Source organism: Bufo gargarizans, chromosome 7, assembly GCF_014858855.1.
Source record: "Bufo gargarizans isolate SCDJY-AF-19 chromosome 7, ASM1485885v1, whole genome shotgun sequence".
Taxonomy (NCBI): domain Eukaryota; kingdom Metazoa; phylum Chordata; class Amphibia; order Anura; family Bufonidae; genus Bufo; species Bufo gargarizans.
The window spans coordinates 137674845-137963202 of NC_058086.1; the positions used below are offsets into that span (position 1 = coordinate 137674845).

At 43.6% G+C, this 288358-nt stretch overlaps 3 protein-coding genes across 5 annotated transcripts; all 3 read left to right on the forward strand.

Annotated features, from left to right (window-relative positions):
- The first annotated feature begins 208 nt into the window (after nucleotides 1–208).
- On the forward strand, nucleotides 209–38038 carry RNPC3 (RNA binding region (RNP1, RRM) containing 3). Of its 3 annotated transcripts, XR_006390880.1 has the most exons (16): nucleotides 209–395; nucleotides 1263–1310; nucleotides 3816–3931; nucleotides 5224–5307; nucleotides 6097–6208; nucleotides 12392–12460; nucleotides 12918–13075; nucleotides 14031–14156; nucleotides 14698–14807; nucleotides 22861–23043; nucleotides 24059–24153; nucleotides 24237–24295; nucleotides 24698–24830; nucleotides 28965–29032; nucleotides 29903–31224; nucleotides 37923–38038. XR_006390880.1 is itself a non-coding variant. In XM_044301501.1 (15 exons), the coding sequence occupies exons 1-14, from the start codon at nucleotides 258–260 to the stop codon at nucleotides 29022–29024; spliced, it is 1491 nt and encodes a 496-aa protein (XP_044157436.1). In that variant the 5' UTR covers nucleotides 209–257; the 3' UTR covers nucleotides 29025–29032; nucleotides 37923–38038. The 3 variants fall into 3 exon arrangements, 2 of the variants coding, with proteins under 2 accessions (XP_044157436.1, XP_044157437.1); XM_044301501.1 differs by lacking the exon at nucleotides 29903–31224; XM_044301502.1 differs by lacking the exon at nucleotides 37923–38038 and having other exon boundaries at nucleotides 29903–32182.
- A 42652-nt stretch (nucleotides 38039–80690) lies between these two features.
- On the forward strand, nucleotides 80691–208520 carry LOC122943777 (pancreatic alpha-amylase-like). Its single transcript, XM_044301804.1, has 10 exons — nucleotides 80691–80874; nucleotides 116186–116332; nucleotides 141770–141967; nucleotides 145983–146213; nucleotides 160755–160888; nucleotides 160967–161089; nucleotides 161174–161273; nucleotides 183472–183593; nucleotides 185497–185622; nucleotides 208297–208520. Exons 1-10 carry the CDS (start codon nucleotides 80704–80706, stop codon nucleotides 208484–208486), a joined length of 1542 nt encoding a protein of 513 aa, XP_044157739.1. The 5' UTR covers nucleotides 80691–80703; the 3' UTR covers nucleotides 208487–208520.
- Nucleotides 208521–235428: 26908 nt separating this feature from the next.
- LOC122943511 (pancreatic alpha-amylase-like) lies at nucleotides 235429–242397 on the forward strand. The gene is made up of 10 exons (XM_044301304.1): nucleotides 235429–235596; nucleotides 238948–239094; nucleotides 239234–239431; nucleotides 239522–239752; nucleotides 240105–240238; nucleotides 240430–240552; nucleotides 240653–240752; nucleotides 240840–240961; nucleotides 241224–241349; nucleotides 242176–242397. Exons 1-10 carry the CDS (start codon nucleotides 235429–235431, stop codon nucleotides 242363–242365), a joined length of 1539 nt encoding a protein of 512 aa, XP_044157239.1. The 3' UTR covers nucleotides 242366–242397.
- Nucleotides 242398–288358: the final 45961 nt, after the last annotated feature.

Below are 288358 nucleotides of genomic sequence, written 5' to 3' on the forward strand. Positions count from 1 at the left end.
TTGTTTTCATCTAACTTTGGCTGAATATAGAATACGTGTGTGCACACCGAGCTATGAACCTGGTCGGCGTACAGCACTTTGTATAGTAAATTGCTTTTCCTTGCATCCTGCATTCCGGCCAGTAGGTGGCGGTGCTGTGCTTACGTTCAGCGTTACGTCATCACGGCGCTGGCTGGCAGCGAGAATGGCGGTTTTATGCACCAAGTCTCGCGAGAGTCTCCTATCCTTGGCGGAAGTCAGGCTAGAGTAATGGAAGAATGGATTCTATGGGTAGGAAGACCCTGCTGGTGCGGCACCTGCCTGCTGAACTGAGCCCGGAGGAGCGGAGAGAGCTGCTGGAGAAGAGCGGGGCGGAGAGCGTCCGGTTGTGTTACGGGAGAACCCGCGGGAGTTTGGTGAGAGACACCAGCCTGAGGAGTGCGGTGGCTGAATGGGCCCTGAGTGCTTCAGGGGAGGAGGGGGTTAGAGCCTAGGCCAGTGATGGCTCACCTCCGGCACGCCAGCGGTGGTGAAACTACGACTCCCAGCATGCTCCATTCATTTCTATGGCGTTCAGAGACTCTTGGGAGTCGTAGTTTTACCACAGCTGAGGTGCTAGAGGTGAGCCATCTCAGCCCTAGGACACTAGTTCTAAGAGAAACAAAATGAGAGTATTGCAGGTTTGATGCCGTCTCAAGAGAAAGACCGAGTGGTCGAAACGTCGCAATTTACGGTGAATAAACCAGCATGGATTGGAGAGCAGCGAGTGCTGCAGGTTTAGATATTTATTCTGGATGATGCTCCAGACTGGTATCCAACACTGCGGGCACCACCACCATAGAGACCAGTATGCTGTAGATTCCTAAGTGCTGCTACTTTTTTTTTTCTTTTTTGAGTTTTAATGGCTAAGAAAAATAGAAGTAATGATGTTACAAAGAGAGCTTTCGAGACATCACCAGTCCCTTCATCAGTCGTACTGCAAGAATACAGGAAGAAACAGCAGTGTGGCCGTTTCTTCCTATATTCTTGTAGTACGACTGATGAAGGGACTGGTGATGTCTCGAAAGCTCTCTTTGTAACATCATTACTTCTATTTTTCTTAGCCATTAAAAGGTATCAAACCTGCAATACTCTTATTTTGTTTCTCTTAATGAGAGCACTAAACTAGCTTTCTATTGGCAAACACGGTACCAGACTTTTCTTTTAGCCCTGGGAAATGAAGGGGATAATGTTGGCTGGCTGGCTATGATGGGAGTAGTAATCTGTTTATGTTTTTATTACAGAAACATGGGGCATTTGCAACCTATCCAAATGAATATGCCGCTGCAAAGGTAAGTGCTGATTGGTCAGAGGGGGGTTACGTGACCTTCTCTATGGCCCATGGCTTGTCACAGAGGGGGCAGTATGGGAGCACGTAGGGTACAGCCAGCCATGGAGGGGGTCTCCCAAAACCTGCAGTAGCCAAGTATGCACCAAATGGTGCAGACCTTAACAGGGAAATGTGGGTTTGACGCTGATTTCATCCTCTGCAGAAAATCCCATAAAATTGACATACTGCAGATTTTAAAGGGATTATCTGGATTTTGGTGAAAATTGTCCCATGTGCTGACCTGTAGTCTGCTCAGTATTTACTCCTGCGTCACCCACTGGTATCACCGTCTCCACCGCAGTCATGTGGCTCTACAATAATAAAAAAGAGGTTTATATCACCTGTCACTCACTTCAAAATGTGTCCAAGGGGACGTCTCATGGTGAAGGGTGCCCGGCTGCAGCCATCTCGTTTAGGTGCCCAGTGCCGCCTTCTGAAGTGAAATCGCCGCCCTCCCTTTCATTAGATCCGCCTACCTCAGTTCATCGCCGCCTCTCTAACGTCCGCTCGCTTCAGCCAGATCCCGCGCGTGCGCACTAGATATAGGGATCTGGCTGAAGCGAGCGGACGTTAGAGAGGCGGCGATGAACTGAGGTAGGCGGATCTAATGAAAGGGAGGGCGGCAATTTCACTTCAGATGGCTGCAGCCGGGCACCCTTCACCATGAGACGTCCCCTTGGACACATTTTGAAGTGAGTGACAGGTGATATAAACCTCTTTTTTATTATTGTAGAGCCACAGGCGCATTTGATAAAGTCACTTTAGGATTCAGTGTATTACCAGGGACATTGCCATATGTTTAGGTTATAGGCCTCATTTCTGATGACAGAATCCCTTTAAACCGGTAACGCATATCCAGTTATGTGCGGGTTTGGTGTGGACACGCTCTACAGTGTGGAGAAGATTTATTTTATAATCTCACCCCTTGCTGCTACTGTATATGAGGTGGAATCTCCACATGTCCCAGTGCAATAAAAAATGAAGCAAATTAACAATCGTCTTGATTAAAAACATTAGGGATGAGCGAATCGACTTCGGATGAAACATCCAAAATCTATTTGCATAAAACTTTGTTCTAATACTGTACGGAGCAGGAGCCCTCTACAGTATCAGAATCTATTAGCTCCGATGAGCCAAAGTTCCAAGGTACCACTTGGAACCGAACCCGAGTTCGGGAAATGTTTTTTTACGGTACAATTTAATTTACAACGTTATTGCGCGAAGTCAGAAGCAATAACTTCGGCTCATCAGAGCCAATACATTCTAATACTGTACGGAGCTCCTGCTCCTTACAGTATTAGAACAAAGTTTTATGCGAATCGACCGGATGTTTCATCCATAGTCTATTCGCTCAACCCTAAAAAACATCATAGACCTACCACCACCCCCCGCCCAAATTGATCTGCTCTGTAAGCTCCTCCTGATCTTTGTATTATGAGAATAGCCTATAATCGCCCCTATCCTGGCTGGCCACTTGCAGAATTGGCTGTGTGCCGGGGTTGTTTGTGATGAGCAAACCCATGAAGGCAGCAAAGTATAAGAGGGGGTTCTGCTCCTAGCAACATTTACAAAAGATTGCCTGATCCAGAGTTTTAGCGTAAAAACTGTTTAACTCTTTTGATTTGTCGATACATCCATCCTGCTTCTCTCAATCCAATGATGCATCCCTTCTCAAAGTCTGTCAGCTGGGCAAAATGTCTTTTGTCATACAGACATGTCCAGCAGTCGACGATCTCTCATCAGGAGGTTAGCTACCCAAAAGTCGCCTCTGAGAGCCTTTTTAAAGGACAGCAAGAGAAGCCCTGTTACTCTCGCTTTTGTTGTCCAATCAGACCTGTAATCGCTTAGGTAGCTACCCGAGACATCAGTTTTGCAGCAATTCCTCATTTCTACCTGGGTGCCTTATTTTATGTACTTTTTGTCGGTGAGTAATCTTGGGGTCACACTTGGTTCCTGTTTACTGTCTTTCTCTTGTTTCATATTAAGCTACTTTCACACTCGCGTTTGGTGCGGACCTGCACCGATAATACAACCGAACGGATCCGTTTGTATTATATTTAACATAGCCAAAACAGATCTGTCTTGAACACCATTGAAAGTCAATGGAGGACGGATCTGTTTTCTATTGTGCCATATTGTGTCAGTGAAAACGGATCCATCCCCATTGACTTACAATGTGTGTCAGGACGGATCCGTTTGCCTAATCATCAGGCGGACACCAAAACGCTGCAAGCAGTGTTTTGATGTCCGCCTCCAGAGCGGAATAGAAACTGATGCATTCTGAGCGGATCCTTATCCATTCAGAATACATTAGGGTAAAACTGATCCATTTTGGACCGCTTGTGAAAGCCCTGAAACGGATCTCGCAAACGGAAACCAAAACACCAGTGTGAAAGTAGCCTTGGATGCTTTAGGTGAAGATTACCTGTACTAGGGGGTTTAATATTTGTATTTTTCTCATTTTCAGGCTCTTTCAGTGCTTCACCAGCTCCAAGTGCTCGGCCATACTCTGGTCGTTGAATATGCAAAGGAGGATGATGTCCACCTACCTGACCAACCTGCCTGTTCTGAGAAGAAGAAAAGGTTTGTGACCCTTCTGCAAAAAATAACAGGGGTATCCAGGCTGTTGACTAATCATCCTTGAGCCCCTAGCATTGAGTGGTGTTACATGCATTCATTTTGCTCATATTTTAATTATTGACGTGAACAGTCTCAGACTACAGCATATGGTGGCCTATGGGAGAAAGCACATCAGGGCTGAACATAGCAATTCATGTGTAGTCTTCATTTCCCTGACATCTTCCAGTCATCTGCAACTTCACACTCTAGAAATATTGCTTCTGAGGTGTATGGCCAGCCTTAAAAGGGTATTTCCAGCTCAGACAATGGGGGCACATTGCTAGGATATGCCCCCATTGTCTGTTAGGTGTGGGTCCCAGAGTTGGGACCCACACCTATCTCGTAAACACAGCCAAAAACAAAGCCAGCAAAGTGGTGGCCGGCAGTGCCGGGTCCGACCACCACCAAGTATTCCTATTGGCCTGCCGAAAATAGCCGAACGGCGCACTAGTCTATTTTCGGAATTCTCCATAGAAATGAATGGGAGCGCAGCACGCTTTTGTGGCCACTGCTTCCATTTACCTCCATGGGGCCAACAAAAACAGCTGAGCCAGTGCGGTGGCTCCCATAAAAATGAATAGAGGGCAGCCGAGCATGCGAGGTGCTCCCTACTTCACTTTTCCTGCTGCGTTTGCAAGAGAGGTCCGTGCCTATCAGACAATGGGGGCATATCCTAGAAATATGTCCTCATTGTTTGAGATCCCTTTAAAGAGGCCCTGTCACCCAGATCAAGTGTACCCTACCTGCCTGGTGGGGGAGACTTGGTCTAGGTGACAGAGCCTCTTTAAGGAAGAATTCCACTTATGACACATGGCAGAGCAATGATTTAGCTGACAAGCCACTGCAGCATATTAGTTCTTTGACCCTTTCTTTTATGTAGATTTCATTCCTTTTCCTTGCAGAAGTGAAATGTGTTGAAAAACTGCAAGTAACGCATGCTGTTTTTTGTCTGGATCTTTTGTGGAAATTAGGGGGTAACTCTTAGATAGGTGGGGGTTTGGCTGCTTGGAAAGGGGGATTTTACCCCAAACTGAATGGAGCGACTGGCTGAGCATGAACCATGCACTCTATTCATTCTGTATGGGACTGTCGGAAATAGCTGAACTCTACGCTGTGCTGTCTCAGCAGACCCATAGACAATGTACTTGCCGCACGGCGGATGCCCAAGCAGCTGCTCCATTCATTAGTTTTCATGCTGGATGAATATTTAATAGTACATTTAATATTATTTTTTATGTTTATTTTGCACACCTCAGCTCTGGAGAAAAGGCTGATGAAAAGAAAGACTCCAAACCTCCCGACCAGGTCTCCATTGAGAGAGGAATCGCACCAACTCACGGGTTTGTGATATAAATGTGTGTGTGTTGCGAGCTGTGCTTGCAGTGGTCTGGAGACAGCCGGCCACTGTTCTGGATCCACCTTCATCTGATAATTCTCTGCGTCTCGTACATACAGTTGTCAAGAAGGTTTTAGGAATGCTTCTGTGTAATCTGGATTTCTGTAAAATGACTTCCCTTTTGTGGTCAAATCTAAAGATATTTTTTTTTTTATATTGCCATATGCCAGGTGTAATTATATAAAAGAAACTAAGCTGATGCATTTTAGTGTTTCCCGGGATTAAAATATGACCTCTCCTCAGGATAGGTCATCTGCATCAGATGGGGGTCCGACGTCTGGCACCCCCATAGATCAGCCTTTCCCCAGAATTCAATGATGACATTGGAACATTTTCAAGTTTTTTTTGTTTTTGTTTTGTTCTGAATGCCATTACTTTGACTTTCCTGGTTCTGCAATCTACTAGATCTATGTAGTAGTTTGTGTATTTGAAGGTTATGGAGAGGGGTCCTGCAGTACAATGAATAACTGATACAATATGCGATACTGCAGGCCAGATAAGAACCTCTGTAGGATCGGTAGCCGGGCATGGATGCTTAATTCTGAATCCTTGTGATACTGGTATGTGTATGCGCATACACTCAGCCTCCCTGACTGCTTAACTTCTAAATACATCTAAAGCCGCATGAGATGCAGATGTTATTTTTTTTGTAACCATACGTGTGGTTTAATGCATGTGTGTAGTTTTCCTTTGTTCTCACTAACTGACTTGCAATCTGATATTTCTTTTTCAGACTTGTCTTTCCAATACGATCCAGCCTCAAGTACTTATACCCTCCTCCAACAAGCACTGTATTGGCTAACATTGCAAACGCCTTGGCTAGTGTACCCAAATTCTATGTGCAGGTAGACCTCTTATTTCCTCTGCTATTTTTTTTAAATACTGCGAATGGCGTAACGGAAAAAAGGGTCAAAATGGCCAATTTGCTTTTCTTACCCAAAACAATGTAATAAAATGTGATCAAAAAGTCACACACACTCCAAAATGGTATCAATAAAAACTACAGGTTGTCCTGCAAAAAATAAGCCCCCACATAGCTCAGTAGATATAGTACTATAAAAAGGTTATGGGGGTCAGAATATTTTTTCTTCTTCAAAGTTTAAACTTATTTTTACACTATTTAGAAAAAAAAAATAACTATATGTATGGGCTACCGTTGTAATCGTACTGACCCAGAGGATAAACCCATCAAATGGTGGAAGAATTGCAATTCCAAGTGCACCGCATTTGGATTTTTTTTTTACCACTTCCCACTCTATTGTATGCCATAATAAATGGTGGCATTAGAAAGTACAACTTGTCCCGCAAAAATTAAGCCTTTAAAAAAAGCTATGTGAACGGAAATATAAAAAGTTTATGTCTTAAGGAAGATGGGGAAGAAAAATGAAAACGCAAAAATGAAAAACCTCCGGTATCCTAAGGGTTAGGCCTAGTTCACACTATCGTTTTTTTTGCGAGTGTACGGGCCGTTTTTTTGTGTTCCGTATACGGAACCATTCATTTCAATGGTTCCGCAAAAAAAACGGAATGTACTCCGTATGCATTCCATTTCCGTATTTCCGTTCCGTTGAAAGATAGAACATGTCCTATTATTGCCTGCAAATCACGTTCCGTGGCTCCATTCAAGTCAATGGGTCCGCAAAAAAAACGGAACACATACGGAAATGCATTCATATGTCTTCCGTATCCGTTCCGTTTTTGCTAAACCATCTATTGAAAATGTTATGCCCAGCCCAATTTTTTCTATGTAATTACTGTATACGCCATACGGAACAGAAACGGAAACAAAAAACGGATCCGTGAAAAACGGACCGCAAAACACTGAAAAAGCCATACGGTCGTGTGAACTAGGCCTTAATGTGGGCACGTCATGCTGGGCATTTTAAAATTCACAAAGACCTGGTAGCATAGTGTAGATGAGTCCAATGAGGCTCTGTCCCCGCCCTCAACTGCTACGGGGCGATGACTGGCAGGTATCTTTCCTATTAAAAAAGCAATCTGTCAGTGATCATCTGTAGGTGGAGGACAGTGAGCCCCATCAGACTCATCTCTCTCGCAGCACTAACACATTTTGTGGGTTTCGGCTTGTTAGTAATCTAAAAGTACTGATTGCCAGCACAGAAGTGAAAGACTGCGGAAATCAGCTAATCTGTCACTACAATATGCTGCCCTCTATGAGGACAGCATAGTACAGATGACTGGTTCCCTTTTAACCCCTTAAAGGAGTTGTCTCACTTTGACTAATGTAATTTATCATGTAGAGAAAGTTAATACAAGGCACTTACCGATTTATTGTTATTATCTATATTGACGCCTTTGCTGTCTGGATTCATTTGTCCCTCACATTATTTGCAGCTTATTTCCAGGGGTCAGCGGTGGCTGTGCTTGCACACTATAGGAGAAAGAGCTGGCTCATGTGCACTCTGGTGGGCCTAGCCACCAGAGAGGCAGGCGCATTTTCCTATAGCGTGCAAGCACGGTGCACTGCTGGATTGCAGGATGATCATAACCCCTGGATGCGAGCAGTGTATAATGCGATGAAAAAATGAATGAAACCAGCAAAGGAGACAATATGGACAATCACAATACATTATTAAGTGCCTTGTATTAACTTTCTCTACATGATAAATGCCATTTGCTGAAGTGAGACAACCCCTTTAAAGACCGGGCCTATTTGCATTTTTCATTTTCTTCCCACATTCCAAATAGCCATAACGTTTTTATTTTTCTGTTCACGTAGCTGTATGAAGGCTTATTTTTTTGCCGGACAAGATACATTTTTAATGCCAGCATTTCATTTACAAGACGTATTGGAAAACTGGAAAAAACAGGGAAAAAAAATCTTTGTGGGATATGGAAAAAAACCACAATTACGCCAAGGTGTGACATCCTTATTCAGCAGCGCAATACAATTACAGCAGAATCAAATTTACGTTATATAGTTTTTATTTTGTTTTATTACTTAAAAAAATTCTTTGCATCACCATTTTTGGGCTTTTTTGCAGATCGAACGGTAGTTTTTATTGGTACCATTTTTGTGGTATGTAAGACTTTTTGATCACTTCAATTTTTGGGGGGGGGTTAAAAAATGGCGAACAGTGTTTTTTCTTTTTTTTTTCTGTAACAGCGTTCATCACACAGGAAATGTTTTTTAATAGTTCAGACATTTTCAGACACCTATTATTTTTTTTTATTTGTAAAATTGGGAAAGGGGATTGATTTAAACTTTGAATATTTGTGTTTTTTTTATTTTTTTATTTTTAAACTTTTCACCATTTTATTTAAAGGGGTTGTCCGGGATTGGGGAGAGTGGTGTAATAGTACCAGAGTGACATACATATTGCACACATCCATGTCCTACCTTTTCCACACATTTCTGAAGCCCCATTTTGATATAGCAAATTCTTAGCCGGAAGTGCCTATTTTCTTATACTCAGTGACGTACCGGGTCTCTTTCAGACGAGCAAACCCTCTTCTTCCGCTTTGCAGGGAGCCTGGTGACGTCATCGTCAGCCTAAGTAATTATGCAGAGCACACGGAGGGGCGGTAACTAGGCTGGCAGACATCACGCTAAGCCACGCCCCACCAGTCCGGTGACATCACCAGGTTTGGAGCTTTCTAATGAATGAAGGCGGCAGATCACTATGCTACTTAGCATAGAAAACTCCTCCCATGTAAAATACAGGCTAATGGTGCAGAAGACTGGAGAATCAGTGGGGCGGATACATAGAGGAGTGGATAATGTGCGGCAGGAGGCGGAATATGCATGAGGGGGGCGGGTGTAGGAACGAGTTGATAGACAGTTAAATCCAGGAGATGCCGGGCTGTGCTGGGACCTGCAGTGCAGCAGGAAGTCATCGCACACACAAACATTGATGTCAACAATCTGTTGGGGACCATAGGAGCCATGCAGAAGTGTAAAAAATACCTAAAAACATCGGGGGAACCTTGACTCTGCTAGTAATAGTGAGTAAAGTATTTAAAAAATAAAATTTTGATCCCGGACAACCCCTTTAACCATCCCAGGACCGCCGAACGCCCTGTTATTCCTCCTGGACGCGCCGGCGCGTCCTCTTGCGAGACGCATGATTTCCTGTGAACGCGCGCACACAGGAACCGGAGGTAAACGAGCTGATCTACAGCCTGCCAGCGGCGATCATTCGCTGGCAGGCTGTAGATGCGATTTATTTTTTTTACCCCAAAAAGGTATATTAGACGCTGTTTTGATAACAGCGTCTAATATACCTGGTCCTCTGGTGGTCCCTTTTGCTTGGATCCTTGGATCGACCACTAGAGGACACAGGCATCTCTGTATGTAGCACCAAACACCATTACACTATACCCCCCCCCCCCCCCCCCCGGGTCACTTATTAACCCCTGATCACCCCATATAGACTCCCTGATCACCCCCCCCCGTCATTGATCACCCCCCTGTAAGGCTCTATTCAGACGTCCGTATGTGTTTTGCGGATCCGCAAAACACGGCCACCGGCAATGTGCTTTCCGCATTTTGCGGATCCGCACATTGCCAGAACTATATAGAAAATGCCTTTCTTGTCCGCAATTGCGGACAAGAATAGGACATATTCTATAGGCTCTACAAAAAACGCAGTGTTCGCCCGATCAGGCCTGATCTTGTGCGCACACTTGCGTTCAGTCCGCCCCACTGCAGTGACAGAATATATATTTTTTTCTGATTACTGCAAAAACACCGTAAAATCGCTGCGGCACTATAAAAAGATCACTTTTGAGGGGCATGGCGAGTTCATAGAAGATTTATATATTTTTTGGCACAAGTTAGGCTACTTTCACACTTGCGTTCGTCGGTCCGCTCGTGAGCTCCGTTTGAAGGAGCTCACGAGCGGACCCGAACGCCTCCGTCCAGCCCTGATGCAGTCTGAATGGAGCGGATCCGCTCAGACTGCATCAGTCTGGCGGCGTTCAGCCTCCGCTCCGCTCGCCTCCGCACGGACAGGCGGACAGCTGCGAGCGGATCCGTTCAGACTTACAATGTAAGTCAATGGGAACGGATCCGCTTGAAGATGACACCATATGGCTCAATCTTCAAGCGGATCCGTCCCCTATTGACTTTACATTGAAAGTCTGAACGGATCCGCTCAGGCTACTTTCAGACTTAGAAATTTTTCTAAGTTATTAATGCAGACGGATCCGTACTGAACGGAGCCTCCGTCTGCATTAATATGATTGGATCCGTTCAGAACGGATCCGATCAAGCGAAAGTAGCCTTAGCAGAAATGGATTTTATATTTTTTATTTTTTTTTCTTACAAAGTCTCATATTCCACTAACTTGTGACAAAAAATAAAATCTCACATGAACTCACCATACCCCTCACAGAATCCAAATGCGTAACATTTTTTAGACATTTATATTCCAGACTTCTTCTCACACTTTAGGGCCACTAAAATGCCAGGGCAGTATAAATACCCCACAAATGACCCCATTTCGGAAAGTAGACACCCCAAGGTATTTCATGATGGGCATAGTGAGTTCATGGAACTTTTTATTTTTTGTCACAAGTTAGTGGAATATGAGACTTTGTAAGAAAAAAAAAAAATCATAATTTTCCGCAAACTTGTGACAAAAAATAAAAAAATTCTATGAACTCACTATGCCCATCAGCGAATACTTTAGGGTGTCTACTTTCTGAAATGTGGGGTGTTTGTACTGTCTGGGCATTGTAGAACCTCAGGAAACATGACAGGTGCTCAGAAAGTCAGAGCTGCTTCAAAATGCGAAATTTAACATTTTTGTACTATAGTTTGAAAACGCTATAACTTTTACCCAAACCAATAAATATACACTTATTGCATTTTTTTTTTTAATCAAAGACATGTAGAACAATAAATTTTGAGAAAAATTTATATAGAAATGTCGTTTAAAAAAATAAAATTACAACTGAAAGTGAAAAATTTCATTTTTTTGCAAAAAATTCGGTCAATTTCGATTAATAGCAAAAAAGTTAAAATGTCAGCAGCAATGAAATACCACCAAATGAAAGCTCTATTAGTGAGAAGAAAAGGAGGTAAAATTCATTTGGGTGGTAAGTTGTATGGCCGAGCAATTAACGGTGAAAGTAGTGTAGTGCAGAATTGTAAAAAGTGTTCTGGTCATTAAGGGGGCTGAAGTGGTTAATACCTATTAACCCCCTTAGTCCCATGATCTTTTAAGGTGAAAAGGATTTTGGTGTGCTCCCTTCTGAGCTGTGCCTCAAGACAGCCCTGGGAAGCCTCAGCAGGCCCGAAGCTGTCATGATAACCGAGGGGGGCGCTCCGATCGGAAGACCGAGGGAGCCGCATCTCTCTGCCTTACCTCACAGATGCAAGGGCAGCTGAGGAGTTAAAGGGCTTCTGTCACCCCACTAAAGACATTATTATTTTTTTGGGCTACTTAAATTCCTTATACTGTGATACATCAATATATAATGCTCTTACTCATTTTCCTTCAGCAGTTTCTTAAAAAAACTGACTTTTATAATATGTAAATTACCTCTCTACCAGCAAGTGGGGCGGCTACTTGCTGGTAGCAGCCGCATCCTCCTTTCATAAAGACGCCCCCTCATGTTGATTGACAGGGCCAGCGAACGAGCTAGTCTTCTGGCTGGCCCTGTCTGCGTTCAAATTCTGGCGCCTGCGCCCTACTTGCTGGTAGAGAGGTCATTTACATATTATAAAAGTCTGTTTTTTTAAGAAACTGCTGAAGGAAAACGAGTAAGAACATTATATATTGATATATCGCAGTATAAGGAATTTAAGTAGCCCCAAAAAAATTACTTTAGTGGGATGACAGAAGCCCTTTAAACAACGAGGTTTGGTATGATCGCCATTTCCCATCATTGCAGCCGGTTGCCTGCTGTATTAAACAGCTGGCACCTGCCGTGTATGGAGCGGGCTCACCGCAGCAGCCCACTCCATACAACTCGGGGCACATCATGCCTTATATGTACAGCGTTATGATTTGGTTGTGTAAGATATAAGACTCAATAACGCAGACTTTATTTTACTCCAGGTTTTGCACTTAATGAATAAAATGAATTTGCCATCCCCTTTTGGACCGCTTACTGCACAGCCTCCCTTGGTGAGTATAGGATTTGCTATAGTAGTAAGCTTGGCTATATTTACTAGCAGAAAAAAGTACCTAGGGCTATGTTGCAAACCATGCAGGGGAGCAGCTGTGGCCAGAAAACTGTGAATGAGCCCTAGTGCTATATGCCATTGCGTCTAAGGGTGAGAAACCCCTACAGTTAAGGTAGCTTTTTGTTTGTCTGGCCATTGTCTGTGTTCCCTGACCACACCGTAAAATATATGCTGAGCGTATATGCAAGCTTATTGGCACAGTAATAGATGTAGTAGCATCTGCTGCGAGTGTTGGCCATTTTTAAAATGAACATGGTCCACCCTTGTTTCCACCTACATCAAACATTTGGGAACAATCTTGCTGCCCCCATCCAAATTGTTATATTAATGGTGGGATCTGCCAACACTTGCCTACTCAAGCATTGTTTAGTTCATTCACCATGAATTTTTTGATGCAGCATGCAGACTATTTGGCTATGCCATCTCCATACCCTCCAGTACCACCGGACCTCCCTGAGAACCCACCATTGCCAGAGTTGGATGATGATTATGATATGGATGTTTCCAGCAGAGAAGAGTCAGAATATGAAAGTGGTGAGGAAGAGGAAAAAGAGAGGTGGGTTCATAAACATAATAGATTAAAGCAGTTGGACAGGTACACTTGCGCACTATTAGGCACCATTCACACAACTGTATCCGTATGTCTGTAACACAATCCCGCAAAAAAAAATATTACATGTCCTATTCTTGCCCATTTTGCTACAGTCCACATTTTACCAACTACAAAAGGCATATGGTCACGTAAATGCCACATGACGTAATAGTAGGTCATGGCTACATATGACTTGCCACATTGACATACTATTACGTCATGGTGATCGGGCTGGCACCAGAGCGGTGCCAGCCCGATCACTGCAGTGGCTAGGCCCCTGCTGTATCCGTCGGCGTCGCTGTAAAAGCCGATGCCGGCGGATTAACCCCTTCTATGCCATGGTCAGCACTGACCGTGGCATAGTAGGTGCATGCGGCAGGTGAGGGAGCCCATCTAGTCCCCAGGCTGCTCAATGCCTTGCACGGCATCGGGACCTGCCTTCTACGGGGCTGAGGAGATCCAGCCCCAGGCTGGGTCTCCTAGGCAACCTGTTAGTGTATTACTCTGTGCTTTAAAGCCTGTATGGACACCTCAATATGTTGCGGAATATGAGCAGTCTCTCAGTTTATAGATTTTTTTCTTATATATATTATTTTTTTCTGTGGAAAAATTGATTTGCTGTGCGGTTTTCAAATTAAATAGCATGTCCATTATGTTTGTGGTTTTTAGCTTCAGATTTCACCCATATACCTTAACATTAGAGAATTACAGCTACAGTACCTTCAGAAATTGTTAAAGGATGTTGATGTAAACCGCAAAATTAATTTTACTCTCTACACCCATCTCTTGTTCTCCTGGGCTTTGTTCCAAACCTCTTACCAGGCTACAATCACTTGTGAAACCTAGTGAGTTTCTTGGCCGTGGCCCTAGTGGTAGAACATATTTTATTTGTTCTGTTAATTTTTCTAAATGTATTTAGGACGGCTCGTCTTCTTAAAGAGCTAGCGGGTATGCTGCCCAAGAGACCAAGGATTAAAAAACAGTCTCGTCCACGGAAAAAGATGAAGATAAAAGATCTAATAACTGTTCCTGCTGTACAACACAGGTTAGTTATTAATAGCTGAAGTTGTATGGGATGTTCTTCGTAATGATGCATCATGAGCCAAACTCTGGAACGTCTGTTGTATTTACTGGTATATCGGTTAATAGCTTTAGACGACAGCTTAGCATCAAGTATTAATCGCCTCCTACCAGATCCTACTTGTAAGTATGTCCCAAATCTTAAGGTTGAGAGAAAACAATTTAGAAGTTAACCTTAAAGGGGGTTGTCCGTTATTATTATTTATAGATAGATATGTTTATTTCTGCCTCCCCAGCAGGACCTGTGATAGTTATACTGCTCCATGCTTTGTGGCTTCCGGGCGGTCTTCACCATATTTTAGGTCCCCACATATAAACTTGCTGCACAGTTGGGGTCATGTGCACCACTGCAGCCAATGAATGACCTCATTGGTAATGTGTCCCCCACTAATGGGTGGTAGGGTGGGGGAGACATTTAAAAAAAATCCTAGGTAACCCCTTTTAAGTAGAATTTAATATTGTGTTCAGGTTACTTAGTAAAGTTTCAATGTCCATTTTGATTACAGCCAGCCACATGCGCCTTTATTGCCTTCTGAGGTCTTTGAGCAGCCAAGTGTAATTAGGCCGAAGAAAATGGAACTTCACATTCCTGCTGACATAACCACAGCTACAGATGGTAAGCAAAATGGAAGGTGTCCGAAAAAGCGACAAACGTTGCTGCTAATTAAATATTTTGTATACCCACATCTGTCTCTGATCTCTCGTTATCTCATGAAAGCATCCTATGTCTGTATACCCTAGTAGGGCATATGGACATCATGGATGGGAGAGGTCCTCCTCTTGGGATCTACCTCTATACACCTCTAGTCTCATTCCGGTAGACTGAGCCTATCTTCATGTGAATGGCCGCCATCTAATATAAAATTTCTCCTGCAGCCGCCGCAAAGAAGCTGTTTGCTGCGATTGTATTGAGTTTGACCAGGAACATCAGCTGATTGCCCAGGGTGCTTAGTTTTTGAAGGGTTGTCTCTCATGAGAACTCCTTTTAAGGGCAATATTTTATAACGGTAATGCAGTAATACATTATAAATCGTTTAGCTAATATACCAAACAGCAGAAAACCACAAGTTTCTGACTCTAAGGGCTCATTCAGAAGACAATATCTGTTTTGCGGTAACTGCAGATCAGCAAAACACGGATGAGGACACATTTTGCAGAACAGAACGGCCAGTCCTATGATAGAATTGCCAAATGCAATTGTGGATAAGAATAGGACATGTTCTGTCTTTTTCCGGGCCACGGAACGGAAGTACGGATGCGGACAGCACGCGGTGTGCTTTCCGTATCTTTTACAGCCCCATTGAAATGAATGGGTCCGCATCCGTTCTGCAAAACTCTTACTTTTAGTATATAAATCCCCAATATTAGACTCTCATCCTAATAAAAAATACCATTGCAGTTGACAAATAAGTAAAGACGTCCTGGACAGTTAATGCGCAAAAATTTTTATTTTAAATTCTTAGAGAGTAAACCTATATAAATACACAATTGATATGCTCTAGAGGACAAGTGCCACAAAACAATCTAAATGATACCCACAAATGCCATTAAAACAACTGCACCACACTGTCCAGCACCCAAATGTATGTTTCGTACCAGCTTCAATATAATCTGCTGTCTTTTATAGGGGATGGCCTACGAACATGTCACCTCTGTACAGAATATATGATAAATGTATGATTGCTGAGACCCCCACCGATCACAAGTATGGGACTGCTGAGTACAGCACTTGGCTATGTCCATTAGTCCCATAAAAGTGAACAGAACAGTGCTCACCGCCACTCCAGTCACACAATAGCCTCAGGAACCTCCATGCTTATGACTGGACCCCTAGTGATCCTACATTGATCATCTATCCTGTAGATATGTGATAAGTGTTACTCGTGGGCCAACTTCTTTAAAGAGGCCCTTTCATCGGTTCAAACATTGTGAACTAAGTATTATGACATATACAGCGGCTCCCAGGGATCTCACTGCACTTACTCTTATCCCTGGGCGCCACTCTGTTCTCCCGTTATGTCCTCCGGTATGTTCGGGGACTTGGTTATAGTAGGTGGAGTCTGCCCTTGTTCTGCTGGGTGTCTCCTTCTCCTAGGCTGTAGCGCTGGCCAATCGCAGAGCTCACAGCCTAGGAGTTTTTTTTCTCCCAGGCTGTGAGCTCTGCGATGCGATTGGCCAGCGCTACAGCCTAGGAGAAGGAGACGCCCAGCAGAACAAGGGCAGACTCCACCTACTATAATCAAGTCCCCTAAGACTCTGCCTACTATAACCAAGTCCCCGAACATACCGGAGGACTTAACGGGAGAACGGAGCGACGCCCAGGGATAATAGTAAGTGCAGTGAGATCCCTGGGCGCCACTGTATATGTCATGATACTTAGTTCACAATGTTTGGACCGATGAAAGGTCCTCTTTAAATAGGACCTCTCAGCAGTTTTATACTTTGCTGCTGATGGCACTAATTAGAGGCCTGGAGCAACCAGTACAAGCAGCCATTTGCTGTGAATATGATTTTTTATTTATTTTTTTCCTACAAGATTCTCCACCTGCACTAGTGCTTTGTGTATCTAGTTGTTTCACAACCCCTCCCCTCTGCTCTTAGTGACCCCTGTTGTGGTCTTCTGGTCAAATGCTACAGCTGTCAGTCAGAGTACATGGGAGGGGCTGTGAAGCAGCTCAATGCAAAGAGCACTAATCAATGAAGCGGCTTCTAAAGTGCACTTTCAGGAACTGAATCTGGCAGAATATAAGATCGTATTTACACTACTCCTGATAATAAAAACTCAGCAAAAGGTATGTTTTTACAGCTGCCGATTGTCTACACCTAGTGCTGGCAGTAGTTTAGCATTGTCAAACTGCTGACGACAGATTTCCTGTAAAGTTATTTAGGGAATTATATATATATTTCTCGTGCATGGCATTGGGGGACACAGCACCATGGGTATATGTCCAACTACCACTAGGAGGCACTAGACACAAAGTGTTGGCTCCTCCCAGGTGGGCTATACCCTCTCCACAGGCACGAGGCTATTCAGTTTTAGTCTAGTGTCCGTAGGAGGCAGACCTGTCCTGCTTTTTTGCAGGTTCTGCTGTTTATTTTTATTCTTTTTCTTTTTTTCTCTCTTCCGCAGGTCGGTTTTTTCCACCGTTATACCTGCTGCAGGCTGGGGCTCCATCGTGTTCCACTTTAGTTGCCCCCCCCCCTGCGGGCGCGTACTTCGGTACCATCGCCGGTCACCCAGTCCCCACGGACTGCATCCGCAGTGGCTTGCCGGCATTCCCACGGTTCCCGTGTTGAGTCTGCCGAAGGGGTGACCGTGCTGCGCCCGAAGACAACGGATGGCGAGTATACTCCCCTGTCCCTGTGTCCCTGCCCCAGGGTTAGGTTCCCTTCTGTGGCCAGGGGGATGGGATCCACCTTAGCTGGGGGTCCTGGGGAGCCTCTTCTTTCCTCCTAGCCAACCCCCCCCCCCCCCCCCCTCCTGGGGGGGTTTATATTCATGGTTTTTCCTCCCTTCTTTTTCCCCCTCGGTTGGTCTTTTCTCTCCTCCCTGGCCACACAGTCTCTCCCTGGCTTCCCCGCTACTTTAGTCCCCGGCTTCTGCCGGGACTAGGCCTCATCTTCTATGGCCTGTCCCCGGCTCCCAGGTGCTCCGTTTGCCCTGATCTGCCTATCCCCAGGTGTCGCTTCTCCCCCCCTACCCTACTCACCTATTTTTATGGTCCGGTGGGCCCTCTGTCGGCCGCGGTTTCCCCCGCCCCCCTTGCTCCATTCCCGGCCGCATCATAAATCGAGGCCCCGGCTTTTGGGCCTGCTAGGCCGCAATCTTCCCGGCCCCTCCCCCTTGCTTCCCGGGCTTTTCTGAGCCCCGCTCGGCCCTCGGGAGGAGCTATCTCCTCTCCCTTTCCTGGGCTAACGTGTTTTTTCTGTTGGAGGGGGTGGTTAACCCGTCGATTGCTTCATGTCCCCTGCAGCCCTACTGACCACCTCTTTTTAGGGAACAAGCTGCTGCTGCTGCACCTCTTTGGGGGACCACTGCGTCCGGGTCAGGATAGACAGCCTCTGCTGGCTGCTTTTTGAGCATCTCTTCCCCCAACAGCTCCTCGGTCGCCACGTGTTTTCACGTGCGTCCGCTGTCTACAATGGCTGCCATGTGGTCAGCCTGTCCCTGCTGGTGTGCAGTACCTCTTCCCAGATCCCATTGTTTTCCCTGAACAATCTTTTTGTGTAGGTTCCCCATGAATGGGTCCCTCCGTGTCAATGCCATGGGAACCTTGGCCGACTCTCCCTAGCAGTGTCGCTGGCACGCTACCAACCCAAATTGCGGCCACCTCTGCCCTCCAGGGTCCTCCCTGCAGATGGGGCATACTCAGTTAGGGGTACCTGCACCCGGGTTCGGCGAGGGGTAGCTCACAGTACACCCTCGGGTGGTCTCAACGGGGTCCCACCCCTCCTCGGCATCCTCGGATCCCCCCCAGGACAGGCCTGAGGCTGGTGACGAATCCTTCCTGTCACCCCATCCGTTGCCTCTGGGGACACCTCTGCACCGATTCCCTCGGAACAGAGCATCAGGCGGTCTTCCTCCATATAGAAGCACTCTGGGAGGTCAAGACTACGTGCACAGAGGAACCTCTCCTACCTAAACAGGGTTGGTATCACCTCTAGTGGATTTTCGGATGGTGCTCCCCTGACCGCACAGGTATTCAACCGCACAGGTAAGGCAGCCGTCCCCGTGTTTAGCATACTGAGTCACCTACCCGGTGTCTGATACGTACGCCTTCTCCTTAACAGGGGGGTTCCTGCACCACTGCCATAGGCTGTCCCTGACAAGCCTTCCTGGTTCCCCTATACCAGGGGTTATCCCCTACACATTTGAGAGTGCTTCCGTGGGGTCCCCATCCTGGTGTTGGTGTTCGCCACTCTACCTCATTACTGGGAGTTCCTGTTCTGGGCAAGCGGTTAGCTCGGCTATCGCCTCCTGTAGGTTGGTGAGTTCAGAGCAATTGTACAGCCGCCTTGCCCCTTTGCTTAGGTAGTGTACCTACAGAAGCCATTACTCCTGGCTGGCTCTATGGTGTTCCATACAGCACTATTTCTCCCTTCCGGGTGAGATATACAGGCCGCTTCAATTGCCGTTGCAATTGCACCTGTCTGTTCCCAGCCACTTTGCTCCTGTCATAGGTGGAGTACCTACACCATCTCCTGATGCTGTAGCCGATTCCCCTGGCTGGCGCTATGGTGTTCCATGCGACACTATTTCTCCCTTCCTGGGAGAGATACAGGCTGCCTTTGATTGCCGCTGCAATTGCGCCTGTCTGTTCCCAGCCAATTTGCTCCCTTCACAGGTAGAGTACCTACGCCATCTCCGGTGCTGTAGCCGATACCCCTGGCGGGCTCTGTTGTGTTCCATGCGGCAACATTTCTCCCTACGGGCGGAATGTAGAGGCCACTTTCAATTGCCTTAGAATTGCCCCTGTCCGGTTCAGTTACCTGTCTGTTCCCTGCCGCCTTGATCCCTTAACAGGTGGAGTACCTGAGCCATCTCCGGATGCGGTAGCCGTTCCTCCTGTCCGGCTTTATGGTGTTCCATGTGGCATTTTCTTTCCTTACAGGACGAGATATTGAGGCCTCCTCCAATTGCCGTGGCCATTGCACCTACCTCATCATAGTGTGCACCAAACGGCCATCTTACTCCCTTCATGGGTAGAGTCCCTGAACCGTCTCCGATGCTGCAGCCGTTCAACCTGTCTGGCTTCTAGGGTGTACTATGCGGCCCTGTTTCTGTTGCCATTGCACCTACCTGATTGTGGTGTGCACCTGTCTTGTTCTTTGTGGTACCGTGCGGCCCTACTGGGTTCCATTCTTAACGCGGTTGCTGTTGCACCTCTCTGGGTCTAGGGTGCACCATGCGGCCACATTGCTTCGATCTTAAATGTAGTTCCTCTAACACAGCCATATTTCTACTTTACAGGTTGTGTACCTGTACCCTCCGAATGCTGTCTCATTCCCAGATGCTGTGGCTATGTTTCCACTCTCCTTAGTTGGCAACATGCAGCCACTTTACCCATATTTTAGGCGTGTGTTTGTAGTACCCCAAGTGCTGGGCCCTGTGGTGCGGTCTGTAGCTCAGACAGTTTCTGTATTACTGGGTGTTTTCTGCCCACGAGTTCTAATCTGTGCTGCGGTTGTTGGTTCCATCCATTTGGTTCTTCCATACATCTGCCACTCCTTTACTGTCGCGCTCATTGGTCTCCTTGTACCTCTCAAGGCACTGTCTGCACCAGGCCCCCTTCGTTCAGCATGTGCATGGTTACCATGTCTGGCAGGTGTGGGCCAGCCCAACCCCCACCTTATCGGTCTACTGCTACTTCTGGTAGCTCCAGTATATGACCGATCTGTCTGATCCGGCGGGTGGTCCTCATTCAACCACGCTCCCTACTCCGTGGCCAGGTGGTTGTTGGCCTTTGTGCTGTAGTTGCTCTTGCCTTCTCTTTACGGTATGCTGTGCTCCGCGTTACCCCATGTTATAGGGGAGTTCTCGCGTTGTTTCCTAATTGCTGAGCGGCCCATTCCTGGTGAAGTACAAGGATCTCCACTGGATCTTCTACCTTGTTTGGACACGTAGCTGGTGGCATCGGCCGCGGTTGCGGTTTTCTGTCATCGTTGGATGTCCGCCACACGGAATCCTTCTGGGTCCACGGTTTTTATCATTGCTGGACGTCCTCCCTGACGGGTCAAGGACAGGACCTCTGAGCGCCACACACACCTGTCTGAATTTTCAGCTGATTGCTCTGGTATCGGACAGGGCCCCGTAGTTCCTTCTGGGTCCAGGTGTTTTCGGTATTCCCTTGTATTTTCTGCTTAGTTGTGCTACATGGCGAAGGGGCAGTCCTCTTGGACCTTGCCGTCGTCTGCACCTGTCTGGTACTTTCTCCCCCCTGGAAGTTTTCTGTATGCCGGTCGCAGCTGGTTTCTACATTTCTATGTAGGCTACCCCGGTTTTTTCATGGCGACTTCTGCATTCCTTATGCATATGGATGTCTGTCGTTTTGTGGTACATCCCGAGCTGCTGTACTTGCCCTCTCTGGGACAATGTTTAAGGTTTGCTGGTCAATATTCTTGGTACGGCTAGTTGTCCATGGCCAATGCCCCTTCCCCTATGGTGGTTTCTTTTCGCCTTTCCTGGATATTCTGGCTTGCGTTGTCTTCTGGTGGTTCAGCTCCTGGTTCCTTGTGAGCCCATACTGGGTACTCCTTTCGGGAGTCCCTGTTCATTTGAGGTCCTCTTTGGATTTGTCTCTTTTTTTTCCATCCTCCCACGTCAAGTACCTGGTATTGAGTGGTTTAGTGCTGCGGTTTGCAGTTCCACCGTATGGTCTCCTTCGGGAGGGACCTCCTCCTGTTGTAGGACCTTTCCTCTTTAGGTTTTTTGGAGTGCTCTCCTTCTACTCCCATGTCTCTCAGTCCAGTGTGTCCTGCCGAGGTTGCCTGGCCTGTATTTGGCTTCTTTTTTCCATGATACTTCACATGCCCAGAGTTTCCTCTGGTCTTACGCTTTACGGTGATATCTTGTTTTCGGAGGCTTGTGCCTCGTCTCCTGTTTTTGGGGACGCAGGAGCTATCGTTCTTTTCCTGGTTTTTTACCTACAACCCCCTCCTTCTCCAGGGTTGGCGGTTTCCTCTAGCAGCCTTGGGTTTTCACCTACACCTTTTCACCTACATGGGGCGCTTAGCTTCTTTCCTGGCCTTGCGGTGAGGGGAGTCCCCTCCCTTCACATGTGAGCCTTGCTATGGCTTCCCCCACTCGTTTGGTTTTCAGTGCTTCCCTGTTTCGTTTCTCCCCTGGCCTTTCAGGGGATGGCCACAGGTTTTTTGGGTCTGAGACAATGTAGAGCGTTGGGTAGTTTCACCACACGGTGCTGTCCTAATTTTTTCTCCAGCCCTTGGCTGCGCTCTGTTTCCTTTTGCCACCTTCTTGCATTTGGGATTTTCTTCCAGTCATTTGTCCTGGGGTGCTGGCAGTCTTCCCTGCTTCTTCTGAGGTTTCTTCCTTGTTATGGAACCTCTTGCCCATCTCGTGTTTTTTCCCGTTGGGTCACATGGTTCTCCTGCACCTGTATGCCCAACCGGTGGCGCGTCTCTTCTTTTCCCTCCCTCAGGGACTGCTTTGGGACGTCCCATGGTGCTGTGTCCCCCAATGCCATGCACGAGAAAATTGGATTTTTTGTACTCACCGTAAAATCCTTTTCTCGTAGTAGGCATTGGGGGACACAGATCCCACCCTATGTTTTTTCTTCCGCTTCTCCGGGCTGGTCTCTTGATCTTTCCCGGTACGGGAGTTGTTGGTTCCTTGCTTTTCTTCTCTCTCCTACTGCTTTTGGTACAAACTGAATAGCCTCGTGCCTGTGGAGAGGGTATAGCCCACCTGGGAGGAGCCAACACTTTTTGTGTCTAGTGCCTCCTAGTGGTAGTTGGACATATACCCATGGTGCTGTGTCCCCCAATGCCTACTACGAGAAAAGGATTTTACGGTGAGTACAAAAAATCCAATTTTTTTTTTTGTAGGTTATTCCAATATTCATCCTGATACTGACAGAATAGATCTGGCAAGAGGTGTAATTTTGTGTTAGTAATTTTGCTAGCTCAGTAATTTATTTTGTTTACTTCAGCCATTAATTCATGTTTGGAAACCAAAATGGCTCCTGAGGGAAATGGAGAGATTATTGGATTTGGGAAGATCTATCCAGTTAATGAGCCCAATGATGAGGAGGAGAATGAGGAAGATGATGATGATTTGCCAAAGGAATTTATTTCCAGGAGGGAGCTGGAGAAGGGCAGACTTTCTAAAGAAGGTAAATATGCATTGCTGATGATTATCTGTACTAATAAAAGCCCTGCGTGCGTGCGTGTGTCGATTGTCGAAGTGCACATGCGCGGTGCGCCGGCCAATCAACACACGGTGCACCGTACTGCCCACACCAGCGCACCACCCAATCGCCGGTATCCACCCGGGCACTTGACAGGCAGCATGAGCACCCAGAGCCGCAACCAGAAGCGAAAGTGACTCTGGATGTTTTTAGTTTAGCAAGGAGTAGAGGGAGCGGGCGTGAGATGGAGGACAGGGAGGAGCAGGAAGCGGCGGCTGTCATCACCGGGGACAGGCGCACAGTGGCGGTCCTTTCTAGCGCCCGTTATTGTAACTGGTTAAATGTCTAGTTAATAATAAGAATTATTGCGAGTGTGTGACATTGCCTACTGTATGGCACCCATTGATGTAAGTGAGAACCAGTCACTACCAAATGCAGTGCACTCTGCAGACAGCATGTTATAGAGCGGGGGGAGCTGAGCAGATTAGTATATAGCTTTGTTGGGAAAATGTAAGAAAGAAAAGAGACAGGAGGCCGCGCCTCATGTGTGGTGCTGTATGGTATTGAGGTAGGATATAGAAGATTAGTTACCCTCTGCTGTTGTGAGGAGTCACAACAGCTATTTTAGCTTTGCTGGTATTATCTGCCTGTGCTGCTGCCTGGGTTCCTATCCGTGCTGGGGATGCGGACATCGGGATGAAGCGGTCAGTAAGTAACAATAGAAGAAAAATTGAAAAGCGGATTAATGATTTATTTGTGGTCAACACGTTTCAAGGGCGAACAGCCCTCAGGACTATTACATAATATTTGTTGTGAAAATGTTCAGTAAAACTGAAAAATAAATTAAAATATCTCCTTAGCTTCTTCTGCTCTAGAACAGTCACAATGAATCCTAGAGACCTTTTTTTTATTTTTATTTTTTTGTCATCTGTAGGCCCTAATTGCCAACTTGGAAGTGCATAATATCACTTAGTTCTAAAATAACAGTTTTTCTTTTTAGAAACGCGAAAGCACTCTGTGTTTAAGAACTATGAGCCTGGAGAGCCAAATTGTAGACTCTACGTGAAAAACTTATCCAAACAAGTTACAGAAAAGGTATGACGATAAATTTCATCTGTGTATTGATTTGTCAGTTTGCCCTTTATCCTCTTTTATGTTTTTGCTTTTTAATTCTACAGGATCTGAAGTTTATATTTGGGAAATTTATAGACTTTTCATCTGACACTGAAAAAAACATGTAAGTTGCTTGAGTTGGTTCTTTTGTGTGTTCATATACATGCTATGTTTCAGAATATCACTGAATTATCTCCATGAAGTAGAGTATATGTGTGGCCACCTCTCTATTCACTTTTCCATCTGAACCCTTCGGCCAGCAAGCATGCACAACCATTTTAGGAAATCCCATAGAAGTGAAGGGAGGGAGACATGTATTCACGCTACCTCATCGTTGACAGTGGCCACATCTCCAGTTAGGACAGGGATCAAGGGATTCTCGTTCTTGAGATATGTGTGAGTCTCAGAGATGGGACCCACTGTGGATGTACCATAAATGTCTTGATGTAGGAAAAAACCTTTTACTTTGCCTCTTAGTGGTGATAAGTTGAAGACTCACTTCTCTTCTGTTATCCTGATGTTTCAGGTTTGACATTCGTCTGATGACAGAAGGCCGGATGAAGGGACAAGCTTTTATAGGCTTTCCTAATGAAGATGTTGCAGCAAAGGCTTTGAAACACACACACGGATACGTACTTTGTGACAAGCCAATGGTCATTGTATCCTTTTATGAAAGTTGTCTTTTTTATGTTTTTAGTTTTCTTTTTGCTGCTGTCTCATTGTTATAAGGGGAAATTTCAAAAAATTGATGGCTACAAAAAGATCACTGCATAGTTACAGTTGTGGTCAACATTATTGGCTGCATTTTTCTTCAGAAATAAGTGGATATGTACTAAAGTTCATTTTCCTTTTAAATTTGTGCTTTGGGCCGGTATCCCACTGTAGGACCTATTTTGTTTCACTCAAACTTAGGGTTAGGCAAGAAATTTATCACAATAACGATATATATGGTGATAAATAGCCACTTAGAAGAAAAAAACATTTGGGGCTGCAAGAATACATTATACTGTATGGTGCGGTTGGGGCCAAGGTGACCTTGTACTGCATGGGGCTGCTGGGGCAAGGTGACCTTGTACTGCATGGGGCTGCTGGGGCAAGGTGACCTTGTACTGCATGGGGCTGCTGGGGCAAGGTGACCTTGTACTGCATGGGGCTGCTGGGGCAAGGTGACCTTGTACTGCATGGGGCTGCTGGGGCAAGGTGACCTTGTACTGCATGGGGCTGCTGGGGCAAGGTGACCTTATACTGCATGGGGCTGCTGGGGCAAGGTGACATTATACTGCATGGGGCGGCTGGAGCAAGGTGACCTTATACTGTATTAGGTGGTGAGCCACAAGGAGACATTATACTGCATGGGGCGGTGGGCCACAAGGTGTTTCCCAATACCAGGGTATATCGCAGACATCGGTATACCACCCGAGCCCTAACTAGGAGCTCATTTTGGTCTAATGAGCTCTGATAATTCTCTGTTTTCATTATTCCTGTAACACATTTAAGGCCTTTAGTCCTAGAGGCAGCAAAGCAGCCCCACAACATAGTTCAGTCTCTCTTATTTATGCCTTTCTTTAGGCAGTGTGGTCCTCCTTGGCCTTCACTCATGGAGCCCTGTGTGCAGCATATGATGCAGGTTGAAACCGTGAAAGTAAACCTGTCACCTCAAAAATGCATCTACACCCGCCAGCAGTACCTCGTAGTAGCCCGCAGTCTGATAATAATAATGTGCTTCATCCTGTTGTCTGATGCTGCATAAGCTCAAAAAATGCTGTTTTATTCTCCATCAGCGCTATAGGGCTAGTCAGCTTGAAGTCAAAGGGACAGCCCCCTAACCATCCCCTCTTGCCGAAGAGTGACAACCTGCAGTTCGGCCTTGATTGCCAAAGCCTTGCGCATGCGCGGTGCGTTCTGTACTCGTGCGCGATCCCATCTCCTGCTGCCGCTGTTAGCTGGGTTACAGCTGTATGAAGGGAAGGCGTCCGCGTGCCATCTCTCTTCCTGCTCGCCGTAGTCATAGCAGCAGCGAACCTCCCTTCATACAGCTCATCAGCGGAGTGTCTGACCCTGAGGATAGGTCATAAATGTTAAAAGGCCAGAGAACCCCTTTAAAGTCAGATGAGCTCTGACGAGGGTTACCGGTGAGTTACAGGTTAGTCTGATTTTGTTTTGTTTCAAACTGAACAAAGGATGCCATTAACCCTTTCGCTACCAGCCCCGTACAAGCATGACGCCCGTTTGCGCATGCATCGGGCGTCAGGGCCGGCAAGTCTCTGCTGTTTCATATTGCAGAGACCTGCAGCTAATTACCGCAAACGGCAATAATGCCAATCGCAGTAATTAAATGCTTTAGATGCCGTGATCAAGTGAGATTACGGCACCTAAATGCGCAAAAACCTGGAAGCTCGCGCTTCCCAGCTTAATACTGAAGCCCCTTGGTACTGCAGCCAATCGGGACTTGGGTACATGCCCTGTAATGCTCGGAGTCTCTGAAGAGACAAAGATCACTAATGTTGCAATTCTTATTTTGGCCACCAGATGGCAGGCCAACATAAGAAATGAGCAAAATGCTAAGAAATTTTTAATTTAAAATCCTTGATAGGTATTAAAAAAAATATATATTATTTATGAAAATGATAAAAAAAAAAAGTTTAATATATAAAAGTTTAAATTACCCCCCTTTCCGCATAATAAAAAATAAATAAAAATACCTAAATAACAATAAATATAAACACTCTGGGTATCGCCGCAGCCGAAAACGCCCATACTATTAAAACAAAATGTAAAAAATCCTATACAGCTAATGGTGTAACGGAAAAAAGGATTTGCCGTTTTTTTCATTGCTTCTCTTACCCCAAAAAAATGAAATAAAATGTGATCAAAAAGTCACGCACACTCCAAAATGGTATCAATAAATGGATTGTCCCGCAAAAAATTAGCCCCTAAACAGTATAAAAAAGTTATGGGGATCAGAATATGGTGATGTAAAAAAAAAAAATTCTCAAAGGTTTAATTAATTTTTTTTTACACTATTTAGACATACAACAAAACCGCATACTTATAGATTTTTTTAATTGTACTGACCCAGAGAATGAAGGGCATCAAGACCCATTTTTTTTTTTTTCAGATTCCACCCCATTTGGATTTTTTTTTCCTGCTTCCCACTACATTTTATGCCATAATTAATGGTGGCGTTAGAAAGTAAAACTTGTCCCGCAAAAAATAAGCCCTCATACAACTATGTGACTGGAAATATAAAAAAAGTTATGGCTGACGGAAAATTGGGAATAGAAATGAAAACGCAAAAATGTGTAAGCACTTTTACTAAACACTTTCTTTTAGGAGATCCTTCACATGGTGTGCTTAATAGTCATGGGTGCCAATAATGTTGACCACACCTGTACATATAGTGGAACAGTATTGTTAAAAACCCCAAAAACCATATGTCCATCCAAGAAATCTGTCTTTGTTGAAGCCCTCCTCTGTTCCTGCTGTGAACACCTCCTGAGTTAGATTATTCTCCAGTTTCACGGTACATATGGTAAAGAAGCCTTGTTCCCTCTGGAGACTGAACTTTCTCTTCTCCAGATGGACTCTGAGCCCCTTGTCTTTTAAGATGATTTTACATAAAACCCATGTGATCTGTATTCCTATACAGGTGGGTTAAAATTCTTTGTTAAAGGTCCTAAATGTTCCAAATTAAAGGGGTTGGTCAGTTTCCTGCAAAAAATGCACCAAAATGATACGCAACTGACAATACTAGCTTATTTCCCAGGCCGATGTTAAAAGCTGAGAACTTTGCCAATATCTTCCAGTCAGGAACATATCGGAGCCCCTCATGCACCACGTCACGGTGTGTCAGCACGCATGAGGTCCTACCTCTCAACTGCCAGTGGTGTGTGAACAGGGTCTGAACAGTGCAATTAGCTCACAGCCAGACTCTCACATGCCTCCATAGTGGTATCACCAATGCATTGTGAGGTAGAACCAACAGTATAAAGTGGCACATTCCATACGCTTCATTGTGGTGGTAACATTCTTTTGCATCTGTTAGCTTCTGTGTCACATGGTCTGTTGTGGGTGCGGCTCACAGCTTTATCCTACCTCACAGTGCATTGGTGATACCACTATGGAGGCATGTGAGAGTCTGGCTGTGAGTTGGTTTCCAGCACTGTTAAGACCCTGTTCTTACACCATGGATAGTTTAGTGGTATGACCCCATGCGTGCTGAGACACCGTGACGTGGTGCATATGGGGCTCCGATATGTTCCTGACTGGAAGATATTGGCAAAGTTCTCAGCTTGTAACATTGGCTTGAGGAATTAGCTAGTGTTGTCAGTTGCGTATTATTTTTCAGTGATTTTGTGTATTTTTTCATCTGCACAATGTATCATTTTGTGTAAGATGTTCTTGTGGTACATGCGGTCTGTACCGGCATCCTCTATTGTACGCATTTTTTACTGGGGATTGCCGTTGTCCGCAGACCGCATGCGGAGGAATTGCTCCCCCGGTTATAGACACGCCACAGTGTCTGGGTTTGGAGCATTTTGACCCGTTTTTAGGTCACTTTTTTCAGTGGGTTGGTCAGTTTCCTATATAGATGCCCTATCCTCACAAATTCAAACAGCTGATCGGCATGGGTGTCCTAGGACAAGTCACCAATATAGGAATCTGGCCAACCCCTTTAATGGATCGACCATTACCATTTTCTGAAATATTTGAATTACCTTTCACTGATTTGTTAGTGTAACGAGTTCACAACTACTACTTCTGCCTCATTATTTACCTTAAGTCAGTACCAGCAATTTGCACGCTCTGCTCGTCCTAAGCCTGTCCCCGACAAGACACAGACTAAGCGATAGCCGTCAAGGTAAGTTATGCAACTAGAACCTTGACAGCCCGCACCTGCATCACAGAAAAACCTCAAGGACACTTAAAATAGGAAAGCCTTTTTTCAGTTAGGAACTTTTTTCTATGAAGGAATACAAATAGTGCAAACATGAGAGATTATGAGCTGTATCATCTCCTTGCAACAGAAAAGTGGCAGAAAAAAGTTACAAACTGCACTTTGGCCACTTTTTAAACTGTGCTTATGACAAATTTTGTCGCAAGTGGCATCCAATTTTCAGGTGCAAATGAGGATAGAAATCTATAGTAGCTCTAATCTGCCGTAGATTTGTTCTGGCGCACGGACAGAGGATGCTAACTTATGACAAGTCCTGCGTCTCATCATAAGTTAGCCTCATCCACTAGCAGCACACAAGATTTTGAAGACTGTAGTAAAACGCCAGTCTTTGATAAATCCGCCCCTCCCCCATGTGTTTCATTTTCATGAAACTTCACTTTTTGAAAGGAAATAAGCACAAATGAGTTAGGAGGAGCATTTCTCTTTTTAATTCTTCTTGATTGAAATACTATCCATCACATTGTTCCGAATCTTTTTGGCTGGGGCACTTCATGTCGGTAATGTATCCCAGAATTACAACAAGAAGCTTCCAAATAAAAGGTGTACATAGGGAATTTAGTAGTATTAGGCTGTGCACCTAAAACGGCTACTGCAGAACTGCTCCCCCATAATAAGGGATGCAGTTGTCCTTGAATATTTAGTCTGCAGCTGTAAAGGAGAAGTAGTTTTCTTCTAGGGCAACCATGATCCATTACAACTTTGCAGTGTGTATTTTGTCTTCTCTGAAGAGCACAAACCATGCACTGAAAACAGTTGCTGTTCTTCTTCTTAAAGATGGCCGTGTAACTTCTGTTTGACATGAAAAAAGTGTATCCTTTCCTGTTGTATCCTTTACGATTGATTTCTTTAAACCCCACACAAGCAACAGTGCTGTAAGATCGAGTGCTCTAATTAATGCATTTTTGTCATTGTTCTGTTCTATGTATTACTTAGTAGATGGCAAGCAATCTAAAACCACATTTTAGTCATGTTCTGATTCATTTCTTTGTAATATAAAGTTCCAGCAAAGAAAAAAAAAAGTCAAATGATAGTGTTCTGGCTGTCCTTAGCCACCACTAGAGGGAGCTTATGAGCTTACTGTAGTTAATTATGCAGTGCACTAAATAATGCAGTCATATGCACTAAGCACTTAATCTCCCTCTGGTGGCCAGAATGTTCTCTTTTACCATTGTCTTTGTAGGGGATTTGGAGCTCTGTGTCAGAATAGGGAACTCTGACTAATTGACTCAGAATGCTTAACCTTTAAACCGTGTAGCCTTAAAGGGGATATCCAAGATTGAAAAACTGAGTCTGCATTTATTTTTGTGTAAACAGCACCACTCCTATTGATTCACATGAATAGGGATGACTCGCAGTCCCAGGTGTGGGCAAGTGTACTGTTTAGGTAAATAAAAGCAGATCCTTACTCGTTCTAATCATGGACAACAAATTGGAAATGCCTAGTTGGACTGCACTGGTTACTACACTCTGCTCCTGTTCAAGTGAATGGGAGCAGTGCTGCAGTAACTAGCTGCGCCCACTGCACAATGGACGGCGCTGTGGAGTTTCAGGGCCCAAGCTACCCCCAAACAGCGTACTGGCTTGGTGTCTGACCCCTGTCCTTCCTGATATTCTTTGTGAAATGGGTTAGATGACGGTTTTTTTTTTTTTTCTTTAATTTGTGTTCTGCCCAGCTCCCTGGTAATTTTTTTCAGTGTCTCAATAAAAATTATTGTAGAGAAAGAATGCAACATTAGCCACTTAAAGGGGTGGTCTCGCTCCAGCAAATGGCATTTATCACGAAGATAAAGTTAATACAAGGCACTTACTAATGTATTGTGATTCTCCATATTGCCTCCTTTACTTGATTGATTTTTTATTTTTTTTATTGCATATTACACTGTCCAGGGATTACAACCACCCTGCAATCCAGCAGTGGTGGTCATGCTTGCAGACTAGAAGAAAGCGCCAGCCTCTCTGGTGGCCAGGACCGTGGAAGCACGCATAGGCGTGCATGCGCAGCAGCACCCATCCTGGCCACCTCATATCTGCACTGATACGTTGGCCGTAACCTCTGGAAATAAGCAGTGTATAATGAAATGGAAAAATGAATTACGGTAAGCCAGCAAAGGAGGCAATATGGACAATCATAATACATTAGTATTAGTAAGTGTCTTGTATTAATTTTGTTGTATTTATTGTATTTTTGTATTAATTCATGAAAAATGCCATTTGCTGAAGTGAGACAACTGCTTTAAAAGGGTTTTCCAGGAATAAAAAATGTAACTGAAGGTCTCGAGCCTTTGTTGCCTACTGAAAGAATTATACTGACCTGCTTTTTTCTGCTCTGGTCCTGTGTTCTGGCTCCCATTTGTCCATATTCTGGTCCCTGGCTTGTTTTCTTCTGGCTACAGTCTGTACACAATCATCTGTGCCGATTCAGCGGTGACATGTTGCTAGGGGACGTCATTGCTAAAGCCCTTTAAGAACCAAGTTTTTAATTTTTTTTTATCTTGCATTCCAAAAGCTATGACTTTATTTTTCTGCTGTACTTTTTTTAAGTAACATAAGAAAAACTGGAGTTCTGCCATATTTTTTTTCTGTTTACTGTATGGTAAAAAAAAAAAAAAAACATGTTAACGGGGTTGACTGAATCCAGAAATATCCCCTTTAACTCAGAGGGGCTGCCTGGGTGAAAAACAGTGCTCACAGGGCAAGGGCTGTTTCAGCAGCATAGTCGCAGCATAGGAATGCTAGACAGAGGCTTCCACCTACCAGTGAGCCCGATTACATCACTGGCACTAATGGGCTTGATGTATTTCTATGGAGAGCTATTTTTTTTTATTTATTATAACAAATACAAAAAAGCTTTATACAAGGATTGTTCAAAAAGTGCATATTCTAAGCCAGTGCAGTGAATTCATAAAGTCTTTCAGACCCTTTGCAGTTTGACCCAATCAAGCTCCACTCAATACCCCATAATGAGAAAGTAAAGACAGAATTTTAGAGGTTTTTGCAAATGTAGTAAAAAAGAGAAACTAAAATTTCTCATGGACATGAATATTTAGTTTCTTTGCTATGAAACATAGAAACATAGAAACATAGAATGTGTCGGCAGATAAGAACCATTTGGCCCATCTAGTCTGCCCAATATATCTGAATCCTATGAATAGCCCCGGCCCTATCTTATATGAAGGATGGCCTTATGCCTATCCCATGCATGCTTAAACTCCTTCACTGTATTTGCAGCTACCACTTCTGCAGGAAGGCTATTCCATGCATCCACTACCCTCTCAGTAAAGTAATACTTCCTTATATTACTTTTAAACCTTTGCCCCTCTAATTTAAAACTGTGTCCTCTTGTGGTAGTTTTTCTTCTTTTAAATATGCTCTCCTCCTTTACCGAGTTGATTCCCTTTATGTATTTAAAAGTTTCTATCATATCCCCTCGGTCTCTTCTTTCTTCCAAGCTATACATATTAAGGTCTTTTAACCTTTCCTGGTAAGTTTTATCCTGCAATCCATGTACTAGTTTAGTAGCTCTTCTCTGAACTCTCTCTAGAGTATCTATATCCTTCTGGAGATATGGCCTCCAGTACTGCGCACAATACTCCAAGTGAGGTCTCACTAGTGATCTGTACAGCGGCATAAGCACTTCACTCTTTCTACTGCTTATACCTCTCCCTATACATCCAAGCATTCTGCTTGCATTTCGTGCTGCTTTATTACATTGTCTTCCCACCTTTAAGTCTTCTGAAATAATTACTCCTAAATCCCTTTCCTCAGATACTGAGGTCAGGACTGTGTCGAATATTCTATATTCTGCCCTTGGGTTTTTACGCCCCAGGTGCATTTTGGCAAATGCTTTCGCTTTGGTTCGTCTTGCGCCGGTCCAAGAATTTCACCTCTAGCGGCGCAATACGGATGCCCCCGGCCGTCCCTCTTAATCATGGCCCCAGTTCCGAAAACCAACAAAATAGAACCGGAGTCCTATTCCATTATTCCTAGCTGAAGTATTCAGGCGACCCGGCCTGCTTTGAACACTCTAATTTTTTCAAAGTAAACGCTTCGGGCCCCCGGGACACTCAGTCAAGAGCATCGGGGAGGCGCCGAGAGGCAGGGGCTGGGACAGGCGGTAGCTCGCCTCGCGGCGGACCGCCAGCTCGATCCCAAGATGGCACTTGACATTTTGCCTTGGGCACTTACAATTTCTCCTGATCATATTTGAGATGTTGCTACACCTTCGTTGGAGGCCCCCCTGTTGTAAATTCAGTTGATTGGATATGATTTGGAAAGACACCCCCATCTATATAAGTTCTCACAGCTGACCATGCATATCAGAGCAAAAACCAAGCCATGAGGGAGAAAGAACTGCCTGTAGGGTTCAGAGACAAGATTGTGTGGGGCGCACACAAACATAGTAACATAGTTTATAAGGCTGAAAAAAGACATCTGTCCATCCAGTTCGGCCTGTTATCCTGCAAGTTGATCCAGAGGAAGAGGGGGGAAAAAAAAAAAAACCTGTGAGGTAGAATCCAATTTCCCCCTACTTAAGGGGAAAAAAATTTCTTCCTGACTCCAATCGGAATAACTCCCTGGATCAACTAGTAGCTATAGCCTGTAATATTATTACACTCCAGAAATACATCTAGGCCCCTCTTGAACTCTTTTAGTGGACTCCCCATCACCACCTCCTAGGCAAAGCGTTTCATAGTCTTACTGCTCTTACCGTAAATAATCCTCTTCTGTTTGTGTATAAACCTTCTTTTCTCCAGACGCAGAGGATGTCCCCTCGTCACAATCACAGTCCTGGGGATAAATAGATGATAGGAGAGATCTCTGTACTGACCCCTGATATATTTACACATAGTTATTAGATCTTCCCTCAGTCGTATTTTTTCTAAAGTGAATAACCCTAATGTTGATAATGTTTCAGGGTACTGTAGTTGCCCCATTCCAGTTATTACTATAGTTGCCCTCCTCTGAACCCTCTCCAGCTTTGCTATGTCTGCCTTGTTCACAAGAGCCATGAACTGTACACAGTACTCCATGTGTGGTCTGACTAGTGAATTGTAAAGTAGTAGGACTATGTTCTCATCACGTGCATCTATGCCCCTTTTGATGCAACCCATTATCTTATTTTCCTTGGCAGCAGCTGCCTGACACTGGTTTCTACCGCTTAGTTTGCTGTTTATTAAAAATCCTGTCAGTGTTACTCAGTGTTTTACCATTTAGTATGTACGGATGACTTGCATTATTCCTTCCCATGTGCATAACCTTAGATTTGTCAGTGTTAAACCTCATCTGCCACTTCTCTGCCCAAGCCTCCAATCTATCCAGATCCCTCTGTAGCAGTATACTGTCCTCTTCCATGTTAATTACTTTGCACAGTTTATTGTCATCTGCAAAAATTCATATTTTACTGTGCAAGCCTTCTACAAGATCATTAATAAATACAGTATATTGAAAAGAATAGGGCCCAATCCTGACCCCCTGAGGTACTCCACTAGTGACAGTGACCCAATCTGAGTGTGTACCCACCCTTTGTTTGCTATCACTAAGACATTTACTTACCCACATTCAGACATTTTCTCCCAGTCCAAGCATTCTCATTTTATATACTAACCTTTTATGCGGTACAGTGTCAAATGCTTTGGAGAAGTCCAGATATACGACATCCATTGATTCGCCCTTGTCAAGTCTAGAACTTAGCTCCTCTTAGAAACTGATTAAATTAGTTTGACATGACCGATCGCTTGCTTTCATTGAGGTACTCCAAAATAGCATCTCTTAGAAAACCTTCAAACAGTTTACTCACGACAGATGTTAAACTTACCGGCCTATAGTTTCCGGGCTCTGTTTTTGGACCTTTTTGAATATTGGCACCATATTTGCTATGTGTCAATGCTGTGGAACACTCCCTGTCATTATAGAGTCCTTAAATATCAGAAATAAGGGTCTGGCTATGACATTACTTAATTATTTTTGGATAAGTGAGTGTATGCCATCTGGTCCTGGCGATTTGGTCTATTTTAATCTTTTTAAGACGCTGCTGTACTTTTTCCTGGGTCAGACAGGGCACTTTTAATGGGGAATTTACCTTTTACATTCTGCATTTTATCTGGCAGTTTATTTAATAGTTTTGCTTTCTCCTCATCACTCTCTGCAACTCCCCCCCTCATTACTTTGTAAATGGCCAACACCTTCAGATTCATACTTTTTACAATTTTATACAATTGAAGAACATTTTAGGGTTAGTTTTGCTCTCTTTGGCAATTAATCTCTCGGTCTCTAGTTTGGCTTCATAAATTTCTTTTTTTTTTTTTTTTACACACATTCTATTTTTTCCTTATAGTTTTTCAGTGCTTCCTCACTACCCTCCTGTTTTAGTGATTTTAAATGCTTTATTTTTGTCATTTATTGCTTTCTTTACAGTTCTATTTATCCATATAGTTTTTTTTTTTCTTGTTCCTTAACCTTTTATTCCCATAAGGTATGTACATCTCACAATATGCTTTTAAAAATATCCCATTTTGTGGCTGTATTTTTATTTTTGAGGACTTTGTCCTCGTTAGTTAGGCCTATGGCCTCACTTAGTTGGATGCATTTAGCTTTTTTGAAGTTTCGTATTTTTGTTCCTCCCTGAAGAAACACCCTTTTGAGTGACAATTGGAAGGTTATTACTTTATGTTCACTATTTCCCGGTTGTCCCCCCCCCAACCTGCACATCTGTTCTGTCAGGTCTATTGGTTAATACTAAGTCCAGTATGGCCGTCCCTCTAGTCGGGTCCTGAACCGCTTGGGAAAGGTAATTGTCTTTGGTTATTGCCAAGAACCTGTTTCCTTTGTAAGTTCTACAGGTTTCAGTTTCCCAGTCTATATCTGGGTAGTTGAAGTCCCCCATAATAATGACCCCGTCTCTCGTTTAGTAGCAGATTTTCTGTGGACTCTAGTATATTGGGTGGTTATTATAAACTCCTATTAGTATTATTGTTTTTGGCTCCATGTATTTCTACCCACAGTGACTCCACATGTTCATGAAGAAGATATAAGTGAGGGACACTTATATCTTCTCAGACTGTGGGTTTTAGACAGGACTTTACATAAAGGCAGACCCCTCCCCCTTTCCGTTTTTTCCGGTCCTTTTAAAAACAGACTGTAACCCTGTACATTAACTGCCCAGTCATAGCTATCATCCGGCCATGTCTCAGTAATTCTCACTATGTCATAGTCTTGCTTACACATCACTAATTCCAGTTCACCTGATTTATTAGTCAGGCTTCTGGCATTTAAGAGGTTTATGTATATTTTTTACCCTACATCTTTCCTCCTGAACTGTTCTAGTCCCTCCTTCCATTCCTCCCCCAGTCCCACTACCTTGCCCCCGTTCTCTATCTGCACTATCTTCCCTTCCTATAATGCAATTACCCTCCCCCAGTCTTTAGTACAAGGGTAAAAAATGTCTTCCTCAATGAAAGTTCCTAAGGGCACAGTGGCCTCCATATTTCTTAAATGAAAGAAGTTTGGCTGTCCACCAACAGTCTTCATCCAATCTGACAGAGCTTGAGAGGATCTGCAGAAAATAGCATAAAATCCCCAAACCTTGGGGCATCGTACCCAAGAAGACTGAAGGCAGTAATTGTTCAACGAAGTCCTGAATAAAGGGTGTGCATGCTTAATGACAATGCAATATTTGAGTTTCTCCTTTTCTGTAAATTAGCAAAGATATTGAACATTGTTTTCACTGTCAATATGGGGTATCGGGCGCAGAATGAAGGCAGAAAAGCTTAATTTTTTTTTTTTAGCACAAGGCCGCACCATACCAAAATGTGAAAGGGATTGAAGTCTTTCCCAATACACTGCAGACATTTGGGGGAATATATATTGTATATCTTTCTATACTAGTGTCCCACATTTCACTTAGTCATATATTTTAATAAAGGTAATTTTACGGTTCATTTTTTTTTTTTGTCCCACATAGTATTCAAAAACATTGTTATACTTGACCGGCAACCTATAAGGTATGATAAGCAAATACCAGGGGCAGGCCCCCAGTGCCTCTGTTAGGCCCCTATCTGCCTTGGTAACCCATTGGCCATTGCATTGTGGGGTGCTAAATGGGTGACACTTAAACACCTTAAACAACATCCTCAAGATCACTGTGACAAAAATATACGTCGTCATAGTTAAAGGGTTTATTTAAATGGGATTCTGCTTATTCACTCCAGTTATTATATATGACTAATATAATATTCACTCCAGATATAAAGTACAAAATCTGGATTAATGTTTTTATCCATCTGGCAGCATTTGGATCCTAACACTGGGATCTTTCTCTAGGAAAGATCCTAGTGTTGGGATTGAAGCGTTCCAGTATGGGTGAATAGCTTATTTCTTGATTTTTGTATACGAGTGCTGTTGTATGCTGAGGTCTATGATTGAGACAGGGTGATTTAAGCTTGGCTATGCTGGTACTTTAGGCAATTTACTGCTGGGGAACTACTGAGGGTTGTAAAATACTTGTAGTAATTATAAAATTGTGTTTTTAAGCATGTGCTTTGTAACTTAAGGATGACAATTGACAATATGGGCCACAGTTTTCTAGACCGATGTATATCCCAGTGCTGGGACCACCACCTAATATCAATGGCAAATCCTAGGAGCTATACTATGGATGTTACAACAATCGTTTGGCAGAGTGTACGAAGCATATGTGTATTAATATTGTACTGTAGACTTTGTCTAACGGCTTCTTCATATTATGTGTATCGAGTTTACAGGCCTCTTCACAGTTAACATCTCTTTCATATTACAGGTGGAATAATCTTGGTGCAGTTTCAGGACTTTGGACCCAGGGTACAACAGTGAGAAATAGTCAGTATTGTACATTTTATTCTAATTTTGTTTACCGTGTAAATAAATTTTATTTTACAAAACGAGTTGTAATTTTCTTTTTTAATAGCACACATGGTCGGCACACAACATATCTGGTTTTGTGTCAGTAATGATGAATTGTATACTGTCACACCCAATCATTAAGTCTGTCCATTACATTATTGCATATTATGCCTAGTTTATCATGAGCTCTTGGCTAAATATACTCATTTACAGGTCTTATTTTAAGAGAATCTGTTAAATTCTCAGGCTCAGGAGACAATGATTGTACTTCTATTAGCTCATGAAGGACAGTCCGCTGAAGTCAGTGTCTGTCACTACTTTATGCTGCATGTATTCACAATCTACGTAAGGTAAGTGTGTCAGGGAGGCTAGCTCTGATCTGGCACACCTCACAAAATTTGCCAAGTTGGTGGATGAGGGGGATGTTTGCGGTATCAATGCTGCAGCAAGATACTTCCTCTGCCATCCAGGGGAATGTCAGGTCTAGTAAGTAGGGGGCTAGGAACGCAGGGCTGGTAGTGTGGGATTCAGTTAAGGATACAGACATCGTAATCTGTCAAAAACACTGGCATCATCAAACAGTATATGGTCTTGGCGCACAACACTGAGTTCGCATATCAGTTATTTGATCAGTTACTTCAAACAGTTATTGTGAGCCAAAACCAGGTGTGGGTCAAAAACACAGAATAGGTGCAAATCTTTACATTATGTCTGACCTCTGAAGGCTTCACTATTGGTTTTGGCTCACAATAACCATGGCAATAACTGATGTGTGATACATTGCTGGGGAAGACTGTGGAGGTTGAATCGAGGGAGGGGTTAGAAAACTTATATATCTATATCTCTCTTAATCACATGTATGCTAATACAAGAAAAGGGGGTAACAACAGACATGGCCGAATGAGTGCTATGACTGGGCAGTTAACATACAGGGTTAGTCTGTTTTGCTGGGTGACATGAACCCCCCTTTGCAGTGAATGAACCCCTGCTTTGCATAGCTGACAGGGGCCTAAATCTCTCAAAATCCTCTGTTCTATTGCTGGGTGACATGAACCCTTTTTTGCCATGAATGAACCCCTGCTCTGCATTGCTGACAGGGGCCTAAATCTCTCAAAATCCTCTGTTCTATTGCTGGGTGACATGAACCCCCTTTTGCCATGAATGAACCCCTGCTCTGCATTGCTGACAGGGGCCTAAATCTCTCAAAATCCTCTGTTCTATTGCTGGGTTACATGAACCCCCTTTTGCCGTGAATGAACCCCTGCTGTGCCTGGGTGACAGGGGCCCAATCCTCTGTTCTATTGCTGGGTGACATGAACCCCCTTTTGCCGTGAATGAACCCCTGCTGTGCATTGCTGACAGGGGCCTAAATTTAGTAAAAACATCTGTTACTGATCGGAAGATGCGTGACTACAAGCGCACGCTGATGATCGCATTCCCACCTGACAGCGGGGGCACAGTGGAAGCACGAGGAGGAAGAGGTCGCCAACGCAGCTGGGCCACCGCCAGCACCTGAGAAGGCAGGGTTAGCATAGCCAAAATGTGGAAAAGCTTTGTCAGCCTTGGAGGTGCTGACCTGCCCTGCAGCCAGTGTATAGTGTGAACGTGTGTTTAGCACGGCAGAGAGCATTATCACAGGCCGCAGCCAATGTGGACAAGTTTATGTTTATTAAAATGAACCAGGCATGGTTCCCACAGGACTTGTCCGTACCTTGTGCAGAATAGACATTTATACCAGCCTCAACCATCCATTCTTGTACTCAAGTGCACTTATTCTTAGTTTTATTTTGTTATATTTCCCAATATTTTGGGGGATAGCCCAATTTAAAAATAAAAAAATAACACAAATCAGTGTTGGCTATCTATTCCTCCTTCACCGCCTACACCGCCATGTCCACCGCCTCCTCAACCTCCTACTCCTAGATCCAGATTATTTTTTAATTTTTCAATATTTTATGTTATTTTAAGTCATTTCCCTATCCACAGTTGCCATGCTCTTAAGCACATTTTGATGCCTTTTAAAGCCCTCTAGCCCTTTCCAGGACTATTTTAGTGCCCAAAAGTTCGGGTCCCCATTGACTTCAATGGGGTTCGGGGTCAAGTTCAGGTCCCGAACCCGAACTTTTTTTTCAAGTTCGGCCGAACCTGCCGTACCCGAACATCCAGGTGTCCGCTCAACTATAATCATGAGTAGTCACTGTGGGTGGAAATACATAGTTAATATAATATTTTTTTTTTGTTTTTTATAAGCCTCCTAACATTATTGTCATCAAGAAAATCAACTAAGGGAAATGACCAAGAAAACATCATTATGGGGGGGACTTTAGCTACCCAGATATCATTTGGGAAAGTGAAACCTGTGGCTGTGATAAGGGAAACGGGGAACTCATGTCAATAACTAAAGATAATTACTTTTCTGCAGAACCAACTAGGGTGCCCTTTTGGACTTAAAGGGAACCTGTCACTAGGATTTTGTGCATAGAGCTGGGGACATGGGCTGCTAGATGGCCGCTAGCACATCTGCAATACCCAGTCCCCATAGCTCTGTGTGCTTTTATTGTGTACGGTGTCCGGCGATGAGTCCAATTTTCTGAGCGCAGCACCGCCCTGCGTCCTCCGAATCTCCTCGCTGGCTGACGTCACAGAGCTGGAGCGCCGAAATCTCGCGATGCGCGAGCTAGCGCATGCATAGTTTGTTCCCTGTGCTGATGCCAGCACAGGGAATGAACATGATGCAGACACTGCGCATGCGCTAGCTCGCGCATCGTGAGATTTCGGCGCTCCAGCTCTGTGACGTCAGCCAGCAAGGAGGAGATTTGGAGGACACGGGGAGGTGCTGCGCTCAGAAAATTGGACACAGGACTCATATCAGGTTCATTTGCATATGGATAAAAACGTTTTTTTTTAACACGATAAAAGCACAGAGAGCTATGGGGACTGGGTATTGCAGATGTGCTAGCGGCCATCTAGCAGCCCATGTCCCCAGCTCTATGCACAAAATCCTGGTGACAGGTTCCCTTTAATATTAACCAACAGACTTGACATAATGACAAAGGTGCAGGTTAGGGAAGCACCTGGGAAATAGTGACCATAATGCATGCATCAACAAAGACATTTATTAGAATTCTGGAAATGGCTGAATCCATAGACATGTAATTACAGTATATGCAAATGATAAAAAAATGGAAACTAAATATTATAAACATCTTGGTTTATTCAGTATTAGGGCCACTCGCAGAATTGCATGAGCTTAAACGCCCTGGCATGCTGTTAATGAGGTTATTAATGGTTGCCTGAGGAATCTGCTGTTAATGGCTTCCTTTTGAAATTGTTGACCAATAACATCCGAGAAGTGCTCCATGAGAGACAAGCCTGTAAACGTTGCAGGCCATGATAGTATGTTTAGGCCACCCACTCATTGGGTCTGAGACAGAAGCCGGACTCATCACTAAAGAGGATAGACCTCCATTCCGGCCTCCATTGCCATCTTGCTGTGCACTGCAATAGCCTTTGAGAGCTGTGGCATGAAGTCAATTAAACACCTGTAGCTAGATGTCTGACTCGTAGCTCAGTGTCATGCAAAGGCCTTATGTGCTTTGTGTAGACACTGTTGCCGCCCTAGGCTTTGGATGTGACATCCAGTTTCATTTGCAGTACAGAATAGATAGGCTTTCTTCTTATCAGAAAGTCTGTCAGTGCAGAGGTTCACTTCTGTACACTTCTTGGTGTCTTTCCAGTTCTTCACTGTTCTCACAACCGCAAGGACATGCAGCGTTGAACAGTACTGACATCTCTGCCTAGGCACATAGCCATCTGCCAGAGTGATAATCCAAGGTCTCTCAGTTCAAGGCTTCTGTCCCTCTGTTTGTGGCAATGTTGAGGCGATAACTGGCACGTTGATGAAATGGAGGCATTGTGGAATAATCCTACATGCCTTGATCAGAATCAATCTGAATTGTATGCTCTTCCTACATGCCACTGATTGAAGCTAGGGGCTATTGCACTATTCTTGCCATCACACAGGGGAACGTGCATCATGTAGCACGCCATGTCATAGCTATACCTCTCCTTCCATGGACTTAGCGGGTCAGCATGCCCATGGTATGGTCCTGTTATGGCCCCGTTTCCTCCACTGTGCGTGCCGGACACGTACCTCCTGGCTTAGGAATCCATGCCAGAAGCGGTATTGAGCTGCACCACAGAGGGACTGGGTGGTGCAAGGCAGGCTGAAACATTGATCCGGCCGGCTAGGTAAAGTCTGAGGCAACAAAGAGTGGTGAGCAGGAGGGAATCGGGACGCACAGGTGGCTCAGTGGACGGTGTGGGAGGAACACAGTGTCCCAGCTGTTGTCTAAGGTTCATGTGGATGCCTAGTGCGGCACCTGAGGGGTTAATTGCTGTGGATGCAGCGCCCTGTCAGAGGTCGGGTGCCAGCAGTGTGTTTCTGTCAACCTCAATATGCATTACTCTGATGCTGCAGTTTATAGAAATACTCCATACGTGGTGGTAAACTGCTCTATGGGCACATGGCAGTGGTCAGAAGGAAAGGAGCGCCATATGGATTTTGTATTTGAAGAGACCCTGACATACCGCTACAGTGGAAATCCTCAAAAAGTGCCCCATTTTGGAAACTACACCCTTCAAAGAATGTATTAAGGGGGGTACTGAACACTTTGACCCGCTAAGCAGTTTGCAGAATTTGAAAACACTTGGCTGTGAAAATGAAAAGTTTCATTTCCTCCAATAAAATGTTGTTGCTTTGGCCCCAAATTTTTCATTTTCACAGGGGTAACAGGAGAAAAAGCACCCCATAACTTGTTACCCATTTTCTCCTGAATATGGCAACATCCCATATATGCTGGTAAACTGCTATGGGGGCACATGGCAGGATTCCGAACGGAAGAAGTGCAGCGCAGATTTTGATGGATTGCTTTACGGGCGCCATTGGTTTTTATATTTTTAGTGATTTTCTTATAGTTTTCATTGGTACCATTTTAAGGTACATAAAACTTTTTGATTGCTTGGTATAGCACTTTTTGTGAGGCAGGGTGAAAAAAAAAATGTCTGTTTTGACATATATATATTTTTTTACAGTGTTCACCTGTATCATGTGATATTTTTATAGAGCAGGTTGTTATGGACGCGGCAATACTCAATATGTCTATTTTTATTTTTGTCACGTTTATAGAATAAAATCTTGTTTTTGTGTTGCCATTTTCTGAGAGCCATATATTTATTTTTTGGGTGATTGTCTCAGATAGGGTCTCATTTTTTGTAGGATGAGATGATGGTTTGATTGGTACCATTCTGGGGTACATGCACTTTTTTGATTGCTTGGTATCACGCTTTTTGTGAGTGAAGGTGAACAATTTTTATTTTTTTTTTTACTGTCTTCAACTGTGGTATTTTTATACTTTTTCCAACTTGAATGTGACCTATAAACTGTACAACTCAATTGAAAAACAAACTGAAATCTTTGAGGTAGAGGGAAGAAAAAATATAAAAATAAAAGAATATGGTTGCAAAAGTGTGCACACCCTTAAACTAATACTTTGTTGAAGCACCTTTTGATTTTATTACAGCACTCAGTCTTTTTGGGTATGAGTCTATCAGCATGGCGCATTTTGACTTGGCAAGATTTGCCCACTCTTCTTTGCAAAAACACTCCAAACCTGTCAGATTGCGAGGGCATCTTCTGTGCACAGCCCTTATCAGATCACCCTACAGATTTTCAATCGGGCTCTGGCTGGGCCATTCCAAAACTTTAATATTCTTCTGGTGAAGCCATTTCTTTGTTGATTTGGATGTATTCTTTGGGTCATTGTTATGCTGAAAGATTGAGTTCTTCTTAATGTTCAGCTTTCTAGCAGAAGCCTGAAGGTTTTGTGCCAATATTGACTGATATTTGGAACTGTTCATAATTCCCTCTAGCTTAACTAAGGCCCCAGTTCCAGCTGAAGAAAAACAGCCCTAAAGCATGATGCTGCCACCACTATGCTTCACTGTGGGTATGGTGTTCTTTTGGTTTTTGCACCAAACATATCTTTTAGAATTATGGCCAAAAAGTTTAACATTGGTTTCATCAGACCATAACACCTTTTCCCACATGCTTTTGGGAGACTTCAGATGTGTTTTTGAAAAATGTAGCCTGGCTTGGATGTTTTTCTTCGTAAGAAAAGTGTAATGCTGCAGAACCCCAAGCAACCAGGCAAAGATCTGAACAAACGTTGATTTATTGAAAACACAGCAGTAAAGTCCAAGCCAGAAATCATACAGAAATAACATAGTCTGAATAATAACCTCTGTGGGGAAAAAGTCAGAGAAAAGCCAGACCAGGCTAAAGTTCATACAGAATAGTCTGTGAAACCAAATACCTAAGGATGAGACGGTGAAGTATCCAAGGTCTGATCCGAGGCCACACACCGTGCAACTGTAGAGCAAAGACAAGGTTTCCAGAGGCATTCACTAAATGGAGGCACAGAGTTCATGCATGGAATAAACTTAGTGAATCTGAACCAGCATACTCCCAGGTTGTAGAGACAACAGTGAGCACTGATCAGCCAGGAAGATCACCTTTTAAACACCTGCTGACCAATCACAGAGTGCTGCTTGTCAGAACTTCATAGGTCATGCGATGATCCTACTCATTAGCACCTGTGCAGCAAATCCCTAATCAACTTTGAATTTGTGCACAGATGCTTTACCTGCCAGTGGCCGACGTAGCTCATAAGATGCACGCACACTCGGCCGTGCATTCCTTTGCGAATAACCCCTCGGGCATGCACGCGGACGCCCAACAGACTCTGCACGGGCACGGGATTGTGCCAGCATGGACGCCCAAACGGAACCCGCAGGAGACACCGGAGGCAGGACCAGCCGCGACGTATTGCCATCAGCCCGGCAATTCTGGCTCAGAGATCCCTGCGGCCCTCCCCTCCGGTGCCAATGCGGACGCCCCACCATATCTGCCCGCAAGGGAACCAAACCACAGAGTCCCTTACATTACCCCCCCTCGAGGAGGCGGCTCAGAAGACTCCAAGCGGGGCTTACCCGGATTCTCACGGTGGAAAGTAGCTACCAATTCCTCCGCATGAACCTGGTGGGCAGGTACCCAACATCTCTCTTCTGGACCAAATCCCTTCCAGTCCACTAAATACTGGAGAGATCTCTGGACAAAGTGGGAATCCAAAATCTTATTGACCTCAAATTCCGGCTCCCCTTGAACCTCCACCGGAGATGGAGTTCGAATGAAGGGAGCTGACTCGGCCGCCGATTTGAGCAGTGAAATATGAAAGGAGTTCACTCATCGAATCGATGGAGAGCAACCTTGTAAGTCACCCGGTTAATTTTTTGTATAACCGGGTAGGGACCAATGAATCTAGGCCCCAGTTTGGCAGACTGTTGACACAATGGGATGTTTCGGGTGGAGACCCCCACTGGATCTCCTACCTTAAACTCTTGCTCCGTAGTGCGATGGCGGTCAGCGAATTCTTTCTGTTGTGCCACCGCCTTACGAAGATTCCGCTGCGTCAACAACCAAATGGGCTGTCTATCCTGGAACCATTGATTCACCACTGGACAGTCAGTGGAGGCCCCTGCCAGAGAGGAGAGTCTTGGATCCCTGCCCCCCAATCACCTGAACGGAGACATCTTGGTAGAGGCATGTTCGGAGTTGTTATAAGCCACCTCTGCAAAGGGGAGGTGAGCTGCCCATTCCTCCTGGCAATCTGACATGAAACACCGGAGATACTGTTCCAGCGTCTGGTTCGTTCTTTCTGTCTGCCCGTTAGTCTCTGGGTGAAAACCAGATGAAAATGACAGCCTAATCTCTAGACGGGAGCAGATGGAACACCAGAAACGGGAAATAAACTGAACTCCCCTATCTGAAACAATATCCTCCGGTCCCCCATGTAATCGGAAGTCATGTTTCACAAACAGATCTGCCAGCTCTCCAGCCGACGGCAATCCAGGAAGTGGAATGAAAAGAGCCATTTTACTAAAACGATCCACCACTTCCCAAATTACCGTACAGCCGGAAGACCTAGGCAGATCCGTTATGAAATCCATAGGCACAGACACTACATGTTTGGACCTAGGCTTTGACATCGGAAAGCATCTTGGGCCACCAGACATGACATTTACAAAGGGATATGGTTTTCTTTATCCCCGGGTGCCCGGCCGACTTAGAATCATGCAATTGTTGCAAAACCCTGATTCTCAAATTTAAAGGCACAAACAGCCGACCTTTCGGTTTTTTAGGAGGGCTCTCCGCCTGTAAAGGTAAGAGCAGTGAAGACAGATCCTCCATTATCCTTGAGGTGTCCAAGGCGGCTACGAAACACCTCGCAGGGATAATGGGTTCTGGCTCAGTGTCATGTCCAGAAGGGACTACAGGGAAACAACGGGAAAGAGCACCCGCTTTGACATTCTTGGTTCCTGGTTTATAGGTTAAGCGGAAATTTAAGCGGGTAAAAATAATAACCTCTGTGGGAAAACATCAGAGAAAAGCCAGACCAGGCTAAAGTTCATACAGAATAGTCCGTGAAACCAAATACCTAAGGATGGGACGGTGAAGTATCCAAGGTCCGATCCGAGGCCACACACAGTGCAACTGTAGAGCAGAGACGAGGTTTCCAGAGGCATTCACTAAATGGAGGCACACAGAGTTCATGCATGGAACAAACTTAGTGAATCTGAACCAGCATACTCCCAGGTTGTAGAAACAACAGTGAGCACTGATCAGCCAGGGAGATCACCTTTTAAACACCTGCTGGCCAATCACAGAGTGCTGCTTGTCAGAACCACATAGGTAATGAAATGATCCTATTCATTAGCACCTGTGCAGCAAATCCCTAATCAACTTTGAATTTGTGCACAGATGCTTTACCTACCAGTGGCCGACGTAGCGCATAAGATGCACGCACACTCGGCCACGCATTCCTTTGCGAATAACCCCTCGGGCGTGCACGCGGATGCCCAACAGACTCGGCATGGGCACGGGATTGTGCCAGCATGGACGCTGGAACGGAATCCACAGGAGACACCGGAGGCAGGACCAGCCGCGACGTATTGCCATCAGCCCGGCAATTCTGCCTCAGAGTTCCCCGCGGCCCTCCCCTCTGGCGCCCATGCGGACTCCCCACCGTATCTGCCCGCAAGGGAACCAAAACCACAGAGTCCCTTACATTACCCCCCCTCGAGGTTTTCGTCTTGCCACTCTACCCCATAGCCCAGACATATGAAAAAAACTGGAGATCGTTGTCACATGTACCACACAGCCAGTATTTGCCATATATTCCTGCAGCTCCTTTAATGTTGCTGTAGGCCTCTTGGTAGCTTCCCAGACCAGTTTTCTTCTCGTCTTTTCATCAATTTTGGAGGGACGTCCAGTTCTGGTTAATGTCACTGTTGTGCCATATTTTCTTCACTGTGTTCCATGGTATATTTAATGCATTGGAAATTATTTTATACCCTTCTCCTAACTGATACCTTTTAACAATGAGATCCCTCTGAGGCTTTGGAAGCTCTCTGTGGACCATGGATTTTGCTGTGGGATGCGACCTATTAGAGCAGCTGAACTTTATTTGGGGTTAATCAGAGGCACTTTAAATGATGACAGGTGTATGCTGACTCCTATTTAACATGATTTTGAATGTGATTGCTTAATTCTGAACACAGCTACATCCCCAGTTGTAAGGGTGTGCACACTTATGCAACCACGTTATTTTAGGTTTTTTTTTGTTTTCTTCCCTCCACCTAAAAGATTTCAGTTTGTTTTTAAATTGAGTGGTATAGTTTAGAGGTCACATTAAAGGTGGAAAAAGTTTTATATCCACTGTACCTAAACTTAGCAGTACTCAACAGGAGGAGTTGGATCAAGGTATTAATGGCGATGTGGAAACATCCTTAGGTAAAGCAGCAGGCCCAGATGGACTACCTGTAGAACTGTATAAAAGAGACGGAATTCTGGGTGAAAAGATTGGAGGTTTTTAGGTATTCTAGTGATGCTGGATTTTTACCTACGTCAATGGGGGAAGCTACAATTATATTAATCCCTAAGGAGGGTAAGGAAAAGGAAGAATCAGGTTCATATCTCCCCATCTTGTTAATAAATAATGATTGTAAGATTTTAGCTTAAATATTGGCAAAGAGATTGAAGAGGGTAATTTCTAAGTTAGTACATAAAGACCAAAGTGGATTTATTCCAGGAAGATCAACTTTGTTGAGTCTATTCAGAACCTTTGCTAATATGCAATGGACAGTAGATGATGAGGGGTTCTGCTCCATTCTGTCATTGGATGCATCAAAAGCCTTTAACAATGTGGAGTGGGGATATGTGTGGGAGATTCTTGGATGTAACAGAGTAGGTCTGGTCTTTATAAGATGTTTAAGGATCATTTATAGTAATCAGAGAGTGAGAATTTGTTAATGGCCAATTGTCTGTTTTGATACTGAAAGGGGTATGAGACAGGGAGGTCCTCTCTCCCCCTTACCGTTTGCCCTGGTGATGGAACCTTTGGCTATTAGGATTAGGGATGATGCCTATTTCGTGGGGTTTGGAGTGAGGGGGAGAGAGAGGACAACATTGCCTTATATGCAGAAGATATCCATTTTTTCTTAGTGATACTAGTAAAGACTTAATTTATATTATGGATGTAATGAAGGAATTTGGAAAGTACTCAGGTATAGTAATTAACTGGAGTAATTCTATCCTGTTCTCTTTGAGTGATAAGATGGTGGTAAGTGATAAATCAAGGATACTGAGCCCTCATAACAGTTTTAAGTATTTGGGGTTTGAAATATCAAGTGATGTCACCAGATTTGTTGAGTTAAATTTGACCCCCTTGCTTAGGAAAATTTGAGATTAGATTAAGGGCTGGAATAAACTTCCCCTAAATAAAGCGGATCAAATAAGTTTAATAAAGATGATTCTGTTACCCCAACTGTTATGTTATTCGGAATTGTCCCATCCGCCTGGGAAACTCCGTCTTTAAAAAATTGGAGAGTCTGTTTAAAGTATATATTTTTTTGGGAGTATTGGATTGTGGTGATTAATATCTCCTTGGTGGCCCTATTTCAACTTTTCACTGTGTATTCAATTGCCCCTTAATTCCACATTTTTGTTCCCTGTACTGCCTACTTTTACCTGTGCTTAAAATAGGGTTGCTAGGCATGGTCCGTTTATGTGTTGAAGGACGGAGGACGCAGAAGCACGCAGCATTCAAGGTCAGATTACAGACAGCCAGGGACTGTAAGCAAATGATTAAAGCCAGGTCCTCCCCAGCAGCTGATAACAGTGCCTGGGCTGTGTGCACTTCTCCCTGTCCCTGCGCTTGGCAGACGCTCCCTCACTCAGCAGAGCTGGAGAAGAAGAGTTGAATCGGGCGCAGACCAGGGAAGGGAGATCTGCCGTCTGCTCAGTGTATAAATGAAAGCAACATGTGGTAAGAGGACCCCTTTGTGCTGCAGGAGATTAACCCTTTAGGGGGAGGGCTGTGGTTACTGACACTTTTGGGGGGCTATTGTTACTGGCTAGTGAGGGCAGGCGGGATTAGCCTCAGGGTGAGGGCAGTGGCGGCCATCTTACCTGAATAGTGAAATTGCAGTTTTATGCAGACTGGTTGCTAAGGGCTGAATCTTATTAAATATGGGGTAAGTCAGTCTAATAGTAACTGATTCTGGAATATCATGTTATTAGTAACTACATATATGAAAATTGAAATTAGGGTCTAAGTGTTACAGTTATCCTTTAATGAGTTAATATAGGCAGGTAAGAGAGTTCGGAAGAAATTGTTATGGTTAACTAGGGCTTATGTTCAAGGGGGTTTGGAGGTACCGGATATGAAATTATATTTTGCGTCCAGTATTACTTTAATTATGAGTTGGGAACAGGTGGATTTTTTGCAGTATTTGGTGAGGGATAGTGTGGTTCCTCTACCTAATGTTTTTGTACTACTTGAATTAGAGTAATTTTAAAGTATGAGCACTTATAGGTTCCCAGTCATGACATTACTAGTGGAGGTCTGGGGAAAAATTAAGAAAGATTTAGGATTGGAAGGGATAACTCGGATGACTCCCTTATGGTATAATAATTCAGTGGGAGAATCTTCATTTATGGGTATTAGAGATGAGTGAATCGAAGCTGACGAAGTGGAATTTGATCCAAATTTCAGGTAAAATGCATTTCGCACTGAAGCCGAATTTCCTTGCGCTTTGTTGGTAACAAATCAAATTTTTTCCTAAAATGGCTGCTGCATGTGTGAGGACATGGAGAAATGAAATCTGGGAAGGCGGTATCTTCTATAATGCCATGCATGCATCTAATCAGCAGCCAGCCAGCCCTGTGATGTCACAGCCCTATAAATAGCGTCAGCCATTTTAGGATTCTGCAATTTAGCAGTGTACTTAGTGCAGGGAGAGACGTCAACAGCCTAGGGACAGTGTTAGAAAAAACTTCATTGTGCTAAAAAAACGATTTACAAGTGCAGGGCAAGATAATTCAAGGTGTAGGAAAGGATAGGGAGTAATCATTCCACAGCACTTATGTTGAACAGGTTTCAGTAGGGGAGGTTACAGTCTGGGTAATAGGAACAATCTTATTACACCTTGCTGCACTGACTGGGGATCCAAATTGCCATTATACAGCTCTGTAATTCTAGCAAACCATTTTTATTAGGGTGCAAGTGCTGTTTGAATAAAGCTTTAACAGGGTTTATTACTAGGAAATATTTCTACATCTTATTTGCCTTTGTGCGGTGCAGTTATTTGTTCTAAAGCACTTTTTGGCTTGTGTTAGTAGGAAACAAAGGGCTTAGCCGTTGTGTGGTGAAGTGGTAGAATTACAGCCCTTTTTGTTGTGTATTAGTGGTAAAAGTAAAATATATTTGCTGTTCAGTGGTGCAGTTATATGTTCTAAAGCCCTTTTTGTTGTGTAATAGTGGCAAAATAAAAAATATATTTGTCGTTCAGTGGTGCAGTTACATGTTCTAAAACCCTTTTTGGCTTGTATTGGTGGTAAAAAAAAGTGGCAGAGGCCTAAATGTTTCTGGCGCAGACAGAGGTCACAGCAGAGTTAGGCTACATGCACACGACCGTATGTGTTTTGCGGTCCGCAAGAAAAACGGATCCGCGAATCCGTTCTTTTTGCGTATCCGTTTTTTTTGCGGATCCATTGTAATAATGTCTATCCTTGTCCGCAAACTAGAAAAAAATAGGACATGCACAATTTTTTTTGCGGAGCAACGGAACGGACATACTGATGCGGACAGCACACGGTGCGCTGTCGGTGTTTTTTGCGGACCCATTGAAATTAATGTGTCCGCATCCTTACCGCAAAAAAAACGGATCGGACACGGAAACAAAATACAGTCGTGTGCATGAGGCCTAAGGGGGCGTGGCAGCAGGGGTCGCAGCGAGAGGCCTGAGTTCTCAGTGTCATCTAGCGGTCACGCTTTTACCAACCCAGCGGTTCTTAATCTTGAATGGTTGATTCGGTCATCCACTTCATCCCAAGTGACATCAGCACCCCCAGCCAAGAGTCGGTGGGTTCGTCAGACACAACCCTTAGTTGGCATGTCCCGGGAGCAGGCCCTGTGCCCTCACCTGTCCTCAACCTGCTTCTGTCTTTTTCTGTTCCCTGAGCCAGAGAAGTATTATATGCTGTGGGGTCAGCTCCACTATACAGCGAGGATGAGCTACTAGAGGACAGTCAGCCACTACTGGCATCCAAGAGGCGGGCAGTAGTGATGAGGAGAGTGGAGTGGGTGTTGCTAGCAATGAGGCTTCTGACGCAGAGACCATTGAGGAGGACATCAGTGACGTGCAGACAGTACTCGATGATGATGATGTAGCTGATGGTACTTGGGAGCCGGGTGGCGAAGGGGCTTCATCATTGGGAGAGGAGGGTGGCAGCTTGCCCGTGAGGCAGCGGCAGAGCCAGCAAGTCGCTAGCATGGCCAGGAGTCAGCAGGGTGGCAGCAGTAGGAGGTCGGTAGCCAAACGTGCCCAGGGTAGACCAACTGCTTCGCAGGAGCCTACCTGTCCGGAAAGTCGTGGTGCATGGGTTCACAGAAGCAGCGGCGGTAGCAGTCAGTCAGTGTGTAGTGTTGGGGGTAAAATCACCTACTCGGCGGTGTGGCAGTTTTTTGTTAAGCCGCCAGAGGAGGTGAACATGGTGATATGTAGAATCTGTGGACAGAAGGTGAAGCGTGGCCAGGATACCAAGGTTGGCACCTTGGCCCTGGGTCAAAAAAATGCAGCGTCACCATAAAGTGGCCAGGGAGAACTGTGGCTCCGTTGTGGTGGTCCAGCCTGCCGCAGCAACCGTTGTTTCACCCAATGGCACTTACCCTGTTTCAGGCAATCAAGACTCCACCACCTCAGCCGAAGGGAGCTCTCTGTCCTTCCCATCATCTGCTGGTCCTGATGCTCCTGCTCCTTCTCCTCCTACTCCTCGTCAGTCATTCAGTCAGCAATCGATCACCAAAGCGATTGCCAAGAGACAACAGTATTCATGCACTCATCCAACGGCGCAGAAGCTGAACGTGCTCCTATCCTAGTTGCTGGTGCTGCAGCCCATCCCTTTTCAAGTGGTGGACTATGCACCTGTCAGAGAACTGATTGATTGTGCCGAGCTGAGGTGGAGAGTCCCAAGCCGTCATTTCTTTGCCAAAAAGGCAGTACCAGCCCTGCACACACATGTAGAACAGAAGGTGGGCCAGTTCTTGAGCCTGTCGGTGTCTGCCAACGTGTGGATCTGTAACTATGGTCAGGGACAATACATGTCCTTTACGGCCCACTGGGTGAATGTGGTTCCTGCACAGCCACACCAGCAACTTGGCCAGGTGACTCCGCTTCTGCCTCCATGTTCTCACGCCGTTGGTCCTGCGACAATGTCTGCCTCTGCCTCCTCATTCTCCATCGTTTCCTCAGTCTCCACTGCAGGGACAATTCACAGTGCCCCTCCAGGATACCACATGTGCAGGGCACGGCGGTGTCATGCTGTACTGCAGCTCGTTTACCTGGGCGAACGGAGTCACACGTGAGGAACTGCTTAGTGTCCTTCATCAAGAAATTGAATCCTGGCTTTCTCTGCGACAACTCAAAATCGGAACCATGGTGACGACAAAGGGCAGAACATGATGTCAGCGCTGCGTCAAGGAGGGCTGAGCCATGCGCCCTGCATGGCAGAAATGTTCAATCTGGTTGTCAAGCAGTTCCTGAAGTCTTCCACCCATCTGCAAGACATCCTAAAAATGGAAACTTTGCATGCACTTCAGCCACTCGTACACCGCAAAGCACACCCTCCTTGAGCTGCAGCGGCAGAATGGCATCCCTCAACATAGGCTGATATGCGACGTTTCCACCCATTGAAAGTCCACCCTCCATATGTTGGACTGACTGTACCAACAAAGAAAGGCCATAAACGATTTATTGATGATCCAAGCGGACAGGAGTACTCCCCTGTGTAACTTTGATGTCAGCCAGTGGCAGCTCATGCATGACACCTGCTGATTGCTCAGGCCCTTTTAGGAGGCCACATTATTTGTCAGTCGCCAGGACTACAGGATTAACAATGTCATTCCACTGCTTCATGTCCTGGAACAGATGCTGGTAAATCTGGCTGGTCAAAAGGACTAGAGATTTGGGGCCTAGGTCTCATGGCCACATGAGCCCTGTGGGGTATGAACTGGAGGAGGAGGAGGACATTGGAGCACAAACAATGTGTAGCGAAATGAGTGGTTTTTACACACAGGTGACTAAAATTAGGAGAAGGAGCAGCCACAGGAGCTACAGGGAGATGAGGAAGACGAGGCAAATGACCCAGACACACCATGGCAGTATGCAGTGGATATGGAGGCAGGGAGTTCCCCTGAGTCAATTGCACAAATGGCCCGATGCATGCTCGCTTGTGTAGTGACAGACGAATTGCCACCAATCGGCAGAGGGACAACTTCCGGCTCTCCACCTTTTTGGACCCTCGCTACCGGTCCAAAATGGGGCCTTTTGTACACCCGCTGAGAGAGAGGACAAACTAAACTACTATAGAAGTAAGGAAGGAAAAATTATACACACAACGGATCCTGTCTTTGTAGCAACTTTAAGGCCTGTATGGTCCCATCAGAATTGGCTTGTGATTTGGTAGCCAAAAGCAGGATTGGGTACAAAACACAGAAGACATGCAAATATTCCATTCACGTGTCATCTCTGTTTTGGATCCACTCCAGTTTTTATTTAGCATTAGAAATACTGATGGATTACTGACCAAATGCTGACCGAGTGAAGGCGTATGCTCCACAGACAGGATCTGTTTTTTGGGGGTTATTGTTCTGATTAATCAGAGGAAGGGCAATATAATCAGTGACGTCAACACAAACTTACTGCTGACACACCCTCTCCATTTTGTCGGGGTAGCTTTACTTGTATAAGCGTTTAATAGATCAGATTCTGTAGACATCTATGTGGAATCAGCTAATGACGGTGTAAAAGGAGTGCGCTTCTTCTTGGCGCTAACATGGACCTGTAAGGCTGAGTTGACTTGAATTATTTGGTCAGTTTTGGCCCCGTGACTGCCCAAATAAGTGAAGTGTGCAGTGATTCTAAGAGTGACGCCTGTCATCTGCATGTCATACTGACTCACAGTATTATTTCACTACTAAAGCAGACTCCCTATGTGTGTTGTTACTGCAAGGCACAGTGTGCTACACCACTATAAATGCTCTCTGCAGCCAGGAAATAGCATTTTTTTGTACGCAAATATATTCGGATAGAACCAATTTTTTTTTTTTTAATTGGCAAACCAGCGAATCAAATTTTTGAAAAATACGCTCATCTCTAATGGGTATAGCTAAATATTGGATTAATAAAGATTTTTGGTTTGTTGCAGAATTTATGAAGGATGGGATTAAAACCCATGGAGGATTTATTTTGGAATGTAGAGAGAGGTAGGGGATTTTTTTTTACACATATTCAATTTTCAGCAATTTTCAAAGGGATCAAAAATAAGAGATCTTTGACACTGATTACATATAAAATGATGAACTTTATTTTTAGTTGAAAGGGTAAGCATAGGTTGGTTTTGTCTTTATATAATAAATTAAAGGAGGCAATAAACACTGAGGTAGGGTGTAAAAGTAAGGATGGGAAAAGGACTGGTTTCCATAAAGTTTGAACCAACATTCCAAATACTTGTCCAAGATGTGATAATAGTAATGCGAATTTGATGCATATGTGGTGGCGTTACCCTAAGATATAGCTGTTTTGGATGGATCTTATTCAAATGATAGAAGATGTTTATAGATGTAAATTAGATCCATCTATAGCTATGTGTGTCCTAGGGGAAATCTCTCAAGCTCTAAGTAAGGATAGTAAGTTAATGGTTTATAAATATTTTGTCTTTACCCAGTTACTTATTGCTATGAAATAGATATGAACTGCTGTGCGCACTGTGAGAGAGTGGTTAAATGTAGTGAATATGAATAGATCTTTAGAAAAAGCAATATATATTAAGCAAAATAATACATAGTCACAGAAGGGTATGGAGAAATTGGGGGCTATTTATTTCTTGATCGGTTCAAAGTGTCTTGACCTTAATCATTCAGGGAATTTTGAAAATGGGAACTATATATTTTTGAGTTAAAATCATAAATATATCTCTATTCTGTCCGGGACATTTTTAAAATATGATCTCCCCCTTTTAAAAATGTCCCGGACAGAATCGAGATATATTTATGATTTTAACTCGATAAAACCCAGAGGCCTAAACTCAGAATTTGAATTATGGGGTTTTATATAAGGAGATGGGCCTCTCCATGATGTGAAGTCGTGTGTCAAGCTGTTTACCAGCACCACGACCTCCCCTCGGGGAAAGGCTCCCTCTCTACTGCCACTTTACCCAATACAATGTCTTCACAGCAACACAGAAAAACCTAAAGAACCAATAGAAATACATATAGCATACTAATAGAGAAAAACCAGAGTCTATGCAAAAATCGCAATGTAAACGCAACAAAAACACACTTGCATTTTTTGAAGTTTTATCCTTCCCACACTATATAACAGTTAATTATATAAAAAAATCTTTTTATTCTTATTTAAATACTTATTCAAATTGTTGTTCTTACTCAATAAAGAAATATTTTATTCTTATTTAATATTATTTTACACAAAGAACAATACTTTTACCCAAATATAATTATATCTAAAGAATAATAACATTGTTTTACTTAAAGAACAATTGCTTGAGTACACCATAAAACATAGGTTTGATATTATAATGTATACCTGTATATGTATACAGGTCCTTCTCAAAAAATTAGCATATTGTGATAAAGTTCATTATTTTCTGTAATGTACTGATAAACATTAGACTTTCATATATTTTAGATTCATTACACACCAACTGAAGTAGTTCAAGCCTTTTATTGTTTTAATATTGATGATTTTGGCATACAGCTCATGAAAACCCCAAATTCCTGTCTCAAAAAATTAGCATATCATGAAAAGGTTCTCTAAACGAGCTATTAACCTAATCATCTGAATCAACTAATTAACTCTAAAAGATTCCTGAGGCTTTTAAAAACTCCCAGCCTGGTTCATTACTCAAAACCGCAATCATGGGTAAGACTGCCGACCTGACTGCTGTCCAGAAGGCCATCATTGACACCCTCAAGCAAGAGGGTAAGACACAGAAAGACATTTCTGAACAAATAGGCTGTTCCCAGAGTGCTGTATCAAGGCACCTCAGTGGGAAGTCTGTGGGAAGGAAAAAGTGTGGCAGAAAACGCTGCACAACGAGAAGAGGTGACCGGACCCTGAGGAAGATTGTGGAGAAGGACCGATTCCAGACCTTGGGGGACCTGCAGAAGCAGTGGACTGAGTCTGGAGTAGAAACATCCAGAGCCACCGTGTACAGGCGTGTGCAGGAAATGGGCTACAGGTGCCGCATTCCCCAGGTCAAGCCACTTTTGAACCAGAAACAGCGGCAGAAGCGCCCGACCTTGGCCTACAGAGAAGCAGCACTGGACTGTTGCATGTCATTCGGAAATCAAGGTGCCAGAGTCTGGAGGAAGACTGGGGAGAGGGAAATGCCAAAATGCCTGAAGTCCAGTGTCAAGTACCCACAGTCAGTGATGGTCTGGGGTGCCATGTCAGCTGCTGGTGTTGGTCCACTGTGTTTTATCAAGGGCAGGGTCAATGCAGCTAGCTATCAGGAGATTTTGGAGCACTTCATGCTTCCATCTGCTGAAAAGCTTTATGGAGATGAAGATTTCATTTTTCAGCACGACCTGGCACCTGCTCACAGTGCCAAGACCACTGGTAAATGGTTTACTGACCATGGTATTACTGTGCTCAATTGGCCTGCCAACTCTCCTAACCTGAACCCCATAGAGAATCTGTGGGATATTGGGAAGAGAAAGTTGAGAGACGCAAGACCCAACACTCTGGATGAGCTTAAGGCCGCTATCGAAGCATCCTGGGCCTCCATAACACCTCAGCAGTGCCACAGGCTGATTGCCTCCATGCCACGCCGCATTGAAGCAGTCATTTCTGCAAAAGGATTCCCGACCAAGTATTGAGTGCATAACTGAACATAATTATTTGAAGGTTGACTTTTTTTGTATTAAAAACACTTTTCTTTTATTGGTCGGATGAAATATGCTAATTTTTTGAGATAGGAAATTTGTGTTTTCATGAGCTGTATGCCAAAATCACCAATATTAAAACAATAAAAGGCTTGAACTACTTCAGTTGGTGTGTAATGAATCTAAAATATATGAAAGTCTAATGTTTATCAGTACATTACAGAAAATAATGAACTTTATCACAATATGCTAATTTTTTGAGAAGGACCTGTATAATCTACATAAATGCATAAGATACTGGTGGAACATACAATATTAGGACTATACATACATATGTAGCTAGGAGAAACGTATGGAATAGACTCATTGCATACCTAAGAAGATAAAAAAATAAAAAAAACGCCATTTTGAGAAAAAACGCAACAAAAACGCAGAAGCGTTTTCTGTTCTTTTATCCCTTTTTTTTCCTTGAAACATTTATTGAATATAAAGTGGATCGCTATCCAAACTATATACTGTATACTTTGGAATATACCACTTATATATGAAAAATGACATGTAAGAATTCCTACCAGAGTTTCCAACACCCTGAAAATCCGGGTCTTCGATGTAACCATCGACTGTATATAAAGTGAAAGTAGTTTGGTTTCCATTCAAGCCACTGATGAAGAGGTGAGGTCACCTCGAAACGCGTCTGGCGGGCTGAAGGAACCAAACTCTCACAGAGATATATATCCTGCAGGAACAAGAAGTGCGCACTCAAAAAAATCTGAATTATAAAAGACAAACAGCATAACTTCGTCTTTTCTTCAGCATCTATCTCGTAGAGAAAACACGTGACCACAAACTACCACGTGGGACGCCGACATTTGAGCGCCACAATAGCACAGTACGAAAGAAAGAAAAAAAGCTCCTGGTTTGGGTGAGTAGCTTCAAGAGGTAGTCACCTGAAATGGTTTTCACTTCACAGGTGTGCCCTGTCAGGTTTAATAAGTGGGATTTCTTGCCACAGTTGCGTTGTGGAGAAGTCAGGTGGATACACAGCTGATAGTCCTACTGAATAGACTGTTAAAATTTGTATTATGGCGAGACAAAAAGCAGCTAAGTAAAGAAAAATGAGTGGCCATCATTACTTTAAGAAATGAAGGTCAGTCAGTCCGAAAAATTGGGAAAACTTTGAAAGTGTCCCCAAGTACAGTCACAAAAACCATCAAGCTCTACAAAGAAACTGGCTCACATGCGGACCGCCCCAGGAAAGGAAGACCAAGAGTCACCTCTGCTGCGGAGGATAAGTTCATCCGAGTCACCAGTCTCAGAAATCGCAGGTTAACAGCAGCTCAGATTAGAGACCAGGTCAATGCCACACAGAGTTCTAGCAGCAGACACATCTCTAGAACAACTGTTAAGAGGAGACTGTGTGAATCAGGTCTTCATGGTAGAATATCTGCTAGGAAACCACTGCTAAGGACAGGCAACAAGCAGAAGAGACTTGTTTGGGCTAAAGAACACAAGTAATGGCCATTAGACCAGTGGAAATCTGTGCTTTGGTCTGATGAGTCCAAATTTGAGATCTTTGTTTCCAACCACCGTGTCTTTGTGCGACGCAGAAAAGGTGAACGGATGGACTCTACATGCCTGGTTCCCACAGTGAAGCATGGAGGAGGAGGTGTGATGGTGTGGGGGTGCTTTGCTGGTGACACTTTTGGGGATTTATTCAAAATTGAAGGCATACTGAACCAGCATGGCTACCACAGCATCTTGCAGCGGCATGCTATTCCATTCGGTTTGCGTTTAGTTGGGCCATCATTTATTTTTCAGCAGGACAATGACCCCAAACACGCCTCCAGGCTGTGTAAGGGCTATTTGACCATGAAGGAGAGTGATGGGGTGCTGCGCCAGATGACCTGGCCTCCACAGTCACCGGACCTGAACTCAATCGAGATGGTTTGGAGTGAGCTGGACTGCAGAGTGAAGGCAAAAGGGCCAACAAGTGCTAAGCATCTCTGGGAACTCCTTCAAGACTGTTGGAAGACCATTTCAGGTGACTACCTCTTGAAGCTCATCAAGAGAATGCCAAGAGTGTGAAAAGCAGTAATCAAAGCAAAAGGTGGCTACTTTGAAGAACCTAGAATATGACATATTTTCAGTTGTTTCACACTTTTTTGTTAAGTATATAATTCCACATGTGTTATTTCATAGTTTTGATGCCTTCAGTGTGAATCTACAATTTTCATAGTCATGAAAATAAAGAAAACTCTTTGAATGAGAAGGTGTGTCCAAACTTTTGGTCTGTACTGTATAGATAATACATATTTTGGATGACATGCATTTTATCCGAATAATTCCATTCAATATTGCACTCGATTTTTATGTGACTACCATATATTCCAATACTGCATTTTTTTACCCTCCTTTAAGTCTGTTATTTATGGTCATAATTTATGCCAATTGATTATATTTTTAATATGTCGTATGCTAATTGATTATATTTTTTATGTCATATAGTTTTGATTATTGTTTATTTCTATTATCTACACATTTTTACTACATTTTTAATAATTTTAATAAATGTGTTATATATGTGTGAAATACAGATAGTGAGTGCCTGCTAATTAATATACAATAGTTCAATTCAAGAGATTAGGTGAATCGCTTACAGCAGGGCACCATTACTAGAGTGACAAGTGAGGTGAGCCACTATATTCCACATAATTTTAGATTTTCTATTTAATCCATTTTTTACAGTAACAAAGCAAGGGTTAACAGTCAAACAAACCTCAATATTTATTACCCTGATTCGTTAACTGCTGTACAGGCGCACAGCTGGGCGCCGAAAGAAAGGTGCGTCATTAGGTTTTTGGAGGGCAGATTTCACTGGGATAATTTTAAGTTGACATGTAGAAACTCCCAAAAAGTGACCCCATTTTGTAAACTACAGGATAAGGTGGCAGTTTTGCGAGGCAAGGTAAAACATAGCTGGTTTTGAAAAAAAATTATTTTTTGTGTCTCCATATTCTGAAAGCCATAGTTTATTTTTTATTTTTTGAGCGACTGTCCTATGTAGGGGCTCATTTTTTGTGGGATGAGATGATGGTTTGATTGGTACTATTTTAGGGTGCATATGACTTTTTGATCGCTTGGTATTACACTTTTTGTGATGTAAGCTGACCAAAAATTGCTTTTTTGACACCGTTTTTTTTTTTTTTTACGGTGTCCACCTGAGGGGTTAGTTCATGTGATATTTTAATAGACCTGGTTGTTACGGACACAGCAATACCTAATATGTCTACTTTTTATTTTTTTAACCTTTAGCACAATTAAAAGCATTTTTGAAATTTTTTTGTTTTTGTTTTAGTGTCTCCATATTCTGAGAGCCATATATATATATTTTTTGGGCCTGATTGTTTTATGTAGGGGCTAATTTTTTGCGGTATAATTGGTACTTGTTTGGGGGCATACACCTTTTTGATCGCTTGATGTTGCACTTTTTGTGATGTAAGGTGACAAAAAATTATTGTTTTAGCACAGTTTTTATTTTATTTTTTCTATGGCATTCAGGTAAGGGGTTGGATCATGTGATATTTTTATAGAGCCGGTCATTACGGACACGGATACCCAATATGTCTTTTTTTTTCTTTAAAATTTTGTGTGTTTTATTTTGGGAATTTTTATTTATTTTTTTACTTCAAACTTTTATTTTTTTATTATGAAAAAACACTTTTTTGAATTTTTTTTGGTCTCACTTTAAGACTTTAACTTTTGGGATCTGATCGCCTCTGCAATGCATTACAATACATTCTGTATTGTAACGCGTTGCGTGTCAGCCTAAAGGCTGGATCTCACAGGCTTCCGTAGAAGGCATGCCCCGATGCCTATGAAAGGCATCGATTTGCCTTCTCTGCCATTGGGTCCCTGTCACTGCTGCACGGGGACCCGATGGAGATGCGGAGGGCACCCATACCCTCTTCAAACCCTCTGCATGCCGCAGTCAGCTTTGGCCGCGGCATACAAGGAATTAATATGCTGGCATTGGTGTTTACACCGATGCCGGCGTATGCAGCAGGGGCCTGAATGTCAGTGACTGCCGGGTCTGTGCCGCTGATCGGGCGGACGCTGCTCCTGCACCAGTCTGATCAGTACGTGCTGGTCCTTAAGTCACGTCCACCTGTGCCGAACATCTACGGCAAGGGTCTCTCTACGGGTTAAATCCAACAGTTTTATCTAGAAAAGCTACTCAAAATTTCCTACTTCACCAGTTTTGGAGTGAGATTGTGACTTTAAAAAAGTTGCAGTGATAAATTTGGCGGAAAACTCATTAACATAGATAACTACACCCACTTTCCGTACTCATACTGGAGTGAGTGGTGTAAAAATGCAAAAGTCACAAATTGTTTGCTCCAGTGAGTTCAAAAGTCACAAAAGCCCCATTTTACGACTATGTAAATCCAGAATTATGGAGTGAAGGCATGATAAATCAGGGCCAGTCTTCTTAGTTTTAAGGCAGGTTTACACAGGTCGATGGAACAGCAAATTGTCAGGAAGAAACGAGTCGACTGCTCGCTCAGTGAAGAATACCGCTGAATTTACGTGCAGCGATCTCCTTCACAGTATGAGGACGAGAGATCGCTACTGTGATCCCTTACTGTGATCCCTCGTCCCTATACAGAATCATTGTTTCTGGGCAGCAGATCGCGAAGGGGGAGTATCAGGGAGGCAGATGGGAGAATAGAAGGGTAGGAGAAAGAGAGAAATTTTCTGCATCCTTGTGAAATGATGGTGTTAATGATGGTGTCACTTAATATGAGCCACATGGATATTTAAAATTAATAACACCATGTGCCTACCATTCCACCTTTTAACACATAATGCCATACATGTACAGCATTATGGGCAGGGAATTCGAGCTGCAATTAACCAGCTCCATACATGGCGGGTGCTGGCTGTATAATACAGCAAGCACCCGGCAACAATGACTGGGAATGGCAATGATGCCGAAAGTGGTCAATTAACCCCTCAGATGCTGCATTTAACAGACTGAGGCATCTATGAGTTTAGAGCCTACACAGTGAAATTGTGGGCCTCCGATTAGTTCCCATGACAGCCTGGGCACTGCTTAAGGTTCCCAGGCCTGCAGTGGTAAGCTTCCTGCTAAGCTATTTTGGGAAAAATAAAGTTTTTGTTTATTTTTACTTAAAACTTTTAATTTTTGGGGGGAAAACTTTTTTTTCAATTTATTTTTTGTCCCACTTTGGGACTTGAACTTTTGGGGGTCTAATCCTTTACAATGTATTCCAATACTTCTGTATTGGAATGCATTGGCTGTATGAGTGTGTATTACTCATACAGCTTCCGGCCTGTGAGATCCAGGGGGCTGGATCTCACAGGCTCGTCACCAGGACTTAAGGACTCGGGAACCATGCCGTACTGATACGTCATGGGTCCCTAAGGGGTTAAATCACCATCCTTTCAATTTTACATTTAAAAAAATAAACAATAAAAAAAAATAAACATCAGGTATCACCACATCCAAAAATGTCTGAATCTTCCTTCACGGTGTATACCATAATGGAAAAAAACAACAAAAAAAACACAGTTCGCCATTTTTTGGTCACCTTGTCCCCACAAAAAAGTTGATTAACAGTGATCAAAAAGTTGTACCCCAAAAATGGTACTAATAAAAACTACAGTTTGTCCCACAAAAAAACAAGCCCTCATACAGTTGTTTAGACCAAAAATAAAAGTCAGGTTTTTAAGTAATAAAACAAAATAAAAAGTTTGGTATTGCTGTAATCGTATTAAGCTGCCAACATGAGGTTAATTTGTGGTTATTTTTTTTCATGGTATTAAATAGTATTGAGTATTGCAATACTTTTTTGTGGTATTGAAACTGAAACAAAATGTTGGTATCGTGACAAGCCTACCTCCACTGATGATAAACTGTGCTGCTCAGCTAGTGTTTATCTTGCTATCGCCCATAATAACCAACACCATGTGTGTTTGAAGTGCGGCAATCCAGCCACAAAAAAGTAGGGCTCCCTCAGCTGCCCTAATTTTCCCCTGCTACTTACCTATCATTCAAAATATATTTTTATGCCCCCACAGTCTTTAGTCAAGAGCAATGTGCAAACAATGTTCGCTAGCCTCTATAGACCTTCTATTACACCACCAGACCACCAATCATGCTTTTTTAGGGACAGCTGTGCCTGTCTGAATGCAGCCGCACCCCCAAGTACTTGTTGATCACACTGACAAAGCTTTATAACTACCTGACCATATCACTACTCTTTGGTATACAATCCCCTCTGGACTTTCCAGTACCCTCAACTCCAGGTTTTTAGTGATTCCTGGCTTTTTATACCTATTTGTGGTGATCCTGGCCCCTTCCACTGCTTTCCACCTGAGTTCTGTAAGCACAAGACATTATGCCATTATTCATTGCCATCCATGCTTGTAGACTCTGCCTAGGTAATGCACTTCCCACACCTGCTCTGCTGCATTGGTTATCCAGTTCCATCATCACTAGCTGTGTTCCGTCTGTACTTGTTTCCTGCTGCACTAGCGTCACATGTCCATGCATGATACCCGCTTGTCCTTGCCGGAGGCTTCGTGGTTACACGCTATCAGGTGAGCCATAACAGGAGCCCTCCATTCCCCCAAGTCTGTTTTCCTTCTTCATTTGTTCCTTTAACCACCTTCCTCGGTTCCTTAACTGATTTAAGGATTTTATGTCTTAATCACCCATTTGATAACCACCCATCTGGGACAAGTGTGAATAGGAACAGGTCAGCTAATACATATAAATGTCCCAGCTACTGTCTGCCATAAGTCTCTTGTTCCAAGCCATTTTATTGAGTGTCTGCTCTCTGACAGACCTTCTGAAGCCCAGTGCACAAAAGAAGGGCCTCAAGACCCAAACTCCCACTTGAGATGTGTTGACCTCCACCTTCTGTAGCCCTTATTATTCTCTTTTACTTAAAGGGGTTGTCCCATAAAAAATATTCTACAGTTTTCAAATTAGCACCTGACTGTCACGGTTGATGTTGCAGATAGCTGGAACTTATAAATAAACATCCGACTGGCTTGATCCCAAACTTAGGAGCATATGGGTGAGACCTATAAAACCCTAAGAGCTCTCCCTGACTGCTATGCCCATGCAAGGGTCTGAATGGTAGACGATTGCATGCCCACGTACCTAAGACTGTGTGACACCTGAAGACCCTATAATAGTGAGGGGACACAACCAGCGGCTCCCTGCACTAAATACGGACAGAGTCAGGGTCACCTAGAATCAAGCCAGCAAGGAAACACAAATAAAGAAAAAGACTTATCTTGGCAAACAGCAGCAGCAGCCTCCAGCAGTGAACACCTCATCCTGGAAGTAGTATAAACCGCAAAGTGAGGCAGTATGGGAGGGAATATAAAGGGAGACAATTAGTCTAAATAGGTGACACCTGGGAGAAAGAAAAGAGATGACAAAGTGAAACCAAAACAAAGAACGTCATGCAAGAGGTAGAGAAGAACGTCTGCCAGATCTTCTCACAGAACTGGCGGTGACACTGAATCTGAATACTTTTGTAATTGCATGTAATTAAACATTTTGTATAGCTACTGAGTTATTCAATAAAAGTTATCTGTATAGTGCCACTTAATTTCTTATTTCATAAAAAAATACAAATAGGTCCCGCGCAACTCTAACCCCCACACCAATTAAGACACTTATCGGGGTGGGATAAGGGGTCCTATCAGCTAATGTCAGATAGTGTGCCCCGGCCGGTGGCACCACTCTAGATCCTATCCGCTTACTCGCGCTTAAACAGAGTGCCTAGTGACGTCACTTACTGAGTACGGATGCCTGATATTAGCTGATAGGACCCCTTATACCACCCGAGAAGAAGCACTAGTATACAAGAGAGGAGCAACACAGGCAGTGAGTGACAGCGGAACTCAGTAAGTTATATATCTGGTTTAATGCTGTGCAGGCACGTATACCTCTATCTAAGGTGTCTTAATTGGTATGGGGTTAGAGTTGTGCGGGACCTATTTGTATTTTTTAATGTTTTAGACTATTTGCAGCAATAGTGGTATTGCAGCGGTACCACAGCAACAGATAGATATACACTGTAGTTATTAGTACAAGTGCTATTGTCACAGTTTTTAAGTAATTTCTTATTTCTTTGACCGGCTCATTAAGAAGGCCACACATGGGGCGGAGCTAGCGCCAGACTGGCATAGACGTGTGCACTTGAGCTCCGCTTGGATAAAGCTTCTCTACAGCAGCTTACTTTAGCCCCCGGACACAAAAATGGGCAAAATCAGTCAGCAAAAGACCGGGGATTCATCCCAGCATCACAAGTCCTCTACAAATAGCGGGGACATGGATCGCTTCATTAAGAAAGCGGCCGCTATATACGCGGCTAAAGAGCCCAAGATGGCGCCGGCCCCTAGCAGGGAAACAGAAGAAATCGACCCAGAAGATGACACAAGCGATACTGAAGGTGCCAAGAGTTGCAATTGCCTCCCGATCTCAAGGAAGTACCTGGATTTGGCCCTCCGGAAAGCTTTGGACATGCTAGTGGGTGAGATCTCCTCCCTGAGAGAATGAAGGCCGCATATGCTCAGTTTAATCTTTCCTACTGCCTCCTGAGCTATGATAGGGAGAGAGCTGCAGTGAAATGGACATGCCTCCTGAGCTGCAGCAGAAAATACACTCCCTTTGAGCTGTCATCTTGATATAAATCTAGCAGAGCAATGAATGGGGAGATATCTGGATCCATGTGAGGTACAAGGCTGGCTCCAGCTTTTTTAGAAAGGTATTGTCATCGACAATATGATGTCTGATTTTTTACATTATTCATTGGATAACCCCTTTAATACTAGGGATGAAAGAAGTGAGCTTCAGATCCAAGATCCGAAGTCGCTTCACTCCAAACTTTGTTTTTATGCTGTATGGAGATCCGTCTCCGTACAACATTAAAATGTGTGTAACGCCCCAGAGTGACATTACCACCTTTTGCACCTTGCTACTGTCTTTATTGGTTAACCTCATGTCATCATGTGTATTTATTTCAGTTCCAAACTTTTCCTATTTTGTAACTGTTATGTTCAGGTGTAATGGCAGAGCTACAGTTAGGTAGAATGGAGCTTTCCATTCCATCCTAACACCCTCCTCTATGGAGGAGTGGGCGAGTACCACTTCCTGCAGGAAGGGTGGAGACCAGTTTCTAGAGCAGTCTAGCTTACCCCCTGCTAGTTATTTAAAGGTTTTGATTATGTCTCTCCTTTTCTGTCTTTTCTCAGCAATATACAGATTAAGTTATTTAAGTCTCTTATGATATGTTTTATGCTTCAGACTAGAGATTAGCGAATTTTTTTAAAATTTGATTTGGCCTGTTCGCCAAATTTTTCAGAAAAATTTGCTTTGATCTGAATTTATTCGCAGTAAATTACGTTAAAATGCCTATTTCTGGGCTTCAGAGAGGGGTGCAGAACACTGTGCCTTGCAGTAACACGCATAGGGAGTATGCTGTGGTAGTGAAATAATACTATGAGTCAGTATGACATGCAGATGACATGAGTCGCTCTTAGAATCACTGCACACCTCACTTACACTCACACTCACTCGGTCAGCATTTGCTCAATAATCCATCAGTATTGCTGATGCCCAAAAAAACAGGAGTGGATCTAAAACAGAGATGACACGTGAATAGAATATTTGCATGTCTTCTGTGTTTTGTACCCACTCCTGCTTTTGGCTACCAAATCATAAGCCAATTCACAGGCCTTAAAGCTGCTACACAGACAGGATCTATTGTGCGTCTCATTTTTCCTTCCTTCTGACAGATCAGAAGAAAGGTCAAATAAATGATGATGTCAGCCAGGCCAAAAGCCAAAACAGTGGCCGAGTCATGAAGTGGGGAGGGTGAGAACAGCACGAGAAATCGACAGAGTGGATCTATGACATAGTGGTGAGGTGGAAGCAGTATGAGGAGACCACAGAATGTCCCAATGACAGGGTCTAGAGGTGGCAGCAGCATGAGGAAGCCACAGAGTGGCACAATTACAGAGTCTGGAGGTGGCAACAGCACGAGTAGCCCACAGAGTGGCACAATGAGCGAGTCTGGAGGTGGCAGCAGCATGAGTAGGCCACAGAGTGGTACAATGAGCGAGTCTGCAGGTGGCAGCAGCATGAGGAAGCCACAGAATGGCACAATGACAGAGTGTCAATCGACCAAGATACTTATGGGGGAACCTGCCTGGTATGAACAGGCCTCTAGTAGCTACAGACAATGAGAAGACAAAGCGTCAAGATAGCTTTGAGCCCAAAAGAGTCGCGAAATTCATCAAGGTACGTCACTAAAGATTTTACCGCATCTAACCGCAGCGCTGAGCAATGAATGAATTTTGTTTATCGACCGTCATACTTCAATAAAGATTTTAATGCATATAACTACAGCGCGGAACGCTGAATAAAATTTGTTTTACCACCAAAATAAGTCTCAAAAGATTTTACCACATATTAATACAGCGCTGAACGCTGAATACAATTTGTTTATTCACCGAAATGTCACAAAAGATTTTACTGCATATTACTACAGCGCTGAATACAATTTGTTTTTCCACTGAAAAACGTCACAAAAGATTTTACCACATATAACTGCAGCGCTGAACGCTGAATACAATATGTCTTTCCACCAAAATACAGTCAGGTCCATAAATATTGGGACATTTACGCAATTCTAAGATTTTTGGCTCTATACACCACCACAATGGATTTGAAAGGAAACAAACAAAATGTGCTTTAACTGCAGACTGTTAGCTTTAATTTGAGGGTATTTACATCCAAATCAGGTGAACGGTGCAGGAATTACAACCGTTTGCATATGTGCCTCCCACTTGTTAAAGGACCAAAAGTAATGGGACAATTGGCTTCTCAGCTGTTTCATGGCCGGGTGTGTTGTTCCCTCATTATCCCAATTACAATGAGCAGATAAAAGGTCTAGAGTTCATTTCAAGTGTGCTATTTGCATTTGGAATCTGTTGCTGTCAAATCTCAAGATGAGATCCAAAGAGCTGTCACTATCAGTGAAGCAAGCCATCATTAGGCTGAAAAAACAAAACAAACCTATCAGAGAGATAGCAAAAACATGAGGCGTGGCCAAAACAACTGTTTGGAACATTCTTAAAAGAAGGAACGCACCAGTGAGCTCAGCAACACCAAAAGACCCGGAAGACCACGGAAAACAACTGTGGTGGATAACCGAAGAATTCTTTCTCTGGTGAAGAAAACACCCTTCACAACAGTTGGCCAGATCAAGAACACTCTCCAGGAGGTAGGTGTATGTGTGTCAAAGTCAACAATCAAGAGAAGACTTCACCAGAGTGAATACAGAGGGTTTACCACAAGATTTAAACCATTGGTGAGCCTCAAAAACAGGAAGGCCAGATTAGAGTTTGCCAAACGACATCTAAAAAAGCCTTCACAGTTCTGGAACAACGTCCTATGGACAGGTGCAAAAGAATGTTACCAACAAATTAAAGCGACACATTCCATTCACATAAGGACAAAATCTCGCTGACAAAAAGTAGCCTAAACGGATGAAAATGCTCCAAACCCAGACACTGTTGATAACATTTGTTGGTAACATTCTTTTGCATCTGGTAGCTTCTGTGTCACATGGTCTGTTGTGGGTGTGGCTCACAGCTTTATTTTACCACACAATGCATTTGTAATACCACTGTGGAGGCATGTGAGAGCCTGACTGTGAGTTAATTGCACTGTTCAGACCTCTGTTCACACACCACGGGCAGTTTAGTGGTAAGACCCCATGCGTGCTGAGACAGCGTGACGTGGTGCATGAGGGGCTCCGATATGTTCCTGACTGGAAGATATTGGCAAAGTTCTCAGCTTTTAACATCGGCCTGAGGAATTAGCTAGTATTGTCAGTTGCGTATCATTTTGGTGCATTTTTTGTATCTTCACACGTACAGATGAAGACTAGGCCAGAATTTAAGATTTATGACCAAAATGGCTGTTTTTCATATAACTGAATAGAACCACAGTATCTAAAGTGTGTATCTCACATGTACAGATGCAGACTAGGCTGCAATTAAACTTTTTTGACCAAAATGGTTTGTTTAATAACTGAATATGACAGCAGTATATAATCCTTGAATTTCACACGTGCTGATGCAGCAAAGGCTGAAAATTTGTGTATTTTTCCCAAAAAGGGTGTTTTATTAATAGAAGAATATAACCACAGTATCTAAAGGGTCTTTCTCACAACAACTGATCCAGACTAGGCAGCAATAAAATTTGTTTGCCCAAAATAGCTGTATTTCAAATTAACGATTAGAACCACAGTATCTAAAGGGGGTATCTCACACGTGCAGATGCAGACTAGGCCTCAATTAAACTTTTTTGCCCAAAACGGGTGTTTGTTTAATAACTGAATATGACAGCAGTATATAACCCTTGAATTTTACACGTGCTGATGCAAAAAGGGCTGTAAAATTGTGTATTTTGCCAAAAAAGTGTGTTTTTAAAAACCCAGAAAATTATGTCTGTATTTCTAGCTTAAATTGCACACTGAATAATCCAGATGTTGGATAATGCAAAAACGTGGTGTTTTTTTACAAGCCAGAGAATTATTTAAATTTTTAAAACTTTTTTTTAACAATCACAGATGCAGCAAGGGCTGCAATATTAAGTATTTTGAAAAAAAAAAGGTTGTTTTTTTATAACAGAATATGAAAGCTGTATAAAACGATTGAATTTCACACGTGCAGATGCAGCTAGGGCTGTAAAATAGTGTATTTTGCACAAAAAGGGTGTTTTTAAAAACCCAGAAAATTATGGCTGTATTTTTAGCTTTACATTGCACACTGACTAATCCAGATGTTGGATATTGCCCAAAAAAAGTGTTTTTTTTTAGTAACAGAATATGAAAGCTGTATATAACGCTTGAATTTCACACGTGCAGATCTGTAAAATAGTGTATTTTGCAAAAAAAGGGTGTTTGTAAAAACCCATAAAATTATGGCTGTATTTTTAGCTTAAATTGCACACTGACTAATCCTGCAAATGCACCAGATGTTGTATATATTTTTTTTTAAACCAGATTATTAGTGCAGAATTTCAAGCTTTGATTTGAATGTCACAAAAGCTCAGATGCAGTGCTGGTGCACTGAGCTTGCATAAAGTGGGGGAAAAATAGCAGTGCGTCTTATGGGGCAAATGAAGCATTTTGCAATGGTTTCAACATATAATGGTCGAACTGGTACAAATTAAAGGGCATCTGTCAGCAGATTTGTACCTCTGAAACTGGCTGACCTGTTGCATGTGCGCTTGGCAGCTGTAGGCACCTGTGTTGGTCCCATGGATAGGTGCCAGCATTGCTGAGATAAATGATTTTTTAATATGTGCAAATGAGCCTCTAGGAGCAATAGGGGCATTGCCTGTTACTCCTAGAGTATCCATTTTCTATGCAACTGCCACCCCCTTTGCACTTTGATTGACAGGCCAGGCATGATTATGTTTTCAATGTCTGGTCCTGTAAATCAAAATGCAGAGGGTGCAGCATTTGCAGAGAAAACATTATTTTGTTTTCCTCTTTGTAATATTAAATTAAATAAATAAAAAAATGGCTTATTTAACCCTTTCAGGACCAGGCCATTTTTTTTTTATTTGACGTGTCACTTTATGCGGTAATAGGGCATGTCAATTTGGGATTAATGTAAATGAGGGGGTCCAAAAATGTGCCTTTTGATGTGTAATATCCTAATTTAAAAGGTTTTTCATTATTGATAAATATTTTGCTTGGCAAATTTGTGCTTGATTTTAATGTATATTAAAATTGTTTAAAAAAAGGGAATAAATTAATATAAACTCCACAAAAATTTGTTAAAAAAGTTGTTTAATGAAGTAAAACTATTTTATTTATATTGTGTCTCTATTATCAAACACTGAAAACACATTGTAAACATTTTTTAAAAGCTTCAAACAACAATATTCAGCAAATCTTGCTTCGATTCATTCCTAGACATCATTCTTCTGCTTGCTTCCTGGCCTCTAATGAATCCTTCTCGTTTCTCATGAGTATACACTTTGCCAGAAGCCTTTGTTACTTGTTTCACACACCTCTCTATGGACTGTCCATGACATGGCCACTTTGGAACTTGCATTGGCTCTTGAACAAACTTAGTATTTGATATTTTGAGTTTACAAGTAAGTGGAGGTTCATATACTTTTTCTGACCAGTCTATCAGTTCCAAAAGTGAAGTTGCATTTGGATTTACTGCAGGTGTTTTCCTAGGACAAACAGATAGGTCTCCTGGTGTATCATCATTTTCATTCCTGAATTCAATTATCTTCTGGACCCCTGCTTTCCTTTCTTCTTGGTATTGCGACCATAAATGTGTCTGAAGCACCATTTCACTAAATGCGAACCACAATGAATGTTGGATTGTTTGCAAAACAATATCTGCTACTGCCTTGTTCTGGGATTTTAGGAGGTTCAATTGATAAAGAATGTGGTGGGGTCCCTCCACCCAAGGGAATTTTGATTTGATTGTAAACCAGCAGGGATAGTATATGCCAACAATGTATTACACAGGCAGTTGCAACGTCTTCAAGTTGTTGCCTTTAAGGCCATGTTTTAAAACCCATATGCGACAAATCCTATTTGAAGTTGTTAACCACTGAGATTGGCTTACAGGACCAATTACTAATAATGCCACATCAGTTGGAAGTACACCTGTCCTTATGGCCTGAGTTATCCTGATAAGCCTGATCTGTAGAGAGATCTTTGACAACAGTGTCACTCAATGGAACCAAAGGCTCTGGAAAGGATATTCTGACAAATGAGGTATTGATTTCAAGTTCAGTTGCGCTATCAAGCATGTTGCCTATTTCACCACTCCACTTGTTGTTAGTCAAAGTTTTCCCATTCAACTGTTTGATCAAGTGCCGCAAAGGTAGCTTATTAGTATGAAAAGCAGAGAACAACCAGATGAGTTTACGATTCAGCTTTACCTCAACCCAATGCATGACTCCTCCTTCACAACCAGTGTTAACATTCGTTGAGTCACCACCAATAGCCTGAAAACTTTTATTAATGCTGTTTTTCTTTAAAAAATCCACAAGGCGGTTAGCAATAACTTCAGCGGGTCCAACAGATCCAACCCTCTCTCTTTGGCCATTAATAAACACTAGTTCTTTGACAGGGATCTTCATGTCCTTAGAACAAGAGCAGGAGATGCGCACTTCATATTTACAGTCAGCACCACCTGGACATGGACCCTCAAATTCTGAACATAGCTTAATCTCACACTTGCAATTGAGGTGTCAAAGAGCTTGTCTAACGTTGCTATGAAAGCTTCTTTCACTTCCAGTTTGCCTCTGCCAAGTGATATGTTTTTGGCCTTTTCCCAGTTTTCTTCTATCTTCTTCAGGACTGTGACTCTAGAATTTAAAATTAGCACCACAAAACAACTGTTTGCTAGCTTCCACTTTTAAAGCACTTTTGGATAAATATCCTTTGCAAGAGTGGCTGCTGGGTAATTTCTCTCCACTCTGCTCTCTTAGCAGAAGGCCATATCTTACCTTATGGGTATACATGGGGGCGCAGAAGAAAAGGAGGAATATATGGTTTTTGGAAGGCAGATTTCATTGGGATAATTTTAAGTTGCCATGTCACAAGACCCCTTGATGCACCCCTAGAGTAGAAACTCCCAAAAAGTTAACCCATTTTGGAAACAGTTTTTTACAATGTTCATCTGACAGGTTAGATCATGTGCTATTTTTTTTAGAGCAGATTGTTACGGACACAAACAATATCAAATATGACTATTTTTGATTGTCTTATGTAGGGGCTCACTTTTTGCGGGATGAGGTAACAGTTTGATTGGTACTATTTTTGGGGTGCATATGACTTTTTGATGGCTTGATATTACACTTTTTGTGATGTAAGGTGACAAAAAAAATAGCTTTTTTGGCAGTGTTTATTTTAATTTTTACGGTGTTCACCTAATGGGTTACATTATGTTATTTTTATAAAGTGTTTATTTTAACCACTTCCCATCTGGGCCATTTGCCCCCTTCCTGACCAGGCCTAATTTTGCAAAACTGACATATCTCACTTTATGTGGTAATAACTTTGGAACGCCTTTATTTATCCAAGTCATTCAGAGATTGTTTTCTCGTGACACATTGTACTTCATGATAGTCATAAATTTGAGTCAAAATATTTCACCTTTATTTATGAAAAAATCCCAAATTTATCCAAAAATGTGAAAAATTAGCAATTTTCTAAATTTCAATTTCTCTGCTTTTAAAACAGAAAGTGATACCTCATAAAATATTTATTAGTTAACATTCCCCATATGTCTACTTTATGTTGGCATCATTTTGGAATTGTCATTTTATTTTTTTAGGACGTTAGAAGGCTTAGAAGTTTAGAAGAAATTCTTCAAATTTTTAAGAAAATTGCCAAAACCCACTTTATAAGGACCAGTTCAGGTCTGAAGTCACTTTGTGGGGCCTACATAGTGGATACCCCCATAAATGACCCATTGTAGAAACTACACCCCTCAAGGTATTCAAAACCGATTTTACAAACTTTGTTAACCCTTTAGGCGTTCCACAAGAATTAAAGGAAAATGGAGATCAAATTTTTAAATTTCACTTTTTTGGCAGATTTTCCATTTTAATCCAATTTTTTCTTTAACACATTGATGGTTAACAGCCAAACAAAACTCAATATTTATTACCCAGATTCTGCGGTTTACAGAAACACCCAACATGTGGTCATAAACTGCTGTATGGGCACACGGCAGGGCGCAGAAGAAAAGGAACTCCACATGGTTTTTAGATGCCATGTCCCATTTGAAGCCCCCTGATGCACCCTTACAGTAGAAACTCCCAAAAAGTGACCCCATTTTGGAAACTAGGGGATAAGGTGCCAGTTTTATTAGTACTATTTTTGGGTACATATGATTTTTTGATCATTCATTATAACACTTTATGGGGCAAGGTGACCAAAAAATTGGTTGTTTTAGCACAGCTTCTATTTATTTATTTTTACAGCGTGCACCTGAGGGGTTCAGTCAAGTGATATTTTTATAGAGCAGATTGTTACGGACGTGGCGATACCTAATATGTATACTTTTTCTCATTTATTAAAGTTTTACACAATAATAGAATTTTTGAAACCAAAAAATGATGTTTTAGTGTCTCCATGTTCTAAGAGCTATAGTTTTTTTTATTTTTTGAGAGATTTTCTTATGTAGGGGCTCATTTTTTGCGGAATGAGGTGACTGTTTTATTGGTACCATTTTGTGAGACATACGTGTTTTTGATCACTTAGTGTTGCACCTTTTGTGATGCAAGGTGACAAAAATTGCTTGTTTTGACACCGTTTTTTTTTTTTTTACGGTGTTCACCCGAGGGGTTAGGTCATGTGATATTTTTATAGAGCTGGTTTTTACGGACGCGGCAATACCAAATATGTCTATTTTATTTTATTTTTTCTATTTTTAATATTTTTTTTTTTATTCCTTACTTTGGGACCTTTTTTTTTTTTACATGTGAAACTTTTATTTTATTTTTTCAATCCTTTATTTATTTATTTTTTTATTTATTTTTTTACACTTTTCGTCCCCCATAAGGTCATACAAGACCTCTGGGGGACATTTGCTTCACTTTTTCATTTTTTTTTCACTGTTGATTTCTCCTGTAACTGGGGCTGACATAGTAGCCCCAGTTACAGAAGAAATGCACCCCCCAGAGAGGCTGTACAGCGTGATTCTGCGCTGTACAGCCTCAGAGCAGGGCTGATCGAGGTCTCTGTAAGACCTCACACAGCTCCTGCACGCTCCGGTCCCGGCGGTCACATGACCGCCGGGCCGGAACAGGAAGCGCATAGTGCTTCCTGCTCTGCAGACACAGTGCTCGGTGAGCGCTGTGTCTGCAGCGATCCAGAAGGCAGGGACACCTGGGCACTGTCCCTACCTTCTCTAAGGGTTGCCCTGCTGTCACTGACAGCGGGCAACCCGATCAGCAGCTGCACGATTAGCGTGCAGCTGCTATTTCTGAAAGAACGTTTTAAAACGTGCTTTCAGAAATAGAGGTGCACCCATAGGACGTTTATATCCTATGGGCGGACGTAAAGTGGTTAATAAAGCTGATTGTTATGGATGCGGTGATACCTAATATCACCTAATATTTTTTTTTTACTTTTTTCACTTTAACACAATAAAAGCATTTTGAAACCCCCCCAAAAATCATGTTTTAGTTTTTTGGGCGAGCCATAGTTTTATTTTTATTTTTTGGGCGATTGTTTTATTTAGGGTCTCATTTTTTGCGGGATGAGATGACAGTTTGATTAGTACTATTTTGGGGTACATATTTGATTACTTTGGTATTACATTTTTTGTGATGTAAGGTGACAAAAAAATGTTTTTTTTTTTTTTTATAAGGCATTCAGGCGACGGTGTGGATCATGTGATATTGTTATATTGCTGGTCATTATGGATGCGGCAATACCCACTATGTCTGTTTTTCATTTTTTCAATTTTTTTTTCTTTTTTTTACAATTTTACATGTTTTATTATGGGAAAAGGTTTTTTTTTTTACTTGAAACTTTATTTTTTTTATTATGGAAAACACTTTTGTAACTGATCTCCTGGCACTTCGACTGGGTACCTCCGTTGATGGATGCTCCTAGTGCTTTCCGAGGACTTCAAGCACTCCACTCGACACCATAATCACCACAGGAAACAGGAACAGGAACAGCTCTTACAAGAGCTAGTAGTTAAAGCCAGGGGAGTATAGCAAATCTTCAGCGTATAGCAATCCCCAGTGTCGATCAGTTACCCAAACACCAGCCTCAACATGATGAAGGGTAAAACAGGAACTCTTTATTGAACACACAAGCATTGACTTATATACACCTTTTGCAACAAGGGTACCACCCCCGTGGACCTGGTTGGGAACTGAGGACATAACATAGCAGCCAATCCTTTACAGTTTTACAGTTTAAACACAAAAACTATACATTCAACAATCACAATGGCATTGCCTGTGACGCAATTAACAAACACAATGGCATTGCCTGTGACGCACTCAATAACAGAATAGACATTGTCTTTGACGCAATCAACAAAATACAATTACCAAAACACAATGGGCTCTGCCTATGATACAATTGCAAAAACACAATGGGCTCTACCTGTGATACAATTGCTAAAACACAATGGGCTCAGCCTGTGATACAATTACCAAACATAATGGGCTAACTTAATCACTCACAGGTAGAAAACACATTTTTCTCCAAAACACAGAAAACCCCTCAAAACTCCACATATCCCCATAATTTATACATCCATGTATAGCTCTGATCTGGGTGAACAACATATCCAAAAATCACTCAGATCCGAGCAGGGGTTCCCGAATTCCATGGAAGTCACATTTGACGGCCGCAAGTATAGCTTTCCTGTCCAAAACAGTTCCACAGATTTAGGCTGTGCGGCCGGTCTATCTTCTCCTTCAAAGTTAGTATATGGGCCATAATCCTGAGGCAAGAGGCTGGCAAACAGGCCCCTCCAAAACCCAGTGGCGAGGTTATTTTCACCACTTTTTTTTACTTGTTATTTTTGTCCCACTCGGGGCTTCAACTTCTGGGGGTCTGATCCTCTCTGCAATGCATTACAATAAATCCTGTATTGTAATGCATTGCATGTCAGCTTTTACACTGACATTTCAGAGGCTTCCGTAGAAGGCAAGTCTCAATGCATCGGGCTGCCTTCACTGCCATTGGGTCTCTGTCACTGTAGTGTGGGGACCTGATGGAGAAGCGGAGGTAACCCGTACCCTCCGCAAACCCCCTGCATAGCGTGGTCAGCTTTGACCGCGGCATACAAGGGGTCAATACGCCAGCTTTGGTGTTTTCATAGGTCTCGGCGTATGCAGCAGGGGCCCGGCTCCTCAGTGACTGTATGAAAAAAAAAAAACGACGGACACGGAAAGAAAATACGCTTGTGTGCATGAGCCCTTAGGAAGTAAGACATGGGCATTTAGGAGCCTGTCTGTAGGTGCATCAAAAGGATTATTATTTATTATTAAAGCGCCATTCATTCCATAGCGCTGTACATATGATAAGGGGTGCACATACATAATACAGACAATTTCACTAATCATAAACAAGATGAGTTACAAACTGGTACAGAAGGAGAGAGGGCCCTGCCCGTGAGGGCTTACAATCTACATGGTATGGGAGAAGAACACAGTAGGTGCAGGTTATGTTGGTCATGGTGGTATAGAGGCAGCAGGGTCACTGGTTGTAGGCTTGTCTGAAGAGGTGGGTTTTCAAGTTTCTTTTGAAGGATTCCACTGTAGGTGAGAGTCTGATATGTTGGGGTAGCGAGTTCCAGAGTATGGGGGATGCACGGGAGAAATCTTGGAGTCGATTGTGGGAGGAGGCAATAAAACGAGAGGAGAGAAGGAGGTCTTGTGAGGATCAGAGAGTGCGTGTGGGGGTGTATCGGGAAAGTAGCTCAGAGATGTAGGGAGGGGACAGGTTATGGGATGGCCTTGTATGTATTTGTTAGTACTTTGAAGTGAATTTGTTGGGCAATGGGAAGCCAGTGAAGGGATTGGCAGAGGGGAGAGGAGGAGGAGTAACAGGGTGAGAGGTGGATTAGTCGGGCAGCAGAGTTGAGGATAGATTAGAGGGGTGCGAGAGTGCTAGATGGAAGGCCACAGAGGAGAATGTTACAATAGTCTAGGCGGGAGATGATGAGAGCATGTACAAGCATTTTTGCAGATTCAAAGTTAAGGAAAGAACGGATGCGGGAGATGTTTTTTGAGTTGGAGGCGGCAGGTGGTGGAAAGGGCTTGGATGGGCGATCGGAAGGAAAGGGCAGAATCCAAGGTCACTCCAAGGCAGCAGGCTTTGTTGACTGGGGAGAGTGTGCAGCCATTGATCATGATAGATAGGTCTGTTGGGGGGGTTGAACAAGATGGGGGAAAGATTATGAATTCTGTCTTATCCATGTTAAGTTTTAGAAAGCGAGAGGCGAAGAAGGATGATATAGAAGATAGACATTGTGGGATTCTTGATAGTAAGGTGGTGATGTCTGGACCAGAGAGGTAGATTTGTGTGTCGTCAGCGTAGGAGTGATACTGAAAGCCATGGGACTCTATGAGCTGTCCCAGGCCAAAAGTGTAGATAGAGAAGAGCAGGGGTCCTAGAACAGAGCCTTGCGGGACACCAACAGAGAGGGGATGAGACGAGGAGGTGGTGCGGGAGTGGGAGACGCTAAACATCCGGTCTGTGAGGTATGATGTGATCCAGGTGAGGGCCAGGTCAGTGATGCCAAGAGATGAGAGAGTTTGCAACAGAAGGGAGTGGTCAACAGTGTCGAAGGCAGAGGACAGGTCAAGGAGAAGGAGGACAGAGTATTGTTTCTTGGTTTTGGCTGTCAGTAGGTCATTGGTGACTTTGGTAAGGGCAGTCTCGGTCGAGGGGTGGGGTCGGAAGCCAGAGTGTAGGCAGTCAAAGAGGGAGCAGGAGGAGAGGTGGGAGGACAGTTCTGAATGGACATGTTGTTCAAGTAGCTTTGAGGCATACGGAAGAAGTGATTTGGGGCGATAACTGGACAAGGAAGATGGGTCAAGTAAATGCTTTTTGAGGATGGGTGTAATGATAGCATGTTTAAAAGCAGAGGGGAAGACACCAGAGTTAAGTGATAGGTTGAAGAGATGAGTTAGGGCTGGGATAAACACTGTGGTGAGGTTAGGGGTGAGGTGGGATGGGATTGGGTCAAGTGCACAGGTGGTCAGATTATATTTGTAGAGTTTTTCTTCTGTAATGGTGGAGAAGCTGGTTTTGGGAGAAGAGGACTGAGCAGTTGTGCAGAGGGTCTGTGGGTACTGTGTAGTGAAGCTTTCTCTGATGTTGACTATCTTTTGTTTGAAATATTTGGCAAAGTCCTCAGCTGAGAAGAGAAGAGAGGGTGGGGGCACTGGGGGACGGAGAAGGGAGTTAAAAGTGCTAAAAAGTTGTTTAGGGTTGTGTGACAGAGAAGATATGAAAGATGAGAAGTAGGCCTGTTTTGCATCAGCGAGTGAGGATTTGAATATGAGAAGGGATTGCTTGTATGCGTTGAAATGATCTTTAGAAGAGTGGGAGAAGAGAGTCAGAAAGCAAGCAAAGTCAAGATGTTTGAGGTTCCTGCGGGGGTGTGCTAGTGTGTGGACCGGGGAAGCTGCAGAAGAGACCAGTGAAGAAAAGGTGAGTAGGTTGTGGTCGGATAGGGGGAGAGGTGAATTAGAAAGGTTAGATAGGGAGCAAAGGTGGGTGAAGATCAGATCCAGAGTGTGACCATCTCTGTGGGTGGGAGCTGAAGACCACTGTGATAGGCCGAAGGAGAAAGAGAGTGACAGGAGTTTAGAGGCGGCCGAGTGGCATGTGTCAATAGGGATGTTGAAGTCACCCATGATGATAGTGGGGATGTCTGCAGAAAGAAAGTGTAGTAGCCAGGTGTTAAAGTGGTCAAGAAAGATGGTGGCTGGGCCTGGAGGGCAGTTAATGACGGCTACTTGAAGGTTGGCGGGAGAGTAGATGCGAACAGAGTGTACTTTAAATGAGGTGAGCGTAATGGAGGGTGGCAGTGGAGTTGGGCTGTAGGAGCAGGTGTCTGATAGGAGAAGACCAACTCCTCCACCATGTTTGCAGCCGGGGCGGGGGGTGTGAGTGAATTGAAATCCACTATAAGAAGGTGCAGCAGGGGAAGAGGTGTCTGAGGGTGTCAGCCATGTTTCTGTGAGGATAAAACTACTGCAAGCCTATAGTGAGTATGAGAGGTATAACAATAATAATATGCGGTGATACTTTGTCCATACATTTGTTTTATCCATTAGTGAATCTATTAAAACTTATACTTAACTATTACTATACTGAAGATTTCTCTTTCCTCACTGCTCACTGCCCTTGTTACTGAGTGTGGCAGCATGCCTGGAATCATCTGCTCATCAGACAGGTCTGAGCAGAGGTTACATCATAGTTTACTGCTATAAATAGGCAGAGGACAATATTCTGAGGCACATCATTGCTCAGCATGACACTGTTGCTGCTGGTCCTGCTGCTGCTCGGAATCTGCACTGGCCAGTTCAATCCCAATGCAGCTTGTGGCAGAACATCTATTGTCCACTTGTTTGAATGGCGCTGGGAGGACATTGCTGAAGAATGTGAACGCTATCTGGGACCAAATGGATTTGCAGGTGTCCAGGTAAGGTTTTATCTTTGTAGAATCTTAGTTAATGGGGTTATCCCATAACTAATGTAAAAAACGAAAATCAGACATCATATAGTACATGGCAATCTATTTCTTCTTCAATCATTTTTATAGAATTTTTAACAAAGGTATTACATACATGTTTGATCACCGTATAATAAGTCAATTAAAACATCCCTTTAGACACTGTTAGTTCAAGAGTCTTACCACCGGATGGTACTGGGTTATCGAATGTCTCCTCTCTTCCGTCTACTGCCGACTCTGCTACCGGCGTTCCGTGTAGTTTCGTGGTATCAACGTGGCATCCCACGTGACTTGCGGCGGGGACACATGATGAACAGTCCACGTGATCAGGAAGTTTGTATGTGGTAGGATATGCACCTGTCAATCCCGCATCTTTCAATGAGAATTTCTATGCGGCATATTCCTGTGGTGTTGAATTAATGGTGAATGGCCGTGTTGTACCATTAAAAAGCCACAAATGGCAAAGACCATATTAATATGTTGCTTGATACTCCGTCCAAATGTACCATCTGCGTTTTGGGGTACCTCCTCTTCTTCAGTGGCGGTATTTAGCAAGCAGGCAATGCAGCGTTTAAATACTCCATTTGAGCATGGAATGATGATCCATCTTAAATTGTGGCAGGGAGTAGTGGCAGTGGAGTAGAAAACGCATGTGTGTTTTTGGGGCGTTTTTATATAAAATTGCAGAAAACTGGATGTGTAATATAAGCAATCGAAGTCTTGATAATAAAAACATATAAGAACATATAAATCTGCACAATAGGAACATATGGAGTAGAAAACGCATGTGCGTTTTCAGGGCGTTTTTGTATAAAATTGCAGCAAACTGGATGCGTGATATAAGCAATCAAGGTCTTGATAATAAACAATAAATCTGCACAATAGTAACATATGATTACATATAAACCTATAAATAGGATGCAGTATGCTTATCAGAAGGTCTAATATTCTGTTACTTTAAGAGGTGGAACTGTTGGGACGGGGAGGGCAGTCTGATAGGGAGGGGGGATCCAAGTGCCGATGAACAGCCAGACTTGGATCCCGCATCCCCACCAGACATCCCCCCAAAGTTATAGAAATCCAAACAGTTCCATCTCTGCGTTGTGTCCTTTGGTTATGAGGCTATCAAATTCAAAGATCCAACGGGATTCCAGTCTGGACAAATTCATGATGTGATTCCCTCCCCTCCATGACCTCCTGACCTTCTCAATGGCCACGAAGGTGAGGGTGGATGGATCACAATCATGAATGTCTTTAAAATGTTTAGACAGGAAATGAAGTTTGTATCACGTCCGAATATTGGAGATGTGTTCTCTCACTTTTTTTTTAGTGTTTTCTTAGTTAGGCCTAGATATTGTTTACATAGGCGTGCACATGGGGTGTACCGGGTGTGCCTGGGCACACCCTAATCATCACCTTCGTGCTGCACTGCCATCTGCCAACTCCCAATCCCCTCCTTCACATAGGCTTCAGGCGAGTGGTTTGAAGCCTATGAGACAGTACAGCACTAGAATGGATTTGCTCCAGGGAGGTATAATGATTGGAGGAAGAGGCGGAGTCTCATCATACAGGGGGCATCAAGATGTGCAGGAGATTCAACAGAGCACGTTGTTGGAGAGAGGAGCAGAAGCTATAGGTCAGTATGTGGAGAAATTGACTGTTATGTGTACTTGGGGGGCTTTTTGCAGGGGCTGAAGGGAGGAGGAATAATCCTTGTACTAAAGACTGTATGATCTGAACACATTTTATAAGTAGTCAGAAACTTGTATATAACACATGAAAGAATAAAGTTACGTTAAAACCAAGCACACCATTGTTTTTCTAGTGAAATTCCCAATAAGCTTGATGTGTCACATGACCCTCTTCCTATTGAAAAAACAAAAGTTGGATTCAAAATGGCTGACTTCAAAATGGCTGCCATGGTCACCACCCATCTTGAAAAGTTTCCCCCTCACATATACTAATGTGCCACAAACAGGAAGTAATTATCACCAACCATTCCCTTTTTATTAAGGTGTATCCATATAAATGGCCCACCCTGTGTGTGTGTGTATATATATATATGTGTGTGTATATAATATAATATATATATATATATATATATATATATATACAGTACAGACCAAAAGTTTGGACACACCTTCTCATTCAAAGAGTTTACTTTATTTTCATGACTATGAAAATTGTAGATTCACACTGAAGGCATCAAAACTATGAATTAACACATGTGGAATTATATACATAACAAAAAAGTGTGAAACAACTGAAAATATGTCATATTCTAGGATTCTAGGTTCTTCAAGTAGCCACCTTTTGCTTTGAGTACTGCTTTGCACACTCTTGGCATTCTCTTGATGAGCTTCAAGAGGTAGTCACCTGAAATGGTCTTCCAACAGTCTTGAAGGAGTTCCCAGAGATGCTTAGCACTTGTTGGCCCTTTTGCCTTCACTCTGCGGTCCAGCTCACCCCAAACCATCTTGTTTGGGTTCAGGTCCGGTGACTGTGGAGGCCAGGTCATCTGGCGCAGCACCCCATCACTCTCCTTCATGGTCAAATAGCCCTTACACAGCCTGGAGGTGTGTTTGGGGTCATTGTCCTGTTGAAAAATAAATGATGGTCCAACTAAATGCAAACCGGATGGAATAGCATGCCGCTGCAAGATGCTGTGGTAGCCATGCTGGTTCAGTATGCCTTCAATTTTGAATAAATCCCCAACAGTGTCACCAGCAAAGCACCCCCACACCATCACACCTCCTCCTCCATGCTTCACGGTGGGAACCAGGCATGTAGAGTCCATCCGTTCACCTTTCCTGTGTCGCACAAAGACAGAGTGGTTGGAACCAAAGATCTCAAATTTGGGCTCATCAGACCAAAGCACAGATTTCCACTGGTCTAATGTCAATTCATTGTGTTCTTTACCCCAAACAAGTCTCTTCTGCTTGTTGCCTGTCCTTAGCAGTGGTTTCCTAGCAGATATTCTACCATAAAGGCCTGATTCACACAGTCTCCTCTTAACAGTTGTTCTAGAGATGTGTCTGCTGCTAGAACTCTGTGTGGCATTGACCTGGTCTCTAATCTGAGCTGCTGTTAACCTGCGATTTCTGAGACTGGTGGCTCGGATGAACTTATCCTCCGCAGCAGAGGTGACTCTTGGTCTTCCTTTCCTGGGGCGGTCCGCATGTGAGCCAGTTTCTTTGTAGAGCTTGATGGTTTTTGTGACTGCACTTGGGGACACTTTCAAAGTTTTCCCAATTTTTCGGACTGACTGACCTTCATTTCTTAAAGTAATGATGGCCACTCGTTTTTCTTTACTTAGCTGCTTTTTTCTTGCCATAATACAAATTGTAACATTCTGTTCAGTAGGACTATCAGCTGTGTATCCACTTGACTTCTCCACAACGCAACTGATGGTCCCAACCCCATTTATAAGGCAAGAAATCCCACTTATTAAACCTGACAGGGCACACTTGTGAAGTGAAAACCATTTCAGGTGACTACCTCTTGAAGATCATCAAGAGAATGCCAAGAGTGTGCAAAGCAGTAATCAAAGCAAAAGATGGCTACTTTGAAGAACCTAGAATATGACATATTTTCAGTTGTTTCACACTTTTTTGTTATGTATATAATTCCACATGTGTTAATTCATAGTTTTGATGCCTTCAGTGTGAATCTACAATTTTCATAGTCATGAAAATAAAGAAAACTCTTTGAATGATAAGGTGTGTCCAAACTTTTGGTCTGTACTGTGTATATATATATATATATATATATATATACTTAGCAAATGATGAGGCAGCACTTCCAGCTTTAGGTGACAGGGTGTAGACCCCCAAAAATGAGGCTTGATAAAGGCCTCATTGAGCAGGCCGAAACGTTGCTGGGATTAAAGTTTTGGGGTCTTCACCCTGCCACCTAAAGCTGGAAGTGCTGCCTCGTCATTTGCTAAGTATATATCGTGGAGGAGGGGCCGGCCTCTGTGGGGAATTGCACCCAGTTCACTACGTCTGACAATGCTACTGCAATATTTGTGATTTTATATATATATATATATATATATATATATATGTGTACACACACACATACATACATATGCGCGCAACGTGTGTTTGTGCTTAACCACTTAAGGACCACAGGTTTATACCCCCCTAGTGACCAGGCCCTTTTTTTACAAATCGGCACTTCACAACTTTAACGGTTTATTGCTTGGTCATGCAACTTGGCACCCAAATTGCCAATACATTTCTATACAAGTTTGTGTCAGAATTTATTGTGCTACATGTCTTTAAAAAAAAAATCCAATAAGTGTATATTGGTTTGCGCAAAAGTTATAGCATTTACAAACTATGGTACAAAAATGTGAATTTCCGCATTTTGAAGCAGCTCTGTCTTTCTGAGCACCTGTCATGTTTCTTGAGGTGCTAGAATGCCAGGATAGTATAAATACCCCCCAAATGACCCCATTTTAGAAAGAAGACACCCCAAAGTATTCGCGGAGGGGCATGGTGAGTTCATATATGATTTAATTTTTTTTCACAAGTTAGCGGAAAATGACACTTTATGAGGAAAAAATAAATAAATAAAGTTTCCATTTCTGCTAACTTCTGGCAAAAAAAGAACAAAAAAAAAATATATCCCACGGACTCACTATGCCCCTCAGTGAATACCTTGGGGTGTCTACTTTCCGAAATGGGGTCATTTGTGGGGTGTGTTTACTGTTCTGGCATTTTGGGCGGGGCTAAATTGTGAGCAACCCTGTAAAGCCTAAAGGTACTCGTTGGACTTTCGGCCCCTTTACGCACCTAGGCTGCAAAAAAGTGTCACACGTGGTATCCCCGTACTCAAGAGAAGTAGGACAATGTGTTTTGGGATGTATTTTTACATATACCCATGCTGGGTGAGAGAAATATCTCTGTAAATTGACAACTTTGTATACATTTTTTTAAAAAGTTGTCAATTTACAGAGATATTTCTCTCACCCAGCATGGGTATATGTAAAAATACACCTCAAAACACATTGCCCTACTTCTCCTGAGTACGGCGAATATGAGACTTTGTGAGAAAAAAATAAAAATAAATTGCCGCTAACTTGTGCCCCCCAAAAAATATCTTTTATGAACTCGCCATGCCCCTCAAAAGTGATCTTTATAGCGCCGCAGCAATTTTACAGTGTTTTTGCAGTGATCAGAAAAAAAAATCATTTCTGTCACTCCGGTGGGGCGGACTGAATGCAGGTGTGCGCCAAGATCAGGTCTGATCGGACGAACACTGCATTTTTTGTAGAGCCTATAGAACATGTCCTATTCTTGTCCGCAATTGCGGACAAGAAAAGGCATTTTCTATATACAGTAGTTCTGGCAATGTGCGGATCCACAAAATGCGGAAAGTACATTGCCGGTGTCCGTGTTTTGCGGATCCACAAAACACATACAGACGTCTGAATGGAGCCTTACGGGGGTGTGATCAATGACAGGGGGGTGATCAGGGAGTCTATATGGGGTGATCAGGGGTTAATAAGTGACGGGGGGGTGGGGGTGTAGTGTAGTGTGGTGATTGGTGCTACTTACAGAGCTGCCTGTGTCCTTTGGTGGTCGATCCAAGCAAAAGGGACCACCAGAGGACCAGGTAGCAGGTATATTAGATGCTGTTAACAAAACAGTAGATGCGTGACAGAGGAATAACCCAGCCGCCCGCAGGACGCATCCCTATGTTAGGCTACTTTCACACTAGCGTTCGATCGGATCCGTTCTGAACGGATCCGATCATATTAATGCAGACGGAGGCTCCGTTCAGAACGGATCCGTCTGCATTAAAATGGCAAAAAAAAGCTAAGTGTGAAAATAGCCTCGGACGGATCCGTCCAGACTTTCAATGTAAAGTCAATGGGGGACGGATCCGCTTGAAGATTGAGCCATATTGTGGCATCTTCAAACGGATCCGTCCCCATTGACTTACATTGTAAGTCTGGACGGATCCGCACGCCTCCGCACGGCCAGGCGGACACCCGAACGCTGCAAGCAGCGTTCAGCTGTCCGCCTGTCCGTGCGGAGGCGAGCGGAGCGGAGGCTGAACGCCGCCAGACTGATGCAGTCTGAGCGGATCCGCTACATTCAGACTGCATCAGGGCTGGACGGCTGCGTTCGGGTCCGCTCGTGAGCCCCTTCAAACGGAGCTCACGAGCGGACACCCGAACGCTAGTGTGAAAGCAGCCTTAGGCGGTCGGGAGGTGGTTAAGGGTGCACACCCTAATGCAATAGGCTGCGCACACCTATGATTGTTTATGACAACTACATTCTAGTACATAGATGACATCCTTTGAATTACAGGTTAAGGTTTCCTGAATGTCAATAAAGAAAGTACTCTGTGTCGATACCACTCTTGTGGTTCTCTTGGCAAAGGAGGTTGCTTTACAATTGATGCATTTGCCACACCTAAAGAAACCTTTCATTTTTAACCAGTCAGAACCCGTACCAATATCACGGGTTGTCTTGATGATTGGTGCTACTTTGGAAACAAGGTTAGCCGCTTTAGTATAGTTCATTTGTGGAGTTGTTGTCAATAGCGGTCCTATGATCTTATCATCCCTCAAGAAATGCCAATGGCGTTTGATGATTGTCTCAACCCGTCGATATTGGGAGTGGAATGGTAATATTAGACGTATAGTGTCGTCTGATGGCGTCAATTTACTCGGTCCAAAAAAATCTGCCCTATTCATATTCCGTACCTTATGCAACGCACCTTCTATGGTTGTGGTGGGATATTCTATGTCTTTGAATAATTGGGTAAGTTTTTGGGCCTCTAACTCAAATTGTTTGTTAATTGTGCAATTTCGTTTAAGTCTCCTAAATTGACTTACGATTTATATTCGCAAGCCACCTAGGTAGGTGGCTGCTTGAAAAGCGTATGTAGCTATTTTGTGCTACTTCTTTAGTATGTGTGTTACATGTTACCCTTGGATGCTTCTATTGTAATATTGAGATCTAAAAATGCAACCCCCCCTACGAACATTGTCGGGTAAATTGCAAGTTCCTAGTATTTTGATTAACCACTTCAGCCCCGCTAGGTGAAACCCCCTTCATGACCAGAGCACTTTTTACACTTCTGCACTACACTCCTTTCACCGTTTATCGCTCGGTCATGCAACTTACCACCCAAATGAATTTTACCTCCTTTTCTTCTCACTAATAGAGCTTTCATTTGGTGGTATTTTATTGCTGCTGACATTTTTACTTTTTTTGTTATTAATCAAAATGTAACGATTTTTTTTGCAAAAAAATGACATTTTTCACTTTCAGCTGTAAAATTTTGCAAAAAAAACGACATCCATATATACATTTTTCGCCAAATTTATTGTTCTACATGTCTTTGATAAAAAAAAAATGTTTGGGCAAAAAAAAAAATGGTTTGGGTAAAAGTTATAGCATTTACAAACTATGGTACAAAAATGTGAATTTCCGCTTTTTGAAACAGCTCTGACTTTCTGAGCACCTGTCATGATTCCTGAGGTTCTACAATGCCCAAACAGTTGAAAACCCCCACAAATGACCCCATTTCGGAAAGTAGACACCCTAAGGTATTCGCTGATGGGCATAGTGAGTTCATAGAACTTTTTATTTTTTGTCACAAGTTAGCGGAAAATGATGATGATTTTATTTTTTTTATTTTTTCTTACAAAGTCTCATATTCCACTAACTTGCGACAAAAAATAAAAAATTCTAAAAACTTGCCATGCCCCTCACGGAATACCTTGGGGTGTCTTCTTTCCAAAATGGGGTCACTTGTGGGGTAGTTATACTGCCCTGGCAATTTAGGGGCCCAAATGTGTGAGAAGAACTTTGCAATCAAAATGTGTAAAAAATGACCGGTGAAATCCAAAAGGTGCACTTTGGAATATGTGCCCCTTTGCCCACCTTGGCAGCAAAAAAGTGTGACACATCTGGTATCGCCGTACTCAGGAGAAGTTGGGGAATGTGTTTTGGGGTGTCATTTTACATATACCCATGCTGGGTGAGAAAAATGTCTTGGTCAAATGCCAACTTTGTATAAAAAAATGGGAAAAGTTGTCTTTTGCCAAGATATTTCTCTCACCCAGCATGGGTATATGTAAAATGACACCCCAAAACACATTCCCCAACTTCTCCTGAGTACGGCGATACCAGATGTGTCACACTTTTTTGCTGCCAAGGTGGGCAAAGGGGCACATATTCCAAAGTGCACCTTTTGGATTTTGCAGGGCATTTTTTACAGATTTTGATTGCAAAGTACTTCTCACACATTTGGGCCCCTAAATTGCCAGGGCAGTATAACTACGCCACAAGTGACCCCATTTTGGAAAGAAGACACCCCAAGGTATTCCGTGAGGGGCATGGCGAGTTCCTAGAATTTTTTATTTTTTGTCACAAGTTAGCAGAAAATGATGATTTTTTTTTTTTTCTCTTTTTTCCTTACAAAGTCTCATATTCCACTAACTTGCGACAAAAAATAAAAAATTCTAGGAACTCGCCATGCCCCTCACGGAATACCTTGGGGTGTCTTCTTTCCAAAATGGGGTCACTTGTGGCGTAGTTATACTGCCCTGGCAATTTAGGGGCCCAAATGTGTGAGAAGTACTTTGCAATCAAAATCTGTAAAAAAAATGACCGGTGAAATCCGAAAGGTGCACTTTGGAATATGTGCCCCTTTGCCCACCTTGGCATCAAAAAAGTGTCACACATCTGGTATCGCCGTACTCAGGAGAAGTTGGGCAATGTGTTTTGGGGTGTCATTTTACATATACCCATGCTGGGTGAGAGAAATATCTTGGCAAAAGACAACTTTTCCCATTTTTTTATACAAAGTTGGCATTTGACCAAGATATTTTTCTCACCCAGCATGGGTATATGTAAAATGACAACCCAAAACACATTCCCCAACTTCTCCTGAGTACGGCGATACCAGATGTGTCACACTTTTTTGCTGCCAAGGTGGGCAAAGGGGCACATATTCCAAAGTGCACCTTTCGGATTTTGCAGGGCATTTTTTACACATTTTGATTGCAAAGTTCTTCTCACACATTTGGGCCCCTAAATTGCCAGGGCAGTATAACTACGCCACAAGTGACCCCATTTTGGAAAGAAGACACCCCAAGGTATTCCGTGAGGGGCATGGCGAGTTCCTAGAATTTTTTATTTTTTGTTGCAAGTTAGTGGAATATGAGACTTTGTAAGGAAAAAAGAAAAAAAAAAAGAAAAATCATCATTTTCCGCTAACTTGTGACAAAAAATAAAAAATTCTAGGAACTCGCCGTGCCCCTCACGGAATACCTTGGGGTGTCTTCTTTCCAAAATGGGGTCACTTGTGGCGTAGTTATACTGCCCTGGCAATTTAGGGGCCCAAATGTGTAAGAAGTACCTTGCAATCAAAATCTGTAAAAAATGGCCGGTGAAATCCGAAAGGTGCACTTTGGAATGTGTGCCCCTTTGCCCACCTTGGCTGCAAAAAAGTGTGACACATCTGGTATCGCCGTACTCAGGAGAAGTTGGGCAATGTGTTTTGGCGTGTCATTTTACATATACCCATGCTGGGTGAGAGAAATATCTTGGCAAAAGACAACTTTTCCCATTTTTTTATACAAAGTTGGCATTTGACCAAGATATTTTTCTCACCCAGCATGGGTATATGTAAAATGACACCCCAAAACACATTCCCCAACTTCTCCTGAGTACGGCGATACCACATGTGTGACACTTTTTTGCAGCCTAGATGCGCAAAGGGGCCCAAATTCCTTTTAGGAGGGCATTTTTAGACATTTGGATCCCAGACTTCTTCTCACACTTTCGGGCCCCTAAAAAGCCAGGGCAGTATAAATACCCCACATGTGACCCCACTTTGGAAAGAAGACACCCCAAGGTATTCAATGAGGGGCATGGCGAGTTCCTAGAATTTTTATTTTTTTTGCATAAGTTAGCGGATATTGATTTTTTTTTGTTTTTTTCTCACAAAGTCTCACTTTCCGCTAACTTAGGACAAAAATTTAAATCTTTAATGGACTCAATATGCCCCTCACGGAATACCTTGGGGTGTCTTCTTTCCGAAATGGGGTCACATGTGGGGTATTTATACTGCCCTGGCTTTTTAGGGGCCCTAAAGCGTGAGAAGAAGTCTGGAATATAAATGTCTAAAAATGTTTACGCATTTGGATTCCGTGAGGGGTATGGTGCGTCCATGTGAGATTTTTTTTTTTTTTACACAAGTTAGTGGAATATGAGACTTAGTAAGAAAAAACAAAAACAAAAACAAACAAAAAATTTCCGCTAACTTGTGCCAAAAAAAGTCTGAATGGAGCCTTACCAGGGGGGGGGGTGATCAATGACAGGGGGGTGATCAATGACAGGGGGGTGATCACCCATATAGACTCCCTGATCACCCCCCTGTCATTGATCACCCCCCCCTGTAAGGCTCCATTCAGACATCCGCATGATTTTTTACGGATCCATGGATACATGGATCGGATCCACAAAACACATGCGGACGTCTGAATGGAGCCTTACAGGGGGGTTATCAATGACAGGGGGTGATCAGGGTAATCAGGGTGATCACCCCCCTGTCACTGATCACCCCCCCTGTAAGGCTCCATTCAGACATCCGCATGATTTTTTACGGATCCATGGATACATGTATCGGATCCACAGAACGCATGCGGACGTCTTAATGGAGCCTTACAGGGGGGTTATCAATGACAGGGGGTGATCAGGGTAATCAGGGTGATCACCCCCCTGTCACTGATCACCCCCCCTGTAAGGCTCCATTCAGACATCCGCATGATTTTTTACGGATCCATGGATACATGTATCGGATCCACAAAACGCAAGCGGACGTCTGAATGGAGCCTTACAGGGGGGTTATCAATGACAGGGGGTGATCAGGGTAATCAGGGTGATCACCCCCCTGTCACTGATCACCCCCCCTGTAAGGCTCCATTCAGACATCCGCATGATTTTTTACGGATCCATGGATACATGTATCGGATCCACAGAACGCATGCGGACGTCTGAATGGAGCCTTACAGGGGGGTTATCAATGACAGGGGGTGATCAGGGTAATCAGGGTGATCACCCCCCTGTCACTGATCACCCCCCTGTAAGGCTCCATTCAGACATCCGCATGATTTTTTACGGATCCATGGATACATGGATCGGATCCACAAAACGCATGCGGACGTCTGAATGGAGCCTTACAGGGGGGTTATCAATGACAGGGGTGTCATCAGGGAGTGTATATGGGTGATCACCCGCCTGTCATTGATCACCCCCTGTAAGGCTCCATTCAGACGTACGCATGTGTTTTGCGGATCCGATCCATGTATCCATGGATCCGTAAAAATCATGCGGACGTCTGAATGGAGCCTTACAGGGGAGTGATCAATGACAGGGGGGTGATCAATGACAGGGGGTGATCAGGGAGTGTATATGGGTGATCACCCGCCTGTCATTGATCACCCCCCTGTAAGGCTCCATTCAGACGTCCGTATGTTTTTTGCGGATCCGATCCATGTATCCGTGGATCCGTAAAAATCATACGGACGTCTGAACGGAGCCTGACAGGGGGGTGATCAATGACAGGGCGGTGATCAATGACAGGGGGGTGATCAGGGAGTTTATATGGGGTGATCATGGGTGATCAGGGGTTTATAAGGGGTTAATAAGTGACGGGGGGGGGGGGTGTAGTGTAGTGTAGTGTAGTGTGGTGTTTGGTGCGACTGTACTGACCTACCTGAGTCCTCTGGTGGTCGATCCTAACAAAAGGGACCACCAGAGGACCAGGTAGGAGGTATATTAGACGCTGTTATGAAAACAGCGTCTAATATACCTGTTAGGGGTTAAAAAATTCGTATCTCCAGCCTGCCAGCGAGCGATCGCCGCTGGCATGCTGGAGATCCACTCGCTTACCTTCCGTTCCTGTGAGCGCGCGCGCCTGTGTGCGCGCGTTCACAGGAAATCTCGCGTCTCGCGAGATGACGCATATATGCGTGACTGTGCGCCAGCCTGCCACCTCCGGAACGCACATGTGCGTTAGGCGGTCCGGAGGTGGTTAATAGCAGTCAAAAAGTGGTCTAAATCCTCTCGGCTGTCCTGCCAAATAAAAATAATTTCATCAATATACCGGCGCCAGAGCACCAGACTCGTCCCCAGCCGGAGGAGTCTGGCGTAGCTGGGGGCGAATCTGGTGCCTATGGCTGTACCGGTTTGCTGTAGATAAAATTGATTCTCAAACATAAAATATTTGTGCTACAGTATATATCTTACTGTCTCCACTAGGAACTGTGTTTGTTCCACCTTTAGTTCTCCCTTCTTGGTTAGATGGTCCTACAGGGCTAACAAACCCTTATTATGCTCTATTACTCTATATAGAGAACTAACATATAAGGTTCCTATGATGTACTGCTCCTCCCATTGTATCTGTTCTAAAACCTTAACTATTTCGGTCGTGTCTTTGATGTAAGACGGGGTCTCCTTGGCTGCAACCATTGGTCAATATATTTTGACAGATTGGAGGAAATGCTATCTATGCCTGAGACGATAGGTCTCCCTGGTGGAGATCTTAGATTCTTGTGTATCTTCGGGACGCAGTAGAAGGCTGGTATTCTTCTCTGCGTTCCCAAGATAAATCTAGTCTCTCTTTCAACCAAGAAACCTTCCTTCAACCCTCTATTGCATATTAGGACTAGTTTTTTATAGTATTCATCCGTAGGGTCTGATGCTAATCGTCTATATGTCATTGTATCAGTTAACTGCCTCAGGCACTCCTCTCTGTATGAATCAGTGTCTAAAATCACCACTGCCCCACCCTTATCTGCAGGGTGTATTGTTTCATCATGCATCTCTTGTAGTTGTTGGATCACCTCTATTTCTTTATGGCTGAGATTATTAGGGCTACTATTACTATTTAGTTGTCTAAGTTATCTTTCAACATTTTTCTTAAATGTTGCTATATGCTCACCAGTCTCTTGTTGAGGATTTTTTTTAGATTTTTCTCTAAGAGTGGTGTGTGCATATTTAGCTTTATTTTACTCTTCCTGATAATTGGAAAGGATAGGATTCTTTATGAAATATTTATTGAGACATAGTCTCCTTACAAATTTCTCCACTCCAATATATGTGGAGAATTAGTAAAAAATTTTGGTAGGAGCAAATTTAAGCCCTTTATTGAAAAGAGCCATTTGTGAATCAGTGAGTTGTGATTTACTTATATTTATCACATCGACGTGTCCCGTGATAATTGTGACTGTCCCTTCTTGTGCGAATGCGTTCCTCTCCGTATGTTTTTTGTCGTATTTGTGTTGTTGAATTGTTGGTTGTGGTCTATCTAACTGGAATAGTGTCTGTTCGTGGTATAGTTTGTGTGTTTGTTCTCGTTTTCCACGTTTCGATTCCTCAAATTGTAAGCGTGTTATTGGGTATACATGTGCTGTACTCGATTCCTTACATGTCTCGATGTGCTGGTTGGTGTCGGTGATTGTCTTATTCTCATTTTGTGGTGTGGGGGAGTGAAATCTAAAAAAGAAGGTGAAGAAAGGGCTTCATACCTATTGGATGTTCTTTAGTATTTAGTATTACCACTTTTGTGCAGTTTTCTATTTGTATTAGGATTTTCCTCTATTTCTTCTATAATATGTCTAAATTTATCTCTGTAGTATCATTATTTTTGTCTATATTCCTACATTTTTTAGTTAACTTTTGTCTAATTTCCTTCTCCAAATTGTCTAGATTGACACATATTCGGTGCTGCCATTTCTGTGTATCTTCAGAATCTGGAAATTGCTGTATTTCTATTTAAATATTAACTATTTTTTTCAGTCAGTTTGTCCAAAATCTGTGATCGTCTATCGATGATCATCCGTATTAGACTCTCTGACTGAATTTTTAAAAAAGAATCCCATTGATTCTGGAAGTTCTCATCTATCAGGTCTGTTGCTGGGATTATACTCAGCATCAGGCCTTTAGGGATACATCCCTTCTGTAAATATTGATTAAGGGCCGTAATTTCCCACCTATTAAGTAGTTGCCTCTGTAGTAGGCCTTCCAACATTCTAAAACTCTCATCCCTTGTTCTCATGACGTTTGTGAACGTTTCTTCAGACGTGTCAAACATGGCAATGCAGCGTTTAAATGCTCCATTTGAGCATAGAATGATGGGAAAGTGGTCCATCTTAAGAAGTTTCTTAAAGAAATGGCATAAGAAGGATATCTGTTTAGAATTAGGAACATAAACTGTGGCCAAAGTCATGTTAACATTATCAAAAGTGCCCACTAAAATGACATAGCGCCCTTTGTTGTCAGTAATGAGCGAGGAGAGGGAGAATGCTATATCGCTTTTAACAGCTATCATCACTCCTGCCGCTTTTTTCTTACATGCCGGAGAGTGGAAAATTTGTTGGAAATGTTTGTTGTGTTTCCTGTGCCATCACCACATTACAGCATGAGTTAACAGCATCCTTCCACCAAACTTAAGCTTGTGTGGGGAATTTAACCCCTTTACATTCAGCGAAAAGATCTTAATACTAGGGATGAGCGAACTCGAACTGTATAGTTCGGGTTCGTACCGAATTTTGGGGTGTCCGTGACACGGACCCGAACCTGGACATTTTCGTAAAAGTTCGGGTTCGGTGTTCGTCGCTTTCTTCGCGCTTTTGTGACGCTTTCTTGGCGCTTTTTGAAAGGCTGCAAAGCAGCCAATCAACAAGCGTCATACTACTTGCCCCAAGAGGCCATCACAGCCATGCCTACTATTGGCATGGCTGTGATTGGCCAGAGCACCATGTGACCCAGCCTCTATTTAAGCTGGAGTCACATAGCGCCGCCCGTCACTCTGCTCTGATTAGCGTAGGGAGAGGTTGCGGCTGCGACAGTAGGGCGAGATTAGGCAGATTAACTCCTCCAAAGGACTTGATTAACTGATCGATCTGCAGCTGTGGATCATTGAGCTGCTGATCCTCAATTGCTCACTGTTTTTAGGCTGCACAGACCGTTTGTCAGTCACATTTTTCTGGGGTGATCGGCGGCCATTTTGTGTCTTGTGGTGCGCCAGCACAAGCTGCGACCAAGTGCATTTAACCCTCAATGGTGTGGTTGTTTTTTGGCTAAAGCCTACATCAGGGTGAAGCTGTCACACCAAGTGCATTTAACCAGCAATAGTCTGTTCATTTTTTGGCCATATACAAAATCAGGGGCAAGCTGCGCCTGTCACCAAGTGCATTTAACCCTCAATGGTGTGGTTGTTTTTTGGCTAAAGCCTACATCAGGGTGAAGCTGTCACACCAAGTGCATTTAACCAGCAATAGTCTGTTCATTTTTTGGCCATATACTAAATCAGGGGCAAGCTGCGCCTGTCACCAAGTGCATTTAACCCTCAATGGTGTGGTTGTTTTTTGGCTAAAGCCTACATCAGGGTGAAGCTGTCACACCAAGTGCATTTAACCAGCAATAGTCTGTTTATTTTTTGGCCATATCCCAGTCTAATTCTGTCACTAAATCCATACCGGTCACCCAGCGCCTAAATACTAGGCCTCAAATTTATATCCAGCTAAATCTGTCCCTAGTGCTGTAGCTGGGCGAGTTATTTAGTGTCCGTTCAAGCACATTTCTTGTTCTGGGTTGAAATACAATTCCCAATTTAGCAATTTCATAATTTAGTGGTTTCTGCTATATCAGAGCTATTTGAAATCTATCCCTAAAAGGGTATATAATATTCAAGGTGCACATTGGGTCATTCAGAATAACTTCACACACACCCGCTACTGTGTATTTCCAAGTCTAATTCTGGCACTAAACCCATACCTGTCACCCAGCGCCTAAATACTAGGCCTCAAATTTATATCCCGCTAAATCTGTCCTTAGTGCTGTAGCTGGGCGAGTTATTTAGTGTCCGTTCAAGCACATTTCTTGTTCTGGGTTGAAATACAATTCCCAATTTAGCAATTTCATAATTTAGTGGTTTCTGCTATATCAGAGCTATTTGAAATCTATCCCTAAAAGGGTATATAATATTCAAGGTGCACATTGGGTCATTCAGAATAACTTCACACACACCCGCTACTGTGTATTTCCAAGTCTAATTCTGGCACTAAACCCATACCTGTCACCCAGCGCCTAAATACTAGGCCTCAAATTTATATCCCGCTAAATCTGTCCTTAGTGCTGTAGCTGGGCGAGTTATTTAGTGTCCGTTCAAGCACATTTCTTGTTCTGGGTTGAAATACAATTCCCAATTTAGCAATTTCATAATTTAGTGGTTTCTGCTATATCAGAGCTATTTGAAATCTATCCCTAAAAGGGTATATAATATTCAAGGTGCACATTGGGTCATTCAGAATAACTTCACACACACCCGCTACTGTGTATTTCCAAGTCTAATTCTGGCACTAAACCCATACCTGTCACCCAGCGCCTAAATACTAGGCCTCAAATTTATATCCCGCTAAATCTGTCCTTAGTGCTGTAGCTGGGCGAGTTATTTAGTGTCCGTTCAAGCACATTTCTTGTTCTGGGTTGAAATACAATTCCCAATTTAGCAATTTCATAATTTAGTGGTTTCTGCTATATCAGAGCTATTTGAAATCTATCCCTAAAAGGGTATATAATATTCAAGGTGCACATTGGGTCATTCAGAATAACTTCACACACACCCGCTACTGTGTATTTCCAAGTCTAATTCTGGCACTAAACCCATACCTGTCACCCAGCGCCTAAATACTAGGCCTCAAATTTATATCCCGCTAAATCTGTCCTTAGTGCTGTAGCTGGGCGAGTTATTTAGTGTCCGTTCAAGCACATTTCTTGTTCTGGGTTGAAATACAATTCCCAATTTAGCAATTTCATAATTTAGTGGTTTCTGCTATATCAGAGCTATTTGAAATCTATCCCTAAAAGGGTATATAATATTCAAGGTGCACATTGGGTCATTCAGAATAACTTCACACACACCCGCTACTGTGTATTTCCAAGTCTAATTCTGGCACTAAACCCATACCTGTCACCCAGCGCCTAAATACTAGGCCTCAAATTTATATCCCGCTAAATCTGTCCTTAGTGCTGTAGCTGGGCGAGTTATTTAGTGTCCGTTCAAGCACATTTCTTGTTCTGGGTTGAAATACAATTCCCAATTTAGCAATTTCATAATTTAGTGGTTTCTGCTATATCAGAGCTATTTGAAATCTATCCCTAAAAGGGTATATAATATTCAAGGTGCACATTGGGTCATTCAGAATAACTTCACACACACCCGCTACTGTGTATTTCCAAGTCTAATTCTGGCACTAAACCCATACCTGTCACCCAGCGCCTAAATACTAGGCCTCAAATTTATATCCCGCTAAATCTGTCCTTAGTGCTGTAGCTGGGCGAGTTATTTAGTGTCCGTTCAAGCACATTTCTTGTTCTGGGTTGAAATACAATTCCCAATTTAGCAATTTCATAATTTAGTGGTTTCTGCTATATCAGAGCTATTTGAAATCTATCCCTAAAAGGGTATATAATATTCAAGGTGCACATTGGGTCATTCAGAATAACTTCACACACACCCGCTACTGTGTATTTCCAAGTCTAATTCTGGCACTAAACCCATACCTGTCACCCAGCGCCTAAATACTAGGCCTCAAATTTATATCCCGCTAAATCTGTCCTTAGTGCTGTAGCTGGGCGAGTTATTTAGTGTCCGTTCAAGCACATTTCTTGTTCTGGGTTGAAATACAATTCCCAATTTAGCAATTTCATAATTTAGTGGTTTCTGCTATATCAGAGCTATTTGAAATCTATCCCTAAAAGGGTATATAATATTCAAGGTGCACATTGGGTCATTCAGAATAACTTCACACACACCCGCTACTGTGTATTTCCAAGTCTAATTCTGGCACTAAACCCATACCTGTCACCCAGCGCCTAAATACTAGGCCTCAAATTTATATCCCGCTAAATCTGTCCTTAGTGCTGTAGCTGGGCGAGTTATTTAGTGTCCGTTCAAGCACATTTCTTGTTCTGGGTTGAAATACAATTCCCAATTTAGCAATTTCATAATTTAGTGGTTTCTGCTATATCAGAGCTATTTGAAATCTATCCCTAAAAGGGTATATAATATTCAAGGTGCACATTGGGTCATTCAGAATAACTTCACACACACCCGCTACTGTGTATTTCCAAGTCTAATTCTGTCACTAAACCCATACCTGTCACCCAGCGCCTAAATACTAGGCCTCAAATTTATATCCTGCTAAATCTCTCGTTAACGCTGTCCTGTTGTGGCTGGGAAAGTTATTTAGTGTCCGTCAAAGCACATTTTTTGTTCTGGGTTTAAATACAATTCCCAATTTAACAATTTCATAATTTAGTGGTTTCTGCTATATCAGAGCTATTTGAAATCTATCCCTAAAAGGGTATATAATATTCAAGGTGCACATTGGGTCATTCAGAATAACTTCACACACACCCGCTACTGTGTATTTCCAAGTCTAATTCTGTCACTAAACCCATACCTGTCACCCAGCGCCTAAATACTAGGCCTCAAATTTATATCCTGCTAAATCTCTCGTTAACGCTGTCCTGTTGTGGCTGGGAAAGTTATTTAGTGTCCGTCAAAGCACATTTTTTGTTCTGGGTTGAAATACAATTCCCAATTTAGCAATTTCATAATTTAGTGGTTTCTGCTATATCAGAGCTATTTGAAATCTATCCCTAAAAGGGTATATAATATTCAAGGTGCACATAGGGTCATTCAGAATAACTTCACACACACGCTTCTGTGCATTTCCAAGTCTAATTCTGTCACTAAATCCATACCGGTCACCCAGCGCCTAAATACTAGGCCTCAAATTTATATCCCGCTGAATTTGAATACAATACATTGGGCCAAATAATATATTTGTTGTTGTGGTGAACCATAACAATGAGAAAAACATCTAGTAAGGGACGCGGACGTGGACATGGTCGTGGTGGTGTTAGTGGACCCTCTGGTGCTGGGAGAGGACGTGGCCGTTCTGCCACATCCACACGTCCTAGTGTACCAACTACCTCAGGTCCCAGTAGCCGCCAGAATTTACAGCGATATATGGTGGGGCCCAATGCCGTTCTAAGGATGGTAAGGCCTGAGCAGGTACAGGCATTAGTCAATTGGGTGGCCGACAGTGGATCCAGCACGTTCACATTATCTCCCACCCAGTCTTCTGCAGAAAGCGCACAGATGGCGCCTGAAAACCAACCCCATCAGTCTGTCACATCACCCCCATGCATACCAGGGAAACTGTCTCAGCCTCAAGTTATGCAGCAGTCTCTTATGCTGTTTGAAGACTCCGCTGGCAGGGTTTCACAAGGGCATCCACCTAGCCCTTCCCCAGCGGTGAAAGACATAGAATGCACTGACGCACAACCACTTATGTTTCCTGATGATGAGGACATGGGAATACCACCTCAGCATGTCTCTGATGATGACGAAACACAGGTGCCAACTGCTGCGTCTTTCTGCAGTGTGCAGACTGAACAGGAGGTCAGGGATCAAGACTGGGTGGAAGACGATGCAGGGGACGATGAGGTCCTAGACCCCACATGGAATGAAGGTCGTGCCACTGACTTTCACAGTTCGGAGGAAGAGGCAGTGGTGAGACCGAGCCAACAGCGTAGCAAAAGAGGGAGCAGTGGGCAAAAGCAGAACACCCGCCGCCAAGAGACTCCGCCTGCTACTGACCGCCGCCATCTGGGACCGAGCACCCCAAAGGCAGCTTCAAGGAGTTCCCTGGCATGGCACTTCTTCAAACAATGTGCTGACGACAAGACCCGAGTGGTTTGCACGCTGTGCCATCAGAGCCTGAAGCGAGGCATTAACGTTCTGAACCTGAGCACAACCTGCATGACCAGGCACCTGCATGCAAAGCATGAACTGCAGTGGAGTAAACACCTTAAAACCAAGGAAGTCACTCAGGCTCCCCCTGCTACCTCTTCTGCTGCTGCCGCCTCGGCCTATTCTGCTGCTGCCGCCTCGGCCTCTTCCTCCGCCTCTGGAGGAACGTTGGCACCTGCCGCCCAGCAAACAGGGGATGTACCACCAACACCACCACCACCACCTCCGTCACCAAGCGTCTCAACCATGTCACACGCCAGCGTTCAGCTCTCCATCTCACAAACATTTGATAGAAAGCGTAAATTCCCACCTAGCCACCCTCGATCCCTGGCCCTGAATGCCAGCATTTCTAAACTACTGGCCTATGAAATGCTGTCATTTAGGCTGGTGGACACAGACAGCTTCAAACAGCTCATGTCGCTTGCTGTCCCACAGTATGTTGTTCCCAGCCGGCACTACTTCTCCAAGAGAGCCGTGCCTTCCCTGCACAACCAAGTATCCGATAAAATCAAGTGTGCACTGCGCAACGCCATCTGTGGCAAGGTCCACCTAACCACAGATACGTGGACCAGTAAGCACGGCCAGGGACGCTATATCTCCCTAACTGCACACTGGGTAAATGTAGTGGCAGCTGGGCCCCAGGCGGAGAGCTGTTTGGCGCACGTCCTTCCGCCGCCAAGGATCGCAGGGCAACATTCTTTGCCTCCTGTTGCCACCTCCTCCTTCTCGGCTTCCTCCTCCTCTTCTTCCACCTGCTCATCCAGTCAGCCACACACCTTCACCACCAACTTCAGCACAGCCCGGGGTAAACGTCAGCAGGCCATTCTGAAACTCATATGTTTGGGGGACAGGCCCCACACCGCACAGGAGTTGTGGCGGGGTATAGAACAACAGACCGACGAGTGGTTGCTGCCGGTGAGCCTCAAGCCCGGCCTGGTGGTGTGTGATAATGGGCGAAATCTCGTTGCAGCTCTGGGACTAGCCAATTTGACGCACATCCCTTGCTTGGCGCATGTGCTGAATTTGGTGGTGCAGAAGTTCATTCACAACTACCCCGACATGTCAGAGCTGCTGCATAAAGTGCGGGCCGTCTGTTCGCGCTTCCGGCGTTCACATCCTGCTGCTGCTCGCCTGTCTGCGCTACAGCGTAACTTCGGCCTTCCCGCTCACCGCCTCATATGCGACGTGCCCACCAGGTGGAACTCCACCTTGCACATGCTGGACAGACTGTGCGAGCAGCAGCAGGCCATAGTGGAGTTTCAGCTGCAGCACGCACGGGTCAGTCGCACTACAGAACAGCACCACTTCACCACCAATGACTGGGCCTCCATGCGAGACCTGTGTGCCCTGTTGCGCTGTTTCGAGTACTCCACCAACATGGCCAGTGGCGATGACACCGTTATCAGCGTTACAATACCACTTCTATGTCTCCTTGAGAAAACACTTAGGGCGATGATGGAAGAGGAGGTGGCCCAGGAGGAGGAGGAGGAGGAGGAGGAAGAGGGGTCATTTTTAGCACTTTCAGGCCAGTCTCTTCGAAGTGACTCAGAGGGAGGTTTTTGGCAACAGCAGAGGCCAGGTACAAATGTGGCCAGCCAGGGCCCACTACTGGAGGACGAGGAGGACGAGGATGAGGAGGAGGTGGAGGAGGATGAGGATGAAGCATGGTCACAGCGGGGTGGCACCCAACGCAGCTCGGGTCCATTACTGGTGCGTGGCTGGGGGGAAAGGCAGGACGATGACGATACGCCTCCCACAGAGGACAGCTTGTCCTTATCCCTGGGCAGCCTGGCACACATGAGCGACTACATGCTGCAGTGCCTGCGCAACGACAGCAGAGTTGCCCACATTTTAACCTGTGCGGACTACTGGGTTGCCACCCTGCTGGATCCACGCTACAAAGACAATGTGCCCACCTTACTTCCTGCACTGGAGCGTGATAGGAAGATGCGCGAGTACAAGCGCACGTTGGTAGACGCGCTACTGAGAGCATTCCCAAATGTCACAGGGGAACAAGTGGAAGCCCAAGGCCAAGGCAGAGGAGGAGCAAGAGGTCGCCAAGGCAGCTGTGTCACGGCCAGCTCCTCTGAGGGCAGGGTTAGCATGGCAGAGATGTGGAAAACTTTTGTCAACACGCCACAGCTAACTGCACCACCACCTGATACGCAACGTGTTAGCAGGAGGCAACATTTCACTAACATGGTGGAACAGTACGTGTGCACACCCCTCCACGTACTGACTGATGGTTCGGCCCCATTCAACTTCTGGGTCTCTAAATTGTCCACGTGGCCAGAGCTAGCCTTTTATGCCTTGGAGGTGCTGGCCTGCCCGGCAGCCAGCGTTTTGTCTGAACGTGTATTCAGCACGGCAGGGGGCGTCATTACAGACAAACGCAGCCGCCTGTCTACAGCCAATGTGGACAAGCTGACGTTCATAAAAATGAACCAGGCATGGATCCCACAGGACCTGTCCGTCCCTTGTCCAGATTAGACATTAACTACCTCCCCATAACCATATATTATTGGACTCCAGGGCACTTCCTCATTCAATCCTATTTTTATTTTCATTTTACCATTATATTGCGATGCTACCCAAAGTTGAATGAACCTCTCCTCTGCCTGTGTGCTAGGCCTAAATATATGCCAATGGACTGTTGCAGTGGTGGCTGACATGAAGCCTGATTCTCTGCTATGACATGCAGACTAATTCTCTGCTGACATGAAGCCAGATTGTCTGTTACGGGACCTCCCTCCTCTGCCTGGGTGCTGGGCCTAAATTTATGACAATGGACTGTTGCAGTGGTGGCTGACGTGAAGCCTCATTCTCTGCTATGACATGCAGACTGATTCTCTGCTGACATGAAGCCAGATTGTCTGTTACGGGACCTCTCTCCTCTGCCTGTGTGCTAGGCCTAAATATATGCCAATGGACTGTTGCAGTGGTGGCTGACGTGAAGCCTGATTCTCTGCTATGACATGCAGACTGATTCTCTGCTGACATGAAGCCAGATCCTCTGTTACGGGACCTCTCTCCTCTGCCTGTGTGTGTGCTGGGCCTAAATATATGCCAATGGACTGTTGCAGTGGTGGCTGACGTGAAGCCTCATTCTCTGCTATGACATGCAGACTAATTCTCTGCTGACATGAAGACAGATTCTCTGTTACGGGACCTCCCTCCTCTGCCTGGGTGCTGGGCCTAAATATATGCCAATGGACTGTTGCAGTGGTGGGTGACGTGAAGCCTCATTCTCTGCTATGACATGCAGACTAATTCTCTGCTGACATGAAGCCAGATTGTCTGTTACGGGACCTCTCTCCTCTGCCTGTGTGTGTGCTGGGCCTAAATATATGCCAATGGACTGTTGCAGTGGTGGCTGACGTGAAGCCTCATTCTCTGCTATGACATGCAGACTAATTCTCTGCTGACATGAAGACAGATTCTCTGTTACGGGACCTCTCTCCTCTGCCTGTGTGTGTGCTGGGCCTAAATATATGCCAATGGACTGTTGCAGTGGTGGCTGACGTGAAGCCTCATTCTCTGCTATGACATGCAGACTAATTCTCTGCTGACATGAAGACAGATTCTCTGTTACGGGACCTCCCTCCTCTGCCTGGGTGCTGGGCCTAAATATATGCCAATGGACTGTTGCAGTGGTGGGTGACGTGAAGCCTGATTCTCTGCTATGACATGCAGACTAATTCTCTGCTGACATGAAGACAGATTCTCTGTTACGGGACCTCTCTCCTCTGCCTGTGTGTGTGCTGGGCCTAAATATATGCCAATGGACTGTTGCAGTGGTGGCTGACGTGAAGCCTCATTCTCTGCTATGACATGCAGACTAATTCTCTGCTGACATGAAGACAGATTCTCTGTTACGGGACCTCCCTCCTCTGCCTGGGTGCTGGGCCTAAATATATGCCAATGGACTGTTGCAGTGGTGGGTGACGTGAAGCCTCATTCTCTGCTATGACATGCAGACTAATTCTCTGCTGACATGAAGCCAGATTGTCTGTTACGGGACCTCTCTCCTCTGCCTGTGTGTGTGCTGGGCCTAAATATATGCCAATGGACTGTTGCAGTGGTGGCTGACGTGAAGCCTCATTCTCTGCTATGACATGCAGACTAATTCTCTGCTGACATGAAGACAGATTCTCTGTTACGGGACCTCTCTCCTCTGCCTGTGTGTGTGCTGGGCCTAAATATATGCCAATGGACTGTTGCAGTGGTGGCTGACGTGAAGCCTCATTCTCTGCTATGACATGCAGACTAATTCTCTGCTGACATGAAGACAGATTCTCTGTTACGGGACCTCCCTCCTCTGCCTGGGTGCTGGGCCTAAATATATGCCAATGGACTGTTGCAGTGGTGGGTGACGTGAAGCCTGATTCTCTGCTATGACATGCAGACTAATTCTCTGCTGACATGAAGACAGATTCTCTGTTACGGGACCTCTCTCCTCTGCCTGTGTGTGTGCTGGGCCTAAATATATGCCAATGGACTGTTGCAGTGGTGGCTGACGTGAAGCCTCATTCTCTGCTATGACATGCAGACTAATTCTCTGCTGACATGAAGACAGATTCTCTGTTACGGGACCTCCCTCCTCTGCCTGGGTGCTGGGCCTAAATATATGCCAATGGACTGTTGCAGTGGTGGCTGACGTGAAGCCTCATTCTCTGCTATGACATGCAGACTGATTCTCTGCTGACATGAAGCCAGATCGTCTGTTACGGGACCTCTCTGCTCTGCCTGTGTGCTAGGCCTAAATATATGCCAATGGACTGTTGCAGTGGTGGGTGACGTGAAGCCTCATTCTCTGCTATGACATGCAGACTGATTCTCTGCTGTCATGAAGCCAGATTGTCTGTTACGGGACCTCTCTGCTCTGCCTGTGTGCTAGGCCTAAATATATGCCAATGGACTGTTGCAGTGGTGGGTGACGTGAAGCCTCATTCTCTGCTATGACATGCAGACTGATTCTCTGCTGTCATGAAGCCAGATTGTCTGTTACGGGACCTCTCTGCTCTGCCTGTGTGCTAGGCCTAAATATATGCCAATGGACTGTTGCAGTGGTGGGTGACGTGAAGCCTCATTCTCTGCTATGACATGCAGACTGATTCTCTGCTGACATGAAGCCAGATTGTCTGTTACGGGACCTCTCTCCTCTGCCTGTGTGCTAGGCCTAAATATATGCCAATGGACTGTTGCAGTGGTGGCTGACGTGAAGCCTCATTCTCTGCTATGACATGCAGACTAATTCTCTGCTGACATGAAGCCAGATTGTCTGTTACGGGACCTCTCTCCTCTGCCTGGGTGCTGGGCCTAAATTTATGACAATGGACTGTTGCAGTGGTGGCTGACGTGAAGCCTGATTCTCTGCTATGACATGCAGACTGATTCTCTGCTGACATGAAGCCAGATCCTCTGTTACGGGACCTCTCTCCTCTGCCTGTGTGTGTGCTGGGCCTAAATATATGCCAATGGACTGTTGCAGTGGTGGCTGACGTGAAGCCTCATTCTCTGCTATGACATGCAGACTGATTCTCTGCTGACATGAAGCCAGATTCTCTGTTACGGGACCTCTCTCCTCTGCCTGTGTGTGTGCTGGGCCTAAATATATGCCAATGGACTGTTGCAGTGGTGGCTGACGTGAAGCCTCATTCTCTGCTATGACATGCAGACTAATTCTCTGCTGACATGAAGACAGATTCTCTGTTACGGGACCTCCCTCCTCTGCCTGGGTGCTGGGCCTAAATATATGCCAATGGACTGTTGCAGTGGTGGCTGACGTGAAGCCTCATTCTCTGCTATGACATGCAGACTAATTCTCTGCTGACATGAAGACAGATTCTCTGTTACGGGACCTCTCTCCTCTGCCTGGGTGCCGGGGCCTAAATATCTGAGAATGGACTGTTCCAGTGGTGGGTGACGGGAAGCCAGATTCTCTGCTATGGAACCTCTCTCCAATTGATTTTGGTTAATTTTTATTTATTTAATTTTTAATTTAATTCATTTCCCTATCCACATTTGTTTGCAGGGGATTTACCTACATGTTGCTGCCTTTTGCAGCCCTCTAGCTCTTTCCTGGGCTGTTTTACAGCCTTTTTAGTGCCGAAAAGTTCGGGTCCCCATTGACTTCAATGGGGTTCGGGTTCGGGACGAAGTTCGGATCGGGTTCGGATCCCGAACCCGAACATTTCCGGGATGTTCGGCCGAACTTCTCGAACCCGAACATCCAGGTGTTCGCTCAACTCTACTTAATACCCATGATGGTAGGACAGATACATAGATTCCACCTTTAAAGACATATCCCTGAATAGGATGACAATTATGTCAGACCCAGTAATGCATGCTACAGTACTCACAAAACAGTAAAAGGAAAAGGAGAAATTAAAAGAAAAATTGCATCTCGCAAACTTGAAAATAAACAGTTGAACAGGAGCTCTCGGCTAGAATGAGAGCAAACAATGTAGTGATTTAATCTCTAATGGTTAAGAGATATAGGGGACAATCAACCCACTGCGACACAGTACCACATATTACCCTACAGTCCAGCTCAGCCCGGGTTCCATTCTTGGGGAAATTTTTGCCGCTTATGGTTGTTGGAATGGGGTTGCATCATGGTCTTTGTGAGTAAACCTCATGCACTCAACTTCTGCGCTGCTGATGACGGGGTGGTGAACACGTGCAAGGCGCCATTTTTGGAAATGATGAGTTTAACCGGAAAACCCCATCTGTATCGGATTTGCTTCTCCCTTAGCAATTGGGTTAGAGGGGCTAATCCCTTTCTCCTAGCTAAGGTTGCCGCTGATAAATCCAGAAAAATTGCGATGCCGGAGAAGGAAGCAGTGGGAGAAGGATTTTTCCTTCAGGAAAGCTTCTTTCACCTGGAAGAAGTGGATTCTAGCTAGTGTGTCATGCGGTAAGGTTGGGTCTATGCCAGCTGGCTTGGGGATCCTATGAATCTTGTGTATGGTAAGGTCCATATCTGAAAGGCCCGGTACCGCTTCCCGAAGCAGGTTTTGCAGGAGAGGTTTCAGCTCCTCGGGACCAGCCGACTCGGGTAATCCCCGTCTGTGCACATTATCCCGTCGGTTACAGTCTTCAAAATTATGGAGCTTAGAGGCAAGTTTACTCACTTCCTCTTCATGCGCTTTGTTGGCATCTATTAGCATGTTGTGGGATGCAGTGAGTTCCGCCATCTTAGTCTCCAAGTGAAAGGTGCGATCGCCCAACTGCGCCACTTCTGTTTGTACCTCTTTAAGATTGTAATGGAGGTCTTCTTTCAGTGAAGTGCGTAGAGAATCTAGCATGCCTCAGAGTGAAACCTCCGTTATAAGTGGTGACTCTCCCGATGCTTGCCTTGGAGCTGCAGGCACTTCTCTTGGGGAGGAGGGAGCGGAGCTAACCCCAGAAGGATAAGACGCCATCTTCGGGCTTCCGCTATTCGGCTGTGATTTGTGGAAAAATTCCGTCAGCTTTGCTGGAGCTTGTCTTTTCTAGGTGCGCCCCATAGCAAGGGAGGACCGGGAAGGTGCTTCTAACATAGGGTAAGGCGCTGGTTTAGAAGAAAGTAGACAGTTTAGGTGCCATGTGAGGAGCTCGCAGATTAAGCAGCCATCGCTCTCAGCATCCAGGCCATGCCCCCATTGCAATCTATTTCTAACAAACATAGAACCAGCCCTGTACCTCACATGGATCCATATTCATTGCTCTGCTAGATTTATATAAAGCTGGCAACTCAAGGGGAGTGTCTTTTCTGCTGCAGCTCAAGGGGCATGTCCATGCTCTCCCTATCACAGCTCAGGGGGCGTGTCTCAGCTCTTCCTATCACAGCTCAGGAGGCAGTTGAAGGATGAAACTGAGCATGTGCTGCCATCTCACTGAGCTGGATAAAGAAAAAAGAAAAGAAAAAAAAAATGCCTGTGGTGCTATACAGATACATTTTGTTGAATAACAGTGGCTATGATAATTTTTTATATTACATGCAATTACAAAATAATCCATGTCCAGGTGTTGGTTTAAAACTATTCAAAATGTCATTTTTCTTAGGACAACCCCTTTAGGTGTATGCACTGTACAAAGAATGAATATATGTATCTATCTATCTACCATGCTAAACATGACATACAGGATTCCAGCTTAAAGGGGTTATCTAACTTCAGAAAAAATTTATACAAACAGCCCCAAATGTTTTAAAATGAATACTACCTACCTCTCCAAGTCCCCACTGTTCCAGCACTGACACTTCAGTCTGGTTTACAAGATGCCAGCACATGATCGCTGCAGTCACTCACCAGGCACCACAAGGCACATGCCATACTACTTGTATTACGACTCAGCGATGAGAGCCAATATGCTAGTCGTACAGTATGAGACTACTGAGGCCACTGATTGGCTGCAGTGCAATGTTAATTTGAATACTATTATTGTATTATTATTTTTTTGCCCAGTAGGTGAATGTATTTTCCATTGCACATGTTTTAAAACTTTTTAAGATAAAACTTAAGGTCATCTCAATTGTCATTGTTGGTCACATGATCCTGTGAATGCTTGTTAACGATGAACTGTCCAAGAATAATGAACTAGCCCAGTCTAATACACCCTTACTGTATATGAGAAAATAATTGTAATTAAAAGGAATAGGAAATACAGTGGTCCCTCAAGATACAATGACCTCTGTATACAATCATTTGAACATACGGTACAATGGTTTTTCCTGGGCCATTGTAAATTAAAACTAGACTCAACATACAATTCCTCACATCCAACCAACCAACATGGTCATTTCTCTGGTAAAATACCTGTATTGGTTGTCTCAGCCACCGTTCTGTTAAAAACTTATTTTTATGGGCATACACATACACATGTATAGCAGCATTTCTGCTATATACTGTATCTGTATATTTTCTGAAGATACAAACAAGAAAAGTTTTAACTAGATGGTGGCTGATGCTGGAAGTTTGTTGCTACTGACTATTGCCTTACTCCATGAGTTCTGAGCATGCCAAGTCCGGAGCAGCAGAGGGTGAGCTGATCACTTTATCTTGTTTTATCTATTTGTTTTCTAGTATCTCCTCTTTAAAGGGAACCTGTCACCAGTTTTATGGTGTCATAACTAAGGGCAACATAAATAAGTGACTGATTCTCTTAGCAAAATGCTGGGTCACTTTCTTTAATTGACCCAGTCAATCTGCCAACATCTTGTATTGAAAAGCTCCAGCTCCTAATGATGAGTCCTGAATATTTATAAGCTTCTGACTTTCCCCGCCCATCTGCTGCTGAATGACAGTTTATTTCCATATGAATCAGCAGCAGGTGGGCAGGGGAGTGGCTATAGCTCTGAATTAAATATACGCTGGACTCAATGACATCACGCTGGACCCAAATCAGCTTGTAAGCATGCAGCATCTTTGTGTGTATATTATGAGGTAACCATCTGTCACACCAGTAAGTGAATACATCTAAGGTACTTTTTAGTAGTTAATGATTGTATGTAATTATTTAGATTATAATCAAATATCCACATGACAGGTTCCCTTTAAAGTACATTGCGGTACTACATTGTTATGTAGATTGAGTAGTGGCCCCCCTAGTCTCCAACCAGCCACTGTTCCTTCCTACTTGGACATTCTGGCCTTGACGACAGACCTCAACTGTTTGATGTTCCCTACTCTGTTAAGTGCAGGTGTCTAACCTAGAGGGTTAAAGAGGAGTAAGACAGAAGACAGCTGAGCAAAACCAGGCTCAGAACAGAAACAAAAAGCTAAGTCAAAAACAGGTCAGAGTCCAAACCAGAGTAACACACAAAATACAAACACAGAGTCAAATAATAGATAATGTCAGAAATACAATTGGTGGTAAAGGGCAAGGTCAAAGTCCAAACAAATGTCAAGATCTGGGAATTTCTGAAAAGTACAAACACTAGTGTGGCAAGAAGACCAATAACAGGTACCTGCTGCCACCAGCTGACTGTTTAAAGGTTTTTTGCAGCAATTTATATTGATAACCTATGAGCCTGTCAGCGGGGCTGGTAGCCACAGCAATAGAATGACCCGGCTAAACTGCAACAGAGAAGCTGGGTTAACCGCCAGAGCATGCACAGGTATGTACAAGACATACATGTCTTGTACTGCCCTCTGTCTGTGCCAGGATGTGCTGCTAATTTAGATATCAGGTGAGGGCGGCTCCATTTTATATTTCCGGTATACTGGGTGCTGAAAAAGCTCCGGTCCTCACCATAGAAAATGATTTACAGCTTCCGACAGCTATTCATGACTGTTATATGTAAGGGCATTCTTTCTGTCTTAGTTATCTGCTTATTGTCCTTAAATTCTCATCTTGGAATGCCATTTGGGAAATTTGGAACCAATTATTAGTTTTCCATAGCATTTTAGACTCCAGTTACAATGTCTTCAGCCTACAATGGTCATCCTGTTACTTGAGGGACTACTATATATTTTTAGAAAAAGAACTTCTCCTTCCTGCTGGATCTCCTGCAAGATCAGGAGGAGCAAAGTAGAGGATTGAGTGATAGTGGCCCGAGCTGTCCCAGTCAATCACAGTAGCAATCCTCACACCGCAGTGAAAGAAGGCAGCACCCTTTCTTCCCCCCGGGCACACCCTGATGTTGGGGCTCCTGCCTGTCTGATGGTTGTTGGGGTGCCCTTTGATGTGGGTTCAAGGCAGAAGGTGTAGGGTGCAATGGCTGTTGTATGGCAATGGAGTCAGCAGCTTGGCCAGATGTAGAAAACAAATGTCTCGCTTTAACAAAGTGTAGAACAGGAGTTGTATTACTTCCAGTTGTATCAAAACAGAGTTCCAACAATTCACAGTGCTAATTCTGCCAGATAGCATGTATGGATTTGAGGAAAAATGGAGAATGTATTACCCTTTTCTCTGTATTTTTCCAAAGTCTTTTTCTACAGGATGTATGGCTGACAATATGACTCTTGCATTATGGCTCTAATTTCCAACTGAGCTGCGCAGGGTTAAAGAAATGACTGGCTAGGTGATGTCCAAATGTAAAGGGTGTCTAAACAATGTCCCTCTCACAAAGTAACATCTATAGTTTTGATCAGCAAATATCTTACTGACTGACTCCAATGCTTGGCCATGCAGATTCTGGACCTTCTTAGTTTTTTCCTTCCTCTCTCTCTCTCTTTGCTGAGTACTATAGTACTTTCTGGTGAGGTCTTTCCCTCAGTAGATAATCCTCAGAGAAGGTGATTCTCTGTAACTTTGGCCCAGTTCTTTGAGGAGTAGAGCACGTCACAGCTCTCACTTCCTCCTCTAACTCAAGACTCACTACACTTCTCTAGCTAAGATGGGGCCAGATCTAAACCTGCACATAACTTTCTGCAGGGGCTGAGTCAGGATTAGTAACCCCAACTGTATGAACATATGAAATATCATTAAGTAACATTAAATTGCATTCCAGAAACAATTTGCAAATACCCAGGTCTGGGGTACTGCAAGTATACTTCTGGCTTTGTCTGAAAAACCTACAGGAAAATCTGCTTCAAAACCTCCTCCAAAATACTCAGTATAAACCAACTCTTTGGGTCTTTCTATTCTGGAGTATCCTTGTAATAATTTGTAATAAATAAATTGTAATAAACTTTCTATGGCAAATGGAGATAAGCTTGGAGAAATTTGCAGCACATTCACTTAGACTCTCATCTATTATCTTTCTAATATATAATTTTAAGAACTCCACAAACACAGCATTGGTGGCGAGTAGTGTTGGGCACGAATATTCGAAAAGTTAATATTAATCGCGAATAACGGCACTTTGAGAATTCGCAAATATTTATACTATAGTGCTATATATTTGTAATTTCAAATATTCTAGATTATTTTTCATCAGTAACCTCCCTTCTTGCTTGTGGGCCAATGAGAAGGCTGTAATGTCTTTGTCTGAGCTTAGCAACATCCCTAGCAACCAATAGGAAAGTTGCCTCCCCCTTACTATATAAGAACCTCCCCAGCAGCCCTTGTGTGCAGTATTTTGGAGATCTGAGAGAGACAGCAGTGTTATTGCTGTGTTCTGTGCTTTACTGTGTCATTGCATTAGATAGTTAGTTATTTAGTTAGTTAGCTTATATATATAATACAGATAGTTAGTGGGAGATAGTCAGTGTAGGTTAGATAGTGATAGTGTTCTGCTGTCCATACATACATGCTACATACATAGTGCTGTGATGTCACGAGTTCACAACAATACTTAGTGCACCAATCACTAATATTCACGCAATCACAAAATATTTGCATCATTAGTGCCTATTTCACAATCGCGAATATATTGGAGCACTCTATCTGCATATAAAGCTATTGTAATGTTCTGCCGTGCCAACCATTTTCTCCAATGTCAGGAAACTTCTAGCGGCTTGAAAAATTTTGCTATAGTGACCCATGCCTGCATTGTGCACGCATTACGCAAATATTACATTGCCGTTTTTTTGCGATCAAGAAAATCTTGAATTTGCGAATATATGACAAATATTCTACCAAATATTCGCGAGCAGTGAGACTATGGAACTCTCTGCCTGAGGAGGTGGTGATGGTGAGTACAATAAAGGAATTCAAGAGGGGCCTGGATGTATTTCTGGAGCGTAATAATATTACAGGCTATAGCTACTAGAGAGGGGTCGATGATTCAGGGAGTTATTCTGATTGCCTGATTGGAGTCGGGAAGGAATTTTTTTATGGGGGGGAGAAAGTGGGGAAAATTGGCTTCTACCTCACAGTTTTGTTTTTTTGCCTTCCTCTGGATCAGCTTGCAGGATAACAGGCCGAACTGGATGGACAAATGTCTTTTTTCGGCCTTATATACTATGTTACTATGTACTATAAAATATCCCGAATTCGAATATTGCCCCTGCCGCTCATTAATAGTGGTGAGCCTGCAGGTAATGTTTACAGATATTTAAAGAAAATATGAGCTTAAAGAATAAATACACATTGTAAAAACTTGATATATTATATCAAAGGTTTTAAAATGTGGCGGTCCAATTGCTGAGACCCCCGCCAATTGCTAAAGCAAAGTGTTAGAAGCACTCTGCTGAACACTTCCTTGCTGCTGAAGACAGAACTGATGATGGGCTCATAGACTTTTTACTAAGGCTATCCTTAGCCCGTCTTCAGCAGCACTGAGAGACAGCACTCAGGAGAGTGCATCTAACCTTTTGTTTTAATGATGGTTTCAGCACTCGGACCCTCACTGATCAAAACCTTTGTAATGTCACATTGCAGTTATTCTTTAAAGTGTACCCATGCTTTAGCAAAACTTTTTTCATGTCAGAACAAAATATCAAGGGCAATAATTGGTGGGGGTCTGATTGCTGAGACTCCCACAGATGGCTAGTACACAGAGAAATAAGCACTCACACAAAGCAGTGTGTCTCCTCACTGCAAGAAATGGACTTGAAGCATATGGATTTTGATTTCTTTACACAGTCAGTGTAATAATTCCTGTTAGGTAACGGTTAGGCAATATTGCATAAGTTTTGGAATATCTATGAAATGGACTGTGTACTCTTAACAAATACTACAGTGAGAGGGAAAGCAATGCATCACTGGATCACTAATAAACCGCAGAAATCTCGTAAGCATTGTTTGAAGCAACTTATACGAGTCCTCTTTCCTGTACAGGCAACTTTCCCAACACTGAACCGAAATCTGACTGCTACTCTGAACTATTGAATGCAGAAGTATCATTTAGGATCGTTCAGACTAGTTGATTGAACAGTCCAAAAGCATACAACAATGAAATAAACCAGCATACCTCACTGCACTAAGGTCCCTCAGGTCCATGAGCATGCCAGAGGAAAGTAGTGATTCTGAAACGGAGAATAGCACTTTATTCTTCCATAGAACATGACATGGAATTGCTTTTTTTCACACAAAATGTGAATCTGTAAAGCACATATAGTCATGAACTAAAAAGGTTTCTGCATATGCTCCCCAAACCTTTCCCCTTGTTATTGTTATATTGTTTGCAAATATTTGCATGGCCCAGTGGGAAGAACAATATAATTTCTCTTCTGTTAACCCCTATATTTCATCAATGGAATGGCTTGGTCATTTTATAGATGAACTATTGGTAATTGGGAAAGACACGGAAGCCACTTTTGGGGATTTTGTGACCTACTTAATTATATGAACTTAAAGACTTGAAACATAATACAATATGTGTTACCAACTATAGTAAGCAATATAATGAGATCAGAAAAAATGCTCAGAATTATATTCCCATGTTGCATCAGGATGACATATTAAAAGATGTACTTTCAAAAGGTGTGACATTTGCTGCTAGAAAGACCCCTACCATAGGTTCCATTTCGTCTCCAAGTTTATTTTTTGAAACAAAAAGAATAGAATAAACCATGGCTGTCATATGTGGGCAGTTATAAATGTGTCCATCACAAGTGCAAGACATGCTCATTAATCCATGTAGGTAAAGCCATGTTTGCTCAAAAACAAATCAAAAGTTACATCAATTTCATTTTGCATCTTATACTAACTGTAAAAAATGTGTGGGGTGTACTGGAGGTCACAACGATGCCTCAAATATTTCAATGTTGTCCCCTCCTTTCAGAGCTATACATACAGGTAATATATGTGGTGTTTTTATTTAAGTGCATTGAAAGAGTGTTTAAAACTCTAAGAAGGGGTGATCATGGAAGGAAGTTATACATTGTTAGATTTCTATGCTCAGCACTAGGAAAACAATGGGCTTGAACCTCATCAGGATTTGAGATGTCATTATTCATTTTGGTTTCATTGATATTATTTAAATATTGTGAGCTATTTATGCGTAATCTGACTGTGATAGGGTTAAATCTGCCAGTTTAAAGTTATAATTTTATTAATAGGGGAATGTCCTATGTTGTAGTTTAGGAGAATGTTTTCATTTCATAATTTACTATGCCTAAGGATACATACATCCGAAACGCATAAGTGAATGTTACTTATTTTAATTGGATTTAATAAAGCTGTATTTTATATTGAAGAACCAAGAGTGTTTATTTTGAGTTAGAAAACATGAATCCAGTTTGACCGTAAGTGAGCTCTTGGATTGAAAACAAAATTTCAAGATTTTGAGATGTGCAAGAAATTTATAAACATTTCGGTTTATTGAGTTTACCTTGACCTGTTATTGTGAACGACTTATTTAAAGAGCTGATGCATTGAAATCTGTGTCTTAAGGCGATACTGTCACCAGCGACCCACTGAAGGTCTAATTTGCATATAAAAAAAAAGTATCATACCTCTGGAATGAATCAACAAAAGAAAAACAATGCTTTAATCAGGTGAACCACAGCTATGTATCTATGCAAACAGCTGAATAGCGAGATTGCTGGTGACAGATTTCCTTTAAAACTGTCCATCTTTCTTCTGTAACCTCTTTCTTCTTTTGCAGATTTCACCTCCTAGTGATAATTTGATTGTCACAAACCCCAATAGGCCATGGTGGGAGAGATACCAGCCAATCAGCTATAAGATCTGCACCCGATCTGGTGACGAACAGCAATTCAGGGACATGGTCACCAGATGTAACGATGTTGGGGTATGTACCTTCTCATTTCTTCTGAAGCTGCCAGTTCCCAACACAACATCAAAAGTGGAATTGAGCATGCGTCATCTAGACACATGGACTGGTGTAGATGAGTAATGAGTTTGTGTTGAGGGCACGCATGCGCAGTGAGTAGATTGAGACTGGAACAAGTTAGGGAAAACAATAAATATTACAATGTAGCTCTAACAAATAAATAACGCAATAGACATCCCTATGCTAAAATACCAAATACATTAAGCATATATATGACTTGCTAAATGTTAATCATTGGGATTTTGGCAAAAACTCTGATACAAAATACTGGCATAAAGTTGGTAAGTGTAGGTAAACGAAATAATTGCTATGGAGTTAAATGATAAAAACCCACAATAGTATATACAGTACTTGGAAATTGACCCATTTCAGTCCAATATCATGTGAATGGTTTACAGTATGGGAAGATATGTAAATATTGTAGGGGTCACCCTGTGTCCAGGAGCCCACAAGGACTATATAAAGCTAGTAAAGTATATTGTCTCATTTAGATGATATACTTTACTGGTTTGATCATCTTTAACCTAAATTTCCACTCAGTCTCTTTTTGTAATATTCTTTTCTCCAAGTTGCCAACTCTAGGTGAGGGGTGAATAACTTCTATGATACAGAAACTCAAGGATTTAGGGTCACCATTATGTGACTCCCACACGTCTTGCTAAGGGGGTGTCACGTTTATGTCTGATGTCACCCAAGTGATGACCCACATGTTTCCTCAGCTCTATTTTAGTTTTCCCTACGTAATCCATGAGTCCTGTACATATGTGTAAGTACACAACACCCCAGGGTCTTACAGTTTGCAAAGTCACAAATATGATATCTGACCCCTGTGGTATGGCTTTCAAATATCTGTATAGTTTTGTAGGTATATGGACATACTATGCAACCACCACATTTAAACATACCTATTGGCTTACCTATTGCGGTCAAGCCAATTACCTGTCTTTGGTGGTGGTTCATAGTGACTATGAATAAAATTATTGCCTAGAGAGCACCCTTTCCTATATGTGATGGTAGGATAATCCATCAAAACATCATTTAAGTCCTTATCTATCTTCAGCAAATCACAATATTTGGATAAGGTACCTATTACACAGATTTGTCTTGGTTTTGAGAGAGGGGGGCACACTGCGTTATCTCTCCCTAAGGGATGCTGATTTAAAAGCTTTCCTCAGAACCACTTGGAGGTACTCCCTTTTTTGGAACCTATGTTGCAAATCTCTTGCCTGGTAATGAAAGTCTGTCTGGTCACAGCAATATCTTCTAATGCGTAGGTATTATCCCTTGAGGATTTCCTTTTTTTCTTTCTTTTCAATTCTCTTTTTATAGATTTTTTTTAGAGCAAATTGAAAATTGAAAAATTGAACAAATGGTACGATATAATCGGGAATCGGGATACCATAATGACAAAAATACATAAGAGAGCATTCATCTGAATATGAATATCATATCAAACAAGTACAGTAGACTTAGTGTATGAAGGTGAGGAGGGTGTAGATGGTATTCAAGAAGGGGGATGGAAATAGGAGAGAAGGGAGAAGGAAAGTACGGGGGTGGGGAAAGGGCTCGTCGAGAGTGGATTTCCTATAATAGTTAGTCATTTGTATCCTGGGGTTCTTCTGCTAAGTGTTGGAGGGCGAATGAGGTCAAGCGGAAGGTGGCCCAGTCCTTCCATATCGATTGGAACTTTGTGTGTGTGCGTAATTCCCAGGCTGAAAGTTCCTCCATGAGGAATATATAATTGACCTTCTGCAGCCATTGAGTTATGCTGGGAGTGCTCTGTTGATTCCAACAGAATTAAAGATTTTGCAGCAGCCATTAAGTGTTGGAATAGTATCCGCTTCGTGAGCGGTATATCTTCCAATCTTATATTAAGTAATATGTAAATAGGAGAGGGGTCATTGACCATGGAACATATACTCTTAATTAGTTTTGTCACTTCCGACCAGAAGGGTGTCAGCACAGGGCATGACCACCACATGTGGAGGTAAGACCCTTGTAAGAGGTGGCACTTCCAGCATATATCAGAGCTGAGACAGTTCATCTGCTTTAGCCGAATTGGTGTGCGGTACCATCTAGAGGTTAGTTTAAATGCGTTTTCTTGGAGGCGAGTGCATCGGGATATGCAGTAGGATCTGCTATATATTTGCTTAATTTCTGATTGTGTCCATGTAGTACCGAATTCTCTACCCCATTCTGCAATGTATCCTCTATCTGAAGGTGATTTGACTTCCTGAAGGATGCCATACACTTTGGAGAGTAGGTGTTTTGGGACGTTATTTCAAGATATCAGTTTTTCATAAGCTGTGGGATCCCTAGGTACACTTCCTTGAGCTAAATAAGGCATAACTAAAGAGCGTATGTGTGCTTTTTGTAAAAAGTGAAAGGAGGAATGTGTTAGAGGGTCATCTAATGTGTCGGGACTCAGGAAGGAGTAGCGTGAGATGGCTTTCATATCTTGGATATTGAGACCAGACATCTAAGCAGACATTAGAGGAGAGAGGTTAGGGCTGATTTTGTCTGCATATGTGTGCCAGATCTTCGACGTGGTTTGAGTGATAATATGTGTGCCAGATCTTTTTGAGTGGCTTGAGTGATAGTATTTTGTGTGAGGTGAGCAGGAGGCTTGCAATCTTTTTGGTCTTTTTGCCAAAGGAGAGAACCCAGAGGGTATTTTGCTAAGTGTTCCTCTAGTGGTATCCATAGTTTATTAGTGTCTTTACGTAGCCAATATATTACTCTGGACAGGTGGACTGCCTCATAATATTGTTTCCAGTCAGGCAGAGACATACCTCCTCTTAGCTTGTGTTGGATCAATGAGTCATGACTTTGTCTGGGTCTCCCATCTCGCCAAAGGAATTTGCTTGTTAATTTCCTGACACTTGTAAAGAATTGTGCCGCAAGGGGGATTGGGATAGTTTGAAATAGATAAAGTAATTTGGGGAGTAAAATTGATTTTATTAGGTTCTTTCGTCCAATCCAGGATAGGAAGGGGAGAAACCATGAATCTATTATTCTTTTGAACAATTGTGGGATAGGGGCGTAGTTGAGGGAGTAGAGTTCACTCCAAGTATGGCTAAGCTTAAGATCTAGATACGTAATGTGTGATTTCGGCCAGTGATATGGGTAATGCGTCTTTATGAGGTCTAATTCTTCTTTACATATATTATAGCCTAAGGCTTCCAATTTAGGCATTATTTAGAAATTTGAGATGGACCCGTAATCTCGGAGGAGAGACTGTAGTGAGGGGAACACTGGGGATGGGTTAGTTATAATCAGCAAGATATCATCAGCGTAAGAAGCTGAGCTGTGTACAAATCTACCATCATCAAACCCAGCAATATCCGGGTGAGCTCTGATCGAGGCTAAGAGAGGTTCCAATGAAAGAACAAATAAGATTGGTGATAGGGGGCATCCTTGGCGGGTGCCATTTTTTATCTGGAAAGCGGCTGACAGCGATTGATTTATACGCAGTCTCGCCGTGGGACGTGAGTACATGATAAAAATGAGAAAATTGAGAAAGCTCGTTGGAAGAACGAGTGAAACGTTTTCAAGAAATCTACAGTACGTCCAGTTGCCTTGATTTATTCTTTACAGATATATACCATGACCTGGATAAATGAGAACCTTCACAGACATGATAAAAATGGCGTCTACAAAAGTTTGTGGGATGCCGAAGTGAAGCAAAACCTGTTTCATGTAGGTCCAGTCTACCCTGTCGAAGACCTTTTCTGTGTCAGTTCCCAACAATTCCAACGGTAATTTGTTACGTGACGCAATTTGTATCAGAGACAAGACCCTCATAGTGTTGTCCTTCCCCTCTCTGCCAGGTACAAAACCTACCTGTTCTGGAGAGATTAAACTAGGAATTAGAGGTTTAAGTCTATCAGCGAGGAGGTTAGCGTATATCTTAAAATCCACATTTAGTAAAGAAATAGGTCTATAGCTGCCACATTGAGCAGGATCTTTACCTTCTTTATAAATAAGAGTGATCTATGCCTCCAATGATTGTTGTGGTGGTTCAGATAGGCGTTATATGTGTCTGTCAATTGAGGGAGGACAATCGATGAGAAAGTCTCATAGTATGAGCATGGAAGGCCGTCTGGACCAGGGGCTTTACTCTTGGGGCTTCTTTGCAGGGCAGTCCGGACCTCATGTAGTGAAAATGGCTTCAATAGGGAAGAATATGATTCAGGGCGTAGTTTTGGGAGATTTGCTCGTGTGAGAAAGTCTGAGATTGCCGAGAGACATTCTGGTCAATCTGAATTTCGGTCAGAGTGATGTAATTGATACAGGGAAGAGTAAAAGTTTATGAATTCATTTTCTATCTCTGACGGGACTCATGTGGTAGAGCCCGAACTTGACCTGATCTCGGTGATGTGTGTTTTTTTTTTTCTTTTAATGAGGAACATCATTAATTTTGAAGCTTTGTCGCCATGAGCGTAAAATGAATGTTTGGTCGACATGAAAATCTTAGCGGTGGATTTGTTTAGGATGTCTTTTAATTGAAGGCGGGCCTCAGTGAGTTGTTGGAGGTGGGATGTGATTAATGATTTCTTGTGGAGCTTCTCCAGTCTTAAAATCTCCGCTTGTAACAACTGTGTCTGTGAGTCCCTTTGTTTTTTGTGGTATGTACCTACTGATATAAATTCTCCCCTTATTGTGGCTTAATGGGACTCCCACACTATTTGGGACGGAGACGCCATTATTTGTATTCTGTTAAAAGTACTCTTTCAAGTGGCTGGAGATTTTGTTATGTACGGTGGAAATAGACAAGAGAGTCTCATTTAATCTCCAAGGTGACTTAGTTGGGGCAGAATCTGATACCCGCAGGATCAATTCTAGCGGAAAGTGATCGGAATGAATGCTAGGGACAATTGTCACAGAGCGAATTTTGTGAAGGGAGGAGTGTTGTAGAAAGAAATAATCAATCCTGTGGTAGGAGTTATGTGGGGCTGAGAATACTGTATAATCTTTCTCTGAGGGATGTGCAAAGCGCCAAGTGTCTCTCAGTGAGAGAAGTTGTAGTGAATCCTTAATATGCCTGAGCGCTCTGTAGGAGAGAGCGGATTTGCCGGTTGAAGTGTTAAGGAGTGAATCTAAACCCACGTTAAAATCTCCCCCAACTATTAACTCACCCTGTGTAATACTGTTTAGTAACGACAATGTGTCATGAATCCAGGGGGTTTGTTGGGTATTGGGGGTGTAGAAATTGACTAGCATGACTAGGGTACCATTCAGTTTACCGGTGAGGATCAGTATTCTGCCATCTGTATCTTTCTGTATATGGCTAAGTTCGAACAAGACATGTTTTAAAAATGCAATGGCTACCCCTCTGGAGTTTTTGGTGGGAGTGTGTGAGTGGTACCATTTATCGTAAAAGTGATTACGTAAGGCCGGGTTTTTGTCTACAAGGAAATGGGTCTCTTGTAGGAAAATAACGTCCGAGTGCGCTTTTTTAATGTATGTAGTAATTGGCTGCGTTTGATAGCGGAATTAAGACCCTTAACATTAAACGAGACAAGCTTTATGGAGGACATAGCAAAGTGAGAATGGTCAGTGTCCAATCTATATGTACCCTTGTATCTATTGAAGTGAAGGAGTGTGATGAGCCCATGAAAACTGGGTGGGGGAGAGAGGTGGAAGAGATTGGGACTGGGGGATAGGTATGCAATATAACCTTAAACAATTGTGGAGGCTGATAAAAAACATCAGTTAATAAAAACACCTCAGAAAAAACAATATAACTAGTATAAACCGACAGCCTTAAGGGCCATTTTTCAGTTAATTGAGAGATATGAGTAGAGGGGAGTCTGTTTATCAAACAGAGAGTGATATAATCACTCCTAGTTGAGTTGGGAAAGATAAGACGGGAAGAGCCGGGGCGCATAGCCACACCCCTCAGAACGAGGTGGGGGGAATAAAATAGTGGTGAAACTGCTATTTGTGAAAACAATCACACTCTATGCGCCATGACTCAATCCATCATCCATCCAAGTGAATCACTATTAACAGTAAGCAATACTAAACTCGACTAAAATCTAGACAATTAAACATAGTGAACTCAGCTAATTCACATTTCACCATTTCATTTCTGCAATCTTCAGGTGGGGTCCATATAAATTCTTCTAGGAGTCATCTTCCCTTGACGTCTTCGGTTGTGGCTGCGCTTCTCGGAGCCTACTGTTTCCCATGGTGTAGGCGGAGGGATCGCAGGCAGTCCCGTCAGATCTTGTATTGGGGACCAATCAGTGATGTCTAAGTCTGAGATTTGGAGTGACGCCAAAATATCTGGTAGCTCTGAATGGTCACGTAATAGCCATTTGTATGGGATGTTTCTATTCCTCAAAACCTCGGTCAGAGGTCTCAAGATATTTCTCTTGGATAAGGTGACTCTCGCTAGGTCCTGGAATATTGATATCGTCACTCCTTCTAGTTTGGCAGGAGGATTTGTGTGTGCGAGACGTAAGATATCATCTCTCACACTTGAATGGAAAAGCCGGCATATGATGTCTCTAGGAAGCTCTTTTGGTGAGGGTTTGGCTCTTAGGGATCTGTGAGCTCTTTCAATGGATATCTCAAGGTGATAGTTTTCTCCCAGAATTGCAGAAAAGATTTGTTTAGCTGTATCGGGGAGGGCCTCAGGAATGATAGATTCTGGAATACCTTTGAGGCGCAGATCATTTCGTCTGGCTCGATTCTCCTGGTCTTCCATCCAGTTGACCATCTTATTTATGTGGGTTTGGCATGAGGCGAAGGTAGAGGATGCGGCTTCTGTGTAGGAGATGAGTTGTGTCTGCACATTTTCAAGCTGTTCTACTCTGCCTCCAATATTCCTCACATCTTGTTTGATGTCTTGTAACTCTTTAATTACTGGTTCGAGAGCTTTGGAGAGGGCCTTAACTAGAAAGCCCCTCGAGATTTGGAGGCTGTGTTCCTCCTGTGCGTCCTCTAGATCACTCTCCATCTCCGGTAAGTCATTATGTGAGGATTCTCTTTCTACTTCTTCGGTCTGTGGAGCTTTGTGTGGTTGATTTAGTTTGGCTGATACAGCTGATTGCTTCTTTTGCATGTAGGAGTCTAAGGAGCCTGCAACATGCGAGCTAGATGGAAATCTTGACTTGCCAGGGCTGATTTTTACCATAGCTTATCAAGCACCCCCCCCCTTTTTTTTTCTTTCTGAATAGTTATAGGAATAAGGGTGAAGTAGTTGACCCCTCAGCTTAAGACCATGTCGGCTGGGATGAGGGTTTACAGCATCATTATGCCTCCTTTACATCCAATTGTGGAGACTGAACAAAAAGTGGGTCATTGACCCTTTGTACTCTGAGTGAGTTCTTGAGAACTAAGATGAAACCTCTCAGTTCTGCAGCAGGTTAAGATGATGCAGGGCAGTGTCTGATAGTACAGAGTAGAGGCTATTTTGCAGCAGAGTCCAAAAGATGTCTCAGGAGGACTCTAGGAAGTTTGAGGTTCAAACTTCAGGTAAATGAATTAGGGGACTGTGCTGCCCAAGTGATTTAATAGGCGGGTTCAGTCCTGGGATGTGTTTTTTTTTTTTTGGTCCCCAGGTGTTTAGTGACAGAGCTGTTCAGAGTTGAGCAGGAACTGGGTCGCAGGGTAAAGTGCACACCTCAGTGTGGACACAGCGGACACTGGTCTGAAAACGGAGACCAATCCTACAATGCCGAAGCTGTCTAGGGTGCGTCTCTGAGGCCTGGCGTGATCTGCTCAGCGTAGAGGACAGAGACCGGGCAGCGATGGGATCTAAGGTGCTTCTGACCTCCCCACTTGTTAATCGTCCCTGCACCCACCCTGTTTTCTTGGAGAGCAGCTGGGGTCTCACACTCTCTGTCTGCTTCCGTAAGTGTCTATTTCCTACTCACCGACTATGTCGGGCCTGTCTCCAGCAGCTCCGGATCTTCAAAAGGCCGGTGGAGTATAGCACTGATCTCATGATGGGGTGTGATGTTCTGCAGGCACCTTCTTGTAGGTACCACCTGACTGAGCTTGAGGCGTGGAGTGTGGTAGGCCTCCGACCATTTGATGGGCGCCGCTGTTTAGGAGCCAGATAGCAGATGTGCTGTCTTTCGTGTCTTCAAGTCCCTTTAGCTAGCAGCGGGACCTCTGAAGCGTTGTAATGATTTTGCGGTCCGGTGATATGCAACCAGCGCGGCAGCTTTTAAGCACCAACCTTTGCTTGCTGTACGGTCTAATTGGAGCCGATGTCAGTCCGGTGCCAAGTGGGTCGGCTGGATGTTTCTCTGTTGTGCACTGACAAATTCCAAGGAGTATAAGGCAGGTCAGGTTGATCGTTAACTCTCCTGAGCGGCGATGACCCGAGGAGCCGCCGGGGATCAGCTTCTAGGATACGGCTGAGTGCTAATCAGAGCCCGGTGCTTTAAGCTGTGTAGTAGGCCGTAGAGTCCAGCCGGGCAGTTCCGGGCAGTTCCCTGGGTCAGAATATGGTATTTTTAAGCTTGGCAATCTCGCTTTGGTGGAGTTATGCCGAGTTATAATCAAGTTGCTTACAGAGCTCCTCCAAGCTGCTTCCACTTAGCTCTGCAGCTAGCTCTGCCCCCCGGGGATTTCCTTTTTTAAACTCATAGGGTGATGACTTTCCCACCTCAGGAGACTATTAGTTGCTGTAGGCTTTCTAAAAGTTCTGGTCCATATGGCATTGTTTTCTAGAAAAATATCGACATCCAAGAAAGAGATGTGTGTCTGGTTAATCCCAGAGGTAAAGTGCGTGCCTATTAGAGATGAGTGAATTTCTCAAAGATTCGATTCTGACGGTTCGCTGAATTTCCCAAAAAGATTTGATTCGATCCGAATTTATTTGTGACGAATCATGTTAAAAAACAGCTACTTCCTGGCTGCTGAGAGCCTGCATAGTAGTGTAGAACACTGTGCTTTGCAGAAATATGCATAGGGAGTCCGCTGTGCTAGTGAAACAATACTGTGAGTCAGTATGACACGCAGAAGACAGGCATCACTCTTAGAATCACTTCACACTTCACTCATCTGGTCAGTTACAGGGCCAAAACTGATCAAATAACTCAAGTGTGAACTCAGTCGTACAGGTAAATGTTTGCGTCAAGAAGAAGCACACTCCTTTTACACCATTGTCAGCTGATTCCACATAGATTTCGAAAGAACCTGTTGTGTTACACGCTATATACTTTTATATATGAAATAAACACCCCCCAAAATTGGTTGTATCAGACCGCACTTTCACCCCAAAAGCAAGGATGAATGGACGTACTTTTACATATAAAATAAACACACCCCAAAACTGGTTTTATCAGACTGCAAATCTACCCTAAAAGCAAGGATGAATGGAAGTACTTTTATATATTTGAAGACACCCCAAAACTGGTTGTATCAGACAGCACTTTCAACACAATAACAGATGCTCGGATTACTGCAATTACTCTTTAAAACAACCTAAAATCTGTAGTAATAGATCACAATTAGTAACCCCAATAAGTGCAGCAAGGAATCGCTCCTATTACCCAGGCTTTCCACTCCCCTATTGGACCCTGTTTATTGCCTACAGTGTGGATAATGCCTCCCTATCCTTTCCCTACACTATGAATAATCTTTCCCTGTTTTTAATAAAGTGTTTCCTAATCACTGTCTCTAGTGTCTCTAACGTCTCTTCCTGCACTAAGTTCACTGTAAAATGTCAGAGACCGAGCAGGCTGAGACTTTTTATAGGGCTGTGACATCCCAGGGGCTGGCTATCTGCTGATTGGCTGTCTGCATGGCATTATGGGTGCTCCCCCATTCCCGGGCTTCTTACTTTCACTTTGTAACATGCAGCAGCCATTTTAGAAAAAAAATGTGATTTGTTACCACTAGAGATGAGCGAATCGAGGCTGACAAAGTGGCATTTGATCCGAATTTCAGGAAAATTTTGATTTGCACCGAATCTGAATTTCCTCACGCTTCGTGGTAACAAATCAATTTTTTTTCCTAAAATGGCTGCTGCACGTGTAAGGACATGGAACAAAGAACTCTTGGAAGGTGGGATCAGCCATAATGCCATGCATGCAGCCAATCAGCACCAAGCAAGTGCTGTGATGTCACAGCCCTATAAATAGCCTCAGACATCTTGGATTCTGCCATTTTCCAGTGTATTTAGTGCAGGGAGAGATGTCAGCAGGCACTAGGGAAAGTGCTAGAAAAAACTTCATTGTGCTAAAAAAATGATTTACAAGTGCAGGGAAAGATTATTCAAGGTGTAGGGAAAGGATAGGGAGGAATCAATCCACAACATTTATGTTGAACAGGGTTCAATAGGGAAGGTTACAGCCTGGGTAATAGAAACAATCCTATTACACCTTGCTGCACTGACTGGGCACCCAAATTGCCATTACACAGCTCTGTAATTTCAGCAAACCATCCTTGTTATTGGGGTGTTATAGCCATTACAGGGTTTATTACAAGGAAATATTTATACGTCTTTTTTGCCCTTGTGCGGTGCAGTTATATGTTCTAAAGCATTTTTGGGCTTGTATTAGTGGGGAAAAGGGGCTTATTAGCCATTGTGTGGTGAAGTGCGAAAATTACAGACCTTTTTGTCGTGTATTAGTGGCAAAATAAAAATATATTTGCCGTTCAGCAGCGCAATTATATGTTCTAAAGCCCTTTTTGCCACGTATTAGTGGCCAAATAAAAATATATTTGCCGTTCAGCGGTGCAGTTATATGTTCTAAAGCCCTTTTTTTTGTGTATTAGTGGGGGGGAAGGCTTATTAGACGTTGTGTGGTGAAATGAGAAAATTAAAACACCCCCAAAAAGTTTGTAATTTCCTTCTTATTTATTTATTTGATCTAACAGTATGTCAGACAGAGAAGTGCCAGGCCCTGCACAGGGGAGTAGCAGAGGCCTAAATGTTTCTGGCGCAGGCAGAGGTCGCAGCAGAGTAAGGGGACTTGGCAGCAGGGTTTACTTCGTGAGGACTGAGCTCACAGTGTCAGCTAGCGGTTGTGTCTTAACCAGCAACCCAGCGGTTCTTGAATGGTTGACTCAGTCATCTCTGTTTTGGATCCACTCCAGTTTTTTTTGGGCATTAGCAATACTGATTGATTACTGACCAAATGCTGACTGAGTGAAGGTAGATGCTCAACAGACAGTATCCGTTTTTTGGGTGTTATTGTTCTGACAGATCAGAGGAAGGGCAAAATAATCAGTGACGTCAACACAAACTTACTGCTGACACCCTCTCCACACTCGGGGAGCTCTACTTGTATAAGTGTTTAATAGAACAGGTTCTGTAGACATCTATGTGGAATCAGTTGCTGACGGTGTAAAAGGAGTGTGCTTCTTCTTGGCGCTAACATCGACCTGTAAGGCTGAGTTCATACTTGAGTTATTTGGTCAGTTTTGGATCCGTGACTGCCCAAATAAGTGAAGTGTGCAGTGATTCTAAGAGCGACACCTGTCATCTGCATGTCATACGGACTAACAGTATTATTTCACTACCACAGTAGACTCCCTATGCTTGTTACTGCAAGGCACAGTGTTCTACACCATTGTAAATGCTCTCTGCAGCCAGGAAATAGCCTTTTTTTTTACGTGATTTGCAGCAAATAAATTCAGATCGAACAGAATTCTTTCGAAAAATTCGTCAAATCTGCTGAATCAATTTTTTTTTACAAATTTGCTCTTCTCTTGTTACCACAAGGAGAATTGACCTAGGAAGAATCAAATTTTTCCTGAAATTCGGAACGAATTACACTTTGTCGGCTTCGATTCGCTCATCTTTAATGCCATCTCATTTTTATTTAGTTCAAGCATAAAGTTTGAAAAAAGGCTTCTGGGGGCCATCCCACAATATCATCTATGAAGTGGAAAGGGATCATAGAAGTCCATGCACTTCCTTCTGCAAACACATGAGTTTCCTCCCACCATCCCAGGAACAAATTGTCATATGTATTGGCACAAGAGCTCCCCATTGCCGTGCCCCTGAGCTGGTCTGAGCACAAGGAGAAGTCAAGGAGGTCAATAACAAACCTATTGTGTAGCAGGTATATAGTACCACGAGTCCACAGATAGTGTTGAATTGTCTTGAGGCTATGTTCATATGGGATGTTACTATAAAGAACCTCTTCATCAAACTCCCTGGACCGTAGTGAGGCCCTCTAATTTCTGTAGTAGTGGCTCAAAGATTAGAGGGTAAGGCAATAACAAACTCACTGAATACACAGTCAACATAAATGCCCAGATTTTGTGTTAAAGAATTAATGCCTGCCACTATGGGCCTTCCCTTAAGCGGGTGGAGATTCTTGTGTATTTTAGGGAGGGAATAGAAAGTGTGTATTTGGGGATGTTTGCTAAGCATAATGTTAAACTCACTTTTACAGATCAGTTGACTTTCAAGGGCCTGTATTAATATATTTTCACGTTTGATGTGAAACTCACATGTTGGGTCCCCCGGTAAATTGGTGTAAGATGTAAGTCTAGAGTAACACATCTGCTGGTACACTTGGTGGTCTACATTCGCCAGGTTAACCCCCTTTTCAGACAGTATCTGATTCCATATTGGTCATTGCCTCCTTCTCAGCCTGGGTAAGATTCGTTTGTTGGTCAGTCTTCATATGTTCAAGTCTCTCCAATTCCTTTGTTAAGAACAGAAAGCAAAAAATGGAGTGAGACACAAAAAGAGTAGTGTTGAGTGCAAATATTCGAATTACGAATATTTATCTCGAATATTGCAACTTCAAGAATTCGTGAATATTTAGAATATAGTGCTATATATTCACTATATCACATTTTGTCATTATTTTACATCTGAAGACATGGTTCCTCCCTTCTTCTTCCTTGTAGGCCAATGAGTCATTGGCCCACAAGCAACTTAAGCAGGAAGGAATCGTGTTTTACGATTTTAGAAAATTACGGATATTTGATATAGTGAATATATAGCACTGTTAAAGGAAATATTAATTATTGTTATTTTGGATAATACCAATAATTCATATTCATAAATAGGCGTGAGTCGTCTAGTGATGACTCCGGCCTATTTATACCTTAAAGGGAAGAATTCTCTCTTAGTCAGCTAATTGATTAGCTAACTAGCTACCTCTGTTACCTTTACACTGAACTACACTATGTGCGAATCACTGTTTACTACTACAGCGGCGTGCACTGTATTATAAATAATAAAGTAATTTATTAATACAATGAAAAGTATACAGTCCAATTACACACTATATCTATATATATTTATAGATCAATGGTTATAAATCTATATACATATAGACGTACACACCACAGTACAGTAATAGCACTACAATAAACACAATACAAACCTAACTACACTACACAATCCAATTCCCAATTCCACCCCACACATAATCTATACATTACACATACATACATAACAGCGACCCACCCAACCTATCTACACACTGTCCCTACAAGCAGCCATGCAGCAGTAAAGGGGTTACTGCTGCAGGGAGCAGTGAAGGGGTAAATTCAATACCAGCAATGCAGGGGCTGGTTAACACAGGGTTATTGCTGCTAGGAAGGGATTCATGCAGAAAGGGTTAACCCTGTGCTGTATAAGGGGTTAAATCAGGGCAGGGAACCAGGGGTACAGCAGGGCAAGGTACAGCAGGGGTTAACACTTGGGTACAGAGCAGCAGGGGTTAAAGGGGTATTCTCATCTTAATGATCACGGTTAAATCTGTTAATGATTTGACAGTGATTATTTTTCTAAATACATTTTATTACCCAATTCCCACCCTTTTTTTTAGAAAATAAGTCCCCTCTTACCTGATATTGTCTTTGGTCTCCCCTGGTTATGGCCACCTCTCCTGTCGAATCCCGCCGGGCCGCACTTGCGCAGAAGACTGAAGATTCTCTCCCGACCGGGCCGCGCAATGAACGCGCATGGCGGCTCTGTACTATACAGGCCAGGAATAAGTCATCATTGCGCATGCTTGGCGGCATGCGCGTTCAGGACATTGCCCGGCCAGGAGAAAATATTCAGTCTTCTGCGCAAGCGCGGCTCGGCCGGGAGAAGAATCCAGGAAGTGAATAGCGCGCTCAAGGAAGGTAAGTATGAAAAGGGAAGATGAGAATACCCCTTTAAGGAGCTACTGCAGTGCAGGGACTGCAGTACTAAAGGGGTTACAGGGGTAGCAGCAGGGGTTGCAGGGGTTAACTAGGAAGCAGGGTGTGATACTTAACCAGCTGGCATTCCAGAGGGGGGGCTGGTTGCTTCATAGCACAGCCTGTGTGCTCTCCTCCTGGGGCTGGTCATTGTCTGTGCTCTTGCCTACAGAGCGCAGTGCAGCTCATTGCTGCCTGCGTCCTTTTCCTTGCTGGAGGTGCCGGGGTTGCTTCCGGGAGGCTGGTAGGGGTATCTATGAGGTGCGGGGATTACTGCTCTTCTAGCACAGCTGGCGCATGGCTGCCTGCACTCTCCTTTTGCAGGGGGGAGACAAACCCTTCTTCTCCACTCTCGCTCTCTTCTTCGGCGGGGGGTAGGGGTTCTGACTCCTTGAGCACCGCACGGCTGGGGTATTTAAATCCGTCCGAGCCCGCGTTTAGCCCAGTCCATGTGGGCTGGCGCGGTGATATGATGTCACTGCGCCAGCCCGCACATCCTGGAGCGTGCTTCCAGGCGGGGGGATCCTTTGATCCTCCCGCCTGTGAAGATAATGCATACCTCTGGCGCTGTAATTACAGCACCGGAGGTGAGCGGCACACAGGGGCATGGGAACTCTTTGTTCCCATGTCCCTATTAGGCATACCATCTCCGGCGCTGCCAGAGATGTTATCAAAGGGCAGAGGATCTTTATTGATCCTCTGTCCTTTGAAGAGGCCAAAATTATGTCCAGTTGTCAGTCTCCCCCTCCTGCATGCACATTCCAGAGGGGGGGGGGGGATCCATGGGGAATCTTCTGGTCATATTATATATAGAGAGAGAGAGAGAGAGATACAGTAGATATAATTAGAGATGCTTGGGGCACATCCATAAATATATATATATATATATATATATATATATATATATGAAACTGGGGGTATAAATGGGCAGCAATAAGTCTACCTACACATATATATATATATTATATACATACTTGGGCCCATACTGGCCACACAGGGCCAATATATATGTATATATTAAAAGGCATATATATACATATATTATCATAATACTCCTTCCCTCTACAAGCACTATATTCAATATAGTACTAGATATTCGTTTTTTAGAATATTCGTCATTTTTTTTCCTTCTTAAGTCATGATTCCCTCCTGATTAAGTTGCTTGTGGGCCAATGACTAATTGGCCCACAAGCAAGAAGCAGTGAGAAATCATGTTTTAAGATTGAAAAAATGACGAATATTCTAAAAATGAATATATAGCACTATATTCCATAGTGCTATATATTCATTTTTTAGAATATTCGCCATTGACGAATGTTCTGAAAAACGAATATATAGCTATATATTTGTTTTTTTAGAATATTCGTTATTTTTTTCCATCTGAAGTCATGATTCCTCCCTGCTTAAATTGCTTGAGGGACAATGACTGTTCACTTCAGATGGAAAAAAATGACGGAAATTCAAAAAAACGAACATATAGCACTATACAGGGAGTGCAGAATCATTAGGCAAGTTGTATTTTTGAGGATTAATTTTATTATTGAACAACAACCATGTTCTCAATGAACCCAAAAAACTCATTAATATCAAAGCTGAATATTTTTGGAAGTAGTTTTTAGTTTGTTTTTAGTTTTAGCTATTTTAGGGGGATATCTGTGTGTGCAGGTGACTATTACTGTACATAATTATCAGGCAACTTAACAAAAAACAAATATATACCCATTTCAATTATTTATTTTTACCAGTGAAACCAATATAACATCTCAACATTCACAAATATACATTTCTGACATTCAAAAACAAAACAAAAACAAATCAGTGACCAATATAGCCACCTTTCTTTGCAAGGACACTCAAAAGCCTGCCATCCATGGATTCTGTCAGTGTTTTGATCTGTTCACCATCAACATTGCGTGCAGCAGCAACCACAGCCTCCCAGACACTGTTCAGAGAGGTGTACTGTTTTCCCTCCTTGTAAATCTCACATTTGATGATGGACCACAGGTTCTCAATGGGGTTCAGATCAGGTGAACAAGGAGGCCATGTTATTAGATTTTCTTCTTTTATACCCTTTCTTGCCAGCCAAGTTGTGGAGTACTTGGACGCGTGTGATGGAGCATTGTCCTGCATGAAAATCATGTTTTTCTTACCTTGCAGACTTCTTCCTGTACCACTGCTTGAAGAAGGTGTCTTCCAGAAACTGGCAGTAGGACTGGGAGTTGAGCTTGACTCCATTCTCGACCCAAAAAGGCCCCACAAGCTCATCTTTGATGATACCAGCCCAAACCAGTACTCCACCTCCACCTTGCTGGCGTCTGAGTCGGACTGGAGCTCTCTGCCCTTTACCAATCCAGCCATCTGGCCCATCAAGACTCACTCTCATTTCATCAGTCCATAAAACCTTAGAAAAATCAGTCTTGAGATATTTCTTGGCCCAGTCTTGACGTTTCAGCTTGTGTGTCTTGTTCAGTGGTGGTCGTCTTTCAGCCTTTCTTACCTTGGCCATGTCTCTGAGTATTGCACACCTTGTGCTTTTGGGCACTCCAGTAATGTTGCAGCTCTGAAATATGGCCAAACTGGTGGCAAGTGGCATCTTGGCAGCTGCACGCTTGACTTTTCTCAGTTCATGGGCAGTTATTTTGCGCCTTGGTTTTTCCACACGCTTCTTGCGACCCTGTTGACTATTTTGAATGAAACGCTTGATTGTTCGATGATCACGCTTCAGAAGCTTTGCAATTTTAAGAGTGCTGCATCCCTCTGCAAGATATCTCACTATTTTTGACTTTTCTGAGCCTGTCAAGTCCTTCTTTTGACCCATTTTGCCAAAGGAAAGGAAGTTGCCTAATAATTATGCACACCTGATATAGGGTGTTGATGTCATTAGACCACACCTCTTCTCATTACAGAGATGCACATCACCTAATATGCTTAATTGGTAGTAGGCTTTCGAGCCTATACAGCTTGGAGTAAGACAACATGCATAAAGAGGATGATGTGGTCAAAATACTCATTTGCCTAATAATTCTGCACGTAGTGTATTCTATAACAGGCATCCTCAAACTGAGGCCCTCCAGCTGTTGCAAAACTACAACTCCTAGCATGCCCGAACAGCCTACAGGTATCAGCCTACAGCAGGGCATTGTGGGAGTTGTAGTTTTACAACATCTGGAGGGCGGCAGTTTGAGGATGCCTGTTCTATAGTGTTATTGTCACGCCCTGCCCTGTGAGTGATCTGAGAAGATCTGTCAGACTTGCTGCACGTGAACCTATTTGACAGATTGCTTTGTTGTGGCTTTGGTCAGGATCCCACCCCCACCCTCACAGGTTCTTCTCATTAGTTTGTTAATTATGCTATTTATTCCTGCCTTTCACTATAGCCCTTGCGGTTTACAGTTTCTCCTGGAGTTCTCTGCTGGTGTTTTGTGGATCTCCTGCTCCCAGTTCGTCTTAAGTTAAGTCCTCTTTCCTTCCCTTCTATTGTTTGTTCTGGCTAGGCCTTACGTAGACGCGGGTTCCTTCATCCTGTGCAAGGAACCGGTTGTCTTTTTGCCTGCTCCCTAGCTGAGGGTTTGAATCAGTTGCAGCAGGGATTAGGTTTGAGTGGATGAACACTTCTACCATCGAGATTTGTTCATGTTGGTAGCAGTTAGGGAAAGAGCTCAGGGATAGTCAGGAGGTGACCTTTCCCTGTTCCCTAGCTGTGGGGCCTAGCCTTTTGTTTTGTGTAATTTTGTTGTGTTTGGTTTGCTTCCCTTCCCTCACCTTAAATGCCAGTTATATATTTGTTTTTGACCCACTTTGCATTGCGCGATTTTTACATTGCAGATTTTTCTCATTCGTGTAATATTGCAAATTCAAATATGGGACCTGCCGCTCATCACTAAAAAGGAGGGGGGGGAATAGGAAGGGAATAGTGGTTGAATAGAAAGACAAGTGATGGTACTGGATAAGGATAAGGATAAGGATGGGCACCAATGGAACACCTAAAAGGGGCAATCAGAGATCAGGAAGATGTTGAGGTGATAGGCTGCAACACATAGAACCAAAAGAATGGCACAGACTCACCAAGAATGGGGGACCATATGTCTGAACAATAAAAACAAGTGTATGGGGTGCCACAGTATGTTTTCCAAGTGAATAGAATAAAACGGCACAATTATTAATAAAAGGAGCAATTTTGCCTTTTAGCTCATAAAAGGTATACACATAGGAGGTATACACAATGATTAGAATTATAATTCTAATCACCTCCATGTTATACATTTGGTACAGAGGCCTTTGTTTGCAATTGCAGAGGTCAAATGTTTCCTTTAGTTCTTGACCAGGTTTGCACACACTGCAACAGGGATTTTGACCTTCTCTTCCACACAGATCTCCTCTAGAGCTGTCAGGTTTTGGGGCTGTCGCTGAGCAACACAGAGTTTCAGCTCCCACCAAAGAATAAAATGGCACAATTAGTATTCAATAGAGCCATCTATTGGATTTAGGTCTGGAGACTGGTTAGGCCACTCTAGAACCTTGATATGCTTCTTACAGAGCCACTCCTTGGTTATCCTGGCTGTGTGCTTCGGGTCGTTGTCATGTTGGAAGACCCAGTCACGACCCATCTTCAATTCTCTGACTGAGGGAAGGAGGTTGTTGCTCAAAAACTCACAATAAATAGCCCCATTCATCCTTTCCTTTATACAGTGCAGTCGTCCTGTCCCCTTCGCAGAAAATCACCCCCAAAGCATGATGTTACCACCCCCATGCTTCACAGTAGGAATGGTGTTCTTAGGATGCAACTCATCCTTCTTTTTCCTCCAAACACTACGAGTGAAGTTTAGACCAAAAAGTTCTACTTTGGTCTCATCTGACCACATGACTTTCTCCCATGCCTTCTCTGGATCACCCAGATGGTCATTTGCAAACTTCAGATGGGCCTAGACATGTGATGACTTGAGCAGGGGAACCTTCCTTGCAATGCATGATTTGTAACCATGATGGCGTAGTGTTCTACTGACAGTGACCTTTGCAACTGTGGTCCCAGCTCTCTTCATGTCATTTACCAGCTCCTTCCTTGTAGTTCTGCGCTGATTCTTCAGCTTTCTTATGATCAGTGATACCCATGATTTCTAAGTGGTAGAACTTGCAAAATTGTAGGGTGTTCAAATACTTCTAATCCTCACTGTATATTTATATGTTACTTCTTGCAGTTTTGCGTTTACATTGCAAGATCTACAGAGGGTAGATGAGTGTCTAGAAAATAAAAAGGTTTTCAGGAAGTACAATATTGATGACCTATCTTCAGGACAGGACATCAATATCTGAGATGGGAGTCCATGTTCTGTCACTTGCACCAATCAGCTGTTTGAAAAGACTACAGCAATCTAGTGAGCATGACTCAGTTTGGTGCTGGACTTGTGAGGTTGGAATGCAGCCCAGTGGAAATGGTTGCTAGAAGGATTACTCTTGTTACACCAATTTTCTCCTTCTACAATACAATTTTAATAGAACAGGAATCCACTTTAGAGAGAGGACATCCCAGAAGTAGAGAATCAGTATCTTAAGGAGTTACGCTACATGTGGTCATCCTCCTTAATTATTGCCTGGCATCAACTAATACAGGTTAAATGGCCCATAGAGTATCTGTCACTCCCTACCCACCCACCTGCACCAGATGTGATGCTTCCAGGGGCTCTTTCCTACACATGATATGGGCCTGTACTGCTCTACAACAACACTGGTTAAATATTATTAGTTTATAAATGATAAACTGAGGCTTCTTGCCGTTTGCTCGACTATAGTTAGTTTGTTGGGACTGGTCTCTGAATTAATCCCTACAAAACATGGCAAAAAGCTACATAGACTTTTAATGTTCTATACTAGAAAGGTAACCCGTCTTAACTGAAAAACTCCTAAATGGCCCACAGTATCCCAATGGGTACAATTGATTAATACTGACTAGTGTTGATCGAGCACCATAGTGCTCGGGTGCTCGGGCCAAACACATTGGGATGCTCGGATGCTCTTGGACTCCCAGGTCGCTGCTGGAACGATGTTTTCTGAGTAGTTCGCCACTTTTACAGACTGACGATAATACGCACAAAACCAAAGATAAAATTGATTTTAGAGGAAAAATTGTTAGGAAACATTCTTTCCTGTATATTTACTTGTATATAAAATGCAAGTGCTGCCAAAAATTGCAAGGAAAAGGCACTCCGATACAACCAGTATATCACATAAAGGATGGCCTCATTCACATTGTGGTACAATAGTTCAGGTAGTGGGACTCCTACACTCATAAAGCCTATGCACTAAGCGAAAGGGCTGCCAAAAATTGCAAGGAACCGGCACTACAATACACCCTTTGTTACACATAAAGTAGTGCATCATACACAGCCTTGAAAAATTATGATTGATGGCCTGCGGGTGGCCCTCAAAACTATTTGGAGCAAGGGCCTGCTGATCTGACTATCTAAAACATTATGGGCGAGGGCCTGCTGCTGCTTTGGTGATTCTAGATAACCTGGGTCCGATCGCACGTCCCAGTGATGGCGACGATATATTCGGATGTCTGCCCCTATCAACTTTCGATGTTATTTTCAGCTCAAACCACGGTGACCACGGGTAACGGGGAATCAGGGTTTGATTCCATAGAGGGAGCCTGAGAAACAGCTACGGCTACCACTTCCAAGCAATGCAGCATGCACACAAATTACCTATTAGGTATAATTAGGTGAGGGCCTGCAGGTGAGCTGACCCTCAAAAAGATTGTAGGTGAGGGCCTTCTGGTGAGCTGACCCTCTAAAAGATTGTAGGTGAGGGCCTGCTGGTGAGCTGACCCTCTAAAAGGGCCTGCAGGTGAGCTGACCCTGTAAAAGATTGTAGATGCGGGCCTGCTGGTGAGCTGACTCTCTAAAAGATTATATGATAGGGCCTGCAGGTGATCTAACCGTCTAAAAATTATGGTTGAGGGCCTGCTGCTGAGCTGACCATTGAAAAGATTATGGGAGAGTGCCTGCTCCTTAGCTGACCATTGAAAAAATTTACAGTGTTCAAAGCAGGCCAGGTCACCTGTATACTTCAGCTAGGAATAATGAAATAGGACTCCAGTTCTATTTTGTAGGTTTTCAGAACTGGTGCCATGATTAAGAAGGACGGCCGGGGGCATCCGTATTGCGCCGCTAGTGCTGAAATTCTTGGTCCGACGCAAGACGAACTAAAGCTAAAGCATTTGCCAAAAATGTTTTCATTAATCAAAAACGAAAGCCCGAGGTTCGAAGACAATCAGATACCGTCTATGGATAAAGTACACTGTATGTCACAAATAAATTTTAGAAGTGCACATGTTACACTGCAGATGTGGCACTGGTAATGTCACTGTCCGCAGCAGACTCCATCTATGGAAAAAGTACACTGTATGTCACAAATAAATTTTAGATGCGCACACGTTACACTGCAGATGTGGCGCTGGTAATGTCACTGTCCGCAGCAGACACCATCTACTGAAATAGAACACTGTATGTCATGGATATTTTTGGGATGCGCACACAGGAGATGTGACACGGATAATTTGACTCTCCGCAGTGGATAACGTCTACGGAAAAAGTACACTGGATGTCAGATATTTTTGGGATGCGCACACTTTACACTGGAGATGTGGCGCAGATAATGTCACTGTCCACAGCGGACACCGTCTACAGAAAAAGTACACTGTTTGCCACAGATATTTTTGGGATGAGCACACTTTACACAGGAGAAGTGGCACAGCTAATGTCACTGTCCGCAGTGGACACCGTCTACTGAAAAAGTACACTGGAAGTCACAGATATTTTTTGGATGTGCACACTTTACACTGGAGATGTGGCGCAGCTAACGTCACTGTCTGCAGCAGACACCATCTACGAAAAAAGTACACTGTATGTCACAGATAAATTTTGGAAGCGCAGACGTTACACTGCAGATGTGGCGCTGGTAATGTCACTGTCCGCAGCAGAGTCCATCCACGGAAATAATACACTGGATGTCACAGATAAATTTTTGAAGCACCTGCGTTACACTGCAGATGTGGCGCTGGTAATGTCACTCTCCGCAGCAAACACCGTCTACGGAAAAAGTACACTGTATGTCACAAATATTTTTGGGATGCGCACACTTTGCACTGGAGATGTGGCGTAGCCAGGGGCATAGCTAAAGGCTCATGGGCCCTGGTGCAAGAGTTAGGCTTGGGCCCCCCTTCCCTCAGTGCGTTGTGTGTCTTCTTATGCAGTACAAGGGTCTTTGGGCCCCCTCAGGCTCCTGGGCGCAGCTAATGTCACTGTCGGCAGCGGACACCGTCTACGGAAAAAGTACAATGGATGTCACTAATATTTTAGGGATGCGCACACTTTACACAGGAGTTGTGGCGCAGATAATTTAACTGTCCACAGCGGCCTATTAGACGCTATTTGGCACAGGATGTGCTAAAAAGATATATCGCTGCTGTCACACACAATAGAAAAGCTTTTGTAATAAAAATCTTCCGATAACACTCCCTACACTGTCTTTCCCTTACTATTCTCAGCTCTTTCTGACTAAGACTGAGCCGAACACATGTCATTAGGTGCTTTATAGCACCCGATGATGCGTTCCAGCCAGCCAATCACTGTAATGCCAGTAGCCAACATGGCTACGGCATTACAGTGCGTTCCAGTACCCCCATGCACGTTTATTGGCTGCGTAGAAACAGCATGCTCGATCATCACTAATACTAACCTATCACTGTATAAATTGACCAATGCCGCTAGGAGAACCCTTGACCGTTTTCTACAGAGTTGGGATCCTCGGATCCAAGCTCAGATAAATCTGGTTTTCCAATATGTATGAAGTTTGGATGTTACTGTGATTCTGTTTTAGTTTGCTGACAGTTGTTCATGCCAGCTTTTAACTCTAGATGTTGGAAGAACTAAATTTGTTCTTATTTTTGTAATCCTTAGTTAGATTAGATATATTTTTGTTGACATATTTTGTAATATTGTAGGACCAAGATGTTTAAAAATGCTGCCTAATGTAAAGAAAATCTATAAAAAAAAGCACTGCGCAGTACATTGTAAAGTGGTTGTGCTTGGTATTGCAGCCCTGGCCTATTCATTTAATTAGACAGATCTGCAAATAGGTCTGGAGACTGGTGAATGTGACGTCACTGGCATGGGAATAAGATGCAGTGCTCAAATGAGTAGGTATCTTACACATTTTTACTTTATTTCTGCAGCAGAAATCCAAGGCTATACACTTGGCTTTACGCCATGAATCTGCACTGTGAAGTATTACGGATCTCCACTAGAATTAGCCCCTTAAGTCTGACTAATCTGCACTGGGCATATCCACTATGTTTTCCACTTGAAATTCTCAGGAATTAGGGTCCATTCACACGTCCTTAGTGTATTGCGGATCCACAATACACTCGGCCGTCACCCCCCTATAGAACTGCCTATTCTTGTCCGCAATTGCGGACAAGAATAGGATATGTTCTATTTTTTGCGGTGTCGCAGGCCGGTAGTTCAGGGCCGCGCTTTGGAAATGCGGATGCGGAGAACAAATAGTGTGCTTTCCACATCTCTTCCGGTCCCTTCGAGAATGAATGGGTCCACACCCGTTCCCGATATTGCGGAACGGATGCAGACCCATTTGCGGACGTGTGAATGGAACCTTAAGGTGTACCTCTGCACTAATCAATAGTACAGGGTGGGCCATTTATATGGATACACCTTAATAAAATGGGAATGGTTGGTGATATTAACTTCCTGTTTGTGGAACATATGCTGTGAAGATACGAGATGTGCAGCACCTGAAACTACGGATACTGGAAGCCTGTGCTAGCATTTCTCCTGCGGTGTTGCTATCAGTGTGTGAAGAGTGGGAGAAGAGGGTTGCATTGACAATCCAACACAATGGGCAGCACATTAAACACATTTTATAAGTGGTCAGAAACATATAAATAACTCATGAAAGAATAATGTTACATTAAAACCAAGCACACCATTGTTTTTCTTGTGAAATTCCCAATAAGTTTGATGTGTCACATGACCCTCTTCCTATTGAAAAAACAAAAGTTGGATTCAAAATGGCCGACTTCAAAATGGCCGCCATGGTCACCACCCATCTTGAAAAGTTTCCCCCCTCACATATACTAACAGGAAGTTAATATCACCAACCATTCCCATTTTATTAAGGTGTATCCATATAAATGGCCCACCCTGTACAATGTGTGTACATGAGGAATAGCACATATCTGGACACTTTATGACTTGTATCTGGCATGTTTTAGCAGTTTACCTCTATGCACGGTGAATGTCCAGTTTTCAGTTCTCCCGGAGATGGTGTGTTGAGACTAGCAAAGTTGGGTCATTTGAATGCCACATGATTTCCTTCCATCTGTATTTACAAATTGAACTATGCCATTGACAAATACAGGATGCCATTACTGGTAGCCTGTGTTCTTCTGGTGCTATATCTGAACAGAATATGGATCCCTCTGCAACTATGCTCAAATTATCAATCATTCTCACTCCAAAATTGGTTAATTATTATTACTGAAGCACACAGTTTTTTTCTGATATACCAGTGTAGGTTTAAAGAGGACTTTTCACTGGTCCCGACATTACCATATAAATACCTGGCTGTGTAGGGCTTATTTATGACATGTGATATCAATATTATTATTTTTTTCTGTGAGCTGCTCGGTTCCCTAGCTGTGGGCCCTGTTCTGGTTTCCCATCCTATATGTAAATCCATACTATCGGTACAGGGAGGAGGAGACGGCCGTGTTTTTCAAAGGGCTCACTGCTGGGGGAAAAAAAAAGTTCACCTTCTCCCTGACTGTGACATGCTCCATTACAACTGGGCAGCTAACAGCCAGGGAGAAGGAGGCGCCTCTTGCAAAACATGGCCATCTCCTCCTCCCTGTGGATTTACATACAGATCGGGAAAGCAGAACAGGGGCACAGTGGGTGAACCGAGCAGCCCACAGAAAAGAAAAAAGTAGCAATATTACATGTCATCGTTATTCCCTACACTGCCAGGAACTTATATAGTACTGTTAGGACTGGTGAAAGGTCCTCTTTAATTCTCCTCCAATTTACACATATAACATTAAGAAGCTATTCTACTAATCATTATGCTGTAAGAAGACTTTTTGTGATTAGCAGCTATATTGGATTTGGCTACATACTAAAACTAAGCTGAGGACCACTACATGAGATGGTATTAGTACAGCGCTGTTACACCAAATGTGTAATTTTTCATATATTGCAGGTCTATATTTATGTGGATGCTGTTATTAACCACATGTGTGGATCAGTAGTTGAAAAGGGGAGTTCTTCCACATGTGGCAGCTTATTCGATGCGAATAAGAGAAGCTTCCCTGGTGTGCCGTACTCATATTTTGACTTTAATGATAATAAGTGTAAAACTGCCAGTGGTAATATTGAGAACTATGGAGATGAAGACCAGGTATAGTACTGTAAAGTTTTTAGACATTCCACCTCTGATTAGTATTCCCCAGTGTATTTAAATCAAATTTAGCCTCTATTTCTGAAAAGTTTCTAGTGGGATTCAAATTCACAACCTTCTACATTACAGCCAAGAATCTTATTCACTACACTATAGAGCTGCATGGCCAGTTATAAAAAAATAAAATAAAAAAAAAAAGACTTCTGCTTTAAAGGAATACTTACTACTAGTAAGTATTCCTATACAGCAGAAGTCTCATATATATATACAGGTCCTTCTCAAAAAATTAGCATATTGTGATAAAGTTCATTATTTTCTGTAATGTACTGATAAACATTAGACTTTCATATATTTTAGATTCATTACACACCAACTGAAATAGTTCAAGCCTTTTATTGTTTTAATATTGATGATTTTGGCATACAGCTCATGAAAACCCACATTTCCTATCTAAAAAAATTAGCATATTTCATCCGACCAATAAAAGAAAAGTGTTTTTAATACAAAAAAAGTCAACCTTCAAATAATTATGTTCAGTTATGCACTCAATACTTGGTCGGGAATCCTTTTTCAGAAATGACTGCTTCAATGCAGCGTGGCATGGAGGCAATCAGCCTGTGGCACTGCTGAGGTGTTATGGAGGCCCAGGATGCTTCGATAGCGGTCTTAAGCTCATCCAGAGTGTTGGGTCTTGCGTCTCTCAACTTTCTCTTCCCAATATCCCACAGATTCTCTATGGGGTTCAGGTCAGGAGAGTTGGCAGGCCAATTGAGCACAGTAATACCATGGTCAGTAAACCATTTACCAGTGGTTTTGGCACTGTGAGCAGGTGCCAGGTCGTGCTGAAATGAAATCTTCATCTCCATAAAGCTTTTCATCAGATGGAAGCATGAAGTGCTCCAAAATCTCCTGATAGCTAGCTGCATTGACCCTGCCCTTGATAAAACACAGTGGACCAACACCAGCAGCTGACATGGCACCCCAGACCATCACTGACTGTGGGTACTTGACACTGGACTTCAGGCATTTTGGCATTTCCCTCTCCCCAGTCTTCCTCCAGACTCTGGCACCTTGATTTCCGAATGACATGCAAAATTTGCTTCATCCGAAAAAAGTACTTTGGACCACTGAGCAACAGTCCAGTGCTGCTTCTCTGTAGCCCAGGTCAGGCGCTTCTGCCGCTGTTTCTGGGGAATGCGGCACCTGTAGCCCATTTCCTGCACACGCCTGTACACGGTGGCTCTGGATGTTTCTACTCCAGACTCAGTCCACTGCTTCCGCAGGTCCCCCAAGGTCTGGAATCGGTCCTTCTCCACAATCTTCCTCAGGGTCCGGTCACCTCTTCTCGTTGTGCAGCGTTTTCTGCCACACTTTTTCCTTCCCACAGACTTCCCACTGAGGCGCCTTGATACAGCACTCTGGGAACAGCCTATTCCTTCAGAAATGTATTTCTGTGTCTTACCCTCTTGCTTGAGGGTGTCAATGATGGCCTTCTGGACAGCAAGTCAGGTCGGCAGTCTTACCCATGATTGCGGTTTTGAGTAATGAACCAGGCTGGGAGTTTTTAAAAGCCTCAGTAATCTTTTGCAGGTGTTTAGAGTTAATTAGTTGATTCAGATGATTAGGTTAATAGCTCGTTTAGAGAACCTTTTCATGATATGCTAATTCTTTGAGATAGGAATTTTGGGTTTTCATGAGCTGTATGCCAAAATCATCAATATTAAAACAATAAAAGGCTTGAACTACTTCAGTTGGTGTGTAATGAATCTAAAATATATGAAAGTCTAATGTTTATCAGTACATTACAGAAAATAATGAACTTTATCACAATATGCTAATTTTTTTAGAAGGACCTGTATATATATATATATTTTTTTTTTATAGTAACAGGCCATGTGGCTCTATAGTGTAGTGGTTAACATTCTTGGCTGTAATGTAGAAGGTCGTGAGTTTGAATCCCTTCAGAAATAGAGGCAAAATTAAATTTAAATATATACAGTACAGACCAAAAGTTTGGACACACCTTCTCATTCAAAGAGTTTTCTTTATTTTCATGACTATAAAAATTGTAGATTCACACTGAAGGCATTAAAACTATGAATTAACACATGTGAAATTATATACTTATCAAAAAAGTATGAAACAACTGAAAATATGTCATATTCTAGGTTCTCAAAAGTAGCCACCTTTTGCTTTGATTACTGCTTCGCACACTCTTGGCATTCTCTTGATGAGCTTCAAGAGGTAGTCATCTGAAATGGTCTTCCAACAGTCTTGAAGGAGTTCCCAGAGATGCTTAGCACTTGTTGGCCCTTTTACCTTCACTCTGCGGTCCAGCTCACCCCAAACCATCTCGATTGGCTTCAGGTCCGGTGACTGTGGAGGCCAGGTCATCTGGCGCAGCACCCCATCACTGTCCTTCATGGTCAAATAGCCCTTACACAGCCTGGAGGTGTGTTTGGGGTCATTGTCCTGTTGAAAAATAAATGATGGTCCAACTAAACGCAAACCGGATGGAATAGCATGCCGCTGCGAGATGCTGTGGTAGCCAGTATGCCTTCAATTTTGAATAAATCCCCAACAGTGTCACCAGCAAAGCACCCCCACACCATCACACCTCCTCCTCCATGCTTCACGGTGGGAAACAGGCATGTAGAGTCCATCCGTTCACCTTTTCTGTGTCCCACAAAGACATGGTGGTTGGAACCAAAGATCTCTAATTTGGACTCATCAGACCAAAGCACAGATTTCCACTGGTCTAATGTCCATTCCTTGTGTTCTTTAGCCCAAACAAGTCTCTTCTGCTTGTTGCCTGTCCTTACCAGTGGTTTCCTAGCAGATATTTTACCACGAAGGCCTGATCCACACTCCTCCTCTTAACAGTTGTTCTAGAGATGTGTCTGCTGCTAGAACTCTGTGTGGCATTGACCTGGTCTCTAATCTGAGCTGCTGTTATCCTGCGATTTCTGAGGCTGGTGACTCGGATGAACTTATCCTCCGCAGCAGAGGTGACTCTTGGTCTTCCTTTCCTGGGGCGGTCCGCATGTGAGCCAGTTTCTTTGTAGCGCTTGATGGTTTTTGTGACTGCACTTGGGGACACTTTCAAAGTTTTCCCAATTTTTTGGACTGACTGACCTTCATTTCTTAAAGTAATGATGGCCACTCGTTTTTCTTTACTTAGCTGCTTTTTTCTTGCCATAATACTAATTCTAACAGTCTATTAAGTAGGACTATCAGCTGTGTATCCACCTGACTTCTCCACAACGCAACTGATGGTCCCAACCTCATTTATAAGGCAAGAAATCCCACTTATTAAACCTGACAGGGCACACCTGTGAAGTGATAACCATTTCAGGTGACTACCTCTTGAAGCTCACCAAGAGTGTGCAAAGCAGTAATCAAAGCAAAAGGTGGCTACTTTGAAGAACCTAGAATATGACATATTTTCAGTTGTTTCATACTTTTTTGATAAGTATATAATTCCACATGTGTTAATTTATACTTTTGATGCCTTCAGTGTGAATCTACAATTTTCATAGTCATGAAAATAAAGAAAACTCTTTGAATGAGAAGGTGTGTCCAAACTTTTGGTCTGTACTGTATATAAGTTTTTAGCCATAATATCTTTACATGCAATCTTATATATTTAGAATATATAATATATTATAATGTATGTAAATATATTGTGGCTAAAACATTAGTAGTAGTTTCCCATATATTATGCATTCATATATAACAGAAGTATGATTTTATTTATATTAGTAATTTCAAATTTTTTACAATTGCAAAAAAAAATACTAATATATAAATTTAATTTAGCCTCTTTTTATAAAATGTTTCTGGCGGGATTTGAACTCACAACCTTCTACATTACAGCCAAGAACCTTAAACACTACACTATAGAGCTGCATGGCCAGTTACAAAAAAAAAAAAATATGAGGCAATATAGAAGGTTGTGAGTTCAAGCATGCTAGAGCCTATGTGTTCTCCTTCATTTGCTCTGATTTTTACTCAGGTCAGAAATTGTCGTCTTGTGAGTCTTCTGGATTTGGCATTGGAAAAGGAATATGTCCGTGCCAAGATTGCAGACTATTTGAACAATCTCATTCACATTGGTGTGGCTGGCTTTAGACTTGATGCTGCTAAGCACATGTGGCCAGGGGATATTCAAGCCATTATCAGTAGGCTCGACAACTTAAACATACAGTGGTTCCCCAATGGATCTCGTCCTTTTATTTTCCAAGAGGTAAAATAATATTCTAGTAGGTAAAGGAAGTAGTATATTACTTGTGATGTACTCAATAATTGCCTGGTCCATTATTTATTGTATGCACTTATATAGCACTACTATTTTCTTCAGCAATTTACAGACATTAGCATCAAGCTGTCCCCAATAGGGCTCATAATCTAAGTTCCCCTCGGATTCAAACCTAGGACCCCAGCGCTGCAAGGCACCAGTGCTAACCACTGAGCCACTGTGTTTCTTATTTATTTGAAAGTGTCATGAATTCAATGGCTCTGTACACATAAGAGTTGGAACACATACATAATATAAAACACAAGTACAATAAGCATTAATGTAGTGACAGACTGGTACAGAGAGGGAGAGGACCCTGCCTGAGAGATCTTACAATCTACACAGGAAATGCGAAAGACAGTAGGTGAGGGCAAAAGCTGATCATCTGGCTGTGTGATGGCAGCATGCTTATTGCGGTCTGTAGGCTTTCCTTAAGGTCTGGATGTTTGGGGATAGTTTGATGTGCCGGGGTAGTGGGTTCCAGAGTGAATGAACACGAGAAATCATGTAGGCAAGGGTGTGAGGAACAGACAAGAAAAGAACAGAGAATGAGGTCTTTTAAGGATTGGAGATTGTATTGGGAAGTCAGGTCAGACATGTAAGCATGTTGCTGTAGTTCAGGTGGGAGATGACAAGTGTGTGCACTAACTTTTTAGTAGACTCAGGGATGAGGAAGGAGCAAATACGAGTGATATTCTTGAGAGGAAAGCAGTAGATGGAGGGTAAGGGTTTGCATGTGTGTTTTGAAGGACAGGGCAGAATCAAATAGTTAGATTAGGGATGAGATGAAATGGGATTGTGTCAAGAGCACAGGTGGTGACATGTGATTTGGAGAATAAGGGCTCTTTCACACTAGCGGATGCCATGCGGGTAATCTGGTGCGTGAAAGAGTGCCAAGCTGCGGACAGCAAAGACACGGAGCAGTAACATGATTGATAATGCTCTGTGCCTCTCTGTGATCTTTTTACTACAAAATCATTGTGACAACTTTATCTCACTGTGATTTTGTAGTAAAAAGGACACAGAGAGACACAGAGCATTATCAATCATGGTAATGCTCCGTGTCTCTGCTGTCTGGAGCAGAGCTTGGCACTCTTTCACGCAGCGGATTACCCGCACGGCATCAGCTCGTGTGAAAGAGTCCTAAGATGGAAAGCTAACTCTTAGTGGTGGTGGTAAATTGTGTAATGTGGAAAGATTGCAGGGATTGTTGGTTGAGGCTCTGTCAGATTTTGTCAATTTCATGTTTCAGCGGAGATGAGAAGTATGGGAGGGGCATTGGGGGACAGAGTAAAAAAATTAAAGGTAATAAACAATTGTTTGGGGTTGTGGGAAAGAGATGATATAAGAGTAGTGTTGATCGAGCACCAAAGTGCTTGTGTGCTCGGGTGCTCTGGCCGAACACATTGGTATCCTCGTGTGCTCTACCGAGCACCCGAGCACAATAGAAGTCAATGGGAGAACCCCAGGCACCCCCTGCTCGGAAGAAAAGAGGGTGTCTGGTTCACAAAAAAAGGTTAGAAATTGATGGAAACTCCTTTAAAATGGTTTGAAAACAGCATTAAGAGGATGGCTGGATGCATCTTAGACTCCTATTATCTATGACATACAATAGACAACCACACAAAGGCTATATGCCAAAAGCTAGGTGTGTGGAAGCCAACAATCTATCCATGAGACAGATATACCCTACAATGGCAGCCTTGTGCACTATGAGACATTCAAAACCAGCTCTTGGGTAGACTTGCACACCTAGATCAATACCATTAGGGTGACAACAAGTTGTCTGATTGTCCTAACATAATATTCAATAACCTTTCTATACAGTTTTGTCATGTAAAAACTCATTTGCGTAAACATGGGCATATGGAAAAGACATGCAAATGAGCAAAATCTGCCTTGTTTTTCAGCTGAAAAACCATTTGCATGGAAAATTTGTGATCTATACTACTCATGAACAGTGCCATCTATTGGATTCATGGTCTTGTCATAAGACTATGAAACCAATAGATGACGCTGTTCATGAGTCTTGAACAGCGCCATATATTGGTTTCATAGTCTTATGACAAGACTATGAATCCAATAGATGGTGCTCCTTATGAGTAGTGTAGATCTCAAATATTCTAATCACAAATTTTCCACGCAAAAGGCTGAGTGCTACACGGTGTTTGGACTCTGTTGAGCAGGGTGGCCCACTTACTAGCGTCCTAACAAGATGAACAACGCCATCTATTGGTTTCATAGTATTATGAAAAGACTAATTGTCTAATAATCTTGTCATAAGACTATGAAACCAATAGATGGCGCTGTTCATGACTCATGAACAGCACCATCTACTGGTTTCATAGTATTATGACAAGACTGTGACTCCAATAGATGGCTCTGTTCATGAGTAGTGTAGATCGCAAATTTTCCATGCAAATTGTTTTTCAGCTGAAAAACAAGGCAGATTCTGCTCATTTGCATGTCTTTCCAATATGCCCATGTTTGCACAAATGAGTTTTTACATGACAAAACTGTATTGAAAGGTTATTGAATATTATGTTAGGACAATTAAAAAACTTGTTGTCACCCTAATGATATTGATCTAGGCAGGGCTGTGGAGTCGGAGTCGGAGTCGGAGTCGAGGAGTCGGAGTCGGAGTCAATTTTGGGTACCTGGAGTCGGAGTCGGCAAAAAATGAACCGACTCCGACTCCGACTCCTACTAAATTTAAATTGGAATAAAAAAAAAAAAAAAGCAAGTTTAAATGTCCGAATTCATAAACAGTTATAATTAATGACTTCTCTACTGTAAGAATAAAGGCCAATGCATGCCTCATGTAACCGCAAAACAAACGCGTTCAGTGATGTGAAGAAGCATGCTTTTCATATGCTTCACTATATGGCACGCAATGCACAATTTGGAGTGGCAATACATATACTTTCCATTGTGTTGTGTTCTGATGTTACAGGGAACACAATGCCCATGGTTTACCTAGCCTCTCACTGATAAGGGATTAAGTAAATATGTGTTTTGCAGGACTAGAGACACTTGTATAAGTGAAGGGAATGGAGGGTCAATAGTTCAAGACTGAAGCTGTAAACCATTGGAAAAACTGCTGTCATTCAGCTAAGGCCCCATGCACACGGCCGTGTTTCACAGGCCGTGTGCGGGCCGTGGAACCGCGGCCTGGATCCCTCCTGAGAGCAGGAGCGCACGGCGTCACTGGTTGCTATGACGCCGTGCGCTCCCTGCTGCCGGCACAGTACAGTAATACACTGGTATGATCTATACCAGTGTATTACTGTACTGTGCCGGCAGCAGGGAGCGCACGGCGTCATAGCAACCAGTGACGCCGTGCGCTCCTGCTCTCAGGAGGGATCCAGGCCGCGGTTCCACGGCCCGCACACGGCCGTGTGCATGGGGCCTAAGGCTATAAAACGTGTAAACTCAGAATGTTATCTTAAACTTTAAACATGACTATGGGATTATTCTAGGGAAATCATGTTTTAAAATAAATGTCCCTTCCTGGATCCTCCCACTGCCCTATCTTCAGCAGAAGATCAGCACACAAAGGAGAAGGTAGCAGCTTCTGCCCAACTACCTCTCTGTGCTAGAAGAGCTTAGAAGAACTTCTTTCTTTCCTTCAAGGAATGTATAAAATACATTTGCATATTAAATACAGAGGAGTCGGAGTCGGGGAGTCGGAGTCGGAGTCGGAAGTACAAAATACTGAGGAGTCGGAGTCGGAGTCGGAGCATTTATCTACCGACTCCACAGCCCTGGATCTAGGTGTGCAGGTCCACCCAAGCCATCCAACAGATGTGAAGCAACTTTGAGGCTTACTGGCTCTCAGTCAGATAAGAGCTGGTTTGGAATGTCTCATAGTGCACAAGGCTGCCATTATAGGGTATGCAGACTGTTATCTGTCTCATGGATAGATTGTTAGCTTCCACATACCTGGTATTTGGTATATAGCCTTTGTGTGGTTGTCTATTGTATGTCATAGATAATAGGAGTCCAAGACGCATCCAGCCATCCTCTTAATGCTGTTTCCAAACCATTTTGATGGGGTTTTCATCAATTTCTAACCGTTTTTTGTGAACCAGACACCCTCTCTTCTTCAGAGCAGGGGGTGTCTGGTTTGATGCTCGGGTCTCCCATTGAGCACCCACAGTATTCGGCCAAGCACTGCAATGTGCACAGCAGTTCGGCCGAGCTTGCTCGCTCAACCCTATATAAGAGTAGTGAAGAATTCCTTTTTAGAAGAAGCGAGAACAGCTTGGTTGTATGTGAAAAAGTCTTTCTTGCAGTGGGTTTTCTTTCAATGTGGTTCTGGAAGGGGTGAGTAGGGGAGGTGTACCTGATGGGTTCCAACCAACTCAACTAGTTGAGGCAGGCGCAGGAAACTAATTGATAAAAGGAGCTTTATTGGTGGGTAATTTTCATGACAGACAACGTGTGTCAGTGTTCCGGGAACCCTTTATCAAGTCTAAAACAGCATAAAAAAAGGATAACATCAAACATTATAGTGATGAAGATTAAAAGAGACAGGTGTTTTTTTGGGGGGAGGTAGTATATGCAGAATCAACATTTGATAATTTTGGTTATAAAACATTTGGTAATTGATATATGGAAACTTAAAAAATGATGAATGTGTCGATATATATCATATACAGAATTATTAATTATAAGTTGTTTAAAAAAGACTGAGTCAGTTGATAAATATGTTGCTTAATAGGTAATAAATAATAAATAAATGCATCAATGGTAGCATCGCAACACAGGACATAATACACAGAAGGAGAGTTAAAAGTCATGAAAATAAAGAAAACTCTTTGAATGAGAAGGTGTGTCCAAACTTTTGGTCTGTACTGTATATATATATCATAATTGTAGTATCTGAATATATATTATTATTATTATTATTAGCAATAACTGATAATTAATAAATGTGTAAGCAAATATATTATCAGATGCAGAGTTTGGTAAGCGTGCTAATACTCTTATTCATTCAGTGAAAGGCAATGTGTAATTACATGAGGAATAATATGAGGGGTGATTGTTATGATCAAGTGTAAAGGAACCAAGAGAAGTTGCTGTGGGCATCTGATTTGTATAGATACATGGGAGATATATTACCTATTGCAAAGTGGCTGGTGGTAAGGGCTTCTGTACACACTGCACAGCGGTGTGTTAGATAGCGGTGCAGATGCTGGGTGTGAGAAAAGGGCATCCTCTCTCCACGTGCCTTAAGAATGGGCAGCAGGGAGGCAGTCAGCAAGTGTGAGGTGGCTTGCCTGCTTGCTCTGTATTGTGTTGTAGCTATGTGAGAAATGTATTGGGTGAGTGAGGTAGCAATTCAGACATGGACTGATGGTATTCTTCATTTGGGACTGTGTTCTCTCATAAGAGGCTCTTTAGCTTGTATGGGGAATATTAACCCTTTAAAATGCGGCACACTTGAATTCATTATTTGGAATGTAGTTAATACAAATGGTATTAAAGCTTGTAAATTGTATGTGTGAATCACAATTATTAATGATGTACTTGTGATACGAATTATGTATGTGAAGAAAAAAGGATTTATTAAAATTATGTGAGATTTGTCTGAATAAAATGATTTATTAGTGAAGATGTATGAGGGATGTCTGGATGATATGACAATTAATTTCACGTATACAGCTGATAGGTTATGCAAAAAGGGGGTTGTGAATATCTAGTATTGTCGATGTGGGGATAGTGGGATGGATGAGTAAAGGCAGATTATGGAGTGAGCTGGCGTGGATTTGTCATAAAACTGATAAATTGAGGATGAATTGAGATATGGGTCAAAAACAGTTGCTTTCAAGACTTTCATTTAAGCTATAGGGTTCCAGTGTTTGTAATTTGTAGATCCAGAACATTTCTCTTTTGCGTAACGTTTGTAAACGTGACTTGATTCTGGTATCTGTTCATAGGTTGGGAAAGAGGTTTGTTGTGCCTGTTTTTCTTCTGTTTCATTTGTAGTCTGCTAGGAACAATTAGGTTATTTTTAGCCTGAGGTCATTTGTGGCCTTTCGTGAATATGTGTTTCGCCAGTATGGTCCTTAGCGTTGAGTGGTTATTATTGACGGTGGTGGATGTCTGTTCTTCATTTTTTCTCTCAGTCAGACATTTGCCTGGCTTAGATCTTTTGCTTTTGTATAGCCAGTTTCCACTAGTTGTTTTGGGTAGCCTTTATTCTTGAACCTGTACTTGAGTACATCACTTTAGGCTGTGAAATCCTCCAAATTGCTACAGTTACTTCTTATTCATTTAAACTGGCTGAAGGGTATATTTCTCTTCCATTTTTTGTAATGCAAACTGGTAGTCTATTTCCATCATCCTTCTTGAAAAATGTTTTCGTCTCAATGTCAGATTGGTCGTGAAAAAGAATCAGGTCTAGGAACTCGATAGAGGCATGAGACTGGTTTGCTGTGTAAGATCGGCCACTCTCTCCATGTATTGTTCTCATAAATGTATTTGTTCTTAAAGAGGCCCATAAACATGTTTGCTAAATTAGGCTCGAACCAGATCCCCATAGCGGTTCCTTATGTCTATATATTCTTCCTTCAAATGTAATAACATTGTGGGTAAGTATGAATTGGATGGCTTCAGTGATGAAGGCATGTTCTCATCTTAGTCAAGGAAATAGCTTCATGCCAGCTTCATGAGGAATTTTTGACTAAAGGGCTGCGGCATCTAGTGATGTCCTGTAGTCCTGTCCTGTAGTACTATGCCTCTGCCCCTGTCCGCACTTTTAATCATTTTTCATTAGATCAGTTAGAGCCTTCCTTTCAATTCTTGTGAGATTGTTCAAGGTCAGGGAAAATTCTTGTTGATTTGTCTGAATTCCTTCGCAACTAAGGAGAAAAAGGTTTCAATATGACTCCCCCTATGATGGACTGGGTTAAAATTAGATCAAGGTTTTATGCCTGTCTGATTTGCTGGAGCCAATTCTTCATCTTGTGTGTCTTCAGATTTGTTCTCATTGCTGAGGGTAGTTTCTGCCTGGAGATGAGGGTGATAGGTCTTTTTAGTTTAATGTTTAGATCCACGAAGATTTCAAATTCATTTAATTTTACAGTATGTTTTCTTTTTTGGCCTTTCTGATTTTTCTAAGCTGTTGGTTTGAAGAAGTCCATGTGTTTGTCCTTGATGCTTGCCTGAGGACATATGTTGCTTCCGGGGTCAGGGCCCGGGAAGAGGTAAAAAGGAAACTGATGTTAAAGTTTGCAAGGAGTGGTTGGTTGACAGGTGGAACTAATGTCATAAATCGTGAGCAGGGAATATTCTAAATGATCTGGAGGTGGATATGGTGGGTATGCAGGGGTGGGGACTGGTGCCCGAGAAGAATTGTATGTCAGACTAGTGGGGAAATTTGTGGGTGTAGGTGGTGTGATGGTGAGCTTGAGATGTGTGATGAAGCCTGGACAGGAGGAGTGAACTGATGGATGGGGATGTATCTATGGGGTATGTTCTGTTGTCAGCGATCAGTTGGTAGACTGTTTTTTTTTTTTGATGCTTTCTGGGAGCCCTGTGCTGCTCCCAGTGGCGGGGGGGGGGGGGGGGGGGGTTTAGTTAATCTGTGAATGGTGTAGACCAGTGTTGGATTGGATATGAGACGGATCCACCTTAGGTTTGTGTCTGTTGCTGTTATAAAAGGCAGTCTGTTGGATGAGCCAGTGTGGTTTCTCTGTTGTTGGGAATTGGTCAGAGAATGGATTTTGTCTTTTGTAGGTTTTGGGTGCTTTAGCTGTCATTTGGCAGAATGGATGGGCCAGTCTGCGGTGCCCCTGTTGGGCATATGATTGATTACGTAGTATAGATTTCCAGAGTTATTGGATGGGTATATGTTGGATAATCATTATGGGTTCAGTGTAAATAATGCTGAGTGCAATACCAGCACCTATCATATCCATCCATCCAAAAGGTATGCCCACTCTTCTACTGTGTATTATGTCCTGTGTCACGGTGCTACCATTGATTTATTGATACATTGATGTATTTATTACCTGTTAAACAACTTATTCATCAACTGACTCAAATGATTCTGTATATAATATATCAAAACATTCATAATTTGTAAAATTTCCATATATGAATTACCAAATGTCATTTTATAACTGTAATTATCAAATGTTGATTCTGCATATACTACCTAAAAAAATAAAATAAACACCTGTCTCATTTAATCTTCATCACTATAGTGTTTCAAGTAATTATTTTCATGCTGTTTTAGACTTGATAAAGGGGTCTCGAAACCCCGGAACGCATTGTCTGCATTGAAAATTACCCACCAATAAAGCTCCTTTTATCCATTTGCTGGTTGTTTCCTGCACCTGCCTCAACTAGTTGAGTTGGTTGAAACCCATCTGGTACACCTACCCTACCCTACTCACCCTCCTGTTCTTGTGATATTCCTTATGGCTGGGTGGCAGCTTTTGTCCGGAGGATTTCATCCAAATGCATTGGCACTGGCTGCAACAACCTCATTATCTCCACCTACGAATCCTACATTTTCAACGCACTCACCTCCATATTACAGGTGAGTTTGCATAAACCCCTTTAGGGACTGAGAAGTCTTACTTACTTACTTACCCTATGAGTGCCATCTTTCTACTATACACTGGTCTGCAGTTCTGGAAGTCCATCAACAAAAATCAGAATTAAAATCAACTTAAGAACACATTCATTAGTTATCTGTCTAGTCAAGTCTGTGTGAGGGAACATATTTTGGAATATTATTTCTTATCTTACAGTTGTGGACACATAACAGAAAATAAAAAATTTCGGCCCAAAACTGCATGGGTAACATTCCTTTGCTTCTGTAAACTACCCACCACCCCCTCCCCTAAGTTATTGGTGAGGCATAAAATATCTTCTAAGATATTATACAAGTGTAAAACTGACAGGCAGCCTATTAGGAGTATAGCTGACCTGCAGGCCATTTTTAGGCCCCTCAGCTGTCAAATGAAGTTCAACCGCTCAGCAGTCCTGCCACATGGGACCAGAGATGATTTGACAAAAGGAGCCCCATTGCTCTGCCTAGACAGCATTGCCCCAGCATCTAAGGAATAAAACAGCAATGATCTGAGTTATTTCTGATCTCAACTATTCGAGCAGGGTCTGAGCTGTATGATATCTCCAGAATGTGATGTAGTGGACACATCTCCTGTGCCATCACTGTGTCATAATAATACAGTGGTTTGCAGGATCTACTAAATTTCAGTAACATACATTTACAGAGAAGGGTGATAAGGGGTTAATAATTAGCCAAAGTTTAGTTGTCGTACATGTTGTGAAAATGTTATGAGCTAAAAAATTCTAAAGAATCATTTTGTCTAATCAGCAGGACTGTTAGGCCCCTTTCACACGGGCGAGTTTTCCGCGTTGGTGCAATGCGTGAGTTGAATGCATTGCACACGCACTGAATCCGGACCCATTCATTTCTATGGGGCTGTGCACATGAGCGGTGATTGTGCGTTGCGTGAAAATCGCAGCATGCTCCTCTTTGTGTGTTTTTCACGCAGGCCCCATAGAAGTGAATGGGGCTGTGTGAAAATTGCAAGCATCCGCAAGCAAGTGCGGATGTGGTGCGATTTTCACGCACAGTTGCTAGGAGATGATCGGGATGGACACCCGATCATTATTACTTTCCCTTATAACATGGTTATAACGGAAAATAATAGCATTCTGAATACAGAATGCATAGTACAATAGGGCTGGAGGGGTTAAAAAAAACAAAAAAAATGTTTTACTCACCTTAATCCACTTGTTCGCGCAGCCGGCATCTCTTCTGTCTTCATCTGTTAGGAATAGGACCTTTAATGACGTCACTACGCTCATCACATGGTCTGTCACATGACCCATCACCATGATGATGGATCATGTGATGAGCGCAGTGACATCTCCACAGGTCCTTTACCCAGGTCCTGATGAAAGAAGACAGAAGAGAAGCTGGGCTGCGCGAACAAGTGGATTAAGGTGAGTTAATTATTATTATTATTTTTTAACCCTTCTAGCCCTATTGTACTATGCATTCTGTATTCAGAATGCTATTATTTTCCCTTATAACCATGTTATAAGGGGAAATAATACAATCTACACAACCTTGAACCCAAACCTGAACTTCTGTGAAGAAGTTCGGGTCTGGGTACCACATTCAGTTTTTTATCACGAGCATGCAAAACGCATTGCACCCGCGCGATAAAAACTGAACGACGGAACGGAATCACAGTCAAAACTGACTGCAATTGCGTACCAACTTGCGCGGGTTTGCCGCAACGCATCCGGACCTTATCTGGACACGCTCATGTGAAAGAGGCCTTAGTATCATTTTGTCCAATCAGCAGGGCTTCTTTATTTGCATAAGCCTGCTAAATGGACAAAATGATCCTGTAGAATCTTTTAGCTTATCTCTAGTCCCAGGTTGCAGTAATTGCTTAACCTCTTAATGTCCATTCTGTTTTGCGCCTTAATGACTATGTGATTTATTTTTTTATTTTTTTCATTGTCGCCTTATTTTTCCATCTATATAGTTGTATGAGGGCTTGTTTTTTTGTCGGTCAAATTGTAGTTTTAATGGTGCCATTTTGGGGTACACATAACTTACTGATTAACTTTTATTAACTCTGAGAGGGAGATGGGAAGAAAACTGCAAAATTGGCACTATAGTTATATTGAGTTTTTACGTTATAAATTTAGTGTTCATTTTTTTTTTAGATCAGTAACACGATAACTTTACTCTCTGGGTCAGTATGATTATAGCAATACCAAATACATATTAATTAATAGAAACCCCTTTTTTTAAAGAAGAAAATTATTTTTTGCATCGCCATATTCCAAAACCCATAATTTTTTTATTTTTCTTTCTACTGAGCTATGTTAATATTTTTGTGAGATGACCAGTTTTCATTATTTAAAAAAAAAAATTGGGTACATAATTCTTATGTGACGAATACTGTACCTCGCAGCCCCACATGACGTCAACTATGTCGAGCTCATGTGGTACGTGTCATGTGGGGATAAGATGAACACAAAGTAAACAAACAGCAACAGGTAAGCAGACTAGGTCCCAAAGCTAGGGAGGAGGGAATAGTAACCTCCTAACAATCCCTGATCCTCTCCCTGACTGCTGACAGTATGAGCAAGTCCTGATGGTGAACAAACTCATACGCTGGATCCTAAGCCCTGCTGACACTGAAGCAAACCCTAACTTAGGGAGCGGGAAATGAGACAGCCAGTACCTTCCACTGTGAAGGGACCAACGTCTCCCTGAGACCTAGAGGCAACACACGCACAAAGGGTAGAACAGGAGGACATAGCTTGAGACGAGCAGGAAGTTGAGGATCCAAAAACAACCTATCTAGAACTCCAGAAGGAAAATATCAACCGCAAAGTCAGTAGTAAGAGGTGGACTTAAATAGAGCCTCTTAAACAGCTAACGAGCAGAACCAGTGGAGCGGTGGGATCCTGCCCACAACAACAAACAGAAGGGAAACACAGAAAGGCCTGTCAGTATCTCTCACAGGGCAGGCAGTGACAGTATGTTTTGATCACTGGTTACCAAGACGTAACATTACACTCTCCCTGGGTAGTGATGAGCGGCATGGGCAGTATTCAAATTCGCGATATTTCACACATTTTTGGCTGAATATTCGCCATAAATTAGCAAATTTGAGAATTTGTGATTTCCAGTCATTATTTACTTGATTGCGAAAATCGGCAATGTAATATATTCGCGATAAATTCGCGATTAGAATATTCGTGATCAACACTAAGGGGTAGGCAACTTTCCTATTGGTTGCTAGGGATGTTGCTAAGTTTCGATATTTTACACAGGCCCCTCCTGTCCACACACACACAGGGAAGCACAAAGAGTGCGTGAGTGCGTGGTCGAGAGAGCCTTTTCACTGCCCCAGTGAAACAGCGCCCTGCCAGCCAGGTAGACTGCCACCAGTTCCTTGTTAGATATAATTATATCAACAAAAGAGATCTGGTACTAATGAATACCCAATAAAATGTATTATTTATTTAAATATAAAACCTGACAAAAATACATGTATGTAGAGACCATACAGAGGGCCTGCCAGGGGGAATTCACAAAGGGCACTGTGCTTACAAATCCCAGATACTATAATAATACAATAGTAGTGGTGTGAGAATCAATATATAATATGTCTAGGTCAGCATATAATTATACAAGCTGTCTCTAGCTATAAGTGCACTGATCTCTCACCACAAATGTATCTGGCATAGTTGCGGCGGGACATAGTTGAAAAGTTGGTCAGTTAAGAGTGCCTTATAGATCTCATTCAAATCCCATGGATATTAGTATAAGAGCACAAAAAACGATCTGAATCCTTATCTTACCCGCTATTCAGTGACAAAGAGTGGGCTCCCTCTGGCTGGCGTGATCCCCAGTTGAATACCTTGTTAGATATAAGCCTGGTCCACTGCTGAGATTATATCGGGTCAGAAATCAACCCACCAGGTAGCTTATAAGTATGCCAAAACATAGACATGGGGATTCGCAATCGAGATACAAGAACAGCGCAAGATTGGATTATATATTTATTTGCCTTAAGAACGCACTAGACATAACACTTTATACACACACAGATCTATGCATTGGTCGGATGTGCAAATACAGAAGCTATGGTACAATCAGAGTTAGGCCTCTTTCACACGAACGTAAGGGCTCCGTGCCCGTGCTGCGGGTAACCAGCCGTGTGCAATTCCGGAAATGGTTTCGCAAATACGGAGATGCGCAACGGAAGCACGGAACCACACGGAAGCACTATGGAGTGTTTCTGTGCTGTTCCGTTCCATGCTTCCGTTTTGCAAAAAGATAGAACTTGTTATTTCTTTTTGCGATCTGCATGTGGCTTCCCCGCGGTCGGTGCCCATGCATTGTGGACCGCAATTACATTTGCTGGCAAGAGGCCTTAAACAGATCAAATGTCAGTTACCGGGTAGATGAAGAGTCCTTTGGGTTATGATGATGAATTCTTAGTTGCTATAATCCTTAGCTGTGGTCACACGGGAAATAGTGAGGACAGCGAGTTCCCAGGTGCCTTCAAACATGTTACATGACATGACCCTCCTTCAGATAAAAGATGCTGGCCTCTGAGCTGCATGGGCCTTTTCACCCCATGGGAGGACCCCATTTCCCCTTTGTCCGGTGAGGCAGCTCTGAATGGTCGCAGATACGTAACTGGTTTATTCCTGTGATGGACGGGCAATTCATAATCCCTTATGAACTCCCGATTCCATGATGTCTGATGGATTCTTTTGTTCTGTCGACCAACTCAGCCCCCCAGCGGCATTTATCTTGCCAGAGAAGTTGAGTTTCCAGTGTGGCTGAGTTGGTTGTGAAAGATAAACACGTGGCCACACTTTGAAGCAGGGCCCCCCTGTGGAGTTTGATTTCCTCTGCCCACTCCTGAAGCAAATGGCAGGAAATAAAATATAACTCCACATTCCTCACGTTCTTTTTATAGCTTTTTGTTCAGTTTTTTTTTTTGGTGGCAAATAAGCAAAAAGCAGCATTTCTGGCATTTTCCCTGTACAGGATAAATGACATAATAATTGCATAGAGCAGGATGTTACAGATGCATATATTTTTTCCACTGAAAAGTTTTTTCTATGGAATTGTACTTAGTATTTTTTACTTGGAATTTTTTTGATCATTTTTTCAAACTTTTTTTAACCATTTAAAGGTTCCACATGAAGACTATAATAGGCAAACTTTTAATCGCTTCTAAAATACATTGCACTATTTTTGTACTCCAATATATTTTAATGTCAGTGCTATATTGACATTCACCAGCAGGCTGCGCCTCTCTGGCTGGGATACTCTAGACCAGTGATGGCTAAACTCCGGCACTCCAGCTGTGGTGAAACTACAACTACAAGCATACTCCATTCATTTCTATGGAGTTCTGAGAACAGCCAAGCAAGTGTACATCTTGGGAGTTGTAGTTTTACCACAGCTGGAGTCCCGGAGGTTAGCAATCACAGCTCTAGATGCAGGCCTGGAGCCTTCACTAGGTCTTGCATATATTTAACTTATCTCACTTGCAGGGTGTCGATGGGAGACAGAAGCCACTTTTAGTATTTGTTCCAGGGCCACTTTAAGTTCCCAGTCCGCCCCTGGCTCAAAGTCAAATCTGTTTGTTTCCACACCCACTGTGTATTAGTTACATCAAGATTCAGGGACAACCCTGACTGTGCAACTATGGTTTAACATTTTTATGTGTTTTCTTATACTTTATAACTGTGTTTATCAAATGTCAGAATACAAAAATCACTTTACCAGAAAAAGTTCCCATATAAACCTATACATGAAAACCAGATTTAAAGATCAATAGTTTAAAGCAAAAACCATTGGCTCATGAAATACAGCACAAAAAGTATGTTGTGGGTAGACTGACTAAACAAGACATTGTGCTTCATGTCATTAACAACATTACTTTCTATTAGGTGATTGACCTAGGTGGAGAAGGAATTTCAGTCAGTGAGTACTTTGGCATAGGACGGATAACAGAATTTAAATATGGGGCCAAACTTGGAACAGTTATTCGTAAGCAGAAGGGAGAAAAGATGGCATATCTGAAGTAAGTTTAAAAGGTAGTAGTAAAGAGCACTCTCTGTAAACAGCTTGACACTACACTTACCACTGTTTTATTATCCAGAAATTGGGGAGAAGGCTGGGGTTTCATGCCGACTGATAGAGCCATAGTTTTTGTCGACAACCACGATAACCAAAGAGGCCATGGTGCTGGTGGAGACTCTATTCTCACCTTCTTTGAATCACGGTAAGGATTAGTATCTTTTATAAGAAGAACATTTAGAAGATCCAGTCACGTATTCAATTCGCTTCACATGAATAATCTTTACAGATTATACAAAATGGCAATGGGCTTCATGCTGGCACATCCTTATGGATTTACTCGTGTCATGTCAAGTTATAGCTGGCCTAGGAACTTCGTAAATGGAAAGGTAAGATGAAAATTTTCACCGCCACTACTATCCCTAAGTTCCTCCTTTCTTCCCCTTTTCCTTTCAAGTATCATTTGCATTGCAATAAGAGATTGAAAAATTTCCAAAAATTCATCTCGGGTCAAATTGGCCATCAGATTAGCTTTGGACCAAATAAATTTGACTTGGATCAAAAGAGCCACGATTGCCTAGAACAGTCATGTGTGACACTCTAAGGTCTCCTAGGACTGTATACCATAACACAAAGACAGCATTAGTAATATCAAAGGGACAGAAATATATATAGCTATGGGTAAATGGATGGTAGCTGGTGGTAACAAACATCCTGTTTAAAAACACACTGTACTATTGGAATCTTTTTTAAATTAATAAACGGTCCAAAAATAATCTCTTTTTGGTGTTAGGTGCCTTCTTCTCTGTCTTCTGATCTGTAAAATGGTGGTTGCTATTTTGAGTGATTTGCGTAGGCCTAATCACACAACTTTCAGAATTGCTAAAAGCAGAAACTTTTGGGAAACTTATAGCAAATTTGATTCATGTAAATTTGATTAACTCATCTCTAATTGTACTCCATTTCCACTCAATGGGTCTCAATGGCATAAATTAGAAAGCTTGAAAAACATAACACATACAGATATGTGGTATCTTGCTTAGGCCCCATTCAGACAACTGCATGGCTGCTTGTACCAGTGTTGCGGACAGCAAACAGAAGGTCGCAAAAGACGGCATTGGCTGTGTGAACTCCATACTGTAGTGCAGACTCATTGGCTAGAATCTCTCGGCGATCTGCTAGACATGTCCTGTCTTTTGCTGGCCCTGGTTCTCTCTGGCTTTCAATAGGGGCCACAGTAGTATTGAGGACAAAGAAAATGAGATTTTGGACTAGGTGGCTCACTCTTCCTCCCAGTCACTGCAGGATGATGTCACCTTTGAGTTTGACACTATGCCTTGGAGTCAGGGATCATAGCATTCCTCCTGATCCTTCTCTTCTTGATTCCCCAGAAAAGCCTTTCAGTTGCATTTTTCTCTGCATGGTCGCTTCTTAGTGGGGTGCCGCCTTTTTCCTTAAAAAGAGGCGAAACAACCCCAAACGCTATGGAAGATACTCCTAAGTCTCCTTGCTGATAACTTCTGTGAGAACCATCAGCATTTGTCATAAAAAAGAGGTTCAGGATAGCTATGGTGGTGGTAGAAGTGGTACTTAGAACCTCAGTGGTGGCAGCAAATACAGAGCAGAGAATCAGGAGAGGGGCCAAGGAGCCCACAATGACATATTACAGTCTAATAAACGTGGTGGGGAGGGTAAGCACTCTGATTACTGTGTGTTGGGGGGACCTGGGAGCTGTATCTGGGTGCTAAAAAAAGGGGATTTCAAAGGAGGACAATGGTGGCCACTGCTGCGGCAATAAAGAGCACAATGTACTGTATCACCTGAAACTCCCCCAAAAAACTGTCAGGGCCAGATCTGCTTCTATTACATCCAACTCAGGAACTTGTGATGCCGCTGATACTGTGGGTGCTAAAAATGTGCCAGAGTTAAGCCAAGCTGCTGCTAGCTCTAGCTCTATGCCAGTATTTCCCATTTAGAAGTTTTTCTCTAGAGTGCCAGAAGAAAAAAAAAACAAACAGCTGTGTGCAAGATCTGCAGGATTAAAATAAGCCATGGGCATGCAAACACAAACATAGGCATCACAGCTATAACGCAGCACATAATGCGGCATCACAAGATCCCATGGGAAAATATAAGTGGTTGCAAGCTAGTGCAGCAATAGTGGCCTCCCTCCCCCTATCCCCTTTGTGGCAGCCGGACTGTATGCACATACATATTACAGTGTCCTTGTCACCATCATCATCATCACCACTTACTGCTTCTCCCACTACTTCTCATCCTCTTACTCTGCTTTGTAGTCAGCCATTGATAAGCGAGTATGTGGCCAGGAAACACTATGCACCCAGTAATCCAGTGGTGTGCAAGCTAAACTCCCACCATCCAGGATGCTGGCAGTGCAGTCACTGCCATAGCACATAGTGGATTCTGCTGCCTTTAGGTAACTGGTGGCATGCTCTCATCCTTGCTGATACATACCTAAGCTGTCATTATTTGTCCAAAAAAGCCATCCTGCCTTGTATTGCCATGTAAGGGAGAATGATGTCTGATTCTTGCAATTGTCATTGTGCGGCAAGGTAACATCACCATGGATCCCTGGAGCAACGGTTGCATGTTTTTCACAGCCCACTGGGGCAAAGTTTTTCCGGTCAGAGATGAGGCAACACCACATCAACAAGGCTAGATCCTATTGACACCTCCTATAGCTGGAATAGACCTCCACTGACAGGCGTATTATCATCATGAAGCAGTCTAATAATTACTGAATAGCCATGCTTTCAGACTATAGCTATCATATCCAAATCGGAGAATGTTTTCCTGTTGCCAAAAGAGGGGCCAAATTGCTTTATTACCAGTATATACTGTGTATGCAGCTTGCCGCTGCTTTCGATGAGCTAACACCTGCAATCTGTGTGTCTGTTTCGACTCACCCCATCCCACTGTCTCTGCTACCATGAGCAGCAGAAGCCACAGCAGCAGTCTCATGAATATTATGGAGCAAATGGAGACATACCACCTCAACAACCAAGTTCTGTACTACCTGGACTGTGGCATTTCTCTGGAAATAAAGAGGTTCTGCTTTGGCGCAAAAATCACCAGTGAAGACGGTCTTAATAGATGAGATTCTTCTTGTTTAATAGAAACAACGCGTTTCGGGGATTACAATCTCCCATTCATCAGGTTTCATAACAATACAATAGATATAATACATATAGATACCAAACACACATAGAACGGACAAAAAAACGCCAAAACGATGCACCTGGGTGACGCCCCCAAGGGGAGGGGCCACCCTCAGGTGTCATCCAGATTGCAGCATACATTTTTCAAAGTTATTAGAATAATAAATGTGGAATAGATTTTATTAGATGGCTCAAAACTATTCAATCATGCCTATTGGTCATGTGACCGCACTGGTAAACTGTCACGTGATCCGGAAGCAAAAGTGTCCTCTCATGTTTGGGTTTCTCCCAACTAAAGGAGTAGTAGGAGAGGCCAGTCATTATAGGGTCTTGTTCACTGGTAAACGCACGCTCGGTTGTCAGAAAAAGACATCGGCGGCGGTAATCTGTGAGTGTGCCTGTGCATGACGTCTGTATCATGTGATCGCGACTGTGCGGTCACATGATCCATTGTCTGGGAAACAAGGAAGCTAGTGATCGTGGGGCGCAGTTCGATGGAACAGATACATAAGTTCCTACTGGAGTTTGTACATAGAATTTCTTAATACAAAATTATAATTACATATATATGTATATGTTGCTAGCCTGGAGTGGCAAGACTTAATCAATTATATATTCCTGTTGTACATAAGATTTACTGGTACAAAATTGTAATTATATATATATATAAATATAATACTAGCCGAGAATGGCATGATTTAAAAAATGTACTGAATGCTAGAGAAGTATCTAAGTGAATAAATGAAGAAAGGAAAAAAAAAAGTATAAATAAAGTTCTAAAAAATCCATAGAAAGCATTCTCTTATGGAAATAAATATATGTATATTTGATGATAAAAAATAATGATAAAAATATAAAATATATAGAAAAATATATAAAATATATATATGAACCTTCTTGACTGATATCTCACTATATAAGCGGCTAATTGAGAGAAAGAGAAAAAATATATAATATATTTAAAAAATAATAAATAAATAATAAATAAAAAAATGAATAATTAATGGTAAAAAAATAAAATAAAAATAAAATAAATTAAAAATTAAAAACTATGCCATTACTGATGTCACAGATTGATTTCAAAGGCTTCATTGAGACCATAGGGATTAAGACTATTTAATTTAAAAATCCAATACACCTCACAGTGTCTGATGTATTGGACGTCTCTTCGGAGATGGATTGGAATTTGTTCAATAGGTGTTATGGAAAAACCAGCCACATTACCCTCATGGTGTTCAGCTGCATGTCTGGACACACTGTGTTTCATATATTTCTTTTTAATATTAGAACAAATTTTGTCAAATCTGCTCCGCAGAGTTTGTAATAGTACGGCCTACGTATTGCAGGTGGCATGGGCATTCGAGCAGATATATTATATAATTAGAATCACAAGTCAGATGATATAGGATTGAAAAAGACTCCCTAGTAGTTTGACTGTGGAAAGATGGTCTTTGGTGAATACTGACACAGCACAGACATCTTAGGTGACCACATTTAAAGCTGCCTTTAGGGGCCCTAGTATCTTGGTTTTTAACGGGTTTTGTGGCTGATCTTAGCTTGCTGGGTGCCAGAATATTCTTCAAAGTTTTTTCTCTTCTATAAGTGAGACGGGGGATCTCTGGTATAATCTGGCTAAGTATAGGATCCCTTTTGAGGATATGCTAGGGTAGCTTTTACAGCATTATGATTCTGATTGTATGTTGTGACAAAGTTGTAACAATAAGAGCCGGTGTCGGTGTTTCTACCAACTATCTGTGCTGGAACTAGACATTCTGATTGAGTGAGTCTGGCTGCTTTTTCTTTGGCACCCATAATGATATTTCTAGGGTACCCCTTTTGATTGAACCTTGATATAAGGGTATCACATTGTGAAAAGAAGTCTGTATCTAGTGTGCAATTTCACCGTAATCATTTGAATTGGCTAAATGGAACATTAGACTTCCATTTTCTATAGTGTGTGCTTCCAAAATCAAGATAGCTATTACTATCGACCTTTTTGAAAAAAGTACGGGTTTTAACTTTGAACTAATTTTGAATAAAAATCTCTAGATCTAAAAATTCTGTTTTCTTATTGTTATGTGTCCCTGTAAATAAGATGCCCCAGTTATTGGTGTTCAGATGGAAAATAAAGTCCTCTATGGTTGTCTGTTTGCCGTCCAAGATGAAAATGAGATCATCAATATATCTTTTGTAATAAATAATATTTTTGGGCCAGAATTTTGTTTGGTATATAAAAGATTCCTCAAATGCTCCCATAAACAAATTCGCAAAGCTAGGCGTGAAGTGCGTCCCCATCGCGGTACCTCGTATCTGTTTATAGGTCTGTTCTTGGAATGTGAAAACATTATGGGTGAAAATGAATTCCATGCCTTTGATAATAAAGGATTTATGTTGTATAAGCATTTTGTGATCGTTATTTAAAAAAGTGGATACGCATTTTAATCCCAAATCATGGGATATATTAGTGTATAGGACTGACACATCTAAGGTGAGCCAAGAATAGCTATCTCTCCATTTTATATTTTTTAAAGATGTTATTAAAGATGTCAAGTCTTTTAGATGTGATTTTAGATTGCGGACATGTTTTTGAAGATGTATATCAATATAATGGGAGAGATTCCTGGTCAGAGAGGTTACCCCAGAGATGACGGGTCTGCCAGGGGGATTTTTAATATCTTAGTGAATTCTAGGGAGATGATAAAAACTGGCAAGATTTGCTTCTTTCACAAGGATATATTCCTTCTCCTTTTTGTCTAATACTGTTTCTGCTGACTTTATTAGTCTATCAAACTCTTCTCTATCCTGATTGGACGGATCATTTTGAAGAGGTAGATAGCAGTTTTTGTCTGAAAGAATATTCAAAGCTTCTTTTATATACTCCTCTTCTGGATTACAATCCCACCTCCTTTATCTGCATTTCTTATTATTATACTTGTATTTGATTGTAAGCTTTTGAGGGACGCTTTCCCAAATGGTTTGAGATCATGTTTCTTGAAGGGGGGGGTTGGATTGCCTCTTGGTTTATTTGTCTAAAATCGTTAGAAACCAGGTAGTAAAACGTATCCAAAAAATTGCCCTTGTGATGGATAGGATAAAAAATAGATGGCTGTTTGAGACCTGAAGGAATAGCTCTAATTCCTTCCTCCTCTGTTGTTAGTGTGGCATTGGTTCCCGTTAGTGGTTTTCTTGCTGAGTTCTCTAACAATTTAAAATGCTGTTTCAGAGTACGTTTTTTGATGAACCGGTTAAGATCCAAGAACAAGTCGAATTCATACATTTTATTTGTGGGACAAAACTATAGGCCTTTAGAAAGTACTGCAGTTTCCGCTTTTTTCAAGGTATATGAGGATAAATTGAAAACGCCAAGGGAGTTTTAAATATCTTTCATATTTGCTGGATTTTTATCACGGCTTGGGTTTAGATTTTTGTTTTTGTTTTTGCCTGCGCTACATCCTCTTCCATTTTTTTTTATTTTCGTGAGTTTTCGGCTTAGTGGGTGATAAAAATTAGTGATATCAGTTGTTTTGGGACTTTTCAAAACAGGATAAGCTACCGTAGGATGGATGAAAGGAGGTAAAGCTATAAAGGAGATGGATGTAGATGGGCCTGCTATAGATAGATCTTCAGTAAAAATAGAATCGGATTGGATGATGCTGAGATGTTGATTAGTGGTGCTAGATACAGACAGGGGGGGGGGATTCCGGTTGGTTTGGAGTATGTGCAACACAAACAGACTCAATGGGTGTTCCTAGAGGTGTACAGGTATGTACAGTAAGGAGCGAATCGGCTTCTACACCTGAGGAGTTTGATGGAGTAGAGAACCTAGACTTAACAACGACACAGAGGGAGTGGAGAACTGGGTGGGTGGAAAATTGAGTGGTCCACACTCTGCCATTATATTTTCTGGAAAAATAGTGGATGGGGAGGTAGTAAGTGTTGTATTTTTCACAGTAAAGAGTGAGTCTAGTTTGCTTGGAGTGAGTAGTTGAGTATGAAACTCCAACTTAGATTAATCTGATTGTGGAATAGGAGTTCTACCCATGTGAGGGATTACATTGTAAGAAGGTGAATCTATAGATCTTCTTATGTTATCAATGGACTTCTGGGATGGTGGTTCCACCCTACCAATAGGTAGTGGATGTATGGAAACTAGCAGTACCCGTGCCCTTGTTGCTGTTTGGTCCTGGGTTGTGTTTTATTATTGTAGTATGATTTGAGCCAATATTTTATATTGTTAGTGGAAAAATCAGACCGGTCCCTAGCAAGTTTACTATTTTTTTTGTGAGGGTTTCTTTTTCAAAGGAAGCGATTAACCGATCAAACTTTAAAAAATTGGTATGTGATCTAAATTTGGATAGTTCAGTATAACAATCAGATATTTAGTTCCCTAGATCTCTCTCTGTACTGTCTTGTCCAGCCTCCAGTGTATTTTCGGTATAGCAGGTGGCCTTGTCCCACCCAAACAGACAAAGTTGTCCTTTGCCAATGTACAAAACATCACGTTGTGGAGAAGTCAGGTGGATACACAGCTGATAGTCCTACTGAATAGACTGTTAGAATTTGTATTATGGCAAGAAAAAAGCAGCTAAGTAAAGAAAAACGAGTGGCCATCATTACTTTAAGAAATGAAGGTCAGTCAGTCCGAAAAATTGGGAAAACTTTGAAAGTGTCCCCAAGTGCAGTTACAAAAACCATCAAGCGCTACAAAGAAACTGGCTCACATGCGGACTGCCCCAAGAAAGGAAGACCAAGAGTCACCTCTGCTGCGGAGGATAAGTTCATCCGAGTAGGGCTGAAACGATTATTCGAATAACTCGATTAAATCGAGTCAAAAAATTCATCGATGCAGTTTCCCTGCATCGAGGAATCGTTTACATCACGTGATCACGGAGCGGGAGTGAAATTAAGCGTCTCACTCACCGCTTCCGTGTCCTCCGGAGGCCAGAGAGGCAGGACTGAGCCGGTCGGCACAGAGGAGGGAGTCCCTCCCTCCCCACTGTGCGCTGCTGCCGCTGAAGACCAATGAGGACAGAGTAGGAGGAGGAGGGGAGGGACTGTGGCCACTGCGCCACCAATGAATGTGCCGGCCATATCCCACAGGGTCCCCCTCCTCCCCCCATCATTGGTGGCAGTGTCAGTTCCGATCGGAGCCCCAGCAGTGTAATGCTGGGGCTCCGATCGGTTACCATGGCAGCCAGGACGCTACTGAAGTCCTGGCTGCCATGGTATGTTAGTGAGCAGAGAGCAGCGCATTATACTCACGTGCGCTGTGGCCGCCGGTCGCTCCTTCTTCTGTCTGTGCGGCGGATTGCTAATGCTTACAGCATTAGCAATGCGCCGCACAGACCTATGAGAAGGAGCGACCGCCGGCCACAGCGCACGTGAGTATAATGCGCTGCTCTCTGCTCACTAACATACCATGGCAGCCGTGACTCCTGGCTGCCATGGTAACCGATCGGAGCCCCAGCATTACACTGCTGGGATTCCGATCGGAACTGACACTGCCACCAATGATGGGGGGGAAGGAGGGGGACCCTGTGGCCACTGCCACCAATGATTAATACTGGGGAGGGAGGGGGGGGTTGCATTACCAGAGGGGGCAGGCAGATCAGAGGCTGGGGGGAGGCAGATCAGAGGCTGGGGGGGAGGCAGATCAGAGGCTGGGGGGGGGGCAGATCAGAGGCTGGGGGGGAGGCAGATCAGAGGCTGGGGGGGAGGCAGGTCAGAGGCTGGGGGGGAGGCAGATCAGAGGCTGGGGGGAGGCAGATCAGAGGCTGGGGGGAGGCAGATCAGAGGCTGGGGGGAGGCAGATCAGAGGCGGGGGGGAGGCAGATCCGAGGCTGGGGGGAGGCAGAGGGAGAGAGAGTGGTTAATGGAGGCTGCAAGCACCACCTTGGCATGTATAAAGTTATTGGTTTAGAGAGGGGTTAATGAAGGCACCTCCAAGGTGCTTTCATTAACCTCTTCAAACCAATAACTTTATACATGCCTAATGCCAAGGTGCTTCCATTAACCCCTCCAAACCCAATGGGCATGTATAAAGTTATTGGTTTGGAGGGGTTAATGGAAGCGCCTAATGCCAAGGTGCTTCCATTAACCCCTCCAAACCAATAACTTTATACATGCCCATTGGGTTTGGAGGGGTTAATGGAAGCACCTTGGCATTAGGCATGTATAAAGTTATTAACCCCTTCAAACCAATAACTTTATACATACCTAATTACGTACGTTATTTTAAGTAGCTTTTTCTTATTAGATTACTCAATGAATCGAGAAATATAATCGATAGAATACTCGATTACAAAAATATTCGTTTACTGCAGCCCTACATCCGAGTCACCAGTCTCAGAAATCGCAGGTTAACAGCCGCTCAGATTAGAGACCAGGTCAATGCCACACAGAGTTCTAGCAGCAGACACATCTCTAGAACAACTGTTAAGAGGAGACTGTGTGAATCAGGTCTTCATGGTAGAATATCTGCTAGGAAACCACTGCTAAGGACAGGCAACAAGCAGAAGAGACTTGTTTTGGCTAAAGAACACAAGGAATGGACATTAGACCAGTGGAAATCTGTGCTTTGGTCGGATGAGTCCAAATTTGAGATCTTTGGTTCCAACCACCGTGTCTTTGTGCGATGCAGAAAAGGTGAACGGATGGACTCTACATGCCTGGTTCCCACCGTGAAGCATGGAGGAGGAGGTGTGATGGTGTGGGGGTGCTTTGCTGGTGACACTGTTGGGGTTTTATTCAAAATTGAAGGCATACTGAACCAGCATGGCTACCACAGCATCTTGCAGTGGCATGCTATTCCATCCGGTTTGCGTTTAGTTCGACCATCATTTATTTTTCAATAGGACAATGACCCCAAACACACCTCCAGGCTGTGTAAGGGCTATTTGACCATGAAGGAGAGTGATGGGGTGCTGTGCCAGATGACCTGGCCTCCACAGTCACCGGACCTGAACCCAATCGCGATGGTTTGGGTTGAGCTGGACCACAGAGTGAAGGCAAAAGGGCCAACAAGTGCTAAGCATCTCTGGGAACTCCTTCAAGACTGTTGGAAGACCATTTCAGGTGACTACCTCTTGAAGCTCATCAAGAGAATGCCTAGAGTGTGCAAAGCAGTAATCAAAGCAAAAGGTGGCTACTTTGAAGAACCTAGGATATTACATATTTTCAGTTGTATCACACATTTTTGTTATGTATATAATTCCACATGAGTTAATTCATAGTTTTGATGCCTTCAGTGTGAATCTACAATTTTCATAGTCATGAAAATAAAGAAAACTCTTTGAATGAGAAGGTGTGTCCAAACTTTTGGTCTGTACTGTATATATATATATTATACCTATGAATATATGAATAGACATCACACACCAGATGTGTCTTAAGGATATAAATTCTTACATTGCCATGGCTTAGCCATGAAACAAACATTGTTCCCTTCAGACAGACTATACTCCCTATAGATAAACCCATATCTTTTAGCAATAACTTTTAAAACACAATGTGCTTTATATTCACTATAACTCTTATACAAACTGAACTTGCCATGAAATCATTTTCGCCTCATCAGCCACATAACAGAACTTTGGTTGAAGCTGATTTCATTCTTAAATGCAATGAGCATTCATTTTGGCTATAATATCATTAGATAATACTGTACACTCATATAAAATGCACAACAAATCCCTCTTCATTACAATATATTCCATGCGATAAATGTGAATGTATTGGAATGTCCAAAAGGCTTTTCACATGGAATCCTCTAAGGATTGGGTGCGTGAATCTTGCTTGTACTGTTTCAGCCATAACTTGGCCAAAGATTTTTTGAAGAATCTTATCCAACGCACCACTTGGATGGTTAACAAGCTTAACCATCCCAGGATGATGACAAATAATACACCCCATATGTTATCTCCCCACCATGTCCAAATGGAGGTATACGATATATCTTTGTCCACTGGTGAATACCGTAACATGTCCATGGTGATGTTGTTGTTCCTGATGCGGACTGTATGGCTAGATTTGTTATCTAGCAGAAATTTCAGGTCTGGATTTATGGCTATCTCTTGATTTTGGAAGGCATCAATACTTTCCACTTCCCCCTCAGTTTCTATATCAACAGGATATAGGGTATGATTCCCAATCATAATCCTGGAATTACGGGGTACTTTTATAATGGATGCACGGCAGGGCGATAACTTTCACATCATGTGGTCATTTAAAAGACAGACATGTCTGGCAATTGGGTGCTAACCAGCCACTTATCTATTCTCAAAACTGCGTTCACCACGTTTCCTTCTTCGATCTTTGACAGGGTCAACTGGTACTTTTATGATCCATGTTTCTCGTATTCGAGACCACACAATGTGTTGGTCACATCATAATTGAAAGGATCTCCTTCGCACTGTTAGTTATCCCGGAACGTTTTAGAATTATCCAGAATTGGGATAGACAACCAATCCGACTTCCAGGGTTGGTAGGCTACAATGTCAGAATCCTAATATGAATATTGTCTTTCCAGGTGCCTATGTTGTGAATTGTTTTCATCTGGAATACTTTATTCATAGTGACAACGGGAATCAATAGTTGAATTTTTTTCCCCATCTTTATGGGATCAATATATAACGGTATAGCAATCTCCATGTTGAATGCTAGGTTCAGTAGGATATCCTCTACTTTTTCTCCACTGACATTTTGTAGCATTCTGCAGATGATATCGTATGAGATGAAGTAGAGGGGAATGTGTCCTTCCCTCAGATATTGCATCCCACTTTGCACTTCGTTGTGATAAACTTAACTCTGGAAGTCAATACGTTCCTTTAGGGATATAAGTTCTCATTTAAACTGTTCATTATTTTTATAAAGATTTATTGAATGGGTCAATAATTCTGAATGTAAGTTCATGGTAATGACAGTATCTTGTACAACGGTATATGAATCTGATAAATGTTACTTTTGATTCTCCATCTCTGCATGAATGTTTAATAGGTTCCTTTTCAATGAACCAATTTCGAGTTCCAATGTCTTTATAGAGATGGAATTGGCAACTGTTACACCGGTAGCAATAACAGCGCCCACTACGCCAAAGATTATGGCGGCTACGATTGCAGAAATGAATCGTTTTGGTCTTTGGTTTGTAGAAAATTGTTCTCTGGTCAGGATCTTTCTCGACTGTTCCAGGATCTGCGTAATCTGTTCTTGGGAAAATCTGATGTGCATCTAATACCAGAATTGAATCTCCGGCGACAGGATCTCGGACACGTTGAATTGTCTCTCGAAGAAGATGTGTGGATCCAGGCTGATGTAGATCTTCTGGGATAGAATCCTCTTGTTCGTCAGTATGAACCCTGCGGTGTCCTGCAGCATGATTCCGGATGAAGAACCTGGCACAGCAATCGGCTCGGTGTGGAACTCCTTCCCTAAGATTAGGATGATGTAAACCAGGCATGCTCAACCTGTGGCCCTCCAGCTGTTGTAAAAAAAGGTGATTTCCCCCTACCAGAGAAAGTCAATACATCCTCGTCCAAGGTTGCTTTTTCGATTCTGTCCCTCTGCATGGTAATGTTATGAGCGGCATCGTTGAAAGCTTCCTCGGGCTTACCATTTTGCAGGATCGTGACATCCGGCGTTTGACTGTTCCTAAAATGAACTTCAACAGAGTTAGGCCTCTCTTCAATCACATGACAACTACGTTGGGTTTGTGCATTGCCAGAGTATTCATAGGCAATGGGTGCCTTCACCTGAGTCCAAACTGTTTCATTAATAAAGTCTATTATGGAACTCAACCTTTTCAGAAGGTCAATTCCTGAGATCAGCCGATCATATGGAAGATCCACAATCAGTGTGGGGTGTCTAATTGTCTTGTTGCCAATTTTAAATTTCAACCATACTGTACCTTTTACCTGCAAAGGGTCTCCACCTACACTTATCAAAGAACCATCAAAGAATTTTAATCTTGGCCTCTTTGTTGTCAAATCCAGAACCTGTTGGAAATAACTATATGATAAGATAGTGGCCTGTGATCCTGTATCAATCAAACCCTTGATTGGCCCGATATGCTCATCTTGAAGATAAGAATCCATAAAATATCGGCCTTCAACCTTAAATAAATCACATAGGAAGTTAGGGTGTTTATTCATTTCATGCTTTCTGAGAGAGTGACCTCTCTGCAGCGTTGTGACCTCTGGTGAATCCTTGACATTCCTGTTGCACGGAGAAGGAGTAGTAGCCCCCACCTTTGGGGAAAATTGGACTATGTTCACAGCCTGAAGTTGATACAATAGGATCACTTGTTGGAGAAGACACAGGATTGCAGGGATCGACATGATTAACCTGCAAGATAGATAACATATTAGACACCTCCTCCCTGGCCACAATTTTATCGTCAGGAATGCTGCAAGGCAAAATAGGATAAGAAATCAATTTAGATTCTTCCTGAACCACCTTGATAACCTTATGTTGGCTTGGGCTATGACCCTGCCCTATTTGCTTTATGGGGCAGAGCTGGGACCTAGAGTTGCCTCTAAAAAAGGTTCAGGTTTGTTTCCTGGGGACATACTTATGATGTCACTCAGCTTGGCCACTTGTTCTGCCAACTGATGAAACCGATCGTTTGATTTGCGCACATTTTATTGGTGGGTGACCTACTCCTAGGTGAATTAGAGAGTTCAGGCATACCTTCCCTCTGTTGTCTGGGCCTGTTATTCCAGCACCTATATCCCAGGGGACCCCTATTGTAATAGGAACGGTAGTTACATCTCCCAGCACCAGAATTATCCCCTTCTTACCCACTGAGGTTTTGGGGTTTTATATGTTTGGGTCCTACCTGTTTTCACTGGGCTTGTTGGACAGGTCCTGTAGATTTAAGGTACTTACATGGCTGTGTTTCAAATTCCAAGCTAGGGTTTACCTTAGCTTCAGCTACATTTTGCTCTGTGGATCTTTTGGACCTCCTCTCACTTGTAGCATGGCACTCACTGATATTATACAGTGAGGTGGCAGCCATCACCAATCTTTCCCAGCTTCAATATCAAGATGTCTAGCTAGGCTAAGTTTGAGCTGGCATATCATAAAACAACTGCTTAAACTCTTCAGATTTCCAATTTGGGGATCTATATGCTAACCCATAGGCTTTTTTAAGGATGGAGAGGAATTCACGGGGACTTTTATTGGGCCTTCATGTGAGTTTATAAATCTCACATTTTGCAGCAGTAATGGTATGGTAAGGTCCGAATTCCAGTTTAATTTCATGCAAGACATCTTGTCAATCTTGAATTCCTCTATCCCTAAAGGAAGTAAAATAGTGACGGTACTTATCTTCAAATGCTCATGGTAGGAAAGAATCTGATTCTGTCAACATCAGAGTACAACTTTAAAGAATCCATAGTGGACTCATACAGTTCTAAGTGGTTTGCTATTTGAGAAAAACCTTTCTTAGAGAACTTGGGCACAGTGGCATTCAGAAACTTAATTATGCTTGAGGAACTCTGATCCTTTTCTCAATACTGAGGATTTTTCCTCCTGCAGACCACTTCAGCATATGATGGTCACCTGGGACCCTGATCCCCCTTATGGGCAAACTCATGCCTGCATGGTAGCGAATACGACACACGTTTTCCCACATCACTGTCAGAATCACATGCACTTTGATCACTTCTATGAGACACATATGGCACAGGGGATTTAACCCTTACATCTCTCTGCAGGGGAATATGTGGAGAGACACTTCTTGGGGCTTCTGTGTTGCTGGCGCCTAGTGAGGCGGTTACAGTTTGGCATGCCCGACTTAATTGGGTCAACGCCTCCTGTGTAATCATGCCATCACCTTTGGGTGGCTTAGGGTCTGGGATGGAGTCTACTTTAAGAGCATGTGATGACATGTCTGGATGTTGGGGCGTAAGATTTGGGGGTCTGGAGATCCCACAGTATTATACAGATCTCTATCAGCATTAACTATATTAAGGCTTGATTTGCCTGTCTGCTGAATTTTGTAATGACGGAGGTGCAACTCCTCCATGGTCACTTTTTGCCTTTTGATATGCATCATGGCTATGATCAAGTTTGTACTCTAAGTCCTTGATCGTTGCCTCTGCGGATTTTAGTTCTGTTTCTATCTGGAATACATAAGTTTTCATTCCCATCATAGACTCATATCTATCTTGTGCAAGAGTACTGACCGCTAACAATGCATACAAAACAGGTGGCAATATGCATGAGAGCTGTTGGTCCTTCTTGTTATTATCTTGTTACACATCAATATATGTCAGATATTTTTTCGACTGTGCAACATGGCGTCCATACATCCCCGCGTTCTTCCTTGGGTCCCGTCTGTATCTCACTCATCCATGTAGTCACTGCCTTATCCAATTTAAGCCATGAATGTATATATTCAACAATGTTATGGATCAGCTGCTCCGGGTTAGATGGACTATCTGCTGTAGCATGGACAATACCCGGGTCACTGCCTGTTGCACTCATCTTTCTGATCAATAATCAATAGTTAATACACAGATGTCAGCAACAATCTGGCTAGCCAAGAAGAAATATGGGACCCTTGACTATTTGCACAATCAATTAAAGAATTATCTTGTTCTTGCTGGGGCCTCCATGTATGTCGAATACCTTCTATATAAAAAGAATCTTCATAGAAAAGAGAGGATCAAAAAATAAAATAAAAATTATATGATCCTCCAGGTGGACATGATTGCCTCTAAGTTCTTTTATCGAGTATCTTAATTTAATTTGTGCAAGCAGTGAAACAAAGGGACAATTGTCTATGCAAAAATATATATGTAATTTATTATACACAATGCAAACCAAGAATATAAAATCAATACAATTGCAAGGACAAGTAATGAATCTGTAAAATAATAACCCAAAATATGCACCACGTGGTGCTAACACACCATTATCTCACCAGCAGAGTACAACTTAAAGTTACTATAAGTTAGATAAAATGTCAATGCTATATTTTTAACAAGCAGACCGATGATTTATATACCAGGAAAAACATAGGATCTTCTGTTTACAGGCTATAACATGACATGGATTATACAGTAAGAATAAATGTTATCCCTTGACTCTGTTTCCCAATGACCAATCAAAAATCTATGATATTAATATGACAAAATATCCAGCTCAGCAATCAGACTACGGAATATAACGTCCCAAGTGTTTAGTCCTCTTTTCAAATAATGTCAGATCTTCCATTAGCAATATGCATCTTTGCTAAGAGAATAATCAGCATTATGGAGGCACCTAACACTATATATTCCCACAGTATGGGGACTTTTGGCTATATACCGAGAGAAATATTTTATTAATATCACGAACAAAAAGCACAGTATATGTTACTGGGTCAAAGATAGATAGAGTTTCAGATGGGACCAGTTCTCAAGAACTTTCCTAGTAGTCAAAATATAATCCAAGTTTCTTTTGGTATATCTTTCTTGTGGTCAGTTTCCTTTGTGAGTTTTTCTTTTTGGTGTGAGACCCCTGATGCTCTGCACATGAGTAATTATTCCCCACATTATCTAAGAATCATCCCCTTCTAGATTAGGGATTTCCAATCAGGTAGGGTGGGTGCGTTTGTATGCTAATAACACAATGATGTCATATTAATCCTTGACATGGAATAATAAAAATTGTAAAATAATATAATATTGTCCATCTGCCTCCAGATGGCACTGTTGTAACTTTGAAGTGAAAACTTATATAATGTGGCTTTATTTTATTACGTGCCCTTTAACCTTTCTCAACGTATATCAAAGAGGAGGGATACTTCTCTAACACTCTGAAGTAATCTTTCCAGACTTACTGGTACCATCATGATTTTTCCAGACTCTCGAATCTATGGATTTGATAAGAAATACAATGGGTCTTACACTTGCACAGTGGGTTTGTATATCTAACTGTCCAAGCTATTGAGTAACAATGCCTGGAATACCAATAGCTTTTCTGAGAAACTTCCATTAGCAGAAAAGCTTAGTGCTTTCTATACCTCCTGAGACCATATCCACTCAGCGAGATACATACAGCATAAAGTATACCTTACTATTTGGTATAATATATATCAATATTGCATATTATGCATGAATTATTCATATGTAAATACTAAAAAGCTAAATAAATGCACACGTGAATATATAGATACTTATGAATATATGAATAGACATCACATACCAGAAGTGTCTTAAGGATATAAATTCTTATCTTGCCATGGTTTAGCCATGAAACAAACATTGTTCCCTTCAGACAGACATGTCTGGAGAAGCCAGTATACTCCCTATAGATAAACCCATATCTTTTAGCAATAACTTTTAAAATACAGGGTGGGCCATGTATATGGATACACCTTAATAAAATGGGAATGGTTGGTGATATTAACTTCTTGTTTGTGGCACATTAGTATATGTGAGGGGGGAAACTTTTCAAGATGGGTGGTGACCATGGCAGCCATTTTGAAGTCGGCCATTTTGAATCCAACTTTTGTTTTTTCAATAGGAAGAGGGTCATGTGACATATCAAACTTATTGGGAATTTCACAAGAAAAACAATAGTGTGCTTGGTTTTAACGCAACTTTATTCTTTCATGAGTTTTTTTACAAGGTTCTGACCACTTATAAAATGTGTTCAATGTGCTGCCCATTGTGTTGGATTGTCAATGCAACCCTCTTCTCCCACTCTTCACACACTGATAGCAACACCGCAGGAGAAATGCTAGCACAGGCTTCCAGTATCCGTAGTTTCAGGTGCTGCACATCTCGTATCTTTACAGCATAGACAATTGTCTTCAGATGACCCCAAAGATAAAAGTCTAAGAGGGTCCGATCGGGAGACCTTGGGGGCCATTCAACTGGCCCACGACGACCAATCCACTTTCCAGGAAACTGTTCATCTAGGAATGTTCGGACCTGACACCCATAATGTGGTGGTGCACCATCTTGCTGGAAAAACTCAGGGAACGTGCCAGCTTCATTGCATAAAGAGGGAAGCACATCATCAGTGTGTGAAGAGTGGGAGAAGAGGGTTGCATTGACAATCCAACACAATGGGCAGCACATTATAAGGTCAGAAACTTGTAAAAAAACTCATGAAATAATAAAGTTGCGTTAAAACCAAGCACACTATTGTTTTTCCTTCTTCCTATTGAAAAAACAAAAGTTGGATTCAAAATGTCCGACTTCAAAATGGCCGCCATGGTCACCACCCATCTTGAAAAGTTTCCCCCCTCACATATACTAATGTGCCACAAACAAGAAGTTAATATCACCAACCATTCCCATTTTATTAAGGTGTATCCATATAAATGGCCCACCCTGTACAATCTCCTTTATATTCACTATAACTCTTATACAAACTTAACCTTAACATGAAATCATTTTGGCCTCTTCAGCCGCATAACAGAACTTTGGTTCAAGCTGATTTCATTCTTAAATGCAATGAGCATTCATTTTGGCTATAATATCTTTAGATAATACTGTACACTCAGCTGGGAAGGAGTTATTTAATGTTTTTCATAAAAATAAAATAAAAAGTAAAAAAAAAATACATGATAACTAACTTAAAAAAATATAGTTATTTATTTTAGCTATATTTAGTAAAGTGGGATTTTTTTAGCGTAAAATGTACAAACGCATACATATTTTTTCATTTATAAAAAAGGAAAAAAAGGCAAAAGCTTAAAATGTTAATATTTCCCCAATATGAATACCTTAGGGGGTCAACATAAAAAGTGATGTTGAAGGATTTTCTAATATTTTGGTGCTGCACAACATCTGTACTGACAATATGGTGCCATAGAACCAGCAATAGAAAAATTGGCTGCGAGAATCCTAAATGTGCTCCAGCCTTTCTAAATCTCGCTGTGGGCCCAGCCAGTAGATAGATTACACCACTAGTGTCCATTTTCACAGTACAAACATACAATAATGGTTTTAGAAATGTTTTGTTTTCAAGTCCTTGGTAACAGAAAACAATTGATTAGAAATGATAAATACACATTTTTCCATAATTTTCACAGTCTTCTTAAATATTTAAGAAAGAATTCTGGTAATCAAATCGGTAAACAAGATATTTGTTAACACTGTAAGGGATCACTCTCTCAGGCAGGGCAGTAATAACAGACCACAGTGATTTTTTTTGTCCAAAGAGTGCTTTATTATGTTTTTTTTTAGCATATACAGGTGAACCCTCCCCAGTTATATCGTCACTAGGAAAGGTGAGACTTCAGCACCAGCATAACAAAACAACCAGAATAAATACCTGCTCATCCAGGCACTGGCTAATACACAGCATTTCTAGCTCACCTTTACAGTTCACAATAGGAGAGAGATCTGGCTTCACACAGTCTCATCGTCTGTTATTACCCAATCTCCAACCTTGCAGGTTAGCTTCTCCAAGCTCAGACTGACAGCCTGGGATGTGCTTTATTTCCCACTAACAATCCCAGCTGGGACTACACCTGGGGATCCCTCATACTAGGGGAAAACATGCCCTAGAATGGGCTGGACTGGGAGGTCCCACTACAAAACCTACCTTCCCAGTCCAAATAAAATCCAGTCCTTGAACTTTAACAAAAGTAGCCCCAGCAAATACATTTCCTGAAGCCTGTGCCATTTTTCTGGATTGTACTTACCTCACTCAGGTGAGGTACCTGGGTGAGACATACACCCCTTCCCCAACTTTACCATATACTTTACCACAACTGTCAACCAGGCATTTACCCATTACAATGTAGGTCAGTGTTACTCTGACATCATTTGCTATTGCTGTCATTGCGTTCAAGATATTAATCACTTTATTGCCAGGGTATTTTACATGTTTGCATTTTATTTTTATTTTTTTACTTTTTATTCTTTTTCCAATTACATAACTGCATTTATGCTAGTTTTTTGCGGGATAGGTTAAACTTTGTAGTGGCATCATTTAATATAGCATGGATCTGTGTGAGGCTCAATTATTGCAGAATGGTCTATACTTTTCTTTGGAGTGTGTATGATATTTGATCACTTTTAATTACATTTTTTAAGGGAGGTGAAGGAATGTATATAAAAATGGCTAATTTTTTCTGTTATGTGGTTTGCCATTTGGGATTAGTATTTTTATATTTCAATTGTATGGGTGTTTTTGGATGAAGCAATGCCTATGATTTTTTTATTGTTTATTTATTTTTAGCTTAATTTCGGGGTGAGCAGGGTCATTGGATTTTTTATATTTTTTATTTTCTTATATTTTTGAAAACGTTTTATTTTACTTTATTTAGGCCCCCAAACCACAAACAATCATCAGATTGCCACTTCTATTTAGCAATTTAATTTAAATAATTGCTAAACAAAAAAATTAAGTATATTCCAAAGTAGTGCTGCCGTCTGCAGACCTGCATTCTAATATATGTGAAAGGCATCAGAGCCTCTAGCTGGCTCTGGTCTTTCATAAGGAATGAATGGCCCCCCCAAATCACCACATGGTGGAGCAGTAACAGGCCTGGAAGTGCAGGCCTTAGATGCCATGGTCTCATTAGACCACAACATCTGAGTGGTAAAGTCTCTGCAATTGGCGTTATGGCCGATTGAAGACATTAGCCATGAGTTTTTGCTGTGTGAAACAGGAGGCACCTTGTGGCTATGGCCAGAGCAGAGCAGGTACTATCTTTAAAGCCTCTACTGCCAACATATATAGTTGTACAGAAAGTTGTACAAGAAAATAGTTATAGGAGATGGGGGAGACAGAGCAAATATTTGTAACAAAAACATAAAACGAGAGAACAATGCGTCCTAGGAGAACACAGAGTATCATATATCAATTTTCAGGCATATTTGACCGCTTATTATTCAGATAAAATCAATTTAGCTATAAATAAAATAAAAATAAATAAAAAATAGACATGCAACAAATTTCAAGAAGTTTGTTCATCTCTATCGGAAAACCTCGAATTTATATTTGCACAAAATATGGATGAAACTACTACTATACTGTAAGTATTGATTCTCTACAATTATCATAAAAAAAAGTAATACAAAAAATAAATACGTTTGCAGCAGACTTAAATTGGTTGACCATACTAAGAGGGGATGTCTCCTTTGCAGTGGTGGTGCAGTGTAATTACATTTGAATGGTACAGAGTAGAGATGAGCATATTTATGAAAAGTTTGATTCAGCTGATTGGACACATTTTACAAAAAAGTTAGCTTTGTGACGAATAATTTTGTCACTAAGCGCATTTTATTATAAGTAGCAGGTGCAATGACAGGGAGCAGCGATAGCGCCTACCGTCACTGTACCTCTCAGATGCCTCGTTCATACATGATCGCGGCATCTGAGTGTAAAAACTGTGTAAAATTAACATTAAAAAAATTAAATCATATTTACCGCCTCCATTTGCTTGCGACGGGCCGGCCGCTGCTTTCTCGCTGATCTGTTGTGAAATCTCGCGTGGCGCGAGATTACATCATCATGCCGGCTGGCATTGTGACGTCATACTTCACCACGCATGGGATTTCGACCGAGATCTTCAATCAAGATGGAGGCTGGCTGTCTGTCGCGAGAAAATGGAGGAAATAAGTATGATTTTTTTAGTTTTTTACACTATTTCAGGTTAAGTAGATTTGCCGGCTTCGAGGCGAATCGAATTTATCATGAAATTCGGATCGAATTCCATTTTGTGGGATTCGATTCACTCATCTCTAGTACAGAGCAGTTTTAATTACACTGCACCACCACTACAAAGGAAGCAATGCTTAGGTAAATCTTGAACAGGAATGATGAGGAAGCAGCACTTGCATAAATGCCGTAAGTCCTTCAAACAGCTGATTAGTGGAGATGCCAGGAATAAGACCTCACTCCCCCCCACCAAACAATCTGATATTGATGATCTATCCTTAAAGTAGGTCATCAATATAAAGCCATTGAACAACCTCTTAAATTACTCATTCTAACACCTAAGCAAAGGTGCCTACAGGCTCACAATGTAAAAAGATAATCTATTTTTTAATGTATTGGGAACATAACATAAATGATTTTTATAAATGTATAGAAAACTTGACTGTTGATCCAGTTTAGTTGCCACTTTGAATAGTTTATATTTTTTTTCTCTAAGGGCAATTGGGATCACATCTTATGGAGGATTTGCTTTCCTCTGAATCAAAGGCAGAAAAAAACTTGTCTTGTCTCCCTTGTTTGAACTTCATGTTTCTTTCAAGAGTAATAACTATTCAATACCTCATGCATGTCACTTGATTATGCTAGCCACCTATAGTGAGGAACATATTCTTAGGGGTCAGATACCATCTTTAATGGCAGAATGATCAATTCAAATACATTAAAATAAAAAAATAAAAATGTTTTTACATAGATAAAAAAAATAGATAAAAGAATAAAATTATCTGTGAATTAACATCTGCAGGATACAAATGACTGGATTGGACCACCAAGCTACAGTAATGGGTCCACTAAAGCTGTCACTCTCAATGAAGATACCACTTGTGGTAATGGCTGGGTTTGTGAGCACAGATGGAGACAAATAAAGTAAGCTATACAATTTATAGACATAGTAATCAATGGATCTGGCAATGTAAATAAATACAGTACAGACCAAAAGTTTGAACACACCTTCTCATTCGAAGAGTTTTCTTTATTTTCATGACTATGAAAATTGTAGATTCACACTGAAGGCATCAAAACTATGAATTAACACATGTGGAATTATATACATAACAAAAAAGTGTGAAACAACTGAAAAAATGTCATATTCTAGGTTCTTCAAAGTAGCCACCTTTTGCTTTGATTACTGCTTTGCACACTCTTGGCATTCTCTTGATGAGCTTCAAGAGGTAGTCACCTGAAATGGTCTTCCAACAGTCTTGAAAGAGTTCCCAGAGATGCTTAGCACTTGTTGGCCCTTTTGCCTTCACTCTTCGGTCCAGCTTACCCCAAACCATCTCGATTGGGTTCAGGTCAGGTGACTTTGGAGGCCAGGTCATCTGGCGCAGCACCCCATCACTCTCCTTCATGGTCAAATAGCCCTTACACAGCCTGGAGGTGTGTTTGGGGTCATTGTCCTGTTGAAAAATAAATGATGGTCCAACTAAACGCAAACCGGATGGAATAGCATGCCGCTGCAAGATGCTGTGGTAGCCATGCTGGTTCAGTATGCCTTCAATTCAGTATGCCTCCATGCTTCACGGTGGGAACCAGGCATGTAGAGTCCATCCATTCACCATTTCTGCGTCGCACAAAGACACGGTGGTTGGAACCAAAGATCTCAAATTTGGACTCATCAGACCAAAGCACAGATTTCCACTAGTCTAATGTCCATTCCTTGTGTTCTTTAGCCCAAACAAGTCTCTTCTGTTTGTTGCCTGTCCTTAGCAGTGGTTTCCTAGCAGATATTCTACCATGAATACCTGATTCACACAGTCTTCTCTTAACAGTTGTTATAGAGATTTGTCTGCTGCTAGAACTCTGTGTGGCATTGACCTGGTCTCTAATCTGAGCTGCTGTTAACCTGCGATTTCTGAGACTGGTGACTCGGATGAACTTATCCTCCGCAGCAGAGGTGACTCTTGGTCGTCCTTTCTTGTGAGCCAGTTTCTTTGTAGTGGTTGATGGTTTTTGAAAACCATCTCAGGTGACTACCTCTTGAAGCTCATCAAGAGAATGCCAAAAGTGTGCAAAGCAGTAATCAAAGCAAAAGGTGGCTACTTTAAAGAACCTAGAATATGACATATTTTCAGTTGTTTCACACTTTTTTGTTATGTATATAATTCCACATGTGTTAATTCATAGTTTTGATGCCTTCAGTGTGAATCTACAATTTTCATAGTCATGAAAATAAAGAAAACTCTTCGAATGAGAAGGTGTGTCCAAACTTTTGGTCTGTACTGTACATTTTTTTTTGTTTTAAGGGGTTATTTCATAAATATAAAAAATGAAAAATAAGGAATCATATAGCGCATGACAAACAGTCCTGTACCTCACATGGATCCAGAGTGCCCCCCATTTATTACTGGAATTGCTCTGCTAGATTTATTTCTAGCTGGCAGCTCAGGGGATGTGTCCTTTCTCAGAGGGTGTGTCTTTAACTGCCACAGTTTCGAGCAGAATATATGACTGGTGGCAGTTGAAGGTTCGAAATAAGCATATGCAAACACCTCAGCAAGGTGGACAGAGAGATAAGGAAAGGAAAAAACAGCAGGTGGCGCTATACAGATACATTTTTTTTAATAACTAACTATACAAAATGTTTAATTTCATGCATTGAAATAGTATTCAGATCCAGGTGCTGGTTTAAAAAATGTAGAAAATCCCTTTAATGAATTTTCTACGTAAAATATAAATGAAAAACTGTAGTTTACTTGGACTGGTATGGACTGGTAAAGTTCGAATAGCTAAAGGAATTTTTCCTAATCTGTATTTGATTATTTTGTAGGAACATGGTCATCTTCCGTAATGTTGCTAATGGTCAAGCTCTCACTAATTGGTGGGACAATGGAGAAAACCAGGTTGCTTTTGGACGTGGAAGTTCAGCATTTATTGTGTTTAACAATGATAACTGGTGAGTGAGGTTTTTCAAGCAGCTTAAGATTAGTTTACTGCACACTAAAGGCACATTTACAAGGGTTAATGATTATTCCTGTTTGGACACTATTTTTTAGGGACTAGATAAGAATATTGCCGCATAAAATGTGCGAAATGTATTAAAGAGATAGTGCAAATTATTGGTGTCAGTGTACAATATGCCTAGTGAAGCGCATCAGCTAATGATGCTACTTGCACCAAATCCAGAAAATGAATGTGTATAATCAAATAAAGTAACAATTGCATAATAAAGTGTCTCAATGACCTACAATCAGCTCAACAGTTCATTCATATTTTTCCTAAACCAAATTGTAATGTGTCCATTAGAAACATCTGATTAGCACCCCATTACTCACCTCAAAGCGGGTTATGCAATCTGTATGACACAGATCCCACTATTGCACACTTCAAAGAGGCGACATAGAAGAAGGGACACAGTCCCATTTTTCTCAAAAGAAAAAGTTTTGATACCGTGTAAGCCAGTAGTGAGAAGTCATGATGCTCTTCAAAAGAGAAACAATATAAATATTGTAATTTGATACCTTTTAATGGCTAACTAAAATAAATGATGTTATAAAGCAAGCTTTTGAGACTCTGAGGTCCCTTCTGGCCTGAAGAAGGGACCTCAGAGTCTCGAAAGCTTGCTTTATAACATCATTTATTTTAGTTAGCAATTAAAAGGTATCACATTGCAATATTTTATATTGTTTCTCTTTTGGAGAGCATCAAGACTTCATTTAACTCAAGTAACTTCAAAAGAGCCATAAATAAAAATGTTGTCAGCCCTGAAAATTATAGAATTATGCAAAATAGCCAGGAACCAATAACAGACAACATTATAATTTTAACATCATTATTATAAACTATGTCAGCTCCGCAAAAATTCCAGAACAGGAATGAGAATTGGATCCCGCATCAAGGTAAGTGCTTGAATCAGACCAAATGTATATCAAGCTAAAAAGAAAAAAAATATATATAATAATAATGATAATAATAATAAAAAAGTATATTTTAATAAAGTTCAGTACACAGTAAATACCCATGAGAAAATCAAGATGCACAAGTCTAAAAATGAACTTGATAGGGTAGAATCTAGTTGAATAACTGTAAAAAATAATCAATATTAAGGACTTTGATGCAGACAATCAAGTATGCTAATTAATTCAGCTTCACATATCTTCAGTAACTGTTCTCTGTTCCCTCCTCTTCTAAAGAGCAGGATATGATCAATAATACAAAATCTCAGCTTATTCACAGGATGTTCAGCTACTTTAAAATGTAGAGAAACTGCTAATTCACATTTACACATGTGGATGGAGGGCTTATGATTGTTCAAACAACTCCTTGCCCCAGTTGTCTCCCCCCTGCACATAAATAAAAGAAGCATTCCCACCAGGTGCATAGCTATAGTGGAAGCAGGGGAAGCGGCTGCTTTGCGGCACAAAGTCAGAAGGGGCCCACCCAGGAGGAATTCTAAAAGATTTTATTGTCAGGGCCCCCTCACGAGTGTTAAACTATGATATTATATACAGTGACAGTATATAGGTATATATATACATGACATATAGTATATACTGTATGTGTAGTAAATGGATGGAGCAGTTGCTGGGCCTGGTCTAAGAAAGCGATCTTTACTAGCTACAGGAGTGAGGGCTGCACAGAAGAAAGTGGTTGCAAAAAAGTTGCTGGGGGAAGGTCATTTCTAGTTATGCTACTGACTGACAAAATATTTTATCCTCTGACCTGTTAGAAAGATTGTTGATGTGAACTGTAATGAAGGTAATGTTCTTACCAGTGACTGTATTTGGGCATTATCCCCTCTCTTCTCATACTCAGCTGTGTCAGACTTTCCAACTAATACAGCATCTTATTTGTGGACAGGAAGCCATTTTCTCTATGTATTCCTATGGAACCCTCAATGTCAGTCTTATAGGAATGAATAGAAAAGTAACTGACTTTCTGCCCTGTGTCAGTACGGCACTGGAGCGACCGGGAAAACATGGGTCTCTGTTGTTTCAAACAGCAGAGACCCATGGCTAATGACCGCGACTGGCAATAATACAGATTGCGGTCATTAAAGCCTTTGGATTCCTTGATCCAGTGTGATCATGGCAGCTAAAAGCTAAAAAATCTGGAAGCGCTTCTTACCGGCATCCATGGCGGTTAATGAGGATGACAGTATTGGTTTCAATATGCTGGGTCTCTCTGAAGAGACCCAGGGTATTGGAGCTGTAATTCTTATTTCGCCCAGCAGGTGGCAGGCCAAAATAAGAAATGAGCAATTCAAGTACCATTAAGGATCTATATGAAATATAATGGTACAGAATAAAGTGAGTCTTGTAGCCTCAAACATGAACTACAAAACCATAAAGCAAAAAAAAAGTAAAAACTATTAAAAAATTTATATATAAAAATTTAAATCACCCCCCTTTCCATAGAATAAAAAATGTATACAAAAATAACAAAATATATAAACATCATGGCTCATGGGCATAACCGCATCTAAAAATGCCTGTTTTATTAAAATGTTAAAATATTTTTGCAATACAGTGAAAAAATGGTCAAATTGGCCTATTGACCATTTTTTCATCTCTTCTCTTACCCCAATTTTTTTTTAAATAAAATGTGATTAAAAAGTCACACACTCCAAAATGGTATCAATAAAAACTACAGATCGTCCCACAAAATATGAACCCGCACACAGCTCAGTAAATATAACTATATCATAGTTATGAGGGTCAGAATATGGTGATGTAAAAAGGAAGGAATTGTGTTTTTTTTTCAAATTTTACCCCATTTGGATTTTTTCCCGCTTCCCTCTACATTGTATGCCATATTAAATGATGGCATTAGAAAGTACAACTTATCCCACAAAAAATAAGCCCCCAAATGGATATGTGAATGGAAAAATAAAAAAGTTATGGCTCAAGGAAAATAGGAAAGAAAAATGAAGACACAAAATATAGAAAACCTCCGGTAACCAAGGGTTTGAAACTCAGAAATACAGTCTCTGGTGAGATCTTCAATACAATTTACATCAAATTTCATTCAAACCTACATGTGAGTAAAAAAAATGTTTTATAATTATGACTTCTTATTAGACCTGGATCGGATGTATATATTTATTCCCTTTCAACATTAATGTTGTAATCTTGTAATCAAGACAAGGGACAATAAAAAAAATCTAAAATGTGCTAATATTTCTTAGCACAAACACAGCATGTTGGCTAGCCTTATCATAAGTATAAACAGTCGTATCTTAACAAATTATTTCTATCTGTTAGCCTTCTAAAAAGACCAGTTCTATGATTTCCACCTTCAATATATACCACTGTGTCAAATAATTGTATACACGTCTCATTACTAATCATTGTAAACTTATTGTATGTATCAAATGATTTAAAAAAAGGACAAAAACTCATGAAAACCCTCTGCTGATCCTCACCACATCAGAATCAATGAAAAGTGGTGGGACACATAAGACAGAAGCCTTTATAGGGGTATTCCCATCTTCAGTTTTCATACTTACCTTCGTCCAGCGTGACGTCCACTTCCTGGATTCGGCTGGGTTTGAGTGACGTCTTCTCCCGGCCAGGCCGCGCTTGCGCAGAAGACTGAAGTTTTTCTCTCAGCCGGGCCGCGCAATGTGCGCGTTCAGGACATTGCGCGGCCCAAAGGGAGAGAATCTTCAGTCTTCTGCGCAAGCGCGGCCCGGCGGGATTCGACAGGCGAGGTGGCCGTAACCAGGGGAGACGAAAGACAACAATCAGGTAAGAGGGGACTTATTTTCTCAAAAAGGCTGGGAATTGGGTAATAAATTGTATTTAGAAAAATGATCACTGTCAAATCATTAAGAGTTAACAGTGATCATTGTGATGGGAATACCCCTTTAAGTCTGCCATATGGATGTTGATATAAGTTTGTGCCATGATTGATCCCATAGAAGTCCCCTGCAATTGAACATATATTAAGCTTTAGTCTATATCTCAGATAATGTAATGTGTAAAATATTTACCACTAAATCCCATTCTTCTTGTATGTCAATTTGGGGACCTTGCAGCTTCTCGTTCTTGTACTTGCAGTAATGCTGCTTTCCACCCCTCAAGGTGCGTACAATTGTTCCATCACTGGAATACCTAAAAAACTAATGTCCCTTCTCTAGTGAGTATGTCATCTCTTCAAGGTGTGCAATATTGGGCTCAGTGGCATATACATAGTGTGACCCATTTTGTGCCGTTTTGGGTAGGAGTGTTGTTCATGGTCCAACTGTCTCACGACTATGCGTGAACAGAGGGTCTGTTTTGGTCCATTCTACTGCGCAGGTGTGGGCGCAAGGGGTTACCACAAGGATATTCCGCAGCTTCACTATGGGGTTCTGACCTTGCATTTTTCGGACATGTGCAATGGATTTAGCCAGATGCTGCATTGTTTAAATGGACAATGGGTTTACTTTTTGTTCTGTTCCCAAGTAGTGTTTACTTATGATATTTTTTATATAAATGTAACTTTATGAAGAATATGATTAATATGAACTCTTAAGCTTATTGTGGGTCATTAAGATAATTTATTATGTACTTTATCCATTTATTTTTTTGCATTTTGTATGTATATTTTAGTGTTTTCATTAAATTAGTTTAATTAAAGGGGTTGTCCACTTTATTTATATTGATGACATATCCTCAATATCTCATCAATATCAAATAGGCAGGGGTCAGACTCCCTGCTCCCCCGCTGATCAGCTGTTTGAAGACAAGGCTGAGCTCCTGCAAGAGCTGCCTTCTCTTCATTGTTTACCTGCTCGCCTTCACAACCACAGCGGTGAGTTGTAATTACAAGTAAGCAATCCCATTCACTTCTATGGGATGGTTTCTTCCTATAGACTTGAACAGAAAGGAGCTGTTCCATAGAATGAGTGTCCTTCTCTTCAAACACCTGATTGACGAGGGTGCTGAGAGTCAGACCCTGCAGATCTGACATTGAGGATATGTCATAAAAATTGTTGAGCGAACCGGAACTGTAAAGTTCAGGTCCGTACCGAACTTTGTGAGTTTGGGTACCCGAACTCGAACTTTGCTGGAGAAGTTCGAGTTCGGTGTTTGGGAAATAATAATGCTTGTTGAAAGGCTGCAGGGCAGCCAATCAACAAGCTTTTAAGCTATGTGCACTTAGAAGCCATCACAGCCATGCCTACTAATGGCATGGCTGTGATTGGCCGGTGTATCATGTGACCCAGCCTCTATACAAGCTGGATCACATGTAGCACCGCCCATCAGCTCTGAGTAGTTGAGCGACAGGAAGCAGGCAGCTGAAGCGAGGGAGAGTGTTAGGAATCTAGCTATTTGTTTTGTGGGTGACCTATAATGATTTTTGTGGGTGCAATACACCAGCTTTGCGCTCCTGACACAGAAATATAATAATAAATCTGGCTGTTAATTCTGTGGGTGACCTATGGCTATTTTTTGTGGGTGCAATGCACCATTTTTGTACCCCTGACACAAAAATATAATAGTTAATCCATTGGTTAGTTCAGTAGGTGACATATACCCATTTTTGGTGTGAGATACACATACACTGCATATGTGACAGGGAAATTAATATAGTTAATCCGTCTGTTATTTTGGTGGGTGACATATACCCATTTTTGGTGCGAGATACACATACACTGCATATGTGACAGGGAAATTAATATAGTTAATCCATCTGTTAGTTCAGTGGGTGACCTCAAAGAATGAGGAGTGCATCAAATAAGGGAAGTGGCCCTGGTCCTGGTGCTGCTGGTGGAGCTCCTGTTGCAAGGAGAGGATGTGGTCTACATGCCCAAATGAAACACCTTCCTCACGTGCACATAGGCGACAGGCGTCATTTTGTAGGCCCGAATACCGGTGTATGAATGGTGAGGCCAGAACAAGTATAAGCGGTAGAAGATTTGATGGCTGATAGTGCCTCCAGTTCCTTCACAATGTCTCCCACCTGGTCCCCTGCTAAATCAGCGGAGTTGGCACTTGCAGCCCATGGTCATCTGTCTTTCATCTCACCCCCTTGCAAAACAGCCAAGCAGTCTGAGCCCCAAGTCATGCAGCAGTCTCTTATGATTTTTGATGACTCTGCTGGTGGGGTTTCCGTGGGCCATCCACCTAGCCCTGCCCCAGAAGTGGAAGAGATTGAGTGCATCAATGCCAAACCACTTATGTTTCAGGATGTGGACATGGGAGGACCACCGCAGCACATTTCTGATGATGAGAATGACGAAACACAGGTGCCCACTGCTGCGGCTTTCTGCCGTGTGTAGACCGGCAAGGAGGGCAGGGGTGAAGAGTGGGTGGAAGATGATGTGGAGGATAATGAGATCCTAGACCCCACATGGAATCAGGCGAGTGACGTGTGCAGTTCGGAGGAAGAGGTGGTGGTCACACAGCGCCTGCCGCACAGCAAAAGAGGGAGCAGGGTGCAAAAGCAGAGTGGCCGTCCCCTAGCCAGTATGCCTGCTACTGCCCACCGCACCCAGGGACTGAGCACACCAAAGCCAGCTCCAAGGGGTTCCCTGGCGTGGCAGCTCTTCATACAATGTACTGATGACAAGACACAAGTGGTTTGCACGCTGTGCAATCAGAGCCTGAAGCGAGGCATAAATGTGTTCTAAACCTGAGCACCGCTTGAATGACCAGGCATATACTGTAAATGCAAAGCACGAGCTGCATTGGAGTACACACCTGAAAAACCACAAAAGATCTCAGGCTCCTCTTGCTCCATCTTCTGCTGCAGTCTCAGTCTCTTCCTCCCCCTCTGTAGTGACAGTGGCACCTGCCACCCGGCAAACAGAGGATGTGGCAGCAACACCATCCCTTCCACCACCGTCACCCAGCATGTCCACACTGTCCCATGGAAGTGCAATGGGCTGCCCCCTGGGGCCCTATTAGATGGAACAGAGTACCGAGCTATAGGAATGCCGAATGGTATAGGGTGGCCTAAAATGTCCCTTTATGTTGTTTGCGAGTGTCACTGTGCTCCTACCTGTATACAGCTGGAACCCCAGGCGTTGGCTTCAAAGCAAACAAATAGGGGGTAGTAATTGAGGGATAAAAGAAATAAGTTGAGTCCAGACCTTGTGATATAGTTGAATAGCAGCTTTACTTTGGTAAACATTTTCCAAAACGGTTTACAGACTTTGTCTTGGTCCCCGCAAGCTTTAGCATTAAACTCTGACAGGCAAACTTAACTCTGCTACATCTGTTACTCTCTGGCTCTGCTGTGCTGACAGGCTGACTATATTACTCAGCTTCTTCTTTATGCTGCAACTTCTCTCTTTGTAGTCTGTCTCTTAATTAGGCCAGGGAAATCTCCTCCTGGCTCCTGAGGCTCCAAACTGTGGCCTCCATATCCAGCAGAGCTGAAGGTGCTCTGGCTGACTTGGCTTTGCTTGGCCTGGGCATGTCCAGCAGAGACGTGCCCAGCACTTTTTTCCTTCCCCTAGCTGGGGGTAAGCTAGACTGCTCCTAGAAATTAGTCTCCAACCTTCCTTCAGGAAGTGGGACTCGCCCACTCCTCTACAGAGGGGGGTGTTAGAATGGAATGGAAAGCTCCATTTTACCTAACTGTAGCTCTGCCGTATTTGATGCCACCTGCTGGTGAACCAGGCACATTACACGTGAACATAACAGTTGCAAAATAGGATGTGCACGGTGTTTGGACCTGGAATAAATACACATGATGACATGAGATTAACCAGTAAAGACAGTAGTGAGGTGCAAAAGTGGTAATGCTAACACATTAGTGTTCAGCTGTCCATCCCCCAAACATCCGCGATCCCTGGCCCTAAATGCCAGCATTTCAAAATTCCAGGCCTTTGAAATGCTGTCATTCCGTCTGGTGGAGACAGAGACTTTTATAAACCTTATGGCTGTGGCTGTCCCACAGTACGTGGTTCATATCAGCCACTACTTTTCCTGGCGAGCCATCTCTGCCCCGCACAACCAAGTGGCGGACAAAATCAGGAGTGCACTGCGCAACACCATCTGTGGCAAGGTCCACATTACTACCGATACATGGACCAGTAAGCACGGGTAGGGAAGTTATATCTCCCTAACTGCACACTGGGTAAATGCAGTATCGGCTGGGCCTGAGGCGCATAGCAGTTTGGCACATGTCCTACCGCCACCGAAGATTGCAGGACATTTCTCGCTGCCTCCTCCTCCTACTCCGCTTCCTCCTCTACCGCCTTCTTATCCGGTCAGCGTAACACCTTCACTACCAACTTCAGCACAGCCAGGGGGAAACGACAGCAGGCTGTTTTGAAATTCATCTGTTTGGGGGAAAAACCCCACACCACGCGGGAGCTGTGGACGGGCATGGAACAACAGACAGATGAGTGGTTGGTGCCACTGAGCCTCAAGCCTAGCCTGGTGGTGTGCAAAAAAGGGCGAAATCTTGTAGCAGCTCTGGGGCTAGCAGGTTTGACACACATCCCTTGCCTGGCGCATGTGCTGCATTTGGTGGTGCAGAGGTGCCTGAAAAATTACCCCGATATGTGAGAGCTGCTGCAGAAAGTGCATGCTGTTTGTGCACGCTTTCGGCGTTCTCACCCTTCTGCTTCTCGCCTGTCTGCTCTGCAGCGTAACTTCGGCCTTCCCGCTCACCGCCTCATATGTGACGTACCCACAAGGTGAAACTCCACCTTGCACATTCTGGAGAGACTGCGAGCAGATGCAGCAGGCGATAGTGGAGTTTCAGCTGCAGCACACACGGGTGAGTCGCTCTGCGGAACAGCACCACTTCACCACCAATGAGTGGGCCTCCATGAGGGACATGAGTGCTGTGTTACACTGTTTTGAGTACTCCACCAACATGGCCAATGCCGATGACGCAGTCCTCAGCGTTACTATCCAACTTCTATGTCTCCTTGAAAAAGCATTTCAGGCGATGATAGAAGAGGATGTGGCACAGGAGGAAGAGGAGGAGGAAGAGGGATTATTTCCACTGTTATCAGGCCAGTCATTCACAAGTGGCTCGGAGGCACAGGCACTGTTCTGCAGGATGAGGAGGATGATGAGGAGGAGGAACTGTGAAAGTCACTGTTAAAGGGGCGGTCACTGTTAAAAGTCTGGCCACTGTGAAAGTCACTGTTAAAGGAGCTGCCACAGTGAAAGTCACTGTTAAAAGGGCGGTCACTGTTAAAGGGGCGGTCACTGTGAAAGTCACTGTTAAAGGAGAGGCCACTGTGTAAGTCACTGTTAAAGGGGCGGCCACCGTGAACGTCACTGTTAAAGGAGTGGTCATTATGGAAGCCACTGTTAAAGGAGCAACCACCGTGAAAATCACTGTTAAAAGGGTGGTCACTGTTAAAGAGACGGCCACCATGAAAGCCACTGTTAAAGGGGCAGTCATTATGGAAGCCACTGTTAAAGGGGCGACCACCGTGAAAATCACTGTTAAAAGGGCGGTCACTGTGAAAGTCACTGTTAAAGGAGAGGCCACTGTGTAAGTCACTGTTAGAAGGGCGGTCACTGTTAAAGGGGCGGCCACTGTGAACGTCACTGTTAAAGGGGTGGTCATTATGGAAGCTACTGTTAAAGGAGCAACCACCGTGAAAATCACTGTTAAAAGGGTGGTCACTGTTAAAGGGGCGGCCACTGTGTAAGTCACTGTTAGAAGGGTGGTCACTGTTAAAGGTGCGGCCACCTTGAAAGTCACTGTCAAAGAGGCATTCACCATTAAAGGGGCAGTCACTATCAAAGTCACTGTTAAACGGGCGGTCACCGTTAAACAGGCGCCCACTGTGAAAGTAAAAACTATGGGATACAAATAGCTGGGGGCACCTCCAACAATAGAAAAAGAGTGCCGGCTCACGGTATGAAATAGACGATGCAAAAGAGAAGAAAAAGAATACCGAAACGAGAGCCGCACATCTAAAATATAACAAATTTATTGGAAAAGACAGACACAACACAAAATGATTAAAAATTGTCGTATACAACAAATCAAGGCTATGTAAACCATATATCAGTACATGCCATCCTGGCTCACCACAGACATATGGGCAAACCCCCACATCAATTAATAGATAACAATAAAGTGCATGTAATCCATCAACAGGAATGAAAAATTCAAAATACTTATCATAAAAAGTATATCATGATGGGGGGCCTGCGTGGCGGTCAGGAGAAGAGCCCAACGCGTATCGCCAGACTTGCTAGCTTCCTCAGGAGTGCCTAGTCTCAAATGCTCCATGACTATACACATATATACAAGATAATCAATTACTAATGATTTTTACCTGTGTGCCAGGTCGCCATGTGGAGGAAGGGGGCCGCAACCTCCTCATTAGCATGAAATGGGAGAGGGGGAGAGAGGAGAGGAGAGGGGGGCGGGTGAAGATGTGCAGAGCGCCAGCGTGCAGGCATTATAGCCTATGTGATGAGCCATATGTGTACAGCGTTCGGCTGTGTCGACCGCGCATGCGCCCAAAACGGCAAGCGCAGGCCGCGTTCCAAACACCGGATACGATCGGCCGCGCATGCCCATTGGACACCCGCTGCGTGTCAACAGCCGGAAGCTGAGACTCAGACCTGATTGCAGGACCAGGAATGTATGAGGAGCCGCGGACTGCGCTCCAGGCACCGGATGCGGACAGCCGCGCATGCCCATTGGACATCCACTGCGTGTCAGCGGCCGGAGATTACGTCACAGACCTGAATAAAGTATCAGAAGTGTATGGAAAGCCGCGGGCGAACGCACAGCTGCGAAGAAATGTATAAACTAACAAAAGATAAAATGTAGAAGAGTATAAATATGTAATACTGAAAAATATGGCTATTGCAAATAGCCTAATACAAAATCTGCTATATTCAAGAAAAAATGTATGAATTAATGCATATCAAAAAACCACATTGAAACCCTCAATTAGACTTGTATTACTGTCATCTAGTTAATTCATGTGCAGAATTAACCATCAGTCAGTAAAGACTTGACATGTTGATTCGACAACATGACCAACACCCAAAACAATGTGAGAATTACACTTACCCTACTATTACAACTTGTCACAGCCTTCCTTTGTTTAATTTATGCAAATTAGTTTTATCAATGATATTGCCAATATTTAAATTCTCTCCCTTTTGAGGAAATTTTCTGGGACAAGAAGATTATTTAAAGTTTTTTGATTTTTATATTTTATTTTTTATTTTTTATTTTTTATATTAATTATATTATTATTATTTGTTTTTTTATATATTTTATTATTTATTTTTTTATATTTTTTTATATATATATAATTTATTTTAATATTATTTTTATACTTTATATATTTTTTGTTTTTTATTCATTCCTTTTTATATATAAATATTTTTTACTATGTTTTCAATTCTTTATATTATATATATATACCATCATTCTGCATATAATTTATGATTATTTTTTACATATACAATGATACTTTTGTCTTTTGTAGTACATTTTATTATTTTGTATATTATTATATGTAAAAGATTTTTATCAATATTTTTCAGATTATAATTTTAAAATAGTTGTTGTATTTGACCATTTTTTATACTCTTCAAATTATAAAAAAAAAAAAAGGGGGATTCTTCGCTCTGTGCTATCGCCCACAGCGCCCCACAAACGGGCCACATAAATGAGGAAACATTTCACAGGATAAGGTAATCAATAAGGTGCTGCACCAAGATGTAGACAGAAAAATATGAATAAAAATAAAAGTAATAACAATCTAGTGCATCAAATATCAAATAGATCATCTAATACATGTCCAATCTAAGGATGATCATAGGTGATCCTCTTCCATAATGATTTAGTGAGATTCTTTCAAATAAGTGACAAAGAGGTCCCCTCCATGCCAAAGCGCAGAGAAGAGAATAATCCGTTGGATCCAAGAAAAAAAGACGAAGAACCAAATAATCGCGTGAGAAACCATGTGTGTATCTAAAAGAAACAAACAAACAAAAAGAAAGTGAAAAATGCAGAACATTACCTAGCATAAAAACCTGTGAATAAAAGTTCCTCGTTAAGGCCCTGCGGGGACAAACAATCCAGATTGTAAATCCAACGGGATTCCGCTTTAAGCAGACATTGTGTCATCCGTGTACCCCTGATACTATAATTTATTTTCTCCAAGCCCACCACCTGTAAACCATTGTACTTACCACCGTGATGGTCCAAGAAATGTGCAGCCACAGAAGTAAGTATTTTCTCCTCATCGGCTTGATCCCGAGCGGCCAAATTGATATTGGACATATGTTGCTGCATCCGTTTGCGCAGTTCTTGTGAAGTTTGGCCCACATACAATTTCTTACACGGGCAAATGATCCCATAAACAACATTTCTGGTGCGGCAGTTTATGTAATGGTGCAAACGTACACATTCCTTGCCATTCACGAAGTTATCTCTTCCCAACATAAATGGGCAGACGTTGCATTGGCCACAGGGATGTGTGCCCTTCAATTTGATGCCCCTGCTCAGTCCCCGTGTGGGACGCTGAAAATGGCTGCACACAAGTTGGTCCTTGAGGGAGGGCGCCTTGCGGGCAATAATCTTCGGCTTGTCATCCAAAAGGGGCGTCAATCTGTGATCTGAAGTGAGCAGGAACCAATGGTTCTCCAAGATTTTATATAACGCGGACCACTGATTGTTGTAGCGTGTAATTAAATGTATCCTGCCATCCCTGGTTTTTGGTTTCGGGGTGAACAATTCCATTCGCTCAGTGCTCTTCGCTTCTTCATAGGCATGGGAGATAAGCTTCCTGGGGTATCCCCTTTTCTGGAACCGTGATGTCAAATCTGCCGAAGCTGTCCTGAAGTCGGTTAGGTTGGTACAATTGCGTCGCAATCTAAGAAACTGCCCTTTTGGTATTCCTCTCTTCATATGGGCTGGATGAAAGCTTTGATAATGTAACAAATTATTAGTGGCCGTACTCTTTCGAAAGAGAGATGTGACAATCCGTTCGTTTTCCTTACGCAGTCTCAGATCCAAAAATTCCACCGTGTCATCCGAGATATTATATGTCAAATGAATATTCAAGTCATTTTGGTTCAGTGTTTCAATGAATTGGATACAGGTCTCCCTGGAGCCCTGCCAGAAGAACAAGACATCGTCAATATAGCGGAACCAGCCCACCACGCCCTCTCGGAAGGACGTCGACGGGTACACGCGAGCCCCCTCCCACCAACCCAAAAAGAGGTTTGCGTAGGAGGGCGCACAGCGTGCCCCCATCGCCGTTCCGGACTCCTGCCTATAAAAGGTCCGATCAAAAACAAAGTAATTGTGATGTAACACAAAATGCAGGAGACTCACCAGAAAGGCGCGGTGGGCTGGCTCCCCCGAGGTTGACTTCTCCAAGAAATAGGTGGTGGCGCTGATGCCATCCTTGTGCGCAATATTCGTGTACAAAGATTCAACATCGCAGGTCACGAGCAATACATTGGAGGTAATTGACAGTTGTTCCAACATTTCAATCAGATGGAGAGAATCCCGCACATATGAGGGTAATCCTAAAACCATGGGTTGGAGAAAAAAATCCAAATAAGTGCAGGCCTGTTCACACAAACCCCCAATGCCGGCCACAATGGGTCGACCTGGGGGGTTGTGGAGGTCCTTATGCACTTTCGGGAGCATATAAAACGTGGGGATAATCGGTTGACTCACCTCGAGAAATTGATGCTCCTTTTTAGTGATGATAAACATATCCCGAGCTGATTTCAATAGTTGGTCCAGTTTTTTCTTGAAAACCACTGTGGGGTCCGAGGGTAAGGGTACATAAAATGCTCCATTTTTCAACTGTCGAGTAGCCTCTTGTATGTATAAATCCATGTCCCATAGGACCACATTACCGCCCTTATCCGCCTCTTTGATGACAAAGGTGCTATTGACCTGCAATTTTCGTATAGTATCGGATTCCAGGCTATTGAGATTTCTACCTTGCAGGCAATCAGGTTTAAGTCTCTGTATCTCATGTACTATGGCTTGAAAAAAGAGTTGAATGTTAGGAAATAAATTGAATGAAGGGGTCAGTAGAGAGGGCTTATTCAAGGTGAAACACCTCCTACCTGTTTCGGACTCATTTTCTCGCAAAAGGTCCATGAGATCCATAAATACCCCACGTTCATCCTCAGCCAGAGTTTGTAAAATTGATGGTTGATTGTATAGAAGTTTAAAACAGAGTTGTCTGCAAAACAAATATGTGTCTTTAACAAATTCAAATTTGTCCAAGATTCGCATGGGGGAGAAGGAGAGTCCTTTTTCCAATATGGATTTCTCCTGGGGGGTCAAGTTATATGTAGATAGGTTTATAACCTGAAGAGCATTAGTGTCCATACCATTTAGTACTGTTGTAGTCGTCTCTTTTGGAAAAGTGGATAATTGTTGCCCCTGCGATGTTGTGGTCCTCTTTTTCTTGGATTTGCGTAGTCCCCTCCTTGTCCTCCATCGTCGCTGGCTTCTGATAAAAAATCGCCCTCACTCAAGCTCTGATCACTGGGATCAGTGTGACCACCAGTTATTCTTGTTGATGGATTCATGGTATTATTTCTACCCTGGCCACGCATATTCCCTGCATGCTTCCACTTAAAGGCCTGTTTATTTTCAAAATCTGTTTTGTCCCTTTGAAATTTAGACTTCTTCCCCATCATTATCTCTTTGTCATACTTATCCAATATTTCCCTTAATTTGGTATAGTAATTCTCGACCTTAGTTTTGTCATGTAGGGCCAGCTTTGCCTCCAGACCGACCAACCTCTGTTTCGTCAAGCGCAATAAATCCTTGTCATGCTCAATAAGCATGCCCATAAGGATTTTAGAGCATTGGGATAAACCCTGTTCCCAGGTGCTTCTAAATTCGGGGGTTACCTCCCAGGCAGGAAATTTCTGTACCCTGAGGCCCCTAGGGATAATACCACATTTGACATATTCTTCTAAGCTCTTAACATTCCACCATACCCTAGAGAATAGCTTGTGTGCGTCAGACAGCTCATTGCTCAAAGCCCTGAAGTCACCACCATCCCCCAAATCTCCCCCCTCCCCCTGGAACACCACAGAAACCTGCGAGTTCCATGCCGCCTCCCTATCCTCCACATGCACTGCCATGTGGACACACAGACTATCAAATAAATATAACAATATAAACAGGAGTGCCTCCCCAAGAAGACAGTGAAGAAACACTGCTAAAAAGTTAGAACTATGGGATACAAATAGCTGGGGGCACCTCCAACAATAGAAAAAGAGTGCCGGCTCACGGTATGAAATAGACGATGCAAAAGAGAAGAAAAAGAATACCGAAACGAGAGCCGCACATCTAAAATATTACAAATTTATTGGAAAAGACAGACACAACACAAAATGATTAAAAATTGTCGTATACAACAAATCAAGGCTATGTAAACCATATATCAGTACATGCCATCCTGGCTCACCACAGACATATGGGCAAACCCCCACATCAATTAATAGATAACAATAAAGTGCATGTAATCCATCAACAGGAATGAAAAATTCAAAATACTTATCATAAAAAGTATATCATGATGGGGGGCCTGCGTGGCGGTCAGGAGAAGAGCCCAACGCGTATCGCCAGACTTGCTAGCTTCCTCAGGAGTGCCTAGTCTCAAATGCTCCATGACTATACACATATATACAAGATAATCAATTACTAATAATTTTTACCTGTGTGCCAGGTCGCCATGTGGAGGAAGGGGGCCGCAACCTCCTCATTAGCATGAAATGGGAGAGGGGGAGAGAGGAGAGGAGAGGGGGGTGGGTGAAGATGTGCAGAGCGCCAGCGTGCAGGCATTATAGCCTATGTGATGAGCCATATGTGTACAGCGTTCGGCTGTGTCGACCGCGCATGCGCCCAAAACGGCAAGCGCAGGCCGCGTTCCAAACACCGGATACGATCGGCCGCGCATGCCCATTGGACACCCGCTGCGTGTCAACAGCCGGAAGCTGAGACTCAGACCTGATTGCAGGACCAGGAATGTATGAGGAGCCGCGGACTGCGCTCCAGGCACCGGATGCGGACAGCCGCGCATGCCCATTGGACATCCACTGCGTGTCAGCGGCCGGAGATTACGTCACAGACCTGAATAAAGTATCAGAAGTGCCTGCACGCTGGCGCTCTGCACATCTTCACCCACCCCCCTCTCCTCTCCTCTCTCCCCCTCTCCCATTTCATGCTAATGAGGAGGTTGCGGCCCCCTTCCTCCACATGGCGACCTGGCACACAGGTAAAAATTATTAGTAATTGATTATCTTGTATATATGTGTATAGTCATGGAGCATTTGAGACTAGGCACTCCTGAGGAAGCTAGCAAGTCTGGCGATACGCGTTGGGCTCTTCTCCTGACCGCCACGCAGGCCCCCCATCATGATATACTTTTTATGATAAGTATTTTGAATTTTTCATTCCTGTTGATGGATTACATGCACTTTATTGTTATCTATTAATTGATGTGGGGGTTTGCCCATATGTCTGTGGTGAGCCAGGATGGCATGTACTGATATATGGTTTACATAGCCTTGATTTGTTGTATACGACAATTTTTAATCATTTTGTGTTGTGTCTGTCTTTTCCAATAAATTTGTTATATTTTAGATGTGCGGCTCTCGTTTCGGTATTCTTTTTCTTCTCTTTTGCACTGTGAAAGTAAAAGTCACTGCTAAAGGGGTGGTCATTATGGAAGCCACTGTTAAAGGGGCGACCACCGTGAAAGTCCCTGTCAAAGGGGCATTCACCAATGAAGGGGCAGTCACTATGAAAGTCACTGTTAAACGGGCGGTCACTGTTAAATGGGCGGCCACTGTGAATGTCAATGTTAAAGGGGAGGTCACCATTAAGGTGGCGGCCACTATGAAAGTCACTGTTAAACGGGCAGTCACCGTTAAACAGGCGCCCACTGTGAAAGTGAAAGTCACTGTTAAAGGGGTGTTCATTATGGAATCCACTGTTAAAGGGGCGACCACTGTGAAAGTCGCTGTCAAAGGCGCATTCACCATTAAAGGGGCAGTCACTATGAAAGTCACTGTTAAACGGGCGTTCACCGTTAAACGGGTGGCCACTGTGAATGTCACTGTTAAAGGGGAGGTCACCGTTAAAGGGACGGCTACTATGAAAGTCACTGTTAAACGGTCGCTGTTAAAGGGGTGGTCACCATGGAAGCCACTGTTGAAGAGGCAGCCACCGTGAAAGTCACTGTTAAAGGGGTGATCACCATTAAATGGGCGGCCACTGTGAAAGCCACTGTTAAAGGGATTATTTCCACTGTTATCAGGCCAGTCATTCACAAGTGGCTCGGAGGCACAGGCACTGTTCTGCAGGATGAGGAGGATGATGAGGAGGAGGAACTGTGAAAGTCACTGTTAAAGGGGCGGTCACTGTTAAAAGTCTGGCCACTGTGAAAGTCACTGTTAAAGGAGCTGCCACAGTGAAAGTCACTGTTAAAAGGGCGGTCACTGTTAAAGGGGCGGTCACTGTGAAAGTCACTGTTAAAGGAGAGGCCACTGTGTAAGTCACTGTTAGAAGGGTGGTCACTGTTAAAGGGGCGGCCACCGTGAACGTCACTGTTAAAGGGGTGGTCATTATGGAAGCCACTGTTAAAGGAGCAACCACCGTGAAAATCACTGTTAAAAGGGTGGTCACTGTTAAAGAGACGGCCACCATGAAAGCCACTGTTAAAGGGGCAGTCATTATGGAAGCCACTGTTAAAGGGGCGACCACCGTGAAAATCACTGTTAAAAGGGCGGTCACTGTGAAAGTCACTGTTAAAGGAGAGGCCACTGTGTAAGTCACTGTTAGAAGGGCGGTCACTGTTAAAGGGGCGGCCACTGTGAACGTCACTGTTAAAGGGGTGGTCATTATGGAAGCTACTGTTAAAGGAGCAACCACCGTGAAAATCACTGTTAAAAGGGTGGTCACTGTTAAAGGGGCGGCCACTGTGTAAGTCACTGTTAGAAGGGTGGTCACTGTTAAAGGTGCGGCCACCTTGAAAGTCACTGTCAAAGAGGCATTCACCATTAAAGGGGCAGTCACTATCAAAGTCACTGTTAAACGGGCGGTCACCGTTAAACAGGCGCCCACTGTGAAAGTAAAAGTCACTGCTAAAGGGGTGGTCATTATGGAAGCCACTGTTAAAGGGGCGACCACCGTGAAAGTCCCTGTCAAAGGGGCATTCACCAATGAAGGGGCAGTCACTATGAAAGTCACTGTTAAACGGGCGGTCACTGTTAAATGGGCGGCCACTGTGAATGTCAATGTTAAAGGGGAGGTCACCATTAAGGTGGCGGCCACTATGAAAGTCACTGTTAAACGGGCAGTCACCGTTAAACAGGAGCCCACTGTGAAAGTGAAAGTCACTGTTAAAGGGGTGTTCATTATGGAATCCACTGTTAAAGGGGCGACCACTGTGAAAGTCACTGTCAAAGGCGCATTCACCATTAAAGGGGCAGTCACTATGAAAGTCACTGTTAAACGGGCGGTCACCGTTAAACGGGTGGCCACTGTGAATGTCACTGTTAAAGGGGAGGTCACCGTTAAAGGGGCGGCTACTATGAAAGTCACTGTTAAACGGTCGCTGTTAAAGGGGTGGTCACCATGGAAGCCACTGTTGAAGAGGCAGCCACCGTGAAAGTCACTGTTAAAGGGGTGATCACCATTAAATGGGCGGCCACTGTGAAAGCCACTGTTAAAGGGACGGCCACCTTGAAAGTCACTGTTAAAGGGGCGGTCACCATTAAAGGGGTGGCCACTGTGAAAGTCACTGTTAAAGCGCGGTCACCGTTAAAGGGGCGGCTACCGTGAAAGTCACTGTTAAAGGGGCGGTCACTTTTACATGGGTGGCCACTATGAAAGTCACTGCTAAAGGTGTGGTTACTGTTAAAGGTGCGGCCACTGTAAAAGTCACTGTTAAAGGGGAGGTCATCGTTAAAAGGGCGGTCACTCTGAAAGTCACTGTTAAATGGGGGGTTACCGTTAAATGGGCAGCCACTGTGAAAGTTGCTGTTAAAGGGGTGGTCACCATAGAAGCCACTGTTAATGGTGCAGCAAATGTGAAAGTAACTGTTAAATGGGCGGTCACTGTTAAAGGGGATGCCACCGTGTAAGTCACTGTTAAAGGGGCGGTCTCTGTTAAAGGGGCGCTTGCCGTGAAAGTAATTGTTAAAGAGGTGGTCACCGTTAAATGGGCGGCCACTGTGAAAGTTGCTGTTAAAGGGGTGGTCACCATAACAGCCACTGTTAAAGGGATGGCCACCGTGAAAGTCACTGTTAAAGGGGCAGTCACCATTAAAGAGGCGGTCACCATGAAAGTCACTGTTAAAGGGGCGGTCACAGTTAAAGGGGCGCCCACCATGAAAGTCACTTTTAAAGGGGCAGTCACTGTTAAAGGGATGGCCACCTTGAAAGTCACTGTTAAAGGGGCGGTCACTGTTAAAGCGGCGGTCACTGTTAAAGGGGCGGTCACCGTTAAATGGGCGCCCACTGTGAAAGTCGCTGTTAAAGCGATGATCACCATGGAAGCCACTGTTAAAGGGGCAGCCACAGTGAAAGTCACTGTTAAAGGGTCAGTCACAGTTAAAGGGGCACCCACCGTGAAAGTCACTGTTAAAGGGGCGGTCAACTTTAAATTGGTAGCCACTGTGAAAGTCACTGTTAAAGGGGCAGTCACCATTAAAGGGGTGGCCACTGTGAAAGTCACTGTTGAAGGGGCGGTCCTCGTTAAAAGGACGGCCACCTTGAAAGTCACTGTTAAAGGAAAGGGGTGGTCACTATTAAAGAGAAGGCCAATGTGAAAGTCACTGTCAAATGGGTGAAAAAAGTTAAAATGGCTGCCATTGTGAAAGTCACTATTAAAGGGACCGCCACCTTGAAAATCACTTTTAAAGGGGCGGTCACCGTTAATGGGGCGGCCACTGTAAAAGTCACCGTTAGAGGGGCGGCCATTGTGAAAATCATTGTAAAAGGGGCAGCCACTGTGAAAGTCACTGTTAAAGGGGTGGTCACCGTTAAAGGGGCGGCCACTGTGAAAATCACTGTTAAAGGGGCGGCCACTGTGAAAGTCACTGTAAGATGGGAGGTCACCATTAAAGGGGTGGCCATTGTGAAAGTCACTGTTAGATGGGCGGTCACCATTAAAGGGGTGGCCATTGTGAAAGTCACTGTTAAAGGGGCAGTCACCACTAATGGGGCAGCTACTGGGAAAGTCATTGTTAAAGGGGGTGTTCACCGCTAAAGAGGCGGCCTCTGTGAAAGTCACTGTTAAAGGAGCGGTCACTGTTGAAGGGGCGGCCATTGTGAAAGTCACTGTATTTAATATAAAATTGCAATAAATAAATACCCGGGCAATGCCGGCTCATCAGCTAGTCTATTCATAAATGACCCCCCCATGTGTTTTTACTGTGATTGCATTTTTTCACTGATGAAACTGCAGAGGCTTTTACCATATTGATTAAACATGTTTCTCATGTAAAAACATGGTAAAAACACATGCATTTTGTGATTTGTTTGTAAAAGCCAACACAATAGCAATGTGTGTTTGGTCCAGGAAACACAGTCTTTGGCCTGATTAAAGGAAATATATCACCAAAATTTTTATCTGCCAGTTAAAACCAGATAGCAACACACATATATATATATTTTTCTAATCTGGTTTTATTTTCTGATTGCATATTTATTTCTTCTGTTTCCTATACATAATTATGGGGCGGCCATCTTTCCTGAGCTGTTCTCAACAGCAGTTAGAAAGCATTAAGAAAATTGCTTTACGGCCGACCCATGGTCCGTAGACACAATGGTCAGGAGTGGATCTCATTGACTTCTATTGGAGAGTTTTCTAGGCATAGTCTATGACCTGTGCAGAGGTCATTGTATGAGGAAAGAATAAGCTTTGACAAACACCTAATATGAATGGTGGATCGTGTCTTATCTATACACAGAGGTGATATCTCCTAATCATTACAGGCAGATTAAAGGCCCTATTACACGGAGTGAATATCGTACAGCTTCTCGTACATGCAAGCGAAAATAAACAAGAATCATGTGATGTAATAAGTATGAACGTAATAGACGAGCGACATATCTCTTGTTTCTCGTCCATCGTGATCTTTCAGCATGCTTAAAGATTATCACTGTTTGCTAATAGATCCGTTCATATATTATGGAGTCGTCTACTCGCTAACAATCTCCTACCACCGTCTTGACCAAGCATCTGTCCACAATCTTGGCCGCAAGTACGAACGATTATTGATGTGTATAATAAGCGAAATTTTCGCTACTATCGAGTCGCTATATCTTCAATCGTTTATCTGCTGGTGTAATACTACCTTTAGAATGGTGCATAACTGCAGTGAAGTGATCTGTACAGGCCAAGAAGTGGCTTAGTGGCCATTGCGAAAACTGCAGGATTTTATAGTTTTTGTTTAAATATAGATTTAAATTAGAATTAAAAATAACATCACCAAAAATTCTTTGAAAATGGATTTAATATAAAAATGTGATTTAAACAATAGGTCATTTTCTGATGTTTCCTTTAAATGGATTGTCCCATCTCACACATTGGTGGCTTATCACTAGGATGGAATCCGCACCTACCTCTGAAACTGAGCCCACAAAGTGAAGGAGAGCAGCCTGTGCATGAGCGGACGCTCTCCATACATTTCTATGGGACTGGCGAAAATAGCTGTTAATAGCAAAGCCAGGACATCAGCTTCATAGATGTGAATGGAGAGGTGGCCGGGCTTGTGTGGTGTGCTATTTTTGGCACTCCTATAGAAATAATCATCAGGGGGCCGCCCATGTGTGGTCTGCTCTCCTTCTCTTTGCGGACTCCGTTCTAGAGTTGGATGCAGGTCCCAGGGGTGGGACGTGAACCTTTCAGACATTGGTGGCATATGCTAGTGATATTCCACCATTGTGTAAGATGGGCCAACCCCTTTAAGGTCAGTTTCGCAAGAGCCGCATTTCTTAGACCGAATGTTGCGCCTCTGGAATTCACAGAGTCATAATGATTTAAAATTCTATGAGTTCCTGCCTGTTTGCAAGTCTACTGTGATGTACTCACGGCATAACGGTACGTACATTAGAACAGTGGTGGGGCAGGAACTTTCAACATCAGATATCATTATGATGCTGTGGGTTCGGGTCAGGTGCACAATGTTCGGTCCAGAAAATGTGGCCATTATTTGGAGTGTTTTTCGTAGACTGTGAAAACTGAGCTTTTACATGGATCAATAATCAGGCCAATCATTGGAGATGAGCATTTGTATAAACATTTGTTCCCGATAACTGGGTTGTGTGAAGGTGCCAGCGATCACCCAGTTTACTCGTTTATCGGGTGATCGTGTCTTTCAGAGGGTGCCTAAATTCATTGCTTCTGGGCTACAGAATGTGTAAGGCAAACAGTGATCTGATAGTCAGGAACAATGATTTTCAAAGCCGACAAGTGTTCGCTGTAGTAATCACTTGTCCCCGTACAATGGAGGCGATGAAGATCTCATCTTCACTGATGACCAGGCAATTATATTGAATGTTTGGTGGTCTGAAATACTGGTCTGTGTAAAAGGACTTTTATACAGTCTCTCCTGGATTTGATTTCACAAATTGCATAAGAAAAGCTGATCAAAACCTGCATGGGCCCCCTTAAATTGAGTAAATATTCTTTCAGGCACATGGATGTTACCTTGAACACTGGACTTCCAGCTGGCACTTACTGTGATGTTATCTCTGGAGAGAAGAAGGAGTCATCTTGTACTGGCAAACAGATCACTGTGAGCAGCACTGGCTCGGCACGTTTCAAAATCAGCGGTTCAGCCGAAGACCCATTTGTTGCCATTCATGTCAATGCCAAACTGTAAATCTGTGCATTACCAATTAAACAAATGAGCATAATGCTTTGTAGCAGTTTTGTTCTGTATAATAAAATGCCGAAAGGAAGGAAAATAATTAGAGACGAGCAAATGGAATCCAACAAAGTGGAATTCAATCTGATTTTCAGGATAAATTTGATTTGCCGTGAAGCCGAATTTCCTTGTGCTTCATGCTAGCAAATCGATTTAACCTGAAATAGTAAAAAAAAAAACGTAAAAAAATCATACTTACTTCCTCCATTTGCTCACAACGGGCCAGCCACCATCTTAATTGAAGATCTCGTCCGAAATCCTGTGCCTGGTGACGTATGATGTCATCACCCTGGCCAGCGTGATGACGCCACCTTAGGGCGTGCGAGATTTCGTGCCAGATCTTCGCGAGCAAATGGCGGTAAGTATGATAAAAAAAAAATTCTGTTAATTTTACACTGTTATACATGTTTTATAGATACTGTTTTACATGTATGAACGAGGCATCTGTAGGGTAAAATGATGTGGAGCGGCGCTATCGCAGCTCCCTGTCATTGCACGGCGCTATTCGCCACAAAGTGTTTTTTTTTTTTTTATAAATTCGGCAAAGCAGCCGAATCGAGTTTTCTAAAACTTTGATCATCTCTAAAAATAATGTAAGCTTCACTTTGGTAACTGAGGCTGTGTGCACAGTGATCCTATTTCTGTTCTGCTCTATAAAGCCTCATTCACACATCTGTGTTTGACGGACGTGTGCTGCACGTGTTCTCCACTGACAGCACACGTCCCCGTTCATTTTAGCCCTCTTTCAAACGACCATATATTTTTTTCAGTGTTTTGTGGTCCGTTTTTCACAGATCCGTTCCGTTTTTTGCTTCCATTGTGTTTACGTTTCTGTTCTATTTTTCTGTTCCGTTTTTCCATATGGCATATACAGTAATTACATAGAAAAAATTGGGCTGGGCATAACATTTTCAATTGTTGGTTCCGCAAAAAAGGAACGGATACGAAAGACATACGGATGCATTTCCGTTTTTTTTGCAGACCCATTGATTTGAATGGAGCTACGGAACGTGATTTGCGGGCAATAATAGGATATGTTCTATCTTTCAACGGAACGGAAATACAGAAACGGAATGCATACGGAGTACATTCCAGTTTTTTTGCAGAACCATTGAAATAAATGGTTCCGTATACGGACTGTATACGGAACGCAAAAAACGGCCCGTAAGAAAACGGTCGCGTGAAAGAGGCCTTAATGTGTGTATTCAGACATCAGTGTTTTAGCACTGTCCATGGGTCAGTGTTTTCAGCACGGACGCATGCTGTATTTTGCCCGTGTTCACAGATCCATCACGTCCATTAAGCCTCGTTCACACGTCCGTGCTCAAATCCATGAGCAGGTGGTCAGCGATGCATCCGTGAAGCTGCCCATGAAGGATCCGTGTTTTTTGCTGTCCCTCTTGCATCCGCATTTCACTGACACAGCTGAAAAATATTTTTCAAAGCATCTCTTTTTAATGATCCGTGGTTTTCACAGACCCATAGACTATAATGGACGTGATGGATCCATGAACACAGACAAAGTAGAGCATGCGTCTGTGCTAAAAACACTGAACCACGGACCGTGCTAAAACACTGATGTCTGAATACACACATTAAAATGAATGGGGATGTGTGCTGTCAGTGGAGAACACGTACAGCACACGTCCGTGAAACACTGACGTATGAATGAGGCTTTATAGTCTATGGGTCTGTGAAAACCACAGATGCAACACGGATGCCATCTGTGTTGCAATAGTGTTTCACGGATCATTAAAGGGGTTCTGCACTTTCAATTAACTGATGGTCTATCCTCTGGATAGATCATCAGCTTCTGATCGGCGGGGGTCCGACACCCGGGACCCCCGCCGATCAGCTGTTTGAAAAGGCAGCGGCGCTCCAGCAGCGCCGCGGCCTCTTCACTGTTTACCGCCAGGCCGCCCGCCCACTGACGTCACGGCTTGTATCAACTACAGTGGGCGCGGCTAAGCTCCATTCAAGTGAACAGAGCTTAGCCGCGCCCACTCTAGTTGATAGATCATCAGTTAATTGAAAGTGCAGAACCCCTTTAAGAAGAGATGCTTTGAAAATTATTTTTCAGCTGTTCAGTGTCAGTGAAACACGGATGCAACACGGACAGCAAAAAACGGACACACGGACCCAACACAGATCCTTCACGGACAGCTTCACGGATGCATCATTGACCACCTTCTCACAGATTTGAGCACAGACGTGTGAATGAAGCTTTACACCAAAACTAAAAATCTAAAAGAAAAACCAGATAACTCACGTGACCGATTCAAGCAACACCCAACAGATCCTATTGACTATAAAATCCTTTAGGTATTTGTCATGTGACCCTGCATTTTACTGGACAAATTATCTCAGCATGCTGCACTATTTTGTCCTGCATTTTTCACAGAATCTGCAATGGAGAACGCTAACGAAGCCTTTAGACGCAGATGTAAACATGACCTAACGAAATGCGATGTTAGTTTGCCTAATAATCCCACTACTCAAGTGACAATACATGAAAACTTCTAATATTGATAGAGCATGAACAAGAATCCATGTCTGGTTAATTTTGTAACAAGTAGTGCGGTGATGGGCGAAGTTTTGAAAAATTTGATTTGGCAGCTTTGCCGAACTTCGTCAAGAAATTTGATTTGTCACAAATTGCTTTGGGAGGAATAGCTTTTCATTGCCTGAAGTGGACTCAATGACTGGCAACTGTGATCGCGCTGTCTACAGATGAGCGAATCGAATCCCACAAAGTGGAATTCGATCTAAATTTCAGGATAAGTTAGATTCGCTTTAAAGCCGAATTTACTCAAGCTTCGTGTTAGCAAATCGATTTAATCGGAAATAGTGTAAAAAACTAAAAAATTCATACCTCCTCCATTTGCTCACGACAGGCCGCCAGCCACCATCTTGATTGAAGATCTTGGCCTGAAATCCCGTGTGTGGTGACGTAATCTCGAGCTGCACAAGATTTCACTACAGATCTGCCTCTTCAAGTTATGCTAATTTCACACAGTTTTTACACTCAGATGCCACAATCATGTATGAATGCGGCATCTGAGGGGTACAATGACGGTGGGCATTGCTATCACAGCTTCCTGTCAATGCACCCGCTAATTTTTTTATTCGGCGAATCAGCCGAATCAAACTTTTCATAAATTCGGTCATCTCTAGCGCTGTCCTTCATCATTTAACCCCTCAGATGCTGCAAATAGTGCTCCTGACACTAATAGTGTAAACATAACGTCCCACAAAAATAATTGTGAAGTAATAATGCTCCCATAGTGCCCATACTAGTAATCATGTTCCCTCCTAGATCCCCAGTAGTAATAAAGCCCACCATAATGAGCCCCACTAGTAATAATTCTCCTTATAATGTGACAGTGCAAAAATACCCTCTTTTAATTGCCCCAGTTTAGCTAATGTCCCCATAGTGCCCCTATAATGTGTCAGTATAAAATACCCTCATAGTGCTCCTCTCCTCCCTTCCTCCTAGTGTCCCCCATAATATATCAGTATAAAATGCCCCATATATAGTGCCCCAGTAGATGCCCTAAGTTTCCCCCATAATTTGCAAGTATAAAATACCCCTTCTTAGTGCCCCCGTAGATAACCCCATAGTACTCCTCTCCCCCCTTCTCCATAGTACCCACCATAATGTGCCCCAGTATAAAATGCCCATATACAGAGCCCCCCATGTAATGTGATGCCTCTAATAATGTGTAACAAGTGCCCCCATAGTGTCACCCAATGATGTGCCAGTAAGAAGTGCCCCCATAAATGCCCCCACAGTGCCCCCCAATAATTTCCAGTAAGATGTGTCCCCATAAATACCCCCACAGTGCTCCCTATAATGTGCCAGTAAGATGTGCCCCCATAGATGGCCCCCTAATCATGTGCCAGTTAGAAGTGCATCCCATAGATGGCCCCCCAGAGAACTCAAGTGTCAATAATCTTGGTCATCTGGAATTCCAAACTGCTGTCCACCATGATAGGAGCAGATGGCAAGGGAGATGACTCCAAAGGACGCAAATCACCACAGGTCCTTAGCCAGCAGCTCAACATTACAGAAGAAGACAGAGATCTGCAACTACGTGATCAAGTGGACTCAGTGAGTTATATATATTTTTTTTTTAAACCCTCCAGCACTGTTTTGCTATGCATTCTGTATTCAGAATGCTATTATTTTCCCTTATAACCATGTTATAAGGGAAAATAATACAGATCGGGTCCCCACCCCGATCGTCACCTAGCAACCATGCGAAAAAATCGCACCGCATCCGCACTTGCTTGCGGATGCGGTGCGATTTTCACGCCGCCCCATTCACTTCTATGGTGTCTGTGTTGCGTGAAAAACGCAGAATATAGAGCATGCTGCGATTTTCACGCAACGCACAAGAGATGCGTGAAAATCACAGCTCATGTGAACAGCCCCATAGAAATGAATGGGTCCGGATTTAGTGCGGGTGCAATGCGTTCACATTACGCATTGCTCCAGCGTGGAATACTCGCCCATGTGAAAGGGGCCTTATAATTGTTGCCCATATTAATCAAGTTATTTTGAATTTTTCACCATATAGAAGACAATGATGACAAAAAACTATCCCCCTCGGATACCGGAAGTATCCAAACCAGAGAATGTGCCAAATTGTGGGTGAAACCCATATGTCCCAAAAAACTGCGACTTACCAGTGGAAGCCACTGTTAAAGGTGCAGCAACCGTGAAAGTCACTGTTAAAGGGGCGGTCACCGTTAAATGGACGGCCACTGTGAAAGTTGCTGTTAAAGGGGTGGTCACCGTGGAAGCCACTGTTAAAGGGGCGACCACCGTGTAAGTCACTGTTAAAGGGGAGGTCACTGTTAAAGGGGCACTCACCGTGAAAGTAACTGTCAAAGGGGTGGTCACCTTAAAGGGGCGGCCACTGTAAAAGTCACTGTTAAAGGGGCTGTCACCGTTAAAGGGACGACCACCTTGAAAGTCACTGTTAAAGGGGCTGTCACCATTAAAGGGGCGGCCACTGTAAAAGTCACTGTTAAAGGGGCTGTCACCGTTAAAGGGGCGACCACCTTGAAAGTCACTGTTAAAGGGGCTGTCACCATTAAAGGGGTGGCCACTGTAAAAGTCACTGTTAAAGGGGCGGTCACCATTTAAGGCGCAGCCAGTGTGAACGTCACTGTTAAAGGGGCGGTCACCGTTAAAGGGGCAGCCACTGTAAAAGTCACTGTTAAAGGGGCGGTCACCATTTAAGGCGCGGCCAGTGTGAACGTAACTGTTAAACGGGCATCACCGTTAAAGGGACGGCCATTGTGAAAGTCACCGTTAAAGGGGCTGTCACCGTTAAAGGTGTGGCCACTGTGAAAGTCACTGTTAAAGGGACGGTCAGCGTTAAAGGGGCGGCCACTGTAAAAATCACTGTTAAAGGGGCGGCAACTGTGAAAGTTACTGTTAGATGGGCGGTCACCATTAAAGAGGCGGCCATTGTGAAAGTCACTGTTAGATGGGCGGTCACTGTTAAAGGGGTGGCCATTGTGAAAGTCACTGTTAAAGGGGCAGTCACCGCTAATGGGCGGCCACTGGGAAAGTCACTGTTAAAGGGGCGTCCACCGTTAAAGAGGCGGCCTCTGTGAAAGTCACTGTTAAAGGGGCGTTCACCGTTAAAGAGGCGGCCTCTGTGAAAGTCACTGTTAAAGGAGCGGTCACTGTTGAAGGGGCGGCCATTGTGAAAGTCACTGTATTTAATATAAAATTGCAATAAATAAATACCCTTAAAATGCCGGCTCATCAGCTAGTCTATTCGTAAATGACCCCCCCATGTGTTTTTACTGTGATTGCATTTTTTCACTGATGAAACTGCAGAGGCTTTTACCATATTGATTAAACATGTTTCTCCTGTAAAAACATGGAAAAAACAAATGCATTTTGTGATTTATTTGTAAAAGCCAACACAATAGCAATGTGTGTTTGGTCCAGGAAACACAGTCTTTGGCCTGATTAAAGGAAATATATCACCAAAAATGTTATCTGCCAGTTAAAACCAGATAGCAACACATATAGTATATATTTTTTGTCTTTGCGGACTTCGTTCTAGAGTTGGGTGCAGGTCCCAGGGGTGGGACGTGAACCTTTCAGACATTGGTGGCATATGCTAGTGATATTCCACCATTGTGTAAGATGGGCCAACCCCTTTAAGGTCAGTTTCACAAGAGCCCCATTTCTTGGACCGAATGTTGCGCCTCTGGAGTCATAATGATTTTAAATTTTATGAGTTCCTGCCTGTTTGAAAGTCTACTGTGATGTACTAACGGCATAATGGTACGTGCGATAGAACAGTGGTGGGGCAGGAACTTTCAACATCAGATATCATTATGATGCTGTGGGTTCGGGTCAGGTGCACAATGTTCGGTCCAGAAAATGTGGCCATTATTTGGAGTGTTTTTCGTAGACTGTGAAAACTGAGCTTTTACATGGATCAATAATCAGGCCAATCATTGGAGATGAGCATTTGTATAAACATTTGTTCCCGATAACTGGGTTGTGTGAAAGTGCCAGCGATCACCCAGTTTACTCGTTTATCGGGTGATCGTGTCTTTCAGAGGGTGCCTAAATTCATTGCTTCTGGGCTACAGAATGTGTAAGGCAAACAGTGATCTGATAGTCAGGAACAATGATTTTCAAAGCCGACAAGTTCGCTGTAGTAATCACTTGTCCCCGTACAATGGAGGCGATGAAGATCTCATCTTCACTGATGACCAGGCAATTATATTGAATGTTTGGTGGTCTGAAATACTGGTCTGTGTAAAAGGACTTTTATACAGTCTCTCCTGGTTTTGATTTCACAAAGTGCATAAGAAAAGCTGATCAAAACCTGCATGGGCCCCCTTAAATTGAGTAAATATTCTTTCAGGCACATGGATGTTACCTTGAACACTGGACTTCCAGCTGGCACTTACTGTGATGTTATCTCTGGAGAGAAGAAGGAGTCATCTTGTACTGGCAAACAGATCACTGTGAGCAGCACTGGCTCGGCACGTTTCAAAATCAGCAGTTCAGCCGAAGACCCATTTGTTGCCATTCATGTCAATGCCAAACTGTAAAACTGTGCATTACCAATTAAACAAATGAGCACAATGCTTTGTAGCAGTTTTGTTCTGTATAATAAAATGCCGAAAGGAAGGAAAATAATTAGAGACGAGCAAATGGAATCCAACAAAGTGGAATTCAATCTGATTTTCAGGATAAATTTGATTTGCCGTGAAGCCGAATTTCCTTGTGCTTCATGCTAGCAAATCGATTTAACCTGAAATAGTGGAAAAAAATAAATAAAAAAATCATACTTACCTCCTCCATTTGCTCACAACGGGCCAGCCACCATCTTGATTGAAGATCTCGTCCGAAATCCCGTGCCTTGTGACGTATGATGTCACTACCCTGGCCGGCATGATGACGCCACCTTAGGCCGTGCGAGATTTCGTGCCAGATGTTCGCGAGCAAATGGAAGCGGTAAGTATGATTACATTTTTTTCTGTTAATTTTACAGTTATACATGTTTTACACATACTGTTTTACATGTATGAACGAGGCATCTGAACTTCTGAAGGGTACAATCATGTGGAGCGGCGCTATCGCAGCTCCCTGTCATTGCACCCTGTCATTGCATGGCGCTATTCGTCACAAAGTGATTTTTTTTTTTTTTATGAATTCTGAATTCGGCAAAGCAGCCAAATCGAATTTTCCAAAACTTCGCTCATCTCTAAAAATAATGTAAGCTTCACTTTGGTAACTGTGAGGCTGTGTGCACAGTGATTTTATTTCTGTTCTGCTTTATAAAGCCTCATTCACACATCTGTGTTTCACGGACGTGTGCTGCACGTGTTCTCCACGGACCGCACACGTCCCCATTCATTTTAATGTGTGTATTCAGGCATCAGTGTTTTAGCACTGTCCGTGGGTCAGTGTTTTTAGTATGGACGCATGCTCTATTTTGCCCGTTTTCAAGGATACATAACGTCTATTAAGGCCTCATGCACACGGCCCTTGTTTGGGTCTGCATCCGAGCCGCCGTTCTGCCGTGTTGCATCTGTGGTTTTCAAGGACCCATAGACTATAATGGACGTGATGGATCCATGAACACAGACAAAGTAGAGCATGCGTCTGTGCTAAAAACACTGACCCACGGACCGTGCTAAAACACTGATGTATGAATACACACATGAATGGGGATGTGTGCTGTCAGTGGAGAACACGTACAGCACACGTCCGTGAAACACTGACGTATGAATGAGGCTTTATAGTCTATGGGTCTGTGAAAACCACAGATGCAACACGGATGCCATCCGTGTTGCATCCGTGTTTCACAAGTCATTAAGAAGAGATGCTTTAAAAATAATTTTTCAGCTGTTCAGTGTCAGTGAAACACGGATGCAACACGGACAGCAAAAAACGGACACACGGACCCAACACAGATCCTTCACGGACAGCTTCACGGATGCATCATTGACTACCTTCTCACAGATTTGAGCACGGACGTGTGAATGAAGCTTTACACCAAAACTAAAAATCTAAAAGAAAAACCAGATAACTCACGTGACCGATTCAAGCAGGGCCGGCCTTTGGGGTGCGCGGGCTTTAGCGGCCGCACAGGGCGCCATAGCAACAGGGGCGCCGGGCGGCCGACAGCCCGCCGTGACGCGAATCTTTATTCTGCAGGGCCTGCGGGTGGGCGGCGGACTTACACAGTCACAGTGTGACACAGGTAGCGCTCCGGTCCGGACTGAAGGAGTGAGGAGGGGGCGGGGCTCGCGGCCGCTCTGAGCTCCGCTCTCTCTGCTGCCTGGCTGGCCTGCCTGTCTCTTTAAGAGAGCAGACGGCAGACCAGTGGCTGCTGGAGACGGAGCATAGCTACCGCGGCCCGCACTGCACAGGCACGTCTTTCCTTTTGACGTTGCCAGTGCCACTGAGCTCCGCCTCCAGAGAGAAGATGGAGCGCGCCCAGCAGACACAGCAAGGCCAGCGCGGCAGGCGGCAGCACTACAGCTAGAGGAGGCTAGAGCTAGTCGTCTATGGTCTATCTACAAGAACAAGTATGTATTTATTTGGAAAATGAGAAATGTGTGTGCCAACAGTGCCATGGGGGATGGGGGGACGGGACAGAGATGCATCATCTGGAGGGGACAGGGAGAAATGGATGTGCCAACAGTGCCATGGGGGATGGGACAGAGATGCAGCATCTGGAGGGGACAGGGAGAAATGGATGTGCCAACAGTGCCAGGGGGGATGGGGGGACGGGACAGAGATGCAGCATCTGGAGGGGACAGGGAGAAATGTGCCAACAGTGTGCCATGGGGGATGGGGGGGACAGGACAGAGATGTGCTGATGCTGCCCATCTGGAGGGGACAGGGAGAAATGTACCAATCATTGGTACATTTCTCCCTGCCCCCTCCAGATGGGCAGCAACATCAGCACATCTCTGTCCCCCTCAGTCACCATGGCATTGGCACATTTCTCCCTGTCCCCTCCAGATGGGCAGCATCAGCACATCTCTGTCCAGTCCCCCCCAGTCACCATGGCATTGGTAACCATGGTGACTGGGGGGGGGGGGGCAGAGATGTGCTGATGCTGCCCATCTGGAGGGGACAGGGAGAAATGTACCAATGCCATGGTAACTGAGGGGGGTGCTGGAGTGGGAAAAGTGTGCAATGGGTGAGGGGGGGTCTCAGAGAGGACTCAGGGGGGGCTCATAGAGGACAGGGGGACAGTGTGCTTTCTTGCTACTACATCAACCCCCCCCCCCCCCCCAGGGATTTTGGGGGCCATTAAGGGTTGGACTTTAACTCCTTTCTGCTGATGTTGAGTGTGCACATAGCCACCAATGTGCACAATCCGCATCATCCAACCCCTAATGCCCCCCAAAATGCTCGGTGTGGGGGGGGGGGGGGTATGACAGGCAGGAGGAGTAATGTGTATGCGGGCTCTTGCCCTGCACTCGCTCAGCTTGTGCTTGCATACATATCGTGCCCTGTGTCCACTGTCCTGTGCCCACTCTGCTAAAGCCTGGCAGAGCCCAGCTATGCCCAGCTTTACCAAAGCAGACAGGCAGGAACTGTGATGTGATCATATTTATCGTATGTATGTGTGTGTGTCCGTCCCTGTGTGTGTGTCTCTTCCTGTCTGTCACCATCACCATGCCCACTGTTCCTATGTCTTGACGCAGCTGCATCAGGACGTTCTGTGCGGAGGAAGAAGAAGGAAGAGGAGGCAGCGCCGCCAGGAGGGAGTCTGTGCGATAGACACAGGAAGGCACACTAAGGACTAAGGTAACACTACCACATGATCTGCACTAGTGTTATCTGTGGTGTTACATAGGACTGCAGGTAACACTACCACATTATCAGCACTAGTGTTATCTGTGGTTTTACATAGGACTGCAGGTAACACTGCCACATGGTCTACACTAGTGTTATCTGTGGTTTTAGATAGGACTGCAGGCAACACTACCACATGATCTACACTAGTGTTATCTGTGGTGTTACATAGGACTGCAGGTAACACTACCACATTATCAGCACTAGTGTTATCTGTGGTTTTACATAGGACTGCAGGTAACACTGCCACATGATCTACACTAGTGTTATCTGTGGTTTTACATAGGATTGCAGGTAACACTGCTACATTTTCAGAAATCAGAGAGCCATCACTGTCTGTGTTATCTGTATTCAGAGAGCTAAGTGTTATTTGTGGTGTTACATAGGACTGCAGGTGACATGTACTACATTATCTGTAGACGGTACTCAGAGAGTTATCACTGCGTTATCTGTAGTATATTTGTTACAAAGATTTTTTTCCTCTTTGTGTGTGTTTATGCGACCAGGTGTAAGAGGGGGGCGCCACAAGGTTAGCTCGCACAGGGCGCCTGAACACCTAAGGCCGGCCCTGGATTCAAGCAACACCCAACAGATCCTATTGACTATAAAATCCTTTAGGTATTTGTCATGTGACCCTGCATTTTACTGGACAAATTATCTCAGCATGCTGCACTATTTTGTCCTGCATTTTTCACAGAATCTGCAATGGAGAACCCTAATGAAGCCTCAGACGCAGATGTAAACATGGCCTAACAAAATGCGATGTTAGTTTGCCTAATATTCCCACTGCTCAAGTGACAATACATGCAAAATTCTAATATTGATAGAGCATGAACAAGAATCCATGTCTGGTTAATTTTGTCAGTTGTCACAAGTAGTGCAGTGATGGGCGAAGTTTTGAAAAATTTGATTTGGCAGCTTTGCCGAACTTCGTCAAGAAATTTGATTTGTTACAAATTGCTTTGGCAGGAATAGCTTTTCATTGCCTGAAGTGGACTCAATGACTGGCAAATGTGATCGCGCTGTCTAGGGATGAGCAAATTGAATCCCACAAAGTGGAATTCGATCTAAATTTCAGGATAAGTTCAATTCGCTTTAAAGCTGAATTTCCCCGTGCTTCGTGTTAGCGAATCGATTTAACCGGAAATAGTGTAAAAAACAAAAAAATTCATACCTCCTCCATTTGCCAGCCACAATTTTGATTGAAGATCTTGGCCCAAAATCCCGTGTGTGGTGACGCTGCACAAGATTTCACTCCAGTTCCGCCTCTTCAAGCAAGACTCCGTCGGCCGGCCGTTGTGAGCAAATGGAGGCGGTAAGTTTGATTTAAAAAAAAAGTTTGTTAATTTCATACAGTTTGCCTCGATCATGTATGAACGCGGCATCTGAGGGGTACAATGACGGGGGCAGTGCTATCGCAGCTTCCTGTCATTGCACCCGCTACTTACAAAAAAATATGCTTCGTGACAAAGTAATTCGTCACAAAGTGAATAATTTTTTTTTATTCAGAGAATCAGCCGAATCAAACTTTTCATAAATTAGTTCATCTCTAGCTCTGTCCTTCATCATTTAACCCCTCAGATACCGCATTCAACACTGACACATTGCAGCATCTGAGACTCACATTCAGGTGCTTATCAGGAGGTTAATCCGGGTTTAAAAAAAAAAAAATCCTCATCCACTCCCGTCTTGATTGAAGAAAACCCATCAAAAGAAAGTGCGGTAAGCATTATATCTCCACTTGATCACCGCACACAGTGACCTAATCACTGACGTCACAGCGAGAGGCCAGCTTGATCACATGGCGATGTCTTCATGCTTGATGCGTTTCCTTTGACAGGTCAAATCTAATCAATCAAGACTGGTGGCTTCTTTGCGATCAAGTGGATGAAGAGAGTATAATATTTTTTGTTCTCAGCCATCATTTTCGGAAACATTTCCACCAAGTTTCCACCAAGCACGAGGAAATTCAGTTTTGCGGCGAATCACATTTTTATACAATTTTGGGATCAGATTCCACTTCGGATGTTTTCATTCATTCAACACTAGCGAAGTGGTCAAAACCAGGGCACCCATCCGTAAATAGGGCCCCCTACTCAGCTGCTCCTCTACTACCAAGCGATCAACCTGCCTCTGAGCGGAGCGGCAGTTTACAGAGATTCACACTGTTATGCCTTATAGGCCTCAGACCACAAGACTCTGTGGAGTAGCGTGGGTTGCCAGCAACCGGGGCAAGCCAAGTATTGGGCCCCCAACCAGTGGCCATGCCCTATTTTTCAGATAATGTAGTAGATATCACCTGCAGTCCTATGTAACACCACAGATAACACAGTGATAACTCTCTGTGTACAGATAATGTAATAGATGTACAGTATGTGAGCCCCCAGAATTCAGAACACGCACAGTGTGACCTGAAGTCTGGGGCCAGGCTGATACCGTGTGGGCCAAATCCTATATCCACTCTCTCATCACTACAGAACATATAGGGTAATACAGCGCACATACCTCTTATATCCAGTGACTTCTCCTTTGATGTAGATGTTCTCTTTCCTCATCTTCTCCTTTCAGACTAGACTGCCATTTTTTAGCCATTTCTTGTCTCTGCAGTTTGAAAAAAACAACAACTTCATTTTCTACTTTTCATCATCCTCACATCTTCTGGACAAATCATCCTACCATCCCCAATACTGTGCCTGCCGTGCTCCCCAATATTATACTGCAGAAACAGATAAACCCCCTGATTATGCTAGTACCATGCAGATAGTACCCTTTAATAATTATTAGCACACAGTGCCCTAAAATAACTGCGTCCAGCAAATAGTGCCCCTGACACTAATAGTGTAAACATAACATCCCCCAAAAATAATTGTGATAAGCTGATACTGCTGATGCCAAGGTGCCCCCAAAGTAATAGTGCTCTCAAAAGTCCTACCAATAGGAATAATTCTCTGCTAGAGAACACATGGTAGTAATAGTGCTCCTACAGTGCCCCAGAAATAATAATGCTCCCATAGTGCCCATACTAATAATCATGTTACCCCTAGACCCCCAGTAGTAATAAAACCCACCATAATGCCCCCTGGCGAATCAGCCGAATCAAACTTTTCAGAAATTAGTTCATCTCTAGCGCTGTCCTTCATCATTTAACCCCTCAGATACTGCAAATAGTGCTCCTGACATTAATAGTGTAAACATGACGTCCCCCAAAAATAATTGTGAAGTAATAATGCTCCTATAGTGCCCATACTAGTAATCATGTTCCCCCTAGATCCCCCGTAGTAATAAAGCCCACCATAATGAGCCCCAGTAGTAATAATTCTCCTAAATAATGTGACAGTGCAAAAATACCCTCTTTTAATTGCCCCAGTTGAGCTAATGTCCCCATAGTGCCCCTATAATGTGTCAGTATAAAATACCCCCATAGTGCTCCTCTCCCCCCTTCCTCCTAGTGTCCCCCATAAAATATCAGTATAAAATGCCCCATATATAGTGCCCCAGTAGATGCCCTAAGTTTCCCCCATAATTTGCAAGTATAAAATACCCCTTCTTAGTGCCCCTTTAGATAACCCCATAGTACTCCTCTCTCCCCTTCTCCATAGTACCCACCATAATGTGTCCCAGTATAAAATGCCCATATACGGAGCCCCCCATATAAAATACTCCTTCTTTGTGGCCTCAGTAGATGCCCCCAATAATGTTTAAGAAGTGCCCCCATAGTGTCACCCAATTATGTGCCAGTAAAAAGTGCCCCCAATAATGTGCCAGTAAGCAGTGCCCCCATAAATGCCCCCACAATGCCCCCCAATAATTTGCCAGTAAGATGTGCCCCCATAGATGCCCCCACAGTGCCCCCAATAATGTGCCAGTAAGTTGTGCCCCCATAGATGCCCCCCAATCATTTGCCAGTGAGAAGTGCCTCCCATAGATCGCCCCATAATCATGTGCCAGTAACAAGTGCCCCCAATAGATGGCCCCCCCAATCATGTGCCAGCAGCCAGTATTGTACCATATAAAAAAATAAACATTTATACCTCCATGGTAGCGATGCGATGCAGGCCTCTTCCGGCCTGTATCCCGCACTGTATGGCTCAGGCACCGGCCTCTGATAGGCTGCTGGCACTAGGTCCGGTTTTAGCTTTGATCACTGACCACACCTTTCGGACTCTTGAACACGACTACATGCACTAAAAGATGTATAGTGTTCGTTAGCGGGCCATATGTCCCAGATCGTCATTGATCGTGCGTACAGGAGTACAGAGCATCATGATTGCGCATGCGCGATCAACCTTCCTCTGAGCGGAGCGGCAGTTTACAGAGAGTCACACTGTTATGCCTTATAGGCCTCAGACCACTAGACTCTGTGGCGTAGCGTGGGTTGCCAGCAACCGGGGCAAGCCAAGTATTGCGCCCCCCAACCTGTGGCCATGCCCCTTTTTACAGATAATGTAGTAGATATCAACTTTAGTCCTATGTAACACCACAGATAACACAGTGATAACTCTCTGTGTACAGATAATGTAGTAGATGTATGTGAGCCCCCAGAATTCATACATGGGATTGTATTGTACCATATAAAAAAATAAACATTTATACCTCCACGGCAGCGATGCGATGCAGGCCTCTTCCGGCCTGTATCCCGCACTGTATGGCTCAGGCACCGGCCTCTGATAGGCTGCTGGCACTAGGTCCGGTTTTAGCTTTGATCACTGACCACACCTTTCGGACTCTTGAACACGACTACATGCACTAAAAGATGTATAGTGTTCGTTAGCGGGCCATATGTCCCAGATCGTCATTGATCGTGCGTACAGGAGTACAGAGCATCATGATTGCGCATGCGCAGCCGCCCTCCATTCATTTCTATGGGAGAGGCGGGGATTAGCGCTTGGTGGTGGACGGACCCCGGGAAATCTCTGGTCCTCCAGCAACAGTGCTCCCCGCTCTGTTCTCGATATAGGTGCGAGTCCTAGCAATGAAACCCACACCTATCAGACAATGGGGGCATATTCAAGCGAAATCCCCCGATTGTCTAATGTGAATACCCCTTTAACAGCTGTATGTCCCTTGTGGTAATCACACTAGTTATGTCTGAGCTTCATCGGGAAATCATTAATCAAACTGTAAAATTACAATTTGTTAATGAATTCAGGATGATGCTAATGGACCGTGACTCCCACAAGGGCTCATATGAAAGGGCACAAGATTGAACAATGAACAAGCATTTGTTTGTTCATGTGCCAATCATAGGGTCTACGATCAGTAAAGAGCCAAAAGATAGCTCATTATTGATGGTCATGTTCATGATTCTTCCAACATTGGCACTAATGCTGTTTTGAAAAAAAATAACTACCAAGGGTGTTATAATAAACGCACAGTAGTGAGACTAGGGTAGTTTTAATTTCAACACAGCTGTAGTGGCCAAGGTTACCCGGTACAGGACAATAAAAACACAGACACAGTGAAGTAAACTATAATTTTTTTTATTTTTTTATAATTAAAAACAAAATACAAAATAAAATAATATATAAACATATTTAAACTTTTACAACTGTGCAAAATTGGGAGGGGAGGTGGACTGTCATGGGGTTGGTGGTCTGGGGCTGGCAATGGTAGCCCCCCTGTCCTGTCGATTAGCAGAGATTAAACTATGGGCCACAGGAAAGGATGCAGGGTGAAATTGTGGGTTGTGGAGAAAGGGAGGTTCTGAGGAGGAGGGGACCCGAGCATGTGTAGAGGTGGAGGGAGTTTGGAAAGAAGTTGGAGGAAAATAGTGGGGAGGAGAAGAAGAATAAGAGACAGGAGGGAACAAATGCTTGGGGGAGGGGGGGATGGGAAGGTTGGCGGTAATGGCCACTGGTGTGCGATGGGGAGTAGGTGTGGGATGGGGAGTAGGTGTGGGATGGGGGATAGGTGTGGGATGCGGGTCGGGGTGGGGGTTGGGGGTGGTGCATAATTTGCCATGACCCGTTCTCTAGCATGATCTTAAACTCATGCAACTGCTTGGGCATCATTGAGTCCATCAAACTGATTATGCTTAACCCATAATTGTAGTTTGGGCTGCGTTGAATAGCCAACTCCGCCCCCTCCCAGCAGCGAATCAAGTCAGCACTAAACTCCTTCTTATGTTCGGCAAAACCTTCCAGAGAGTCGGAAACGACCTCTACAAGGTTTGCATAATCAGTTTGATTTGGCCTACCGGATCTCTGCCTGCTCACCAGGGCTCTCAAATTTTGGCGGAAACCAAAGAGCCTCTGTTGAGCGGAGGGATCTGGTAGGGGACTCAGATTGTCCTGAGCCAATGCATGAGGGACAGTAGGGCTGGTGCTGGCGATCCATTCCTGTTCCGCCTCAGGGGCTTGTTCAGGCTCCCGAGTACTGCTGGCACTTCTGTAGGGGAAAAAAAAGAAAATGGAAAGTAAAGAATTGTCCTTTAAATAAAACATCCATGTTCTATGCTATGTCTACCTTATACCATAGGGGGGTGGCCAAAACAGGGACTTACACTCAGACGTAGAGAACAGTTGTCCCTCTGCCTGTAGGGGGCTGTCCAAAACAGGGATGCCAAATGCTCCGCTGTCTCAGACAGCCCTTTACACTCAGACGTAGAGAACAGTTGTCCCTCTGACTGTAGGTGGCTGGCTAAAACAGGGGAGCCAAATGCTCCGGTTTCTCAGACAGCCACTTACACTCATACTGAGAAAACAGTTGTCCAGCTGCCTGTGGGGGGCTGGCCAAAACAGGGGAGCCTAACACTCCGCTGTTTCAGACAGCCCCTTACACTCAGATGGAGAGAACTGTTGTCCCTCTGACTGTAGGGGGCTGGCTAAAACAGGGGAGCCAAACGCTCCACTATCTCAGACAGCACCTTACACTAAGACCGAGAGAACAGTTGTCCCTCTGACTGTAGGGGGCTGGCCAAAACAGGGGAGCCAAATGCTCCACTGTCTCAGACAGCCCCTTTAAATACATTATTTTTACAGTAGTAAAAAATATTTACCTTCTTGGTGCCATTATCTTTTGCAGGAACCCCAGGGCCGCTGTATAGATGTATGTGGTCCCTGAGGTTCCTCCGGAGCCACTCGAGGCCTAAACCTCCTTGTGAAATCCCTCCCGAAGTGGTACCTGATAGATCGCCAACGTGTGGTAACCAGTTTGGCTGTAGAAAAAAAACATAAAAATAAAATTTAGCATGATGTAAGGTAAAGGAACAATATGAATGTAGTAAAATACATATTGTTGTACTTATCATATTTCTTCTGAGCCGCCGCATTTAGATCCCCCCAGGTCTCAAAAAGTTTAGAACATATGTCCCTCCAGAGCCGCTGGGTCCAATGATGATCAACGTGGTGGCGGTCGGAGTGGTCCCATAAAGATAGACGCGCCTCCACTAGTTGGATGAGGAGCATGTTATCGATAGTAGGGACCCCGAGCTCATCTTCTCTGGTGGAGCCTCTGGAACCCTGAAAGAAAAATAAATACAAAATTAACTGAAAATCCTAATACAAAATGCAAATTAGAACTACTTAATCAAGACTTACACGTCTACGACCACCACGCTCATTCCCGCGGACTCTGGAGGCGACTGGGGGATCCTCGCTGGCTGCTCTAGGTGTAGATTGCTGAAACAAAACCAAAAAATGTTGTAATGTATATATATACTTCTTGACTGCCCCGGTCCGGGCTTGGTCCACCTCCCCTGGACAATGGCGATGCCACCAGTGTCAAGCGGGCCCCGTCAGGTGAGCCGGCCACAGCTGGAGAGCTGTCCGGTGATGATGTAGAAACCTATAATAAGGGCACATACTGATTAATGCAACAAATAAAACAGTACAAACTCCAAGCGTTCATTTTATACTTATCGGCCTCTGAATATGACGGTGCCTTCTGGGTGGGTGTCTCCAATCAATTGTTTAATTCTTTGATGACATCTGTATGCAACATAATACCAGACAAAATGCAGATAACGTTAAAGGAACTTGTTTAGAGCACTATTTCCACATATAACACCAAAATTTGTTTTTTAAATAATTTATAAATAAAAAATTGGCGCTTGCCCACCACAGAACTTACTATTGAAGTTTTTATTTTTTTGACGACCCTAAAAAAAAAATATATATATATAATAATCCCACAGGTGCCATGATACCCCCAAGTACCATAATCCCCCCAGAGCCAGCAGCCCACAACAGTGCCAGCAGCACCCCCTCAGTGCCAGTAGCCCCCACAGTTCCAAACAACCCCCCCACAGTTCCAGCAGCCCCCCACCTCAGTGCCATCAGCCACCCCCCAAACCCAGTAGCCCTCGTAAAGCCATCCCCCCCACCTAGTGCCAGCAACCACCACAGTTCCAGCCACACACCCCCGTGACAGCAGCCCCCCAGTTCCAACCAACCCCCCACAGTGCCATCAGCCTCCCCAGTGCCAGCAGCTCTCCACCCCAGTGCCATCAGCCACCCCCCAAAGCCGGTAGCCCCCATAAAGCCAGCCCCCCACCCAGTGCCAGCAGCCCACACAGTTCCAATCACCCCCACCAGTGCCAGGAGCCCCCGCAGTTCCAGCAAAACTCCCCCCAGTGCCATAAGCCCCCCAGTGCCAGCAGCCCTCCCACCCCAGTGCCCCCCCCAGACCCAGTAGTTTCCATAAAGCCAGGCCCCCCAGTGCCAGCAGCCCCCAAAGTTCCAGCTACACCCCGCCAGTGCCAGCAGCCCCCACAGTTCCAGCAACACCCCCCACCAGTGCCAGCAGCCCCCACTCCAATTCCAGCAGCCCCCCAGCCCACTGCATCAGCCACCCCCAGAGCCAGTAGCCCCCTTAAAGCCAGCCCCCACCCCCAGTGCCAGCAGCCCCCACGGTTCCAGCCAGCCACACACACACACACACACCCAGTGCCAGCACCCCCCACCCCCAGTGATAGATAGATAGATAGATAGATAAAAGAAAGAAAGACAAACAGACAAAACTTCCTATACTTACCAGTGTTCAGCAAGTTGATGATCCAATATGGCATACGATGATGGGAGGGGAAGGAAATTATTGGGCATGCGCAGAGAGGTGAACAGTTTCAAACGGATCCGTCTCAAAGCGGAGCCAGTACAAACGGATCTGTCCCCATTGACTTCAATTGTTAGTCCGGACGGATCAGTTTGGCTCCACATCGTCAGAAGGCCATCAAAACGCAGCAAGCAGCGTTTTGGTGTCCGCCTGCAAAGCGGAACGGTGACCAAACGCAGCCCAACTGATGCATTCTGAGCGGATCCTTATCCATTCAGAATGCATTAGGGCTGAACTGATCCATTTTGAGCCGTTTGTGAGATCCCTGAAACGGATCTCACAAATGGAATTCAAAACGCCAGTGTGAAAGTAGCCTAAACCAAATAGAACCATCATTCAGCATTGACTGCTACTGACTTAATGGGATGGAAGAACCTTTCGGCTACCCCGTACCCCTTACCACGACCCCCCTCCTTCGTTAATAATACTCAACCACAATCTTGTTGGTAAAATATGGCCGTACCAGGCCACCTTTATTAAATTAACATATAACTTACAACTTTTCCAAACATGCATATTATTTAACCATAATATCAACACATTATCTTAACATTTTCCGCTGTTAACCCTCCAAGGGATCCTGGGAGGCAACCCCAAAACACGTCTTTTCCCGATCTCCTTTTTCCTGACTTTCCTTGCCCTTGGCCGCGTTCACCGACCCAAGGACACCAGATCCACCAATTCCAAGTATACAACTCCCCTAGGCCAACTTAGGCCGAACAGGAAGCGCATTAACCAGCTTATTTTAACTCCAATAGACGCGCATTCCACCATCTAGCGCATCTCTTAACCATGAATTGCCCCCCAGGATCCCCCATCAGAAAACTGCCCCCGCCAAACTCTAAACGCACCCCTGAACAAGCATGCTAATAAATAACTCCTAAACCAGGGCGGGTGGGAGGGAACTTCCTCGCTCTCTGCAACTACCCCGAGCCCCTCCCCTCACTTCCTTTTATAATGCCCGCCAAACCGTCCTCCAGCTCCACCCCTTAACTACCTTCCCTCTTACACGCTCCCAAACTCTTAACCCTTCCTTTGCCTGCAGTCTCCCCCCAAGTCAATACGCATTCCGCTAGGACTGCGCCCCCGCTACATTGCTATTCTGACTTAATGGGATGGAAGAACCTTTCGGCTACCCCATACCCCTTACCACGACCCCCCTCCTTCGTTAACAATACTCAACCACAATCTTGTTGGTAAAATATGGCCGTACCAGGCCACCTTTATTAAATTAACATATAACTTACAACTTTTCCAAACATGCATATTATTTAACCATAATATCAACACATTATCTTAACATTTTCCGCTGTTAACCCTCCAAGGGATCCTGGGAGGCAACCCCAAAACACGTCTTTTCCAGATCTCCTTTTTCCTGACTTTCCTTGCCCTTGGCCGCGTTCACCGACCCAAGGACACCAGATCCACCAATTCCAAGTATACAACTCCCCTAGGCCAACTTAGGCCGAACAGGAAGCACATTAACCAGCTTATTTTAACTCCAATAGACGCGCATTCCACCATCTAGCGCATCTCTTAACCATGAATTGCCCCCCAGGATCCCCCATCAGAAACTGCCACCAACGACCACCGGTGACACCTCACTTGTGGGAGTCACGCCACACCTTGAAAGCCATCTCCAGACCATCACGAATCCCCAAAGCCCACATATCCATCCCCAGATCATTCAGATGTACACCATCCGACCTCAGAAATTGAGGAGAAGCCGCCTCCAACTCCTGATGCCGAACCACCAAGCCACCCTGGCGACGCACGAAACGCCCTACCTCCTTATTTAATTTCGCCCGGGCCTTATTAATACGGTCCACTGACCGTGCAAATCGCCAAGCTCTCCTGGCGACTACCTCAGACCACACCACGATCAGGTCCGGGAATTGTGACAACAAGCGGAGCAGATCAAGCTTAATGTCCCTGATAACATCACGGGACCTACGGACGCCCAGGTCATTACCCCCCACATGCAGCACCACAATATCAGGAGCCCGATCCAAGGCTACGTACGCCTGAAACTCCGGCAACACACGACCCCACATGAGGCCCCGCAGCCCGATCCACCGTACTTGCAACTCCTCAGGGGAAAACCCCAAAAGCCGACCGTTCCGCTGCACGTCCGCCCGCAATGCACCCCAGTAGACATACGAGTGTCCGAAAATCCACGCCAATCCAGACTCCGGTTCTGTAAAACAAAACAAAACAACACACCACCGACATTAAACCCAGCAAACGAAAATTTTCTTAAGGCCACATCTACATAGAACCTCCCTACAACAAATGTGGCCGAACGTATGACCGAAAACATGACGACTCCCACCGGCCTATCCTCTTGATGACAGTATCCCCCAGGCCCCACCGGGCCGCTTCGGTCGCTGCGCCAATCCGAAACGAATGCGACGCATATTCCTGGGCCGGCAACCCAGCCGCCCTCAAACAAGACCGAAACACAGCCACAAACTGAAAAACCGACAAACTAGATCCGTCTTGATGCACCAGTAAAGGACCTGAACCACGTGGCCGCACAGCCAAAAATTCCTCCACACAGCGCACCGGACAGAGTACAGACCCCAGCAAAGGCCGCAACCACAACACTGCCCCCTTACCAACCTGATCCGTTTTGGACCTACGCAACTTGCATCGCAATACTCCCTCCTGAATACTAACATCTTCCCTCAACAGACCCCCAGACCCCTTCCGAGTAGCGGACACCAACTCCGATATCCTGAACGCCCCAAAGAAAGCTAAGGAAAAAGCCACCCTAAACAGCACGACCTCAAAAGACGAAGCACAAATCCTCCCAGCCTGCTCCCATAACTGCAACAAAACTTCAAAGGACACCGGACGCCTCGCATCCCTGCGAACCGCCCCGCGGCGATACCCCTTTAACGCCTGCCGCACCACAAAACTCTTGGTCACGTCCGCCCTCCCGCGCAAACGCAACCAGAAGGACACCGCCGCCACCCGCCTGGAAGCAACAGAGAAGGACAACCCCTCACTAAACGACACCCCCAACCAATATACCAACAAGGTCTGCCACTCCTCTGCTACATCACCCACCCCCACTTGTTCCAACAAACCTTCCCAAAGCGACCACACTGCCGAGTAGGACGCCCACGTCCCTTTACTCACTGACCGCCGAATCAAGTCAGCCGAGACCCCAAGGCCACGCTCCAGAGGACAGGACAACCCTCGAACCTCCGCCTCCGGTGCCAATCCTCGAAAACGATCCCACTGGAAACGAGAAAGAGAATCAGCCACGGAGTTATCAACCCCCGGCAGGTGAACAGAAACAAAACAAGAATTCAACCACAAACCTTGCAACACTAACAACCGAAGTAATCTCAACACCGGAGGTGACGACGCTGATTGACTGTTAATCACCTGCACCACCCCCATGTTGTCACAATAAAAACGCACTCGTTTATTGCGTAGCCTGTCACCCCACAGTATTGTAGCCAACACTATCGGAAACAGCTCCAACAAGACCAAGTTCCCAAGAAAACCTGCCTCTCGCCACTCCCCCGGCCAGGGACCTGCACTCCATTGTCCCCCGCAATACACCCCATAACCGCCGGAACCCGATGCATCCGAGAATAACTCCAAGTCCACATTAGAGACAGGCGCCTCCAACCACATCGCCTGGCCATTGAAACCCACCAAAAAGGCCTGCCACACCCGTAAGTCCTCCCTCATCTCCGAGGACAAACGCAAATAGTGAAACGGAACCACTACACCCGCCGAAGCCTGTGCCAGCCGTCGGCAGAACACCCTACCCATAGGCAATATCCTGCAGGCGAAATTCAACTTACCCAACACCGACTGGACCTTCCGCAACTGAACCCGCCTGGCCCGCACCAAAAAGGCCAAATCCTCCAACAAATCCCTAACCTTGTCCCCCGGCAACCGACATTCCATAGCCACCGTATCAATTTCAATCCCCAAAAAACGAAGCACCGTTGCCGGTCCTTCCGTCTTGTCCTGGGCCAACGGCACTCCAAAACGAGCAGCCACCCGTTCCATAGTCCTCAACAAAACCGAACAAACCCGTGATCCCGCGGGGCCGATAAACAAAAAGTCATCAAGATAGTGTAACACCAAATTCCAACCAGATTCCATCTTGATAACCCACTCCAAAAACGTACTAAAACATTCAAACAGCGAACAAGAAATCGCACAACCCATCGGCAAACAGCAATCTACATAAAAACTCCCCTCCCACTGAAAACCCAACAAGTGAAAACTCTCTGGATGGATCGGCAACAACCTAAACGCGGCCTCAATATCGGTCTTGGCCAACAAGGCCCCCTGACCAAAACGCCGTACCCACCGCACTGCCGCGTCAAAAGACGTATATGAAACTGAACACAGCTCCTCCGCTATACCATCATTCACCGCCCCACCCGGCGGAAAGGACAGGTGATGTATCAAACGAAACTTATTGGGCTCCTTTTTGGGCACTAGCCCCAATGGTGATACCCAAAAATCCGGCAACGGCTGACAAACAAAAGGACCAACAACCCTTCCCGCAGCAACCTCCTTCTCAATCTTCTCAGCCACCACCCCCGGACAACGCAACGCCGAAGCCAGGTTCCGCGGTACTGTACCATCACCAACCGATTGACACGGAATTTTGAAACCCCACTGAAAACCATCCCGCAACAAAGCAGCCGCCTCCCTATTTGGGTACTTCTCTAAATAAGGCACCATCTCTCCCACCTTCACCGGCGTCACCCCTCTTTTGCCCAACCTCGGGTCCCTTACCTCTCCCCCTCCTGAAGCATTTTGACAGACTATGGGCGCCTCCGCAACCAGAGCACTCGTGTCTGAACCGGCACTCGGCCATGAACCGACAATGGCCCTCGTTGTACTGCCAGCAACAGCCCTTCCTCCCAACGCCTTGCCCCTCACCGGCCGAGGAACCCCCGGCCCCCCCTCGAAAGGGCATAGACCCCGCCTTCGGAGCCGTCATCAATTTCATCCAAAGACTAATGTCCTTATGATCCCATCTAATGCTCGGTCTGACCGCCTTCCTCTGCCGAAACTGCTCATCGTATCTGAGCCACGCCACACCCCCATAAACCCGATGAGCCTCACCGATGGCATCCATATAACCGAACAACGCTGAGCAATGTTCCGGAGCCTTTTCCCCCACCACACTAGCAAATATGGCAAATGCCTGGAGCCAATTCTGAAATGTACGCGGAATGAGCCTATACCTCCGTTTTTCCTCCTCCTCCCGCTTACTTTCGTCAGGCTTACCCCTATCCAGATTGAACTTCTCTAACGGAAGCAGGGAGAATATTTCCACATATTCATCCCGCCATATCTTGTCCTTAACCTCCTGCTTCAGGTGCGCTCCCAACGGACCCTCGAAGCAAACATAAACCTCACCTTTAGCCGCATCCGCCAACCGCACACCATCACCCAGCACACTCCCTTGTTTCGCTGACTCCCCAGCCGCAGATCCCGCAGACAACCCAGGTTGAGAACCCAAGCACTCCGCCCCAGCAACCACTCCCGTACCACCGGCACCCTGCAAAGGATCCCAAACCGCCGCCGGCGACACCGCTGCTCCCTGCCCCAACTTCGTCAACAGAGCCAACATACCAGATAACAGTTCCTGCGCTAACAACGCAGGACCCCCTCCCCCCACCTGACTAGGCACAGCATCCCCAATCCCCGCCCCCACCGCAACATGCTCAGATGTCCTCTCACCTGGCCGTCCCTGGGAAGAAGACCCAGCAGCCGTCGCTCCTCCACCAGACGTCCCCGACGGGCCCCCACTCGATGATGGCACAGCATCCGGCACCTCTTCCACCGCCAAGACACCCGCCGCCTGAGGAGGATCCGCTTCAAGCTCTCCTTCCTCCATACTCCGCCCGGACGAAGACCCACCGCTATGGCTCCTAGCGAGGGTGTGGGAACCCGATTCCTAGTCCCTGCCTCCTTGCCGAACCGCTGCGCCTAAGGACCTCCTGGTCCCGGCCACCGCAGTCCCCACAGCCCCACACAGCGCCGCCTCCCCCTCATTTTCTGCTCTCCCGCCACACCGCCGCACCGGGGGCGGAAGCACCACCGGACCCCCAGTCAGCGGTCCATCGTCCTGTCGCCGGCCCTCCACCAGGGGCCGCGACGCGCCACCACCTCGACTGTATCCTGCCGCGGCCCCCAGCGCCTGACCCCTCCTCCCGGCTGCGGCCTCCAGACGCGGTCTCTCCTCACTCTCCGATGCACGCAAGGCCGCGGCGGGTCCCCGTCTGGCCGCATCTCTTCCATCCAGCAGGATTCCCCCCGCGGCAGCAGGTGAGTCCGTCGACCGCAGTCCCCCGCTCCGGGGCCCAGAACCGCCGCGCGCCGCACTACCGGACCTGGGGGCAGACCCAGCAGATGCCGGAGCCCCCCCCGCTGCCCCGGCCCGAGCCGCCACTGACCTCCCGCTGCGCCGAGGTGCCGATCGGGACGCCGGCACCGCCTCTCTCCTCTGTGGGCCGCGGGAAGGACTCCGCACCCGCCTCCGGACACGAGGGGTCGCCTCCGGGCTAAGCCGCTCCGGGGGGACCGAACGGCGCGTCCTGGTCCGCACCTCCCCCGCTCCACTCGGGCCAGGAACCGCACTCAAAGCCCCCGTCAGGTGATCCTGCAGCCACGCCGTACCGTGCTGCCGCGCCGCGTCACGCACCGCCACCATCAAAGCCTCCAGGTCCGCCATAACTTCCTCGCTCTCTGCAACTACTCCAAGCCCCTCCCCTCACTTCCTTTTATAATGCCCGCCAAACCGTCCTCCAGCTCCACCCCTTAACTACCTTCCCTCTTACACGCTCCCAAACTCTTAACCCTTCCTTTGCCTGCAGTCTCCCCCCAAGTCAATACGCATTCCGCTAGGTCTGCGCCCCTGCTACATTGCTATTCTTCTAAGGGGTTAAACATCCATGATCAGTTACATATCTCTGATCTAGTCCTCTCCAGTGATAGCTCGAGAACAGTTCCTTTGCCCCCCGATTATCCCACCATATGTGTATGGTGGTGCTTTGGAAACTCCTAGCCTGCAACATTGAACATGTATCGTGGATATTGGGAAGGAGTTAAAATAATGAATCTGAAGGATCTGTTTCCACTATTATGAGGACAATTGATAACTACCCCATAGTAAGCATTTTGTCTTCCTCTGGACCAAGACTCCAAAATAAACAGGTTGAAGTAAAGTAAGTTGATTGTGTTTTTTTTACGCTGTTTCTACCCTTTAAGTTGTCCTTGATTGTATGTGTTCTATTTATAATGTTCAATTGATATGAACATACTACAAATATGATAAAACACGTCCACTTGTGAGAATTTCCAGAATATCATCACCTGGCTTCATGTATCACAGAAAAGAGTGACAGGTGGTCATTTAGAGGAAAAAGAAGCTTACATAACTCACAGTATAAATGAGCTAAAGCAAGACTGTACTGTACACTCTGCAGGCAGCATGAAGCTCCTTCTTCTGTTGGTGTCCATTGGGCTATGCTCAGCCCAGTTCAATCCCAACACTAGAGCAGGACGCACATCTATCGTCCACTTATTTGAATGGAAATGGGATGACATTGCAGCAGAGTGTGAAAGATACTTGGGACCCAATGGATTTGGAGGAATACAGGTAGGTAGACAACACCTATAATTGGATCACTACCTGTTATGAGTTTTACATAATTTTTTAAAATTAGATCTTTTATAGTGTCAAAATTTTAAGTTCAGTGTATTATGGCCTAGCCATTTAGATGCCTTATGTTGTAAAAGATTTTACAATAGAAACTGCATACATTATTTTTTATTTTATTTTTGATACATTTTATTAAGAATCAAACTATTATTTTCCATACATATTTAAAATCAACATCATTACATTTCTTCCTTTTTAACCCTACCCGTAATACCCACCCTCCTCTTTGTGATGCGTCTCTCTAAAGGCGGAATCAATAAGAAGACTAATATTTCCAAACACCCCATATCCTAGTCCATTTATCCTCTATGTTTCTTTGTTTCTAAAGAACCTTCTCATATCTCTTTATCTTACTAACCAGATTTAACCATATAGTAAAATTTGGTATATTTTATGAAAACCAAACCCGAGTAATCAAAAGTCTTGCCAAAAACATTACTTTTAACAATAAAACTTTTTTATATTTGTAGCATTTAACTTTAGAGAGATCCCCCAATATCTGAAATTCAGCCTTAAAAGGGATCACTACTTTCAATTTTTCGGTAATAAACGTATCAATTGCTCCCCAATACTCTTTTAATTCTGTACAAAAACAAAACATGTGCAAAAAAATAGAAAAGTGAATCACACCGTGGACAATTAGATATATTTCTCAAACCACATAAAATTGTGAGACACTAATGTCAAATTAAACTATATATTTTTCCAGTCATCTACTTGTATCATTGGGCAATCAGTTCCCCATGCTTTTTGACTGGGCAAACTTGTATTATTAAATAGTGCTGACACTAATAATCTATAAAGGTGAGCAATCCTAACATTATGACCTAATTCCTCCATTAATTCATTTAAAGGTATAAAAGTGTCTATATCTAACAAATGTTTTTCTTGTAGACTAAAAAGTGCCGCACAAGGCTGAAAATACCTAAACCATGATAGATTAATTATATTCTCACTTTGTGCTAACTCCATTAACGAAAGTATACCCCCTTTTGTCACGACCTGTGCAACATAAAAAATATAATTTTTTTGCCAATACTGATCCCCTGCTAATTCATCTGAAACCCGTAGTTATGCCAAAGGGGTATACAGTATAAGGATCCCTTTATACCCAACCATCCTCTAATAGTGCACCAGGACTTACTAAACAGTTTCCTAGTCTCACCATAATCCTGCCACACATTAGATATTTGACCGGATTCCAATAAAGTAAACATATTTTCATAACCATATCTACTCACCAAGGCCCTACATAGTGGGCTTTTCTTCCATTGATAAAATAGTCATTTCTGTGCTGATATAAAACAATCCTTGGAATAAGGAAGATTCAATCCTCATTTTTCAATAGGCTTATAAAAATGTTCCAATTTAAGTCTCACCCGCTTTCTTACCCAGAGTAGATCATTAATAATTCCCTCATTTAATTTAAAAACTGTATCATTAATCCACATTGGGGAATTCCTGAGAATATAAAGGAACTGGGATTTAATCAACATCTTAATTAGAGATATTCTATCAGCCCTGGATAATAAGAGACTAAGCCGGGGTCGGTCCATACTGGTAGTCAGTCAGGATTTTGGTTAGGGTTTTACTAGGAGGAGTCCATCTTCCTTCCCTAGTTCTCAGGCCTGATTCCCTGCTCCCCCCTTCCCTCTTATACTCAGTGTGGTGTTTTCCTCCTACACCGAAGCATGACATTATAAACCGCACAGCATGTGGGAGAAGCAACAATAAATAAGGAAGGTTAAATTACCACATTAGCAAAACCTGAGGCAAGGGGTGTGGTCATTACCAGAAACAACAAAGATGTCTATTGATCCACAGGGAAAACCTGTCAGATCAAACCACGTGTAGCGTGTCTCACCGATCTCCTGCCACCTGTCGAGGGAACGTCAGTGACACCTTCCCAATATTGAAAATAGCATTTTGGGCCCTTAAGAATTTTTTATTTTTTTTACAATGCTACATTCTAAGATTCATAACGTATTTTCTCATCAATAGAGCTATGTGAGGGCTTGTCTTCTGTGGGACAAGCTGTAGTTTAGATATTTTTCGGGTAATATATGATCTTTTCATCGTTTTTTTAGAGGGAAGGAAAAAAACTGCAATTCTGCAACAGTTTTTTTATTGTTTGACATGAAACTAAATGTAATTCTTCTTTATATTTTACCACTTTTGTACAAAAAAAGGAAAAAAATAGTCTTCATATGCTGAGAATAATAACTTTTTTTATTTTTCCATGTGGTCAGATAAATAGGCAACAGTTAATTGGGTGTTTTAGTTATATTTATTGTGTTCACTGTGCAGGTTATGATGACTTGTTAGGCCTCCACATTCCATGTGGGCTGCTAGAGTGACAGAGTGAGACCCTTGCCTCTGAATAACCACTCAGTGGTGTCTTAGTGATAGAATGGTTTGGATCAGAGCAGGCTGCAGTAGCAGGAATACAGATGTATAATACAGTCAGTGTGGGACTGGGTGGCTGCATTCATTCTGTTGGCCCACGGTACTGCTACTGTCCATGCAAATACAACTTTCTCATATAGCTGTAGGCAGCAATAAGAGGCTCAAGATGGTAGATGTATGGGGTCCCTGCAAAATGTTCAAGAAGACTAGGGAAAAAGGATACTGGTTGGCCTACCTCTATACCTACAACAATCTTAGCTACCTGATGCATCTATAATAATAAATAGGGCAGTTTGTTAAATTATCCACCCAGGTTTTATATGGATTTAGGCTGGTTGTGGGCAGTGGTGAGAACATTAAAATGTTCTTTTTGGACAATTTATTTTTATTAGCTGCCTGACCATAAGCTGATCACAGTGTATCCCTGATGTCACCTCCGGTGATTAGTTGTAATTTGTGAGGAAAACTGGCATCAATAAAATTAATGAGCTGTCCACACAGGTGAGGGTTCTCTAGCTTGAAAGAAACTCTTTGTAAGCAAGCTAATTGATCGGGAGGGTTTCAGGTAGCCTATTACCATGATAGGCTATCAATATCTGATCATCGGTTGTCCAACAACCACACCTGGTGTAGGAAGTTGGCACAGGAACTACATAGCTCTGTCCATTTTGTAGTGGATGAAGCTGGCAATTGTGGTTCTTCTCCACTGAAGTGACTCCCTGTGCTAGAGTTATTTGGTAACTAGCAGGGGTGGAGAGTGTCAGACCCCTGACAATCAGATATTGATGACTTATCAATATTAAAATCATGGAGCGCCCCTTCCCTAAAGCAACTCCATCACACTCCATATATTATTTAATTGTTTGTTTATGCATTTTGTAGATTTCCCCACCAAATGAGAATATTGTTCTTTCAAATCCATGGAGACCTTGGTATGAAAGGTACCAGCCAATCAGCTACAAACTCTGCTCTCGCTCTGGTAATGAGCAACAGTTCAGAAGCATGGTGACTAGATGTAACAATGTTGGGGTAAGTATGATTATATAGTAGCCGATGAACCTATAGTATAATTTATGACAAATACAGACGGATTAATACATCTTTCATACCCTTTTTTTTTGTTGGCCATTAATAAGAGAGTAACATATTTTTATTACCCTTTGCTTAGGTGTATATCTATGTGGATGCTATCATCAATCACATGTGCGGCGCTGGCGGTGGTGCAGGTACCCATTCAACCTGTGGCAGCTATTTTAATGCTGGTACAAAAGATTTTTCTGGTGTGCCTTATTCTAACTTGGACTTTAACGATGGCAAGTGCTACACTGGTAGTGGAGAAATTGAAAACTATGGTGATGCTAATCAGGTATACATACAAATTCTTACCTGATGTCAAGAATATACAAAGACATAATTGTTGACAGTTGATGAAGACATTTGTTTTTTTCTTTTATAGGTCAGAAACTGCCGTCTTGTTGGTCTTCTTGATCTTGCTTTGGAAAAGGACTATGTTCGCGGGAAGATTGCTGGCTTTTTGAACAATCTTATTAGCATTGGTGTAGCTGGCTTTAGATTTGATGCTGCCAAACATATGTGGCCTGGAGACCTCCTGGCTATCCGTGACAGATTGAACAATCTCAACACACAATGGTTTCCTTCTGGAACCAGACCCTTTATCTTCCAGGAGGTAATGTGTTCACTTCATATATATTTGTTCCAAATGTCACAGTTTAAAATTTTTACTTCTAAGAAGAAACACAATGATTTAACTCAGTGTTTCTACACAAGCCACCAATAATTCTTGGTTATGTAAGTGATGCCTTATATTGAGCCAGATGGAGCATTTCAAACACCAATAAAAATATAATCTTACTTAATTCATATGTTGCAATACACACAAAAATTCAGTATATCTGAAAATAAATAAATAAAAACTATAAATGTGAAATATGCCAACATATTACACATTTGGCATAATTGTTTTTATTCCTTATAAAGTAATAATTTTTTAATTTGTTTGTAATTTCCTCATGGTATAGGTCATTGATCTTGGAGGTGAAGCCATTTCATTCAGTCAATACACTGGAGTTGGAAGAGTCACAGAATTTAAATATGGTGCTAAGCTTGGAACAGTTATCCGCAAGTGGAATGGTGAGAAGCTGTCTTATTTGAAGTAAGTGAGAGTTCCTAAATTCATTAAAATAAAGGATAAGAATGCTGTGCAGTGACAGAAATCCATTTATACTAGATATAACATTGCTCTAAAGTGAACTTTTGGAGGCATTAACGCATGTCTTTCTTTAACGTAAATTCAAAAAGTTATAAATTGAATGTTATATTAATTTGTCCACTTTTTCTCTTTAGGAACTGGGGAGAAGGATGGGGTTTTATGGCTTCCGACAGAGCCTTGGTTTTTGTAGACAATCACGATAACCAGCGAGGGCATGGTGCCGGAGGAGGCTCTATTCTGACCTTTTTTGATGCCCGGTAATGTTATGTAATAATTTAAACAGAAAAAAAAAATATATATATATATCAAATAAAATTGATTATGCCTAACACATATGATTTTATTTTGGCTCTACAGTCTTTACAAGATGGGAGTTGGCTTCATGTTGGCTCATCCCTATGGATTTACACGTGTTATGTCAAGTTACAGATGGACTAGAAACTGGGTCAATGGCAAGGTATGATTACTTGAGGTATAATAAATGTAAACTCAGATTATCATTCATTAGATAATGATAAAAAAAAACTAAAAATGTCTTTCATAGGACGTCAATGACTGGATTGGACCACCAAGCTACTCTGATGGTAGCACAAAGCCTGTCACCATCAATGCTGATGGCACTTGTGGTAATGACTGGGTCTGTGAACACAGATGGCGCCAGATTAAGTAAGTTGTAGAGTAACTCCAAGATGTAATTTTGCATTATGTTTACATTCATAAACCTTTTCCTCATAAATTAGTATACATATACATTGTGCATGTGGAGTAGCCATCAATAATATATTATCTTTCTGCTTTACCAAATAAAAACATTTTAAAAGCTAACAGTACTGTTTATTATAATGTAGTTATACTATATTACAGCAGAATATGTGGCACTGTATCAACACCTTCTTCACTCTAAGGATTGTGACGTTTTTCTGTTTAGGAACATGGTTATTTTCCGTAATACGGTAGATGGACAACCTTTCTCCAACTGGTGGGATAACGGAAGCAATCAAGTTGCATTTGGACGTGGAAACAGAGGATTCATTGTCTTTAACAATGACGACTGGTAATATTCTTATTTGCCTTTACATAAAATGCAATATTATATGACATACATATTTTGAAAGCAAATTATAGTTCAAATCATTTATATAGGTGAAAACATCAATGTCACCTAAACTCTTGTCTAGCTAATTGAATTTAGCTCATTTATATATGGTGTGTAGTAAGGCGCAAGGTTCCATCGTTGACAGAAGGTATGTGTCACCGAGGTTCCTGGCCGGTATTTTCAGGTGTCAGCAGCAGCTAATGCTAATTGACACTTTGCTATGTTAGTATGGCTGTATAGCTGATCCGGGATGGCTCTTACTGGAAGTAGCCAAAGTGCTGGGTGGGTGACTACTCCCCACGTTCCAGGCCGGGTCTTGACTGGCCTATAAAAAACCCAGCTGGCAGTGTCAGCTCGGAGTGATTACCTCTCTCTGACAGAGGAGCTCTGCATTGGGATCTGAGGCTTGTGCCAGGCTTGGAGGGCTGAGACCCATGTGTGGGGAAACAGGCTGCCTAAAGCCTGTTCATGGACTCTTTGAGGCAGAACTGCCAGCAGGGCATGAACTAACACCAAAACCTCATTATGTTGAATATGACTTTTTGTTTATGAACTTGCCAAGAGTGTGAATAAACATGGAACTGTTTGATTTAAGAACTGGTTTGTGCCTCTATACTGTGTCAGCTTATCCTGGCTACCACAGCGAGTCCCCACAGGTGATACTCTAGGGCTTGATAAATCGTTAACTGTTTGTCTTCAGAATGCACTTGACAAATATGTATGGAAACCTGAACAGCATATCAGATAATAATATTGGGTTGTTGACTTATTTTGTCTATTTCAGGTACATGGATGTCACACTGAACACTGGTCTCCCAGCTGGAACTTACTGTGATGTGATCTCTGGACAAAAGGAGGGTACTCGCTGCACTGGTAGACAGATCACTGTGGGTAGCAATGGCTCTGCTCGCTTCCAGATCAGCAACACTGATGAAGACCCCTTTGCAGCCATTCATGTTAATTCCAAATTGTAACATTTCATAAAAAAAAATAAAAAATCTGTAGACCTTCTAAACCATATGCTGTAAAGTGACCTTCATGTTTTAGAGAAACGTGTATTTTTTCAACACTAAATAAAGTCATATTAAGCTTGACTCAGCGTGAGTGTTTTTGAGAAAACTATCAAAAATCATCAAGGATAGCTTTCTATTTGGTATTTTAAGATATCAATTGAAAAAAAAAAAACACAGAAAAAGTTCAGAATATCCTGCATGATATAAATAAGTATGCAGATGTACTAAGCTACATTTAATGAGAAATCACTAAAAAGAATTGCACTCACATAATAGATGCAAAAATTATGTATACACTAAAATCTTATCCTGGTATGATAAAATCTGAGATTCTCATATTTTGTTCAAACATATCTATGTCCACATACCACGGCAGGATGATCTCAGTCAGGTAGGAACCTAGTCTATTTAATACCTGTCTCTATGCCAGTGGCCATCTACAAGTAGGGCAGACCCTGCACATATAGTGTACTGCTACTTGTTACCTCTGTGTGCACTTCAGCATACAATGAGAGGAAGAGCAAGCAAAGCTATATGTACCTAGTAATCAAAGTAGCCGGTATAATTGGTGGGGTAACAGTGCACTGGAGACAGCCACAACCATGTGGGATAATAGTAGTGCATTCAGACTTGAAGGCGGCTACATCTTCAAGAATATACTACAAAGAAGAAAAAAAACATAAGTCCATCAAGTTTGAGGGATAGTAGCCACCATTAGGCATTAAAGGGGATGTCTGAGTTATATGTACAGTTGCAAGAAAAAGTATGTGAACCCTTAGGAAAGATATGGATTTCTGCACAAATTGGTCATGAAATGTGATCTGATCTTCATCTAAGTCACAACAATAGACAATTTAAGCCATTTTGTTGTTGATTTACTTCTATGCTTTGGGTCGTTGTCCTGTTGCAACACCCATCTTCTGTTGAGCTTCAGTTGGTGGACAGATGACCTTAAGTTCTCCTGTCTTGATAAACTTGGGAATTCATTTTTCCTTCGATGATAGAAATCCCTCCAGGCCCTGACACAGCAATGCAGCCCCAAACCATGAAATGCCCTCACCACCATACTTCACAGTTGGGATGAGGTTCTGATGTTGGTGTGCTGTGCCTCTTTTTCTCCACACATATTGTTACGTGTTTCTTCCAAACAACTCAACTTTGGTTTCATCTGTACACAGAATATTTTGCCAGTAACTGCTGTGGAACATCCAGGTGCTCTTGTGCAAACTGTAAACGTGCAGCAATGTTTTTTTTGGACAGCAGTGGCTTACTCTGTGGTATCCTCCCATGAAATCCATTCTTGTTTAGTGTTTTACATGTCGTAGATTCACTAACAGGGATGTTAGCATATGCCAGAGACTTTTGTAAGTCTTTAGCTGACACTCTAGGATTCTTCTTCACCTCATTGAGCAGTCTGCGATGTGCTCTTGCAGTCATCTTTACAGGACGGCCACTCCTAAGGAGAGTAGCAGCAGTGCTGAACTTTCTCCATTTATAGACAATTTGTCTTACCGTGGACTGATGAACAGCAAGGCTTTTGGAGATACTTTTATAACCCTTTCCAACTTTATGCAAGTCAACAATTCTTAATTGTAGGTCTTCTGAGAGCTCTTTTGTGCGAGGCATCATTCACATCAGGCAAACCCAGAACTGGTGTGTGTTTTTTATAGGGCAGGGACAGCTGTAACCAACACCAGGACTCCAGTTAGCTGACACCTCACTCCAATTATCTCTTGGAGATGTCATTAGTCTAGGGGTTCACATACTTTTTCCACCTGCACTGTGAATGTTTACATGGTGTGTTCAATAAAAACATGGTAACATTTAATTCTTTGTGTGTTATTAGTTTAAGCAGACTGTGATTGTCTATTGTTGTGACTTAGATGAAAAACTAATCACATTTTATGACCAATTTGTGCAGAAATCCATATCATTACAAAGGGTTCACATACTTTTTCTTGCAACTGTATATATGGCAATGTGCCTTATAACATTCCTAATAATACTTTTGCAATGTACTCTTTTCATCTATAATACCAGGTTTCTGCAGGGCCGATGTTGGTCACGTGACCCCCAACGTCATCCGTCTGGCTCTCTGTGATGATATTTCGTGTACGAACTAATCCCTGCTTGAGGGAGTGGCCCAGCTCTGTACACGAAAGGTCAAAGCCTGTGTGCCTGCCCCTCTCTCTTTTCATCTGGCTGCCAGCCGGCTCCTGTGAGGGATCGCACATGCGCGATCCCTACCAGTGTTGGCAGCAGTGTGAAAACAGAAGTGCCATAAGATACTGGCGATCAGACCCCAAAACCACCCCTTGCGACGAGACACAAGTAAATCGATGCCCATGAGTGAAGATATATATTGATTATATATATTGTGAGGCAGTGACGGGCCTCATATATGAAGAGGGAAGATATGTGTCTAGAATGGTGCAGGAAACCTATTAGAGGAGATGCATGTTATATTTGCTATGTTTTCCCCATGATCACCTGGCTTGAGGTGAGGCCAGGTGCGATAATCACTTGGGGATAAAGCAATCCTCAGAGTGTGAGAGGAGGAGTGAGGCGCCAGGCAACAGACCTGGAGAGGGCCTGTGTGGTCCCAGCCTGGGGGAAGGGGTGGGGCTGGGACGCAACAAGGCTAAGGAAGCCTGAGTTTGTGGGGAGAAGAGAGGTGTTGCACGGTCAGAGTCAAAAGGGCTGCTGGACCATATCCCCCCAAGGTATTTTGCTGCTTCCACCAGGAGGACTGGTGGGTTGCACTGGTCACAGCTAGGAGGCTGTCTGACAGAAACTGAATACCGTATTGTTGTGAACACTGATCTAGAAGTAAGTTAGGGAGACCTCTGTATAGTGACTGCCTAGCCGGGCAAGCGTTTGTTGTTTTCTGTTGATGTAGCACATTGTGAGGTGAAGCTGTGACTTCATGGTGCCGTGTGATGACCAAACTTGGAAGTGGGATGTGCTGTGTGACAAATAAAGCACTGTTTGAGCTTGAAAACCCCCTATTTGATGAAATGTCTGTAATTGCAGACCCCTGAGAGAGCGATCCCTAATATATGGTGGAGGATGCGTGTATGTCGATGCTAAAAGGCAAAGTGTTGCTAGGGGTGACGGCATGACAAAAGAGCATGTGCTGCTGAAGCTTGGATTGGAGAAATTTGAAGGGCCGGAAGCCCAATGTCTGGCTAACGCTGCTGTTGCAAATCTGGACACTTTTGCTGTGTTGCAAAGAAATCTTGAGGTGATTTAAAGGGCTGGATGCCCAAGTGAAAGAGACTGACCTGTGGAGACATATTATTTTATTTTTTTGTGGAAGTTGCTGTGGCTTGGTGGAGCCCATCAGGTATACCACCTACAAATTGCTTAGAAAAAGCTCCCACGCAAAGAACTATTATAATCAATAATTTCTTTATTAAACATCCATCAAGGTATATCATAAAACACATACAGGAAGACAGTAGTTCTAGTAGAACAAAAGTGTTACCAACATATATATAAAAACATAGAGAGCTCCAGACCCACAACAGGGACTAGTATCCCCCCCACCCACAGCAATAGCAATTCCAGTTGAGTGAGGCTCATATAAAGTGCACACAGAGCATACAGTACAGACCAAAAGTTTGGACACACCTTCTCATTCAAAGAGTTTTCTTTATTTTCATGATGCTTAGCACTTGCTGGCCCTTTTGCCTTCACTTTGCGGTCCAGCTCACCCCAAACCATCTCGATTGGGTTCAGGTCCGGTGACTGTGGAGGCCAGGTCATCTGGCACAGCACCCCATCACTCTTCTTCATGGTCAAATAGCCCTTACACAGCCTGGAGGTGTGTTTGGGGTCATTGTCCTGTTGAAAAATAAATGATGGTCCAACTAAACGCAAACCGGATGGAATAGCATGCCGCTGCCAGATGCTGTGGTAGCCATGCTGGTTCAGTATGCCTTCAATTTTGAATAAATCCCCAACAGTGTCACCAGCAAAGCACCCCCACACCATCACACCTCCTCCTCCATGCTTCACGGTGGGAACCAGGCATGTAGAGTCCATCCGTTCACCTTTTCTGCGTCGCACAAAGACACGGTGGTTGGAACCAAAGATCTCAAATTTGGACTCATCAGACCAAAGCACAGATTCCACTGGTCTAATGTCCATTCCTTGTGTTCTTTAGCCCAAACAAGTCTCTTCTGCTTGTTGCCTGTCCTTAGCAGTGGTTTCCTAGGAGATATTCTACCATGAAGGCCTGATTCACACAGTCTCCTCTTAACAGTTGTTCTAGAGATGTGTCTGCTGCTAGAACTCTGTGTGGCATTGACCTTGTCTCTAATCTGAGCTGCTGTTAACCTGCGATTTCTGAGGCTGGTGACTCGGATGAACTTATCCTCCGCAGCAGAGGTGACTCTTGGTCTTCCTTTCCTGGGGTGGTCCGCATGTGAGCCAGTTTCTTTGTAGCGCTTGATGGTTTTTGTGACTGCACTTGGGAACACTTTCAAAGTTTTCCCAATTTTTCGGACTGACTGACCTTCATTTCTTAAAGTAATGATATCCACTTGTTTTTCTTTACTTAGCTGCTTTTTTCTTGCCATAATACAAATTCTAACAGTCTATTCAGTAGGACTATCAGCTGTATATCCACCTGACTTCTCCTACAACGCAACTGATGGTCCCAACCCCATTTATAAGGCAAGAAATCCCACTTATTAAACCTGACAGGGCACACCTGTGAAGTGAAAACCATTTCAGGTGACTACCTCTTGAAGCTCATCAAGAGAATGCCAAGAGTGTGCAAAGCAGTAATTAAAGCAAAAGGTGGCTACTTTGAAGAACCTAGAATATGACATATTTTCAGTTGTTTCACACTTTTTTGTTATGTATATAATTCCACGTGTTAATTCATAGTTTTGATGCCTTCAGTGTGAATCTACAATTTTCATAGTCATGAAAATAAAGAAAACTCTTTGAATGAGAAGGTGTGTCCAAACTTTTGGTCTGTACTGTATGTAGCAACACACAATAGCCAATGCGGCTATGTGAGCCTGTGTGCCACCCCACACAACCAAACTGCAGAGGGGGAGAGAGAAAAAAGTGTTAGTGCATATAATACAGCAATATCAATTCCTTACTGACCCAGGTCTGGAGCAGCCGCCCGACGATCATATTACCGATCCAATCAGATCGCATTCCTACTGATGTCACGTCACCCACCACGTGACCCGTCCGGCATCATTGGCTCCAAAAAGCCAATGCTGTCTCCACTTACTACGGCACTGCCCCTTCTATGACAAGTGGGTCACATGACACGCCACACAGTCAACATGCTTGTGCCTGTCGGCGTATCATTTGTGTTCTTTTTATACATCTGTATAGGCCTCTGCCTGCCAGTGTCTAAGATTCAAACCTGGAGGCTAGATTTAATATATACATAGTCCTCTTCTGCTCATATTACTTACCATGTGATCTGCATCACGGCCCGCCCCCCGGAAAGCGACGCAACCGGCCGATGGAGTCATGTGATACACCCACGCTGTATCAGCATAGCGTGAGTCATCTCCCGGCAACCAGATCAGGAGGCGGGTCACATGGTGCATCAGTACAACATCAGGTATTCCCACATTGCTCAAGCAGATATGAAACTTATATTCTATACACTACCCACAAATAGATGTAGGATATCAATTGAATGTTAGACTCTATCATAATCATAATTAATGAACCAAAGTTATAAATAGTACCTAACCACTAGATGATAGGAGACCTCTACGTCTTCAAAAAGTTCAATGTGCATATACAGAGTTAATCAACCGTAAAAAAGAAGCATATGCTTCAGTACAAACAGCAATAAATATACATTATTACAATACAATCCATAATGTGCTGACCCTACAATCCATAATGTGCTGACCCAAAATAAATAAATATAAAATACTAGTAATTCACCATCTACAACTATACATATAGTGGGTATGATACCTCTGGCATTATATGCCATACCCGTGAACGGTATCATACTCAATTTAATTATCCACAGGGTATGCCCTTAATTTAATTCTGATATCATCATAAAGTGCAAGTGCATGTGCAGGGAAAGGAGATACATAAAAGGGAACTACAGATACAGCCGTGATAGAGTGCAAAGTGCATGTGCTCAGTGAGGAGAGATGATGATATCAGAACAACAATACACAATAGTATCTCTAGCTCATTGAGGGAAATAATATATAACACATCTCTTATCGAAAGTTTCCATGCATAGGGGATGATAGGGATATCAGAACCATCAGTCCTCCTCACTGCCCATCAGGTGCAACAAAGTATTGTTGCGAATGTTGCCAGCTGGAGGTAGAATTTGTGCTGGGCAGAGACTTCCCTGTTTTTTGGCAATTGTGGAATGGAGAAAGTGCTTCAAATCGTGCAGATGGAGAATCTGAGAAAAAGTCTTCAGCAGAGTGTGTGACTAATAGTCCTGACAGAGAAGACTGTAGTGAAGGCCAAGACGTTTCCCATGGCAACCGCTGCACTGATGAGCCTGTATTTGATTTTGTGACTAGGAACCAAGGGCTGGAGGTTCCTAACATCCAGGAGAAGGATGGTCACCTCTGTGGAGATGTTCCTATAGCACCCAGGAACTCCGAACCCGTGTCGTCTGTGGGTAAGAGTGTTTCTGTTACTGTGTGTGTGTGACTCTAGAGGCTGGGCATGTGGCTGATCAGTGTCCTGTTGCCTCAGAAGCCATGAACTGTGGTAAGAGCCGGCGGCAGCCAGGAGGTGTTGAAACACCAGGACTAGAGACTGCACCGAAAATGTGCGATATTGTGGTGAATGGCAGTACAGTCCAGTGGCAGTGATCTCGGGGCACTTCCATATTGTTTTGTGGCGGCGGACAGAAAATAAATTGGTGCTTATAGAACAGACTATTTAATTGAGCAGAAGAAATGCACTGTCTATAGCCTCATGCACACGACCATTCCTTTTTTTGCGGTCCGCAAATTGCGGATCCGCAATACACGCCCATGTGCCTTCCGCAATTTGCAGAATGGAACAGGCGGCCCATTGTAGAAATGCCTATTCTTGTCCGCAAAACAAACAAGAATAGGACATGTTCTATTTTTTGGGCGGGGCCACGGAACGGAGCAACGGATGCGGACAACACACGGAGTGCTGTCCGCATCTTTTGCAGCCCCATTGAAGTGAATGGGTCCGCACCCGAGCTGCAAAAACTGCGGCTTGGATGTGGACCAGAACAGCGGTCGTGTGCATGAGGCCTATAACTAAGAAATATCAGGGTATATTATACAGGGGGTAATATAACTGAGGAGGGGCAGCAGGGTAAATTATACATGGGGTAATATAACTGAGGAGGGGCAGCAGGGTAAATTATACAAGGGGTAATATAACTGAGGAGGGCTATCAGGGGACATTATACTGGGGTAATATAACTGAGGGGTAGCAGGGGACATTATACAGTGGTAATATAACTGAGGAGAGATATCAGGGTACATTATACAGGGGGTAATATAACTGACGGGTATCAGGGTACCTCATACAGGGGTAATATATCTGAGGAGGGCTATCAGGGGACATTATACAGGGGGTAATATAACTGATGGGTATCAGGGTACATTATACAGGGGTAATATATCTGAGGAGGGCTATCGGGGACATTATACAGGGGGTAATATAATTGAGGAAGGCTATCAGGGACATTATACAGTGGTAATATAACTGAGGAGAGATATCAGGGTACATTATACAGTGGTAATATAACTGACGGGTATGAGGGTACATTATACAGGGGTAATATATCTAGGGGACTAGGGTAATATAACTGAGGAGAGATATCAGGGTACATTATACAGTGGTAATATAACTGACGGGTATGAGGGTACATTATACAGGGGTAATATATCTGAGGGCTATCAGGGGACATTATACAGGGGTAATATAATTATATTACCACTGTATAATGTACCCTGATACCTCTCCTCAGTTATATTACCACTGTATAATGTCCCCTGATATCCCTCAGTTATATTACCACTGTATAATGTACCCTAATACCCTCAGTTATATAACTGAGTGTATCAGGGTACATTATACAGGGGGGTAATATAACTGAGCTAACAAGGGGTGCAGGGTACATACTTTATATGCGTAGTGCGTACTGTATCTCACTTATAGGGATTTCAGCTAGGCCACGATGACTCCGCCACCCTCACCTCACTTAGCAGGCGCGCGGGCTGGCATGCAGTAGCTTCAGGTAGGCTCTTCTTCCTTCCTCTGCCCAGACGGGACCACTCCCTCTCCTGTCCTGGCTGCGTGAGCCTGCACGCACGTCCCACGTCTCTGCCTCCGTTCCAGCTCCGCCCCCCTATGCAGGTAATGTGGATGCCCTGTCATGAGCACCCTATTTTGGTGCAAGTGTTCACCCACAGGTTTGAACAGAGGAGGGGGGTATGTGAGGCAGTGACAGGCTTCATATATAAAAAGGGAAGATATGTGTCTCCTAGAATGTCAGGATCATTGTCAGGGCATCCGTAGATGTTTTTTACAGGTGACCTGGCTTTGTGGGTTGTGGGTATATAGTGGAGGTGGCTGTCAGTTTTGCGCTGTCAGCCAAGTCACATCTAAAGATTTGCTGCCCCCGCCCGCCCGTCCTCCCCTATGACAGTCCCTGAGTTGTCACGGCCACTTTATTAGAAGAAGGGTAAAAGTAGCTCACTAGAAAAGGTGAGCGGACGAGTTGAGTCAGAAGTTTAGGCCAAGCTTATGGCTGGTCTAATTATTGTTTTAATAAGCTGTTGGTATGTTGATCTATTTTTAACTGGTGTTAAGCTAATCTCTAATATACAGGGAGTGCAGAATTATTAGGCAAATGAGTATTTTGACCACATCATCCTCTTTATGCATGTTGTCTTACTCCAAGCTGTATAGGCTCGAAAGCCTACTACCAATTAAGCATATTAGGTGATGTGCATCTCTGTAATGAGAAGGGGTGTGGTCTAATGACAGCAACACCCTATACCAGGTGGGCATAATTATCAGGCAACTTCTTTTCCTTTGGCAAAATGGGTCAAAAGAAGGACTTGACAGGCTCAGAAAAGGCAAAAATAGTGAGATATCTTGCAGAGGGATGCAGCACTCTTAAAATTGCAAAGCTTCTGAAGCGTGATCATCGAACAATCAAGCATTTCATTCAAAATAGTCAACAGGGTCGCAAGAAGCGTGTGGAAAAACCAAGGCGCAAAATAACTGCCCATGAACTGAGAAAAGTCAAGCGTGCAGCTGCCAATATGCCACTTGCCACCAGTTTGGCCATATTTCAGGGCTGCAACATCACTAGAGTTCCCAAAAGCACAAGGTGTGTAATACTCAGAGACATGGCCAAGGTAAGAAAGGCTGCAAGACGACCACCACTGAACAAGACACACAAGCTGAAATGTCAAGACTGGGCCAAGAAATAGCTCAAGACTGATTTTTCAAAGGTTTTATGGACTGATGAAATGAGAGTGAGTCTTGATGGGCCAGATGGATGGGCCGTGGCTGGATTGGTAAAGGGCAGAGAGCTCCAGTCCGACTCAGACGCCAGCAAGGTGGAGGTGGAGTACTGGTTTGGGCTGGTATCATCAAAGATGAGCTTGTGGGGCCTTTTCGGGTTGAGGATGGAGTCAAGCTCAACTCCCAGTCCTACTGCCAGTTTCTGGAAGACACCTTCTTCAAGCAGTGGTACAGGAAGAAGTCTGCATCCTTCAAGAAAAACATGATTTTCATGCAGGACAATGCTCCATCACACGCGTCCAAGTACTCCACAGCGTGGCTGGCAAGAAAGGGTATAAAAGAAGAAAATCTAATGACATGGCCTCCTTGTTCACCTGATCTGAACCCCCATTGAGAACCTGTGGTCCATCATCAAATGTGAGATTTACAAGGAGGGAAAACAGTACACCTCTCTGAATAGTGTCTGGGAGGCTGTGGTTGCTGCTGCACGCAATGTTGATGGTGAACAGATCAAAACACTGACAGAATCCATGGATGGCAGGCTTTTGAGTGTCCTTGCAAAGAAAGGTGGCTATATTGGTCACTGATTTGTTTTTGTTTTGTTTTTGAATGTCAGAAATGTATATTTGTGAATGTTGAGATGTTATATTGGTTTCACTGGTAAAAATAAATAATTGAAATGGGTATATATTTGTTTTTTGTTAAGTTGCCTAATAATTATGTACAGTAATAGTCACCTGCACACACAAATATCCCCCTAAAATAGCTAAAACTAAAAACTACTTCCAAAAATATTCAACTTTGATATTAATGAGTTTTTTTGGGTTCATTGAGAACATGGTTGTTGTTCAATAATAAAATTAATCCTCAAAAATACAACTTGCCTAATAATTCTGCACTCCCTGTATATAAAAATGAGTGTGTGTCTGTCTATACGTTTGTCTGTCTGGACGTTCTTTATGCGCGACCAAACGACTGGACCAATCTTCACCAAATTTGGCACACAGGTACATCAGGTGTCCGGGAAGGTTGTCTCATCTGTCTAGGAACTCTTTTTTTATTAGAAAAATACAAAACTCTACAATTTCAATGAAACAATTCTTATAAAACAAAGCCCTCACTGGCCCAGCTACAATCATACTCACATTCATACCTCAAATCAACAGGCAAAACCTAATAACTAACCCTATTATCAAAAAACTCTTAACTAAAACTTACCTGGCCGACCCAGCTGTAAAAAACTAACAAAAAGAAGACTAATTTTGTCATAAATAAACAAAGTATATAAAAAAACAGAATATAACAAACAAATAAATAAAGGCAACCTTTGCCAAAATAAGCCAAGAGAAATCAAAAACAGGGTGACTTTGGCAAAATATATATATATATTTTTTATTTTTTATTCCGTCGCCTATTTATAGAAAAATTACCAAACAAACTTACCTAACAAACTTAGCCTAACTCTATTCTAGCCCTATCCACTCTATCTTACCCATCACCCGGCACCCGGGGCTGACTTCCGCCTCATGTCTCTATCATGTCCGCATAGTCCGAGGCTAGCCCTCCCTCCGCTACACACATCTAGCCCCTCGCCCTTTGTCCACCCATGTCTGCATAGTCCAGGGCTAGATGCAGGCCTCCCCACTTATAAACACACATAGAAACACCCCCCCTCCCTCACCCACCCACCCCTAACTAACCCCAACTCTCCCTACCTCTAACAAACATAATAACCAACTAACGTAACTACATAACTACTGAACTATAAAATCTCCCGAAGGCCCACGTTCGGTCTTTGCAAGCCTTTTTTCAAGACCTCAATATGTCACAAAACAAAAATCTAAGGTGAAAGCATCAGCCCACCACCAGGAACAGTATAACTAGACTTACGGTACATTAAAAGCAAAGCCTCTCCAGAGGAGAGAGGCCCTACTGGTACCTAGTCTCTCATACTCAAGAGAATGCACCTTCACCAGGTCACCCAGGATGTTCATACAAACCTCATCCCCTGGGAGGACTTTCTGCTGCATAGAAACTAAACACCATGCATTCCATGTGTAGAACCTAACCTCTATGCTAACTAAGAAAACCGTGCACGGGTCCCTCCTTCCCAGGTCTGTAAACACTCCATAGGCCCACTCCGCATAGGAGATGCTGGCTAGCCTAGGCAGCCAATGAAAGCTCCCACCCATTTGTACACCTCTGTATTAAAGGGACAATGAAGCAGGAAGTGCTCCATACTTTCCAGTATGGAGCCACACTCCTCCCGGGAATAACCCCTTTTATCAGAGTTCCTGTACTTCAAATTGTCCCCTACATACAGCCTCCTGTGAAAGCAGCGCCAAGCCAAGTCCCAAAGCTTCAAGGGGATCCCTGCCGAATTTAGCAACTGTAAACCCTTGTCTAGATCCCGGCTTGAGCAATCCTTGAGGGCCAGAGGCTTTTGAAAGTGGGACAACAAGACCCTCTCGTCAAGGCATCTCCTTGACAGAGCCCTGATTTCCCTCACTTCTAAACCCCACTGGCGGATCACCTTCAGAATCGGGGTGACATAAACCGGAAGATATCAGTGAGGCGTACGCAAGTCCTTCACTTGCCCTCCTGTCTCCCATTCCTGGAAGAAAGGCTGAAACGACCCCCTACAGGAAAAAATTATAATAATATCCGATATATATACCCCAACCGTGGGATGATAACTTATACAAGTAACTACTTAAGCCTTTGGTAACCATCATAATATATATAACCTACATAGAGAATGCCAGACCGCTTATACTAAATCAATACTTTATTACATAAGTCACAAATGTATTAACAGACATGATTAAAAGAAAATGGTGCAGGAGATAAAAAACAACATCATTTGCACTTTATATCATTCAATAAAGTGCAAATGCAAACAGTTCATCAAATAAAAGGACATCGGACATTTACCCATACAGCGTCTCCTCCAGTATGGCGCCAACCCCAACGCGCGTTTCTGCATACCTTCGTCTGGGTTGGCGCCATCCTGGAGGAGACGCAGCAAGAAAACACAATACATGAAAGGACTTATCTGAACAAGCAGCAACAGAAGTCTCCAGCAGTGAACACTTTCAATCCAGGAAGTAGTATAAACCGCAAAGTGAGGCAGTATGGGAGGGAATATGAAGGAAAGAGGATTAGTCTAAATAGGTGACACCTGGGAGAAGGAAATGAGATGACAAAGTGAAACCAAAACAAAGAACATTATGCAAGAGGTGGAAAAGGACGTATGTCAGAACTTCTCACAGAAGTGGCGGTGACAGTACCCCTCTCTCTACGGGTGGACTCCGGACACCCAGAACCCACCTTGGATCAGGATGAGACCTATGGAAATCCTTGATGAGACGAGTGGCCTTAATGTCTGCCACTGGGACCCACATCCTCTCCTCAGGACCATAACCCTCCCAATGAACAAGGTATTGGAGAGAACCGCGGATAATGCGAGAATCCACAATCCTAGAGACCTGGAATTCAAGATTACCATCAACAAAAATCGGAGGAGGAGGCAAAGAGGAGGGTACAGTGGGTTGGACATAAGGTTTTAATAGGGACCTATGAAAAACATTATGGATCTTCCAAGTCTGAGGAAGATCAAGACAGAAGGCAACGGGATTGATGACGGACAAGATCTTGTAAGGCCCAATAAACTTAGGACCCAACTTCCAGGAGGGAAACTTCAGCTTGATATTCTTTGTAGACAACCACACCAGATCACCCACATTCAGGTCCGGACCAGGCACACGTCTCTTATCCGCCACACGCCTATATCTCTCACTCATCCTCTTCAGATTACCCTGAATCTTTTGCCAAATAAATGACAAAGACGAGGAAAATCTCTCCTCATCAGGTAAACCAGAAGACCCCTCTCCAGAGAATGTCCCAAACTGTGGATGAACCAAAAAATGGTGACTTATCAGAGGACTCCTGGCGACGGTTATTTAAAGAAAACTCAGAAAGGGACAAAAAAGAACACCAATCCTCCTGATTCTCCGCCACAAAACAGCGCAGATATGTCTCCAGATTCTGATTGACGCGCTCTGTCTGGCCATTCGACTGCGGGTGAAAAGCAGAAGAAAATGACAACTGAATCCCCAAGCGAGAACAGAAGGACTTCCAGAATTTGGAAACAAATTGCGTGTCCCTATCAGAAACAATGTCTGAAGGAATGCCATGCAATTTAACAATGTGATCAACAAACGCTTGCGCCAACGTCTTAGCATTGGGTAACCCAGGAAAGGGAATGAAATGCGCCATTTTGCTAAAACGATTGACTACCAAAAGAATCACAGTCTTCCCCAAGGAACGAGGTAGGTCCGTAATGAAGTCCATGGACAGATGCGTCCAAGGACGGGAAGGAATGGGTAACGGGAGGAGAGAACCCGATGGCCGTAAATGAGGGACCTTGGCACGAGCGCAGGTCTCGCAGGCTGCCACAAAACCCTCAACCATCTTACGAAGAGCCTGCTACCAGAATCTCAGAGCAATAAGATATACTGTGGCTCTACTCCCCGGGAGTCCAGCAAGGACGGTATCGTGGTGCTCCTTAAAAACCTTGTGTTGTAAAGCGAAAGGCACAAATAACCTCCCAGGAGGACAAAAACCAGGAGCCTCTGCCTGGGCTGCCTGAACCTCTGCCTCCAAATCAGGATAAAAAGCAGAGAGGACCACCCCTTCAGCCAAAATGGGACCCGGGTCTTCAAAGTTCCCCCCTCCCGGAAAACAACGTGACAGGGCATCCACCTTCACATTTTTAACCCCAGGGTGGAACGTGACAACAAAATTAAACCTAGAAAAGAATAAAGACCATCTGGCCTGTCTTGGGTTCAGACGCTTGGCTGATTCCAAGTAGGCCAGATTCTTATGGTCGGTAAACACGGTAATAGGGTGTCTGGCTCCCTCTAGCCAATGGTGCCATTCTTCAAAAGCTAATTTGATGGCCAACAACTCCCTATCTCCCACATCGTAATTTCTCTCTGCAGACGAGAGTTTCCTTGAGAAAAAGGCAATAAAAGAGAGACATTAGGTTGTACCAAAATGGGAGCTGAATCAAAACTCTCTTTGATACTAGAAAAGGCCTTAAGTGCATCTACCGACCAGGAGGAAAAATGTACCCCCTTTTTAGTCATATCAGTGAGTGGCTTAACAACAGAGGAATAATTCAAAATTAACTTTCTGTAATAATTGGCAAAACCCAAAAACTGCATCAGCGCCTTCTGATTCTCAGGAAGCTCCCAATCAAGCACAGCGCGGACCTTCTCAGGGTCCATGCGAAAACCAGAAGCAGAGAGAAGAAAACCAAGAAATTGAATCTCCGGAACTGCAAACACCCATTTTTCCAGTTTAGCATACAATTTATTCTCCCCCAGAATGAGCAAGACCTGACGTAGGTGGTCCGTATGAGTTTTGAAATCAGGAGAAAAAAACAAAATGTCATCTAGATACACCAGTACAAATTTCCCCATTAAATGATAAAAAATGCTGTTCACAAAATGTTGGAAGAAGGCCGGAGCATTCATCAAACCAAACGGCATAATAAAATTCTTGAAATGACCCTCAGGGGTATTGAAGGCCGTCTTCCATTCGTCCCCTTCCCTGACCCTGACTAGGTTTTATGCCCCTCTTAAATCCAACTTAGAAAAAACTTTAGCCCCAACAATCTGGTTAAACAGGTCCGGGATCAGAGGAAGCGGATATGGGTCACGAATTGTGATACAGTTCAGCTCCCTGAAATCCAGACAAGGTCTTAAAGAAGCATCTTTTTTCTTAACAAAAAAAAAAAACTGTGGCAACAGGTGACTTCTAGGGTTGGATGTGTCCCTTTCTCAGGCTCTCAGAGATATAAGTACGCATAGCAACTCTTTCAGGTTGGGAGAGATTGTATAAACGTGATTTTGGCAGCTTGGCGCCTGGGATGAGATTAATAGGGCAATCGTACTCCCGGTGAGGGGGCAGCTCCTGGACACCACTCTCGGAAAACACATCCGAAAATTCAGAGAGAAAGGATGGTACAGTCTTGGTAGAAACCTCTGAAAGAGACGCCGTGAGGCAATTCTCTCTGCAAAAGTCACTCCAACCATTTATTTGCCTTGCTTGCCAATCAATGGTGGGGTTATGTTTAGTGAGCCAGGGTAGCCCCAACACTAGAGGAGTAGGCAATCCGCTTAGGACGAAACATGACATATCCTCAACATGAGCATCACCCACAGTCAAACGGATATTGTGAACTATGCCCTTTAACGATTTTTGAGAAAGTGGAGTGGAATCGATAGCAAAAACAGGTATATCCTTTTCCAAAGTGCATACCTGGAAACCATGTGTTATAGCAAATTGATTATCAATGAGATTGACAGCTGCTCCACTATCTAAAAAAATCTCACAAACAATGTTCTTGCTATCTAGCGCCACCCTGGCAGGTAGGAGAAAACGGGAACTACAAGCAAACGGCAAACCTTCAATTTCCGCATCAACCTTGCCAATAGTAGCAAATGGAAAGTTTTTAGAGGTTTTTTTCTTTATTTTTGTTTCTTTATTACCCTCAGAAAACTCCCTGAATCTCCTAGAGGGGCAAACATTAGCCACATGATTTATACCCCCACAACAGAAACAAACCCTCCTCTGAGAGCTCAAGCCTCTACTATCAGAGGCAAGCAAACCCAGCTGCATGGCCTCCTGCTCATAGGGATTGAGAGAGACTGAGGCCCCTGTGCACTGAATGAGACCGCCCCACTGTCCTTGGACTGAATATGACAGGAAGGAGTGGTCTCTCCTCTCTCTCTAAGACGCCTGTCAATACGAACAGCTAGAGACATGGCAGACTCCAACAAGGCAGGTCTCTCATGAAAAGCAAATGCACCTTTCAATCCCTCTGAAAGACCATGGCAAAATTGACTTCGGAGTGCAGCATCGTTCCAACCAGTATCAGCTGCCCATCTCCGAAATTCAGAACAATATATCTCTGCGGACTGTTTACCCTGGCATAAAAGACACAGTTTAGATTCAGCCAGTGCAATACGATCTGGGTCATCATATAATATATCTGCCCCAGGGCTACAAAAAATTCATCCACCGATCGGAGGGGCCTTGCCCCCACCGGCAGCGAAAAGGCACAAGACTGAGCTTTATCCCTGAGCAGCGAGATGATGATCTCCACCCTCTGCTCCTCATAACTGTCATGGTCTTACCTCCTTGCTGTTCCCTTCGTTTGACATGTGCTGGCGGCCATGTTGGTTTCTGGGTTTTCTTGTAGCCTCCCACCCTGCGGCTCCTCCTTCCCACTGGGAGGAGCTGGATGCCTAGCTCATATATATAGGAGGTCTGTGGCTTCAGTTCCTTGCTTGGTCCTCCTGTGTTCACATGCTTCCAAGACTGCTGCTGCTTCTGGTTCCTGATCCTGGCCTCGTCTGACTACCCCGTTGTTTCCTGATTCCGGCTTCGTCTGACTACCCCGTTGGTTCCTGATTCCGGCTTCGTCTGACTACCCCGTTGGTTCCTGTTCCTGGCTTCGTCTGACTACCCTTCTGGTTCCTGACCTCTGTCTCCGCAAGACCCTGCTTCGGTTTAGCCATCCGTTTGGACTTTGCTTACGGCTTGCTCTTCAATAAAACCTTCTTATTTTCCACTTATCTCTTGTTGTACGTCTGGTTCATGGTTCCATGACATTAGGACCAAGCCATGAATTCTGACGGTACAGGGCCACCCTCGCTACCTACGCTGGTTGCCAGACTTGATCAGCAGGATCACCTGTTGGGTCGGTTCGCTGTGGCGTTGCAAACCCTGCTTGAACGCACGGCTCATTTAGCTTCCGTTGCCGATGGGTCGGTTGTCGCTCCTGGGCCCGCTCCTACTGCCGCTCCGGTTGTTGCGCCAGAGTCTACCCTGACACCTGTTGCTGCGCCTGTGGTGTTTCAGGGTATGACCGGTTCTGCCCCCCTTCCACAGCGCTTTGGGGGAGAGCCAACTCAGTGCCGAGGTTTCCTTAACCAGGTGGGCATTTACTTCGAGTTGCTGCCACATGCCTTTCCTACTGAGAGATCAAGGGTGGGCTTCTTGATCTCGCTGCTCTCGGACAAGGCCTTGGCCTGGGCCAGCCCTTTATGGGAGAACAACAATCCGGTGGTTGCCGAGTTTTCCGGTTTTGTTGCTTCTCTTCGGAAGGTATTCGATGTGCCGGCTCGTGCTGCCTCTGCTGCGAAGCTCCTTATGTCCATCAGACAGGGTTCACGATCCGTAGCTGAATACGCCATTGAGTTTCGTACCCTGGCAGCAGAGGTGGGCTGGAATAATGAGGCTCTGGTCGCTGCTTTCTCTCATGGTCTCTCGGATGCCTTGAAGGATGAGGTTGCAGCTAAGGACCTACCAGTGGAGCTCGAGTCTCTTATTTCTTTCCTGATTTTGATTGACACCAGACTCAGGGAGATACCTTCCTTTAAGGAGAGCCTGCGGAGGTCTCCTAACAGATTGGCGCCTACGTTTGCTGTCCCACCCGTGCCTCCCTCTCCTCCCACGCCTCCTGGGGATGACTTGTCTGGGGGTGAACCCATGCAGCGGGGGTTTGCTCGCCTGTCTGAGGGGGAGAGGGTACTCCGGAGACGCGAGGGCCGATGCATGTACTGTGGTCTCGGTGGGCATTTTCGGTTGGCATGTCCGAACCGTCCGGGAGAACGCTCGCACCTGAGGTCCTGTCGGGGGCAGATCTTGGGTGGAGTCTCCTCGTCCCCGGTTTCCCGTGTTGACAAACCACTGATCACGGTTGTTCTCTCCTGGGTCGGGGGCTCGGTGACGACCCAGGCGTTGGTGGACTCTGGTGCTGGTGGTTTGTTCATTGATAGAGTGTTCGTTGCCGCCAATTCCATTCCTCTGCAGCCTCGAGGTTCCCCACTGGCTCTTGAGGCGATAGACGGCAGACCCCTTCTGCCGCCACACGTGACTCATGAGACCCTTCCAGTGGGGATAGCCATTGGTGCCGTTCACAGAGAGTCGGTCTGTCTCCAGGTTATTTCGTCTCCACACTACTCGGTGGTCTTGGGGTACCCCTGGCTCCAGAAGCATAATCCGACTTTCGATTGGAGATCGGTCGAGATCCTCTCGTGGTCACCGCAGTGTGGGGCTAGTTGCATCCATGGGCCTGTCAAGTTGCTGTGTACTTCCTCGGACTCTCTGTTGCCTCCTGAATACGAAGAGTACCGGGATGTATTCGATAAGGTGCGCGCGGTTGCCCTACCTCCGCACCGCCCATACGATTGTGCCATAGAGTTACAATCCGGTGCCGTTCCTCCTCGTGGCAAAGTCTATCCACTGTCGGTAGCGGAGAATGAGGCCATGGAGGAGTACGTGAGGGAGGCGCTTTCACGCGGACACATTCGCAAATCCTCGTCCCCGGCAGGGGCTGGATTTTTCTTTGTGAAAAAGAAGGGCGGCGAGTTGAGGCCTTGCATCGATTACAGGGGTCTCAATCGCATCACGATCAAGAACGCTTACCCGATACCCTTGATTTCCGAGCTGTTCGATCGCCTCAAAGGGGCCACGGTCTTTACCAAACTCGACCTGAGGGCGGCATATAACCTGGTAAGGATCAAGGCGGGCGATGAGTGGAAGACCGCGTTTAACACCAGGACCGGTCATTATGAATCCTTGGTTATGCCCTTTGGGTTGTGCAATGCGCCCGCAGTCTTCCAGGAATTCATCAACGATGTTTTCCGTGACCTGTTGCAGCAGTGTGTGGTGGTCTATTTGGATGACATCTTGGTATATTCTGCATCCATGGAGGCCCACATTCTGGATGTCAGACGAGTGTTGCAACGCTTACGAGAGAACAAGCTGTTCGGTAAGCTTGAGAAATGCGAATTTCACCGATCCCAGGTAACCTTCTTAGGTTACATCATTTCCGCTGAGGGGTTCTCCATGGATCCTGAGAAGGTTTCGGCTGTCTTACAGTGGCCCCAGCCCAGTGGGCTTCGTGCCCTGCAGCGCTTTTTGGGCTTCGCCAATTATTATCGGAAGTTCATCAGGGACTTTTCCATGCTAGCCAAGCCTCTCACGGATCTGACCAGGAAGGGCAGTAATCCTCAGGTCTGGCCGCTCGAGGCCATCCGAGCTTTTGAGGCTCTAAAGTCCGCCTTTGTGTCGGCTCCGATTCTGTCGCATCCCAACCCTGGGTTGCCTTTTGTCCTCGAGGTGGACGCGTCTGAGACGGGAGTAGGCGCCCTCCTGTCTCAGCGTAGAACACCAGAGGGTCCTCTGCTTCCTTGTGGGTTTTACTCCCGGAAACTGTCTTCCGCGGAGTGCAACTATCAGATTGGTGACAGGGAGTTATTGGCCATCGTGCAGGCCCTTAAAGAATGGAGGCACTTGCTCGAGGGCTCGGTGGTTCCGGTTCTCATCCTGACGGACCACAAGAATCTGACCTACCTCTCTGAGGCCAAGAGATTGACACCACGTCAGGCCAGATGGGCTCTGTTCTTGTCACGTTTTAATTACGTGGTCTCCTACCTACCCGGCTCCAAGAACATCAGAGCGGATGCCTTATCACGGCAGTACTCCGAGCTGTCCGGGGAGGAGTCGATTCCGACTACGGTCATACCCCCGAATCAGATCCTGGCCGCTATTCGCACCAGCCTGACTTCTCCTCTGGGTGAGCAGATTTTGGCGGCTCAATCTGGTGCTCCCTCTGGGAGACCCAACGGCAGATGTTTTGTGACTGAGGAGTTGCGCACTCGGTTGTTGCGAACCTACCATAACTCCAAGGCCGCGGGGCACCCTGGAAAGAATCAGCTGTCCTGGGCGGTTTCACGTCTGTTCTGGTGGCCTTCTCTACGTTCCGACATCGCCGCATATGTAGCGGCATGCTCCGTTTGTGCCCAGAGTAAGTCCCCTCGGCACCTTCCGTTGGGCCTTTTGCAACCCATAGCCACCGGGGAGCGTCCATGGTCACACCTGGGGATGGATTTCATTGTGGACCTCCCTGCATCCCGAGGCCATACGGTCATTCTCATGATTGTGGATCGGTTTTCCAAAATGTGCCACTGTGTTCCTCTCAAGAAGTTACCCTCTGCACAAGAGTTGGCCTCGATTTTTGCCAGGGAGGTCTTCCGGTTGCACGGTTTGCCCAAGGAGATTGTGTCGGATCGGGGGAGTCAGTTTGTGTCCAGGTTCTGGCGCGCCTTTTGCTCCCAGTTGGGGATTCATCTCTCTTTCTCCTCGGCCTACCACCCTCAGTCCAATGGGGCCGCAGAACGATCCAATCAGGCCTTGGAGCAATTCCTTCGTTGCTATGTCTCCGATCACCAAGACAATTGGGTTGACCTCCTGCCTTGGGCTGAGTTTGCCAGGAACACGGCGGTGAACTCTTCCTCTGGGACGTCTCCCTTCATGGCCAATTATGGGTTCCAACCTGCCGTGTTACCGGAGGTATTCTCTCCCCAGGATATTCCGGCTGTGGAGGATCACCTTTCCGTCCTACGTGCTTCTTGGGTACAGATCCAGAGGTCCCTTGAGGTCTCTGCGCAGCGCCAGAAACTCCAGGCTGATCGCAGACGAGCGCCCGCTCCTTCCTACCAGGTCGGAGACCGCGTATGGTTGTCCACCCGCAACCTCAACCTTCGAGTGCCCACTCCCAAGCTGGCGCCTCGCTTTGTTGGTCCCTTCCGAGTGCTTCGCAGGGTAAACCCGGTAGCCTATGCCCTTGCGCTTCCTCCTGGCATGCGGATCTCCAACGTGTTTCATGTCTCCCTGTTGAAGCCACTGGTGTGTAATCGTTTCACTTCCTCGATTCCTCGGCCTCGTCCGGTCCAAGTGGGCAATCGTGAGGAGTATGAGGTGAGCAATATCCTGGACTCACGCCTGGTCCGCGGCCGGGTGCAGTTTTTGGTCCATTGGCGTGGTTATGGTCCAGAGGAGCGTTCCTGGGTTCCCTCCGCAGATGTCCATGCTCCTGTCTTGCTCCGAGCCTTCCACGCACGCTTCCCTCAGAAACCGTTCCTTACTCCGCGGAGGAGGGGCCCTTGAGGGGGAGGTACTGTCATGGTCTTACCTCCTTGCTGTTCCCTTCGTTTGACATGTGCTGGCGGCCATCTTGGTTTCTGGGTTTTCTTGTAGCCTCCCACCCTGCGGCTCCTCCTTCCCACTGGGAGGAGCTGGATGCCTAGCTCATATATATAGGAGGTCTGTGGCTTCAGTTCCTTGCTTGGTCCTCCTGTGTTCACATGCTTCCAAGACTGCTGCTGCTTCTGGTTCCTGATCCTGGCCTCGTCTGACTACCCCGTTGTTTCCTGATTCCGGCTTCGTCTGACTACCCCGTTGGTTCCTGATTCCGGCTTCGTCTGACTACCCCGTTGGTTCCTGTTCCTGGCTTCGTCTGACTACCCTTCTGGTTCCTGACCTCTGTCTCCGCAAGACCCTGCTTCGGTTTAGCCATCCGTTTGGACTTTGCTTACGGCTTGCTCTTCAATAAAACCTTCTTATTTTCCACTTATCTCTTGTTGTACGTCTGGTTCATGGTTCCATGACAATAACCAGAGGAATGGGGAAGTAGGCGAAAATGGAGTTTGCAAGCCTCTCTAAAGCGAACAAAATTCTCACTACCCCCAGAGAACGTATCCGGAAGCGAGATCTTAGGCTCGGAACAAACTCCATGAACGCAAGCAGAACCGGTCACCTGAAACTGAGACACAGTTTTACGGAGATCTGCTACCTCCAGTGAAAGACCTTGCGTGCGGTCAATCAAGGTTGAAACCGGATCCATGCTTAAGACGGTAATGGCGATTTATAATGTCACGGATGATGTTGAAGATAGCTGGAAGTTATAGATAAACATCTGACTGGCTTGATCCCAAACTAAGAAGCATAAAGGTGACCCCTATAAAACCCTAAGAGCTCACCCTGACTGCTAAGCACATACAAGGGTCTCAGAGGTAGACTATTGCATGCCCTCGTACCTAGACTGTCTGACAACGGAAAACCGTATAATAGTGAGGGGACACAACCACCGGCTCCCTGCACTTGATACGGATGGAGCCAGGGTCACCTAGAATCAAGCCAGCAAGAAAACACAATACAAAAAAAAGGACTTATCTGAACAAGCAGCAACAGAAGTCTCCAGCAGTGAACACTTTCAATCCTGGAAGTAGTATAAACCGCAAAGTGAGGCAGTATGTGAGGGAATATGAAGGAAAGAGGATTAGTCTAAATAGGTGACACCTGGGAGAAGGAAATTAGATGACAAAGTGAAACCAAAACAAAGAACATCATGCAAGAGATAGAAAAGGATGTCTGTCAGATCTTCTCACATAAGTGGCAGTGACACTTCCTCTATAATAATTGAAACCCCCTGGGATATGCCTAATGTGGACATCCACCAGACGAGCCTCACTAGCTACACTATTTAAAAAGATGCTATCATAAGCCAGCTGGTCTCTGGCGCCTCCCCTATCCTGGGACCTTGTGATTGTGTTGAAGTCCCCTCCAAAGACCACCTGCCGACTTGTAAAAAGAAAAGGCTTGATCCTCATAAAGAGACTTTTCTTGTCCCTTTTGGACTGGGGCCTATAGATGTTTATTAGGCGCAGTTCCTGTCCCTTCATGAGGACATCAAGGATCAAACACCTCCCCATTTCCATCTCAATCACTCTTCAGCATTCTACCTGTGCGGTAAAAAGGACCGCCACTCCGCTATATGGCTCAGCCACAAGAGACCAGTAGGGGGGCCCTGATCTCCACTCCCTCCTGGCTTTATGAATCGCTGCCAAATCTGGCAGCCTGGTCTCTTGCAAAAACAAAATTTCAGCCTCAATTCGGCTGAGAAAATCAAAGGCCGCAAAACGAGCCGCATTCGACCTAATGCTGGCGACATTAATGGTCGCCAGTGTCTGCAGAGCGGGTACCGCCATACAGAGTGATTAGACGGCCTTCTTTCCAGTCTTTTCAACCCTCCTCCCCCTCCCGGGGCAGTCTTCTAGGGCAGCACGACTTCTCTTGAGGGAGACGGTGGTGTCCATCTCATTTGCCACCACCGTCTCCCTCTGCGCACCACCCCTGGCTTTCTCGGTCTCAGGGCCCAGTTTTGCCACCCCTCATGAGGACCCCGCATCCCCACCAGAGGGGGGCGTGGGGCCTGCTGAAGGCCCGCCCTCCCTCCTTCACCTCCGGTCCCCCACCTTCAACCTCCTCTTCAGAAGAAGAGGAGGCGGAGGTCTCATCCAAGAGAAACCGGTTGGAGAGCTCCAGAGGGGGTCCGGTTATGCCTTCCCTGGCTACTTTGGTCGGGCCAGGTCTTTTTTAGTACGATATTTCCATCAATTTTTTTTTTTTACTCTGTCCCACTATCCTCTGCAGCGCATTCATAGTGCGAGGACAGAGTCTCCTCGGCACATTCCATTCTTTCAATCTCCTTATTCAGCTCCCTGTCCCCTAGGGTCTCTGATGCAGGAAGGGCAGCCGTTTGAAAAGGAGCAGGCATCACCCCAGGATGGGGTTCCTCCCGCTCGCTCTCCACCCGGCGCCTCTCCCTCCGCCTCTGCCGGGACGGACCATCTTTGTTCTTCACCAACCCCTGAACTCTGCTGTCTTTGCCAGCACCCGCCTCAGCCGAAAGGGCCTCCTGACCCGCTTCTGCGTTAACTCGAGCCGCATTGACCTCAGAAAGAGGACAGCGACTGAAAGGGTGACCGAGCTCACCACACAGTTTGCACCTAATCTCCCCACAAGATACAGCTAGATGACCAGTCCCCCCACACAGCGCGCACTTCTGCACTTGGCAGCTGGTGCTAAAGTGTGAGGGGCTGCTGCACTTGTGACAAAGCTTAGGCTGCCCCCTGTAGAAAACCAAAATCCTGTCATGGCCGATAAAGGCAGATGATGGTATGTGGGAAACCATACTCCCCAGACGCTTAAGTTTAATGCTAAACGTCCAGGCGCCCGACCAAATGCCAAACTCATCCAGGTTCTTAGATGGAACCCCTGGATCTCTCCATATCTGCCCAGCCATATTTCTTCACTGCTGTAAGTCAGCTTTAAAGGGGCTAAGGGCGCTGTGGATGACAATGTTAAGGGAGCGGAGTGCTATGGAGGTCACATTCAGACCACCCTTAAAAGATGGAATTAAAAATTCTGCCCCCAGTCCCATTAAGCCACACCCTGACCCAGTTAGACCATGCCCCCTCCCACTCCACAGCCGATGGAGATTAAAAAAATGAAGGTAAAAATCCACTTTTGTCAGCTGCAGGATGAGCAAATTTTTCAAAAATTCAATTCTGCCCGTTCACCAAATTATTTGAAAAAATTTGATTTGATCCTTATTTCTTTGCAGCAAATCGTGTTAAAAAACAGCTATTTCCTGGCTGCAGAGAGCTTTTATAGTGGTGTAGAGCACTGTGCCTCGCAGTAACATGCATAGGGAGTCTGCTCTGGAAGTGAAATTATATACACTCCCTGATCACCCCCTGTCATTGATCACCCCCCTGTCATTGATCACCCCCCTGTAAGGCTCCATTCAGACGTCTGCATGTGTTTTGCGGATCCGATCCATGTATCCATGGATCTGTAAAAATCATACGGATGTCTGAATGGAGCCTTACAGGGGGGTGATCACCTCATATACACTCCCTGATCACCCCCTGTCATTGATCACCCCCCTGTCATTGATCACCCCCCTGTAAGGCTCCATTCAGACGTCCGTATGATTTTTATGGATACATGGATACATGGATCGGATCCGCAAAACACATGCGGACGTCTGAATGGAGCCTTACAGGGGGGTGATCAATGACAGGGGGGTGATCACCCATATACACTCCCTGATCACCCCCTGTCATTGATCACCCCCCTGTAAGGCTCCATTCAGACGTCCGCATGTGTTTTGCGGATCCGATCCATGTATCCATGGATCCGTAAAATCATATAGACGTCTGAATGGAGCCTTACAGGGGGGTGATCAATGACAGGGGGTGATCAGGGAGTGTATATGGGTGATCACCCCTCTGTCATTGATCACCCCCCTGTAAGGCTCCATTCAGACGTCCGCATGTGTTTTGCGGATCCGATCCATGTATCCGTGGATCCGTAAAAATCATACGGACGTCTGAATGGAGCCTTACTAGGGGGGTGATCAATGACAGGGGGGTGATCAGGGAGTCTATATGGGCGATCACCCCCCTGTCATTGATCACCCCCCTGTCATTGATCACCCCCCTGTCATTCAGACATTTTTCTGGCCCAAGTTAGCGGAAATATATATATGTTTGTTTTTTCTTACAAAGTCTCATATTCCACTAACTTGTGTCAAAAAATAAAATCTCACATGAACTCACCATACCCCTCACGGAATCCAAATGCGTAATTTTTTTTTAGACATTTATATTCCAGACTTCTTCTGACGCTTTAGGGCCCCTAAAAAGCCAGGGCAGTATAAATACCCCACATGTGACATAAATACCCCACATGTGACCCCATTTCGGAAAGAAGACACCCCAAGGTATTCGCTGAGGGGCATATTGAGTCCATAAAAGATTGAAATTTTTGTCCTAAGTTAGCGGAAAGTGAGACTTTGTGAGAAAAAAACAATAAAAATATCAATTTCCGCTAACTTATGCATAGAAAAAAAATTCTATGAACTCGCCAGGCCCCTCATTGAATACCTTGTGGTGTCTTCTTTACAAAGTGGGGTCACATGTGGGGTATTTATACTGCCCTGGCTTTTTAGGGGCCCTAAAGTGTGAGAAGAAGTCTGGGATCCAAATGTCTAAAAATGCCCTCCTAAAAGGAATTTGGGCACCTTTGCGCATCTAGCCTGCAAAAAATTGTGGCACATCTGGTATCGCCGTACTCAGGAGAAGCTGGGGAATGTGTTTTGGGGTGTCATTTTACATATACCCATGCTGGGTGAGAAAAATATCTTTGCCAAGATATTTCTCTCACCCAGCATGGGTATATGTAAAATGACACCCCAAAGCACATTCCCCAACTTCTCCTGAGTACGGCGATACCATATGTGTGACACTTTTTTGCAGCCAAGGTGGGCAAAGGAGCACATATTCCAAAGAGCACCTTTCGGATTTCGCAGGCCATTTTTTACACATTTTGATTGCAAAGTACTTCTCACACATTTGGGCCCCTAAATTGCCAGGGCAGTATAACTACCCCACAAGTGACCCCATTTTGGAAAGAAGACACCCCAAGGTATTCCGTGAGGGGCATGGCGAGTTCCTAGAATTTTTTATTTTTTGTCGCAAGTTAGTGGAATATGAGACTTTGTAAGAAAAAAAAAAATCATCATTTTCCGCTAACTTGTGACAAAAAATAAAAAATTCTAGGAACTCGCCATGCCCCTCACGGAATACCTTGGGGTTTCTTCTTTCCAAAATGGGGTCACTTGTGGCGTAGTTATACTGCCCTGGCAATTTAGGGCCCCAAATGTGTGAGAAGTAGTTTGCAATCAAAATGTGTAAAAGATGGCCTGCGAAATCCGAAAGGTGCACTTTGGAATATGTGCCCCTTTGCCCACCTTGGCTGCAAAAAAGTGTCACACATCTGGTATCGACGTACTCAGGAGAAGTTGGGGAATGTGTTTTGGGGTGTCATTTTACATATAACCATGCTGGGTGAGAGAAATATCTTGGCAAAAGACAACTTTTCAAAAAATTTTATACAAAGTTGGCATTTGACCAAGATATTTTTCTCACCCAGCATGGGTATATGTAAAATGACACCCCAAAACACATTCCCCAACTTCTCCTGAGTACGTCGATACCAGATGTGTGACACTTTTTTGCAGCCAAGGTGGGCAAAGGGGCACATATTCCAAAGTGCACCTTTCGGATTTCGCAGGCCATCTTTTACACATTTTGATTGCAAACTACTTCTCACACATTTGGGGCCCTAAATTGCCAGGGCAGTATAACTACGCCACAAGTGACCCCATTTTGGAAAGAAGAAACCCCAAGGTATTCCGTGAGGGGCATGGCGAGTTCCTAGAATTTTTTATTTTTTGTCGCAAGTTAGTGGAATATGAGACTTTGTAAGAAAAAAAAAAATCATCATTTTCCGCTAACTTGTGACAAAAAATAAAAAGTTCTAGGAACTCACTATGCCCATTAGCGAATAACTTAGGGTGTCTACTTTCTGAAATTGGGTCATTTGTGGGGGTTTTCTACTGTCTGGGCATTGTAGAATCTCAGGAAATATGACAGGTGTTCAGAAAGTCAGAGCTGCTTCAAAAAGTGGAAATTCACATTTTTGTACCATAGTTTGTAAACGCTATAACTTTTACCCAAACCATTTTTTTTTTTATCAAGGACATGTAGAACAATAAATTTAGAGAAAAATTTATATATGGATGTCGTTTTTTTTGCAAAATTTTACAGCTGAAAGTGAAAAATGTCATTTTTTTTCAAAAAAATCGTTAAATTTCGATTAATAACAAAAAAAGTAAAAATGTCAGCAGCAATGAAATACCACCAAATGAAAGCTCTATTAGTGAGAAGAAAAGGAGGTAAAATTCATTTGGGTGGTAAGTTGCATAACCGAGCAATAAACTGTGAAAGTAGTGTAGTGCAGAAGTATAAAAAGTGGCCTGGTCATTAAGGGGGTTTTAGCTAGCGGGGTTGAAGTGGTTAAGCTCCTGCTGTCTCTCTTGTGATGCTCGTGGCACAGTTTTTTTTCTGAAAACACTACCTTCTAGGTCCTGGACATGAGCTTCTCTCCTAGTTTCCTAAACTCATTTTTAAAGTCATTCCATCTCCCACTAATTTTGTCATTGGTACTAATGCGCACCATGACAGCCGAGTCTTCCCCAGACCCTCCCAGCAATGGCTATCCAATCTTTAATATGCTGAACCTGGAAGACAACACACAGTTTGGCATTCACGTCTCGGTGACAGATGACTCTGTCTGTCCACATAATATTAGAGTTCCCTACGACCAGCATCTGTCTGACCTTTGCTGCACTCCTCTTCCCATACTTCCTACAGCAGCCATCTCCCTGGTTTCTAGGAGCAATGCCCTGCTCCTGCCATGGGCTTTCATCTCTAATATCAGCCAAGCAGGCATACAGTCATGTGAAAAAATTAGGACACCCTTTGAAAGCATGTGGTTTTTTGTAACATTTTTAATAAAAGGTTATTTCATCTCCGTTTCAACAATACAGAGAGATTAAAGTAATCCAACTAAACAAAGAAAACTGAAGAAAAGTCTTTTCAAGATCTTCTGTAAATGTCATTCTACAAAAATGCCTATTCTAACTGAGGAAAAAGATAGGACACCCTCACATGTATTCCCTCTTAAATTGGCTCAGATCTCACACAGGTATATCACACCAGGTGCACATAATTAGTAGATCGTTACTCTGCATGTTGAATGAGGCTTGCCCTATTTAAACCTCAGACATTTAGTTTGGTGTGCTCCTGACTGTTGAAGTGAGAGTGAGCACCATGGTGAGAGCAAAAGAGCTGTCAGAGGACTTCAGAAAAAAGATTGTAGCAGCCTATGAGTCTGGGAAGGGATTTAAAAAGATCTCAAAAGATTTTGAAATCAGCCATTCCACTGTCCGGAAGATAGTCTACAAGTGGAGGGCTTTCAAAACAACTGCCAACATGCCCAGGACTGGTCGCCCCAGCAAGTTCACCCCAAGAGCAGACCGCAAGATGCTAAAAGAGGTCTCCAAAAACCCTAAAGTGTCATCTCGAGAACTACAGCAGGCTCTGGCTACTGTTGATGTAGAAGTACATGCCTCTACAATCAGAAAGAGACTGTACAAGTTTAACTTGCATGGGAGGTGTGCAAGGAGGAAACCTTTGCTTTCCAAGAGAAACATCGAGGCCAGACTGACATTTGCCAGAGATAAAGTTGACAAAGACCAGGACTTCTGGAATAATGTTCTTTGGACAGATGAGTCCAAAATTGAATTATTTGGACACAACAGCAGAGGACATGTTTGGCGTAAACCAAACACAGCATTCCAAGAAAAGAACCTCATACCAACTGTGAAGCATGGAGGTGGAAGTGTCATGGTTTGGGGCTGCTTTGCTGCAGCAGGACCTGGTCAGCTCACCATCATAGAATCCACGATGAATTCTACTGTGTATCAGAAGGTGCTTGAAGAACATGTGAGACCATGAGTTAGAAAATTAAAGCTGAAGCGGAACTGGACCATGCAACATGACAATGACCCAAAACATACTAGTAAATCAACCAAAGATTGGCTGAAAAAGAAGAAATGGAGAGTCCTGGAATGGCCAAGTCAAAGTCCAGATTTGAATCCCATTGAGATGCTGTGGGGTGACTTGAAAAGGGCTGTACGTGCAAGAAACCCCTCAAACATCTCACAGCTGAAAAAGTTCTGCATTGAGGAGTGGGGTAAAATTTCCTCAGACCGATGTCGAAGACTGGTAGATGGCTACAAGAACCGTCTCACTGCAGTTATTTCAGCCAAAGGAGGTAACACTCGCTATTAGGGGCAAGGGTGTCCTATCTTTTTCCTCAGTTAGAATAGGCATTTTTGTAGAATGACATTTACAGAAGATCTTGAAAAGACTTTTCTTCAGTTTTCTTTGTTTAGTTGGATTACTTTAATCTCTCTGTATTGTTGAAACGGAGATGAAATAACCTTTTATTAAAAATGTTACAAAAAACCACATGCTTTCAAAGGGTGTCCTAATTTTTTCACATGACTGTATTTACTTACGCGTTCCAGCTCAGGACTATCCTCCCTGGCACTTTTCCCTCTACCCCTTCTTGTAACATAAACCCAACTGCTGACCTCAGAGTCCTGATCTTGCCCTCTTCCACCTACCTCCATTTCAATGACACCAGCCAGTGCCTGAACAGTGAGGTCTAAGCCTCTCTGGGTTTGCAATGCTTCTACATGTTGCAAATCTACACACTTAGATCCAGAACCTGGGCTTCCATATATACACAACATGCTTGCATCTGGTGCAAATGTATTCACTCTCAGATGGCTCTTCAAGGCATGTGCATATTGCACAGGGCACACACTTAGCACATGTTTAACTCAGGATGAACAGTAAAGAGAAAAAAATAAATAAACTGTAAATATAAATTTAAATTTACACCCCTGACTACTAATCTTGCTAGAATCAAGCAACTATGCACAAAGAAACTCAATCAAACCTTGGTTCCTATGTCCTTGTGTTGAACTATGGCCTTGTGTTAAACTTTACACTTATCTGTAATTTTGAACACTTTTCTGTAATTTTGCAGTACTCAGCAAATCATCGCTGCACTTGCAAACCCTACTCTATTTAATACATTTCTCTATGCCAGTGGGCTTCTACCACACCTATTTCACAGACTGCTTTGATTAGTTGGTACATAAAGCTGGGCTTGCTCTTCCTCTCAGTGGATGCTCGGTTGCACAGAGGTAACAAGTAGCAGCACAGTATATGTGCACGGTCTGCTCTCCTGAGTGTAGATAAGCACTGGCATAGAGATAGGTATTAAAGAGAGTAGATTCCTAACTGACTGAGATCACCTTGCTGTGGTAGGCAGGCACAGATGTGTTTTGATCAAAATATATTGGCCAAGAATCTCATACTTTATCACCTCTGAATGAGGTTTTAGTCTGTATATATGTAGTCTTTGGAAGTATTATATGGGTTCAGTTATTTTCAGTGATTTCTCTACTTAAACCAATTAAGGACCTCCACCGTACATGTACGGTGCTGGTGGACATGACTTAACCTCCTCAGGACCGCCCCACGCAGGGATGCGTCTTTGAGGCGGCCCTGTAATTCCTCCTGGACGCGCCGGTGCGTCATCTCGCGAGACGCGAGATTTCGGTCAGAGCCGGTCCGCGCATGCGCATTGCGGGCCGGCAAAAGTTAAAGGACTATTTCGTCACCAGCCTGCCAGCCAATGATCATCGCTGGCAGGCTGGTGAATTTCAAAAAAACTAATCACAAGCCATATAACACCTTATATTTATAAATATAAGGTGTTAAATGGCTGCTGTGCTCCTCTGCTGGTTCTTTTCGTCGGTTGGTTCCAGCAGAGGAACACAGTTCACAGTGAGTACACCAAACAGCACACTTAGCCCCCAGATCACCCCCCAACACCCCAATTAACCCCTTGATCGCCCCTGTCAATCACCTAGTGAAAGGGAAAAAAGTGATATTTTTTTTCTCACTAGTATTGACGGTTAGGTTTAGGATAGTTTAGGCCCCTTTGTTAGGCAGTTAGCGTTGGTTAGCGACCATGGTTTTTCTTGGGTAGTCTCAGGGAATACCCCCTAAATTTAGTAGTCCAAATGGCAAATAAGCGGTAATCTTCTGAAGAGGCCTACAGGCTTCTGACCCAGTCGGATGAGGAATGGGAACCCTCATCTGACAAATCCAGCGGGTCAGAATATGAACCTGTAGAAAGCAGTGGCAGTCTGACCCAAAGTTCAGACGAGGAGCTTGAGATCCCTGATACCCCCAGGCGTACCCGGCCCCGTGTTGCTAGACCACAGGTTGCGCAGGATCCGCTTCAAGGGCAGCAGAGTGGGGCTGGCGGTGTCGGATTATGTGGTGAGGCATACACCAGCAGCGCGGCCCATCCTGGACCTATTACCAGCACTGCCGTACAACATGGTGAAGTGGCGAGCACCAGAAGGGCAGTTGAAGCTGGTATGGTGGCACGTGCATTAGTTCCCCCGTTACAGCCACCGCACAGACAGGCCCGTAGAGCCCCTAGAGTCCCTGAGGTGCTGTCAAACCCTGATTGGCAGCCCCCAACTTCAGCCGCACCAGTAGTTCCCCCTTTCACCGCCCAGTCTGTAGACATTTCCCCAATGTCGTTGCTGGTACCTCAACCCAACCGTCACCCCGAAAAAGATGTGCCCTGACCACCCTGCCCTATGCCTAGGGGAGTGTTTTCCGGAAGTACCACACACAGGTACACTTAGCATAGGGATTGCATCTCACAGGACAGGCACACAGGGCTATTAGGGCCCATTCACACAGAGCTGCTGCAAACTTCTCCTTTCACCTGGGACAAAGTGCATAATGTACTTCGCCACATCTCTGGGCGATTTGTGCTTTGCACATTGTCCCATGGGGAAGGTGAGGTTTGTCGTATAAAAGTTAAAAAAAATAATCACCAGTAAGCAAAAAAGTTAATGTTCTGTTTCCAAAGTTCATAAAAGTTAATGTTCTGTTCAAATGTTATCATAAAGTTCATGTTAATAAATTTATTGCCTGTTTTTTTTTTTTTTTTTTTTTACCTTCTAGGTGGACCAACCAATCGACCAGCTGCAGCACTGATGTGCATTCTGACAGAAGCATTGCGCTGCTGTCAGATTACACAAAAGTCGGTGTATGCGGCGCTGCAAGATGAGATTTCTCCTCTGCACTAAAAAAGATATGTTTGCCGATGCTTATGAGCTGAGGGGGCGGTGGTGTTCTACTAGTCAGACGCTATGGCTTTAGTGCATGACGCATCCGCCGAGTACGCCAAATCAGAGTTGGATATCTTTCAAATACCGCCTACACAAACAAGCATTGAAAAATCGCTTTATGTAGGGGTGCAGCCAATCGCAGCAATCACTGACAATGCCCCTTTGGAATTCTACATCACGGGCAGCGGTGAATATTATTGCGACCTTAATAACACATTGTTACACGTCGCTTGCAAAATCGTTAGTCCTGATAACACACCCATACCAGAAGGATCCCGCGTTGCACCCTATAGCGAGTCTTTTTAATCAACTGAATATAACGCTTGGCGACGCGTTGATTTCAAGAAGCGACAACCTTTATACGCACGGCCGGCTCCAGGTTCATGTGGGCCCTTGGGCGATAAATCCCAGTGGGCCCCCATGAGGCATTTTTTTACATTGACATGTCCCCCTGTGGCTCCCACACGGTATAATGACCCCCAGTGGCCCCTAAACAGTATAATGACTACTAGTGGCCCTTCACACAGTATAATGACTACTAGTGGCCCTTCACACAGTATAATGAACCCCCAATTTCCCCCCCCACTGTATTATGACCACCTGTGGCCCTGCATTCAGAATAATAACCCCCAGTCGCCCCCATTCAGAGCAATGACCCCCAGTAGCCCCCACACTAGGGGAATACTGTATGGAGGGGGCTCTGGGGGTCATTATACTAAATGGGGGACACTGGGGGTCATTACACTATGTAAAGGGCCCTCACAGTATAATGACCCCACAGTGATCCTCCATTCAGAATAATGACCCCCAGTCGCCCCCACACTGGGGGTTATACTGTATGGAGGGGGCACGAGGGGTTATATTTAATGGGGGCTCTGGTGGTCATTATGCTAAATGGAGGGTCAATGGGGATCATTATATTAAATGGGGGGCACTGGGAGTCATTATACTGTGTAAGGGGCCCTCACAGTGTGATGAATGACCCCCAGTGGCCCCCTCACATACCTATCATTGCTGGAGAGCAGGGAGCCGGCGGTCCTGTCATTCACTAACCGCAGCTCCCTGCGCTCCTTCTCTCCGGCGGCCCGCTGCAGCAGTGAGCCAGGCCTGGAGGAGAGAAGGAGATGTGCAGTGATGTAGCTAGAACTGATTGGGCCCCACAGCAAATTTTAGTACGTTTAGTAGTTTTTCCTATCGGTTTGATGTATACAAATGTGCAGCACTCCACATTTTTGTATCCTGCAGAGTCAAGTAAAAAATGCATACGTTAACGTATATGTTTTTTTTACAATGGAACTGTATGGTGAACGGACGCCACTGTACGGCATCAGTCTGAGGCATCTGTTAACGCATAAATTTTTGGTATACATTAAATGGATAGCACAAATGGGATGTGAACCCAGCCCTAGTGTCAGAATAAGCCCCAGTACACAGCGGAGCAGCGTGGCGGAGAGGAGAGGCCGCCATATACTGACAGAGCGCTACCTGGTCCTGGTGGTCAGGGATGAGGACTGTGCTTCCCAAGGATCATTTTATTTTCTACAGGGAAATACAGGGCACAGTATAATTCACTAGAATCTATATAATATAGATATTAGCCCTACCCCTAAATAATAATACAATTAGGGGGTCATTTATTATATAGAAATACGTCTATATTAAGCGTATTTCTGACACAGATTGTGGCACAAAGGTCCTTAGCACCGCAATCTGTATCTTTTCCCACTCATGCCAGGTCTAAAACAAAGTGGTGTGGGCATGGAAGGGGATACAGTTATGGCCATGCAGTTATTGGATACCACCGCCATATAGTGATAACACCGCCATACAATGATAAAACCACCATACAGTGATCGGATAAAAGGGTATAAGAGGGCACAGTACAGGGAATGACTATGGGCACTGCACAGGGTGTGGTAAGAGGGCACAATGCAGGGTATAAAGGGGCACAGTACGGGGTGGGGGGCACAGTCACATGACCCTGTGACGTTAGAAGGTCCTTATGGTGAATGCTGTTCAGATGCCACCATAATGAAAGGCAGAGGAGTGAGACAGGGGCCCTGGATGGACAGGAGGGGTGGACACAGCAAGTAGGTGGAAGGGGCTCTGAGGGGGATTCATACAAGAAGTAGGGGCAGGAGGTCTGTGCAGGGCAGCAATAGGAGATAGGAGGGTGGGACAGGAGCTCTGGATACATGAGGGAGGAAAGGAGACAGCAAGTGCTCCATGAGGATGAGATAGGATAGGCTATGGGGGGGGGCAGATGTGGGGGGGGCAGGTATCATGGAGGCAAACTGCTTAATGAAACAGTAATACAACTAAATAGAATGAAGCAGAAGCAGATCGAAGAAGTCCCCCCCTTCTGTCCCACAGACAAGAGACAGTCACAGTGCAGACTCACTCACAGACTGTCTTCACACTTCTCTGCTCCAGCTCCAGCCCTGCGGTCTCTCTCCTCAGGCAGCATGTGTCCTGTGTAGAGGGGGCGTGTTCTGAGTCTCTGCAGCTCAGAGGGCCCACCAAAGGGGTACTGCGTAAGTGAAATGACAGCAGTGAGAGCTCCCATCTGGATTGATGGAAGTGCTCATAGCAGCTCAGTGGGCCCCCCCAGGAGCATTGGGCCCCGGCACTTGCCCGGGGATGCCGAGTTATGACGCCGGCCCTGTTTATACGTATAGAGCATATATAGAGTCCCTAATAAATTATAATTCATAAACTTTAGCGTCCCAATTTACAGACGGTTTATTCTATAAAGACACAGCGGGACATCATGATGACAGGGTTCTCGACGGGCGTAATGACGGCTTCAGCAAGAGAGCAAAGTATTCAGCCCGATCTAGAAGTGAGGAATTAATGGGCCCCATTTACGCCGATATATTTAATCAACCGAAGTTAATACTGAACGGTTTAGATCTAAAGATAAAATTAACCAGAAACAAAGACACTTTCTGCCTTATGTCGGCCGAGGCGTCCCATTTTTACTTCCAAATACAGCACGCTTCCCTGTTTGTCAAAACAGTACAAGTATCGCCCGCTGTAAGAATCGGTCACAGTCGTGCTCTGTTAACAGCTAACGCAAAGTACTCAATCGATCGGGCGTCGCTTAAAGTGTATAGCGTACCCGCCGGTACTCGCATATCTAACCACGAGAATCTTTGCCTCGGAAACCTACCAAAAACAGTAATACTAGCGTTTGTGGATAACGAATCATTTTCCGGGAGTTACCAAAGAAATCCTTTGTACTTCAACCACTATAATGTGAATTATGCAGCCTTATATTTGGATGGTCAACAGATACCGGCAAAACCTTTTCAACCTAACTTCCAAGACGAATCAGCTGTTTGTGAATATATGTCCCTAGTACATATTTCGGGGAAACACAAGGCCGACAACCCTTTATCAGTCGATCGGCACAAGTTTTTGAACGGTTACACTTTGTTATCTTTTGATTTATCGCCGGATCAAGAGCCCGGCGGTCATTTCTCTCTAGTAAAAACTGGCAATCTGCGAGCTGAAATTAGATTTGCCGAACCGATTGCGAACACAATTAATATGATTGTATATTCAGTTCATGAAAATATTATTGAAATAAATAATCGGCGGGAGGTATTATATGATTTTCAATAAACATGAATAATTATGAAATTGCCTGTGTTATTAAAGCTGATATTAACGCCAGGCGCATTTTTAAAGGTGTATTCCCGTGTGATTTATTACCGAGGGGTAAAATCATCGACAGGCCCGCGGCATACATTGTAAATACGGATAATTCGTATCAGCGGGGGAAGCATTAGATTTTAATTATATTATACCAGAATAATATATCTATTTTTTTTGATAGTTATGGTTTATCCCCCTCAAATGAAATATTTCCTGGCGACTTTATGTAGATTTTATATAAAAATTCTAAGACTATAAGATATCAAAACAGACAAATACAAGACGCCATTAGTACCGTCTGCGGCCATTACTGTATCTATATCTTACAATGTCTCGCTAAAGGAATATCTTTTGAAAATGTTTTAAAAATGTTCACTAACGATTTTAGAAAAAATTACCGCATTGTGCGATCATGTATATGATGATATAATTACAATCAAACGTGTCTGTCCCTACGGGAATGTTGCAAATAAGGAAAATTAATAAATCTTTTTAACCAAATTATATTTGTCATTGTTTTATTTTTAATACTATTACATTAAATTAATATCGGGCACTATAAATTTTAATATCAAACACTATAAATTTAATATCAAGCACTATAAATTTTAATAGCTAGCACTATAAATTTAATATCAAACAATATAAATTTTAATATCAAGCACTATAAATTTTAATAGCAAACAATATAAATTTTAATAGCTAGCACTATAAATTTAATATCAAACAATATAATTTTTAATATCAAACACTATACATTTTAATAGTTAGCACTATAAATTTAATAGCAAACAATATAAATTTAAATAGCAAACACTATACATTTTAATAGCTAGCATTAAAAATGTAATATCAAACGATATAAATTTTAATATCAAGCACTATAAATTTAATATCAAGCGATATAAACCTAATATCACGCGATATAAACTTAATAGGGGCGGGGGTAGCTGTATAAAAAGGGGCGTGGTACCTGTCACTTTGACGAAACATATACCCTCTTACTACTTGTGTGCACATGCCTACACGTACTGAATGACGGGTCTGCCCCCTTCAACTTCTGGATCTCCAAATTGGGCACATGGCCTGAGCTTGCCCTTTACTCCTTGGAGGTGCTGGCCTACCCTGCAGCCAGTGTATTATTTGAACGTGTGTTTAGCACGGCAGGGGGCATCATCACAGACAAGGGCAGCCACATGTCCACAGCCAATGTGGACAAGCTCACGCTCATTAAAAGGAACCAGGCATTGATCCCTCAAGACTTGTCCGTACCTTGTGCAGAATAGACATGTATACCGGCACTAAGCAGCCATTGTTATACTGCAGCCAATGTTTGTATTTTGGATATTTCACTTTTGGAGTGTACCTTAATTTAACAAAATTAAATTAAAAGCAAAAACCTGTGTTGGCTATCTCGTCCTCCTCCACTGCCGCTTCCACCTACTCCGCTACGTGCCTCCTCAAACTCCTACTCCATATGGAACGCCACCTCATAAATCTATTTTTTATTTTTGTACGTGTTTTATTTTAGACATTTTCGGGTGAAATTAACACATTTTTGGGTGTATAGTATCACTGCTATACCTAGTAGACAGGTTAAACAAACAAAACAAAAAAAATTGTCATTTACTTTTTCGGGTTAAATTAACCAATTTTTGGGTGTATAGTACCACTGCTATACCTAGTAGGCCAGTTCAAAAAACATAAATTGTCGTTTACATTTTAGGGTGAAATTCACCCATTTTGGTGTGTATAGTACCACTGCTATACCTAGTGGACCGGTAAAAATAAAAATTGTCAGTTACATTTTATGGTGAAATTAATAACTTTTTGGGTGTAATACACCCCTCCTCTACCTAGTTGACAGCTTAATAAATTTCAATAATTTTTCTGTTACATTCTTGGGTTGACATTATACAATTTTAGATGTGAATAAACACCTGCTATGCATAGGTGACAGGGAATACAATTTTATTAATTATTCAGTAATTAATGCGCGCCACATCCTTTCATTCAGTGCTTAAACTTTGAAAAGTTGTCAAACTTTTATGCTTTAATATTTCCCCCATATTTCAACTCAAATTTTAAATTTGGAAAAATGAATCGTCCCTTGGATGTGGTCTCTCTTTCTCCGCTCCCTCTCTGGCATGGAACCCTGATTTCCCGCCACCCATGATCACCATGGTAGGCGCATAAAAGAACATCGAAAGTTGATAGAGCAGATATCAAATTGGATCGTGAACATCACGGGGAAGTGCGACATGGTGGGGCAGTAAGTGTGCACACGCCTTCACGAACTGACTGACAGGGGTCAGCCCCTGCAACTTCTGGGTCTCCAAATTGGGCACATGGCCTGAGCTTGCCCTTTACCCCTTGGAGGTGCTGGCCTGCCCTGCAGCCAGTGTATTGTCTGAACGTGTGTTTATCATGACTGGAGGGGGTTATCACAGGTTATATTTCCCAATGTTTTGGGGTGTACCCCAATAAAAAAAAAAAAATGTAAAACCAAAAACCAGTGTAGGCTACCTCCTCTTCCACCGACGCTTCCACCTACACTGCCACATCCACTGCCTCTTCAACCTCCTACTCAATATGGACCTGGTCCTCCTAGATCAAGATTATTACTTTTTATTTTTACGTATTTTTTGTTATTTTTAAGTCATTTCCCTATCCACATTTGTTTGCAGAGCACTTTATTATTATTTATTATTAACCACTTAAGGACCACAGGCTTATACCCCCCTAGTGACCAGGCCCTTTTTTACAAATCGGCACTCCACAACTTTAGCGGTTTATTGCTCGGTCATGCAACTTACCACCGAAATTAATTTTACCTCCTTTTCTTCTCACTAAAAGAGCTTTCATTTGGTGGTATTTCATTGCTGCTGACATTTTTACTTTTTTTGTTATTAATCAAAATTTACAGATTTTTTGGTAAAAAAATGACATTTTTCACTTTCAGTTGTAATTTTTTATTTTATTACATCTATATATAATTTTTTTTCTAAATTTATTGTTCACATGTCTTTGATTAAAAAAATGTTTGGGTAAAAAAAATGGTTTGGGTAAAAGCTATAGCGTTTACAAACTATGGTACAAAAATGTGAATTTCCGCTTTTTGAAGCAGCTCTGACTTTCTGAGCACCTGTCATGTTTCCTGAGGTTCTACAATGCCCAGACAGTAGAAAATTCCCACAAATAACCCCATTTCGGAAAGTAGACACCCTAAGGTATTCACTGATGGGCAAAGTGAGTTCATAGAACTTTTTATTTTTTGTCACAAGTTAGCGGAAAATGATGATTTTTTTTAATTTTGTTTTTTTCCTTACAAAGGCTCATATTCCACTAACTTGTGACAAAAAATAAAAACTTCCATGAACTCACTATGCCCATCATGAAATACCTTGGGGTGTCTTCTTTGCAAAATGGGGTCACCTGTGGGGTAGTTATACTGCCCTGGCATTCTAGGGGCCCTAATGTGTGGTAAGTAGTTTGAAATCAAAATGTGTAAAAAATGACCTGTGAAATCCTAAAGGTGCTCTTTGGAATGTGGGCCCCTTTGCCCACCTAGGCTGCAAAAAAAGTGTCACACATCTGGTATCGCCGTACTCAGGAGAAGTTGGGTAATGTGTTTTGGGGTGTCATTTTACATATACCCATGCTGGGTGAGATAAATATCTCGGTCAAATGCCAACTTTGTATAAAAAAATTGGAAAAGTTGTCTTTTGACGAGATTCTATTCATTCCATAGCGCTGTACATGTGATAAGGGGTGCAAATACATAGTACAGACAATTGTACTAATCATAAACAAGATGAGTTACAAACTGGTACAGAAGGAGAGAGGGCCCTGCCCATGAGGGCTTGCAATCTACATGGTATGGGAGAAGGACACAGTAGGTGCGGGTTAAGTTGGTCATGGCGGTATAGAGGCAGCAGGGTCACTGGTTGTAGGTTTCTCTGAAGAGGTGGGTTTTCAGGTTTCTTTTGAAGGATTCCACTGTGGGTGAGTGTCTGATATGTTGGGGTAGCGAGTTCCAGATTATGGGGGATGCACGGGAAAAATCTTGGAGTCGATTGTGGGAAGATGTGATAAGAGGAGAGGGGAGAAGGAGGTCTTGTGAGGATTGGAGAGTGCGTCTGGGGATGTATCGGGAAAGTAGCTCAGAGATGTAGGGAGGGGACAGGTTATGGATGGCCTTGTATGTATTTGTTAGTACTTTGAAGTGAATTCGTTGGGCAGTGGGGAGCCATTGAAGGAATTGGCAGAGGGGAGAGGCAGAGGAGTAATAGAGTGAGAGGTGGATTAGTCTGGCAGCAGAGTTAAGGATAGATTGGAGGGGTGCGAGAGTGCTAGATGGAAGGCCACAGAGGAGATGTTTCAGTAGTCTAGGCAGGAGATAATGAGGGCATGTACAAGCATTTTTGCAGATTAAAAGTTATGGAAAGCACGGATGCGGGAGATGTTTTTGAGTTGAAGGCCGCAGGTGGTGGAAAGGGCTTGGATGTGCGGTCGGAAAGAAAGGGCAGAATCCAAGGTCACTCCAAGGCAACGGGCTTTGTTGACCGGGAAGAGTGTGCAGCCATTGATCATGATAGATAGGTCTGTTGGGGGGGTTGAACAAGATGGGGGAAAGATTATGAATTCTGTCTTATTCATGTTAAGTTTTAGAAAGCGAGAGGCGAAGAAGGATGATATAGAAGATAGACATTGTGGGATTCTTGATACTAAGGTGGTGATGTCTGGACCAGAGAGGTAGATTTGTGTGTCGTCAGCGTAGGAATGATACTGAAAGCCATGGGACTCTATGAGCTGTCCCAGGCCAAAAGTGTAGATAGAGAAGAGCAGGGGTCCTAAGACAGAGCCTTGCGGGACACCAACAGAGAGGGAATGAGACGAGGAGGTGGTGCGAGAGTGGGAGACGCTAAACGTCCGGTCTGTGAGGTATGATGTGATCCAGGAGAGGGCCAGGTCAGTAATGCCAAGACATGAGAGAGTTTGCAACAGAAGGGAGTGGTCAACAGTGTCAAAGGCAGAGGACAGGTCAAGGAGAAGGAGGACAGAGTATTGTTTCTTGGTTTTGGCTGTCAGTAGGTCATTGGTGACTTTGGTAAGGGCAGTCTCGGTTGAGTGGTGGGGTCGGAAGCAAGATTGTAGGCGGTCAAAGAGGGAGCAGGAGGAGAGGTGGGAGGACAGTTCTGAATGGACATGTTGTTCAAGTAGCTTTGAGGCATATGGAAGAAGTGATATGGGGCGATAACTGGACAAGGAAGATGGGTCAAGTGAAAGCTTTTTGAGGATGGATGTAATGGTAGCATGTTTAAAAGCAGAGGGGAATACACCAGAGTTTAGCGATATGTTGAAGAGATGAGTTAGGGCTGGGATAAATACTGTGATGAGGTTAGGGATGAGGCAGGATGGGATTGGGTCAAGTGTACATGTGGTCAGATGAGATTTGGAGAGTAGAGTGGTTAGTTTTCCTTCTGTAATGGTGGAGAAGCGGGTTTTGGGAGAAGAGGACTGTGCAGTTGTGTAGATACACTGTAGAGGGTCTGTGGGGACTGTGTAGTAAAGCTTTCTCTGATGTTGACTATCTTTTGTTTGAAATATTTTGCAAAGTCCTCAGCTGAGAAGAGAGGAGAGGGTGGGGGTGCTGGGGGACGGAGAAGAGAGTTAAAAGTGCTAAAAAGTTGTTTAGGGCTGTGTGACAGGGAAGATATGAGAGATAAGAAGTAGGCCTGTTTTGCATCAGCGAGTGAGGATTTGAATATGAGGAGGGATTGCTTGTATGCGTTGAAATGATCTTTAGAATGGGATTTCTTCCATCGCTGCACTTGCCATGCTCTTAACCACATTTTGACGCCATTTGCAGCACTTTCCATGAATTTTTACAGCCATTTTAGTGCTCAAAAGTTCGGGTCCTCATTGACTTCAATAGGGTTCGGGTTTGGGGTCAATTCCGGGTTAAGTTCGGGTGCCGAACTCAAACTTTTTTCCGAAGTTCGTCCGAACCCGTCGAACCCGAACATACAGGTGTCCGCTCAACTCTAGTCACCACATCTAACCCTACAGTATAACGGGTTCTCCAACTCTGCAATTATATACCATAACCTTGCATATGTGTGTATACTGTGTATCTAAAAACTGAAAATGCACTTTTGGAAGGGACTGGAGTATTTGGGCAGGTTTACAGTTTTTAGGCTTTTTTTCTTTAAATAAGTTTCCATCATAGTGTTAGCCTATATATCTGGAAAATCAGCTTTGGCAGCGACTGGAGTATAAGAGCAGAATTTTATCCTTTTTAAATTAAATGCATTCAGTGTAACTGCACAATGCAAGGCACAATTTATGATATTCTTATCTTAAAAATATCCTTTTAATCCAGAAAATGTCTAAAACTTCATAGCATGAATTTAAAGTATATTTCTTATTCTTTGCTGTAAATTGAATGAGTTCTGGCGTGGGCCAGCCATACACCCATGTATACAGTGCACACATATATACTGTATATATACACACACAAAATGAAAATATATATATATTGGAGGGCACTATACTATCTGGAGTTGCACAGAGTATACAGATGCATTTATTTGTAAAAATAAAATATTTTTATTACTAAAATAAGGATACAGGATACATAATAAGGATACAGATAAAATGAGCAAAACAAATGAGTCAAATCTATCTTGTTTTACTTTCCCTTTTTTAACTTGATAATTTTTCTCTTTTTTTTTATTAGAAAAAAAATTAAACTTTTTTCCCCAATAATCCCTGAAAGAGATAAAGATACTTTTCAGTATACAGTACTCCTGTCATTTCATTCCACATGTCCTCTACCATGAGTTTGTATTTGGCAGAAGGGGACAGTAAACAATAGGCTTTTTAATTTGCTCATTAACAAACCTATTGTTTCTGCTCCCCTTTCCCCACATACACACTCAAACAGAAATGACAGGAGTACACATGAATGCTATGGAATTGCAGTTGTGACATTTGATGTACTGTAGTCATATGTGAACTGGCTAACTGTCTATCCACCTATCAGTGATATCAATACGGCACAATAGTGATTGCTATTCCTCTGCTCGGTGCAGAAGTCACTATAGGATTTAAAATATTGCACACTTACAGCATAATAGATATTGTATCTATAAAGTTAGTAAGAGGACAAGCACTCCACCCCTCCTCCTCTATATAGAACCTCCTCCCTGGCACAGACTTCATACACCGGGTCCCGGCTCCATCTGACAGCCGCTGCTCTCTCTAGTGATTGGAACCCAGCGCTTTGGCAATGAAAGAAGAACAGCCACTCAGCGGGCACCTCCATTCTCTGAGGGTCGGATCACCACCAGATATTTAGGTCATAGCCAAGCTGCAAGGTTCCAGTGTCAGCCTACAGAACTGGAATAGCAGCTTTGGTAGTGACTGGAGCATAACAGCAGATTTAGACTCCTTTCACACGGGCGAGTTTTCCGCGCTAGTGCAATGCGTGATGTGAACGCATTGCACCCGCACTAAATCCAGACCCATTCACTTCTATGGGGCTGTGTACATGAGCGGTGATTTTCACGCATCACTTGTGCATTGCGTGAAAATCGCAGCATGCTCTATAGTGTGCATTTTTCACGCAACAAAGGCCCCATAAAAGTGAATGGGGCTGCGTGAAAATCGCAAGCATCTGCAAGCAAGTGCGGATGTGGTGGGATTTTCATGCATGGTTGCTAGGTGACAATTGGGATAGGGACCCTATCTTTATTATTTTCCCTTATAACATGGTTATAAGGGAAAATGGTACCATTCTTCATACAGAATGCATAGTAAAATAAGAATGGAGGGGTTAGAAAAATAAAATAATTTAACTCTAAACCTTAATCCACTTGTTCGCGCAGCCCGGCTTCTCTTCTTTCTTCTTCTTTGAGGAAAAGGACCTGTGGTGACATCACTGCACTCATCACATGGTCCATCACCATGTTATAAGGGAAAATAATAAAATCTACACAACACCTAACCCAAACCCGAACTTCTGTGAAGTAGTGCGGGTTCAGGTCTGGGTACCACATGCCGATTTTTCTCCCGCACGTGCAAAACGTATAGAAATCATGCAGTTTCCTACAACGCACCCGCATCTGTTCCCGCACGTCACCCGCAATGTCCGTGTGAACCCAGTCTAACTGATGCTTTTTTTCCCCAGCATAGTGTCAGCCTACAGAGCTGAAAATGGAGATCTGGATGTGACTGGAAAATAAACACAGGTTTAGGCCCCATGCACACGGCCGTGTTTCACAGCCGTGTGCGGGCCGTGGAACCGCGGCCTGGATCCCTCCTGAGAGCAGGAGCGCACGGCGTCACTGGTTGCTATGACGCCGTGCGCTCCCTGCTGCCGGCACAGTACAGTAATACACTGGTATGATCTATACCAGTGTATTACTGTACTGTGCCGGCAGCAGGGAGCGCACGGCGTCATAGCAACCAGTGACGCCGTGCGCTCCTGCTCTCAGGAGGGATCCAGGCCGCGGTTCCACGGCCCGCACATGGCCCGCACACGGCTGTGAAACACGGCCGTGTGCATGGGGCCTTAATGGTCTTATGCTATTTGCGGACGTGTGAATAGACCCTAAGGCCTCTTTCACACGACCGTATGACTTTTTCAGTATTTTGCGGTCCGTTTTTCACAGATCCATTGTTCAATTTTTTTGTTTCCTTTGTGTTTCCGTTTTTCCGTTCCATTTTTCCGTATGGCATATACAGTATACAGTAATTACATAGAAAAAATTGGGCTGGGCTTAACATTTTCAATGGATGGTTCCACAAAAACGCTACGGATACGGAAGACATACGGAGTACATGCCATATGTGTTTCATTTTTTTTGCGGACCCATTGACTTGAATGGAGCCACGGAACGTGATTTGCGGGCAATAATAGGACATGTTCTATCTTTCAACGGAAATATGGAAATACAGAAATGCAATGCATACGGAGTACATTCCGTTTTCTTTTTGCGGAACCCTTGAAATTAATGGTTCCATATATACGGACCGTATACGGAACGCAAAAAATGGGCCGCAAACGGGAAAAAAAAATTCGGCATGTGAAAGAGGCCTAAGACAATACATATACAACCCGTTATTGTGGGCATACCACGACTCCCCAGCCAAAAACAGTGGCCCTCTGAGTAGATCACTGGTACAGGACACTCAGCCAACAATTAATACATCTAATATTTTTAATATTTCTAATAGGTCTCATTAAGTGGGATAAGTGTTATTTTTACACAGTGGATACCACATATGGAGTACTGTGTACAGTTCTGGGCTCCTGTAAACAAGGCAGACATAGCAGAGCTGGAGAAGGTCCAGAGGAGGGCAACTAAAGTAATAACTGGATTGGGGCA

Coding starts and splice junctions, on each gene's coding strand:
- RNPC3 (XM_044301501.1), top strand. CDS start 258: ATGGATTCTATGGGTAGGAAGACCCTGCTGGTGCGGCACCTGCCTGCT. Junction 396..1,262: donor GGAGAACCCGCGGGAGTTTG/GTGAGAGACACC, acceptor TTTTTATTACAG/AAACATGGGGCATTTGCAAC. Junction 24,831..28,964: donor GTGACAAGCCAATGGTCATT/GTATCCTTTTAT, acceptor AGTCAGTACCAG/CAATTTGCACGCTCTGCTCG.
- LOC122943511 (XM_044301304.1), top strand. CDS start 235,429: ATGAAGCTCCTTCTTCTGTTGGTGTCCATTGGGCTATGCTCAGCCCAG. Junction 240,239..240,429: donor GAGAAGCTGTCTTATTTGAA/GTAAGTGAGAGT, acceptor TTTTCTCTTTAG/GAACTGGGGAGAAGGATGGG. Junction 241,350..242,175: donor GTCTTTAACAATGACGACTG/GTAATATTCTTA, acceptor TGTCTATTTCAG/GTACATGGATGTCACACTGA.
- LOC122943777 (XM_044301804.1), top strand. CDS start 80,704: ATGACACTGTTGCTGCTGGTCCTGCTGCTGCTCGGAATCTGCACTGGC. Junction 141,968..145,982: donor ACTATGGAGATGAAGACCAG/GTATAGTACTGT, acceptor ATTTTTACTCAG/GTCAGAAATTGTCGTCTTGT. Junction 161,274..183,471: donor GGAACTTCGTAAATGGAAAG/GTAAGATGAAAA, acceptor TAACATCTGCAG/GATACAAATGACTGGATTGG.